At 42.0% G+C, this 273884-nt stretch overlaps 1 protein-coding gene across 2 annotated transcripts; it reads left to right on the plus strand.

Moving 5' to 3' along the window:
* The first annotated feature begins 23955 nt into the window (after positions 1–23955).
* Positions 23956–144904, plus strand: TTC39B (tetratricopeptide repeat domain 39B). Of its 2 annotated transcripts, XM_081103038.1 has the most exons (20): positions 23956–24213; positions 55229–55263; positions 88884–88979; positions 94619–94729; positions 97527–97658; positions 98615–98691; positions 104564–104631; positions 107838–107902; positions 110731–110836; positions 112255–112320; positions 114655–114763; positions 115303–115370; positions 115460–115519; positions 118768–118929; positions 119554–119645; positions 120265–120391; positions 123680–123788; positions 138334–138451; positions 139527–139643; positions 142716–144904. In XM_081103038.1, the coding sequence occupies exons 1-20, from the start codon at positions 24172–24174 to the stop codon at positions 142804–142806; spliced, it is 1851 nt and encodes a 616-aa protein (XP_080959164.1). In that variant the 5' UTR covers positions 23956–24171; the 3' UTR covers positions 142807–144904. The 2 variants fall into 2 exon arrangements, with proteins under 2 accessions (XP_080959164.1, XP_080959165.1); XM_081103039.1 differs by lacking the exons at positions 23956–24213; positions 55229–55263 and adding an exon at positions 74230–74463.
* Positions 144905–273884: the final 128980 nt, after the last annotated feature.

Consider the following 273884-nt stretch of genomic DNA (forward strand, 5'->3'; position numbering starts at 1 on the left):
GCTGATCGATGTTTCTCTCTCATCGATGTTTCTGACTCTCTATCTCTCTCCCTTCCTCTCTGTAAAAAATCAATAAAATATATTTAAAAAAAAAAAAAAAGATAACATCTAGGCCTCAGTTGTATTTCATCTCCATACCCAGAAAGGCAGCAAAACCAGACAAGTGACGAGTGGCTGCCCCAGGATCAACTACATAATGACGCCCTGTCCTGGCTCCGACCAATCAGTGGAGACCACGACCCTGAAAGAGCAGAGCTGGAAAGCTAATAAACGTTCTATTGAGACCCTCCCCAGACACCTCCCCTGACATTTCCACCTGCAAGAGAGAGATAAATATGCTCAGGACAAAGGACCCAGGACATGCTCTCCCTTCAAGGAGCACGCTATGCCATTCCTTCTCCCTCTCCTTCCCCCACAGGCGCGTATCCTCCAACTTCTAAGGAACCTCATGAGACTTGCAACCAGGAGACAATGGGCAGTGGCAGCTCATACTGGGCTTACCCCCTGAACCTGTCTCCAAGGCCCCCTTTTCTCTGATTTCCCAGTGAGCCAAAGAGAGGGGAGAGAGATGAGCTCCCCCCCAACCCCCCATCTCTCTACTGGCCTGCTCTGCTCCTCATTTGGAGTATATCTTCAATAAACACTATTTTGCTTTACTTTCATTTTCATCGACCTTAAACTCTTTTCTGCATCAATGAGAAGAAGCAAGGTCCCAACCGGTAACCCCAATCGGTAAGAGTTGCTTCATATGTCTCTGTGTTCATACATATTCCCTGAGTGGAGTGCACTATCAGTGGTTGGAGGCCTGGTGAGTTTCTCCTACTCAGTCCTTTAGGATCTAACACAGTTGACAACTCTCCTTCTCTTTCCTGATCTTCCCTGTCTAATCACTGGTTGTTTTTAACCTCAGGAAGAAAATATCACTTGTGTTTAATTTTAAATTATTTGTTTATTCTCCTTTTTCTACAAATTATTTGAGTCCATTTATAATGTTACTAGAAGCCTGGTGCACAAAATTCATGCACGGGTAGGGTCCCTAGGCCTGGCCGGTGATCAGGGCTGACTGGGGCCTTCTGGATGCTGGCCAGGGCCTTCCTTCCAGCTGCTGGCCGGGCCTTCCTTCATTCCGTGCTGCTCCCTGGTGTCATTGCACGTCATAGCAAGCAATCAAACTCCTGGTCTCCTGGTTGAACTCCTGAGGGGACACTTTGCATATAACTATATATATATATATATTCATGAAAAGGAAAACATGAGGATCAGATCAGGAATCCTTGAAGGATTATTATGAAGTTGAAATATGACAGTGCAAGTAGGCACTTAGCATAGTGTCTGTTCAAGGTGAGGTTCAGTAAATGGGAGCTATTGTTACGTGGATCAACGCCAGCTCTCCCTAAACATCACTTTTTAAGAGTCTCATGCTCTACCGACTGAGCTAGCCGGGCGCCCGCTAAACATCACTTTTTAAAGTAGGCTTGGAGAAACATTGGGGGGCTGACTGATGGTGCATCTCTAGAACACAGATATTCTGTACTTACTGATTAATGGCACCTGAAGGAAGTAGAGAGTAGTTGGGGGAAAGGACTTTCCAGGAGAAGGGGACATTTTGGGTAGACGTTCCCAGGTTCTGACTTGGTGTGTCTGAGTGAGGAGAGTAACCTGAGAGGCAGTAGGTGCTGGGAAGAACGGACAGATATAGAGACCTCCAAGACTGAGCAGAGAGTGTAATTTGGTGTTAGAAAGGGAAGTGTGGGAGCTTCACTTGCTGACTTTATGGTATGGCCACTTCTCGTATATTCACAAAACTCTCTATAAGAACATCTTGTACTTCCAAAGCAATTAAAAAAAATTATTTTTATTGATTTCAGAGAGAAAGGGAGAGGGAGAGACAGAGAGAAACATCAATGATGGGAATCATTGATTGGCTGCCTCCTGCACGCCCCCTACTGGTGCTCTAGCCCAAAGCCTGGACATGTGTCCTGACAGGGAATCAAACTCTGACCTCCTGGTTCATAGGTCGACACTCAACCACTGAACACACTGGCGGGCCCAAAGGACATGCACAGGAGCTGGGAAATATTAGACACCAGGAGGTAGGCCCATCTTTGTTTTCTTCTGGAGGAAAGAAAGTGTTTAGGATAATGTTCCTCTCTGACAGAGTGTGTACCTCTAAAGGGGATGATGCAAATTATTAGTCATACGTTCCTTCTATGAATTCATATTGTTGACAAGCCCTTCCCTACCTTAAGCCTCCCCAGAATGACAGAAGCCCACGGCTCTCTAAGGATCCAGGTGCTGCATGGAACAGAAACCACCTGAGCAGTTGTTGGTTATTTTAAGCTAACTATTGGGAAGCATGTCCCTGCTCCACCTGGGAACCCACTGTGATTTGTGACAAACTTCACATTGGCCTGGTTGTCCTCATCTTTAAAATAAAATCCTTTGTTACCATTTGTACTGGTCCAACTCAAACTTTCAAATGAATTGTAATCTGTGTCCATACCCCAAGCACACCTTTAGGGTAGGGTCCACTGGGCTTTCCTCCTTCCTAGTTTGCCTCTTAGATTTTACACGGGCCTTTAAGTCAAGGACTGAGCTTCACCCTGCTTCACCTGCCACCACACCTGCCACAATATTAGCTTACGCCTGGCCCAGACTGTGAATGTAAAACTGACAGGTGCTTCCACTGGGATTGTAGCAGGGGTTTACTCAGTGCAGACACGTACTGCCTTGCCATTTATTATGAGCACTGAGCTCTTTGTTCAGGGAAGGTGACTAAATCTGAATCAGCAGCCAAACTCCTACCTCTGCAGGGTGGTGATTATATATATTTTTTTATTTCAAGAGATTGCTCAGAGCAATGCTTCTGCAATCATTACAAATTCTACCCACGTCGCTGTGTGGAAATCAGAACAGCAAAATGAAGGAGGGAATGAGTAAGTGTGTGTAGGTCATATGTGCATATGTATGGCATTCTATGTTTCCTGGCTAAGATTTTTTTTTAAATTATATATTGTTTTTTTGTGATTAATCACTATGCTTTAATTATGTTCAATTTGTAACAATGAAATTGAGGGTCACCACAACATGAGGAACTGTATTAAAGGGTCGCTGCATTAGGAAGGTTGAAAACCACGGCTTTAGCAAGTCATCTGTTTGCTTTTCCTGGCTAAGATTTTGCAAATATGTTGGTATTTTGTGCGTGTGTTGGTCAGAGGGATGACCAAAACACGTAATTGAAACTACTCTCCTAGTCATACCTTATTCATTCCAAACCTGACTTAGAAATAGAAATTGGAGTGGTAGTAAACATTACAAATAATGTTCAGGGCAGGGGTCTTCAAACTTTTTAAACAGGGGGCCAGTTCACTGTCCCTCAGACCGTTGGAGGGCCGGACTATAGTTTTAAAAAAAACTATGAACAAATTCCTATGCATACTGCACATATCGTATTTTGAAGTAAACAAACAAAACGGGAACAACTACAATATTTGTATTCGCATGTGGCCCGCGGGCCGTAGTTTGAGGACTCCTGATTCAGGGCATCTTTTTCTTCTAAAGCCAGGTTGGTTGATTTCTGATATACTAGGGGGGATTCATCTTGATGAACAAACACACAGTGCATTCCTTTCCATGCTATCCTTGGGAAGCTTTTGTCATTTCTGGTACAGGAAGTCTCTACGTTTGTTCCCACATGTTCTTAGAAGTGTGTTTCTAAGTTGAGTGCTTGAAAGTCCAGTACCAGACTCACATGTTATAAAGAGTAATACATTCCCAGAGACCTAAAAAATATGTTTGTGAGGGGCTGATATAGGGTTAAGCCTCGGACTGACCTGTTGGCAAAGTCACAAACAAGTCTTCTTCTGAGTCTTAAACAACCCAATCTGAGAGGTGGCCGCTGATTTACACACGCTGCCATTTAAAAAATAAAAATGGGGGAATTTGCCGGAAGCCAGTCCACCCTTGCTGCTTGACATAGTCGCTGCAGGAAAGAAACATCTGCACAGCTTATGTTTCAAGGGACCTGGTGTATACATATGTTTGCTCCCCCTCTTAGTGCTACGTGTTTTAAATAGGATCACCGCCCTGAGAAAGGCTGTTTCCCCAGGTTAGGGATTAACAGGACTGAGGAAGGGAATAAATCCATAAAACCCCTTAACTAAGTGCCAGGCGGGTAGTTAATCACTTTCACTATGAACAATCACACTTAAGCTACATAATCTTTCCCTGGGATAATCTCCTTCAGTTACTTTCTTGTAGCTTAATAGAACAATAGAGTAATCTTGGAATGGAGATAAGAAACGCCCTAACCTTTGGAGTAGAATGGATAGGATTAAAATCAACTGGTATAAATACAGATGTAACAGGAGAATAGAGAAGAGAACCTGGCTATGCTGATCAACTGAATGCTGTCTCCGTGCCATTCATTCCTTCTTCTCGGACTCCATCCACACCTTTGGGAACCCCTGGACCTGCTGGGGCAGGACCCCAAAGGCGGGGCCTGAAGGCAGGGCGGCCTAGAGCCCCTTAGGGTGGGACCGGTGGGTGGCGCGTGCCAACCAGGTATTTAAGGCGGCACTCGCAGGGCTGGTGGCCAGAGCTTCAAGCACAGAGGGCCCAGCAGCATCCGGGATGCAAGAGCCCGGGTTTCCCACCGGCTCCGGACTGGCCCCAAGTGCCCCGAGGAAGAGGACGCGGCGGAAGCGCACAGTGTTCAGCGCACAACAGCTTCGGATCCTGGAGGAATTCTTTGAGAGGAAACGCTATGGGACTTATGAGGAATGCGAGACTCTGGCGGCCAGGCTGAACCTGCAGGAGTACCAAGTGCAGGGGTGGCTCAAGAACCGCAGGGCCAAAGACCGCAGGCTGGAGCGACTGCGCGGGCAGCAAGGCCAGGGGGCCCACGCTGTGCCTCAGGAACCAGGAGTCTGTGCCCCTCAGCCCCTGCCTGCGCCTGCGCCTGCGGGCCCTGCGTCCCAGGAGTACCCTGTGCTCCCTGCCAGCCCTGTGCTGCCGGCCACACCTGAGCGCCCTGAGGAGCCAGTGTTCCCAGCAGGTCCTGTGTTCGCTGCCAGCTCTGTGCTCCCCGCGGGCCCTGTGCTCCCAGCCGGCCCTGTATTCCCTGCCGGCCCTATGTTCCCAGCCAGTCCCCGCTCCCCGCCGGCTTTGTGCTCCTCGCTGGCCCTGTGCTCCCACCGGCCCTGTGCTCCCCGCCACCCCCCTGCACCACGGGGGCCCAGGTTTCTGCAGCCTCCCTCCACACCGATCCTTGCAAGTCTTCTCAGCAGCAGACCCCAGCGCCTCCAACTACAGCCAGGTCTGCTGGGACCCTGTGCAAGGCGTCCAGGGCACGGTCCCTGCTGCACCTGCTCCTGCTTCTGCTCCAGCTGCAGCTCCAGCTCCAGATACACATCCAGCTACACATGCAGCTCCAGCTCCAGCTCCAGATCCACCTCCAGCTCCAGCTCCAGATCCACCTCCAGCTCCAGCTCCAGCTCCAGCTCCAGCTCCAGCTCCAGCTCCAGATACACATCTAGATACACATCCAGCTCCAGCTCCAGCTGTGTGCGCCCCCCTCAGTCCCGGTCAGCACCTGCGGGCCCTGCGTCCCAGGAGTACCCTGTGCTCCCTGCCAGCCCTGTGCTGCCGGCCACACCTGAGCGCCCTGAGGAGCCAGTGTTCCCAGCCGGTCCTGTGTTCTCTGCGGGCTCTGTGCTCCCCACCAGCCCTGTGCTCCCTGTCACCCCCTTGCACCACGGGGGCCCAGGTTTCTGCAGCCTCCCTCCACACCAACCCTTGCAAGTCTTCTCAGCAGCAGACCCCAGCGCCTCCAACTACAGCCAGGCCTGCTGGGACCCTGCGCAAGGCGTCCAGGGTACGGTCCCTGCTGCACCTGCTCCAGCTCCAGCTCCAGCTCCAGCTCCAGCTCCAGATACACAGCCAGCTCCAGCTCCAGCTCCAAATACACAGCCAGCTCCAGCTCCAGCTCCAGATACACAGCCAGCTCCAGCTCCAGCTCCAGCTCCAGCTCCAGCTCCAGCTCCAGATACACAGCCAGCTCCAACTCCAGCTCCAGCTCCAGCTCCAGATACACAGCCAGATACACAGCCAGCTCCAGCTCCAGCTCCAGCTCCAAATACACAGCCAGCTCCAGCTCCAACTCCAGCTCCAGCTCCAGATACACAGCCAGCTCCAGCTCCAGATACACAGCCAGATACACAGCCAGCTCCAGCTCCAGCTCCAGATACACAGCCAGCTCCAGCTCCAGTTCCAGATACACAGCCAGATACATTTCCAGCTCCAGATACACAGCCAGCTCCAGCTCCAGATACACAGCCAGCTCCAGCTCCAGCTCCAGCTCCAGATACACAGCCAGCTCCAGCTCCAGCTCCAGATACATTTCCAGCTCCAGATACACAGCCAGCTCCAGCTCCAGCTCCAGATACACAGCCAGCTCCAGCTCCAGCTCCAGCTACACAGCCAGATACACAGCCAGCTCCAGCTCCAGCTCCAGCTCCAGATACACAGCCAGCTCCAGCTCCAGCTCCAGCTACACAGCCAGATACACAGCCAGCTCCAGCTCCAGCTCCAGATACACAGCCAGCTCCAGCTCCAGCTCCAGATACACAGACAGCTCCAGCTCCAGATACACAGCCAGCTCCAGCTTCAGCTCCAGATACACAGCCAGCTCCAGCTCCAGCTCCAGCTCCAGCTCCATCTGAGGCCACAGTCTCACCTCAGGGCCCCAACGACAAGGACAACGCCACCAGGAATTCCTCTCCAGACCCTGATTTCACACCCTATTGCTCCTCAGAGGAGCCCTTCTCCTCCCCCAGGCCCTGGTACTATTTTGTGTGTGACAGCCACGTGGACCTCATCCAGTTACTGGATCTCCAAGGGAGTGTGTCCCCGCCAAGTCCTACAGATGCCGCGGGATCAGAGGGGACCCGGGTGTGCGCCCACGAGGGTGAGAGAAGCCCCGGTCATTGTGTCTCCGCCGCCAGTTGCTCTTGTGCAGAGTCAGTGCACCTCTAAGCATCCACCCTGGGGAGGTGGCCTGGGCTCTGCCCCCTTCGTGGCCACTGCGCATGTCCGTGGCATCGGGCTAGGGCTGCATCCGCGGTCCAGGCTGAGCCCATTAGGACGCACGTGACCTCTCTGTCTGTTCGCAGGGCTGGGAGCGCAATAGCTGTTGCTGGTGCGGGATCCCCTGGAGAGCTGCTGCCGAGAACTTTCCCAAGGACCCAGCCCAGCTTCCTTGCTCCTCTGGGCGACATGCTCTGGCGCCCGTAGGACTGGGCGAGCTTTTTGAGTGTGCACACCTGTGACTCGCGGCTTCCTTATGCTTTTCCCATCCCATTCCCTGGACTCGGAGAATTGGCCCCCTTCTCGCGGCATCATTGGACACTGGGAAGACTCATCACGTGTTGGGGGTTTTTATTTTATTTTATGTTATTTTATTATTTCTTTGCTCATTTCTCTTCATTCATTGGAATTGATTCTATTTCTAAGCAATGAACTGTTACAAACATCAGTCCCATTTGTATTTTTTTATCAGTAGAATTTCTGGATTTTAAGGACTATTTCAGTGCTTCTCATTGCCTGTTACATATCTGTTTGTCCATCCCATCCATGGCAAAAGGATGCTGTCAAACCTAGTGAATTTATTAATAAAAGTTAAAAATGAAAAAAAAAAATTATGGTAGCTTAAAAAATAAAAGAAGGGTGAGATGTGGGGAGCCAATATAGGGTTAAGCCTTGGACTGACCTGTTGGCAAAGTCACAAACAAGTCTTCTTCTGAGTCTTAAACAACCCAATCTGAGAGGTGGCCGCTGATTTACACATGCTGCCATTTAAAAAATAAAAATGGGGGAATTTGCCGGAAGCCGGTCCACCCTTGCTGCTTGACATAGTCGCTGCAGGAAAGAAACATCTGCACAGCTTATGTTTCAAGCTCCCCCTCTTAGCGCTACGTGCTTTAAACAGAATCACCTCCCTGAGAAAGGCTGTTTCCCCAGGTTAGGGATTAACAGGACTGAGGAAGGGAATAAATCCATAAAACCCCTTAACTAAGTGCCAGGCGGGTAGTTAATCACTTTCACTATGAACAATCACACTTAAGCTACATAATCTTTCCCTGGGATAATCTCCTTCAGTTACTTTCTTGTAGCTTAATAGAACAATAGAGTAATCTTGGAATGGAGATAAGAAACGCCCTAACCTTTGGAGTAGAATGGATAGGATTAAAATCAACTGGTATAAATACAGATGTAACAGGAGAATAGAGAAGAGAACCTGGCTATGCTGATCAACTGAATGCTGTCTCCGTGCCATTCATTCCTTCTTCTCGGACTCCATCCACACCTTTGGGAACCCCTGGACCTGCTGGGGCTGGACCCCAACATAGGTTGATGTAGGGGCTTCTTTCTTTGGAGACAGACAACTGGGCATGAAGTAGAGGCTTCAGGGGCACCTGTGAGGGTAGAAAAGGCAGAAAGGTGAAATGGAGACATTGGTTTCAGCCAAGTGATGTTAGTAGGACTTCCCAGAGCATGGTGCGGAGGGTGGGAGGAAGGAGGAGGTAAGCTTAGTACTCCAGATATCAGGCGCTGTGGAGTCTGTGGTCTTTTCAGGCAAAAGGTTGGGATGGGAATGTGATCATGATAAGATCTGGAGGAGGGGTTTCTATGTTGACACCATAAGTGAAGGCAAGAAACTTTCCCTAACACCTTGCCTAAGTCTGACACTCTGCAGGTGATTTTATAAATGTAACTAGAGGCCCGATGCATGAAATTCATGCAAGAGTGGGCCTTCCTTCCCCTGGCTGCCAGCACTGACTTCCCTCTGGCACCTGAGACCTGGGCTTCCCTCACAGCCCCGGCTTTGTCCAGAAGGTCATCTGGAAGGATGTCCAATCTAATTAGCATATTACACTTTTATTATTATAGATAGTTTGAGATCCACATTGGCCAGCTGAAGTAGGAAAACTAAATCCAGGCAGATGCTTTAGCAGTGTGAGTATATTAAAGTTAAAGACACTCAAAGGCTGCTATCTTATTAGTCTGTTTGGGCTGCTGTAACAAAAAACCATGGACAGGTGTCTCATGAACAACAGAAATTTATTTCCTACAGTTATGGAGGCTGGGAGTCTGAGATCAGGGTGCCAGTGCAGTCAGATGAGGGCCCTCTTTTAGGTTGCAAATTTCTCACATGGCAGAAGGGGCTAGATCTCTGTGAGATTTCTTTAATAAGAGCACTGATCCTATTGTGAGAGCTCCACCTGTATTGTGAGAGATCTCTTTAATAAAAGCACTAATCCTACTGTGAGAGTCCAGCTTAGGACTTTAGCACTTCCCGAAGGGCACCTCCAAGTACCATCACATTGGGCAATAGGATTTCAACATACGAATGTTGAGGCGGCACTAACATTCAGACCACAGCAGATGCCTACAATAGAGTTCTTCACATAATAGCTGTTTTAATGCCCTTGCCTATTACTATCCTATATATCATTTCTGAATCTGTTTCTGTTGATTGGTTTTTTTCTTCTTCTCATTTTTCCCCAGTTCTTTGCATGCCTGGTCATTTTCGATTGAATGCTAGATGCTGTGTATTTAATCTTGTTGAGTGCTATATTCTTTAGTACTCCTTTAGATATTGTTGAATTTGTTCTGAGACACCCAGTACAGAGTAGGAATCATGATGCTTGCTTGGGCATGTAGTCATCCATGAACTTGAAGTTCTTACCCTTAATTCCAGTAGCTTACCAAAGTACTTCTCCAAACAAAGAATGTTCTGTCCTATTCTGGTGTCAGTGATTAAGATTTTAAAAATTCACCTCTTTTTTGGTCTTCTCTTTCTCAGACTTTCTCTGGCTGGCATTTCCTGACACACACACCCCTCCCCCCCCCCCCGCCCCCGCCCACTCTGCCCCTTCCTCTTCTCCTTCTGTTAAAGCTACTTCCTTAGTAAAGGTTTCTTGTCCCTCAGCTGCATGAAATTGCTTCCTTCTTTGTAATCCTGAAATCCTTTTGTTTACACCCTCTGTGTTATGTTTTGGTTATTCATATACCTGCATGCCCCACACTGGGGATTATGCTTTCACTTGATGTGAACAATTTGGGGTCAGAATCCGTCTTCTGTTAGTCCCTCCCACTGCTGGGTTCTGTGGAGAGAGACATGCAGTAGAAGTCCTTGAATCCCTCACAACTTGGTGGAGGAGATGGTTTTTCAATATATCCCTTTATCCATCACAAACTGTGGAGCGGCCAAAAATCAGTGTGCCATTTCAATTTCTCCTGAGGCGCCCGTCACAGTAAGAGGCAGATTAAATCTGTAGGTGTTGAGCCCTAGACGGTTTGGCTCAGTGGATAGGGCAGCCATGGGCAAACTACGGCCCGCGGGCCAGATCCGGCCCGTTTGAAATGAATAAAACTAAAAAAAAAAAAGGACCATACCCTTTTATGTAATGATGTTTACTTTGAATTTATATTAGTTCACACAAACACTCCATCCATGCTTTTGTTCCGGCCCTCCGGTCCAGTTTAAGAACCCATTGTGGCCCTCGAGTCAAAAAGTTTGCCCACCCCTGGGATAGGGTGTCAGCCTGCAGACTGAAGTGTCCCATACATGTGGGCATGATGGATAAGAGTAGTATATGGCTAAAAGCGTACTATTTTGAACCTTACCAGGCACTCAGAAGGAAGATGGTCCTTTCATAGTAAGGCAAGCCTGGTAGATTTTTATCTTATCATTGGGACCTTTTCTAAAATTCCTTACTTGGTTATATATTTCTCCACAATTGCCCTATGGATTATATTAATGTCTATAGCACCTATCATGTACCCATCCTGTGCCCATTAAGCCTTCTTTTGGTAGCAGTACCTGATTTTTCCAGGGAGACTGCATGAGTCCCCCCAAATCTGAGCTCAGCACATGACTCAGAGCAGCCAATCAGAATATTGTATTCCTCTGGTCACTGTGGCTGGCTGTTTCTGTGCTAGGTATATGACTCCACTTGGTCCAATTAGAGTGAATGCCAGGACTTTTGCCAGAACCATTGGTAGAGAGTATCACGCTGCACTGAGGTCGCTAAGAGAAAGCAGTGTAATCCTGGAACTGCTGGCAGCCATCTATATATATAAAAGGCTAATATCCTAAGTGTCCCTCCTATCGTCCGACTGCTCACTATGACGCACAGTGACCACCAGGGGGCAGATGCTCAATGTAGGTGCTGCTGAGCTGCAGTGACTCGGCAGCAGTAGTTCTCAGGTAACACACCCTGAAACCAGAGAGGAGGGAGCCTGATTCCTTGTGGGGCTGCACCATTCCACCTTTGGCTGTGGGTTATATTGTTGCTGGGGCACCGTCGGCCCTGAATCTGGTTTACTGCACACTTGCATTTGTGTTCCACACCCTGTACGACAGCAACTTTGCAGAGTGCCCTCTCGCACTCTGGGACCCCTTGGGGGATGTTGGAGAGCCGGTTTCAGCCCAATCCCAGCAGGCCAGGCCAAGGGACCCCACCTGCCGGAGGGACCCTCCTCACTCTGCAGATACCCGGGAGGGCCCGTGGGAGGTTGGCTCCAGAGCATGTCCGGCCCATCTTACCCAGTCCCACCCCGCTGGCCACCTTCTAATTAATTTCCTTTCAATGTGCATGAATCTGTGCACTGGGTCACTAGTTTTCCAACAAAAGAGTAGAGTTTGCCAGAAAGCATTGTTATTATACACACAATACACACAGAGAGAAACAAAAAAGTAGAGCCGCGCCATGGAAAGAGTGGCTGAGGTATTTTTTTTTAAAGGCTGAGTTCTTAATACCTAGTTGAAACCTCTGTATCTACATGCCCAGTGCTTGCTTCATCCTTGGAGTTTGAATTTATGTAGGTTAATAAATTTCCTATTTTGCTTAAACCGACCTAAGCCAAACAGACATTTCTTTGTCCCCATGTAAGTAGAATTTGGAACTTTTGGTGTCTGCTGGTCCATCTATTTTAGGGACTCTTACATGTGGTAGGGCAAATCAGTAGGCGTGAGCCATGGGCTTATTTTTCAGAGGCCTCAGAGAACCAACTCAGAGACTTCACAACCAGAAACGATGCCCTTTGTCATACTACAGCGCTATCCCACTGACCACAGGCCCTGCAGCTGGGGCTGCTACAGCTGGTGAACTGGATGGACGCTGACCGCCATTGCTGGACTGTTGCTACAGCTGCTTCTGGAAATGGCTTGCAGCCTGCTGGTTCAGGGACATGCTTTGAATCGGTTGGTGGAGCCTAGGTCCTTGTTTGCGTTCTAGCTACAAAGGAGGCAGAGGAAGCAAGTCTGGGATTTTCAGCTTTTCGAGAGGGAGGTAAACTTTGCCTTATTGGTGGAGTTCTCTGAATATAGTTTTAGATACTGGGTGGCTAAAATCAACGGCAGATGTCCCCTCTGGTGGCTCATGCTTCCACTAGGTGAGTTCCAAACAACAGAACTTTGTTACAGGACTGAGGATCCATCTTTGTATGCCCTGAAGTTTGTCATTCAGAGAAGTGGGTGATAGTGAGAAAAGGACATTTATTGAGCACTTACTGCAGGCACTTAGCTAGCTGTCAGATGTCTAGTGGTGAAGGCTAAATCATCCCTGTCTTCTAGAGCTCAGGGGGCAATACCTGAGGCAAAATTTGCATAGTTGTTTTTTAAAAAAGCTTTTGTACTCTATTTTCAAATGGTGAACATAGCTATGCAGTCAATCGTCATTGTTACGGATATGGTATTTTGAATTCACCCACTTGCTGTATGTTATTGTCACCCCAAAATCAGTACTTGTGGCTTTTGAGGTCTCTCCTGTGCTCCTTGGAGCCAGCATCACGATTCTGCTGGTTCCCTTATTAATGAATTAAGTAGGTGTTTAGCGTGTGTTCATATATTATATATATATTTCAAATATAATATACTTGTATCAGTCATGTTTTTAACTTTCTGACACTCTAAAATTACAATTTTAGAACTTTAATGTTATATGCTCTAAATCATAGTGTGCGACGCAGTGGAAAATGTGAGTCATCCGACACTTACATTCCCAGCTGAGGTCAAACCAGGCCATGCCTGCCTTCTCGTTTCACTTTTATGCTGTAAACCAGTGTCCTCTTTGTAGTCTATTTAGTGCCATGTGTTTCACATTTTTGTCAATGAATTGACTGCTTAAAATGGCCCTCAAGGAACGTGTAGAAGTGCTCTGTAGTTCTTAGGTACAGGTACGCTGTGATGTTCCTTACAGAAAAAAATACGTGTGTGTGTGTGTGTGTGTAGATAAGCTTTGTTTGGGCTTGAGTTATAGTGCTGCTGTGAATTCAGTGTTGACGAGTCAACAGTATATATTAAATAAAAACATGTCTTTAATGGAAACACACATAAGACAAGGTTATGTTTTGATCAGTTGACAAAAAAATGTGACTAGGTCCTGGCCAGTGTGGTTCAGTTGAAAATTCATTTTGAGTCATTGAAAGAGAAACTTTAATCATATGAAAGAGAAGCTTATCTTTTAATCATTCACAGATCTAGAAAGCAAGATTGCTTAGTCCCTATAGTGAGGGTTGCTTGTGTGTGTGTGTGTGTGTGTGTTTGTGTATGTGTGTGCGAGCGCGCGCGAGCTTAGCAGTACTGGCATTGAGAATAAAACACTAACTGCTATTTTAGGAGAGTTTGGTTAAATCGTGGGGGGGGGGGCGGGGAGGGAATGAATAGCTATCATTTTTATCGTTTCACAGCATTCTTTAGGGTCAGCCTGGAGCATTAAAGAAAACAGCTAACGAGTCTCTTTCCTTTTCTATCTTCTACAGTCATCTCAACCCGAACACCTCCACCCTCACCGTTGCCATTTCCAACACAAGCTATTCTCCCTCCAGCCCATCGAGCTACTTTTCTCATCCAACAAGCAGATATCCTCCCCACCTGAATCCTCAGGATACTCTGAAGAACTATGTACCTTCTTATGACCCATCCAGTCCGCAAACTAGCCAGGTAAAAATGAGGGAGGTCGCCAGTTTGATTCCTGGTCAGGGTACATGCCAGGGTTGCCAGCTCAATCCCCAGTAGGGAGTGTGCAAGAGGCAGCTGATGGATGTATCTCTCTAATCTCTCTCTATCTCCCTCTCTCCCTCTCTCCCACTCCCTTCTCCTCTCTCTAAAATATCAATAAGCGCTTATTTTTTTTTAAAATAAAAGGTGACCAGAAGCTCACAGGAAAATAACCCTTTATTTCCCCTCTTTGCTAATTCAGTGTTTGTGACAACTTTATAGAACATAACTACCGTGAACAATAAGAATAAAGTGCATTATTATTTTTTCTAATTTTAAAAGCAATACAAGATCATTGCAAAATAATGTAAAGAACAGAGGACTGTATGAAGGAGAAAGTGGAAAAACACTCAAAATTCCACCACTCAGAAAACCATTAGGGTTACTGTTTTGGTAAAATTTTTTCCAACATCATGTTTTATCAAACTTTTGGATCTTTGCCTACTGGATAGTTAATATGCAATTTAAAAAATTAAAAACAGTGCAACAATTTAAAAAGTTTTACATGTATCTTTGCACCTTGACTGCTTATCTCTAAAGATGAGATCCTAGAGAGGATCCTAGAATGATTGGATCAAAAGTTATAATGCTTTGTTGAGTTGTACACTTGAGACCTGTGTGTTTTTATTAACTAATGTCACCCCAATAAATATAATAAAAAATTAAAATTCTTGTGATCCCTTTTGGGAAACTTTCCAAGAAGATGTGCCAATTTTTCTCATCCCTACCTACAACGCTCAAAAAGAAGAGTGTAAAGAAGTAAAATGCTAGGAAAAAAGGTTCAGAATCAGATATGCCAGAGTTTGAGTTAGATTCTTTAAATTTTCTGAAGAATATTGAATTATTATTGTTTTTTAAATCAGTTACCTCGGCTGAATTCAAGCAGCAAACACTCTTCCTCCTGTGCTGAGTGGCTGCGGAAATTTCAGTTCTGCTCTTTCAGTGTTCGCTGGGCTGATTTGAGTCAGCCTCACGTGTGCACCTTTCAGGGTCAGTCGGAGATTTGGGCAAGAGTTTATACCCATACAAGTTGAAGGCCCCCCTACTGCTTCCTGTCCTGGACATCTCTTCTTAATTTCTAGTTGCTCTGAACTTGAGTTCTTTCAGTCAATCAAACTGCATAGGCTATCCTCAGGGTCATGCCATAGAGAACAAGAAAGTCACAGAGTACTTCTCTCTCAGCATGAGACCGTGACCGCCTTCAGTATCTACCTTCTTTGGGTCTCTCCCAGTGCCTTCAGGTGGGTTTTTGTTTGGTTTTCGGTTGAGAGTTTTTACCCGCAGTTGGGTCTTCTCTGGACTTATTTTACGTTCTTCACAGTTTGATATCTATAATTTTTATAGATCCCTTGTGTGTGAACAGTGCCAGAAAAATACGTTTTTGAGTTCACCCGGGTCTATGTCTCTAAAGGCCTTGGAATTGCCTGATGAAGACAAAATAGCCAGCCAGTTGGGTGAGTGGTAAGGGAGCTCATAAGTTTCTGGGGTGTGTTTATTGTACTGAGGCATATTTAGGATATTTAAGCCTTTTCTAATCTCTCTGAAAAACATGGTCCAGGCCTCAGTTATACCCTTTATAAAATACCTTTCAGAAGAGGGCCTTAGCTTGTGGTTTATTCCCACTGGCTAATGACTTTGGGTGAGCCATTAAACATATTGGAAGCTCGGTTTTCTCATCTGTAAAATGTAAATCCTGCCTAGCTCACATGGCTGTTGTAAAGTGCTTAGCAGATGATAAAATAGTTCAGGTATACAGGAACCATACTATGCTGCCTCCAACGTGGGCTTAACTGCTGAGTGGATCAGAGGTTCCCAGACTGCATCTGGAGGCCATCCCCCTGCAGCCTGCTTTTTTCAATCTATTATAATAATAGAGGAATATGCAAATTAGCTGGGATGCTGTAACATCACGACCTACTACAAGTGGCGGAGAGCTACAGGAGGGCGGGGCAGCAGGCAGCGAGCTACAAGAGGGCGGGGTGGCCAGCTGAGGCAAGTGGCAGCAAGCTATGCATGCACGGATTTGTGCGCAGGGCTACTAGTATTTAAATATGCTTCCAGAGAAAGCTTTCTGCTGAGAAATCAATGGGGAATTCCGAGTCAGCAGGAAACATCAGAAAGAGGTGACAGTCTAGAGATAGTATAAAGAGATAGAATATAGTAGATAGAATAGCATAAATTATTTCACTTTAAAAGCCCTCCCTCCCCCTCTACACATGAGCAGTATGACTTTTTTTTTGGAAAACCCCTTGAGATACCCGGTGATTTGGGAATATGTAAAGTCATCTACTTGGCTCCTTCCAGTCACCACACCCCACCCCACTCTCAGTCGTAACTACAAGTGAAGGAGAGTTTTCTTCAGTTCAACTATTAGAATCCCAGGATTGTAGTCTTCTAGAAATGGGTAGTTATATACACAAAACCCCCATTCTACATTAGACAAAAAGCTGAAAGCATTGAAGTGAGTTGTTCAAGGTCACAAGTCCAGGTCTCAAGAAGCTAGGAAAATGCCCTAACCAGTAGGGGGTGTGCAGGAGGTAGCTGATCGATGTTTCTCTCTCATCAATGTTTCTAACTCTCTCTCTCCCTCTCCCTTCCTCTCTGTAAAAAATCATTAAAATATATTAAAAAAAAAAAAAGAAGCTAGGAAATGAGGCTGTCTTATTGGGAGCCCAGTGTCAGTGCCAGAGTCAGGCTCTCTTGGAGCAGCAGTGAGGAACTACCTTTATTTATTTTATTTTATTTTTTTACAATAAATAAACATTCTTGGAAATGAAATGCAAGTTATTTTATTGGGTCACATAGAAAACAAAGGTATATTCTAACCACTTAGATTGTTACTGGAGGAATGTCAGGGAGGAAACAGTCACAGATTTTCATTGAGGTGGAATGTTAATGTCAATGTCAGACTTTGTGTGCTAAGTTGCACCTTTCTAGTGTTTTCTCCTGAAATCTTACTGGGGCTCTGTCTGGCAGTAGGCTGCTTGTGTCCCAGGGACTTGAGTTGCTTACCATGATTTAGAGCAGTGGCTCGCAAGGCATGGCTCTTGAATTAGTAGCAGCAGCCACTGCACAAGTAGGCGCTACTCCAGATCTATCTAATCAGAAACTCTGGGGGTCAGAGCCAAGAATCTGTGTTTTTGCAGCCTTTGTAGGTGATTCTAATACCACTTAAGTTTGAGAACCATTGCTTTAGAGATCTTAGAACTAATCACTGTAGTGCCAAGTCAAACCGATTTTAGAATATAGATGTTACTAGGGGTAAGTTTTAGGAAGAAGGTTTGTATCTGTATCTCCTTCTTTAGGTGAGTGAAGGAACTGCCTGATAGAACCCCGAAATGTCCAATCGAAAGTGTTATAAATACTGTACTAGGTCCAAAAGAGGTTATGAGAATAGAATTACTGAAGGTAGCCAAAGATAATTATCTATTTACTAAACTAGAGGCCCAGTGCACGAAATTCGTGCAGGGGGGGGGGGGCGGGTCCCTACGCTTGGCCTGCACCCTCTCCAATCTGGGACCCCCCCAGGGGATGTCTCACTGCCTCTCGCAATCCAGGACCACTCGCTCCTAACCGTTAGCCTGCCTGCCTGCCTGATTGCCCATAACCACCTCTGCCTGCCTGATTGACCCTAACTGCTCACCTGCTGGCCTGATTGCCCCTAACTGCCTCTGCCTCACCCTGCACCCGGGACCCAGGATTCCCTCCCTCTGGCTGGCTGAAGACACCCAGGACCCAGGCTGGCTTCACCCAGGCCAGCGCAGCTGCAGGGGACCATGGGCAAGCAGCTTTCCCTGGGCTGCAGCCACAGATGCCCGGGACCGAAGGGCAGGCGGCCTGTCCCTCTCCCGGGTTGCAGGTACAGGCGCAGGCACAGGCATAGGCACAGGCATAGCCACTGGTGCCCAGGACTGCGGGACAGGTGGCTTGTCCCTCTCCCAGACTGCAGCCTGCCTGTTCCCCATTCCTCTCTCGTGAGCTCATTTGTGCCTGGATGTTCCCCATTCCTCTCTCTCCAGCTCATTTGTGCCTGGCTTCTCCCCATTCCTCTCTCGCGAGCTCATTTGTGCCTGGCTGGTTCCTGTTCCTCTCTCCTGAGTGTTGAGTGTCTGAGCTGTAAGGTGTGAGGGTGTGATGACCATTTGCATATTAGCTCTTTATTATATAGGATGCCTTCATGCCCTGGTGGATGTGGCTCAATTGGTTGGAGCCTCATCCTATACACCGAAAGGTCTCAGATTTGATTCCCAGTCAGGGCACATGCCTAGGTGGTAGGTTTGGTCCCCGCTTGGGAAACATAAGAGAGGCAACCAATTGATGTTTCTATGTCTTTCTCTCTCCCTTCCTCTTTCTAAAAGTCCATAATCATGTTCTCGGTTGAGGGTTTAAAAAAAAAGTATTCATGAAATACAATGAGAATGTCATTTTAAAAAAGATGCTAGTATTCAGAATGTGGAGACTACTTGGACTTGTAGGACAATAAAGGACTCTAGCAGTGCGAGGGGAAACATGCCAGAAAAGAAGGTACAACAGAACCCAGAGAGAGAGAGGACTTGGGGGAAGAGTCCCCCGGAGAGAGGGTGTACAAAGGGTTGCAAAACTGCTCCAGGTCAGCTACTCCAACTCAACACTGACCAGAAGTTCTAAATGCTTTGACTGGAGTTGGCAGGAAGGTATATAGGAACCCAAAACATCTAAAAACACTGAATTACATGTGTATACATTTAGATTTATATGTGCTTGCATATAATGAAATCTCAATAGAATGGTTACTTAAATAAAGATAGTAATTGACTTATCATTCATGCAATAGAAATCTGGAGGTTGATAGTCAAGTATTTGTGGGGTAGTTCCACAGTTATCAAAAATCCAGATTCCTTCTGTCTTTTTGCTCCAGTATTTTAATTCATGGCTTCCATTCTCAAGGTATTACTTCATGGCCCAATAGGGTGGCAGGAGCTCCAACCATCATATCTGTTCCAGACTATGGGGAGGAGGAGAGGCAGGAGGGCAACAGGTCACAAGCCCTTTAAGTAGCCTTCTTGGGAGTAAAATATATTTTATTGGCCAGAATTTGGTTACATTGGTCATTCCTAGTTGTAAAGAAATCCTTGAAAATGTTATTTTTCAGGCAGGCACCATGCTGCTCAATATAAAATCAGGTTCTCGCCGAAACCGGTTTGGCTCAGTGGATAGAGCGTCGGCCTGCGGACTGAGAGGTCCCGGGTTCGAATCCGGTCAAGGGCATGTACCTGGGTTGCGGGCACATCCCCAGTGGGGGATGTGCAGGAGGCAGCTGATCGATGTTTCTCTCTCATCGATGTTTCTGACTCTCTATCTCTCTCCCTTTCTCTCTGTAAAAAATCAATAAAATATATTTTTAAAAAAAATAAATAAAATCAGGTTCTCTTACTAATGAAGCAAAGAGAGAATAAACAGCAGGTGGCAACGAGCAGGCTCTACCACAGATTGCTTTATTTATTCTTGTTTTTTAAATCCTCAACATTCCACTCTGAAGTCTCATATTGTCAAAATTAGTCTTTGTTTTGCTTTTCTCTTCTCTGGGTCTCACTTTCCTCATGTGAAAAAAAAAGTTAATCGAATTTAAAGTGTATAGTAAAAATAAATAGTAAGGTGATTGAAAATATTGTATGTATGTATGTATGTATGTGAAAAAAGTGAACAAAGAACTGATAAACAGGGCAAAATAAATGTTCATCCAGCTCCAAATTCCTAGAACAAAGATGTTCTTAAGGAGGATTTCAGCCTCCAATAAATGATGAATTTTTCCCTCTTGCATTTAAATCTCTCCCAGGGATGTGAATTAATCCCCTTTAGGTCATTGAGGGACCTCTAAGTGCTTAGCTCTTGTGTAATTCTGCAAAAATGAGTAGCCATTGAAGTTGTCATCCTGCCTGCCACAGTACCCTAAAAAAAAAGTATTTAATTTTTAGACTTTATGTAATTTGCATTCTTTAATCTTCTCCATTATTACCAGTTTTCTCAATTAAAAAAAATCATATGCTAAAGCATTAGTATCATAAGGTCTGAACAAAATGCTCTGTATACTATGAACTTTTTAATACTTTCATTTATTCACTCAATATCCATTTATTAAGTATCCATTACATGTTGGGCACTGTGGTTTTGTTGTAAACACAAAACACAAGTTTACTTCCTTCAGAGAGTTTACCTTATAATGTGTGTGTGTGTTGTTATTGAGGGAGATAGACCACCAAACAAGTAAATATATATTTTTAAAAAAGGGAAAAAAGTACTTGTGGATGTTTTGTGTAGTATCTTGATGTTTGCATTAATAATAGTTAAGTTCGCTTCTGAATAAAACTCCCATAATGCTAGATTTGATATGTGCCCAATCTGAGCAAGGGTTGATCGACACCTGCAAAATTTGTTAAACTTTTCCTCTTGTAAGGAAATATAGTAATCTTAAATAAAACAAAACAAACAAAGAACAAGTAAATATATAAATGAACAAGATAGTTCCAGGTAGTGATAAGTGTAGGCTGCAGGATGACATGGTAGCATGGGATTGAGAGGGAGGGGCTATTTTATTATATTTTTTTCTTAAATATATTTTATTGATTTTTTACAGAGAGGAAGGGAGGGGAAGAGGGATAGAGAGCTAGAAACATCGATTCAGCTGCCTCCTGCACACCCCCCACTGGGGATGCGCCTGCAAGCCAGGCACATGCTCCCGGCCAGAATCGAACCGGGACCTTTCAGTCCGCAGGCCGAAGCTCTATCCACTGAGCCAAACCGGCCAGGGCGAGGGAGGGGCTACTTTAGAAGGGGAAGTCCTTGAGGAGCTAAGAGTAAATGTGAGACAAAGCCATTGACGAATGCATGATTTTACAATGAGCAGTTACTTTATGAATATGAACATCTGAAACATTTTATTTCTAAATGCAAAACCATTCTCTCTCCACTACATAAACGATGAAAATGCAATTTTTATTTAAATCAAGTATCAACAAAAAAGCCTTGCATTCACTAAGGATAATAAGTTCAGGAATACTAAAGATTAGATTTCTGCAATATTAGATTTATTTTGAAACCCAAACAGCTCCCAGCAGGTGTGCCTTCAATGACAAAAAAAATTCAGATACTTTGCTTGCTTAATCCCTATGCTAGTTACACAATATCTGAGTAATCTACAAAGTTTATTATCAGCAAACCGGCAAGGGAAATTTTTTAATAAAAATGAATCCATCATAATTGTTCTTTGGAAAAAAGCTGTTTTCTTTTTTGTGATTCATGATCTTGTAAAATCACGCATGTGCAGGAAAAGAAAGTTGGCATTTGCCAGGAGCAAAGCAAATTTGATTAGATGTTCTAGTGGCTAGAACACATTTATTCATTCAGTGTTTATAATTAGCTTCCTCAGAAATATGAGGTGATATTGCACGTCTAGTGATGTGAATTTAAAACATACAGGGCTTCAGATTTGATCCCCAGTGTTAAAAGAAATAACACACCAACCTTCATCTACAAGAATAGATTTTTGGAAAATTAGATTTCTCATTATAACATAATCATGACAGTAGTTAGAGCCAAGTTTTTGTGTATCTCTTCAAAATTTGAGGAGTTGAAATTCAGAAATAAAACAATAAGGAAGCATATGGGGGAGGAAGAAGCCAGCAAGGAGATGTCAAAAAGATGTGTGATATCAATTTAAGAACCAATGAATTTTATAAAACGGAATCGTGCATGTGTAATACAGTGTAGAATCTGGACTCAGACAGGAAATCTGGTCTCGGGAAGTAAAGTATAAACAGGAGGTTGTGGGGATGAATGGAAACTTCCAGGGGTATTCGAATTAAATGATCTCTAGGTCCCCTTCAGCCCCCTATATCTGATTCTAAGGACATCCAACAGGTGTGTTAACGAGTTCTTAAAAAGACTTTAACTGTGATATAATGTGCAAAACTATAAAACTCACCTATTATAAGTATACAATTCATGGTTTGTAGTAAATTCATAGAGTTGTGCAACCATCACCACAATCTAACCTGTTTTTTTAAAAATGGGATTTATAGGGTAGAAGCCATGTTATTTATTTTTCTAGTATAAAGTTACACACGGACTCATTAAAATTGTAGAGCAATTCAAGGATGCAAAGATGATTCACTGAAAATATGTGTAGTTGACGTGTTCAGGCATTGCTCTACTGAAACAAATAGGGAGACAGGGAGGGAGGGTGGCTGGAGGAAGTGCAGAGAAATGGTTACCAGCCACACCCCGAGTCAGACTGCTGGAGCTCAGATTCTGGCAACCCTACTTGCTTCATAGCTGCCTGACCTCAAGCAAGTTACTTAAACTTTCTGAGCCTGGGTTTACTCATCTGCAAGTTGACAGCACCTACTTCATGGGGTTGTGAAGGATGAATGAAATCATATATGCAAGGGGCTTCGCATACTCCTGGCATAGAAGAAATACTCAGTAAGTGTTAGCTACTTTTATAGTTATCACTTGATGACCATTAGTCTTTCATGAGCAGCCACAAAGGACTACATGCTCTGATTCAATTTATATGAAATTCTAGGAAAGGTAAATGATGGTGGTAGAAAGCAGATCAGTGGTTGCCAGAGGCCAGGGACTGGGGATAGGAAATTAACAGCAAAGAGGTACAGGAAACTTTTTTTTTTTTTTGGGGGGGGGGGGAGGTTTCTGTATTATCTTCGGGATGGTGTTTTGTAAACATTTGTCATCCAATTATACACTTAAACTTGGTGAATTTTATGGTATGTAAGATAAAGCTGACACTCCCTCCCCCCGAAATATAGCTTTGAATTTACCAGTTGGATACTTCGATTATTTTACATGTTAGAAGCAAGAATCAGTTTCTAAACTCAGGCAACAAGTATTTGTTGAGCACCTACTACATACAGGACACCGTATGTTCTAGGTGCTGGGATCCAGCCTTGAAGTAAACAGCACCCCTCATCAAGCACATGTTATACACCTAGGTTTGGGGTGACAAAAGGGGTCAGTGTGGGGTGCTGGGGACATAAAGGTGACAGGGCAGTGGGAGGAGGGGCAGAGGAGCACTAAGTAGTATAAATATGTGTCCATGATTTTTCTTTTAGTTTTCACACATACTTGGAAGCAGCCCTAGCAGGTTTGGCCCAGTGGTTAGATCACCGGCCTGCGGACCAAAGGGTCCCGGGTTCCATTCTGGTCAAGGGCATGTACCTGGGTTGCAGGCTCCTCCCTGGCCAGGGCCCGGGTCAGAGCTCCTGCAGGAGGCAACCAGTTGATGTGTTTCTCTCACATCCATGTTCCTCTCTGTCTTTCCCTCTCTCTGCCATTCTCCCTAAAAATCAATGGAAAAATATCCTCGGGTTAGGATACAAAAAAAAAAAAAAATACACGGAAGCAAACACGGCTTCCCCGTGTCTGAAGACGATGCCACTGACGGACCTATGACAGAGGCCTCTGGGTGACCGGTGACAGTGACTCAAGGCACTCTGGCCACACCATCTTGTGAGACCCGGTGTCCACCTGCGAGGGGAGAGGACTGGCCTCAGTCCAAGGACCATGTGGACGCTTCAGAGGACCCAGGGGTAGCGCGGCTTTGACCTTGGCCTCGTCCAGCCGGCCCTCTCTGGGCTCCAGGGAGCACCTGCCCTCTGCAAAGGGCTGGAAGGGGGGGACCTCAGGTTCCTCACCGGAGGGTGGGCCAACCCGGGAAGCCTCGGGGTGCGAGGTGACTCCGCCCACTGAGTGGCCCCGCCCACGTGGGGGTCCAAGGCAGATGCGGACTGTGGGCTGAGACTCGCCGGGGGAACCTGGTTGGCTGAACCGTCTGAGCCGCGTGGGGGGGCGGGGCGAGGCCTGTGGGGGCGGGGCCCCGGCGAGGAGGGCCGCCCGGCGCCCCTGGGGGAGATGGATGCTCGGCAGGTCTGCGGGCGCCAGGGGCGGGGAAAGCGCCTGTGTAGCTGCTCCCTGGCCCCGCCCGGGAGCCGGCGGGAGGCGGGGCTGCCCCCTTCCTCCCACACTGGCGCGGGGCTGAGCCCGGAGCGGAGAAGCGGAGTCGGCTCTGAGCTCCCTGCTGGGTTTTGGGTGGCGGCAGGCTGAGGAGGAATATGGCGCTCGTAGGCAACCGAGCCGAGCTGGAAGCGGACGAGGTACTGGCCGGTGGGGGGGTCTGGGCACTGCGCCTGGTCCCGGCCGGGATGGCCAAAGTCCCGCCCCTTGGTCCCAGTTTGGGACCGGCAGCCTCCCGCCTGGAGGGATGGGCAGGAGCGCGGAAGGGAGGTCTGTCCCCGCGGGAGCGAGGGGGGTCCCCGCGGCGCTCGGAGCGGAGGCGGTGCCGGGGTTCGGGGCGCCGGCACCTTGGGGGTGTGTGGATGGGGGACACTGCGTCCGGTCGTCGGGTGCGTGGGTGCGAGGGCGCGGAGCTGTTCGGGGCCTCTCGGGGGACACCAGGCTTTATGAGGTCTGGCCCCCAAGTCCCGACGCTGGCCATCGCCGGTTCGCGCCATGGTGTCTTGAGCTGGGATGGAGTCTCACCTTCCACGGAAGTTTCCTGGTGGCAGAACCGAAAGGCTTCTGTAAAGCCGATGAGAGGAGGGGGACCGCCGGAGGAAGAAGAACCCCAGGGGTGTCTTCCCGGGTGCGAAGGGCTGGGGCTGCCCAAGGGCTGGGGCGCCGAGGGCCCGGAGCAGCCGCCCGGGAGCGGCGCTCTCCCTCCCCGCGGTCCCCGGGGCCCGGCCTTCCCCCAGCAGGTCCCCAGTGTCGGTGGTGTAGACAGGGAGAAGGCGCTGCGGAACCGACTCCGGCATCCTGTCGTCGCCACGGTATCGAAGTAATTAACCACTTCCTCCTGCGGCCGGCGCGCCCGGGTCTGGGCACCTTCGGGCGCGCGCGCGGGACCTGTTGATGTTACAGACTCTTCCTCTGAGCACTTGGCCGCTCCGGGCAGACGCGCTCTCAGGAGCTGGAAGTTGAGGCCGGCTGCTGCTGCTGCTGCTGCTGCCATTTTACCTGACGCGAATCTTACAAGTCGTTGCCCGAGGAGGCTTAGTTTCAAATGATGCAATAGTGGAAGATCGGGAGGAGGCGGGTTAAGATTCCCATCCAGCTCCTCAAAGCCGGGAAACTCCTGACCGTGAACACGATGTTTTAGATGTAGCCCTTAAAAGAAAAACCAAACCGAGCCCGGCCTGTATACCTCCTTGACGGGACCTGCAGACAAGAGGGCAAGCCTGGCGCTCCAGAGCCTTCGTCACAGCCTGTCCCTGGCGGCGAGGGCACCAAGCTCACAGACCAAGGAGCTAGCTAGAGCTTGCTCAACTGCATCTATTTTCTGTTGAGACTTTTAAACCACCTACAAAAGCAAAGGGTGCGAGATTGCATTTGTTGCTAATTTCGTCTGTGACAACCTTTCTTTATAGCTTTAGGCTGTCTTTTTGGTATGTCGGGGAACCAGCTGTTTTTCATTCCTTAGTTCTCTGCTGTAATCAAGGTGGTAACACTTTTGTAGGCGCTCCATTCCTCAAAAGTTGTTATGGCTCCCTGCTGAATATTGAATTTAGTATCCATGAACCTGGCATGCAAGGCTCTGTACAGTGCGGCCTCCATCCGATGTTCCAGCCTTATCCCTAGCTGCTTCTCTGGGTAACCATTTGGTTTAATCAGTGTTATGCCCATGTTATAGATGAGGAAACAAGACAGAGTAGCTGGTAAAGGTGGAGTGAAAATTTTGAATCCCTACTCTGCTCATGGGGCAGGGGGGTGGGGGGAGTGCTACACTTAGGGCTAATTGTCTAGCCTCTAGAGCAGGGTATTGTTGTGAGAGAAAGCGGCTGCTCTTAATAATTCACGCTTGGACAATAGGTGTAAACTCGGACACTCCTGGGCATATCGAGACATATGGCCACCCGGGCTATGCCCACTGCCTGCAAGAGGAGCAGATGTGTGGAGATGCATTAGAAGGGCGGTAGCTCTGTGGGGAAGTTAGGTTTCAGAGCAGCAGAGATCCTGCCACACAGATACTTGATGAATACGTATTTGTTGAATGAAGGAACAAATGAGTGACTGCAGAAAAAAATGCTGCTCAATAATTTCTTATATTTTGCCATATATTTCATTCACTTTTTAAATGTAATAACTATTAGGCACCTATTACATATTAGGTTCCGTACTGGTCCTAGGACAGGGGTTCTCAACCTGGGGGTCGTGACCCCTTTGTGGGGGTCAAACGACCCTTTTACAGGGGTCGCCTAAGACCATCGGAAAACACATTTATAATTACATATTGTTTGTGTGATTAATCACTGTGCTTCAATTATGTTCAATTTGTAACAATGAAAATACATCCTGCATATCAGATGTTTACATGACGATTCATAACAGTAGCAAAATTACAGTTATGAAGTAGCAACGAAAATAATTTTATGGTTGGGGGTCACCACAACATGAGGCACTGTATTAAAGGGTCGCGGCATTAGGAAGGTTGAGAACCACTGTCCTAGGAGATGAGCAAGGTACAAGTAGTATTTTTCGTTCATGCCAAATTCACTTTTGCCCCTCATGGTGCACCGTTCCATCGGTAGAAGTTTACAAACATGTATCGAACATTTGCTCTGTGTTCAGACTTGGTAGGTGCTTTAGAAAGACAAGACACAGTTTTGACAGTCTAGGGTTCTCAGTCTGGGTCGGGGGATGGTTCTGGAAAAGAGCTCAGGCAAGGTAAGCAAGTTAGGAATAGTGCATTGTAGACTGGGTATCCTCATTTGCAGAAAGTTCCTAACTTTCAGTGGGCTGCAATGCTCTGCACACGAGTGAACAAGACCCTGCTCTTCAACTTTACTGGTTGTGTGAACTAAAACAGCTTATTTCAGCTGGGAAGTTTTTCAAACACTAAACATTTAATAGTCTTTGTGGCCACTCTTTGATACTCCAGGGCAATAGAAGGTTGTGGTTGGAAAGGGTAGTACGAGTGCCAAGTGGTATAATTGGAAAAGTAACTGCCTCGGAATTAGGTGAACTGGGCTCTGAGTCCTGTCACTCATTTGCCCTGTAACCATTCATTCATTATGTGTGCAAACATCTGACTGTCTCATGTGTCAAACCCGGCGCTAGTGCAGAGACACAGCAGCGAACTAGACAGACAAGGACCTTGCCCATAACTGGTGCCTTTGATTGACATGTCTCTCAACTTCTTAGGGCTCTGTTGTTTCTTCATCTGAAGAAGGAGGGGCTGGATGAGCCCTAAGTGTTCTTCCAGCTCTAAAAGTCTGCGGTTCTGGAGCAGAGGGGGGCTCCTTTTTGGGAGAAGGGTTAATAATATGGGGATCTCTTTTCTTTCAAAGTAAGGAGATAATGGTAGTAGAAGAGCTCTCATGACAGCTGTGGGATGCAGTGTAAATGGATGCTTTTTTTTCCCCCTAGGAGGATAAATGTGAGAATACAGAGTCAGGACTTGCAACCTCAAAGTTGTTAAAAATTGATTCTGGAGGGGAGACAAAAACATCTTAGATTTTACAATGGTGTGTGGTCCTTCAAAGCCTGGGTAACAAAATCTCATTTCGTAACATTAGGTTTTCTTGGGAATTACACAAGCAACATTGACATTAGGTTCATGAAAGGTAGACAGAAATTGTGCAAGGTCAATACCACAAATCTATGGCAAATAGATGGCTGTGACTGGAGGACCACCAGTTGCTTGATCTTGAAGTTGTATCTCTCTTGGTGAACTCATTCTTCTGGATTTTTGGCTGCCCTTCTTGCTTTGTTTGGCCCTCTGTGCTTTTGTGTGATTTGGGATTTGAGAATTAAATAAAAATAGTTTGTTTACATTTTATTATTTGCCCACCCTCCACCTGCACTGAAGGGTCCAGGGTTCGATTCCCTGTAAAGGGCAAGTATCTAGGTTACAGGTTCCATCACCTGCCCCATTGCGGGGGGTGTAGGAGCCAACCCATTGATGTCTCTCTCTCACATTGAAGTTTTTTCCTTCCACCCGGCCTCCCTCCCTCCCTTCTCTCTCCTTGGGTGAGGAGGATATATTGACAATAACTGAATGAATATCTAGTACCTAGTTAAATTAAAACAAGAGTTAATTTCATTAAAAATAACTTTTAAGAAGATAATTTTTCAATTGGTTTACCTTTGCTGGAAAAATAATAGTTTTGAATGTCTTCTAAAAATTTGGTGATATTTCTATTATGTAGAAATTGGTAATTTACACGTGTAAATGGATACATTATGTTTTATATTAAAATTCTATTAAAAGTTACTCAGCAAATACAGTTACAAAGTTAAATGTTCATAGCTCTAAACGTTTAATAACTGAAATTTTTTATTAAGTTAATCTGAATCCATTATTAAACAAAAAAGTAAACTTTATTTGGTTGTTTTATGTATAAAGCACAGCTATAGTGGGGTGCTGTTAAAATTTCATGGGGGTGTAGTTAGAAAAAAAGTGTCTAAAAAGGCTTCTTAGGGGCCAATAATGAAAAAAAGTTGAAAATCACTGAGTTAGCTAAGGAAACAGCCTATGTGACAGATGTTTTATTGGCCTGCTTTTTGGGCCCAGAATTTTGTTAAGCCTCATTCTGATTTAGAAACTTTGTTCTTCGGAATTTTAGGTGAAGTTTAGATCACATTGGTTGCTGCAGTTTCTTAGCATCAGCTTCATCCTTTCAATCCGTCAGTCACCAGTGTTTCCTGAGGACTTAGGTCAGTGGTTCTCAACCTTGGCTGCACATTAGAATCACCTGGGAATCTTTTTAAAATCCTGATTTCTGCGCCTCACAACATTAGTAACAAAGAAACAGAATTTCCGGAGGATGAGGCCCGGAAATCAGGATTTTAAAAAGATTCCCAGGTGATTCTAATGTGCAGCCAAGGTTGAGAACCACTGCTTTAGATGCCGGAAGCACACACTGAGGTCAGACAACACGATTGCCCTGCAGAACTCTCTTGCAAAGGACACAGGTACACAAGTAGCCAGTTCTGTCTTTGGACCAGGATAGGTTTTCCGTAGAAGGACCATGTAATTTGTTGTCATAATAGGACACTATGAGAGTAAACGGGGTGCTTTTAGGAATTACCCTAGGACAGCAGGTGCAAAAAGTGATGGCTGACAACCTAGTTTAGTGGCTGGCAAAGACTTTAAAGAGGGGATGGTCTTTGGACTGGGGCTTGAGGGGTGAGCAAGATAGTGCTGGGAGGGGCAATGGGATAAGCTCAGGCCTGGGTGGACCTTGAGACGAGTGCACCTGGGTTCAGCAGGGATTCAGCCATTGGAAGGAGAGCTGGTGCTGGTGAGGGCTGAGCCTGCACAGCCAGCTTGGACCACGTGGTACAGTGTCTGAATGTCAGGCCAAGGAGTTTGGGTTATTTTAAAAAATTGGGAATCTGGACTTCTTTTTTCATGTAATCAAAGTTATATATATATTTTTTTACATTCAGTATTATTTTGTATTAGTTTCAGATATACAGCGTAGTGGTTAGACAATCATATACTTTGCAAAGTATTTCCCTCTATATTTCCAGTACCCACCTGGCACCATACATATTTATTACAATATTATTGACTATATTCTCTATTCTGTACTTTACATCCCTGTGATGGAAGGTTTCTTTTTTAATTTTTATTTTTAATTTATTTATTTTGTTAATCCTCACCCGAGGATATATTTTCCATTGATTTTAGAGAGAGTGGGAGGGGAGGGGGAGAGAGAAACATCTGTGTGAGACACATCAATTGCTTGCCTCCCCTACACCCTAGACCAGTGGTCGGCAAACTCATTAGTCAACAGAGCCAAATATCAACAGTACAACGATTGAAATTTCTTTTGAGACCCAAATTTTTTAAACTTAAACTATATAGGTAGGTATATTGTTATTAACTTAATTAGGGTACTCCTAAGGCTTAGGAAGAGCCACACTCAAGGGGCCAAAGACCGCATGTGGCTTGTGAGCCGTAGTTTGCCGACCACTGCCCTAGACCGACCAGGACTGGGGATCGAACCCATGACCTTTCCATGCATAGGCTGATGATCTAACCATTGAGCACCCCAGCCGGGACAGCTCCCCAACCCCTAGACCAGGGGTGGGCAAACTTTTTGACTCGAGGGCCACAATGGGTGCTTAAACTGGACCGGAGGGCCAGAACAAAAGCATGGATGGAGTGCTTGTGTGAACTAATATAAATTCAAAGTAAACATCATTACATAAAAGGGTACGGTCTTTTTTTTCAATAGTTTTATTCATTTCAAACGGGCCGGATCCGGCCCGCGGGCCGTAGTTTGCCCACGGCTGCCCTAGACACTAGTGTGATAGGTTATTTTAGGAAGATAAATCTGGTAAAGTTGATGCAGCCAGATTGTGGAGGTGGCAGCAGGAAGAGCAAGAGGCTGCTGCTACTTTCTCCGTGAACACTGCCCTCATTTTCTCCTTCCTTCCCCGCACACCTGGATACTCCCTTCTTCCTTTCCAGCCAGTAGTGCAGGTATGCTTCTCTGGGCAGGTATCAGTTAGTCCTTCAGTTAGCTGTTTACCTTCTTATCTTAGTTCCCTGCCCTCGGGGCTGTTACTAATGATCCCCACCTGAATCTGATTCTGTGAATTCTGTGAGGCTCGTGGTTTCAATCTAAGCCAGCGGTTCTCAACCTGTGGGTCGCGACCCCTTTGGCGGTCGAACGACCCTTTCACAGGGGTCACCTAAGACCATCCTGCATGTCAGATATTTACATTATGATTCATAACAGTAGCAACATTACAGTTATGAAGTAGCAACAAAAATAATTTTATGGTTGGGGTGACAACATGAGGAACTGTATTTAAAGGGCCAGAAGGTTGAGAACCACTGAATTCTAAGCCATCTGTTGACAGCTCCCCAGCCCCTAGGCTCAGGTGCCCAGTGGCCATCTCGGGTGGGTCTCCTGAAGCCACTGTGTGCTCACTGCACAGAGATTGAGCACCTGGGGACTCTGGGCACTTGTGAGGTTTCTGGGAGAGAGTTTTCCTTTGCAAACATTTGCTGGTCTCCAGTGCTCTCCTCTTCCTCTCCTGTGCTTAGTGGAAATTGGTCATGTACTCAGAGCCACTCTGGCTAGATGGCTCAATTGGTTAGGTCACCACACCTCTTCACAGGGAACTCCTCAAGTGTTGAATGCCTGGGAGTTCATCATTCCAATATGCTTCTTAAGCTCTTTAAGACTGTGGGTGTGTAGTAAATGCTTTTCTGCTGAGATCTGGGGACATGTCCTCTTGATTGTATTGCTGATATTATGCTGATATGTACATAAGGCCTACATATTTTATTTTATTTTTATTTTTTTAAATATATTTTATTGATTTTTTACAGAGAGGAAGGGAGAGAGATAGAGAGTTAGAAACATCGATGAGAGAGAAACATCGATCAGCTGCCTCCTGCACATCTCCCACTGGGGATATGCCGGCAACCCAGGTACATGCCCCTGACCCGAATCAAACCCGGGACCTTTCAGTCCGCAGGCCGACGCTCTATCCACTGAGCCAAACCGGTTTTGGCAGGCCTACATATTTTAGTAAAAAAAAAAAAAAAAAATATATATATATATATATATATATATATATATATATATATACTAGAGGCCCGGTGCACACAATTCGTGCACTTGGTGTGTGTGTGTGTGTGTGTGTGTGTGTGGGGTCCCTCAGCCTGGCCTGCGCCCTCTCGCAGTTGGTACCCTTTGGGGGATGTCCGCTGCTGGCAGTCAGACATCCCTCTCACAGTCCGGGGCTCTTGCAGTCTGGGACCCCTCACTCCTTACTTCCTGCCTTTGGCGGAAGCAGGGGAGGCTCCCACCACTGCCGCTGTGCTCGCCAGCCATGAGCTGGCTTCTGGCTGAGCAGCGCTCCCCCTGTGGGAGTGCACTGACCACCAGGGGCAGCTCCTGCATTGAGCGTCTGCCCCCCTGGTGGTCAGTGAGTGTCACAGTGACCAGTCATTCTGCCGTTTGGTCAATTTGCATATTAGGGTTTTATTATATAGGATGTATATATACATGTATATATACATATATATCTTACATATTTTAAAATAGTTTAGTAAAATGATATATATATCACATATATACATGCACTGCCTTTATAATTATTCAAAGTATGTGTGTACATTTTTTGGGGACATCCTACATTTGTTGGGTCTCATTGTAACTAGTAAGTGAGAATTATTGAGTCTAATTTAATGTGTTGGATTTTGTGCTAGGTCCAGGAGAGGCAAACATAGCTGTCGCCCTAAGTTACGGTCTAGTCAGGAACTGGGGCAGGTGTGTAGACAAATAGATGTACTGCTGCATGCTGGGAACCATGGAGAAGGGGTGCCAGGTGCTTTGGGAGCACAGAGGAGGGCACCTCACCTCTAGGCAGGTATCAGTCCTTCCTTCAGTTAGCTGTTTCACTTCTTATCTTAGTTCCTTGCCCTTGGGTGCTGTTACTAATGATCCACAATGTGAAAATGATACTGTGAATTCTGGGGGGGATGGGTAGTCAGGGAAGGTTTCCTTGAAGAGGCCATATTTTTGGAATTCTGGATCTTGCAGGGTAAGTAGGGCTGAGCAGAGAGCTGGGCATGAGGGAACTCCTGAAGTTTGTCTCAGGGAGAGGACCTAGCAGGCATAAGGCATGGAGGTGAGGGAGAGCTTGTGGGTAGAAGGGACAATACTAGAAGGGCAGGAAGGGCCGTTTTCACGTCTTTCATGCCAAATTGTGACTATCATGGTGTGTATCTAGTGTTTTAAGCTGAAGAGAAGTGTGGAGGGATCGGCACTGTGGGCAGGTGGCTCTCTCTGGAGTGCAGGCAGGCTGATCGGAGGGAGGCACACCAGAGATGGAGAGGCACATGGTTTTCTGGTGTTTTGTTTCGTCTGTCCAATGACTGTGAACAGCTCACTGAAGGCCCACTATATGCAAGGGTAGCTAAGTACTGGGGTAACGTGATGGGCAGAGTATGGCTCCCCATTGGAGCAGCCGGTCAGGAATGTGGACACAGCAAACAACTCTATCCTGACTTGTAGGGGAGAGTCCAGAGAGAGAGTGAGCAGCCTGGTGCTCCTAGAAGAAGAGAGCAGAGAGCATTCACAGGGCTGCCGCGGACACATGGCGAGGGCATGCCCCTACCCAGGTCGGTCAACTTGGTTTGCAGACCAAGTCTTTATTGCCCAGTCGTGTGACTTAATCCTTGTGGGCCTGCTGTGCTCAGAGCTGACACGAAGGAACTGGCACTGCTGATCTGTTTCTGAAGTTCCTCTCACGGCTGACATCTGTGATCTAGAGGGTGATATTTGACCTGGCCCTTGAGGGTGGCATTTCAGCAGGCAGTGGCGGAGCACATCATACCTTCATTCCTTGAGGCGGAGGCAGCGACAGGGGAGACATACATGCTCAGGCGTGGACAAAGCATGAGGAGGCCGTGGTGCAGTGAGGTGGTTGAGGCAGCAGAGCGGCGCTGTGTGTTTCAGCAGATTTAGATCCACCCTGAGCCCTCAGCTAAGGAGTTTTTGTGTGTGTTTTTTTCCTTCTTATTTTTGACTGGAGAGAGACATATGTTTTCTCCCATATTTATGGAATGTTTTCCCTTCTCTTTCTTTCTTTCTCTTTTTGAATAAAGGAAGCAATGATGATAACATTTCTTGGTTTCACTTTCTCCTTCCTCAACCCCATTTCCAAAATGCAGTTTTAAACTGATCACTATACACTGCAATGCAGCGGTTAAGGAGACAGAGGCAGACACCTTTGCGTAACTCCATAGGCTTATGTTTCATCACATAGACTTACCCTCGGCTGAGTTCTGAGATAGCCTGTCCCCTCTGGTGTGGTCAGCAGGACCAGTCAGGCGTTCTCTCAGGGGCTCCTCAGTCCTTCTTTTCTCCTTTCCTGCTTCCTTAGAGCACTTTCTCCTAGAGTCCTGGGGTTCCCGGTCTTTGTCTTCTTATGAATCCCAATTCTTTCATTCAGAACTAAAGGAAACAAACCTCAGATTCTCACCTCGTTTTTCAGGCCCAGTGGGGTCTGATCTTTTTGAGAGGAGGCGGGCAAGACAGATGACAGAGAGAGAGAGAATGAGGGATTGAAGTCTGACTCCATACCCTCTCGGAGAAGCACTCATAGTCATCACCTTGCAGAATCATTGACCGAGGATCTGTTGACCCAAAGCAGCCCCCACACAGCGATACTGAGCTTGTGGGGAGCGGCCAGCTTTGGGTTCAGATCCTGGCTTCTCATTTGCTCTGTGACCTTTGGCATGTTATTGGATTAGTTGGATGCTCTTCATTTATAAAATGGGAATATATCTACCCTACAAGGTTGATGATGAAGATGAAATAAGATTCTGTTTTATTAAGCACCTGGACGTAGAAGTACTCTTGAAAGCCAGTTCTCTTTTCCATTATGCTTTATCCTAAGGTATTGCTGGTACTGTTCATTACTTATGGGTTTGATGAAAAATCTGCCATGGCTGTTTTAGTGTACTCAAATAGTTTCACCTTATATTTGCAGTCAATTGAGAAGAAAATTCCACAGAAGTACACATCCTAGACACAGTCAGGAAGTGACTGGCCCAAGGTCATTCAGCTTGCCTGGGCACAGAACCAGGGTTAGCAGCCACATGCTCTAACTCTATGTACTGTGCCCTTTCCACTAGGTTAGGGGACGTCCCAGGAAGGCCAAATGTAGCCTGCCTGCCTCCTGCCTGTTGTTGTAGATAAAGTTTTATTGGAACACAGCCATGCCCCCATTCATTCAGGTGTTGCCTATGGATGCTTGTGCACTACAATGGCAGCGCTGAGTAGTTGGGACACAGATCCTATGGCCTACGAGGCTTAAATAGTTACAGGTCCTTTATGGAAAAGGTTTGCTGACCCCCATACTAGGTGATTTCTAGAGCTGTATGTAAGTTGTTTACAATGTGTTGTAAGCCTTATAAATTTGCTTATTTCCTAAATACTTGTATAGGCATAAAAAACTAGGAGAAAATATAAATCTAGTTGGCATATTCCATGAAGTGGTATCAGACAAGTTCTGGCGTCACATGGATGTCCCTTCTCCATGTACAACCTTGAATACATTACTCTCTCTGAGCTTCAGTTTCTTCATCTGTAATTGGAGACAATAGAACCTCCTTCTGAGGGTTAAGGTGAGGATTAAAGCCCTATAATGCGTTTGGGTCGTGGGCGCCAATGTTGGCCCTAAGCATTATTATTAAGGATGTAGGATGTGGATGGTTGACACTGATGGGGGAGGGGCAAACACCACAAAAGAGAGTCAACATGGACTCGGAGGTCCGCCTGTCTAAGCAGAACAGTGTTAGACTTGTGAGCAAGGGAAGTGGCAGTCACTAATATTTTGAAAATGGCTTTGCCCACCAACATATAAATAGTATGTGTGGTCACCTCTGGTTTCTCCACACATTTTGCTGTGTGGAAGGGTCCCCTTGCTAATATTCGTGAATGCCGTAATGGTTCTTACAATTTTTTTTTTTTTTTTCACGTAGCACCTAGATGTTTTAGTTGGAGACTTGGACCTATCAAAGGCATGTTTTCTGTTAGGTTGCCTAGTGTAAGAGGTTAAAAGGTAAAGGAGATGACAATGTTTGAGGATTCCTGGGCTCTGGAGGTAGCTCTGGGATTTTTGTTCTGCCCCAAGGCAATGTGCTATGCCAGACTGCTCTTTCTAAAGTTCAAATCCATTGCCACCTTGCTGCTTAAAAATCTGTCCCCAGCCTGTGAGGTACAATGCAAACACTTTAGCATGGCACATAAGGCCTTGCTTAGGATGCAGCTCACTGGTTCTCACACGTTGGTGAGCACAGACCACCTGGTTAGGGGGATGGGTGGCTTGTTAAGATGGATGTTCCTAGGTCCCACCACCACCCATTCCTATTCAGTAGGTCTGAGTGGCTCCCGGGAGTCTGTATTCCTAGCATGATCTTTAACATCAACCATGCTGAAGGGCTTGTAGACCCCCATCTCTACCTCACCTCCCAGCAGGTCAGTCCTGTCTCTCTTCCCAGCTTTTTCATATGCTGTCCCTTCACTTGGCCACTGCTCTTCAGCATTTAAGACCTTCCTTAGGGATCACTCCTCCTCCAGCCTTTCCAAATACTCATTCCCTCCTCCTTTCCCTTGCAGACACTCAACAACTATTTAACATGCTTGGCTGCCTGGGAGGAGAAATATTTCTCCTTTGGCATATGTGTTGTGACACCTGGTGGGATGGGATGTAGGCGCCCAGGTGTTAGGAAAGAAAGCAGCACAGAAAGCAGCAAAGGCACTCCCCTTAGCGCTTTCTAACAGTGTGAGATTTCTCTCCTCTCAACCAGAACGGAGAATTCACCCCCATCATCTGTTAGCATGACCTCCATATACTTAAAAGAGAGCTTTATTGAGGTATCATTTACATGCCATAAACTCACTCCCTTTAAATGTACAATTCAACGATGTTTAGTAAATTTACAGAGTTGTGCAGCCACCACTACAATTAATTTAAGGGCATGTCCATCACCCCATTAGGATTCCTTGTGCCTATTCGCTCTCACCTCAGTAAACTTTCACATTTAAATCAATTGAAACATTAAAATTCACCAGGATAAAATAGAACTTCCCAGGCAGAAATAAAGACGAGCAGCCAATATATATGATGGGGATCAAGCAAAAGTGTTAGGTATTGAAAAGCAAGACTGGAGAGCAGGGTACATTTGGGCCAGTGCTTGCTGAGTTCCTACCCCGTGGCATCATCAAGAAGAGAGGCCTGAGGGCTGTGTGAATTACCGTGTCCAACATAGTCATGGTTTTCCAGGACTTTCTAGTTTATTCCCCCAGGCAGTTGCTCTTTATCTGACATGACTTGCTAGAAAGATGAACAAACATTTGCATTTCTGAGCCATTAACAGTTGGATGAAAGGGGCTGTCACCATAACTACAGTCTCAAGTAGGACAAAAAGTTCAGCAAAAGCAGCCTCTTGTCAGGCACCCCCGAATTTCAGATTTGTTGTGTCTGTGCCTAGGAAGGCATGTGGAGAGAGGACAGGACACAGGTGGGCTTGCAGGTTAGCAGACCTGGGTTGGGCTCTGTCACCTGCTGGCAGTGTGACCGTGTGAACTTCAGTCTCATCCGTCAAATGGGGATCCTGATGCCCACCTTATAGAGTCCCTGTGTGTAGCCGGGTGTCACACTTGGTGCCTGCCATAGTGTAAATGCTTAGTTGCAACCATTAATTCGACAATATGTATATATTTTGCTTTTTTATCAGTACATTCAGATGGTTAGAATTTTATAGAGCAGGAAAGAGTCGTAGTAAGATTGTATCAAATACTGCAACTGGGCATATTGAACATCTTTTTTATGTTTTTTTTATTGTCTAAAGTTTTACATATGTCTCCTTTTCCCCCAATTGACCTCCGCCCTCCCCACCCCCCCAACCATTCCCACCCTGGGCAAGCCCCCACTGCCCCAGTGTCTGTGTGCACATCTTGACATTAAATATTTATTTGCTGATACTAATTTAAGAACTAGTTTGGGGAGGGAAGTTGTTTTGTTTTTATTTTAAAATACAAACAGTGGTAGGCGTCCTTTTGGAGAAGTGACTCCTGCAGTGGGGCTTAAGTGGAATGACTTATGCAGTCTAGCTGGGAGCATTCACAAAGTGAGGACGATTATAATGTATTCATATACCTAATGCTTTTAGGAGCCTGCAGTATTCACATTTCTAACAAAGCTGCTCATTTAGTAATAATAACATTTGGTATTCCTCCCAACTTTTCAAAATAGAAAAATTGAGACTGGTGGAGTTCTTTTTGCATCCGACATAAAGCAAACCTCTGGTTTCATAAATTGTAGAGTCTAATAGCATTGCTAATTACGTTTGAAATTTAAAAAGTAAAGATACTGGCTTGGAAAGGATCCTTTTTTCTTCTGAAGATTTACCTTTTTATTTTCCTTTGTAGCTTATGGAGGAGGAAGTTACATTTTTAACTTAAATAAGGCTCTGTCCACATCAGAACTTTGCTGTTTGGGGAAGGAAGTTTCAGTTGACAACAGATTAGGCTCCTGCTGAGGGACATGTGACATGTGGCATGCTTAAGTGAATTCCTATCTTCTTTGTTAAAGGCTGTAAAGCATTGCATTTCACTTGTGGCAACTTGGAGACAGTTGCCCTTCCCACAATTATTTCAGGGGCAAACATGAGCCTTTGGGGCAGGGGTCCTCAAACTTTTTAAACAGGGGGCCAGTTCACTGTCCCTCAGACCGTTGGAGGGCCGGACTATAGTTTAAAAAAAAACAAACTATGAACAAATTCCTATGCACACTGTACATATCTTATTTTGAAGTAAAAAAACAAAACGGGAACAAGTACAATATTTGTATTTGCATGTGGCCTGCGGGCCGTAGTTTGAGGACCCCTGCTTTGGGGGAACAGTTTATAAAACAGCATTGCACAATCAATAAAGCCCTCCCCTTGCTTCATGTTTCATTTTCCCTTTCTGTTCCCGGCAACTGACCCTTCTTTTGCTCCATTTCTCTGTCATCAGCTAGTCCTGTTGAATCTACCTACAGAACATGGCTCCTTACTGCAAACCGATGCCTTCTGTCCATCTCCACCACCAGCTCCCCCCACCACACCACTGCCTTCTCATGCCCGTGGTCCTGGGAGAGCATCCTATCTAATTGGTCTCCCAGCTCCCCTCTGCCAAGTGCCCCTGTGCAGACATTCATTCAGGGGACTTCCCTGCTTAAAACTGGTTAGTGGCTTTCTGTAACATTTAGAATAAAACCCACACCACTTCCTGTGGGCTGCGCGGTCTGGCTTTTGCGTTCCTCCTCCAGTGTACCTCCTGCCCTTCTCCCTCTCCTTCCCTCTGCTGTGGCCACCCTAGCTGCCGGCAGGTGTTTTGAACCTGCCCAGTTCATTCCCACCTTGGTGCTCCTGCACGGCGATTGCCCCGCCTGGCGATTTTCCCCGCCTGGCGGACTTCACCAGCCCTTCACATGACTGGCTCCTTCTCAACTTACCGTCCTCACCTTCGAGATCAGGTTCCCAGTGCCCTGTCCTCGGGTTCCACCGTCAGAGCAGCCTCTCTCTTTTCTCTATTACACATCCTGTTTATTTCCTTTTAGATGCGATCACACTCTATATTATCTTGTTTATTTTCTTCTCTGCCAACTGTCTCACTCCCTCGGGTTTCAGTGCAGGAAGCTGAAACTGCTGTAGGTAGTTTAAATCAGAAGAGTTTATGAAGGGAAATGGGTGTTTACAAAATGCATGGAGAGCTGAAGGAGGGGTTCTAGGCTGGGCCTCCAGGAATGACCCGAAGTCCCACCCAGAACTGACCCCCTAGGGCCATGGTCGGCAAACTTCGGCTCGCGAGCCACAAGCGGCTCTTTGGCCCCTTGAGTGTGGCTCTTCCTAAGCCTTAGGAGTACCCTAATTAAGTTAATAACAATGTACCTACCTATATAGTGTAAGTTTAAAAAATTTGGCTCTCAAAAGAAATTTCAATCGTTGTACTGTTGATATTTGGCTCTGTTGACTAATGAGTTTGCCAACCACTGCCCTAGGTGGGGGTGCTCTGTTCTGTGGCTGATGAGCTCACAGCACTTTGCAGTAGCTGTGATTCAGGGATCTGGAGGCCGGAATGGAGAAGCTTCTGTGGCTGCTGTCTTTTGTAGGCCGGAAGCTGGGGAGTGGGTGCTGGGGTACTGCTGTTGAAACAACCCCGGTTTCCTCAGCATTTGAATCACAGCAAGGAAAGTCAGAAAGGGGCAGGGAAATGACCTCAGCCTCTTGGATCTTGCGCAAGGTACGTCTGAAAGGGTGTAATCTAATTCTCACTCAGAGTCAACTCACTTCCGCTGCAGCCACAAATCTGTCTGTTAGGCTCACAGGAGCTCCCGGTCTTTGTGAATTATGCTCAAGTTCCTCACAGTTCTGTTGTGACTGAGCAAAACTCTAGTATAGTTGGCTTGTTTTGTTGTCCCTAGCTGTTTCTCTGCTTCTTAATGTTGGCAGTTCTTCTTTTCGCTGTAGCCTCATTTGAATAAAGTCCATTTTGTAATGCACAACGGTGGATCAAGTATGTAAGTCAGTGGCTACATATCTCAGTTTTCATTAGGGGACTCAGAAAAATAATTGAATCTTATTGCTCAAGTTTAGATATGCCTTAACCTTGTAAGATTCCTTGGCAAACAGAATCCTCATAATAAGCAAGTTCTATTATTAGAATTTGCTCAGAGGGGTAAGTAGTGAGACATTTAAAAGTTGCCCAGGCCAAATTTGTGACAATTTGAACACGAAAATAATTAAAGACAGTAGTGTATTACAGACCATTTAGAAAAGTCGAAATCCTTGAAATCTATATTGATGATAACTAGATAGATACATGGAGGAGACTGGAGGGCTTTTACTTTCAAGAGAACGCCACAGGCCGACTGGTAAAGGTGGACGGAGTGTTGGACTTGAAAATCAGTTTTCAGCTATCATAGTAAAGAGTGAGTCAGGCAGCCATCATCAGAGTGCTGATTCTAGGGGCAAATTTGGGTGAGGAGTATGAGACATACCTAGTCTTACACTATCTCACTACAGATTCCTTGCAAGACAGAAATAGTAACTATGAAAGGGAGAAACTGGACAACACGTTGACCAGGTAATCAAAATTCACATCACCGGTGGGGGCAGCGAACCTCTCTGCCTCCAGGTATACATGACCTGACAAGGACACTGTGTCCCTTCCGGAGTAGTCTAACCTGAATCTAATCACGAGGAAACAACAAAAACTTTAAATAAGGAAGGTTCTATTTTTAAGGAAAGGAGAAGAGGGTTGTCCTCTCAAAAAATGTCAGTGTCATAAAAGACAAAGAAAGGCTGTGAAAATGTTCCAGATTACAGGAGGCCAAGGACACCTGACTGCTAAATGCAATATTTGACCTGAGACTGGCTCCTGCGCAGTAGGGGGAAAATACTGTAGGGGAAAATTATTGGCTTAATAGACCACATTGGAAGATGGACAGCAGCTGAGAGCAGCCAAGTGTACTGAACTGGTTATATGAGAGAGTATCCTTAGTTTTAGGAAATATACACTGAAATATTTAGAGATAAAGGGCCCCAGTACATGTAATTTACTTTTTAGTGGCTCAGGAAAAAAAAAAAAAAGATCTAGTTAGCTGGCTAGAGAAGTTTGGAAAGGGAGGAGGAAAGAGAAGATGATAAAGCAAACTAGAGGCCCAGTGCATGAAATTCATGCATGGGTAGAGTCCCTAGGCCTGGCCGGTGATCAGGACTGATCTGTGGGGCGACTGGTGGGGCATTCGGGGTGGAGGGAGCCCCTGCTGGCACCTGCCTTGGCCATCCTGGTGTCCCCCGCTCACCAGCCCTGCCCCTCACCGCCGCTGCTGGTCACCTCCCTCTGCAGGCCGATTTGGGGGGTCCCCTGCTGGCACTTGCCTTGGCTGGCCTGGGGCCTGTGGGCTGGGGGAAGCTCCTATGTTGAGCATCTGCCCCCTGGTGGTCAGTGTGCATCATAGTGACGGGTGGTTCCACTGGCTGTTCTGCTGTTCGGTCGATTTGCATAGTAGGCTTTTATTATATAGGATGGGCCAAAATGTTAACAGTAGATGAATCTGGATAAAGAACACCTAGTGTTCTTTGAACTGTTCTTACTCTGGTAACTTCTCTGTAAGTTTGACATTATTTCTAAATAAAAAGATTTTTAAAAAAAGTTTTACTACTAGAGGCAGAAAGTGCTCTTCACTTATCCCAGGTGTGGAAGGATTTGGGTTATAAAATGAATTTAGCTGAAATGTCACCTTCCTTACTGTGCTTTCCAGGTGTGTCCTTTCAGGGTCAGGGTCGCCACTGATCGATTGGTCAGCACCAGGGCAAGGGGTCATGATCCAGTGCAGCTGGTCCTGAGGTCAGCTGTGGTGTTGCTTATCTGGTTTAGCTGTTTTTCTGGGCCTGGAGCTGAAATACAACTGAGTCCTAGATGTTATGTCCAGGGCGGAAAGGTCACTCTGGGGATGAGGTTCCATCCTACAGCTGTTCTTTCCTCGGCACCTAGGGCTTTCCGCCCTGGTGACCTTCTTTCTGTACCTGAGCCATCGTCCTTGCTCAGCTCGCGCCTGTCTCCCTGCCTACCACAGATCCTTGTGCATGTGTGTAAATATTTTATAGTATAGAATATTAGAAGTCGTGTTGCTGTGGAAATGTATATGCACATACTTTTTTTATAGATATTGCCAGACTGACTTCTAAATAGTCTGAGGCAATAGTCTATGTTCGCTTTTTCCAGCATCTCTGCAATGCAAACTGTGGATATTATCAGTCTTGCTAATTTTCCCGATTCCCATGGACAAAATAATACCACTTTTTAAGTGCACATTTCCAAGCTAACTGGCTGCTGGATTTCTTCTCTAGTGTATTGTCTTTACAACCTTTATCTGTTGTTTTTTTGGTTCTGCACTTAGATGCTTTGTGATTTGGGGCAAGTTACTCGACCTCTCTGTGTCCCAGTTTCACTATTTGTAAACTGGGGGTCATACTAAACCATTTCAGAGGATTGGTATGAAGAGCAAATGAAGTCATATATGTAAAAGTGTGTAGAACAGTACTTGGCACATAAGAGTGCTATAGATGTGTTAGCCATTATTAGCATAACATCAGCATCCAAATTTTTAATACTTCATATGTAACTTTTTATGTTTATTTTTCTCAAATTCTTTTAAAAATCAACTTTATCGAGACTTAATTTGCATGTAGTGAAATGCACCCATATTAGGTGTTCAGATTGTTTAATAAATGAATACCCTCATTTAACTACCACTATTATCAAGATATTGTACATTTGCATCAGCCCCCAAAGTGTCCTGATTGCTCTTTGCTGTCACTTCAGATTCTTTTTAATGCATTTTTTTCTACCAGAAGTTTTGTATTTGTCTTTAGCTGTTTAGAATTTTTAATTCATTTTTTTTTATTTTTAAATGTAGAATGTCTATTAGGTTTGAGATACTAATTATATGATTTATTATACTAATCCCTCTGGCAGCTTCTTCTTTTCTGCTGGTTTCCATATTTAATTTGCTTCTTGCTTGAAACCGAGTCAGCATTTCACTTGTGATGGGATTGGTTCAGCTACTGTGTCTTAATAGTATAAGGTTTATTCCTCTACATAATACTAATATGTAGATAAATGTTTAGATTCTTGCCCAAAATTTCTTACTGTTGGAAGGGAATGTTGATGGGAGTGGAGGAAAATTAACGTTGACAGAAGTGGATTTATCAAAATCTTAGCTTTTTCTCTCTTAGACTGCTGCCAAAGAACGGATTACAGTTCTCAGCATCTCTGCTTTGCTAGCACCGGTAATTCTCATGAGGGGAGATGCTTGGAGAGGGAAAGTACTGTCTGAGCGGTCCAATGTTTGGACATGCAGCTTTTCCCGGAAGTAATAACAATGAAAGTAATAGTTTAGTGCAGGATGGCGAACCTTTTGAGCTCGGCGTGTCAGCATTTTGAAAAACCCTAACTTAACTCTGGTGTCGTGTCACGTATAGAAATTTTTTGATATTTGCAACCATAGTAAAACAAAGATTTAATTTTTTTTTCTTTTTTTTTTTTATTGCTTAAAGTATTACAAAGGGTATTACATATGTGTCCATTTTATCCCCCCGCCCTAGACAGTCCCCCAGCAAAGATTTAATTTTTGATATTTATTTTATATATTTAAATGTCATTTAACAAAGAAAAATCAACCAAAAAAATGAGTTCGCCTGTCATCTCTGACACGTGTGTCATAGGTTTGCCATCACTGGTTTAGTGAGTGCTGACATTATCGAGTACTTACTATGGACCAGACACCAGGGCAAACCCTCTATACATCTCATGTAATTCTTTGAACCCCACATGTGTGGTTTTATTGTTGTCCTTATTTTATAGGAATACTGGTAAATATGAATCCTAGAGCAGCTAAGTGACTTGCCCAAGGCCACACATGAATAATGGAGCTCATGGTGGGACTCTACACTCATGTTCTTAGCATTATTTCACCTTCATTTTAAAGATTGAAGGCCATTTTTTAAAAAAAATAATTCCTATTTTAGAAATTATTCACATCTGTTTCTCACTCTGTTCTCAAAATATCCAATTGGGTTAGGGAAGAAAATTCAATGTTTTATCTATTTGTGCAAAGGTAGGCAAACTTTTTCTGTAGAAGGCCAGTTGCAACTACTCAACTCTGCGGTTGTATCAGGAAAACAGCTATAGATAGTATTTAAGTGTGGAGTGTGACAGTGTTCCAGTGAGACTTCATTTACAAAGACAGGCAGCAGGCTGGATTTGATCCCGGGTTGTAGTTTGCTGGCCTGTGTGGTGGTAGACTAATCTGTTTGGGGACACCAGGATGCATCTGCCAGGGGAGGCAGACTCTTTAGTGCCAAGTGTTGCACCCTGTCTACCACCCAACCGTCTCCAGGATGCAGCCTGAAGTGCTCACCAGTGCCTTTAGGAGAGTTAAGTCCCAGCAATAATAGGGATATTTACAAACGTTTTATACTCACTGCTTTGTTCTATGTGCTTTCCACATGTGTCATTTACTCTGTGGACATCCCTATAAGATGGGAAACTGAGGCGCAAAAAAGGAAAATAGCCCAAAAAGCTAGTGAGTCACCATGAAACTGGGATTTGAACCCAGGCTGGCTGATTCTCAGCATGTGCACTCCCGTCCTCAGGCCTTCTCTCCTGCTTGATGGGCTTCCTCAGTTTGCGTCACCTTTGTATGTAGCCTTAGTTTTTGGGAACCGCCTCTTCCAAGCACTCATATTAAGAGACAAGATTCTGTATTCTCTCTCTTTTTAAAAAAATATATTTTATTGATTTCAGAGAGGAAGGGAGAGGGAAAGAGAGATAGAAACACTAATGATGAGAAGAGAATCATTGATCGACTGCCTCCTGCACGCCCTGCTGGGAGTCAAGCCCGCAACCTGGGCATGTGCCCTTGACTGGAATTGAACCTGGGACCCTTCAGTCCATAAGCCGACGCTCTATCCATTGAGCCAAACCAGCCAGGGCTATATTCTCTTTTAAAGACATTTACTTTGGAGCAAAGCTATGAGTAAGGGAATGCTCATTGCCAGTTTTCTGTGGTAGCCGGAATGTTTGAGCTTTTTGCTAGACTTCTTGCTAGTCCTGAGCAAGATGATGCAATAAGTTTCTTTTTGCTCATCCTTAGGCTGCACTGGAGCCTTTTATCTATAGAACCACTTTAATGATAACAAAAGAAATCACTTATTAGTTGTGTCAACACTGTGCCGAGGCATTGAATACATTATCTCATTTAAACCTCACAGCAATGATGTAAACTAACTGATATTATTCCAGTTGTACAGATGGAAAAACTGAGGTTCCTCATTCTATGGGATGGTGGATAAGTTAATTAAATGTTTATGAGTTTTAGTTTCTTTATTTGGACAGAATAGTAGTCTTATCTCCTAGGGTCATAATGAAAATTAAATGAGTTAATGAATGTAAGGATTTAGAGCAGTTTTTGGCACTCAGTTGTGTTACCTGTTATTATTATTGTCAGGACACAGTGATAGTAGTAATAGTAAAGGTGAAATGCTCACTTTTTTCCTGATTTTTTGTGAATTAGAAATAAGCATCTAAGTGTCCAAAATAGTGCCTGGGTATTCATAAATGGAATTATGGTATTTATTCAGAGGAAGAAGCTATAAGCTCTGTTCATTTTAATTTTAAAACATCTTTACTAGTGATGATTTCAAAATTACACAGTTTTAAAAAAGTCTCTTGGTTCTGTTTTGCTGTTTGTTTTGTGTGAAATTATTCTCCTGAAGAAATGGCATGCCCTCAATATTCCCCATGTGAAAGTACACATTGAGTAGGGTGGGCCCTAGAGGACAGAAGTACTTGACATATTAAGTGATTGCCAAGGTTCATTTCACAGCCATAAAACTAGTAGCAGAGGCATATGTACAGGGGAGTAAGATAATTTGCTTATTTATGTTAAATAAATTCAATAATACACAATTGTAAAAATCTTGTTTACATATGTACTCTTTATTACACACCATATTTCACGGTACACATTTTATGTTTGCCTACCTTTGCACCAATAGATAAAACATTGAATTTTCTTCCCTAACCCAATTGGATATTTTGAGAATAGAGTGAGAAACAGATGTGAAAGCCATTCCTCTATGAGGTTATATTCAAAACCATTCACAATGACAGTTATGATGACAATCTAAAGTATTTGTTCAATGTTTAGTTTGACTATATATTTTCCTTTTAAGTATTGACCTCAGGACTTACCCCTTGCCTTAAGCCAGACTCAACTCCATATTTATAACAAAATGTAGGAAGGGAAAGTTTTTCCTCCTTCATAAAGTTATCTATTTCATTTTTCTCAACCCATGGATCTATGTGTCAGTGAAAACGAAAACCAAGCTGTCTAATTTCGTTATTGTGTTTTGTGAGAGTGACATCTGGTGGTTCCTTTTTTATTCTCATGGTTCCTCTGTGCTTGGCTAAAAGCTGTGGCAGATGCCAAAGACTCATTTTGTGAACACACTAGCTATCTAGGATCAAGTTGGTACCACTGATATGGCTCAAAATCTGAAAGGTTCAGCAGTCCCTTGAGATGCAGTCCCTCTGAATGCCAGGCTTTTCTGAGGGTGATGGACAAACAGCTTCCTCATTGGGGGGGATTTCTGTTAAATTTAGGATTTTGAGGAAGGGATGGCATCTATGCCAACCTGTCTGCTTCACTCAGAAGGAGGCTGGAGCCCCTAGCCATTCATTGGGTGTGTTGGCCAAGCTCACATTGTGTTGGCCGAGGTCACTCTGCTCCCCATTGAGCTGAGGACATGGGCTCTGTGCCCATAACTTATGTTTATCATGCTGGGTAACCCACTGAGTAAGAAGGGTCTGGGCATTAAAGAAAAGAGGGGAAGGCATTTTAAGATAGGAGAAGTAAAGGCAGTTAACATGCTTGAGCACCTATTTGCTATAAATAGTCCCACATGTGGCCTCTTTTCTCTCTTGCAAAAGGAGGTGTAGAATCTTTGGTATGAAAAAGAGTTGTTGAGGAAGTACGGTGGGGGATCTGGCTCCCTGAGTCCACGGATTCACCCCGTATCTGAGAATTAAAGACCCTCTGGAATGGGATTTATTGGGCCTGTTTTGAGTCAGACCTGCTATGCATGATCTTTTTAGCATTCTTACAAAAATCAGGGAGGCTGTTGAAATCCCCATTCTCCACACCAGGAAGTGGAGGGTGGAAAGGGAAGACCTGCCCAGGTCTAAATAAAACTTTCAGGCCGAAATATATGTTTCCCCCTGTCCTATGTTGGAAATGTACTACGTTACTACTGCAATGTTTGAGTGAATCATTGAATAAAACCTAACTCACCAACATGTAATAGTTGCTGAGGAAACATGTGCTCAATTTATGTGCTCAAAGTAATCCTCGCTAGTGAAATGACTGTTCTTTTGTATGCCTAATTTTCACTTCTCAGATCTGATAGGAAATATGAAGCTTTGAGAAAAAAGACATAATTTAGGGGGCAATATTAGAGCACTCCCCCGGATAAGAGCAACTAGAGAACTATATTAAAGTTATACTTGGAGAATATGTCAAATTATTTTCAATCTCAAGTGATGATTGTTTAAAATAAAATTTTCTAAGGCATAATTTTTTTTTCCTTCTGGCAGCTGATTTTATGGTGTGCAGTATTAAAAATGAAAAAGCTCTACATTTGAATAATCTCTGAAAACCTCCAGTTTTTTACTAAGTGTATAAAAAAAATCAGATTTTTCAAATCTGGGCAGGTTCAGAAGATGAACTCTGTGTCATGTTCTTTTTTCCTGTCTGCGATAGTGGAGAATTTATGCCCATAGCCTGATCGCTTTAAACCCTGGGAAGTCACATTTTGTTCCCTGCAAGGGCCATGTGGGGGCTTGGAGTGTGAATAGTCTCTACTGCATGGGCCCCAGTTGCTTTTCTTCCCTTTGAGTAAGAGCTCTGTGGGTCAGTAAAGGTTTCACAGGAAACATGCGTTGCTGGTAATCCTCTGAGGGGAGGAATGGGTGGTGTTTGCACTCTGCAGACCCAGTCACGAGGATGCTGAGGCTGAGTTTTACGTTTGTCCACCAGGGAGACTCAGGGCAGTGACGCTCATCACACAGGCTGAAGTTAACAAAGCAAGTAGCATCACATAGAAAATGCAACTGTGGAGCCCCCAGGAGGCAGTTGGGAGTTTAAATGAAGGCCATGGCTGCTTTTTACAAATAGGTAAGATGGCAGAGAAATGGGTGGCAGATACGAGCAGAATGAAAAATCATTGCTGACAGATCAGCTCAGGGCAAATATATCTTTTTTTAAAAAAAAGTCTTTTCCCAAACTTCTAAAAGTCACTTCATGGACATATAATAAAGATGTATTTTAAATTCATCCTGATTTAGAAAAATCAATACTTTATCGATGTTAGAGTGGGGAATGATGCCACTTAAGTGTATGGGTTTTTCATATGATTCCTTTAACTAGCAGTGTGCCCTCTCCTTTATGTATGAAAAGATTTACAGCCAATATTTGCAGAACCTTCCTGGTGTGTCAGTATGGTATTACTGAAGTGTAACAATTGGTGTCAGCCTGGTTTCCCACTTTGAATCTTTGGATTCACCAGGCATGAAGGCCATGCAGAGGACTGTGTGCAGTTGAATCTTTGGATTCACCAGGCATGAAGGCCATGTAGAGGACTGTGTGCAGTCTTGGGACCTCGGTATTCATGACTCTTAATCCCTGCCCGAGTCCCGGGCGAGGCTGGGCACTCTTTTCATGCCTCATGTTCCTGGGAGCGGTCCAGACGTGCCCCGGAGCCAGGTGTAGGTAGAACCTGTGACGTGTCAGAGTTCTCAGCAGCTCGAGGGTTCTTTGAGCCCACGGAACCAAACACATAGCATCACTGGTCAATAGAAGGGAATCTCGGGTGAAGCTCCAGCTAGGAGGGTCTGGGACCATGTGGGGCTGGTTCTCCCTGAGGAGGAAAGTGTCTACAGAGTCCTATCACACTGTGCAACCCCTCTCTAAAGAACAGTTACATGAGAACTTGGTAACGTCAGCTCACAGACCTCATCAAGTCATCCATGAGAGAGAGGGAGAAGAGGAGGAGGAGGAGGAAGAGGTAAGGGGAGACTCTAGAGAAGTGAGTCAACTTTTTGGATTTGTGGGACCCTTTGACGGAACATTTATTATGTTCCTTCCTACTTCCTCTTTCCTTTTGAAGTAATATTTACCATATATTCCTTTTCATGCCACAAAGTGCATTAAAATTCACATGGGGATTCCTGAAGAGTTTGTAAATCTATTTGGTCTCTTTGGAAATTAATACAGACTACCTAAATTATTACTGTTACTAGCATATTTGTCATCTTTATTCATTTTTAGTGTCTTTTGTTTATTTAAAAATTTTTTTATTACAGTTTACATTCAATATTATTTTCGATTAGTTCCAGTTGTAAATCATAGGGTTTAGACCAGGGGTCCTCAAACTTTTTGAACAGGGGGCCAGCTCACTCCCTCAGACCGTTGGAGGGCCGGACTATAGTTTAAAAAAAAACTATGAATAAATTCCTATGCACACTGCACATATCTTATTTTGAAGTAAAAAAAAAACAAAATGGGAACAAATACAATATTTGTATTTGCATGTGGCCCGCGGGCCGTAGTTTGAGGACCCCTGGTTTAGACAATCATATACTTTACAAAGTGTTCTCCCCGAATTTCTACTGTCACCCCGTCTCCATATATAGTTACTACAATATCATTGACTTTATTTCCTATGCTGGACTTTACGTCCCGTGATGTCATCTTTATTCTTTGCCTCTTCCCCTTCAGGATAAAAACAATGTAAACATTTTTATCATTAGTATCTTCATTATTTACGATTCTTAGTTTATTAAAGATTTATTAAGAATCTGCTATTATTTAAACACACTTTCATGCATTTTTAGACTCAGAATATAACCCAGTTAACCAGTCAACATGAAAATTGCTCAGAAAAGCTTTAATAGTTGATACAGCACCCTCATCCCCGTCCTCTCTTCTCCGTCCATTTCCATGACCAGGGCTCCCCTCAGCAGGAAGCAGGCCCTGGAGGGCCAGCCTTGCACTCGAAGGTCCTCCAGGGACGCTTTCACCTCACAGGGTGAAGCCATTGGCTAAACTGCAAAAGGAAACTGCTCAAGGTGAGGAGGAGCCTCCACCTCAGGACATGGCTACTCAGCCAGCCAGTCGGCTGGCAGTTCTTTGCTAAGAATCTGTGGAGTGTAAAGTGTTGTGCTGGGTTATAAAGTGGATTCAAAAGGAGTGTGATATCCCTTGACTCTAGCCAGGAAGTCAAGACAAACTCTGGAAAAAGTCAGGTCCCATTTTGGGGCAATGTGTGATCAGGAGCCAGGTGTGGTCAGTTCAGCTGCCTTCAAGGGAAGAAGTAAACACCGAAGCGTTCCCATGAGCAAATCCTATTGGTCAGCGACATGAGCTTGCCTGTCTTATTCTCCTTGAACGGGAAGACGCTGGATGCTTCTCTGACTGTATATGTTTCAACTGGAGTCCACATGGTGTGCCTGCCGGTACTGGCAGGCACCAGTTTATGGTAATCACTGGGGAAATGCCCAGTACTGGGAGGTTTAAGGGAAACCAGTTTATGGTAATCACCGGGGAAATGAAACCAATACTGAGAAATACTGGGCAGCTGATGGCGAGTCTGGAGAAGCAAAGAGACCAGAGGTAGAAAACCCTAGTTATGCTGTGTGATGACTATATGTGGGTGTACTTACTGTTGGGGAGAGGCTGTAGACAGACCAGCAGTCCACTGCAGATCCAGTGCCAAACCTGGGGGTCCTGAGGGGTCCCCACAGAGGAAAGGAGGCCCCTGAGGCAGCAGCAGGAAGGGATAGAATTTGAGGAAAAGGAAGCCATTGGTCCCTGGGTATATGGTACGGGAGGTCTGAGTAGACAGTCTCTTTGATTTCTGGTATTCCATCCCCAAGGTGGACCCACATAACTTTCCCCAAGAACCTGGGAAACTGTATTTGCATGTAACCAGGGAGAGAGTCTGTTGACAAAGTATAATTTTTAAAACTTAGAAATACGATTCTCATAAAGATATAAAATGAACATGTCAACATTTTATTTCTCCTATTGTGGCAGAAACGAGCAAGACGGCAAACTGATGCAAAGGGTATTTGAGGAACTGGGAATTTATAGGTTTGAAAAAAAAAGAATGTTAGATTAAGATTGCTAGGCTCTACACAACACTGGGCAGTGGCCTATAGGGCAATATAACCACAACCTTTGAGGTTTTTATACCATTCAGAAATCTGCACGTTGGCATGTAACCTCACTGTGCCTGGGGTCTAATCAGACAGTAAAAAGCAAAGTCAAACACAAGTCCGTCCTCCTAGAGAAGGAAACACTCCGCGGAGGGCTGGTGCCCACAGTGCTGCAGTGTGGCGTGGAGGGTGTGCCGCCCACTCCTCTCCCACGCCCTGTCCACTCCTGCTCCACTGCCGCGGCTCCAAGATTTGGATAGTTCTATTCACATTTAAAAACGACGTTGGAGTTAAGGAAATCTGAGGTTGGATTCTAATTCCTTCACTTACCAGTTGTGCAATATTGGGCAGGTAGTTACCTGCGACTGGATTTACTTGCTATAAATTGGGAGGAGCAAATGAGATAGCTTTTGTAAAGTCCCTGGCACATGATCGGCAATCAGTAAATCTTAGTTCTGCTCTTCCCTCTTCGTAAAATGAAATTTTTTTTTTACCTTTTGTGTCTAGTTTCCTCCTTCCCTCCCATTTTTCCTTCCTCATCTCCAGTTTATTAGAATAATGTCCTAGAATTCCATGGATTTTCTGCATTGTTAATGGAGGTAGCCTATTTTCATCTAAAAGGGAAAAAAAAGATTTTAACTTTTTAAAAAAAATCCTCACCCCCGAGGTCATTTTCATTGACTTTTTTTTTTTTTTTTTAGAGAGAGAGATGGAGAGAGAGAGAGAGAGAGAGAGAGAGAGAAACATCCACGTGTGAGAGAAACATTGATCAGCTGCCTCTAGCATGGGGATGGAACCCGCAACCTTGGTATGTGCCCTGACTGGGTATTTAGCCTTCAACTCTTTGGTGTGCAGGATGATGCTCCTACCAGCTGAGCCACGACTCCAGCCAGGGCGATTTTAACATTTTTTTAATTAAAAAAAAAATCCCAGCTTTATTGAGATAATTAACATATAACAGGTGTACCACATCGTGATTTGAGATAGGTATTATTGCACAACGATTAGCATGGTAGGGTTAACACATCCATCACCTCACATATTTACAGTCTTTTTTTCTTCGTGTGGTGAGAACTTTAGGATTTACTCTCAGAAGCTTTCAAATCTACACTGCAGTATTGCCAGCCATAGTCGTGGTACCACATTGGGTAGTATGCTTTATTTAGAGAACCCTCTGCATATGAAAAAATGGAGAGAGGTTACTTAATTAAAGACGATTTCTTTCTTTATATTCGGTTTTCTTTTTCTGAGGTTGGTAATGGGGTATTTCTTGTTGAATTGTAAATATCAGCGTGGGTATTTCCGTGTCTGCTCGGTGCCTGCTCTGGGTTGAGCTTTGCCAGGAGCGGGGACGGACACACAGAAGCCTTCCAGGAGCCTGCTCGCTACCTCTCTTCTTTCTCGTGAAGGTCAGCCCGGGGGGTTGGGGGGGGGGGTGGGTGTTAACAGTGATGCCGGAGGGATTGTGAGCTGGTGTCTGGTATAGGCAGCTGGTCCTCATGCCGGATGGGGTTTCTGTAGAGCAGATTCTCTTCCCTCCTCCACAGCCCCTCACTGGTGTGTGCTGGCATGGGCTGGCCTGTAGGATATTGACCTGCGATTCAAAATGGCAGAAGCTGTGATATCAAGAGCCTCTTCAGACTTTTGACTTGGAAAAAGGAGTCCTTTCCTAGTTAGAAACTTTTATAGAGGCCAGAGGAGCATCCTTTTACTTTTGGCTTAGGACATGGTACTTCAGAGCTGGCTCCTTTTTCTGCCAGGGGCTCGTTGATGAGCTTCTGATGTGGCTTCGGAGGAGGGAGGATAAGATGGAATTGCCCTCGACTCTGCCTCCCTCCCTTGCAAGACACGGCATTAATGCAGGTTAATAGGTGAGGGATCCCAATTCTGAACTCAGTTCTGCCACCACTTATATTGCTGTTTCTTCTTCTTCTTTTCGTATTTATACCGTCTTTTCCTGTCCTGCCTCAAGACACAGTGCAGTGTAGTTTAAACATTGTTCAATGTTAATGGTCACACAAGGGAACATTCTGTAACCCTGTCTCCTCATTTGTATGTCATAGTTCTCAATAAGGTGATACGATCAGTGCCTTGACAGTCCGTGCTCCATTCATTCATTCATTAGGCAGCATGTGTTTACTGAGCAACAGCTCTGTGCCAAGCCCTGGCGAGTTTTCTGTACACATGATCAATAGGAACCTGCCCTGATGGAGACAGATTGCCGCCTCATAATCAAACAAGGTTTTAGAGATTATGATAAGATTATGAATGAAATAAATCAGATGATGCAAAACTATAAGTAAACTGCTATTTTTAGTCATTTTTAGTAGGGTTATCAGGGCCGGTCTCCTTGAAGAGGTGGCTTTCTGAGCTGAAAACAGAAGGATGGGAACGGTCAGTCACGGGAAGAGTTGAGTGAAGAGCATCCTATAAAAGGGCGAACAATTCCGAGAGGTGTGGGATGAGTTTGTCTTGTTAAAGGAACAGAAACTCAGACCTGTGCCTTATGTGGAGTGAGGAAGGGGGCAGCGGGTTGGGGGAGGGGGAGGGGAAGGGGAGAGGCGGGTGGGTAGGGCCATTTAGTGGTTCCTAGATCATGGGGAGGAGTTTGGGTTTATTCTCAGTGCAGTGGAACGTTCTTAGAGAGGTATAGACCCGTGGAATGGTCTGAGTTTATTAAAAGAAGAGAAAGAAAAGAAAAAGAATAACTGTGGCTGTTGTGTGAAGAATTAAATGAAGGGTGTCAAGTGTGGGAGTTGGGGGACCAGTGCAGTCCTTGAGTTTGGGTGGAGGTGGGAGGGATGTGAGAGAAAGATGCTTTGACGATTCGACCAGGTTGTAGTGGGTCCTGGATTTGATTTTGCAGCTTTGAGGAAACTTTTTGTATGTTTGAATTTGTGAGTGAGTGTGTGTGTATGATTATGAGTTTATTTATGAGATTGTGAGTGTGTGAGTCTCAGTGTGGATTAGTGTGGGGTGCATGTGTGGATTTGTGAGTGGATATAAATGTGTGTGTGTGTGTGTGTGTGTGTGTGTGTTTGTGTATGGATATGGGTTTTCTCCAGTTGCAGCTTTTGAACAGGCAATTGGCATATTCCTTTAGGCAGCGGTTCTCAACCTGTGGGTCGCCACCCCTTTGGGGGTCGAATGACCCTTTCACAGGGGTCGCCTAAGATCATCGGAAAACACATATATAATTACATATTGTTTTTGTGATTAATCACTATGCTTTCATTATGTTCAATTTGTAACAATGAAATTGGGGGTCACCATAACATGAGGAACTGTATTAAAGGGTCGCAGCATTAGGAAGGTTGAGAACCACTGCCTTAAGGGCTGTCCTATGTGGCACAGATTTACATACTGACCTGGGAGAAAGGCTGGTAGCAGGAAGGCCAGCTTGGAGGGTATTGAAACTAAATGTGAAAAGGGGCATACTTGGCTAGCCATGGAGAAAGGGAAGACTAGATTGGGTAAATCCTGTTATTTATTTTATTCTCTCACTGGGATTAATGAGACTGAAGAGTAAAAGATGACCCCACTAAAGAAGTCACACTCATTCAAATTACCCCAGTTTGATCGCTAGCCAAGTATTCTACCAGCCTTAATTATTTTTAAAAAATTAAACCTCACGTAAATTCATATGCTTGCTTTCTCTGACAGACATTTCGTTAGTGAGAGTTGAGTGATCCCACTGCATCCCACCCAGACTGCCCCGCCTCGGCACACACCCACACACTCGCCTTCTTGTTTACCGTTCGAGTTCTTGATTCTTCAGAAACTCATTGTATTTTCTGTTCCCCCTCAGGACATTTTTGAAGATGCCTTGGACACCATCTCTGCGTAAGTAGTAACATAATAAACAATGTGTAGTAAGTAAAAATTGATGGCTCTCTTATATTAAATGTAAATTTCCTTTTTGTCTTTTGGGATTAGTGACCAGTGTTGGAAGGAAGTCACTTTTCTGTAATTCAAGAGTTAGGATATGGCTATGCTTAAGAAAGGATCTATCTGAAGTTACTTTCAAATGTATTTTTGAGTATTATATCTTATAACATTAATGAAACTCAGAGAAAAGTACGTTTTCCAACAGATTAAGGTTTAAAAATGTAAAACTAAGTAATGAGTATTTCCACGTGTATAGCTTTGTCATATTCTTGAATTATCACCAAAGATTAACTTCACAGACGTAGGATCATTGGGTTAAAAGGGATGCATATGTGCATTGTCCTATGTATGGTATCTCAAATTGCCTTTCTGCATGTTACCTTGGGCTGCCATAAAAAAATATCACAGACTGTGTGGTTTAAACAACAGACATTTATTTTCTTGAAGACCTGGAGGCTGGAAGTCTGAGAGCAGGGTGCTATCATGGTCAGGGTCTGGTCAGAGCACTGTTTCTGGCTTGCATCTGGCTGCCTTTGAGAAAAGGGGAGAGAAAGAGAGAGAGAGAGAGAGAGAGGGAAGGAGGGGAAAAAGGGAGAGAGAAATCGAGAGAGAGAATGAGAAAACACACTACCTCTCTGACATCTCTTCTGAGGAAGGCACTAATCCCATCTAAAGGTCTCATTCTCAGGATCCCCATCTAAACCTGATTATCTCCCGAAGGCCTCATCTCCCAAAACCATGACATTGGGGGTTAGGGCTTCAACATGTGAATTGGGTATTGGGGCACAATTCAGTCCATAGCACTTTCAAAAGAGTTTTTATCCATTTACATGACTACCAGTACTGTGTAAGTGAAGTGTTTTAAAATGTATAATCACCTTAAATGATACTAATTATTTTAGATTTTAAAAATTAAAAATTTTGTTTGTCATTGTAACATTGCATTTCCTTTTGTATGAATGCTAGTTTTCTTTTCCTTGTTAACTATTTTTTCACTGTTTCTTATATACATACTAGAGGCCCGGTGCAGGAATTTGTGCACGGGTGGAGTTTCTCGGCCTGGCTAGTGATCGGGGCCAATCAGGACTCTCTCGTCCAGTCTCAATTGGGTCTGATAGCCGGGGGGAGGGACCATGGGAGGTTGGCCAGCTGTGGTGGCTGTGGGAGCACACTGACCACCAGGAGGCAGCTCCTGCGTTGAGCAACTGCCCCCTGGTGATCAGTGAGCATCATAGCCACCAGTCGACAGGTTGTTCGGTCGCTTGGGCTTTTATATATATAGGTGAACTTTAAAACATATATACACTTTAATCTTTAGTCATATTTGCTACAAATATTTCCCCTGCATTGCTGTTTTTCTATGTGTTAGAGTTACAAGTTTATATATTGTCCAAAGTTTTAATGTTTATCTTATTGACTGTTTATGTGATTAAAAAAATCTTAATCGTGATTACTATTTTTATTTTGGAACAGTTTCAGACTTTCAGAATTAGGATGAAGACAGTAAAGAGAGTTTCTGTATACCCCTCACTGGTTTTCCTTCTTATTAACTTTACATTAGCACAGTATATTTGTCACAGTTAATAATCCTATGTGGATGCATTATTATTAACTGAAGTCCGCACTTGATTCGAATTTCTTCAGTTTTTACCTACTGTCCTTTCCTGTCCAGCATCTCCTTCAGGATGCCCCATTAGACTTTGTCCTCCTGTCTCCTTGGGCCCCTCTTGGTTATGACCGTTTCTCAGGCTTCCTTGCTTTCTATGGCTTTGACAGTTTTGAGCAGTACTGGTCATTTTTTTGCAAAATGCCCCTCAGTTGGGATGTATCTTTTTTCTTCTCATGATTACACTGAGATCATGTGTTTTGGGGAGGAAGACACCGGCCGTCCTCATCCCATCATATCAAGGCTCTGTGTTGTCAGCTTGGCTGACTAGGATAGCACCTCTGATTACCTGGCTGGAGATGGTGTTTGTTAGATTCCTCCCCTATAAAGTTACCCCCTTTCCCCTTCTCTTTTCATGCTGTACTCTTTGGAAGATTATCTGTTTATGTGACACTAGAGACCCGGTGCACAAATTCGTGCACCAGTGGGGTCCCTCAGCCTGGCCTGCGGGATTGGGCCAAAACCAGCTCTCCGATATCCCCTGAGGGGTCCCGGATTGCGAGAGGGTGCAGGCCAGGCTGAGGAACCCCATTGGTGCACAGTCGGGGCCCAGGAGGGATGTGGGAGGTTGGCCAGCTGGGGAGGGACTGTAGGAGGGCTCCAGGGCATGTCCATCCTGTTTCGCTCAGTCCTGATTGGCTGGACCCCAGCAGCAAGCTAACCTACTGGTCTGAGCATCTGCCCCCTGGTGGTCAGTGTACATTATAGCGATTGATTGTCTGGTCGACTGTCTGCCCCCTGGTGGTCAGTGCACATCATAGCGAGCGGTTGAGCGGCCTTAGCATATCATTAGCATATGACGCTTTGATTGGTTGAATGGCCGACCGGTCCACTAGACACTTAGCATATTAGGCTTTTATTATATAGGATTATTTTTACAAAGTCACTTTTAAGGTGAGCATGTCATCTGCCATCCAGAAATCTTGTAATTATTCAAGTCTGCGGCTTCTGGGCCCTCTGAGTGTCTGGGCCTGAGCTGGGCTGTAACAGAAGACTGCAGTCTAGGAGGTAGGAAGGGGTCAGGCTGCAGGCTGGTAATTGGAGTTCACCAGCGGAGGCTCTGCTGCTCCCAGTGGGAAGAGACACACACCAGAGAGGGGTCCGGCCTAAGGGATGAGAGCAGGTCAGACGTCCTTGCTGTGACCAAGGGCAGCACGTTTTCACTGTGTTTCCCTCAGCTTTTACTGGCTGCGTTACACTGGCAGAGGCATGACCTTTGGGCCTGTAAGGCCTTGTCAGCTATTTTTAACATTTATTGGTTTTTTAAGAAATCAAATCCTAGAGGAACAAACAAACAAACAAGCAAAACTCTGAACCTGACATCGTTTCCGGTTTCACATGTCAGGAGCTTGGAAGTTGCCACTCTGTTCTAAATGTGCCAATTAAAAGACAGAGATTGTCAGAATGGATTAAAAAAACACACGACCCAACTATATGTTGTCTCTAAGGAACTCACTCTAAATATACATATAGACCAGCGGTTCTCAACCTTCCTAATGCCGCGACCCTTTAATACAGTTAGTTCCTCAGGTTGTGGTGACCCCCAATTTCATTGTTACAAATTGAACATAATTAAAGCATAGTGATTAATCACAAAAACAATATGTAATTATATATGTGTTTTCCGATGGTCTTAGGCGACCCCCAAAGGGGTCGCGACCCACAGGTTGAGAACCGTGGATATAGATGAACAGAAAATGGATGGAGAAACATAGACCATGCTAACACTAGTCAAAAGAGAGCAGGAGTAGCTGTATTCACTTCAGAGAGCAGACTTCAAAGTAAGGAAAGTTATCAGGGATAAAGAAGAGCATTGCCTAGTGACAGAAGGATCAACTCTCCAAGAAGATTTAACAGTTCTTAATGTATATGCATCTAACAGCAGAGCGTCAAACTGTGTGAGGCCCAAACTGAGAGAACTGCCCAGAGAAATCGATGATACTATTATCACAGATGTGTGTGACTTCGATACACCTCTCAGAAATGGACAGACCCAGAAGGGAGAAAATCAATGACATAGTTGAACTAAAAAACCCCAAAAAACCCCTCTGAACTTAACTGAACTTAATTTAGACCCCTCTCTCATGCAAACCCTAAATCCTCTAGCCCACTGTTCCAACACCATTTGCTAAGTCTGTGAAGGAAAGAAAATGTATATATGGTGTCTCCTTTATCAAATAATTTCATTAAAATAATAACGCTCTGTTTCTGGGCTTCTTGTTTTGTTCCTTTGATCTATATATCTGTGTTTACACAAAAACTACACTTCGTTGAACTGTTTTAGATGTTTCAGTACTATTATGACCGGTTCTTAGTACAGCATTCAAAAATGACCCCTGTGATGGAGGCCTGTTTTATTCCTGTCAGAAACTACTTGAGCTTTAAAATGTTATAATTTTTTCTCATCCTGAAACCAATAGTTTGTTAACGCTCCTTCACTCTCTGGGTTACCTAATGTTTTCTTTTCCATCCTTTGCCTCTTTCAGCCTCTCTTCCAGCTGTATTTATCTGCTGCTGCCAGCATTTTCTGTCTTGGAATTTTCAGTTCCTGTCCTGCTCAGTTTAGCAAATCCAGAGGTTTCAGAATTTTCTTGCTCTTCTGGGTTCCTCATGTGCATTATTTCTTGTGTCCTTTAAGAATGTCTCATAAATGTCTTTTTCAGTGTTGCCCAGTGTCCCTGGTACATGCTTCCGTCACTGTAGTTGTAGCAGCACATTGGGTAGCAACACTTCACCCAATAGAGAACCTCACGTATCTGAAATAGAGCCCAAAGCCAGGAAGGTAGGCAAAGGACATATTAGTGTCCATGGTCTAAAACTCTTGTCCTTTACTTGTAGTAGAGGCCTCCAGCCAGAGACGACTTATAATTACTTCTGACCTGATTCTAATGAGCATTATTTGTGGCATAATTTTGTCAGAGTTCTGAGAGGTAGGGTGAGGGGGTGGTTTTAGAAGCCAGTTTATGGACAGTGGCAAACAATGGCAGTGAAAGAAGGAAGAAAGCATGACATGCAGTCATAGAACTCAAAAGCACAACAGCCTGGTTTTATTTTGCTTTGGTGCACACAACTAGATGTACCTTCTGGACTGTTAGAACAGATGCAGTTTAATGTATTCTCAGCAGTGATCTCTCATATTCCTAGCACCTTAATTAATTTTTAAATAAGTGGTTTGTGCACCACTACCACTACAAGTCCTTGGACTTCACAGGTAGAATTGAGCTCTAGTCCCAGCTGCCATATATTGGCGGGGAGGCCAGCGACCAGTTTCTCTTGAATCTCAGTTTCTTCATCCTCTCCTAGATGTTTTGGGAAGATAAAATGAAATGTAAATGTGATCGTGGGGGTAAGGCACATATAGGTGCTCAGTAAATATTGGTACTTTATTGCTCCTTCTACCCCAGCTACTGTCAGTCTCCACTGAGACATTGGGGAAAGTTTAAGTGAAATTATATCCACTGTATTCCATTTAAAAAGGTAGAGACTTGTATCATGTATGTTAAAAAAATTTCAGAATGATGACAGGTGTATTAAAATGACATTTTGAGAGTTAGTAGGAGACCCTTCACTCACAGGGAAAGCTCACTTGGGTGGTTCCCTCTATTTCCCCAGCACAGAGCGTGATGTTTCTGCATGTATGTTTCCTGCATTACTAACCCGTTTTTGAAATAAAGAATGTTGCAGAAGTAATCCCTTACTCAGTATATATATATATATATTTTTTTTTTAAAATTTATTTCAGAGAGGAAGGGAGAGGGAGACATAGAGATAGAAACATTATTGATAAGAGAGAATCATTGATTGGCTGCCTACTGCATGTCCCCTACTAGGGATCGAGCCCGGAACCCAGGCATGTGCCCTTGACCGGAATCAAATCCGGGACCCCTCAGTCTGCAGGCTGACGCTCTATCTACTGAGCCAAACTGGCTAGGGCCCAATATTTTTCTTTAAAAATTGTGTGTGTTTTCTTGGATTTGAAATACATGTTAATTATAAAAAATTCATCTGTTGTTTTTGTGTGTGTGTGGGAACTGTTAGTTTGTCCTAATTTCAGGATTTGTGAATATTTTTCTTTCATTGTCTCCTAAATTTGTGATGCTGCGACATTCCCTTTGTGATCCCTTAGTTCAGTGGTTCTCAACCTGTGGGTCGCAACCCCTTTGGGGGTCGAATGACCCTTTCACAGGGGTCGCCTAAGACCATCGGAAAACACATATATAATTACATATTGTTTTTGTGATTAATCACTATGCTTTAGTTATGTTCCATTTGTAACAATGAAATTGGGGGTCACCACAACATGAGAAACTGTATTAAAGGGTCGCGGCATTAGGAAGGTTGAGAACCACTGCCTTAGCTGCTAACCTTAGTAGAGCTCTTTTTCATTATGCTGATTGAACCACACATTTTGGTTTTGGGTTTCTAGTGCAAATAGCATGCTTCAACCTCTCTGTAGCAAGACATGGACCTCTTGCCAACCTGATGATTAATTTCTTCCTGGGAAAATTTTCTCCTGAATTTCTAATGAAAAGATTTGAGCTAACAGACGAGAGAGGCCTTAAATTGTTTCCACAAAAGAAAACTATTTTCTGTTCTCCCTTTCTGCTTAATGGATTGACCACCGCATAGATTTTCCTACTTCTGATCTTTGTGGTAACCACTGTGTTGTTTTAACTATTTTGGAAAGTTGCTAGGTTTGCAAACTGCTAGATCATATAAACATCTCCACCATTTAGAACTGTAGATAAAATGAGATTAAAAAAAACCCTCCACAAACAGTTGGTGATACATCCTTTTTTAAAATTAAAATTGTTTATGAACTTTCTGAATTGCTTGGCAGAGGAGGTGACCTATAAATTAGACCCGTGTCATGAACTATAGGCATTTGCCAGAAGATTAGCTGTGCTGTCTTTTGCCTTTTAATTTATTATTATTTAAAAAATTTATTTATATTATATTTTTATTTCTATTGATTTCAGAGAGGAAGGGAGAGGGAGGGAGAGATAGACACATCAGTGATGAGAATCATTGATCAGCTGCCTCCACCCTCCTGGTTGGGATCAAGCCTGCAACATGGGCATGTGCCCTGACTGGGAATTGAACCATGACCTCCTGGTTTAGACATAGCCCAACCATTGAACCACCTCAGCCCAGCTCTTTTTGATTTAACAGTTCCATGCAGACAGGTGCTTCTGGTGCTCTGGTGACTGGGTAGCCTTCTCTCTCAGTGTTTGTGCACCGTACGTACCATTTCTGACGATGTAGTGGGGAGTGTGAATAAAGCATGTTCATAAGGTAGCAGTGATAGGCATGTGAAAAATAAATAAAATGCTCAGGCGTTCCCAAGAGCTCTTTCTGGTTGACAGGAGCACCTGGCATTGGTTTTGGGTTTTGAGGGGACACCAGGTTACCTGGCACATGTGGACAAAGTGAAGTTGGGTCACTGAGGATTCCTGGCCTCCATCGAGTGGAGAGAGTGGACTAACCACTTGGGATCACTGTGACTTGGTAGTGTTTTCAATTAATTGGTTTCTTATATAAAAACCACAGTAGAAAATGACACAGAAATCTAATTAACTCAGGGGCCTGTTGGGTACTACTTTATCAAGATTTTCTTTTTATGATAGTTTAGAGAGTCAGAGGATAAATTAAACTTGTGTTTTAAGACTGTTTGAACAGATGCAGTTTAATGTGTTCTCAGCAGTGATCTCTCATATTCCTAGCACCTTATTAAATTTTTAAATTTATTCTAACATACAGAATTGTATGTGGTAATCGAGTCCTGACGTAGTGTGAATGCAGTGGGGATGAATGTGGTTTTGAGTGGGAACTACTGATTTTGTCCTTAGTTCTAGAAGTTTAAAAGGTGGTGTGGTGACATTTTTAGCCAGGTGATAAGAAGCTTACGATAAACATAGAATGTTTTGTAGTATAGCATTTCTCATGGACTTTTTCCTTCTTCATACCTTTTCTTGTGAATCATAAATTGTAGATTATAATGAGATAAAGCTTTTAAGGCCAGTTTTCCCCCCCTCATCAGCTTAGATCATTTACTTATGAGGTAATAGTTTGGTCTGTCTTAAGGTTATTTAGGGTGAAAATCAGTGAAAAACATGCAGTTAATATTTTTTTCATTAAATGATAAAGAATAACTACAGGCAGAGTTGGATGTACTTTCATTTTTCTCTGATTCCCCCCACCCCACTTCCCTGTCTAAGTAATGCAGATGTTTCTTAGGTCTAGAGAGGGACTCTTCACAATGCCAACCCCCTACTCCCAACCTAATATTTTAAAAAGATGCCATTGACATTGTTATCTTATATGCCACTAAGGAAGGAGAACACACCATGGAGAATGTGTGTTCTTAGGCAACCTTCCCTAAGGGAAGGGAAAAATAAATGTCATGCAGGAAGACACAGTAAGGAGACTTGTGCATTTCAATCTTGGTACTGGATAGGGGGGAAGAAACCTTTCGTGAGATTTTCTGCTCTGAGAATTGAATAAAAAATTCTATTGCTTTATTAATTTATATCCCATAAAATCCCTGTCTTAAGTTTAGTATATATCTAAAAATTTTTTTTCTTTATTAAGGTATTACATATGTGTCCTTATCCTCCCATTGCCCCCCTACCCCACACCCATTCATGCTCTCACACCCATTCATGCCCTCACCCCCCCTGGTGTCTGCGTCCATTGGTTATGCTTATATGCATGCATACAAGTCCTTTGGTTGATCTTAAGTTTAGTATATTTACACAATTACGCAACCATCACTAAAATCTAATTTGAAAACATTTTATCACCTGAAAAAGAAATCTTGTGCCTTTTTTCCACCCCCAACCCTAGGCAACTACTAATCTAATTTCTGTCTCTATAGACATTTCATAAAAATAGAATCATAGGTGTTCTTTTGTGTCTGGTTTTCGAGGTTCATCCACGTTGTGCCATGTATCAGAACTTCGTTTCTTTTTATGGCTGAATAATAATCAAATGTGTGGATATACCACATTTTGCTTATCCATCCATAAGTTCATGGACATAGATAGAGGTTGTTATCAGTTTTTGGCTACTGTGAATAATGCTGCTACAAATAATTATGTACATGTATTTGCAATTCTCCAGCATACATACCTCGGAGTGGAGTTGAAGGGTCCTATACATGAAGCCCATTTTTAACTTTTTAACACTCTAATAAAAAATCTGAGTCAGAATTAGATTTGCGGTCTGAATCTCAGTTACCACTGTGGCCCAAACAAGTGCAAGCAAGTAATTTAATTTTCAGTGGATCAGATTTGTGGTTCTCTCAGGTAGTTGGCAGAAGCATATGCAGATCCTCTCCCCAAGAACTTCACTTTGATCTACATCAGTCGAAGTTGCTGGCAATTTTAAGGTGTATTCTGGTTTCAGGCATATTGCATAATGAAAAATCTTACGTCATCGAGTCAGTGAAATACAGTAAGTGGAAATAAACGTTCTCTAACAAGTCCAGTGTCCTCTCCTATATTGAATTGCTTTCTGTGTAGTCTATTTTGTGCTATTAGGTCTCGTTTGATGGCCTGTTGTTGTATCAGAACTTCTAAAATGAGCCGTTCTTTACATAAGGCCACTGAGAGAATGGGGATGCACACTTTGTTAAACTCTATATGTTCTATATATATACGCTCCCTTTCACTGTGAGGAGGAGTGACAAGATTTCATAATTGGAAAGAAAGCTCTTAGTGACCTTTGAGTCCGATTTTCACATCTTACCAAGGAGGTGGAAGACTTGGCCTTCGTGGTGGCAGAATGAATGCTGTGTCTGTGAACCCCTCTGGGCAGGGCCTTTGCCATTGTGGTTGCCTTTCCTGCAGACTGAGATCTTCTCTGACGGTCACTCCGCCCTGGGGAGCAATGCCCAGGTTGTGTCTGAAAGCCCGAGGGACCCTGCTCTCAGTGCTGACTTTCTCACCTCCTCTGTCTGTGACTTCTGGACTTGGCAGCTGCTGTCTGCTCCTCTGTCTGGGATTATTGGATCGCTGTAATGGGAAACAGGCCCAGTCATTGCTTATCTGATCACCCGTTTGGATGTTTCACAAACACTTTAATTAATATGTTCCAAACTGAACTCTTTTTTAAAAAAATATTTTTATTGATTTCAGAGAGGAAGGGATAGGGAGAAAGAGAAACATCAGTGATGAGAGAGAATCATTGATTGGCTGCCTCCTGCCCCCCGCCCCATCCTCCCAATGGGGGTCAAGCCCACAACCTGGGCATGTGCCCTTGACCGGAATCAAACCTGGGACTTTTCAGTCCTGAGGCTGACGCTCTATCCACTGAGCCAAACCAGCCAGGGCCCAAACTGATCTCTTGATACCTACCTCCCTCCTCCATCTGAAACCTTTTCCTCTCCCAGGCTTCTCCATCTCTGTGAATGTCTTCAACCTCTTGCTCAAGCCAGATGCTTGGGAGTCATCTTTGATTCCTTCCCTTTCCTTAAACGTCCATGTTACCAAGTCTGATGATTTCTGCCTCCAAAATTTATTTCCTATCTGTCCACTTTTCTCTCTCCCCTCTGTAACATTAGCTCAAGGTACTTCCAGTAACTTTGCCTCAGTTACTGTAAGAGCAGCCGAATGTGTTTTCTTGTTTCCTTTGTTCACTCTCCTTCTGCCCTCCCAACCGTACCCCATTCATTCTCCACACAGCACCAAAGTTATCTTATTTTAAAAAGAATTCTGGAATGGCCTGTGTGGCTCAGTGGTTGGGTGTCAACCTATGAACCAGGAGGTCATGGTTCAATTCCAGGTCAGGGCACACACCCAGGTTGGGGGTTCAGTCCCCAGTGGGGGGCATGCAGGAGGTAGCCAGTCAGTGGTTCTCTGTCATCATTGATGTTTTAGCTCTCCCTCTCCCTTCCTCTCTGAAATCAATAAAAATATATTAAAAAAAAAAAGAATTCGAATATGAAAAATTTCAAATATATACAAAAAGTAGCAAGGATAGTAAAATGAATTCCTGTGTATTCATTACTCATCTTTCACAGTTGTCAACTCAAGACCCATCTCATTTCATCTATAATCCACCCCTAGGTTATTTAGAATCACATAGCTTAGACACTCACTATACTTTATTTCTACCTCTAAATATTTTAGTATGTACTTCTAGAAACAAAGACCTTCTCTTGACATTCGGATATCAAGGTCAGGAAAATAACATTCATATAGAACTATTACCTAATCTATACCTCAAATATGGCATTATTTTAACCTATATTTTAATATGCAAATATAAAAGATAGGTCTCTTTTTAAAAACATTATAAGACTGTAATCACACCTGAAAAAATTAACAGTATTCATCAACTATCCTGTCAGTGTTCGAATTTCCCCAGTTGTCTCATATAATTTATTAACAGCATGTTTGTTTGAATCAGGATAGAGTGATCCTTCTTGAAATCAAATTGGATGTCAGTTTGCTTAAAATCTGCCCATGAGTTTGCATGTCTCTGAGAGGAAGACCCCAATCTACCTCAGTCCACAAGGCTTGAGGTGGTCAGACCCCCACATACTGCTTCCCCCTGGTCAGGGCCACTCTCACCCTCTTCACTGCCTTCTGGCCACAAGCCTCTTACAGTGTTTTGAGTGTACAAACCCTTTGCTGCCCTATTTTTGTGCATGTGGGGGTCTCTGTCCACAGACTTCCTCCCACTTCTCCCAGGGCTTCTTCCTGTCTGTCACCCACCACTCTCAGCTGGGATGTTCTCCCACCTCTTGTAATGACTCCTCCTGAATAGATCACTCCTCTCCCATTTCTCTGTCTTAACTCTCATTTCTTTCACACCATTTCTCATTTTCTAGTTAATTATTACTTGTTTTTTGACCATTTGTTCCTTTGGGCTCTAAGTTCCATGAGGATAGGACTGGTCTGCGCTGCTCATTACAGTTATGTACTCTGCATCCAAGCACCATGCTCAGCACATAGTAGGTCCTTAATGCATATTTTTTCAAATTAATGAATTTGTTGAATGAATCTACTAATCAGAAAATATAGATGGGTAATCAAAGTAGACTGCGAGGATTTGCAGTGCATTAAAACAAATCCAGTCATCATTTATTGAGAACTTACCAAGGATAGGGCAGAATAATTGCTGTTATTGTTGAAGGGAGAGTGAGTTAATGGATCTTTTGGGATGTGCATTTTTTAAAAATAATGATTACAGCTAGTTGTGCTAATCAACCCGAATACATACATAATTAGGTAATGCCCAATTGCTTGGGCCTCGTAAACACTATTCAGGATTATGGGTGTCTCCTTTGCTATTTCTCAACTTTGGGCTGATTCACTTTTCATCTGAAGTTTATGTAAATAAGCTGTCAGACCGAGTCTCAGGGGATAGAGCGAGCTTCACTGCCTTTTGTTAACTTTCTACCATTCTTTTCTGCCTGATTTCATGAGTCCTTTATCTGTATTTTGATAAAAATAGCCCAAAGTGAATAATAAAACTTCCAAAAAGCAGATACTACTTGGGAGCTTTGCCTTTTGAAATGTATCAAACTGCTCCGTTGCTTATGTTTTGAAAATTTATCAATCTCTCTAGTCCCGCCTCTCTCCCCCATTTGTGTCTTCATGTTTGTAGAACATCATGCGTAGAACTTTGCAAAGATGGAGTGATATTCGGGTTAGGTACACTTGTGAATAATGTGTAATTCAGTATCATGTATCATATACATTTAGTAAATAGTCTGAAGACTTATTAATAGTCACTAACAAATCTAAAGGACTCTGAAATTGTTTAAAACTGAAGTATTTGGGGATTTATGTATGACTTTTATCTTTGTATAAAGTAATTTATATGTTATTTATTTTATTTTTGTTGTCCAGAGTGAAAGTATTCAAGCCAGCAAGGAGTATTTTTTATTGCCTGTAAGCAGAATGCTATAATTAGAACTCAGAATGTTAAAGCCCCATGTAGTTCTGATTAAGTAGCATTTTCAGAGGTATAGGCATAGTTTTGGTTTTCCCTGTAGCCAATAGTTATAAGCTGTGGTTTCTATTTATTTTGGCATGTAAAAAAGTTTTCTGCAAGACTTGTTTTACTTTATGCAATTAAAAGATTGTTTGTGTGTATATTTGTATAAAGTTCTGTGTCAAATCCCCCAATGATTTAAGAGATTCTTTGCCATTTAAAGAATTTGGTGCCAATTTAAAAGAAATTATACCAAAGTATATTGTTTGCTTTGATTCACATAATTCTGTGTGGTTACTACAAGAAAATTAAGTTCATGATCATCTACTAAAAGCATATATATTTTAAAAGAACCTTCTCATTTTCTCAGTACAATTGTATTGTTGAAATACATATATTTTCAGTAAAACTTAAATAAAATAGCACAAGGATGACTTTTCAGACAATTCGAAGTAAGTTAAAAATTATTTTGCAATTTATGTCTTTAATCTATGAAAATTTTTATTTGGAAGCAAAACTTCAAAGTGTAAAGAATACATAAATGTAATATATACACCAATTACTTAATATATCATGTCTTCTTGGGAGCACTGCTATTTTTGTAAAGTCACCATTCCTCTCAAGGTATTTTGTTATTTTCATGCAGTCTTACATTGGCTACCTCAAGTTATAAAACATTAAAAAAATCAAAGTAAAAACATAAAAGGAAAGAAAAGATTTTGGCCATTTCCCCATATCTGAGACCCACCTCATCAGCCCAGGGATAAGGTGAGCATGCCTACCTTGCATGGTTTATCAAATGCTTGTTGAGCATGTTCTCCACATCAGGCACTGAGTTGGTTTGCGGGGAGAGACTTGACAAGGGAGCGCGTGGGTATGGGTGGGGGTCTTCAGGAAGTCTCCAGTCCCCTCTCGAACACTTGTTCTCCACCCACACCTTGGTGTTGATTGTTGGTTCTGGGGATGAAGGGTGGAGGGACACGTGTGTGTGGATGTATGGCTTTGCATGGTTTTTAAGTAATAAAGGGAAGATGTTGAAGATTTTATTGTTAAACATTAAAAGCAAACGCAGGCAAGTAATTCTGTATTCTTTTGGTTGGAAATTAGGTTTTAAGCCCGACACTAACAGGAAAAAAGATAGCTAGTTTGACAAAATCCCTGTAAACCCAGTTAAAAGGGAATTAACTGAGACAACAACTTGAACATCTATGTCCAAAACACAGATCAAGAAAGAGAACACCTGGATGCAAAAATTTCCAACAAAGATATGTGCAGATAATTGAAAAGAAGAAATACAGGTCAGCAGGGCTACTGTGTTAGTTTCCTGTGGCTGCTGTAACCATTACCACAAACTCGGTGGCTTACACAACTCAGATCTATTCTCTTACAGTTCTGGAGGTCAGAAGTCTGAAATGGGCTTCGCTGAATCAAAACCAAGGTGTCCCATCGCCACGCCTGCCTGGGAAATTCTAGGAGAGAATCCATTTTCTTTCCTGTCTCCAGCCTCGAGAGCTGTATTTTTTGCATTCCTTGGCTTATGACCCCTTCCTCTGACTTCAAAGCCAGCAGCAGCAAATATTTCGAAATTACTCCGCTTCCATGGGCATATCACTGTTTGCCTCTCTGTGCCTCCTTGCTATAAAGATGCTTGTGATTGATGGCATGCAGGGCCCACCCAAATAATCCAGGATTATCTCCTCACTTTAAGACTCTTAATTACACAATAGGGTCTCTTTTCATTTAAGGCAACATTCACAGGTGCCAGGGATTAGGGCCTGGGTATTTTGGGGGGCCATTATTCAGCCTAACACAGCTAAAAATAGCATGTATGGTAGAGCAATACACACACATACAACTGCATTGTTAGGAATTGGTTATCTCAGCATAGTGGGGTTACAGGGTGCTTGTAAAAGGTCCCCTTTATATATCTTTGCATTGTCAAAATTTTTATGGGATACATTTTACTAACGATCAGAAGAAATAAAAAAATAAAAAAAGAAGAAATAAAATTACTTTTAATTTGGGAAAAAGGATTATAAAAGACTTTGTATTTTAGAACAGTTTTAGATTTACAGAAAAGTTGAGAGGATAATACAGAGAGTTACCTATACCATCATTTCCCCTCTTATAAACATCTTAAATCAGTATCATAATTTATTATAATTAATGAGCCAATATTAATACATCATCATTAACTAAAGACCATACTTTATTCAGACTTACTTATTTTTACCTAATTGGCTGTGACAGTTTTTCGGGCTTGTTTTTTCTGTTTGAATGTTTTGAGGAGTACTAGTCAGATATTTTGTAAGATGCCCCTTATTGGAATTTGAATGATGTTTTTCTCCAGGTAAGACTGAGCTTCCAGGTTTTTGGGAGATAGAGCAGAGAGATAAAGAGCCACTTTCATTACATTATATCAGGGTCTGTACTATCAACATTATTTATCACTGTTGATGGTGGTCTGCATCACCTGGCAGAGATTGTATTAGTCAGGTTTTTCCACGGTAAAGTTACTTTTTTGAGGCAGGCGGAGTTATGTTTCCCCTAAAGGAGGGTAGAGAATCTACATAAATTATTTGGATGTTCTGGATGTTCAGTGTTTTTTTTCTTTTAGATTGCATCAAGATGGTCATGTCAAATTTTCATATTTCAACATTCTCAAAGGAGTCTTTTAACCTGTATGAGACTCTGAGCATGGATAAGTTAATTTTAGGTCGAAGAGCTCTTGGAAATATGTGGTAACTCTCCATTTTAGGGATGTCTGAAATTAACTGGGTGGTCTACCTTTTGTAATTTCTCAAAGGTTTTGTTCAAATACAAGTTAGATGAATTCTCTTACATATTTCACATTATTCACAACAAATATAGCTGGACTTAAAGTTTCTGTTGATAAAGGAAAAAGAATGTTAGATAAAAGTAACTTATGTTGATGGGAAACTATAGGTGTGAAATATACTGTACAAATAATTTTGCAGTTGGCCTTGTCATTCTCTTTTCCTTCCTTGAGAAGTCCTGACCTTTGCAAGACCAGGTCTCTTACAGATTTCTAAAATGCCCTATGGTTGTCCGTTGAAGTACAGTACCTGTCACATTTGCTATCATTTGCTGGATGGAGAGCTCCCTGGGAGCAGGGACCATGTGTCCTCTGCTCATTACTGTATCTCCCATGCCCACACATAGTAGGCATACAAATACATGTTAACCAACTGTCCTATGCTATTTTGGGCACTTCTAGAAATATAGGTGGTTGAATATTGGGTCACAGTTATAACACGATGCTGTGTGAAAAGGTAATACACAGTAACAGAATTAAAGAAAAAAAAATATATATGAGGAAGATGAAGTAAATGTTGCAAAATGTTAACAGTGGTTATCTCTGGGTTATGAGATTATGACTGGCTTTAATTTTCTTCATTGTTTTCCAGTTCTCTTTGAGGAGTTTATTATTTTATAATCAGGAAATATCAAGAACACAGTACCAAAAACTTTTATAATTAGATAAAATGGTAAGCCCCATTATAAAAAACAACAACAAAACAAACAAAACAGTTCAGTTCTAGTATGCACAAGAGCCCCTGAGGCAAAACAAGAAAGTTGCCAAGTCACTGACCATCTCTAAGGCTACTTAAAAAGATCTCATCAAGACCAGTTCAAGTATTGTTTATCTAGTATTAATTTCTTTTTATTTTATTTTTTTTAGTGGTTAATTCTTTTTTTAAAAATTGTTTTATTGCTTAAAGTATTACAAAGAGTATTACATATGTCTCCTTTTTTTCCTGCCTTTGACAATCCCCTGGCCTCCCCTACCCCCCAGTGTCTTGTGTCCATTGGTTATGCTTATATGCATGCATACAGGTCCTTCGTTGATCTCTTATCACCCCCCTCCTGCCTTCCAACCCTCCCCGGCCTTCCCGCTGCAGTTTGACAGTCTGTTCGAGGCTGCTCTGCCTCTGTATCTATTTTTGTTCATAAGTTTATAATGGTCTTTATTATCCATAAATGAGTGAGATCATGTGGTATTTTTCCTTCATTGACTGGCTTATTTCACTTAGCATAATGCTCTCCAGTTCCATCCATGTCGTTGCAAATGGTAAGAGTTCCTTCCTTTTTAGAGCAGCATAGTATTCCATCATGTAGATGTACCACAGTTTTCTAATCCATTCATCTATTGATGGGCACGTAGGCTGTTTCCAGATCTTAGCTATGGTGAATTGTGCTGCTATGAACATAGGGGTGCATATATCCTTTCTGATTGGTGTTTCTGTTTTCTTGGGATATATTCCTAGAAGTGAGATTACGGGGTCAAATGGGAGTTCCATTTTTAGTTTTTTGAGGAAACTCCATACTGTCTTCCATAGTGGCTGCACCAGTCTGTATTCCCACCAGCAGTGCACGAGTGTTCCTTTTTCTCCACATCCTCTCCCGCACTTGTCATTTGTTGATTTGTTGATGATAGCCATTCTGACAGGTGTGAGATGGTACCTCATTGTTGTTTTGATTTGCATTTCTCGGATGATTAGTGACTTTGAGCATGTTTTCATATGTCTCTTGACTTTCTGAATGTCCTCTTTCGAAAAGTGTCTATTTAGGTCCTTTGCCCATTATTTGATTGGATTGTTTATCTTCCTTTTGTTAAGTTGTATGAGTTCCCTATAAATGTTGGAGATTAAACCCTTATCAGTGATAACATTGGCAATTATGTTCTCCCATGCAGTGGGTTTCTTGTTGTTTTGTTGATGGTTTCTTTTGCTGTGCAGAAGCTTTTTATTTTGATGTAGTCCCATTTGTTTATTTTCTCTTTAGTTTCCAATGCCCTAGGAGCTGTATCGATGAAGAAATTGCTTCGGCATATGTCTGAGATTTTGTTGCCTTTGGATTCTTCTAGTATTTTTATGGTTTCCCATCGTACATTTAAGTCCTTTATCCATTTTGAGTTTATTTTTGTGTATGGTGTAAGTTGGTGGTCTAGTTTCATTTTCTTGCATGTATCTGTCCAATTTTCCCAACACCATTTATTGAAGAAACTGTCTTGACTCCACTGTATGTTCTTGCCTCCTTCGTCAAATATTAATTGAGCATATTGGTTTGGGTCGATTTCTGGGCTCTATTCTATTCCATTGATCTATATGTCTGTTCTTGTGCCAGTACCAGGCAGTTTTGAGAACAGTGGCTTTGTAATACAGCTTGATATCTGGTATTGAGATTCCACCTACTTTGGTCTTTTTCAGGATCGCTGCAGCTATTCGGGGTCTTTTTTTATTCCAGATGAATTTTTGGAGAGTTTGTTCTAGGTCTGTGAAATATGTCATTGGTATTTTAATGGGAAGTGCATTGAATTTATGGATTGCTTTGGGTAGTATGGACATTTTAACTATGTTGATTCTACCAATCCATGAACACAGTATGTTCTTCCATCTGTTTATGTCTTTCTCTACCTCTTTTTTCAACATCCTGTAGTTTTATGAGTAGAGGTCTTTTACCTCTTTAGTTAAGTTTATTCCTAGGTATCTTAATATTTTGATGTGATGGTAAATGGGATTGTTTTTTCAGTCTCTCTTTCTGTAAGTTCACTATTGGTGTATAGAAATGCCATAGATTTCTTGGCCTTAATTTTGTATCCTGCTACATTGCCAAATTCATTTATTAAGCCTAATAGTTTTTTGATGGAGTCTTTAGGGGTTTTTATGTATAATATCATGTCATCTGCAAATAAGGACAGTTTTACTTCTTCTTTTCCAATTTGGATGCCTTTTATTTCTTCTTCTTGTCTAATTGCAATGGCTAATACTTCCAGTACTATGTCGAACAGGAGTGGTGAGAGGGGGCATCCCTGTCTTGTTACTCTAGTATTAATTTCAAAGTGCTATTTCCAATGGTGTTAGTGTGACTATGTCCCGTGTATTTCATTCACTTCACTAATTTAACTTTTGTGCATTTAACAAACTACTAGAGTAAAAACTTCAGAGAATGTCATTTTCCCTTATTTTGTGTTTTTAAAAAGTCCATGGGGTATAAAATCCAAGTCTAACCTGGGAGTATCAGCCTGCTCTTACATTTTCCTTGAAACAAAAGAAATTCACTGCATTCTGCAATTGGCCCTTTTTCGATGTAGGTAAATCCCTGGATTATTTGAAAAATCTTTAAAGGACCCTGTAGATTTTATAAATCCAGGCCATTTGTATTTTTATTTCCTTTCCCCCTAAGACAATTAAACAGGGATGGATTAGCATTAGGCTGCAGCAGCGATGGGGGGCGGGGGGGGGGGGGATCTCCCGGCATCCCTTCCTGCAGAAGCATCAGCCACGGGCAGAGCGGACCTGCCACTTTAACTGACAAGTCTTAAATTCTGCCCTGGGAAGCTCTGGGATGCTGTCAGCCGCCTCAGCAACTTCTTTTCACATGCCTGGTAGTTTAGAGCCTCACTGGGGACCGAGAGATAAAACAGCAATTGAGGATTTTTGTTTAAATTGAGGACTGCCTCTTCTTTTTGTTGGCTGTTTAAAAATCATTCATTCCTCCAGAGTCACAGCGGGTCTAAATCTGTGAGTATATTGCATTTATTTAGCTGCTCCCGGGGGTATGATTGCAACCTTCTCTTTGGGTCTGTGAGGATTTAATTCGAGGAGAACAATGCCAGTTTTTAAAATCCGCGTTAAATTTCATTGGAGATCTGGAATTGGCTTTTTTTTTTATAAGTTGACATTTTCTTTATTAAAGGCTTTATGTTAAACTTGCCAGGGGTTTCCTCCCGCCACCCCTCCCCCCTCTGTCCCCCTGAGGGTGAGTGCTGAAATCAGAGAAAATAACAAATCTTGCCGCTGCGGAGGCTGTGGTTTCCCTGGATGGCATGGCTGGTTCATTGCTGCAAGGTGTGCAGGGGGCTGCAGAACAATGGCAGGATCACACTGCCTCACTTTGTGTTTCCTGTGTTTGTCTTTGCGGGCTTCATCACAGGCTTTGTTTTGCTAGTGTGACTAAAACCTTAAGAAAGATTAAGTGCAGGGTCACGCTCTCAGAATAGAGTGGGCTGGTATCACCCCTCGCCTTGCTGTGTCAGCTTCAGCCTGTCTCTTTGTGGCAAGATTACAGTAAATGGGAGTCACCAGAAAGGGAGCTTTGCATGATCACCCTTTCCTAATTGTGCATTTGAATCCGTGCCATTTTTTTTTTTTCCCCCTGGTGACGCAGACTCTTTTAGTCTAAACATCTGTCCTGAGTCATCATGTCCCAGTTTCCCCCATAGGAGTTCACTGGAAGCTAGAACGGTAACCTTGCTGAATTACCATTGAATCAATTGTGAAAATTTTGTAAAGATAGAGGTTAAATTATAGTTCCCACCATGACCCCCATATGTGATTCTGGATTTGCCTTTGTTAAATGGAGGTCTTATTATTTTAGTGAATTGATTCATATTGTTTGGTTACTGATCTCAGTTCTTTATCTTAAAATCACATTAGCTACAGCAGTTTCTAAAAGTTGATATGTTCAGAAACCAGTAGTCACAATGCTTTGAAACACCAACTGGTAGCAGTCATCTTTGTAGCTGCAGAATATGTTTGGCTTAGGGTGACATACGAGCTTTGTGGGTGCCAGTATTTTGGTGGATTTCCTGCAGCATAAAATAAATCAAGGATTTTAAAAAGAAACTCTCCGCCACCCAGAGATGAAACATTTGCTGTTTTTATTTTTAAGCATGTTGTCATACTTAAATGCAGCAACTTTGAATTGAATTAGGGAAAGATTCCTAAAAATTAGAAATTCTGCCTTCTCTAGGCCTGCAACATTTATATTCGCTCATTAATTAATTTATATCATTCATTCAACAAATGTTTACATTTGTTCCTCATGGTGCAGATATTTTTAGCAGGCGAGAGGCATTCAAAAACTACCTAATTATTTCATTACAATTGTGGTCATTTTTCAGCTGTAGAAGTGTAGGTACTTTGTGGCCAGACTATACAGGACATGCAAATACTTGCCACTAATTTTGACCCAGATTTTCTGAAGCCACAGTTCTTTAGGATGCTTGCGTTGGAGAGAGATTTTGGAAATCATGTAATTATTTCAACAGGCATGTGATAGGTACTATATACAGGGTGTCCCAAAAATGTATACCCGCTTTGAATAATTATAAATACCAATGGGTTAAATCTGAAAAGAAAGAAACATCAATTGAACTATCAACTGTAAAGTATGTATACGGGACACCCTGTATATAGAGAGATCATACAATAGTTAAAATAGTTTCCTATAAAAATAAAAAATAAAAAGGAAAAAAGAAAAGGCAAAAGAATGGTTTCCTGATTTTCTAGCCACTGTTTATTCCAGTATCTTAGAAGATACCAAGACACCAAAAGCAGAATAGAAAGCAAACAACAGACCAAAACCAACCAAAAATAAACCAAAATAATAGCAACAAGAGTCTGAATCTGCAAAGGTGTTTGGCTGGTTCTGAAGAAGGAATCCCGGCAGACCTAACCCACTTGCCCTGATAGCCCCGACTCAGAGGGCTGCTCCCTGTGCTGCCTGATGGTTAGTACTTGAGAGTGAATAATTAAGATTTTTTTTTTAATACAGCAAATATCTTGGCTTATTGATAGATATTCATTCAAGAACTCACAGTTTGTTGGGAAATACAGACAAGAAATTCTGTCTTTGGGACATACTAGGATAAACAGTGTGTGGAGAAGGTCAGGATCTGTGAGCAATGATGAGGGGCGACCAGTCTTACCTGGGTGATGGGCAGGAGTCTGGGCAGATGCTGACCTCCCAAGGGTGACCTCCTAGGGCTTTCGTCTGAATTTAGGCAGATATTGCTAGATACCTGGGCAGTCGGGTCTCGGAGGTGGTTTATTAGAACTGCAGCTATGAGGCCCTTGTAGGAAAGGAGAAACTTTCTCCTCTACTCTTAGGTTCATTGCTTGGGGTTCTGCAAGGTCAATGGACAAAAGACAGATTAGCAAGAGAAAGGAAAAATAAGATCAGTTTACACACACACACAAAATTCACAGAGTTCACAAAGAACTGTGCCTCAAGGAGATGATTAGAATTCTAGGCTTATATACCTTCTTAACAAAGGATGATGCATCCTGGAGAAGAGGCTGGACTAAACAAAGGGGTTTCTGGGCTTCTGGATGGGGTAAGTTATGGGGAAAGGATTAGGAAATGTATGGTAAATAAGGATTGTTTTGTAAGGTTTGTTATACAAATAAAAATCCTTTTCAGGTGATAAGAGTTACCTCTGGGGTCATGTCCTTCCTAGGATGGGAGAGGGGGATACCTTTACAAAGGGAAATTTATGTCCTGCTTTTAGACAGAAAAGGGGAGGGCAGAGAGCTCAGTGCCTTCAGCTCAATACAGTCTTTCTGTCAAAATGGCAAATTCCGGGGTAACAGACTCTAATCTCCTTCACCACCATCTCCTCAGTGTTTGCCAAGAAGTTTGGGAGGCCTGCAGTTCTAGTGAGGACAGGCTGGTCAGAGGACGACAGATGCCAGGGAACGGTGGCAAGGGAAGTGACCGGCCACAGAAGTGTTTTCCTCATGAAGATCACGTGGATTTGTATTTAGTGAGGACTCCCTGGCCACAGTGTGGGGATTGGTAGAGGGAAAGTGTGCCTCAATCCTAAAGTATGACACCTTGTGATACCGAATTTTTGGACTGGAACCTGGATTCTTTGTCCGCTGGAATCGAAGAATGAATCCACGGACAGAAAGTGGTATAGCAAAGGTGGAGATGTATTGAAGAACAAGTACAGACTCCCAAGTGGGGAGGGGGAAGAGTCCCACAGAACTGACTCCCATGTAGGGAGAGGGAACAGTCTCCCTGAGTTCTTTCCCCCCATGGCTTATAAAGGCTGCAGTTCCTATGTCTTGATATCCCCTCTGATTGATCAATATTTCCCTTCGAGTTGGTTACTATAGTAACTCCTGAGTTCAAAGGTTGAACCTCACATGGGACATGTGAGGTTCCCCCCCCCCCCCCCCCGCGCCACCCCCCCCTTCCTTATTGTTTTCCTATTCCCTTTGGGCTTTCTTCTCCTTCTGATTGGAGGGCTTCCTTCTCTTATTTTGTAAATATAGACCTTTCTTGGCTACTTCCAGTTCCCTTGTCTTACGTAAATGCAATTGTTGCTGCTCCCTTGTCTTATGGAGATGTAACTGCACCTGGCTTCCTTGTGTTATGGAAATGTACCTTCTCCCAGTCTGCAGCCCCGCGCTTTTTCATGGACCCCAATTCTAAAAAAAAATCCCTAAGCCTGCCTATGTTCCCCCAAAATCCCTGCTTCACTTGCTCCTGGCTCTAAGACTCTGGTCAAAATTATTAATAATTTAGGGCTTAAATAGGCTTTTATGGCTTAGGTTGAGAATTTAACATATGTATGTGCATATCTATATGCATGTACATGTATGTATGTATGTGTGTGTGTATATATATATTTCAGTTATTGCTTTTATAGAAAATACTAGAGGCCCAGTGCATGAATTCATGCACCAGTGGGATCCCTCAGCCTGGCTGGCGATTGGGGCTGATCAGGGCTGATCAGGGCTGATCAGGGCGGCAGGTGGTTGGCTGGGGGGCGGGGCCGCAGGAGGTTGGCTGTGGGAGTGCACTGACTGCCCGGTTGCAGCTCCTGCGTTGAGTGTCATAGCAGCTGGTCAACCAGTCGTTTGGTTGCTTAGGCTTATATTTATATAGATGCTTTGATTTCTAACCAAGTGACTTATAAACAAACTTATATAGGAAATGACCTACTTACAACTTGTGTCGTTTCTAATCTCCCATTTTTTGCTTTAGATCCCTCATTTGACTAGCAGAAGGCTCTGGGGCCTCTCGTGAGACAGGACATTCTGAGGCTCTATGTCAAACATGTGGCCCATCGGCCGCGAGTTTGACATGCTTGGTCTATGTGGTTTCAAAGCAGGAAGGAAGTGTTAGGGGCAGAAAAAGAATACTGGGAACTAGCTATAAATATAAGAAATGTTAATCATATTCATATTTCTGTTAACTGTGATGGTTCTGTTCTGATTAGAGAAAGCACATTCTAACCTGGCTGAGAGTTGTATGCCCTGGGACCTGGGAGCTTACACTGGAATGCAGTTCATCCTCCTTTCCCAAGAACTGCCTAGCATTATGGAAAGTTTTACAACCTCGTGGCTGGAACAATCTAGTCCCACTGGCACCCACCCTTTGCAACCCCTAGCCCTATTGCCTGTAATCTGGTCCCAGAGGTTGCCCTCTGCAACCTCCCCGCGCTCCCCCCCCCCCCCCCCACCAGCCCGCATTGCCTGTAACCTGTAACCATTATACCTTGCCTACTTTCCCATGCCTGTAATTCTTACTCTCCCACCTAATCTTTGCCTTCTACCCAATATAAACAGCTGGCTTATGGGGAGGGGAGAGCAGATTTTCATGGATGACCTGCTGCTTTCCCATGCTACCAGCATTATTGGAATAAATGCTCATATATGATTCAACTCTGTTTCTGCTTAATTGGCTAAAGGAGTGACAGACAGCCTGGACCCCATTGGTTGTCCAGTTACAGAATGTTTAGCACCTTTTTGCTTTGTAATCATTTTAATATCTTAGTCGAGAAGAGATGAACTAGAATCTTTTAAAAATGTCTTCTATGGCCATCTGTGAAATAAGGGGAGAAATCTGAACCAGAACCTTCCCCCTCAGCCCTCAAAGTGATCAACATAACCCACGCATTGATTTGGGGCTTTTAGCCTCACAGAACTGTGAGAAAATAAATCTCTGTTGTTTAAGCCACTCAAAAAAAAAAAAATGTCTTCTGTGCCAGGTCCAGTACCCTTGGTAAGTCCTTGTATTTTCAACAACTGTGTTAATTGGGCTTGCCATTCCGTGTTATGGATGAGGAGATGAGGTGCACAAAGGCTAAATCAGTTGCCCAATGCCGACAGTGTGCTGACTGAGACCCCATCGTGCTAAAGGTTGGCAGATCTGTGCTCCAGCTGTTGTATTGTGTCCATTAGGTTGACTGGGGGGAGCCCCCTGCCCCATTTTATTAAAAATCCACAGTGCACTCCTGGATACATGTGTCATGACAAATGCTCAGTATTTTTGGACTTCATGCCCACAGGTCTTCCTAACATTTTGCACTTGCTTTCCCCTTTTTAACACCATATTTACATGTTGCTTCATTTTAGAATGGGCGGGGCTGCACATATGGGCAAAGGATATGAACATGAGTTTGATATGACTTTCATGCATGGGTTACTTTTCTTTCGATACTTCAGTCTGCAGTTGTGGAAAGACTTTAGACCATTCACACGGTATGAATCTTTGGTGATTGTTTTGGATGAGTGTGTTATGGAATATCCCATTTCAAGTCATTTTAGGTGACTGTGTTTGAGAAAGCAGGGAAGGATGGGACTAAGACTTGAGTTTCTCTTGTGGGTTGGGACTATAGTCATTGTCTTCCTAGTTAGTGAGTGAAGCAAATTTTGATCCATTCCCAGATCTAGCAAACCAGGCCCTATATAGCATTTATGAACTATCACCCCTCCTCAATATTAATTTAGGTGTTTTTGTTGTTGTTTTGTTTTCTAAGCAATAGCATCCGTGTATAGCAAAACCATTTTGTGTGTTTCCTTGATATTGTAGGCTGAATAAATACACACCAACTATGAAAATAGTCACACACTGAATATCTAAAGAAAATGAAACTTGGGCACTTAATTAGTTGAGTATTTATATGCTTTCCCTTCTCTTTTGTTTGTCTGATGTACTAGTAAGGAAAGTCCTTGTAATTACTGAACGCTGCTTATTTTTGAATAAAGGACTCTGTGATATTGTATTCATTGGTACTTTCCATGATCTACAAATGTGACATAAAATGCCAAGTAACATGACTGTACTTGGCACAGGGTGCTAGTATGGAATCAATAAAACTGTCATTCATTCATTGAAAAATCGTTGAGCATCTCTCAGCTAAGCCAGAGAGTTCCTCTCCTTAAAAGGCTCATAATCAATTCACCATAACTAAAAAGTAACCCAATAATTATACTATGATGAGTTGTAAATTCTGACCAAGGAACCCAGAGGAGAGACACATTATGGAGCCTGGGGGAAAAAATGTATTGAGTGGTCTTTATTTTGAGGGCCAAATGGAAGGAAAACTTATTTTTAGCATCAGTTTTTAAGAATTTCTTGTTTTGGTTTTCTTTGTTTTAGGTTGTGATGTTTTAAAACATACGATAATCACCCATTCAGTTGTTACACTGAAAACCTGCATTTGCTCTGCATCCCTCCCTTGAGGACGGAATGAAAATGGCAAAGTGCTGCCTACGTGGCTTCTGCCCAGGGTGCAGGAAACACTGCCCTACTGAGCAGCAGCAAATAAACGTAGGTGTGGTGGGAGGCTCTTGGCCTCGGTCCCTTAACTCTTCAACACCAGCACCGCATGTACGGGATGTTTCAGCCTAAAAAGCGGTTTCATAAAATAGGACGCATTTCCTCTCATCACATCCCTGAGGTAGACAGGGCAGGTATTGTTATCCCTCTTCTGGCTGTGTGTGTGTGTGTGTGTGTATACATGCTTTCCCCCCAATTTGTTTTTATTGTGGTGAAATACACATACCATAAACTTAACCATTTTTAAATGTACCCTTCAGAAGTATTAAATACGTTCATAATGTTGTGCAACCATCGCCACCATCCATCTCCATAACTCTTCACCTTGGAACTATGAAACTCTATACCCATTAAACAGTAGCTCCCCACTCCCCCTGTCCCCCAGCCCCTGACAGCCACCATTATATCGGTTTCTATGATTTGTATCCTTTCTCTGTTTGAGCAGATGAGGATACTTAGGCTCATAGAAGTGAGTGAAGGTTGCAACGCCACACTGCTTGCCAGTGCTGGGCTCACCTTGGTGGGAACCCAGCACGCTTTCTCCTAAATGACACTACTGCAGGGTGATGAAAAAAAGATAAAAAACTATGCCGAAACCGGTTTGGCTCAGTGGATAGAGCGTCAGCCTGTGGACTGAGGGGTCCAAGGTTCGATTCCGGTCAAGTGCATGTACCTGGGCTGCGGGCACATCCCCAGTGGGAGATGTGCAGGAGGCGGCTGATCGATGTTTCTCTCCCATTGATGTTTCTAACTCTCTATCTCTCTCCCTTCCTCTCTGTAAAATATCAATAAAATATATTAAAAAAAAAAACTAGACAGAAGATTTCTGTTAGTAATAAGAGAGTCCTCTAGTAGGGAAGGTTATATATATATATATACTAGGGGCCCAGTGCACGAATTTGTGCACCTTGAGAGGAACTGTGGGCCGCAAGGCTGTGGTGGGCACAGGGACGGGTCTCGGCCCATCCTCCATGCCCCCGCCCAGCCCCCCTGGCCTTGGCCCCCGGACCCCTGTCTGCCGGCAGCCCCGCTCCTGCTGCTGCTGCTCCAACATGCTGATGATGCCGGACCCATTTGCAGCCGTTGACAGCGTGGAGCGATTGTGGCCAGTGCCAGCAGCAGGTGCAAGCGGCGGCTGCTGCCCTGATCGCCCCTCAGGAGCAGGGGGAGATGGAGAAGCCCTCAGGGGTGATCGGGCCAGCAGCCGCCACTCACACCAGCTGACGGCGGCAAGCGATCGGGGCCGGCAACGGGTTCAAGCAGGCCAGCATCGGCAGCAGGTGTGAGTGCCTGTAAGACCACGATGCGCAGGAGCAAAGAATTTTTAGTAACCACCAGAGGCTCGCCCCTGCTCATCTGCTCCACCATCTCGCCGCAGCTGATGCCCACCATGTTCAGTGCCCTGCTGCTTGTTTCCGATGCTCGCCATGTTCTGCGCGTGCCCCCCTGGTGGGCAGCGCACATCATAGCTACTGATTGTTCAGTTGTTTGATTGTTTGGTTCGGTTGTTCTTCTATTTGGTCTATTTGCATATTAGGGATATATATATATATACTATATCCCTAATATCCCATATAGTATATATATATGTTTTTACTGACTTCAGAGAGAGGAAAGGGGAGGGAGAGAGAGAGAGAAGCATCAATGATGAGAGAGAATCATTGATCGGCTCCCTCCTACATGCCCCCTACTGGGGATCAAGCCCGAAACCCTGGAACGTGCCCTTGACTGGACTCGCACCCAGAACCCTTCACTCCACAGGCTGACGCTCTATCCATTGAGCAAAATCAACTAGGGCTTCTTTTTTTTTTTTTTTTTTAATAAGAAAAAAACACAGTAAAGAAAAGCAGCAAAATGAAACGGGAGCTGTGCTTATCTCTTGCCAATCTAACATTCTACTGATGTTTGTTTTGAATAATGTGAAGAGCGCAGTTTGCTTTGCCGAAGGAAAGAATTTGAAGGGACACAGGCTCTGGTTTAGTTTCCACTGTGTCAGGGATTTGCTGTGGCTGTGGGCAAGAGAAGCAGCACCTGTTGGGATCGTTTATTTTTTTCTGAAGAGACTGCAAGTTTACCCTCCATTTTCTTAGTGAGTGGGGTCTGAGACACACTATATTTTATACAAAATGTAATTTTATTCTTTCCAATTGTTCTCAGTTGCCTCTGGAACTCTCATCTCCATTGAGGATGGAAAAAAACATTGCCAATTAAAGATGACATCATCTGCTCAAATTTCAAACAGTCTCGTTTGGAGTGATTCAGGTTTTCTTGAAGGAGTGGCAGGGGCAAGTGCCCAGTCATGTAAACCGTTAATCTCTGCATCAGGCCCACGCCTCCTTTCTCTGAGGTTCCCTCTCCCTCTCCTCCTTTCCAGGTGGTGGTAGGTGCAGGAGGAAGTGGAGTGTGATGGAGCAGGATCTGGGTCTTGCTCTCTGATTGGTGGCTACATCCAGTTGTTTTTGCATTGCCCTCTGTCCTTGCTGCTGCTACATAGGACAAGGGTCTCAAGGTCTGGGCAGTTTTTACTACGTAATGCTCTTCCTGCTAAGTGTTAAAGTGTAGCACAGTATTTAGCAGACACAGCTGTAACTGGATGAGCTTGCCTGGAACCTAATAATTTAGCCAACTGCAAAGAAGAAATCAACATGTAATTAACCAAATCGTGGATATAAGCAATGGCTAAGCCTCCCTCGGGGCAGACAGAGATCTGGATGTGAATCCCCTTTAGTTGCTGCATAAAATACCTAATGATAACCATGTTTGTTCTTGAATAAAACACCCAGAGCAGCAGATCCATTGTGTTTGGTTCCACTGCCTCTGCCGCCCAGGCACCTGTGGTGGCTGGACTTGGTGTGTCCATGACCCTGAGGGCTTAGCATTCTCCACTGGCATTGGCGAGGCCAGTGACTGAGGTCCAGAGACCACTCATATGATCCCTGTTGCTGCCCTTTGCTACGGGCCATCTAAGCTGTCTTTTAAAAACATTTTCTTACTTTGCAGTAATTCCAAACGTAGCAAAAAGGTGTGAGAATAACAGAGGATTTAATGTGTACCCTTAATCCATTTTCAACATTTTGCCCCATTTGCTTTATTATTCTCTCTGTATACACATCACATGTATTTTTCAGAGTCATTTGGCAGTAGCAGCTCCAGAGAATGTGGTTTAGAAGGCTGAATTAGAGAGGGAAATGTCTGGAAATAGCTTTCATGTTCTTTCCTTTTCTCTGCTTTCCTCCAACTGTTCTTTCTTTCAAGTGAAACTTGTCCATTTCCTTGAACTCTTTCTTCTGTTGAATTGGCTTTAGTCTTTTCCTGGCTGTTGGCTTCTAGTTGCATTTCCAATCGTTGGTTGTCTTAGAACAGTGTGTCTAGAACATCAGAGAGTTCAGGTGGTTGGATTGACTAGACGAGAGTGAGGGCCAGTTCCTTCCAGTAAAAAATAAATCAGTGCTATCTGCCAGTTGCTCCTCTGTTTGTCCGTTTGTTCAGTCAGTCAGTTAATCCACACAGTCTTGTCGGGAGTTTCCACTTGCAGGAGTGGTGAGAAAATGTTGACTTCCTTTCCCTTGATTCTGATAGCACTGGTGACGGGCCTGGATTGGAGCTGACAGTCAGAGGTCCGTGGGGAGTACCTGCTAGTTTCTGGGCTCTTCTTGCTCTCCCAGCGGCAGCTGCAGCAGTCCCCTCTGCCTCTGATCAGTGGCCCTGAGGATGGCTATTTGAAGGAATTGCCCATTGGGCAGAATTTGGTCTGGTGAGCAATTTTCTTTAGTAAGAAAGACAAGCTAATGAAATGGCCAATAATATGAAGCAATAAATTTCCTGGAAATCTGGTGGTGGTATCCGCGGGAGTCCTATGTTCGTAATGCTGGTGGGCTCTGTTCAGACTGTAGATTATATAAGTGGTGCCTCTCATAGCATGACGGTTGGCCATCTCTGTTCGCTCCTTTTCTCCCCTTAAAGAGAGACTTTAACTTTGATGAAAAGCTGGAAGGATATTGTCTTTCAATAATTCTTGAAATTTTTACTTCATTTTTTGCTTTTCAAAAAGAGCTAGCTTTTTATTGTGCAGGAACATAGCACATTGCGTTGAATTTATTAGGGAAATTAAATTTGAATGGATTCTGCTAATTATGACTTGAATGAGAGAAAAAGTATAAACAAAGACAGCTGTAAGTATTTCATTGGAAAATAGTTCTACCTCATGATTGAAAATTAGAGTAGTATAAAACACAAAAATAAAGAGACAAATAACCTAAGTAACAAATGGCCAAAGAACCTGCATAGGCATTTCTCCAAAGAAGACACGCAAATGGCCAATAAGTACCTACACAGATGCTCAATATCATTAGTCCTTAGGCAAATGAAAGGCAAAACCATAGTGAGATAACATTACCCACAGGAAGATGGACAATAACAAGTGTTGGCCAAGATATGGAGAGATTGGGACTCTCATACATTACTGGTAGGGATGCAGCATCACCATGTCAGGACTTTTTTTTGGTAACTCATATATCCACCAACAAATGAAACAATAAACAAAATGTATTATATTCATACAATGAAATATTATTTGGCCATTAAAAAGAATGAAGTAACCGTCAGGTAGGATAATCCTTACCTGTCCCTCCTTTTGGAGGGCAGATTGGAACATGATGATTGGAGATCGCATGATTCGTGATTAACGTCTCTGCGTAATCAGGACTTGCAACACCCTGATTGCTCCTAATCTGATTCTTCCTTCCTGACGAAAAAAAAAAAAAAAAAAAGAATGAAGTACTGCCGAAACCGGTTTGGCTCAGTGGATAGAGCGTCGGCCTGCGGACTGAAGGGTCCCAGGTTCGATTCCGGTCAAGGGCATGTACCTGGGTTGCGGGCACATCCCTAGTGGGAGATGTGCAGGAGGCGGCTGATGTGTCTCTCCCATCGATGTTTCTAACTCTCTATCTCTCTCCCTTCCTCTCTGTATAAAATCAATAAAATATATTTTAAAAAAAAAAAAAGAATGAAGTACTGATACATGTAGTAACATGGATGAATCTTAAAAACATTATGCTAAGTGAAAAAAGCCAGTTATAGCAAATGTGTAGATACAAAGGACTATGGGGAATGACCGCTAATGGATGAATTCAAGGTTTCTTTTGGGTGACAAAATACTTTAAAAATTAGATTGTGGTGATAGTTGTACACTGGTATCAATATGAGTATACTAAAAACCATTGATTGTATGCTTTACGTGGGTAAATTGCGTGGTCTGTGAATGATATCTCAATAAAGCTTTTTTAGAAACTTAAATAAATTAGAGCAGTAAATACAGGGCAAAATGAGGATATATTTTCCAACACTCATAACAGTAATTGAAATATGATGTTTTCTTTAGCACCTGTCAACCAAATAACATTTTTCACTAGCTAAAAATACATTTCTTCTAAGATCTCAGTATAACATCTTGGTTATGCTCAGGAGTGGAACAGACAAGTCTTTCTATTTAAATGTTTAATAACTGTGCTTACTTTGGCGGAACAGATCCTAAACCTGAAGCAATTTAAAGAACGTTTAGCATGGCTTCTTTTGCAAGGATGCATGTACTCCACTGCAGTGTTTCAGATATTAAAAACCTTTATTGAAGGAAATAAGACTTGAATAAATGTGTATAGATGTGAAAGTATAATATTGTAAAGATAGCAGTTCTCTGCAAAGTTTGCTAGAAATGTAATGAAGTCCCAGGAAACACCATGGCAGGACTTTTTTTGGTAACTCTATAAGGACTTACTCTAAAATTTATAACTAAGATTGAAGGTGAAATAATAGCAGTCCCCTCTCCACCCCCCGGAAAAAGAACATTTAATAAAGTACAGGGCTTGTTCCTTTGGCATATTAAGAAAGCCATGATAGTGAAAAGTGCGGAGAAAGGCAGATACATGGGTGGAACAAGAATGCCTGGAAACAGACGTGTGTACATATGGAAACTTGCCCTGTGTTACAGAGTTGCAGTGTTATTCAGTATGTCATCGTGTAAAAATTACACAACGAACAAATGTCAAAGATTTATTTATCAATCAGCAAGATGGTAAAACTGGTTCCAAAAATATTTGGGGAATGGAAGAAAGAATGTTGGAATAAGATTTGCTATATTATCTTACAAGGCAATAAAACCATAACCTTACCAGACTAATTATTTGGGTATTTACCAGAAAAAAATCTACAAGTTAACATATAATTTTACAGAGTATAGGCCTCAATCAATAGTCATTAGCAAATCAAACAAAGGTATATCTTTGGGTGGGCCTGTTAGTGCTCCAACATGACATTGAAAGGGCATTGGTTTTTCTTTTGTCTTATTTCCAAGCTAAGGAGTAGCTGAAGGATGACTTATTCATTGGTGTTGGGATAATTGCCTGTCCATGTGGGAAACAAATTAAGAAGCAGTAAAAGCAGTGAAAACTCTCCCTTTTCTGCATAAAGGCAGGGAATAAATTCTTTTACTAGAGACAGACACCTATCAGCCCATAGAATCTGCAGTCAAACCTTATTAAAGCAATCCTTATATTCCTAGTTACTCCTTCACCATTTACTACTCCTAGCCCAACCCCTTGTCTTGTCAGTTATTCATAAACTTATTGTTTCTGTGTCTAACGGGTGTAAAAGCTTCCTATTGTCCACTTCTTTGAGGCTTCATTCTCTTGTGAAAGCTCCCATGTACATGTAAAAATTCAATAAAATTTATATGCTTTTCTCTTGGTAAATTTATATAACCTGTCTTTGTCACTTTACTTTTCAGACCCAACCAGGGACGCTAAGAGGGTCAAAGAAAACTTTTTTCTCCTCTACTATAATATTCTATTTTAATCTAAATATATAAAAGCCTAAGCAATTGTTATGACTGTTCGCTATGATGTGCACTGACCACCAGGGGGCAGATGCTCAACGCAGGAGCTGCTCCTGGTGGTCATTGTGCTCCCACAGCCAACCTCCCCCTGGCCAGCTGGCCCCATCAGCCCCTATCGGCCCGATTGTTGGCCAGGCCGAGGAACCCCACCCGTGCATGAATTTGTGCACTGGGCCTCTAGTAAAATATAAAAATATATGTGTAGATTTACTTGGGAAAAGATATGCAAGGATATATACAAGACACAATGCTGTGTTTGGATGTAGAGCTGTGGGGGATGATTTCAGCTCATTTCTTTTGTGTGTGTGCACTAGAATAAAAAAAAAAAAGTTTATTTTATTGGTGCTATATTTCAGGAATGTTCACCATGTAACTGAATAGTTTCTCTAAATTGCTAAGAAATGTAGATGCCCCGGCTGATGTTGCTCAGTTGGTTGGGTGTGGCCGTGAAAGGTTGCTGGCTGGATCCCCAGTAGGGGGTGTGCAGGAAGCGGCCGATCCATGTTTCTCTCTCACATCAATGTTTCTCTCTCCCTTTCCCTTCCTCTCTCTCCAAAAATCAATTTAAAAAATCTTAAAAAAAAAAAAAAAGAAATGGAGGTGAGATTCAGTAAATAATTGAAGGACTTGTGTGTGTACTTAAGGTTATGTGAACGTTTCCTGTAAGACACCTCACTCTGCCTTCTTTATTAACAGGCCTTTTCGCACAGATATGGCAGCAAGCAGACCTCACTTGGCATCACTGGACGCAAAACAGGCCTCTGGACAGCACCGACCATCCAAAGTGAGCAGGTCAGAAAGGGTGCGAGTGTTCCTGGGGGGACCAGTCCTACCCTTTGGTAAACTGCAATGCTGATGTCAGAACAGGCTCTGTGTTTTATTGATCCGTGAGGAGAGGAGAGGCCCAGGCAGGTAGAGGGCCCATTTTACAAATTAGGAAGGAGGCTAAGGGACTCAGTGACTAGGTGTCACTGTTACATAAAAGCAGGAACAAAACGAAATTAAACTTCTGCGGCACAGCTAGCTCCCTTTGTGTCTTTGTTACCTCAAATTTTTTAAACCATTAATTTTTAAAAATATATTTTTTATTAATTTCAGAGAGAAAGGGAGAGGGAGAAAGAGATGGAAACATCAGTGATGAGCGGGATTAATTGATTGGCTGCCTCCTCCACACCCCCTACTGGGGATCGAGCCTGCAACCCGGGCATGTGCCCTTGACCGGAATCGAACCCGGGACCCTTCAGTCCGCAGGCCGACGCTCCATCCACTGAGCTAAACTGACTAGGGCAAACCATTAATTTTTAAATAAAATAATATAACCACATTGCCAGCCATCAGGGAAAATGGAGGAAGGGAAAACATAAACTGTAATTATGACTTTAATACAGACTGTTAGAATTTTGGTGTCTTTCATTCCAGTCTTTTCACTGGACATGTGTTTCTTGAAATGGATATACCCAAAGAGTTTTCAGTCAGTATTATATTATGATTATTTTTCTAATAATGTTTTTCTTGTAACCTTGGCTTAAAGTGCATTTAAAAAAATGTTCATTGTAGAGAATTCAGGAAAAAAGAAAAATCATAAAGAATAAACTATGTATTACTATCACCATAGTATCATAACTATTTTTTAGGTGTATATTCTTTCTTTTCCCTCTTATATATAAAGATACTTTTTTTTTTTTTTTTTGCTTAATTGGTATTATATTGAATATACTGTTTAGTAACCTGCTTTTAAAAACTTAATCATGACATCCTTTTCTCTTCCTTAAGTATTTTATATAATATTACATTTCATTGCTAAGTTCTGTTCCTTTCCTGCCTATTCTGGAATTAACTAGTTGTTTCTTTTTAAACATGTAGGTTATTCCTTTATCTGTTCTTTAAGGCAACTCTGTTAAAGCTGTTTTTTAGACTTGGCTGGTGTGGTTCAGTGGTTGAACATCAACCTATGGACCAGAAGGTCACAGTTCGATACCCGGTCAGGGCACATGCCAAGGTTGCGGGCTCAATCCCCAGTGTGGGACGTGCAGGTGGCAGCCAGTTGATGATTCTCTCATCATTGATGTTTTTCTACCTCTCCCTTCCTCTCTGAAATCAAAAAAAAATATATTTTAAAAAAGTGCTTTTCATCTATCCTAGATGAAAAGGTTTATTAGACTAATTATACCACAGATCTTTAGCATTTTTGTATTTTGCATTTGAAATTTTTAGCTATTTATGAATGTGTTTATAATACTCGGTTTGTCAATGTAAGAAAAAGGTGCAATAATATGAGGGTTGAGGAATGGAGATGAACTTGAAAATAACTTGTAAGTATCTTAAGGCATTTATTTTTCACAATACTGTTTTGTTCCATATGTCTCTGTTCATGGAAATCTGAGCTTTCTTCAGAAATATATGCCCCTCTCTCAGAGTTATCCTCTAATTTATCTGATAGTTTCCTAGGTTTCTATTACATCAACATTTATAATGCTGAGTTTGAAAGCTGTAATAAAATACTAAAAAAATTACCAAAGGCAATACTAAATAAAGGGTATGGTGTTAAGAGAGAAAACAAGAGTGAAGGAAAGTTACCCTTTTTTGCTTGGTTAACATTAAGTAGAAATAAGTAAGATTTGTGTGTGTTTCTGAGTTGAAAAGGGGTCAGAGAAGAAGAGGTTAAAGATATATAAAGGAAGTTCGGTCAGGATGGCAGAGTAGATAAATGTGTTTGCCTTCTCCCGCAAACACATCAAAATGACAACTAAATTGTAGAACAACACCCTTGAGAACCACCTGAAGACTGGCCGAACAGAACTCATAAACAAGGACATGAAGAAGCCAAGCTGAGGCTAGTAGGAGGGCTGGACGCAAAACAGTCTGGTTCCACACCCAGGTGTGGTGGTTAAGAATCAGCCGGGCTGTGTCAGTTGTTGAGGTCCCCCTGAGGAGCGAGGGGTTTCAGGCCCACACTGGACTCTGCAGCCTGGGAAGAGGAGTCCCCACAACTTCTGGCTGTGAAAATCAGCAGGGATTTTGTGCATCCTGTTAAGATGAAAAGTAGCTGGAGTCCCAGGCTTTCCTCATAAAGGGTCTGTGCGGGGCCTTACTCACTGATGGACTCCTTTGCTCTGAGCTCCAGCACTGGGGCAGCAGCTCGAAAAGTGCCAAGAACTGGAGGGGCAGCTTTCTCCCAGACAGAAGTGCTGGTAAAGCCAAAGCCATCTTGAGAAAGAAGAACAAAGGTGGAGGTTTCATGCTGATATCAAAGTATCCTATAGTAATTAAAACAGCATGGTATTGGCATAAAAAAAGACACATAGATTAATGGAACAAAATAGAGAATCTAGAAATAAACCCACGCCTATATGGTCAATTAATCTATGAAAAAGAAGGGAAGAATATGCAATGGGGTAAAGACAGCCTCTTCAATAAATGAAAACTGGATGGTTTCATGTAAAAAAAAAAAAAAGAAGTAAACGACTACTTTCTTACATGATATACTGCAAGAATAAATTCAAAGTGGATTAAAGACAAATTTAAATGTAAGACCCAAAACCATAAAACTCCTAGAAGAAAACATAGACAGTAAAATATCTGGCATGGCTCTTAGTAATATTTTTTTGGATATGTCTCCTTAGGCAAAGGAAACAAAAGGAAATATAAACAAATGTGGGACTATATCAAACTAAAAGGGTTTTTGCACAACAAAGGAAACCATCAACAAGCTGAAAGACTACCTACTGAATGGGAGAAGATATTCACCAAAGATACATCTAATGGTGCTTAATATCCAAATATGTAAGAAACTGATATAACATAATACCCAAAAGCAAACAATCCAATTAAAAAACAGGCAGAGGATCTAAATAGACATGTCTCCAAAGAGGACATACAGATGGTGAATAGACATATGAAAAGATGCTCTATGTCATTAATCATCAGAGAAATGCAAATTAAAGCCACATAGAAAGGAACTCCTACCATTTGCAACAGCATGGATGGTCCTGGAGAGCATTATGCTAAGCGAATTAAGTCAGTCAGAGAAAGATAAATATCACATGATCTCACTCATTTGTGGACTATAATGAACAACATAAACTGATGAACAAAAACAGATCCAGAGACAGAGAAGCATCGATCAGATGCTCAAACCTCAGAGGGAAGGTAGGGGAGGGTGGGAGTAAGGGGGAGAGATCAACCATAGGACTTGTATGCATGCATATAAGCCTAACCAATGGACACAGACACCAGGGGGGTGAGGGCATGAGCGGGGGTAAGTGGGCAATGGGGGGATAAGGACACATATGTAATACCTTAATCAATAAATAAAGAAAAAAAAAGCCACAATGAAATATCACTTCACACCTGACAGAATGGCTATTGTCAATAAATCAACAAACAACAAGTGTTGGGGAGGATGTTGAGAAAAGGGAACCCTCGTGCACTGCTGGTGGGAATGCAGACTGGTGCAGCCACAGTGGAAAGCAGTATGGAATTACCTCAAAAAATTAAAAATAGGACTAACATATGACTCAGCATTCCCACTTCTAGGTATTTATCCAAAAAATCCAAAACACTAATATAAAAAGATATATGCACCCCTGTGTTCACTGCAGCATTATTTACAATAGCCAAATATAGAAGCAATCCATCGATGGACAACTGGATAAAGTGGATTGGATGATGCCCACCCACACTGCGGAGGGCCATCTGCTTTACTCAGTTCACCAATTCAACAGCTAGTCTCTTCTAGAAACACCCTTCACAGACACATCCAGAAGTAGTGTCTTACCATCTGTCTGGACATCCCTTTAGTCCAGTCAAGTTGACACATAAAATTAACCATCACAAATTTTCAGCTCTTCAGCTACCCCTCCACCAAGAACTTGTCTCATTTCGGCACCACCTTTAAGCTCTAGGCATAAGGAATTCTGTGTTCCTACCCAGATCAGCTTTACCTAACCACCCACCCACCCACCCACCAGCTCAACAATATTGAATGAGTATGTACTATGTTCTAGATCTCACTGAAGATGCTGGTGGCACAGCAGTGACTAGAACAACCTCCTTGCTTTTGGGTTCTAGAGCAGGAAGATAGACAAAGACAAGCATGTCCAAAATGCTGCATGGGACACTGGGGATGGTAATGAGTGGTGTGGAGTGAAAAAACAGTGAGACAGTATGGGTGGGGTCACTGAGGCAGTTCTGAGTTGATGCTTCTTGAGCTAAGGTCTGAATAACAGGAAGGAACCAGCCATGAGAAGTTTTAGAGGCAGAGGGCCGTTTCCTGTAGAACCTTCAGAACCCATTTTTGGTAGATGAGTAACTGGTAAGATTTTGTTTTCATGCTTGAAAGAATGAATTTGGAGAGGTTGGAGGTATGGAAATTCAACATAAAGTACTTTGAAATAAATTGTACTACTCATTTGCTTACCGAAATATTTCTATCAATAATTAACATAATTTTCAAGTAGTGTATAATCATGACTCTCATAGAGATACAGAAATCACCACATTTGAAAGACTTTACTTAACTCATTAATCAATGAAGGAACTACCAGCCGTGGGCAAATTACGGCCCGCGGGCCGAATCCAGCCCGTTTGAAATGAATAAAACTATTGAAAAAAAAGATCGTACCCTTTTATGTAATGATGTTTACTTTGAATTTATATTAGTTCACACAAACACTTCATCCATGCTTTTGTTCCGGCCCTCCGGTCCAGTTTAAGAACCCACTGTGGCCCTCGAGTCAAAAAGTTTGCCCACCCCTGCACTAGGCAGATGTTATAGCAGATTCAAAGGAGAAATGAAGACAGCACAAATTTATATGGACTAAAAAGTGTTGAAATGAATGTGTAAATTCAAGAACAACTAGCTTCTTTCACGCTGGAGGGAAGTCAGTTGAACCTCTACTGGCTGGGACTAAATTGATATGTCTATAGGCAACAAATAGTTTGCATTGCTATCAGTTACTTAACAATTCACAGAGTTGTAAGAAAACTACCATAAAATCAAAAGCAAGTAACTAGGAGGGGTCTCCCTTAGACAATTCAGTTTTCCACCGAAGCACATTTCTCCCCTTTATATAGCCAAACGAAAGCAAATAACCTTGGCCTCGCCCATGAAAAAAGTTAGTTCCTCTACTTGTGGTGGAGTGATGGGGGGGGGGCGCATAACTATCATTTATTCACTGCTCGCAATGAGCCATATTTGTCATAAACTCCATCCTCACCATGGCCCCATGAAGTAGGGTGTGGTGTCCCATTTTATAGATGAGAAAGCTCCCAGAGGTTCAAGACACTGCTAGTAAGTGGCAGAGTTAGAATTTTAGCCTATCTGTATGCAAAGTACGTGTGTGCACACACACACACACACACACTCCCTGAGACAACTTGCTAATAGTAAAAACTATAGAAATTATATATATTTTTTTCTTGATCTTTAGGTCATCATCAACCAAGATGGATCTCAAGAATGGCCTGGAAGAATGTGAAGTGGCACTGAAATTATTTCTGAATAACAAATTTAAAGATGCCTTAGAATTGCTTCAACCATGGTAATTAACTTTATTTCTTTTAGGTAAAATATATTTTTTCACATGTTTTTGATGACATTCATGTCTTTTATGCCATACTTGTCAGTTAATTTATTTGTGTTTCCACCTAAATATTTGAGACCTCTTAATATCCAGTTAAGAAATCTGTCTTTTCAACTTCATTCAGTAGAAAATTTCAGATTTTTTCTCATCCTTTAATTTCTATATTTGTTTAAATAGTGTCATTTATGTAGTTTTATAGAGCTCCATTTTGCTTTTGTCAGTGAACTATTTTTATGGATGTTCCTCTTAACCTTAAATATAATTGAGAAGAGTTTCCTTTGAATTGGGAAAGGGAAGAACTAGAAATGCTTATCTCAAGTGCTAACATTTAAAATGATATAAATATTATAGGGACTCCCTGCTTATGTGATAAACTTGGGTTAAACAACTTAATTTCAGTTAATAGTACCTGTTAATTTTTTCCCCTCTGTGCTCAGCCTTCTTATTAGGCCTCACTTTGACCACAGTCCCCACCCCCGTGGTGTAACTATAGCTTGACAGGAATGCTTACTCTCACATTGTTTCTTCAGACACAGTCACTTCCTTGGGTTAAGCATAGACCTCATAATTTTCTAGAAGCTTAGCTGGGCACAAAAGTGGGAATCTTATTCTTTTGAGCCATCAGTAGGGTGATGTGATTCTTGTCCTTGACCCTGAATCTTAGAAATGGATTTACCTACTGAGAAACTGCGAAGGCAATTCTATTCAGATTTAGATGATCTTGATCAATTAGCATTTCAGAGGTTAGGAATATATGTTAAAGCTCGAGGCCCGGTGCATGAAATTTGTGCAAGAGGCTTGGCCCTCGCAGCCCCGGCTTTATCCAGAAGGTCATCCAGAAGGACGTCTGGAAGGTCATTCAGCTTTCCAGTCTAATTAGCATATTACGCTTTTATTATTATAGATAGTGAAGCCTGTAGCCTATAGAAATTGTCCAGTGCTGTCTCCATTGCTTGTCTCGCAACCTCTACCTTGCCTGTCTCCTACCTTTTCGCCCAATGACTTCTCCATCTCTCTGTCTTGTGTCTCTACCTTTCCCTGTCTTTTCTCTGTCTGTATTTTTTTCCTTTGTCTCTCCTCTCTCAGCCTGCCTGACCGTCTCCTTCTTTTTCAGTAAAACACGTCTCCTTTTTTTCCTTTGCCACTGAAATCAGCTGGACATAACATGGAATGAAAAGAAATGATTTAGTATTGTACTTAATGGAGCTATAGATTCTCTGATCTTGTTTTTCCTACTTGAATACTTCTTTTCCTCTTGGAGGACCTTCCGGTTTAAATATGAGGCTTAAAACCCCAGGTACTGATTAACTTTGGGCTGCTCTTATTCCTGGCGGTCCTTTTGAACAACCAGTGCCCTCACTGTTCAGGACAAGCTGCAAATTACCGAAGGATGTTTAGACTATTTCTGTCGGGGAAGAGAATAAAGTGGCTGGCACTTGTTTTGCACAGCAGCAGGCTGTTGTGATAATATTTGAATTAAAGCCAGAATCGTGCACTGATATTTTACATCTTATAAATAATTAACGTAATTTAAGAAGTTTTAAGAAAAGTGATGGTGAGGTTTTTTCACAGCTTGAGAATCTGGGGTGTCTGCCATACATCAGGACTAACTGACCTTCCTAAGAATCTAAGTGATTCTCACTGGTAATGTGAATTATCAAGAACTTTAATCAGGAATCTCAGATAATGGGATTAGATTAGAGATGGAGTTTAAAATGTGCTTTTGTCTGCCTACCTAACTTTATTGCAAAAATGTTGCCTCTGGCTGGGAGAGGAAAGGGGACAGTTTTTTTTTGTTGTTGTTAATCTTCACTCGAGGATATTTTTCCATTGATTTTTTAGGGAAGAAAGAGGGAAAGACAGAGAGAAACATTGGCGTGAGAGAAACACATTGATTGTCTGCCTCCTACACAAGCCCTGACCAGGGCCTAGGGCAGGGAGAAGCCTGCAACCAAGGTATATACCCTTGGCCAGAATCAAACCCAGGATCCTTTGATCCTTCGGCTGATGCTCTATCCACTGAGAAAAACCAGCTAGGGCAGAGAGGGGACAATTTTTTTAAAAATGTATTTCTTATTGATTTTTTTACAGAGAGGAAGGGAGAGGGATAGAGAGTTAGAAACATCGATGAGAGAGAAACATCGATTCAGCTGCCTCCTGCACACTCCCTACTGGGTATGTGCCCGCAACTAAGGTACATGCCCTTGATCGGAATCGAACCTGGGACCCTTCAGTCCGCAGGCTGATGCTCTATCCACTGAGCCAAACCGGTTAGGGCAGAGAGGGGACAATTTTTAATGAGTCTTTATCTTTGAAAAAAAATCAGAATCCGTCACAAAATATATTTCTAGTGGCTTTTATTGTAGCACTGATATCAGAGCTAAAGAAAGGCAGCACACTGCCCTTGGTTCAACTGGGGAAAAGCAGTTTGCTTTGAAATGTTCTCTAGGAAATGAACCTGCAGGCTGCCCCCTTGTGCTGAAACAGGGACAAGCATCTCGACTCTTTTTCTTTCAGCCTGCAGTGTTCTGTGCTGCCTGTGTGAGCTTAAATTGTTAAATCCTTGATACGGGAGTGTTTTAGGGCCCGTCTTTTATAGTTCCTATGCTTTCAGGGACTGTGGCAAAGGAGTAAAGATTATCACTGTGAAAGTCAGGACATGCATGTATTAGGATTTCTCATGATGACTATCGGACTAGACCTGAATGCTTTCCAGTTTGAATTGAAATGTGCTGTTTCCCTGTGTCGCCCCCAGGGCTAAGGACAGCATGTACCATGCCTTGGGCTACAGTACCATTGTGGTATTGCAGGCCATCATGACCTTCGAGCAACAGGACATCCAAAATGGCATTTCTGCCATGAGGGACGCCTTGCAAACCTGCCAAAAGTATGAACTCAGTAATTACATGCTTGAGATATGACTATAAACCTATATGTCTGTGTGAGCAAATGAATGCGGTTTGCCTGACTGAGAGCTGTTGGAAGTTGGCCACAGTTGTAAGAAAAGGACTTGTGCTTCAAAGCTTTCTTGGCCTCATGTAGTTTTATGTAATAGAGACCAAAATTCCTATTAGGAATTAGAGTACGCTTCTCATTTGGCCAAACGAGGGGCATGTGTGGTAACTTGAAGTGCCCAGCAGGGCTGAGATTTCAGTGGGGTTAGCAGCAGGCAGCTCCAGGGTCTCCCTGTGGTGAGTTTACATACCGCAACCCGACCCAGGCCAAGCAAGGCACACTCTTCTCTTTGTAGGGGATGCTGCCAATTCAGAAAGGCATGTTTTATTTGCTTACAAAAAATGTAGTTGAACACTTGGGTTGGTGAAAATGAGATGGGTTTCCAATTTTATTTTAATCTTTGCTCTGTGTCCATAGAAAGACCCTGGCAAAAGCTGTTAGCTAGCATTGGTGAATTTTAACCCTGGTGGAATTACATACTCCCTAATTTTGTGGCAAGCCCTGCACATGAAGAGAGAGCTTTCAAATATTGCACTCTTAAGTTCATTCTTCATCTGTGGTGAGTCTTGCCACAGAAATGCTGAGTTCAGCCACAGATCTGGGGAGGTGCTTGGCAGGTTGGGGTCACTGTTTTGTGCGGGTCTGTCCACTCACGTGTTCAGCGAGCAGGGGTTGAGCACCCCCGCATGCTAGCCCGGTGCTGGGAGGTGGGGCTGCAGTGCTGCCCAGGGTGGTCTCTGCCCTGGGGATGGTAGTGTTGAGCTCTGCCTGCCTTCATGACTCTCTGATGTGATTGTGACTGAAGTGAATGTCGAGTGAAAATGAGCTCGGGCTAATTTCTTGTTACTTCTTCTTCCTCTTTCCTTCCCTCCTGCTTACTCTATGCAGATATAGGAAAAAAAGCACGGTTGTAGAATCTTTCTCAAGTCTTCTTTCTAGAGGATCATTGGAACAGATGACCGAAGGTAAGAGTCATTTAAAAGATTATGTTTTTTCCTTCCTTTGAAAAATCAAAACAGGATCATGCCCGTAAGAGCCAATACTTAAACATATCATATAAAGTAGATGGAATGTCTTTTTTCTTTTCCCTATCATACCTTCCAGAAGTAACTACTGGTAGGAGTTGGTTTTGAACCCTTTCAGACTTTTCTGTATATATATATAAATATACACAAGGTAGATGTGGGGTGTTTGTAGTTGTTCAAGTATTAATCATTTTTGCAAGCATAGAATTACATAATATACCAGTATATATTGTTCTACAATGTTATTTTTTGGGATATTGATGTTTTCCCATGTCAGTATATATAACTTGTATTTCATTCTGTTTAATAGTTATGTAGTACTCCACTGGATGGGGTACTATAAATTACTTGGTTTTATCTATTGAATTACAGTTGAATTGTTTTTATTTTTTCACTATTACAAATGATGCTGTCCTAAAATTCTTTTTTAAAAAAATCCTCACCCGAGCGTATGTTTTTATTTATTTTAGAGAGAGAGAGAGGAAGGGAGAGGGAGGGAGAGACAGAGAAACATTGATGTGAGAGAGAAACATCAATCAGTTGCCACAGGGATCAAACCCACAACCTGGGTATGTGCCCTGACTGGGAATCAAACCTGCTACATTTAGGTGTATAGGACAATGCTCCAGTCAACTGAGCCACCCGGCTGGAGCATGTCCTAAAATTCTAGAACCTATGTCTTCATACATTTTTGTAAGTGTTTCAGAGGATAAAGTCCTAAAAGTGAAATGACTGGGACTTAGGATTTGAAAGTTGTTAATATTTATAGATGCTACCTATGTTTTCTCCATAGAGTTAGGTCAGTTTATATTTTTACCACCCATGTATGAGAGTTGCTATTTTTCTGCAAGCTATTAAATTGTTTTCAAGGTTAAAAGGAGTAATTCTGATATCTTAAAAAAAAACATCGATTATGTTTCACAATATGGACGATGTTTGGTTTGTGAATATTTAGGAAATATTCGAGAATCCGGGAATGGCCATGGCACTTTGATTAGTTGGAGAGGGAAAGGAATGACTGTTTTTGTTGTCAATTCCTTTATGTTCCCACTGAGATGAGGGCAGAAGGTCCCTGATCAGCTCTGTTTTATAAGTGTGACACTCTAGTCAGAATTGTTTCTAAGAAAAGAACACCCAGATGCCCTGCAGAGGAGAAAATCATGTTCTTCAGATGTGGCCAGCCTAGAGTAAAGCTCTGCCATCCAAGGAGAATTTGTGCACGTGTTGTCAATGTCAAACTGACTCCCTGGAAGAGGTAACTCCAATAGTGGAAGTGGCTGTGGCTGATTAAGGCCAGAACTATTCTGTCGGAGTCATGCCTGGTCTTCACATGTATGTCAGGCACAGTTTTTTATTTATTTTTATTATTTTTTGTTAATCCTCACCTGAGCGTATTTTTCCATTGATTTTTAGAGAGAGTGAGGGGGAGATAGAGAGAAACATGGGTGTGAGAGAGGCACATCTATTGGTTGCCTCCCACACATGTCCTGACCAGGATCTGGAATTGAGCCTGCAACTGAGGTATGTGCCCTTGACTGGAATCAAACCTGAGACCCTTTAGTCCATGGGCTGATGCTCTATCCACTGAGCCAAAATGGCCAGGGCCAGACACAGTTTTTTAATGTGTTGTATCGTGAGGTCTTATTTTGTTAGAAGAACATTATCACCAACCTGTTGTAGACATTGAAGAACTTGGGAACAATTGTAAGATGTGAGGCTAGGCACTGATTACAGGAGAGGCCTATGGGACTTGCTCCTAAAGGGTAGGATGTCGACCCTTAAACCATTACAGAACAGAACGGCATTTCCTGTGTCACTCCAGGCAGCTGGAGCCCACTACCTTTTTCTCCAGAAAAAAACCTGTAGGAACCCATAAGAATTTTCTTTATCCCCTTGATTTTGGGTAGAATATGGCTTCATATTTTCCATCTTTGGGTCATTGATGTAAATTGGCCCCAGTAATCCTAAAGGCCACTAAAGTCGGTCAGTGGGAATTTAAATGGGCCCTGAAGAAATTTGACTCTTTCATCTGTATTCTTTCTGTTTTCCTCTATCTGGTTTCTCTCCAGTGGCCTGTTGCCTTCAGCTTTCCTTTTTTTTTTTTTCCCAATATGAAGGCTGACATTTGAGGGTTTTTTATTTTTTTTTTACCTTAGTTTTGGGAAGAATAACAGTATTTTTAGTGTCAGTATAAGTAATAATCATCGTTTTAAGGTAATAGTGATAATGCCCCATTATGTCTATGTGTCAGACATTGTTCTTGATGCTTTCGTTAGCATTATTCAATCTAATCTGTGTAACTTCCTTTTGTGGAGTAGGAACTAATGTTCAGAAGTTTAAGCGCATGGCCCAGCAGAGCAGGGTTCAAACCTGATCTACCTTTCTCTAAGCCGTAGTTCTTTCCTCTGTAACCTAAACTTTCTCCTGTAGACGTGTAGAAAAGGTCATTGAATGAGTCATATACGGATAAGGGAAATGTTGAATTGTTCCGCGTTAGAGATGTTGAAAATAGATGGTGCTGTGTTCTGATCTTTTTATTATGTCTTTGGACATAGCACTTTAGAAAATCTGGAATACTTTTTACTAAATATTAAAAAGTAAACAACAATGAGACACTGCTACACACCTGTTAGAATGTCCAAAATCTGGAACACTGACCACAGGAAATGCTGGCAAGGATGTGGAGCCTCAGGAACTCTCCTTCATGGCTGATGGGAATGCAGAATGGTTCAGCCCCTTTGGAAGCTAGTTTGGCAGTCTCTTAGGAAACTAAACATACTTTTGCCATACAATCGAGTAGTCGCTCTCCTTAATATTTCCTCAAAGAGCTGAAACTTCGTGTCTATATAAAAACCTGCAAATAAATGTTTATAGCAGCTTTATTCATAAATGCCCAAACTTGTAAGCAACCAAGATGTCTCCCTGTAGGTGAGTGGATAAACATCCAGACAATGGAATATTATTTAGCACTAAGAATAAGAAAGAGCTATGAAATCATGGGAAGACATGGAAGAACCTTAAATGCACATTTCTAAGCAGAAGACACCAATCGGAACAGGCTACATACTGTATGACTCCAAATATATGACATTTTGTAAAAATCAAAACTACGGAGAGTGTGAAAAGATCCGTGGCTGCGGGAGGATCATGTGGAGGCGTGAGTAGGTAGAACAGGGAGGATTTTTAGGGCACTGAGGCACCCTGCAGGATACCATCCTGGTGAATACATGTCATTATACGTTTGTCCAAACATAGAGAATGTGCAATACCAAGAGTGAGATCACGTGTAAACTATGGACTTTGGGTGATTATGACGCCAGTGGAGATTCATCAGTTGTAACAAATGTATCCCTGGGGAGGGGAGGATTGTTGATAGGGGGAGAGACTATGCATGTGTGGGGGTAGAGGCTATGTGGGAAATCTGTACCATGCATTCAATTTTGCTGTGAAGTCTACTAGTAAAACTGCTCTAAAAAATAAAAATTAATTAATAATCATAAGTTAAAAAAATAAGTGAACTTGTGACGATAGCCTATTCTGAAATATAGGCTTACTTAGACTTTTATACCCAAAGGCATGCTTAGCTAGCATTTCAATGCAAAATGAAGGTATTTCCTTCAGTGAACTAAGACATCGAAGAAATAAGACTTTCACAAATTAAGTTGCATTTATTCCTAATGAATTTGGCTGCCAGTGCAATCCAAACAGACTTTGTGTTCAAGGGAGCATGTCAAAACATTGTAGCTTTAGCGTGTGATTTGTTTTTCCTCTTGGTAATTTTCATTTACATCCTTGAGTGGCTGCTTGGGTGCAGGAGGAAATATAGTTAATTAAACTTTTCATGGGTTTAACATGGAGCACACCCTTCCTTCTCTCGTGGCTGGCATGTCTCCCTGAATGGCTTTTGAATTGCCTTGAGGAACACATAGTTATAGGCAGTGCTTAGGATGGGAGAGGGATTTAATGTGAAGAATATGTGCGTATAGTACATGGAGTTCAAACGTCCTTGCCTTTTATCTCTGCTTTCTGCTTTCATCCTTCAGCTGCTGATAGATTTGTCTGTCTTTAACGTAACTCTGACCCTGACACCCTTCTGCCCAGATCTGTGCGAGGACTCGCCATTGCCTCCCAAATCGAGCCCTGACTCTGACATTCAGGGTTGTCCATGATTTAGCTCTGACTTAACATTTCCAGACTCAGTGGCCACGCCTCCCTGTACACCTGGTGCTTCAGCCACAGGCACCCCTGCAGGTGGCCTGCACTTTCCTCGCCCAAGGGCAGCTTCCCCCCGCAGCACCTGCCCCACGCCAACCGTCTGGGTTACTGAGCAGGCTTTCAAAGTGAATAGTTCCTAACCATGCCCGCTTCGTTACAAGTGTACCCGGGGGAGAGGATAGTCAGGTGACTCTACAAATAGAAGTTGCCAGTTTTTATCGACTGAATACGCCGGGAAAGTCCAAAAGCACACGTGGAGGTGGGGTGTTTTGAAGGACTGAGACCCTGTCGATGCTGCTGGGATGTGCACAGGCCATCACTCAAGTGCGGCCCGTCCTTATGGGTGCTCGTGGGGGAATCTTAGAGGCAGAGTTGCTTTTTTTTGTACATTCAATCTGTGGAATATGAGCATGGCAGGACGTTGAACCCATTTGTGAAAACCAGTGGTGTGTAGTGTGTGTGTGTGTGACAGAGGTCAGGGGTCTGGTGTGTAAATAAAAGCAATAGTTCTTATCCAGTTTAATTCAACAGCTTTTCCACTAGCACAGAAACACCCTATTTTTCATTACGGCACACAAAAGTCCTGCTTTATTTATGTATCAGGTGCTTCTCGGAATGATGAGCTCCACACCAGCACCTCACGGGGTTTCCGAGCTCCGCAGTAGAGACCTTGTAGCCAGGCCGTACAAACGAGGAGACCAGCAGAGAGAGGCCGGGGAGCTTTCTGGAGGCCCTACCGCTAAGTACTTGGCAGAGCCTCTCCTCCAACCCGGGCTGTTAAACACCCCAAGCTCATTTACTTAAATAAAATACCCATTTGCATCTCAGGGGTAAAACAGGAATCGACTGATGTTTTTAATGCAAAGATTCCCCACTTCTCCCCAGTCTCTGCAAGTGTAATGGCTTGTTTGGGCAGACAGGCCCAGTGTTGGAGGCGCTCCACGGGCCCCCGGGATATACATGCTGCACAGAGCCCCCGGTCCAGGGCTTTGTTCCCGTGCTCGGTGTCACAGCCATCAACACAGCCTAAAACCTGGCTCGTGCGCTTTTCACATGTCTTTTGTGTCTAGGGGCCGTGACGTGTGCACGCAGCACAGTTCTTTCTCACGGAGCTCTAGAGAATGGCTGTTTTTAGGTTACTGATGTGTCTGATCATTGCCATGATTATCGTACCTTCATATTTTAGAAGCTAGAATTCACAAATGTAAGTTAGTTTTTTCAGTTTTTGCACTGTGTTAAACTTGAATATTATTATTAAAATGAAGTGGTTTTCTGTTTTTGTTCTAATGCTTTTGAATTTTAGTTTCCTCTTACGAGCTGAGTTCGGGTCCCTGACACTAATGGCCCGGCTCCTTGCCCTCACATTTGAGTGGAACCATAAGATGACTCTCCTGAGCCAGTTTGCACATTCTGGGAAAATCTTGGGGAGAGACTGAGAACGGAGGTCATCTTTCCACTTTTACGGAAGCATCAGGGCAATCTAGGGTTTTGCGTTTCTCTTGGGCTCATTTATCTACCAGTCTTTTCTGAACATCTCAGAGCAATTACTGTGCACTGGGATTTTCCTTAATATGATTTTATTTGTTTCTTTTACTAGAGGAAATGCATGCCGAAATCTGTTATGCCGAGTGTCTCCTACAGAAAGCAGCACTCACCTTTGTGCAGGTAACGAACCTTTGCTTTAGAGTCCATGTTGCTGGGGTAGGGTAGCCTGCCAAAACTCCATAGAAAAACATGGCTCCTTCCATGTCAGCGCTTCAGTTCTTTTGACTTAGAGCTGCAATGAAAGATACTTGTTATTCTGATAAACCAGGGAGCTTTATTCCTATTCACATGTACAGTCTGTTTCAAACTGCAGTCTACTAGAAACGACTGCCTTTTAAAGAAACTGTCTTGCAAGTACCACACCTAACTCCAGGATGCTCCTCTGTATGAAAACCGAGCTTCTCTCTCCCCCTGTGCTTGCTCGTATTGGTAGAGGGCTGCACACAGCAGTGGGCTGGGCATAAAAGGCTTCCCTAATCCTTGGCCATTCCCTTCTTGCATCAGCTGCTTCAGCAGAGCTCAGTTATGCATGCACCAAGAGCCACACCTTTCATGCATACTTCAGATTTTATTTTTCTCCCTCTCCCTATTCTCATTCCCCTGTCTTGCTTTTAGTTCTTCCTCTGAATAAGCATTTTTAAAAAGTCACTAACAAAACCATGACTCATTTCCCTAGGAGGCATTTTAATTTCACCTCGAGGAACCGTTGCCACCAGTACCTATCATTGTATCTTCCAATGCTTCTAAAAAGCATGGGTGGCGGTGATGGGCACCGTGGGGGCAGCCGTGGGGTGGAGATTGTAAGAGGTAGAAATTCAGCTGTAATATGAAAAGAACCTTCCTCAATCTCAGCGTTTCACACCGTATTGAGAATTGCTTTTCTCTTTTACTGGAGGGCGACTGCTTAGGTTGGATCCCGGTTTGGCAAAATTGAATCCATTGGGCCCATGACCCTGTTTCTTAAAATCCACCATATTATGAAGGCTGATTAAAAACAAGTCTTCCCGCCTTAGTAAATAAACATGATGTTAGTCACGGAGGCCTTCGCTTTTTTCTGATGTGTTTCCCTAATGGGGATTTGACAACCACATCTGTGATTTGAAGGCTTATGTTATGCTTGGATACTTGTAATCAAACGTCCGGGAGATATCCATGGTTTTCCTCTTCCGCATGGTCATGCCTCTTTTACCTTTGGAAGATTTAGCAGCTCCATCTCTTCCTCTTCCTTCTGACTATAATTGTCTAGTGGAGGTGCACCTCAGCTCTTCCCTGGTCTGGACAGCAGCCCCGTGACTCTCTAATTTCTCTGACCTCCCGCTCGTTCTCCATTGTGCAATTGAGCTCCCTCTCAAAGATGAGCGCCTCACCTTGTCATTCCTCTGCTTCAGCCTTGAGTAGCTCTCACGGACTACAGCAGTGGTTCTGTGTTAGAATACCAGAAATGGAGGAGGCTTTTCCAAACTAAACCAGTGTCTCCCCTAGTTCCCCGCTCTCCTCTTCCCGAGGGCCTCAGGTGGCAGGTATGTTGCATATTCGAGTGGCCTGGGTAGAGGTGGCTTTCCTACTCCTTCGTCATTCCCTTTGCTGTAGATTTCTGCAGCAGTGCTGAGGATGGCCAAGCACCCTGTGACCTGTAATGCTTTCTCACCTTCCCACTGAATTTTCCTTTGCTTGCAAACTTTACATCTGCTTTGCCTTTCTTCACCAGGCTACTTCCTAATCAGTGTGTGTGTGTGTGTGTGTGTGTGTGTGTGTGTGTGTGTGTACACATGTGCTTTAAGCACCGATACCTCCCGTCCTCCAGCCCTCCCACCTTTGTGCTGTTATGGCATCCCGCTGTGCATGTCTCCATCGTATGCATTCCTCCAGCCCTTAGCACAGTGGTTCTCAACCTTCCTAATTCCACGACCCTTTAATACAGTTCCTCATGTTGTGGTGACCCTCAATTTCATTGTTACAAATTGAACATAATTGAAGCATAGTGATTAATCACAAAAACAATATATAATTATATATGTGTTTTCCGATGGTCTTAGGCGACCCCTGTGAAAGGGTCGTTCGACTCCCAAAGAGGTCACGACCCACAGGTTGAGAATCGCTGCTCAACACATTGCATTGCTTTCGTCTAATTTTGCATCTGGGTGCCCTAGTGTAAAACAGGCATTCAGCCAATGTTTGGTGAATCATGAAATAAAATATTCTTATTTGAGGCAGATTTTAATCTAATTTAAGCACATTTTTTTTTCTGGCCATTATTGCAATTTGTGTAATCATAAAATACCTTAAAATACAATGATAAAAATTGTGTAGTGAATTTTGTATTTATTAATATTATAATAATTTAAATGTTAAATATTTAAGTAATTAATGAAATTAGTAAACTAAAGTCAACTTTTCTTTTGCTTCAGATGATGTTCAAGTGCACAGGAGATAAATACCAGAGCATCTTTCTGATATTAATAGCTTAGAAAAGTGTTCTTAGAAATGGGAAACATGGGGCCATCTCCATTGCATCATCTATTTTACAGTGTGGGGCAAAAGTAGGTTTACAGTTGTGAGTACACAAAACAAAGTTTATTATTGTATTATTATTTATTGTATTATTTCCCATACAGACAACTGTAAACCTCCTTTTGCTACCCTGTAGTAACTTCCTTCACGCAGTTAATTTGATAGGCTTTTTAAAGAGACTTTTGGAACCTTAGAATGCTGAGTCTCAAAATGCCATTCATTTAGGCCAACTGCCCCAATTTGATGGTTGATGACCATTGGGCAAAGAGAAGTGCATTTTCCCCCAAAAACAAAACTTTATATTATTGACAAGAAAATTTAGAATCCAGAACAGTTATTTTTAGTTTGGAAATATATATGAATGACACTCACAATGATAAATGGTCTTTGTCTATTAAAATACCCTGTGCGAAAAGAACCGAATCCCATTGACTAGAATATGACGGACAGGGACAGCAAAGGCCTTAGATCATATTCCTAGAGCCAACCATTTTGGATTCTATTGAACCAAGAAGAAAGTTCATTAAAGTAAGTTTGGATTCACCAATATGGCCCCTTATTGTGAGAGTTATTTCTTTAATTACTTTCTTAAAGTAACTTGAGGGTTTAAAAAATGTTTCCTTCCTGTTGTCCTCTAACTTGGAAGAAAAATGACAAAACGGTATTTCAAATATAAAACAATAAGAATGTTTTAATTTTAAAAATGATGTTCTCAAAAGGTGGCATCTTATTCAGATCACACAGCTACATAGCTGTGGGGAAGGTTTAAGAATCTCTTGCTAGATGATCTAATTATTTAATTGAATTGTTTTCAGGATGAAAATATGATCAATTTCATCAAAGGTGGACTCAAAATTAGGACGAGTTACCATATATATAAGTAAGTTAAAATTTAATATGGGGCTTTTTAAATCTTACCACTGGAAGTTTGTATTTTTGACCACGATCATGTGGTTTTTCCTGTACTATGTACCTTTTTGTACTTCAAAATTTATGACTAGGGTTTTTTTTTAATTTGATGTTGGCAAAAATGCACTTGATTTCTGGCTTACTGATTGATTGCTATAGGACAACAGAATATAAATTTCAATGTAATTTTAAGGGAAAACAGCTGAACATGAGCTGATAATTTATGTTTAGGTGATCTTAGTGTCTCTCTTCTACAAACAATTCATAAATTTAAAATGGCAGGTATATCTTTGGCCCAGCCTCTAGAGCAGCATTGTCCAATAGAATTTCTGCAGTGTTTCAAATGTTCAATTAAGGTGGACCATGGTGTTGTTCATAGTTTCTGCATCCTTTTTGATTTTTATCTAGTGGTTTTATCATTTACTCACAATGTTAAAACTCCCTAACTTTGATTCTGGAGTCATTTATTTCTCCCTTTAGTTACATCAGTGTTTGCTTTGTATATTTAGAAACTCTGTTGTTAGGCTTGTATATTTTTAATTGGTTTGTTTTCTCAATAAATTAACCTTTTTATAAGTATGAATTGTCCCTACTTAACTCCTTATAATATTCCTTGTCTTAAAATCTTTTTTTCTTTCTGATATTAATACAGCTATTCATGCTATTTTGTAATTAGTGTCTGTATGGTAAATATTCTTTTACTTTAAACCTTTTAAAAATATTTAAATTGCATTTCTTGTAGCTGTGCATCATTGTGTCCTTCGTTTTTATCAGTATGACAATATGTTTGCACTTGTGACTACCATTTTGTTTTTTCACTTTGCCTCATTGGTTTTTTCCCTTCTTTTGCTTTAATAAATTAAAAAAGTAAATAATCCTTCTATTTTCTCAGCTGTAGCCGTCTTTAATTTTTTAATAGTTGCTCTAGTGATTGCAATATACTTCTTGTCACAGTCAACTTAGAGTTAATATTGTACCATTACATATAAAATATAAGAACTTTGCAAAAGTATAGTTTCATATCCCACCTGTTGTCTTTTATACTATTCTGATGATAGTACACATATGCATGTTATAAACCTCACAATGCAGTGCCAGTCTTTTGTTGAAATAGTCTTATATTAGAGTCTTCTTTATGTATCCATATAGCTACCATTTTTGGTGTTCTTCATTTTTCCCTGTATATTTTCAGACTGAAGCATTTAGTATTTTAAGAGATACTTTTACCCAAAATGATTTCATAAAATTATATTCCATTCAAAAACCCTGGAGGGGGATGAATTGTGAGATCCTGATAAACTGTTTTTAGCTTTTCTCTCAAAATATTTTTAGAAGATGTAAATAAATGTTAAAATTGATTGCTTCTAGTCATCAAAACTTAAAAAACTGAAGAAATTAAAATAGTCTTATAATGGCACAGACATATACAAGTGGAATGAAACATGGGGTTTTGAAACAGATGTGTCGTGTGTGTATTAAAATATACTGAATTCCTATACATACATAAATCTCTTTCAGAACAGTGGAGGAAGACAGCGACTTTAACAAATGATTTTGGGAAAATTGGTCTTCATTTTGAAAAAAATGACTGCAAAAATAAATTCCATATAGATTTAATATTAGAATATTTTGAAAAGAATACTAATAAAACATAGGAAAGTGTTTTTTTGTAATCCTAAAGTACGAAGACCTTTAAACTTTTGTGTGTTTTTAAAATTTTTTCACTTTGAAATAATTTCAGAATTTTATAAGAATTTTCAGATATTCTTTACTCAGTTTCACAAAAGTTAACATCTTATAGAACCACAGTACAGTTATTAAAATCAAGAAACTAACATTGATTTATGAACTAATGTATTATGAACTAATCTATTGACTTTACTCAATTTTCTCTAATCGTCAAATCAGTGTACTGGGTGGTTATGAATTTGTGGGGGATGAGACATAATTCAGTTCATAGCTCCTTATACTTCCTATAATCTGCAAGTTTGAGCTACAGGATTATTAGATTCAGGTTAAATAAATTTGACTTAAGCACATCATAATATAGGTGCATGCATTATAATTACATCATAACACATAATATCTGGATATTTCTTAATACCCTTAAAATATGTTTACCAATTTGGTAAGCATTTCCTGGTTATTATAAGTTTTATATCTTTGTCATTGAGTTAATTTGCATTTCTCTTTTGAAGATGTGAAGGGAAAGGGAGAAATGCTTAGAAAAGATATTAAAGTGAGAAATCAGTCAGATTTGCTTGGAGGAACAGGAAAAAATGAGGACAAATGGAGCTATTGTGATGGAATTTGCTTTCTTCTTTCAGTGTTTCCTAGTCACAAGCTCTAATTCATTTGGTCTATTGGAGACTATGGTGATCACACTGAAATTCAAGCGTTTTTTTTTGTCAGTAGCATCTCAGTTAGTTGATGGAAGATGGGGTGGCTGCGGAATGGACCGCACCCAGGAAGTCCCCTCTACCACATTGTGGGAGGCTGGGAGACCGAGGTTCTGCAGTCCTATGTCTCCTGGGTCATACTTGCTGGTGTTTGAACCTCTCTTGCTTTACGCCCAGAGGATTAGTCCTGGTAAACAGTGTAGAAAGGAGTGTGCCATTTTTCCTTACTGATCATTACACAATAGCTTTAAAAGTAAAACTCAACACAGCAGCATCCACTTAGATATTCTCTAGAATTTTGGCCAATGACAATTATTTTATGGTGTGTAAGTGTGAAATTTGACTTAATCATTTTCAGAGTCATAATAACTTTATGCTCTAACTTTTGTCTTCAATCCAGAGAATGTCTTTCTATCCTGCATATACTTCAGAAGAACAAAGTGGAGCAACAGTTCTTCCATGAGTTTGAAGGGGGTGTCAAACTTGGAATAGGGGCCTTTAATTTGGTAAGTAAATAATTATATACCCACCAGAATCGTTTGTAAAAGATCGTAGGTTTTCAGTGCCTTCTGTACTGTATTTGAACCTCACCCTGACCCTCTGCCTGGGTCTGGTTGGTCAGTGGTAGAGTGGGATCAGTTTTCTTCTGTTGAGACCCAGTGAGGGCTTTGGTCAGTAGGTGTTGTAAAGTCCTGCACATGTTCAGAATAATTTTGGGTTGTACAATAAGGGAAGCATATAGCACTCTGAATGGAGAAATAACATTTTTCGGTAAGAAGGCCTAGGAATCCAGTACCATTTCCACATCAGAAATATTGTTGCTATAGCAATGATGGCTCTGAAATGAAAAATAGGTGATGGAGTGACATTCCCCAAGTTATGGTTAAAATTTATAATAACCAGGAAATGTTACCAACTTGGGGAATGATTTTGATGTTCCTGGTGAGGTGAAACGTTGGGAGTAGATAGTTGTCAAATTGTGATATATTAGAGATTTTGAATTTTATTAAGGTTTGACCGGAATTGTTGTGAAAATAAACTGGTAAAGGGAATCGTATGCACGAGTGTATATGTTACCATGGCCACTTTGTTCATGAGCCCATGGATCACTGACAGAGGTGGCTGAGCAAGGAGACTGACCACTGTCCACAGAATGGGTCACCCCATCCGCTTTATTAAAATCCTCCTCTGCTGAGGTCAGCCTTCAGTGAACATGCACATGCGGCACAACTGTCTTCATGGCTTTTGCCCATTCAGAGAGGCCCATCCACACACCTCTTCCACAGGCCTTGTTGTCATCAATGTTCCCATCATGTTCTTCCCAAACCCCTGACCATCCAAACAAACCACGGGCTCCAGGCCATGAATCGCATAAAGTCACACATGCGGCCATTTCTCCTTCTGAGCAAAGTGAACAGCCAGGTGCAGTGCTGGACGTTCTGCACTGGGAGGATTTCCCTTCACCACGGCTCGCAGGGGTGTCCCAGGGAGGGGCTGTAGTGTGCAGCGGTCCACGTTGGTGGTGCCTGCAGGTCATGCAGAATACAACACACGTGAGCTTTCTGAAGAGGATGCTAAAAGAAACCTTGCTTGGAACGGTGGGCCCTGAGGAATTGCCGCCTCCTCATTGCATCACTGCACATGACAGGAGCACGTTGTCTTTAGAGCATGCTGAAAAGGCCAGGTTTTCCTTTTTTTAAACATTTTTTTTTAGATTATTGTCTTAGCTAAATGAAATTAATTCACAAGTAATGATTGCAACCTGTGTAGTAAGTGATGATTGAGACACGACTGGTGATTTCAACTTGGTTCTAATTTTTCATATTCCTGAATTACTAAAACTTGAAGTTGTTTGGAGTTTAACGTTTACCTACGGTGAGATACACTAACATGTGAGTACACTTGTATTATTTTTCTCTTACAGATGCTGTCCCTCTTACCAGCACGGATTATCAGACTACTAGAATTCATAGGATTTTCTGGAAATAGGGTACAAATTTAATTTTATCTCCGTTTTGACAGTGAAGATAAAATGTTATTTACTGAATCGTAGAGCAATGCAACATGTCCTCATGACCAACATGACAATTGTTGGCAATTTGTTTGCAGGATGATAAAGAGCCATTGGCCCTTGATCATGTCTTTTAGGAATTAGAGATGCTTTTTCTACTGAATGTTATATTTTTTTACCTTTGTTACCTAAATTCTGAATTAAAACTTTTATTTCACCAATGCAGGGTGGAGCAAAAGTAGGTTTATAGTTGTTCAGATGGAAAATAATGCAGTAATTAATAATAGAAGAATAAAGTCTGTGTTTTGTGTACTCAACAAAATCTTACTTTTGCCCCACCCTGTGTTGTGCTTGCTGGACCTTCAGTACACTTGCGTGGTTCACATTTGCTTCCTTAACGTTTTTACAACCCCAGAGTCTTTTGTAAAACCAGGAAATTGGCTAGATTTCCAAGTCTAACATTTTATGATTCACATGATCAAGCATAGCTGCAGTATTTTGGCTTTACTTGTCTTTTTTAAAAGCTTTGCTATAAAACTAAGCAAGGACATTTGTTTTCCATGAGTCTGTTTTTGTACCGTATAACATTTATTAATCAGAGCATCCAATATGCTATTATCAGAGTTGCCTTATTGCAAAAGCCATCCCTGTTAATTAGGAGAGCAGGTTTTAAGAAATGTATGAGAATATATACAAGAAGCTGTAATTTTTAAAATTCTCCCCCGAGGATGTTTTTTAATGATTTTTTTTTTTAAGAGAGAAAGGAAGGGAAGGAGAGAAAAAGAGAGAGAGAGCCATCAATTGGTTGTCTCCCATACATGCCCCTACTGGGGATCAAATCTGCAACCTAGATATATGTCCTGACCTGGAATCAAACCGATAACCTTTTGGGCTATGGGACAATGCTGTACCCAACTGAGCCACCCAGCCAGGGCAAAAACCTTTAATTTTTCCCCTTATTTATCCTACTGTGCTGGAAGCCAGTCCATCCTTGCTGCTTGACACAGTCGCTGCAGGGAAGAAACATCTGCATAGCATATGTTGCAAGGGACCTGGCGTATATGGCATACTGTTCTTAATATGTTTGCTCCCCTTCTTAGCGCTATGTGTTTTAACCAGGGTCCCCTCTCCGAGAAAGGTTGTTTCCCCAGGTGGGAATTTTTCCATGGAGTTAGGGATTAACAGGACTAAGGAAGGGAATAAATCAGTAAAACCCCTTAACTAAGTGCCAGGCACAGGTAGTTAATCACCTTAACTACGAACAATCACGCTTAAGCTACATAATCTTTACTTAGGATAATCTTCAGTTACTTCCTTGTAGAGTAGTGACCTTGGAATGGAGATAACAAACGCCCTAACCCAGGGGTGGGCAAACTTTTTGACTCGAGGGCCACAATGGGTTCTTAAACTGGACCGGAGGGCCGGAACAAAAGCATGGATGGAGTGTTTGTGTGAACTAAAATAAATTCAAAGTAAACATCATTACATAAAAGGGTACGGTCTTTTTTTTTTTTTTTTTTTAGTTTTATTCATTTCAAATGGGCCGGATCCGGGCCGTAGTTTGCTCACGGCTGCCCTAACCTTTGGAATAGAATGGATAGGGTTAAAATCAAATGGTATAAATACAGATGTAACAGGAGAATAGAGAAAGAACCTGGCTAGAGAACCCTGGCTTTGCTGATCATCTGAATGCTGCCTCCGTGTCATTCCTTCTTCGCCGACCCCGTCCCCACCTTGGGAACCCTTGGACCTGCTGGGGCTAGACCCCAACACTACTGTATCTGTTCTTCATAAGGCATTATGTACTTATGGTGATCTCTTCATGATATGTTCTATCTATTCAGACTGTATTTAATCATTCCCCTTCCCCTTGACCATTCATCTTTCACGTGGCACTCACTATATTCTAATAAAATCATGTGCTTGTCTACTGTCTTCTCTATTTGATGGAAAGGTCTTTGGAGACATAGAACCATATTTTTTTATACCCACCATAGTGCCTTTTACTTAGATCCTCAGTATGTTTTAACAAATTAATATTTATATCAGAGAAATAACACTATTTCTCTGAAATGAGCTTTGCTTTTCTCTCTCCCTAGAATCCACATGATATAAAAGAATTATGTGAGAGTGTCTTATGCTAATTTAAAATGTAAAGTTTGTTTCTAGCTAGGAATTATGACTATTCTAAGCTCTTGAAAAATGAACCCACCTTTGTGGTGGGTGGGGATACAGGAGCTAGCGTTTTAAAGTTTCTAAATATGATTTTCCAGGCATGCTCTTCTCATTCTAAAATGCGTTTAATTGCCACAGGAACTGGGGCTCCTGCAGCTACAGGAAGGTGCATCCGGAAGAAGCATGAGGTCTCCACTCTGCTGCTTGACTATTCTGTCTTTCCATACTTACATCTCCCTAATACTTGGTAAGTGCTGGGCTACATTTTATGTCATTGTCAGTTGATTATCTTTCATCTAAGTAACAATTTTGAAAAATAAGTAAGCGGTAATAGTCTAAATATGTTTATTTATTTATTTATGAATAAAGGTGGAAAATAGTAGCATTTGTCAGGGATGGTGGAGGGTTTCTTTCATTGAATTTTTAAAATCTGTTCATAGCTAAAAAAAATTCTATAATCTTGTTGAAGGGGATCTATGTTAGCATCCTAGATTTCCTTTTAAATTAAAAAGTGGGCTAAAATAAGTTAATATTGCCATTAAAACCGGAAATTCCAATTAGGGAATCTAAGACAACCACCTCCGTTCTTAAGAATTAGTCCGTCCTAGAGCTTTCTTAAATGAAAGTCACAGATGAGGCTTGTCTTACTATATTTTCCAAAGAAATGAACAGCTTTCATCTTTTCCATGAATAGTCCTTTGCTGCGTGTTAATGAACTGTGGAGAATTGATTACCAGGGTCTGCCATGTTTCCTGGAGACTGAGGCTTTTCCTGTTACATTTGCAGGGACAGGAGAGGTGAACCTTGTGGAAGCAGAGAATCTCCTGGCACCTTTCCTGAAGCAGTTTCCAAATGTACGCTGAGAATCGCAAGTGTATGTTTCAGCCGTGATCCCCTGGTCAGGCCGACCATTAAACAGTGTGTTCTCTTCCTTTCTCCACAGGGCTCACTCATGCTGTTCTATCACGCCCGAATAGAGCTGCTGAAAGGGAACGTAGAAGAGGTAATTTCTTTGGGAGGAATTACTTGGGACGTTATCTGTGTGGTGGAGTTGCATCACATTCTCATTCAACATAAGTCAGTTTAGCTGTATGCCCGAGACCAGTGGTTGGCAAACTGCGGCCCCTTGAGTGTGGCTCTTCCACAAAATACCACGTGCGCGCTCGCACGTCTAGTGCGATTGAAACTTCGTGGCCACACTCAAGGGGCCAAAGAGCCGCATGTGGCTCGCGAGCCACAGTTTGCCGACCACGGACCTAGACAGAAGCAAAGGAAAAACTGTGGTTGAAAAGCCAACATTAAATTTTGTGTGTGTGTTCTATTATATGTAGTAGATTACTGATTACAGTCTACATTTACACATAGAGTACATGAAACAATTCATAGTAGAGTATACAAAGTAGAGGTGGACAATTTAAGGGATTTAAAAAAAAACTTGACTATTATCAATTTCTATCTATATATATAAAAGGCTAATATGCAAAGTGTCCCCTCGGGAGTTCTACCAGGAGACCGGGAGTTCGATCACTTGCTGTGGTGTGCACTGATCCTTAGGGGGCGGTGTGGAATGAAGGAAGGCCCCGTCTGGCAGCCGGAAGGCCCCAATCAGCCTGGATTGCCAGCCAGGCCTAGGGACCCTACCTGTGCACAAATTTTGTGTACTGGGTCTCTAGTATTATATATTGATTTTGGAATTTAGCCCCTGCATGAGATGCAGCCTCACTGTACTACATGTGTGCTCCTCATCAAAGTGAATTATTCACTAACTAGAGGCCCGGTACACAAAAATTTGTGCATTGGGGGCGAGGGGGGTGTCCCTCAGCCCTACTTGTGCCCTCTCACAGTTTGGGACTCCTCAGGATATAACCACCTGCTGGCTTAGGCCTGCTCCCCGGGTGGCAGATGGCAGGCTGATCCCTAGGTGCCTGCCCTGCCTCCCCGGGTCGTGCACTGGGCAGGGGCCGATTGGGGGGTTGGGGCACTGCCCCGGGTTGCGCACTGGGCAGGGCTGATCTGGGGGTTTGGGCCCCACCCCTGGTGGAGCACAGGGTAGGGCCAATCTGGGGGTTGGGATGCGGCCCCAGGTCACACACGGGATGCCCAGGTGGGCCGGTGGATCGCTGCTGCCCTGCCCAGCCGTCCCGGGTCCGGTCTCACACGGGACAACCCCCCCCCCCCGTGTCCCCCCCCCCACACACACACACTCGCCCAGGATCGCAGATAGCAGGCCCGGATGGCGGCAGGGCAGGTGGGATAGCACTGTCCCGCCCTGCTTGCAGTATGCAAATTAGCTTCCATTTTTTGTTGGCAGTTAATTTGCATATCATGCTGATTAGCCAATGGGAGGCATAGTGAAGGTACGGTCAATTTCTATGTTTGTCTATTATCAGTTAGGATTACCTTGAAGAAGATGAAGAGCCTTTATATAAATACTAGAGGCCTGGTGCACGAAATTTGTGCACTGGTAGGGTCCCTAGGCCTGGCCGGCAATCAGGGCCAATCTGTGGGGCGATCAGCAGCGTGATCGGGGGGCTCCTGCTGGCACCCACCTTGGCCAGCCTGGCACCACCTGCTCGCTGGCCCCACCTCCCACTGCCTCGGCTGGTCGCCTCCCTCTACAGGGCAACTGGTGGGGTGATCAGGGGGCCCGGGCTGGCACCCGCCTTGACTGTCCTGGGGCCTGCGGGCTGGGGACAGCTCCTGGTGGTTAGTGCGCGTCATAAGGACCGGTCGTTCTGCCGGTTGTTCTGCCATTTGGTAGATTTGCATATTAGGCTTTTATTATATAGGATTCTCACAAACAATTGGCTGCTATACAAATGGGGTCAAACATGTATTTTTCTTTGCTTTGTTTTATTTTCTACTTACAATACATACTGGATTTCTGTCCAGGTCAGTGTATGTAACTCTCATTCATTCCTTTTGATGGCTGGGTTTCATTTCTTAGGATGGATGCACTATACCTGTGACAGCGGTCCACTGTTGATGGACATCTGGCTGCTATAAGCAGTGCTGTTGTAAACATGATTATATGTATATTTCTGTGCGTGCGTGTGACATGCTGATCATTAGGATTGCCAGGTCAAAGATGTTTGCATTTTGATCAATTCTGCCAGATTGCCCTCCTGACTTAAGGCTATTCCATTTAAACTCTTGTAACGATAGAATACTTGTTTCCAGTGCTCTTTACCCAGTCTGGACATGATCTGTTTTATTTTTGCCTCTTTCTTGGCTAACCAATGATAACCTAATTTTATGTTTTTATTTTTATTGGTTTCAGAGAGGAAGGGAGAGGGAGAGAGAGATAAAAACATCAATGATGAGAGAAAATCTTTGATCAGCCACCTCCTGCATGCCCTCGCCTGGGGATTGTGCCTTGACCAGGAATTGAACCATGACCTCCTGGTTCATAGATTGATGCTCAACCACTGAGCCCTGTCAGCCAGGCTAATTTTTTTTTTTTTAAGAATAGCTCTTAGTTTTTAAAAAAATATATTTTTATTGATTTCAGAGAGGAAGGGAGAGGGAGAGAGATAGAAACATCAATGATGAGAGAGAATCATTGATTGGCTGCTTCCTGCATGCCCCCTACTGGGGCTTGAGCCCACAGCCCAGGCATGTCCCCTTGATGAGAATCAAACTTGGGACCCTTCAGTCCACAGGCTGACGCTCCATCCACTGAGCTAAACCAGCTAGGGCAAGCTGGGCTAATTTTTAAATTTATATTTTTTAGTTTCTTCATATGTATATTTGTTACTCATGTATTTTTCTAATTTGCCTATTCATCTTTGACAATTTTCCCATTGAGTTTTTTTGTCTGTTTCTAGAAGATTTGATAAACTTGTTGTATAAGATTAATCCTTTGCCACTTATGTGGCTGATAATATCTTCTCCCAGTCTGTCCATTGCCTTTAACTTTGCTTAAGGTATATTTTACTCTCTGAAAGTTCTGACTTTTATTGTGAGTCTTTTCTTAATGGACCTCTACATTTTATATCTTTCTTACTTCTACATTTTATAACTTCCCCATTCCCACATTATAAAGTTTCACAGCCACCTCAGAAACTTAAACAGAGAGGCAGAAAAGAACTGTATCATTACATGTGAGGAAAGGAACATAGCATCATTTTGAGTGGTTTAGTGAGGGATAATGTTGTTCTTTCTGTACAAAGTGTTTTATGTATTTTTCCATTAGGTTATTATCTCCTTGTGTAATATCTGGATGATCAGCTTTGTGCAATTGACTTATAGGCACAAGAGATATTTCGAAAATGCATTTCAGTTCAAGAAGAATGGAAACAGTTTCACCATCTCTGTTATTGGGAGCTGATGTGGATTAATATATTCCAACAAAACTGGATGAAGGCGTATTACTATTCAGACCTGCTTTGCAAAGAGAGTAAATGGTCCAAGGTAAAGAGCAGTGCTTTTATTAATGTCATCTATTTGCTAATAAGTATACAGGACTTATTAGGACTGTTTGTTCAGTAGTATGATGTCAACATGGTTCTCTCCACTGAGACCTGTCAAAGGAGGAAATGTGCATTTAGTGCCGGGTGGTATGACCACTATTGGTCCTCAGCACTGCGTACTTTAAAAGCCATCCAGAGTCCTTTTCTACAGAGGCTTTTCCTCTGGAGAGGAACTGCACTTATATTTACAAATTATTAAATACCAATAGTTTTGATTATGTTTTTGTAGAATTTCCAATGCCCTGATGACAAAGCTTTTCATAATAGTCAACATTGATTCTGATCCATTTGTGAGAAGCTGGGAGGAATGAGATAATGATCTCTCGTTCATTTTGTCCATTTTCTCACCCAAGAGCGCTATAGTTGTATAGTAGGAAAATGGTCAGCAGTCAGTGAAAAGTGTTAATCTTATTTGGAACAGGCATCGCGAGTCATTTTCGGTTATTTCTTTGATACCTCTTACATATCATCTCTGGAAGACCTCTAGGTCGTTCCTGATTGCAAGGTGGAAGTGCCATGTTCCTACGGCTCTTCTATAACCAGGTGCTTTTTTCTCTGCCTCCAGGCAACGTATGTGTACTTGAAAGCTGCGATTTTGAGCATGCTTCCTGAGGAGGAAGTAGAAGCAACTAAAGAGAATGTGGTAACTTTATTCAGGTGAGCAATATACTACTTCTGTAACCAAGGCCTCCTATGTATAGAGGAGCACACAGTACATCATCTTTTTTCCTTACCGTGCTCCCATGCTTCACCTTCATATTTCTTTAATTGATCTACTTATTTAACACAGGAACTCTTTAGAAATATATTTAGCTAAGAGTCAAAATGGCATCCTTTTAGCAGGAATTTTGAGAACACTTTTTTTTTTTTTTTTTGTTATTCGGACTTTGCTACCGCATTTTGAACAGTTTCCTAAGAGGGTATTGTTGCAAAAGACGTCAACTTTTGCTGTGTATCAGAGGTATTCTGTGATCAGATAAACTTAAGAAACACAGTTTAACATATCCTTCGTTTTCATTAGTGTGTCAAAGGTTCTGAGAGGCTGTTCTGGGAAGTAATTTGTTTACATTAGTATCCACCCATCGAGCCATCCAGCCAACCAGCCCTAGGAGTTGCTGATTCATTAGGTTTGGGGAGGAGCCTGAACATTGCCATTTGGAACAGGTTTCCACGTGATGCTGCTATTGGTCTAGGCTAGGGAACACGGCGTGAACACCATGGAAGTAAATAGAGTCTGTGTCCTAATGACCTTTCGCTGGGGCTGGGCTCTTCACAGACAGGTGGACAGCTTGAAGCAGAGAATTGCCGGGAAGTCCATCCCTACAGAGAAGTTTGCGGTGAGGAAGTCTCGCCGTTACTCCGCCTCGTTGCCTGCACCTGTGAAGCTCGTCTTGCCTGCCCTGGTATCTGCCTTTATTTTATTTACTGTTTGTGTTCTAGAAGTTAATGGTCTATTCCTAGCAGCAGGGAGCACGCCTAGCTTTTGTTGTGAAGTTTAGCTCCATTGAAAACCATTGTAAGTGTTGTCTGTAAGGTGAATAAATTAAATAATGAATATTACAACTGATTTTTTTTGACAAGTTGGTATGTTCGGCCCATTATGATAAAAACTATTTAAAAATATATCTTTTGATTCTTGATGACTCTGTGAGGGTAGATTCTCTTTGTAGCCCATTTTATAGATAAGGAAATCCAGGCAGAGTGGGGTGAGTTGACTTAATTCAGTGGTTCTCAACCTTCCTGATGCCGCGACCCTTTAATACAGCTCCTCATATTGTGGTGACCCCCAATTTCATTGTTACAAATTGAACATAATTAAAGCATAGTGATTAATCACAAAAACAATATGTAATTATATATGTGTTTTCCGATGGTATTAGGCGACCCCTGTGAAAAGGTCGTTCGACCTCCAAAGGGGTCGCGACCCACAGGCTGAGAACCGCTGACTTAATTGACGCTGAGTTAACTTGTAATGCTAGCTACATAGGTCATTTTCTCGTTTCTGAGTGGCCACATTAAAAATGAACAGGTAAATGTTAGAAAGGAAGAGGAAACATGAAAATGATTGAAAAGATGTAGTATTTTGTTTAATCCAGGATATACAGAAAGTTGTTGTTTGATCATGGAATCAACGAAATGTCATGAGTTGCTTCCCATCCCTCTGTAGAGCTCTGATTCTTTGGGATGTGCGGGTGTTTTCCTCTGGGAGCACATCTCCTGTGGACGAGCACATTTCCAGGACTCAGAGCCTGAGTGGCTGGTGGCTGCTGTACCGGGCAGTGCATGGCCCGAGCCATAGTCCTCATGGTTAGACCACCAAGGCTAGACTTCATAAAAACCGTAATTTCAACTTAAATGTTCTTCATGAAGACTTCTTGAAAAAGTACCGGGTTTCTCAAATTCTTGTGGTTCGTTGGGGCGTTAGGTTTGCATAGGCAGTCAGCACAGGCAGCTGTTCATTGCCCGCTCACCTCTGCAGTCCTCTGCTTGCGTTTCCTGAAGTTTAAAACATTTCATTTTTTGTATTTCAGAGATTATTCAATTATTCCCCTTTGAAAGTTCTTCGTGTTTTTGTCGTTCCCCCCCCCCCCCCCCCCCCCAGTTTTTACTATTACAAACATGCTACAATTCATATTCTTCTACATTCTTCTTTCTGTCCTTGGGCATATAATTCTCTGGGAAAGCTTTCAAGAAATGGAGTTCCTGGTTATAGGGTATATGCATTTAGTATTGTGACATTGCCAAACTGCCCTCCCAAAAAGGCTGAATCAGTTTAAAATTCTACCAACAGTGTTTTACTGTTTGAATTTGTGTTTTTCTATTGGTGCAGTTGAACATCTCTTTATGTGCCTACTTACTCTTATTTCTTTCTGCTTTTGTGAATTGTTCATGTACCTCACTAGTTTTCCATTGGGCTGTTTATTGTTTGATCACTGAATTATGGGAGCTCTCTCTCTGTCTGCCTTGAGAAAGAAAACTACAGCCCCTACCAGGTGATAGAGCTACCTGCACCTAGTGCCCAGACGTGTGTGTTTCCTACTTCAGATAGACAGTCTCAGGGAACACCACCCCAGCACAGGTTATTCTGTGCCCGTGCTAGACGAAATATGAGCACTCTATATCTGAGCACAGATGTAGGTCAGAAAACCAGGAAGAGGACCAAATATTCCCTCGTTCCCAGCTAATGTGGGGACCTGCTGCTGTATTCCCGGTGACAGCTTTTAGCTCCCTTCCTAATTCACTTCTATCACTCATTTGTGCTTGGAGACATTTTCTCCCTACGTCACAGAACTTTCCTGAAAATCATCTGGAGCACCATAGCCTTCTTGCTGCCCCAGGACTTCTATAAGCTAGTTATATCCGACTTCATTAAGCGTCTTCAGGAAGGTCACCTCACTGCACTGGTTTCTCTAGAACTAAGGCAGTATCATTGGCTTGAATTGTGGTAACTTGTTTTCTTCTTGTAAATATTTCATCAGTAAAAACAACATCTTAAAAAGATCGTCATCATTAAACATCCCATTAGTTACTGAATTGAGTTGTGACACTGTTAGCAACAAGAAACTGTTAGATGTGAAATACAAGGGAGAGTGTGGCAGTTTTAGTAGTTTTCAGTGGCATAAATTAAAGATTACCTTGTTGCCACTATACTCAACTGCATTTTCCTCATTTCCAGTTTCCCTGTAAGAGGTTGTTTAAATAATATCTTTATCATGTTTCATTTCTAAGAAATACTAATTACCCTGCTTATTTCATACCTTTAAAAATATGAACTGCACTACCAGGAAGATTATAAAAATATTTTCAAGCAAAAGCACATTTGCTTTTGGTCCAAAAAAATTCTCATCTGTTACCTTATTAAATGTAATTTGCAATAAAAAAATCATTCATTTACATTTTCAAGGGCTGTCATTCAGCCATATGGCCTTGAAATGAATACATTTTCTGCATATTGGATTGCATTACTGAACTGTCACATGTTTTAATGGTATAAAAGAACCTGAGCCCAATGAAATATTTCCTGTGTTCATTTCCAGTGACATCCTCGGGAATAATTTATGTAAATAATTGGCAGATATTTTATAATGTTTTCCCTTTATTTAAATGTAACAGCAAAGATTTATATAAATAGAATTGTCCATTGTATCAGTTTAAAATGCTATATTTATTTGGTTGGCTGGTGTGGTTCAGTGCTTGAGCATTGACCCAGGAACCAGGAGATCACGGTTCTGTTCTCAGGGCATATGCCCGGGCTTTGGGCTCGATCCGCAGTAAGGGATGTACAGGAAGCAGCTGATCAATGATTTTGATCATTGATGTTTCTATTCCTCTCTCCGTCTCACTGAAATCAATAAAAACATTTTTAAAGAATAAAATATTTACTTCGGTATCTATAATTGATTATCTTCCAAAATGTCTGAATGCCAATAAGCGCTTAATAAATATTTGTTCAATGAATGAATAAGTTATTTTTTTTTCAGTAAAAACACACTATAGTATATCTATTGAATTACTTCACAATATAAAAGACAAAGTCATATAATAAAATGAGAAAGGGGAAATGATATCACTCAACTCTATATGAGAGCCATAGCAACCAAGGCAAACACACATTCGTAGTTTTGTTGTTGTAAAGGACATTGAATAACCGTCACATAATTGCAAATGGGTTTTGCATTCCTCCCTGTTAGGAAATGATGTACATCTGGAATGGTTTTCCAATAGTGAGCAAAAGAGAAGACCTCTCCGAAAATCTGTTGTTAACTATTGAAAAGGCTGAGACAACTTTACAAAATCAAAGTAAGTATGAGCCTTGAAAGCCTGGAAATCCTTACCATTCCCTCTCTCCCGTCATGTCCCTGCTCACATCCGCTTGTGCTAATCTGTGTGCATTGCGAGGACAGAAGAGCTTGGTGACTGCGGTCCAGGTGAAAGGAGGAATGACATGCGCTGCACACATGGACGAGCCTTGGGTACACTCGGCTAAGTGCAAGAAGCCAGTTGCAAAAGACTACATTTATATGTAGTCTTTTTTATACGAATTATAAAATACTGACATTTATATGACATACTGACAATAGGTAAACCTGTAAAGACAGAAAGTAGAGCAGTGGTTGCCCAGGATGGAGAACTGGGGTGGGCATGGTGGTTAAAGGGTCTGGCATTCCTTTTTGGGGTGATGAACATGTTCTAAGATTGATTGTGGTGATGGGTGTACAACTCTAATACATGCCGTGAGTTGTGTACTTTAAATGGGTGAATTGTATAGTATGTGCAGTATATCTGAATAAATCTGTTACCAAAAATGAGGAAGGGAAGAAGGCAGGCGAGTGTCCAAGCAGCCCAAGGACAGCATGCACTTCTGATTTTATCTTGTGCCTCTTGCCACACCTGCTTTCACTCTCTAGTGACTATCATGCTTTTGTGGACACAGAGAACTGTTTTCAAGTTGAAATCTTATCACAAATTTATTCTTTTACTCATTACTTTTGGTGGCACTAGAGGCCCCTCTCCAGTTCCCTGGAGTGTCCTCTCCTGGGAGCAGCTGACCTGTTAGTAGAAGGCAGGCCATAGGCTCATAGTCCCGGCTCTGCAGCTTCGAGACTGTGGAAAACCCGCCTCCTCACCCCGACCCTCAGGTGTGGTCAGATAACACCCATGTTTTCTATTTAAAGCGGGAGTGGTGTCGGACCAGATAATATCCCAGTTTTTGTGTCTTCAGTAGAGGATTTCTCTTGTGATAAACCATCCGTAATGTCAGCCATTGTCCTTTGCCTTACCCATCCCTCAAGATAATGATCTTACCCTCTGGAGTAAAAATGAAAACGTCTGTGGTGATAAGCATGGGAAAGGGCGTAGAGTTCAGGAGGAGGCAGGGGGAGTCAGAGCCGTGAGCTCGTTTCTCTGAACTGGACCAGGACGGCCCTGGAGGAGCACTGGCCCCTCCTACCCAGTACGCTCGCTCCCCGAGGGGCCTGCACCGTGATGCTGGCTCCAGGCAGGAGGACCTCGTTTGGGTCGTTTTTGTACTTGGAGCTGCAGCATGAGCTGAAATGTTTCGTGAGATTTCTCTTTACAGTTTTTAAAAATGAAACACATTATTATAATTGATAGAAGCAGGTGAAAAACTATCCATATTTTTGCTACAACACAATTAATTTACAATTTTTGTATAGTCCATCCTAGCTGATTTTTATAGTTTCAATCATAATGTACCTGAACATATACTAGCCTAGTTTTTTAAATTTATTAATATATCATAAACTATTTTTTCAAAATTGAGGTACAATTGACATAGTAATTTTAGGTGTATAGTACTGGTTAGCATAATGATTCAATATGTATGTACATTGTAAGATGACCATCACAATAAGTGTAGTTAATATCTGTCACTATACATAGTTACACATTTCTTTTAAGATTACTCTCTTAGCAACTTTCAAATATCCACTGCAGTAATATTAGCTATAGTTGCCACGCTGTATGTTACATTCCTGTGACTTATTTATTTTATAAATAGAACTTTGTACCTTTGACCCTCTTCACCCATTTTGCTCACCCACCTCCCAACCCCCAACCTCTGGCAACTACCAATCTGTTTTCTGTATCTAATCAGCATTGGTGGTGTGGTTTTTTTTTTTTTTTTTTAAGCTTCTACATATAAGTAAGATCATACAGTATTTGTCTTTATCTGATTTATTTCACTTAGCATAATACCTTCAAGGTCCATCTATCTTGTTGCATGGCAAGATGTAATTCTTTTTTATGGCTGAATAATATTCCAGTGTGTGTGTGTGTGTGTGTGTGTGTGTGTGTGTGTGTGTGTGATATTTTCTTTATTGATTCATCCATCAATGGACACAGATTATTCCCATATCTTGGCTATTATAAATGATGCAATAAACATGGAGTCATATATCTCTTTGATGTAGTGTTTTTGTTTTCACTTTTTTATTGAATTTATGGGGGTGACATGGGTTAATAACTTATATAAGTTTCAGGTGTACAATTCTGTAATACGTCATCTGTATATTGTATTGTGTTCACCACCCTAAGCTAAGTCTCCTTCCATCACTATTATCCCTCCATCCTCTCTTCTACCTTCCTCCACACTCCTTTCCCTCTGGTAAGCACCATACTATTACCTGTGTCCATGAGGTTTTGTTTTGTTTTGCTTAATCCCTTCACCTTTTTACCCAGCCTCCCAGTTCTCTCCACTCTGACAGCTGTCAGTCTGTTCTCTATCTATGAGTCTGTTTCTATTTTGTTTGTTAGTTTACTTGTTCATTAGATTCCACATGAGTGAAGTCGTATGTACTTGTCTTTCTCTGACTGGCTTATTTCACTTAGCATAATGTTCTCCAGCCCATCTATGCTGTTACAAAGGGTAATAAGATTTCTGTCTTTTTACATCCAAGTAGTAATCCATTGTGTAAATGTACCACAGCTTTTTTATCCACTCAGGTACTGATGGGCACTTGGGCTGTTTCCAAATCTTGGCTATATATATATATATATATATATATATATATATATATATATATATATAAAAGCCTAAGCGACTGGCCAACTTGCTGACCGACCAGTAGCTATGACCCACAATGACCACCAGGGGGCAGACGCTCAACCCACAGGCATGGAAACATGGAAGACTAATGAATCTCAGAGGGGAGGGGGTAAAGGGGAGGGTGGGAAGAGATTAACCAAAGATCTTATATGCATACTAGAGGCCCAGTGCACGAATTCATGCACCAGTGGGGTCACTTGGCCTGGCCTGCAGGGATTGGGCTGAAACTGGCCCAGTGCATGGATTTGGGCACCAGTGGGGTCCCTTGGCCTGGCCTGTAGGGATGGGGCCGAAACTGGCCCAGTGCATGGATTTGGGCACCAGTGGGGCCCCTTGGCCTGGCCTGTATGGATCGGGCTGAAACTGGCTCTCTGCCATCCCCCAAGGGGTCTTGGATTGTGAGAGGGCACAGACCAGGCCAAGGAACCCCACTGGTGCACGAATCTGTGCACTAGGCCTCTAGTTGTAAATAACATTACAGTGAACACAGGAGTGCATATATTCTTTTGAATTAGTGTTTCAGGTTTCTTCAGATATATTCCCAGAAGTGGAATCACTGGATCATACGGCAGTTCCATTTTTAACTCCATACTGTTTTCCACAGTGGCTGCACCAGTCAGCACTCCCACCAACAGTGCATGAGGGTTCTCTTTTCTCCACATCCTCTCCACCACTTGTTGTTTGTGGATTTATTGATGATAGCCATTCTGACAGGTGTGAGGTGATATCTCATTGTGATTTTAATTTGCATTTCTCTGATGCTTAGTGACGTTTAGCATGTTTTCATATGTCTATTAGCCATTTGTATGTCCTCTTTGGAGAAGTGTCATTTCAGGTCTTTTGCCCATTTTCCAATTGTATTGTGGTTTTTTTGGGGTTTTTTTGATGTTGAGTTTTCAAAGTTCTTTATAAATTTTGGATATTAGCCCCTTATCAGATGTATCATTGGTGAATATATTCTCCCATTCAGTGGGTTGTCTTTTCATTTTGTTGATGGCTTCCTTTGCTGTGCAAAAACTTGATTATTTTTTCTTTTGTTTCCTTTGCCCGAAGATATAAATCAGAAAAAAACATTGCTATGAGAAATGTTTGAGATTTTACTGCCTATGTTTCCTTCTAGGATTTTTATGGTTTCGAGTCTAACTTTTAAGTCTTTAATCCATTTTGAGTTTATTCTTGTGTATGGTATAAGAAGGTGGTATTGTTTCATTGTTTTGCATGTATCTGTCCCAGCACCATTTATTAAATAGATTATCTTTACCCCATTGTATGTTTTCCCCTTCTTCGTCAAATAGTAATTCACTATAAAGGCGTGGGTTTATTTCTGGGCTCTCTATATGTCGTTTTTATGCTAGTACCAGACTGTTTTGATTCCTCTGGCCTAGTAGTATATTTGATATCAGGTAGCGTGATTCCTCCCATTTTGTTCTTCTTTCTCAAGATAGCTGTGGCTATTTGGGGGGTCTTTTGTGGTTACATATAAATTTTTGGAATATTTGTTCTAGTTCTGAGAAATATGCCACTGGTTTCTTGATGGGAATTATATTGAATGTATAGATTGCTTTGGGTCGTATGGACATTTTAATTATGTTAATTCTTCCTATCCATGAACACAGTATATGCTTCCACTTATTTGTATCTTTTTCCATTATTTTCTTCAGTGTCTTATAATTTTCTGAAGAAAGGTCTTTTACATTCTTGGCTAAATTTATTCCTATGTATTCTTTTTAAAGCAATTGTGAATTCATTGATCAGTTCTGGTAGTTTTTTGGTGGAATCATTAGGATTCTCTATATACAATATCATGTTATCTGCACATAATGACAGTTTTGCTTCTTCCTTTCCTTTTTGGAAGCCTTTTATTTCTTCTTCTTGTCTGGTTGTTGTGGTAGAACTTTCAGTACTATGTTGAATAAGAATGGTGAAAATGGAAATTCCTGTCGTATTCCCGATCCTAAGAGAAACACTTGTAGTTTTTGCCCATTGAATATAATATTGGCTATGGGTTTGTCATATATAGCCTTTATTACATTGAGGTATGTTTCCTCTATTTCCCCTTTTCTGAGAGTTTTTATCATAAATGAGAGTTGATTTTATCAAATGCTTTTTCTGCGTCTATTGATATGATCATGTGGTTTTTATCCTTCATTTTGTTTATGTGGTATATCATGTTTACTGATTTTCAGATAGTGTACCAACTTTGTGTCCCACCGTAAATCCCACTTGATCATGGTGTATGCTCTTTTTTAATGTATTGCTGGATCTGGTTTGCTAACATTTTGTTTAGGACTTTTGCATCTATGCTCACTAGAGATATTGGCTTATCATTTTCTTTCTTTGTAGTGTCTTTGTCTAGTTTTAGAATTTGGATAATCCTGGCCTTGTAAAATGAGTTTGGGAGTCTTCTCTCATCTTGAATTTTTTGGAATAATAGGTGTTAGTTTCTCTTTGAATGTTTGGTAAAATTCACCTGTGAAACCATCTGGCCCAGGACTTTTGTTCGTTGGGAGGTTTTTTTGTTTGTTTGTTTTATATTGCTTCATTTTGACTAGTTTTAATCTGTCTATGCAGATTCTCTGATTTTTCCTGATTCAGTTTTGGAAGATTGTATGTTTCTAGGAATTTATCTTTTCATCCAGAGTGTCCAATTTGTTGGCATATAGTTGTTCACAATATTTTCTTATAGTTCTTTGTATTTCTTTGGTGTTGTTATTTCTCTTTTATTTCTGATTTTATTTATTTGGGTCCTCTCTCTTTTTTTTCTTGCTGAGTCTGGTTAAAGGTTTGTCAATCTTATTTGTCCTTTTAAGAAACCAGCTCTTGGTTTCATTGGTCTTTTGTATCTTTCTTTTTAGACTCAATTTTTTTTTATTTCTGCTCTGATCTTTATTATTTTCTTCTACTCACTTTGGGCTTTGTTTGTTCTTTTTCTAGTTCCTTTAAGTGTAGTTAGGTTGTTTAAGATTTTTCTTGTTTCTTTAGTTGAACCTATAATGCTAAATGCTATGAATTTCCCTTCTTAGGACTGCTTTTACTGCGTCCCATAGATTTTGGGTTCTTGTGTTCTCATTTTCATTTGTTTCAAGGTTTTTTTTTATTTCTTCCTTGATCTAATTGTTAATCCATTCATTGTTTAGTACCATGTTATTTAACCTCCATGTCTTTGTGTGTTTTTCAGTTTTTTTTCTTGTGATTGATTTCTAGTTTCATACCATATGGTCAGCAAAGATGCTTGGTATGATTTTAATCTTCTTAAATTTATTAAGACTTTTTTTGTGTCCTAACATGTGGTCTATCTTAGAAAATGTTCTAAGTGCACTTGAAAAGAATGTTTATTCTGCTGCTTTGGGTGAAATGCTCTGAAGATGTCAATTAAATCTATCTGATCTCGTGTGTCATTTAAGGCCACCATTTCCTTGTTGATTTTCTGTCTGGAAGATCTAGCCTCTGATGTCAATGGTAGTGTTTTACTAGTAATTTTCTTTGAATAGATACCTCGAGTGGAATTGCCAGATCATATGGTAGTTCTCTTTTTGCCACAACTTTTAAGTTATTGCTAAATAACCCTTATAATAATTTTAAAAGCTTCATAGCTCTTTATGGAGTGAATGCATTCTAATTTAACCAGTCTGCAGTATTTTTTAGCATTTAGGTTGCTTTTCCTATTTAAAATAATTTTAGCTTTAGATTCCCATTAACCAGGAGAAGAAATATATAAGAATGAAAGCTGAATCAGTTGGCTTATCATTAACAAGGTCAAAGTTTCAGGCTGGATAGTTAAAGAATCCAATATAGGAAAGAGCAGTGCTGTTCTGAGGCCACAGACTCCCCCACTCGCCCACTCCCTGGCTTAGTCATTTTGGAAATACAAACAAATGCTCACAAGGAGACCAGTGAGTGGAATATCCTACTCCACTATTGAAAAGTCACAACCAAAGCTCATCTGTTGATGGAGGGTGAGTAAAGTAGTCTCCCTTCATTCGTGGTTTTGGTCTCTGCCATTTGTTGCTCATGACATGAATTATTCCTTTGTCCAATACATCCATCTCACTTCATCTTATCATGTAGACATCACAAGAAGAAGGGTAAGGACAGTATAGTAAGATATTTTGAGAGAGAGAGAGAGAGAGAGAGAGAGAGAGAGAGAGACAGAGAGAGAGAGAGAGAGAGAGAGAGAGAGAAAGAGAGAGAGAGAGAGAGAAACACTACATTCGCATAACTTTTATTACAGTAATGTAATAATAGTTCTATTTTATTATTAGTTATTATTGTTAATCTCTTACTGTGCCTAATTTATAAATTAAATTATATCATGGCATGTATGTATAGGAAAACAAATAGGATATCTAGGGTTTGGTATTATCTGCAATGTCAGGCATCCAGTGATGTCTTGGACTACATCCCCCACAGATAAGGGGGGACTACTATAATGTCACCTTTCCGTATTAAAGATAGCATTTTTATAAAAGAACCATTGCTCTTTTTTCTTTTCTTTTTTCCCTTCCTCTTTTATAGAAAAGTTATAGCATTTACCTCCCATAATGATCTGGATCTTAGGTAGAGAAGCTAAAATATTGAGGTATTCATCTTCACAAATTGATAATTCCCTCTGATTTCTGGGCAGCAGGGAAACCAGCGGATAAGAAGTCTCACAAAACTGGGATGAGAAAGAGGAGTCAAAACTTTTTACTATTTTACAGACAACCAAAGGAGCGTATGTATAAGTACAGACTATAGACTTGCTGTATGGGCATTTCAGACTTTTTTTGTGAAGTTCTATCACTAACATATTTTCAATGTAGTTTTTATTGCATAAAGTTGTGATAAGCTTTCTTACTAATTTTTAATGTATCTATTTTTAATTTTTTTGTAGTAAAATTTACTGTTATCCTTTTTCTTTTCTTTTTTTTTTTTTTTACAGTGTAGAGGTGTTTACATTCACATTGTTGTGCAACTAATCTCCAGAACTTTTTCATACCCATTAAATAATAACCCCCCATTTTCCCCTACCCTAGCCCCTGGCAACCACTGTTTTACTTTTTGTTACTATACTAAATTTGACTACTCTAGAGGCTTCATAACAGTGGCTTGTTTCACTTTGCATAATGTCCTCAAGGTATATCCATGTTGTACTGTGTCAGAATTTCCTTCTTTTTTAAGGCTGAATAATATACCATTATATCCATATGCCACATTTTTTTTAAATTAAATCTTTATTGTTCAGATTATTACATTTGTTCCTCTTTTTCCCCCCCCCATAACTCCCCTCCTCCCAGTTCCCGCCCCACCCACCGCCCTCACTCCCCACCCACTGTCCTCATCCATAGGTGCATGAGTTTTGTCCAGTCTCTTCCTGCATCTCCCACACCCCTTTCCCCCCCAAGAATAGTCAGTCCATTCCCTTTCTATGTCCCTGATTCTATTATAATCACCAGTTCATTCTGTTCATCAGATTATTTATTCACTTGATTCTTAGATTCACTTGTTGATAGGTGCATGTTTGTTGTTCATAATTTGTATCTTTACCTTTTTCTTCCTCTTCCTCTTCTTAAAGGATACCTTTCAGCATTTCATATAATCCTGGTTTGGTGGTGATGAACTCCTTTAGCTTTTCCTTATCTGTGAAGCTCTTTATCTGACCTTCAATTCTGAATGATAGCTTTGCTGGATAAAGTAATCTTGGTTGTAGGTTCTTGGTATTCATCACTTTGAATATTTCTTGCCACTCCCTTCTGGCCTGCAAAGTTCCTGTTGAGAAATCAGCTGACAGTCGTATGGGTATTCCCTTGTAGGTAACTGAGTTTCTTTCTCTTGCTGTTTTTAAGATTCTCTCTTTATCTTTTGCTCTTGGCATTTTAATGATGATGTGTCTTGGTGTGGTCCTCTTTGGATTCCTTTTGTTTGGGGTTCTCCGTGCTTCTTGGACCTGTAAGTCCATTTCTTTCACCAGGTGAGGGAAGTTTTCTGTCATTATTTCTTCAAATAGGTTTTCAGTATCTTGGTCTCTCTCATCTTCTGGCACCCCTATAATTCTGATGTTGGTACGCTTGACGCTGTCCCAGAGGCTCCTTACACTATCTCGCATTTTTTGGATTCTTTTTTCATTTTGCTTTTCCGGTTGGGTGTTTTTTGCTTCCTCGCATTTCAAATCATTGACTTGATTCTTGCGCTCCTCTGGTCTGCTGTCGGGAGTCTGTATAATATTCGTTATTTCAGTCCGTATATGCTTAATTTCTAGTTGGTTCCCCAATATAACATCGAGGGTCTCATTAGTTTTCTTGTAGATATCATTAAGTTTATCGGCGGCTTCTAAACAGTTCTTGAGAGACCTTGAAAGTGTGGTTCTGAACTCTATATCTTCCATTGACAATTTTGTCCTGTTTCTTTGTCTCCGCATTATGTTATGCTTCCTTGGTGCACCCCCTAGTGGTCTTTGTTCACAGTCTTATAAACCTTGATTGTTGTAGCTAATACCAGGGAGGGTTTGACCTCCAGGCCAAGTGGCTATGGGAATCAGCTGTGTCTGCAGTGAGAGAACTTCTGTCCTCTAGGGAGGTGCTAATCTAGCCTTTGCCTGAGGCTATCCGGCAAATGCCTCTGTGCAGGGCTTGGGCGGGGCGGGTCGCACAGGATCAACAGGGTGGGCCGGAGAGAGCAGTTATGGCTGCTCTCAGTCCTGTCCCCAGGGGCTCTGCCTCTCTGAGTCCCAGCACCGGCTGCAACCTCGGAGAGAAAGCTGCACTGGCTCTGACCGAAGCCAGACAGTCCCGCTTCTCCCGTTTGAGTCTGGGTCCCTAAAGACTCGCCTGTATCTGGAGCTCAGAGTCTGCGACTCCCTCCCGATTGAAAACGCCAACCGCGCCCTCCGCCGCCAGCCCGCTCCACGCACTCCGCACCTCAGAATTTGACTTCAGCACTGCGCCTCCTCTGAGTGTCCGTATGCGTTTCTCTTTCCTCCTAGTTGTAGGACTTCCACTCAGCCAGCGTTCCTGTGGTTCTGGGTGATGTCCTTTCCGTTTTTTGGTTTCACTTTTGAAGTAGTTGTTCAAGGCAGCAAACTCCGGCGTTAACCTATGCCGCCATCTTGGTTCTCCTCCACATTTTTTTTTTTTTTATCGATTTATCCATCGATGCATATTTAGGTTGCTTCCACCTTTTGGGTATTGTGAGTAATACTTCTATGAACATTGGTAGGCAAATATTTTTCGGGACCATGCTTTAAATTCTTTTAGATATATGCCCAGAAGTGGGATGACTGGGTCATAATGTAGTCGATTTTTAATTTTTTTTAGAAACTGCTTCACAGTTTTCTTTTCTTTTCTTTTCGTTTGGTTTTTTTTTTTTTTTGACTGTATACTTTACTTTCAGTATTATTTTGTATTGGTTTCAGGGTTACTGCTATACAGTTTTCTATAGTAGCTGTGTATCATTTTACATTCCCACTAACAGTGTACAAGTGTTCCAATATGTCTACATCCTTGCCAACATTTGTTATTTCTGTTTTGTTCTTAGTAGTCGTCTTAATGGGTGGGAGGTGAACTTTACTATTTTTCATGTAAAATAATTTCAAAAAGGAAAAATATTTTGTTCTGAGTGGAAAATCAACATAAAGTTACATCATTTTGAATTCAAATAAAATGAAACTTTATGAAATTTCACCTTAAAAATGAGATTTCAGCGCTTGCTGGTGACTGAATTGGTTGGAGTGTCGGCCAGTACACCAGAAAGCTTGTGGGTTTGATCCCCAGTTAGGCCATGCACATACTGGAGGCATCCTATGTTTCTCTCTCACATTGATGTTTTTCTCTCTCTCCCTTCCTCTCTCTAAAACATATCTTTGGGTGAGGATTTAAAAAGTGAGATTTTTCCATTGATTTTTTTTTTTTTTTTTAGAGAGAGAGAGAGAGAGAGAGAAACTTAAACATGAGAGAGACACATTGAGTAGTTGCCTCCCACTTGTGCCCGAGCAGGCTGGGGATCAAACCTGCGACCCTTTGGCCCTAGGGCTGACACTCTAACCACTGAGAAAAACTGGCCATGGCTAGGGCCCATTTGGACTTTTGAACAAATTTATTAGTATTCATTTTTGTTCAACTAATTTGGCCATCTTATATTAATTTGCTCATTTGAACACTCTTAGATTTCCTTGCTAGATATAGAATTATGATAGGCAGAGAAAGCATCTGTTTCTGCTGTTAAAGAAATTGTTTATAACTAAATCCCACATATCCACAAACTAAATGAAAAAGTGAAGAATTTGTATGCCTATATTCATAACCCATGGACACAGGCAATAGGGTGGTGAAAGCTTGGTGTGCGGGCGGGGGGCAGGCTAGAAGAGGTCAATGGGGGAAAAAGGGAGTATCTGTAATACTTTAAACAATAAAGATAAAAAATAAACAAATAAAAAAGTGGATATGTGAAAACTGGGAAGTAAAGGAAAACCTCTTTTTATTAAGTGAAAACAATTTTAGCTTATTCTTTTGCCCAGATAAGTAGGCCAGCTTGCTTCTGTTTTTCTTCAGAGAAAAGGGTGTGGGTTTAGTAGAATAAATTCTGATGTTTGAATGTCCATTCTTTTCATGAAGACCAGTGGTCGGCAAACTGCGGCTCGCGAGCCACATGCCGCTCTTTGGCCCCTTGAGTGTGGCCACGAAGTTTCAATCACACTGTACGTGCGCGCCCACACGTGGTATTTTGTGGAAGAGCCACACTCAAGGGGCTGCAGTTTGCCGACCACTGATGTAGACTCATGTGTACCAGCAGAGAGGGTCTTTGTTTAAAGAAGTCCTGGAGGACTATTAGGTTCTCTCTGTGTGGGCAGGCTCTTCACCCCCACCCCTACGTTTATTTTGTCCTTTCTTTGTTTGGGAGAAAAAAATTAAAGGAGTAATATATGTATCAGACTGTGCATGTAAAATGCAATAGAGGTTTAGAAAACCAAGACATTGTCTCCATCCATCCCTTCTTCTTTTAATGGCGTAATGAGATGATAGGCTTCAGAAGTATTCAAGCAGGACCCGGGGAAGCTTAGACAGACACACTGTACTTTTAGTCAAGCTCTGTCTTTGTATGTCCTCCCTGGGGTAGAAAAATTGGTTCCTTTCCTGAAGATCCCCTTTGCCAGATGTTACATATGAAATTTATGGTGATGATCTCTTCCAGGTCCATTGTTTATGCAGGAAGTTTACCCAACACACACCCGCCTCTCCCCTGTCCCCCTAACAACTGATATGACCTTTGAGTCATTAGGTTTCTGTCCTTCTGAGTAAGAGGAAAAACCCCAGATTGGAAAGTGGAGTGAATCTGTAAACCTGAGGTCAGCATCTCCACCCCTCCACCTCCATGACTAGGAATAAATGTGTTTTTGCTTCTACCTTTGGTGTCTTTGAAGTAAAGGATGGTAGAGGGTGCAGGTGATGGACGCTGGCAGTGCCACATAGTCTGAGGGGCTGGTCACAGAGACCCAGGGGGCAGCACTGTTGAAAGAGAGAAAAATACTCGGTGTGATATGCCTGGAGTCAGTGTTTGCTATGAATTACATGAGCGTTTCATTTGAAATCTAACTACATTCAGCATGGAGCCAGAAGTTAATAAATATACTAGCTCTTTGTTTAACTATTAGTTGTGGTTAACTTGAAATCACATAGCAAACATAATCAGAGTGACAGAAAAGGGAAAGTATTTCTTACAACTTTTCACTTTCTGAATCTACTTTCAGTTTTTTTCTTTGGTGCATTTCAACTAGCTTCTAAGATGTTCAATGTAGACATTTTTGTAGCCTGGGCCTCACACTTCTTTTTCCTCTGCCTATCCTCTGTTTTATAAAGTGCAGATCTTTTGTGATAAACATGTGCTTGGGCGGCATCATCCTTTCCTTGGAATGTAAAATGGAAAGTGTTGAAATATTCATCCGTGAACTCACCCATGAGAATCGTGATAGACAGTCACATCTTTTTTATTTTTAAAATATATTTTATTGAATTTTTTACAGAGAGGAAGGGAGAGGGATAGAGAGTTAGAAACATCGATGAGAGAGAAACATCGATCAGCTGCCTCCTGCACACCCCCTACTGGGGATGTGCCTGCAACCCAGGTACATGCCCTTGACTGGAATCGAACCCAGGACCCTTCAGTCCACAGGCCGACACTCTATCCACTGAGCCAAACTGGTTAGGGCGACATTCACATCTTAAGGGGAAATAATCATCTGACAGATGTTGCTCTGTGGGCTGAAGAAATAATGGTTTTTGCTTCCTAAAGTTTTTGGCGGAATGTTGGTATTTTTGAACCTATTTTCCATATTCCTAACTCACGATCTAAGTAAAAGCTAAATGTGGCTCTACTGATACTTAAGCCTTGCATGGTGTTAAGGCTGTTCCTCTCAGCAAAACCGTTGTTTACCGAACACCAGAATTTTCTGATAACACACACTATCAGAAAATCCTACAGAGAACTCGATAAAATGCACAAAAGCAATGCTAAAAACCAGCATCTAGCATGGAACCTAAGGGTTTGGTTGTAGGCCTGGAAAGATACTGTTTCTTGAATGCATATTTCAGTGAGCATCTATGACTGGAAGCATACATAGATTTCCCCCTCTTTGGTAGAAAAATGGTTCTTAAGTCATAGGAAAGGTAAATTGGTATTGATATCTGTGATTTTTCTTGGCGAATGAGCCATCAGAGCTTGGGAGTGAGAGATGAGTATCAGCACCTGGAAGTAAAGGGACCCCCTTTTAGTTGGTTACACAGAATCGTGAACCTCCCATAGACAGCAGCTTACAAAGTAAAACATCAGCATCTCTGAAGGGTGGTTTCTGAGCTTTTTTCTGAAACCTGGAGGACTTCAATATGAGGGACTCCCAGGGCCTCATTAATTTGGTTTGCATGCCCCCCTCCATCCCCTCCCCACAGTGTTGTCACAGCCTGAAATGTGTAAATTATCAGTCTGTCTTTGAATGACTTCTTAGTTGCATCTTACTTGCAAAAAACCCCAAACTCAAAAGTGGTGCTGTGAAAGAGCTACCTTTGTCATAGATGTCGCACATAATATTGCTCCTTCTGTTTACCCTTAGCCTCGGGCTGTGGCGGGTGAAGCCTCCTTCTCCAAAGGGAAAAAGTGGTGAAAGGAAAACCATTCCATTAGCCTCAAGCAGTTAGAAATGTGTGAGGGTCTGAGGTGCCTTGCATGTACTTCAGAACCATTTTATCTAATTTTATAATACAATTCCCCCCCCCCCCCCCCAACGAACATAGCCTGGGAGAATTGATAAATTATAAACAGTTCAGGATTTGCTTTCTGAATTGTTAATGGTAGAAGGCCATCTGCTTCGCCATATGGAAGTACTGTCCTCATCCATATGAAGCCAACACAGTTAGAAGCCAGAACCACGGGAGGACGCAGCCTTCGTGCTCTTCGTGACTTTACCTTTTATGGAATTCATTCAGCCCCACCTTACTTAGGGTTCAGAGACTCTGCTCTTATTCTGAGGGCACATCACTCAGAATATGAGCCCCTGAGAAAAGGTTGAAGTGGACGGAGTGAACCCCTTCATAACATGGTGTATAAACTAGTGTAGCATATTCAATATCCACTTAATTTAAAATAACGTCATTGTGTTTTATTTAGTGAGGCACAGCACGTGCTAAACATTTTATTTTTATTTTTAAATGATCCCTTTGTAACCCAGTAGCTAGTGTCCGTTCTTTCCTCTGAATTGGGATTTTGGAAAAGCATTTTTGTGCTTGTGCATGATGTTTGTGTGTTTGCTTTCAGACTGCAGCGACTACCTGGTGGACGACGAGTGCCTGCTGAAGCTGCTGAAGGGGTGCTGCCTGAAGAACCTGCAGCGGCCCCTGCAGGCGGAACTGTGCTTCTCTCATGTCATCCAAAGGTAAACAAAGGAGGAAACCCGCTGTGGCTCTGGGAGTTCCTGTTGGAAAGTGATTTCTCTTGCTGCCACCCTTTGACTCGGTGTTACCAGAAAACAACCCAGGAGTGTTGTCTTTGTGCCCCGAAGACTTTGCCAACCCAGAGCCACGTTCATGTTAATTTCATGGCATGGAGGTTCTTGGACCTTTGGGCAATGTAAACTTGAATTGCAAACTCATGTGAGGGCAGGCCTGTTGGTTGTTAATTTCTCCAGGAATGTGCTTTTACTTTCCACCTGGAGCAGAGGCCCAGGAGCCAACTGCCCGTGTTTTCCTCCTGCGCCAGAGATTTTTTTTCTAATCTTCCCTTTCTCTGATGGAGCAGCCTTTCCAGGGCCCCAGCTTGTGTAGAGGTCTCAGTCCTGCTCCCTGTCCCGCGGGCCAAGGCCTCCTCTCCTCCTTGGGCATTGAAGCACTGAGCCCCGATTGTTCAGACTGAGTGGACCCGGACTGCTTGGGCATCCACACCCAAAGAGTTCTGGTTTTGTGTTGTTTTCAGTTCGAGAATTTTCCTTATGTTCGTGGGAGCTGAGCTATGCGTTTGAAAGTGTATTACTCATATATTTTTAGTGCTTGCAGATGTTTTGTCGTCAGAGAATTCTTATAATATTGCTGAAAACAGAAGTTATTGCCCTTTTTTTAAAGCATAAGACGTAACAAGTCAAAGTGACCCTTCATAAAAAACAATACAGCATTCTTATTTTTAAATATTTATGTTCAGGAGTATGATCTTGTCCTTTCCAGGGTTAGGCTTTGAAGATGATAGCCCATATGTGCTCATATTCCTAAGGGGCAGTAAATAATCCAATTCAGACTAAGGAATAAAATAAGAGATTAAGATAATAAAACCATACTATGTATTGCTGTAGTTTATTAGATTCCTTGAGTGAATTTTGTATAATGACAGCTTTTCTCTGAAAATCACGCTGCTAAACACTGGTTTTATGGGAAATGGGGAATGCTGAATATGTATGTTGGAAAAGAATGACACCCTTCTTGTTCTGTTGAGACTTAATTGCTTTCCACTCGTTCTTTTAGTGAAAAGCTGCTGAAGTTCGACCACTACCTGGTGCCATTTACTCTGTTTGAGTTGGCGTTCTTGTACAAAAGCCAAGGGGACATTGACAAGGCCTTTAAGACCCTGGAAACTGCAAGGTGAGTGGCGATGGCAGCTCCTCTGGGGCGGCTGTGGAGTTAGGATTGTCCGCACCACGATAGCAGCAGTGATAGTACATGCACACTTAAAAGTTCAAACATGAACGAAAGGTAGTTACAACGCTACCTTTGCTAACTTATGCTTCGTTTATGCTCATGGCTTTTGCTGCAATTGTGCTGTTTTCAACCTTCTGAGCGCCTGGCCCTGTGACCGTTTACCGAGGTGGTGGCTGTGGGCTTCTGTCTGACAGATATCTAGTCTAATCTGTTCTATATCAGAGGTCGGCAAACTGTTCCTAAAGGGCCAGATAGAAAGTGGTCTTGGCTTTACAGTGTGAGGTCTCCACTGCAGCTACTCAATGGTATCGAAAGCAGCCACAGAAGATGGTATAGAAATAAGTGGGTGAGTCCAGATTTAGCCATAAACTTGATAATAATTTGCTGACCTTTTCTAATTTCCTTGAAGAAGCTCTTTGAATCTCCCCCTGGCTCTCTCTTTTTTCTGTCTACTCTGGCCATTTCAAAGCACATATTATCATTTCTACTACATAATGGCTCACAGACGTGTGATCATGGTCTGTTTGTCCTGAACACTTCTTGCAGTGGGTAGAGAATGCCATGGGTAGCTCTAGGCCATAAATAGCTTAGTGGTTTGTTGGTTTGGTCATTTACTCAAATTTAGCAAATATTCACTGAGCACCTCTTATGTGCCCAGCATAGTAAAGGCTCTAGAGGGACAACTGTACATAAACCGACAATGTTCCTGCTCTCTGAGTAGGAGGGAGATATTGAATAAGCAAGTAAAAAAATAGCAGTGGTATATGTTTTGCTGAGACTCACATTCTGATACAAAGTACCGGGCTGTGGCCTTAGGTTGGGTTGATTCTGGAAGGTCTTCTTGAGGAGTTGATGTTGTAGTTGATATTTGCCTAAGCAGAGCCAGTCCTGAGATCAGTCAGCAGAAGACTGCGAGAGGCACATTCCTGTCTGGAACCACAGCTAAGTAACCTCCAGGCTAGGGGGTGGGGCCACTAGGTCAATAATGATGATGGGGAATCGTCATTTTTACTGAGATGGGGAATCCTTAGGGGGTTTGGGGAGATAAAAAAATACTTCTGTTTGGACCATGATGTTCTGAGGAGCCTACGAGGCATCCACATGGAGATGGTGAGTTGGCAGTCAACTGTAGAAGCATGGAGGTCAGTGGAAAGGTAAATGCCACACGTGGAGATTTCAAAGTCACCAGCACAGACACAGAGGTATTTGAAGCCATGATATTTGATGAGGTCATTTTGGGGGAGAGAGAGAGAGAGAGAGAGAGAGAGAGAGAGAGAGAGAGAGAGAGGGAGAGAGAGAGAGAGATCCAGCACACAGCCTTGGGATATGGTATCATTTTAATGAGAATAAACAATAAGAGTAAGGAGAAATGGCCACTGAGTCAGGATGACATCCAGGGAAGCCAAGTGAACAAAGTGTTTAGAAAGAAGACAGCGGTCAGTTGTAAAGCCCGCTGCTGAGAGGTCCACTAAAGTGAGACTGGAGAAGTGAACTTGGCTGCATGAAGATCATTGGCTGCATGACAAGCGAGGTCAGAAAGTGGAACCAGCTACTTTGGGCAACTCTTTCAGGATGTTTTTCTGAAAACACAGTAATGGGGCAGAAGCTCCAGGGGCATGGTGGAGCCAAGAAAGCCGCCTTCTTCCTCCTCCCTTCTTCCTTATTTCTTCCTCCTCCTCCTCTTCCTTCTTCCCCCTCTTTTTCTTCTTCCTCCTCCTATCCTCCTCCTCCTCATTTTTCTCCTTGTTAATGAGAGATATGAGAACAAATCACTTTAAAAAAATTAATTTGTTGGGAGTGATAATGACACATTTCAACTGACATGTATGTGTCATGAGATGTAGCTCATGGAAAATTAGGGACTATAAATACTATCATTCCAAGTATTCATTATTTGTACATATTTAACGTTCCCTAAGCAGCACACAATAAGGCAACTTTATAATGATGAAAATGAAAGACTAATAATTCACTACTGAAAAACAAGACCAGCAGTGATCAAAAGTCACCACTAACTCAAGCCAGTGCTGATGATGCCAACATAAACAGTCTTCCCAGTAATTCCAGGACAATTGTCTGTAGTTCCCCTTATGTAGTAGGAGCTTTGCAAAGTTGCCAAAATTTGTGACCAGACATTTAGGAAAATACTCAATTATATCCTTTGGTAAACTCTAGTAAGATGTTGATTTAGCTTATGAATAATGACCCTTATTATGAATAATAACCCTTTTCAGAGTTACCAGTAAATAGCACTTAGGTCTATATACCATAAAGGGCTGTGGAAAGAAATAAATGCCACTGCAAAGAGAGAAGTTACAGCTCACCCATGGGCCAAAGCAATGGGTGAAAGCAGGAGCCCAAAGTCGAAGCCATTCCATTTTGATCACTCTTAACAATTCTAGCAAAGAGAAGTCATGAGTGATTAACTTCAGTAAAGTTTTTACATCATCTGTGGATTTTAATGGCCTGGCCCCTTCTGACATTGCTATACAGTAATTATTGGCCAAACCGTTGTTATTTGCCTGTGAGAATTGGAGTAAGTGATTTTGGTATCACGGGGTAATCCTGCTGTCTTTGCTGCGGTTGTTGTTTCATGGGAGTCTCAAGATAATTATTCGGAGGAAGTTGTGATCCATCAAGTTCGCCTCGTTTGTATGAGGCTGCCTTAGCATTTCCAGTTCAGAAGAGGAGGTCAGCTGTTTAAGAATAGTTCACAAAATTGTTAAGCCCTCCTCATAATCTTCTTGCAGTGTTTGTGAATGGCTTGGTAGTGAAGTAGAACCTTGGTACTCAAAGTCTGACTTTTAGGTTCTCACCAGGAAACTTCTAGAAACAAAGAATATTGCCATCCCCCTCTCTTCACAGGACACCATCTACATTTTAACAATATTGACTGTTAGGCATAGTCAAGTTTGAAAGCAAATAAGGAGTGAATATGAGAGGAGGGGAGGATGGTGGTGGTGGTCTGGTATAGAGGAACTTTTGACATTTTGATTTTGTTGTTATTGTCTTTAGAAACAACTACAAAGATTACTCCATGGAGTCTAGACTGCACTTCAGAATTCAGGCAGCTCTTCAACTCTGGAGAAAGCCTTCCTCACACTGATCAGAGTCTGGAGGATGGATGGATTGCCCCTCCGTTAACCCACATCTGCTATAGATTAGCCCTTGTATTAAAGTGGAAAAGTGACTTTGTGAATGAGAGAAAAAAATAATTTTATTGTCAATATTTTCTATCATGTGTGTGGTTTACTGTTCTACGTGAATGTTTCCCCTCCTACTCCCCATGGAATAATGTTCAGTACTATCTAGGAAATTCTTATATTTTGCCTCTTCAAAAAGAATTTCATATTAGGTTTCAATTGGAGAGGGGAAGTCTTTTAAAGGACTCACAGGTACAATAAAGTCTAATCAGATTATTTATTTTTTTTTAACATGGAAATTAATATTGTTTAAGTAGCAAATGGCTTACAAGTTGAGCCATTTTTAGATTTGTTGGTCAGTTAAACTTCAGAGTTATTTTGTTGCCTAGAATTTAAATTTCAGAGGGGAAATAAAATCACTTACATTCGAAATAGCTTAATAACCTCCTGAAGAATCCTGAAAAAGACAGGCAGTGGTGTGAACAGGGATGGGATCATATAGTTAAAAGGTTGAAAAGACCTGTATCTAGCAGAGATGGTGAAATATTGTTAGTGTTTTTTTTTATTCATCATGTAGATTAAATGTGGTGGCATTTTTGAGAGACTATCCTGTTTTTGAATGTACTTAAGTCTATTATAATAACAAAAATTTAAAAAATGTGTATCTAAAGGGAAGAAAAAGTTATATTTTAGACAATATCCTTAGCAATGATAGCCTGAAATATATATATACATTGATTATTTTTCTTATATGAAGCAAAGTTCCTGCTGCTTTAAACGATATGTAAAATATTAATAATTTTTACATTCATGATGTTGGTGAGTAAGATCTAATTTTGTAATCTCTCTAGCACTGTGACGGTTCCTTGTAAATATCTGGACTGTGTTTAGTCCTTTCATTTTGGAAATGCAATCGGGACATTGAGTGGGAGAGAGTCTGATTCCATGCGGTCCTGGCTCTGCTACTGGTTAGCAGTTACCAGAGTGACCTTGATGGAGCCCCCGCTCTCTGTAAAATGGAAAAAGAACAGATGATTATCAAGGTCTCCTTCAGTTTTAGAACTGTCAGTATTTTAGGTATTTATTTTCAGCAAACAATGTTAAAATGTTTAATCGGAGTCACTCCCACTTAGAGTATGTTTTTATTTTGCAGTCATTAACCCCCAACCCCCAAATATGTATGTTTTGTGAACCAGTTTGTATTCTGAGCGAGGAAAACAATCTGGGAATCCATGAGTCAGGGTTTTATCCTATTCCTGCCTCTGTTTTGAAGACTAACTTGTCATGGAAGCCTATGCAGTTTAACAGAAACCGCCTAAGATTGGGAGCCAGGAGCTCATCTCTATTAGTTAGTAGTTCCTCACCCTGCAGCAAGCCATTCACCTCTTCTGGGACTCAGTTTCCCTAATGGGGATAGCCTCACGGAGCGTGGTGCTTGTGAGGGCTCAGTCAGATACTGCAGAGTCATATGCGTGGCTCTGTGTGAACTGTGAAAGGCCATATGAACATGCGTTGTAATGATCACGGTTTTTATGCACCAATTATAGTATCAGTACAGAGGTATTGGCTGAGTCTGTGTTCTCTGATGTAAAAGGAGAAAAGCATGGAAATTCTATCACCTTTCAATGTATTCACGTATTTGACACTGACTGTGGCCCAGATTACAAATTTATTTCTTGCTACTTATTCCCTGTGACATGAGCCTGTCCTCGCAGGTGTTTGCCTTGTTTTCTTTAAGGTATTTGTCCAATACTGAGAATGTATTCCCAACGGAAGATGTTAATACAGTTCGAGTCAGATGGTCTGGTGGAAGATCTGAATATGTGCTATTAAATGCATTATGTAACTGACTGCAGGTCCAGACAAAAGAGGAAATAAACTGTCATTACAACTAGTAGTGGAAAACATGTTTAATAATTATTTTTTATGTAACTGGGGAAAATGTTTATAATTCCTTAGAAGAGCTTTGGTATCATTATTGTTTGTAAAGTAAAAACATTCACATTATTTCTGTGAGAAGCTGTCAGTGAAAGTCAGTAATAAAAATTCTCCTTTTGGTATAAAATGAAAACAAAAGCCAATAGTAGTTATTTTTATTTTATTTGAACTCTGCATTATAAAAAATATAAAAGTAATTCATATCTATTTAAAATTTCACTTAGTTATTTTTTAAATTTTATTTTTATTGTTACTTCCTATTGTTTTTATGGTTAATCTATCCAGTGGATTTTTAAGTGCTGTAATATCACTAATGGTACAAATATCAATCTGTTTCTTGCCATGTTTAAGATATTATGACACCAGTGTCTTGTGCCATCAGCTCATATAGCATTTTTGGAGTTAGTTTGTGATTCAGGGTGTTCTCTATAGGATGAGTACTGAAGTGACAATGTTTTATCTAATGTTTTGAGGGGCATATGTGGGAGAGTTGGACTGCCAACGTGTCTGACAGTTTGTGCAATTTGTGTAGTTCTTGGTTTAATTGCCTTTCTTTAAAAAAAAAGGGAGAACCAGAGTTCTGATTGGTGCTGTGTAATTTTAAGACTCAAGTAGAGGTTATGCTTGGTAGGATGGTGACAATGTAGGCATGACGTCCGCTTGACAACTAACAGAAGATTAACTGCATAAACCCTTTTATGGACATTTTAATGTTTCTGTGCTTCTCCTGGGTACAAGAAGGCCCAAGTTACATAGGAAAAGAGAGTCCATTGATTTTCTTTCACTTTGGCAAGTGGGTCCAAACTGTAACAAGGTGAATTCCAGGTCAATCAGCGTCCAAGATTTTAAGTCACTGAAACAATCCAACAGCAGAGCCATCTCGTTGGCAAAGTTGTAGTCTAGCAGAGCTCTGTGATTAGCATTCCACCCTGGCCTGGAAGCTAATGGTTTAACTTGGAGGTTAAAACACCCCATCATTCTTTGAGTAGGGCTTCAAATCGGTGGGATGTGTGTAAAGATGAAAGTTGTTCCCTTTCAAAGAAAAGTGTTTCCTCTTTTGAAGCTATGTTTAAAGGTAGTTACATTTTGATATGCACCAATAGCCTCTGCTATTAATACTCATTATGGTTCCAGTTCTCGCCCATTTCTTTAAATGAGTCTGTTGATGTTTTCAAATAGATGCTTTCCTGCTTTTGCACATTAGACATAACGATTAAAAAAAAGTCTTTGTGACCAACTGGAATTACTCAATTCTCCATTGACTTTAAAAAATATTTTTGTTTCTTCCTGTTCTCTATTTATAAATCAAAAATTCAAATACATTCAGTGAAAATGAGTTAACGAAGACTCCAGTGATCATTTTGATGCCGAAGATTTGGGGATTCATCAGGCCTGGAGTGGATCTTGGAAAATTGTCTCATCCTTTCTGATCTCTGAACAGGGTTGTTTCTCCTTCAGTCCTGCCCTGCACAGTATGGTAGCTACTGGCCACATGTGGCGGTTGAGCACCTGAAACACGGCTGGTGACACATGTTGGAAGGATGCTGAGTGTGAGGAGCACTGACACATGCTGCAGTTCTATTTAGGGGTCTCCTAATACTGGGCTGCCCGGAGTTCTGGCTTTTTAATATGATCATCCCATCCCCATGTTGTCAATTGTGGTTCAAATATATATTGGTGGGATTTACCTTTTCTGCTTTAGTACCCATAAACTTTCATTTCATCCTGTTCTGCAGATGATCAAGGTCATTGGCACATTTGAACATAATTCCTTTCCTACCCACCAGAGCTCCTTACATACTAAATTAAGACAATTGATTTTTTTTAAGATTTCTATTTTAATCTGATTTTCCTTACTTTTTCAGATGCAACATCACAAACTGTTAGAGTTGTAGAGGAAGTGACTCTCAACTTTGGGATTTGTAGACTTTATGATTAAAGTAATATTTTTATAAGTTTAACATTATTCTGAAAATTTTCAATCCCTGAACCTTTCATTCCTTTATATTATCAATGTTTCAACATTAACTCAGCTAGGCCAATTATTGCTATTTAAAGATTTTAAGGTACTAGTTATCCACTTACAGAATAATTTTTAGGTACTAGTTATCCACTTACGGAATAATTTGGCAGGTAGTTTAAAGTTATATATTTTATGCCTTTGCTGTCTATTATTATTCCTAATATGTATGATACCTAAGTAAAATGCATACAGATAATTGACATATCTTAATCTCGTTAGACATTTCTTGATCAAATGCACAGGTAGATAGATAGATAGACAGAAAACACCATACAAATATTAAACAGACAAGCTTTACACTCTTCTCTCAGGGATGCGGGATTTCCTCCAGGTTTTTTCCCCTTCCCAGACCAATTATTTACATATTTTTTCTTTATTTGTCAAGCACTTATTGTGAAACCCTATTCCTGCTTCTCATTGTTGCTAGTTTTATCCTTTGTACACCTTCTGTTAGCTTGAGTTACTTCAGAAAGTTGAACTTGAAATGTAATAAAAAGGACACATCAGCAGTTACCAGGAGGGAGACTTCTGTCTTCTGTGTTGAGCAGTTGCTGTCTGACCTGGATGGTGCTCAAGGCCACACCAGTCTGTTCATAATGTCGGAACTACAGGAAGAAATGATGCAAGGACTGTTTAAGTGGACGGAGAAGACTGATCCATCTGAAGGGAGAGGTAGACATAGCGTCAGAGCAAGTCCAACCCCATTCTGTCCAGTTCATAAATGTGTAGCAATCCTGTAACTCGACATTGCATGGAAAAGTCAAAGCAGGCACCCCACTGTAGTTCACTAATGAAGAAGTCACACAGACACCTGTAGACTGGACAGTTACTAGGAAAACTCAAGAGACTTGAGTACCAAACTTCATTAAGTAAGACTTGTTGCATATTAATGTAACTTGTAAGTTAACCCAGTAGTTCTTAGAAACACATAATTTAAAAGATGAATATAAGGGATGCTGACACATGCAAGCAGGGACTTTCATTTTATTGTGACTTGATATTTTCTAGCATATTGGTTTTAATTATTGGTAGCCTGGTACCATGTAGGGAGAAAAAGTTGGTCTCAGTGTAACAGAACCGATAGCCAGAGAAGTTGGATACAATGAACATGTTAAAGTACATCGCTTACTTCCGGTTTGAAGGAATTGCGTTAATGTGAAAGGCTGGGAGATCTTTTTCAATCAGAAGGGATGCCTCTCCCTGCTTTGGAAATCATGTAGACATTTTTAAAAATAGAATTTATTGGGATGACAGTGGTTGGTAAAATTATATAGCTTCGAGGTATACAATTCTATAATATATCATCTGTACATTGAATTGTGTTCACCACCCCAAGTCAAGTCTCCTTCCATTACCATTTATTCCCTCTTTACCCTCTTCTGCCTCCTCCCACCACCCTTGTTCTCACCATATTGTTGTCCGTGTCGATGAGGTTTTTTCTTAATCCTTCACTTTTTTCACCCAGTCCCCCAACCCTTCTTCCCGTCTGACAGCTGTCAGTCTGTTCTCTGTATCTGAGTCTGTTTCTATTTTGTTTGTTAGTTTATTTTGTTCATTAGATTCCACATATACGTGAAATCGTATGGTACTTGTGTTAATCTGACTGACTTATTTCACTTAGCATAATAATTCTCCAGGTCCATTCATACTGTCACAAAAGGTAAGATTTTTTTTTTTATGGCTGAGTAGTATTCCATTGTGTAAATGTACCACAGCTTTGTTATCTACTCATCTACTGATGAGTACTTGGGCTGCTTCCAAATCTTGGCTATTGTAAATAATGCTACAGTGAACGTAGGGGTGCATATATTCTTTCTAATCTGTGTTTTGGGTTTCTTCCGATAGATTCCCAGATGTGGAATTGCTAGGTTATAAGGCAGTTCCATTTTTTTAATTTTTTGAGGTAACTCCATACTGCTTTTCACAGCGGCTACACCAATCTGCACTCCCACCAAGAGTGCACGAGGGTTCCCTGTTCTCCACATCCTCTCCACCACTTGTTTGTTGTTTTATTAATGATTGCCATTCTGACAGATGTGAGGTAATATCTCATTATGTTTTGAATTTGCATCTCTCTGATGATTCGTAAGGTTTAGCATCTTTTCATATGTCTATTGGCCAGCTGTATGTCCTCTTTGGAGAAGTGTCTATTCGGGTTCTTTGCCCATTTTATAATTGGATTGTTCTTTTGGTTTTGAGTTTTATGTTTTTTATAAGTTTTGGGTGTATCATTGGCAAATATCTTATTCCATTCAGTGGGTTGTCTTTTCATTTTATTGATGGTTTCTTTTGCTGTGCAACAGACATTTTAATTTATTCTTATTGGAGCCAAGTATTCAGGTGGCAATTTTGGGCATAGTAAATGAGTTAAAGCAGTTTTCATTAATGAATTCACTGTTTTTCTGAAGTGAATTTATTATTCATAGTAAACATTGTTTTCTGTACAATGATTTGTTTTTTTACAAAAATGATTTACATGAAAAGAGAGATTATGGTAAATACTAGAAATCTTAGGCTATTAATTTAATGTCTTAAAAAATAGTACTATTGGCTTCTATTTAAGATTTACAAAAGGATAACACATGTTTCATTGACATGTGCTGTTCAGAAAACTTCATGCTCAACAATGTTTTGCATTCTTATGATGTTAGAGGACAATTTTATAACTAAGTAGTTTATGATTTATTATTTGTTCCCTTTGCTAACTATTGACATCCAAACACCTAAATGAATACTAGCTGACTTATTTATGTACTAGTGTTTTAAAATATTTATTTTCAAATGTTCATAAGATCTCTTGAATTTTTTGATGTAAGTTGCTAAATCATAGGTAAAATCAAAATATATATTTTAATAAGTGAGAAGTATTATTTTATTACTGAAATTTACTTCCAAAGCAAATTTATTTTGTAGGTACTTCACTTGGGAAATTTTACTTTGCCTTAAAACACACGAACAAAATAAACCTGTTGTGTGATCTGAAAATAAAAACCTAAAACACTTATGCTAACCTTGTTGTGTAGGGGGGATTCTGAAATTCTTTGATAATATTTATTTTTCATTTTGATTTGAATTAAACCAGAATAGTTAGAGGCCATAGTGTTTTGTGAATCAATGTATGGTTTTCTGTTGAATCATCAAAGCTACCTGTACATGCTTCATAATTCAATGTTTTCTTAGTAAAAATCGTCAGCATTTTATCTCACTCTTTCTCATCACATTTGAACTTAGTTTCTCTCTTTCCCACTCCCGGCCATCACGGCTTTGCAGAGCAAGACACTTTTAGAAATGGAAGATGTGTGAGTTCTATGTAAGACGAATGAATGTGTTAGTAGCATCCATCTGCTGATCAAGTAGGCATTGGATCTGGTACCAGACAGTGAAAGAGTGTAGCTATTAAAGCATTTTGTCGATATAAGTCAAGAAGGAAGGAGAAAACTGTGAAGTTCTGATATTTTTACTATAAAACTGTGTTCCCAAATGAGAATTCGCTTGCTGGTTTTCTGTTAGTGTTGTCATCTATGATTTGTAGGCTAATGCTGATATGAGATATAAATTTTCATCATGAAGATAACAGTCCCTGTGGCCTATTTTTAACATTTTTTGAAAACAGATGTCATCTTAGTAGTTGTATTTTTAAGTGCAAATAAATTATCCCAACTTGAAAGTCGATGTTTTCTTTTCATTCCTTGGTACTACAGAATACCCTGCATAGTAGATGCATGCTTAAGTTGCCAGATAGTCTCAGAATTCTATAATTACTTATTGCTACAACTGGTTTACCTACAACATACGATTGAATTGTTATTTAAATACATTCCACTTGGTGGAATAACAGTCTTATTCTGGTTTGTCTACATGTGAAAAATATACATACATCTATTTTGCTGATTTTTAATTGCTGTGCAATGTATACCTGAATTTTTGTTTCTTGTTAAAGGCCCTTCTTTATGCCATGTTCTTGGCTGAGCACTGGGCATGAAGAGATAAATGGGATGGTACAGTTTCTTGTGGAATGAGTGCCTTCTTGTTCATGTTTAAAGACTCTATTTAATAGTCCTGAGGTTTAGCTTAGCTGCTGATAGATTTGGTTTAAGGAGGCATCTTTAGCATTCGTTGCCACACCGCAGTCTGCATTTGAGACTGAACTTGGCTGGGTAGTGGCATGTGATTTGCCCTTTGCAGCAACTTCTCTGAACTTTGACTAACCCCCCTTTAAAGTGGGGATAATTCCACGACCTTATTCAGCTCTAAGGAGGATCAAAGGAGGAGGCATGCAAGAACCACAAAGGGCTAATCCAGCATAAAATATTTCCCCCACTGCCCCCTGCACGCATCAGGGTGAACTACCATCTGTCTCTAACCTGGTGCTCCTGCCTGTGGGTGGCTTTTCATGTTGTGTGTCAGTAACCAAGGTTCTGTCAGTCTGTGGCTCTGCCATCTTGAGTGCGTGGCTGCTACGGTCACTGTTCTTCTGCACCAAGTTGCCCAAGGGGAAAAAGCCTGGAGGGTTGTGTGAGGGAGGGGATGCATATCGTCTGTTCACATCCCATTGGTTCAAGTTTAGTCAACTTGCTTGGCCTCCTGTCAAAAGAGGCAGGGAAATGGCCCTGGCTGATTTGGCTCAATGGATAGAGTGTCGGCCTGCAGACTGAAGGGTCCCAGGTTCGATTCCACTCGGAGCACATCCCTGGGTTGCGGGCTCGATTCCCAGAAGGGAGCATGCAGGAGGCAGCCTATCAGTGATTCTCTCTCATCATTGGTGTTTCTGTCTCTCTTTCCCCCTCCCAGTGTAGCCCCGCTTGTCTGCCACACCCCCATTTGGGCTGGCCCACCGTGGTTTTCCCAACGTGTCCCCTGCTTCCACGTTTGTCTTTTGTTTGTTGGCATGAGCAGCTCGGTAGATTTGGGAACATATTAGTTATGAGTCTTTGGGTTGGAAGTAAAGAAAACTTGAGCTGGTATAAAAACAAAACTCCGAGGAGGACGGTATTAAACGGATAAAAGATCAAGTGTGCCTTGTGGAACCCATGGGCAGGAGTGGTGTATAGTTGAGTAATATGAAGCATAAACGTGAACATGAGCTCTTCCTATGAAACTGGGCCTTTAGCTGGCTTTTTGCAGACTCCCATCTATCTAAAAGGTAGGGTGTCATTAGAGCTTTTTGGGGTGGGGGTGGGAGGGTGGGAAGAAGCCAAGCACACAATCTGAAATTTTAATTAAGCAGATTTGACACTGTTACCAAGAAGCAGCTGTGAGGGGGAAGATCGGTGCATTTTTAGACCAGCTTTGAAAGGCTCAGATAGTCTCTGAGCAGAATGCAGCAAAGTGCCACAAATCATGTTTTCTGGGAAACCAGTTATATCAACACTACATGCCAGCCAGCGCCAAAAATAACACGAAAAGAACCGACTGCAAATCTATTTAGAACTGAGCCAGTAATTATTTTGTTTGTGATCATTTCCAAGAATCATTCCTACCCAAATATTCAATGGAAAATAATAAGGGCTCATTCTAGCCCTGAAGGTCCCCATTTTCTTTACTCAACGGTTTATGTTAGTCAACTATTAATAGTTTTAAACAGAGCACTTCTGTGTTGAGTTGAAAAGTAGAGTCATTTTAATAATATTTTAGAGACTTTGTATTATTCTTTATTAAGAGAGGGAGTGTTTTCTTCATATTTCCCCCCGTGCCTGAAGTTGGTTATAACACGAAAGCTTGTTAAAACCCATATTACAAGTATGTGATCTTTTAAAGTCCTAGGATACCAACTATTTCCTGACGTCCCTTCCATTATTAAACAAATACATGTTATTTGGAAAGTGTCTATTTGGCAAACTCGGGGTGAACACTGAGATAAGAATGGAACCAGTGCAGGGATGGAGCCAATACTCTTCCTTTTGTCCATTAAGTGGCTTCTCTGGGAAGACATGGGACCCTTCATTCAGGGAAGTAGAGTTTTAAAAACTGATGACAACATAATTATTTACAAAATCTCCCTTTCCTTAGTATTTGTCCAGCTTCTCACACGTTTCTCATATTCCCCCTACAAGTTAGATCCATGAGCAGACCATGTAAATATTTATGGTACTCATTAATCTTGTACAAAATATGTACATTCTGACATTTGCCTTGGGGGATTCTGTTTTTCTAATCCTTGTCAGGTTTATGCATAACTTCTATCTAGTACGGGCAGGATACATTCCTCCTTTACCCTTTGTCAACCAGGTGATCTTCCTAAGGCCAAATCAGGCAACGCATGACCCCTAAAGGTGACTTCATGACTAGCCGGCAGAAAGATAAATGCTTCTTTTAAAAATAGATGCCTGGTGTAGCCTGTCCCTGAAACTGGGGCTCTGAAAGAGGCTTTAGGTTTGGAAACTTCTGAGAAGGCCCAGCTCATCTATAGAACAGAGAGTTACTGGTGGGATGCTCTTTCGGACATCTAGACTCATTCATTCTCAGGACCTGAATCTGTCCCTCAGACATTAGCAATCTACAGGGAGCACAGGCCACGGTGTGGTGTTGGAGCTGCCGGGGCAGCGGACTCAGGCAGGCACGCCTTCCGCTGTGCTCCCGCCAGAGCCAAACACTGCAGCGCTCCCTTCCTCTTTCAAAGGCAACAGAGGTTTGATCTCCCTACCTCTTGGTCCTCTGAATGATTCCCTTAATGCTGAGAACTGGCTGATGTGGGGACTTTCAGAACTTTTGTAGGTTCCTATGAGCAGCCCTGGCAAAGCATGGGCATTCAGTATGTGTTGACTGATTACTGGTGTCAGGAGTCCTTTACCGGACTTACCTCTGCTTGGCGGGCCTCAGGTCGGGTTGCCTTATGGGAGGACCATGTAGAATAGGCGGAAAAGCCTAGAAGGCTCCTTCATACTTGACAGATGAGTCAGTCTGGGTGTGGAGAGGGGCAAGTGGCGACAGAGGCAGTTCCCTCCAGGACAGTGGCCAGGCAAGGTGGCTAGCTCATGTGGGGATGGCTGAGGAGATAAACCTATTCTGGTTCTCTTACGGTAGATCTTTTTGTTATAGTTGCTGCTGCTATTTGAATATCAGTGGAGATCCAGCAGAAATCATTCCAAATACTTTAAGAAGAAAAGGCTTTCATACAGGAAACGAGGCGCTTACAAAATCATTAGAAGGATTGGACAAGTAGGATCTGGGCTGGGCCTCCAGGAATGACTCCAGAGCATGGACGAAGGGACCTGGCAGGGGACCTAATCAGGAAGGAGGAGGATTTTTCAACCTTGAGTTAAAACAGCAACAACATGCCATGTCTCTGCGATCCTGGTGTCAGAATGCCATTTGCTCTCTAGATACGGCCCACAGACCCCTGCTCAGTAACATCCCACGTTGCCCACGGCCTGGCTTGCTGGTAGGAGCCCCCCCAAGTGGCAGGAAGAGGGGGTCTGTCTCACTTCTGCCTTCAGACCTGGGCATCGGCCTGGATCTGTACCCAGATCTAAGGCAGCAAGGGCATCTTGGAAAGGTGGTGTTCAGATTCAAGTTTCAGTTCAGGAAGGCGCACTAGAAGGAGCTTAGGTTGGATACGAGTACGGTTGTCTGGAATTCAAAGCCTATCGGACTGTGGGCCCGCCCCTCAGCCCGCAGCAGCTTCAGCTTCCCCAGCCCGGCGGAAGGTGAGAGCTCACAGGACTGTTCCTGGCACCTGCGCCTGAAGCGTTTCCCAGGGCAGCTTCCTTCAGGCAACCCCACGGCTCGGACAGGAGTGAGGATGCCGGTCCCGGCAATAGCTGCCGTGAAGATGGCAGCGTCCAGCTGGGTGAGTAGAAGCCACCCAAAGCCCTTAATTAAGGTTGTGGGTAGTTTCAGTGATGCCTGCCCCCTTCCTTGGTATTAGAAGTCCCCATCTTGCAAAGCTGCTCTTTTTTGTTGTTGTTAATCCTCACCCAAGGATATTTTTTCCATTGGTTTTTAGAGAGAAGTAGAAGGGAGGGGGGCAAAGAGAGAGAAACATTGATGTGAGAGAGGCACATCGATTAGTTGCCTCCCACATATGCACCAACTGAGGTTGAGGATGGAACCTGCAACCCAGGTACGTGCCCTTGGCCTGGAATAGAACCCACAACCCTTATAGGTGTGCACTGACACTCTAACCACTGAGCTACACCAGCCAGGGCTTGCAAAGCTGCTCTTTCTGGGAGTGCTTTGAGGGAGAAGAATGGACAAGTGGTTGGGAGGAGCGCATTTGCTGACCAGCTTCTCTCCAGGAGTTGCTTTCCCAAGGTGTTTGAGTGGGCAGGTGGGAAGGGGTAGCTCTGGGTCCTCTCTGGGGGTGCAGGTGGCTGCAGGACGGGTCTCCTGCACAGTAAGTGTGAGTGCTGGTGGGCGAACTATGGGTGGTTAGCGGGGGTCCTGATGAGCCCACTGAGAGAAGGGGAGCGGTTATGGACTGGCCTCTCATGGCACCCTGACATTCCCTCTGGCTAAATCTGGGCCCTGGCCATGGGGCAGAAAGTTATGTAACCACATGGAGGGAGTCACTTCCTAGTTGGATGGTGTCCACGCCTGCTTTACGATCTGTGGTTTCCTATTTGCACGAGGTGACAGTCCAAGCTACTTACACATCCACAGAGGCCCCGTGTGCTCCGGAGCCTGCCTGTGTCTGACTTCATGCCTCCTACCTCCTTGCTCACCATGTCCCAGCCACACTCAGCGGCTCGCTGCTGCTGTCACGTGCAGCTGTGTCCGCCTCAGAGCCTGCGCTCAGCATCTGCTGGGCCCGGAGCGGTCTTCCCTCGGGTCCCTGCTTGGTGAATTGAGTCCCACTGTCACCTCCTCAGAAGTGAGAGAATCCAGATTTCCCTTAAATGGGTGAGTCAGTCCTATGTGAAGGGAGTCACACCATTTTAGTGGGAGATATACGTAGACGACTTAAACAAAAGAAGAGACCCACCATGTTTGTGGTGTATAGACAGATAAAATATTAAAATAAAATGTTTAGAAAGATAAAAAGTAAGTAATTTTCCACTCCCAATCAACATACCAGTGGCATGACAAATAATTCCCAAGTTGATAGTGAAAAATAAGGAGGCAATAATAGCTGAGAAATTAAGGAAGGAACAATGAATGGTGACTGGCCCTACGAGCTAATAAAGCATGAGGCTACTAAAATCGAAAAATGTTGATACTTGTGAAAGAAGTGAAAAAGATTAGAGAACCCTGAAACCAGTGCTCTCATGAATAGGAATTTAAATGTATGATAAAGAAAGAATCCCAAATCAGTGGGAAAGATACTATGAAACAAAAATTTCGAGGTCTCACTCCTGGGTATATGCCTAAGAAAATTAAAAACACATGTCCACACAGAAACTTGTACATGAGTGTTTATAGCAGCTTTATTCATAATAGTCAAAAAGCAGAAATGGCCCAAATGGCCCTCCACTGATGTATGGGTAAAATGTGGCACACTGGTACAATAGAATATTACTCAGCCAGAAAAGGGATGAAGTACTGATACATGCTATACCATGGATGAATCTTGAAATACTATGCTAAATGAAAGAAGCCAGACACAAAAGCCACATCTTGTATGATTTTATTACCGTGAAAGGTCCAGAATAGACAAAAGTGGTTTAGTGGTTACAGAGGCTGGAGGCAGGATGGAAAGGGGGTAGGATTGACATAATTGAATAGTGTTTCTTTTTGCAGATGAAAATGCTTTGGACTTAGGTAGTAGTGATGGTTGCACAACAATGTGTATTTACTAAAAACCACTGAATTGTACACTTTCAAAGAGTGAATTTTATGCTATTTGAATTATATCTCAATAAAAAATATCAAGTGAGATACATACATCAAAATCCTAGATGAACTAAATCATTACATTAAATATGCATGAGTACTGACCTGCTTCAGGAATTACAAAATAGTAAAAGGTGAAATGTTAAAGAAAAATATCAATAGATTTCACCACACAAAAAGAAAAACTTTTTATGCCAAAACATGTCATAAAATCAAAAAGTAATAATTTGGGCTATTTTTCCATAAATATGGCTGGAATAAGATTAATAGTCTTAATGTTTTAAAATGTCATTCCTAGTTATAAGAAAAATTGTAAGGCCCTAGCAGAAAAAAAATGAACCAGTGATTCATATAGAAATAAATGTCACCAATAATGTGAAAAGTGAAAGGTCAAGTTTAAGCTATGAGGCACTCTTTTCTTTTGCCAGATTAACAGTCCCTCCATTTCACACAAAGTGTTTTTCTCATCACGAGCAGTGGAAGGAAAATGTGAGTTAAATTTCACAAATAACTTATGAAATGGGAGATACATGTGTGCGGATTCTGTGTGGGCATGCACCATACTATTTATTTATTTATTTATTTATTATTATTTTTTAATCCTCACCTGAGGATATGTTTTTTTTTTAAAATATATTTTATTGATTTTTTAAAGAGAGGAAGGGAGAGAGAGAGAGTTAGAAACATGGATGAGAGAGAAACATCGATCAGCTGCCTCCTGCACATCTCCTACTGGGGATGTGCCCACAACCCAGGCACATGCCCTTGACCGGAATCGAACCTGGGACTTTTCAGTCTGCAGGCCGACGCTCTATCCACCGAGCCAAACCGGTTTTGGCCTGAGGATATGTTTTTTATTGATTTGAGAGAGAAAGAAAAGGAGAGAGAGAGAGAGAGAGAGAGAGAGAGAGAGAGAGAGAGAGAGAAGAAGAAGAAGAAGAAGAAGAAGAAGAAGAAGAAGAAGAAGAAGAAGAAGAAAAGAAGAAGAAGAAGAAGAAGAAGAAGAAGAAGAAGAAGAAGGAGGAGGAGGAGGAGGAGGAGGAGGAGGAGGAGGAGGAGGAGGAGGAGGAGGAGGAGGAGGAGGAGGAGGAGAGAGAGAGAGAAACATTGATGTGAGAGAGAAACATCGACTGGTTGCCTCCCGCACATGCCCTGACAGGACTGGGGATCCAACGGCAACCTGGGGATGTGGCCTGACCTTTTGGTGTATGAGATGCTCCAACCAACTGAGCCACTCGGCCAGGGCCAGGTTATTTTTTTTTTAAATTCCAATGTGCATGTTTTCTATTTTTTAGATTTAATTATAAAATTTTAATTTGATAGAAACTTGAGTTTTATTTTTTTACAGCCCTACTGTATTTTTCATAAAATTTAATATATTAACAGGGGTTTAACAGAATTTAGTTGATTATAACATTTATGTGTATATATTTTATAAAATCAGCAGAAAATATCATCTATAAGAAATGCTAGAACTTGACATTGCACTCAATATTATTAGGTTTCCTATTGTTTTCTTTCTAATTTATGTTGGCCGTAGGCTATCCATACTGGACATGACTTTAATAGAGACAACCCAGAGGCATCCAACAAAGATCCCCTTTTCCCAGCCATCTTCAGGCTCAGCTGAAATGGGGGAGTGATGTAGGGTTAAGAGATGGGGAATTAGCCCAGCCGGTGTGGCTCAATGGTTGAGCATCATCCTGTGAACCAGGAGGTCATGGTTCAATGCCTGGTTAGGGCACATGCCCGGGTTTTGGGCTCCAGCCTCAGTAGGGGGCATGTAGGAGGCAGCCAATTGATGTTTCTCTCTCATCATTGATGTTTCTATCTCTCTTTCCCTCTCTGAAATCAATAAAAAAAAAAACATATAAAAAAAGAAACAGGGAATTAGAAACTAATGAAGATGAGCCCTGCCGAAACCGGTTTGGCTCAGCGGATGGAGTGTCGGCCTGCGGACTGAAAGGTCCCAGGTTCGATTCCGGTCGGGGGCATGTACCTGGGTTGCAGGCACTTCCCCAGTAGGAGATGTGCAGGAAGCAGCTGATCGATGTTTCTCTCTCATCGATGTTTCTAACTATCTCTCTCCCTTCCTCTCTGTAAAAAATCAATAAAATATATATTTTTAAAAATCTTAAAAAAAAAAAAAAGATGAGCCCTGCTCCCTCTCCACTCTCCTCTCTGTTAGTCACCTCAGTACATGTCCACTGTGACTCAGACCAACTTGCCTGAGCCCTGGGGGAATGTGGGGCTATTTCTATACCGTCTGAAGAGCGACTCAGGAAAGTACCATTCCTTTCCTTACATAGGGGACATTAAATTCTGCATAAACATTTTATTATTTGATGTGATTGCCTCATTGTGAATGGTCTGTGTGCTTCATTGTAAAAGCAGTTATTCTCTGCTCCAGACAATTCCAGAATGCTGCCCGACCTGCTGAATTCTGAGAAAGTGGTGGTTCCAGGAAGATGTGAGCATGGCAGGTATGTACATCGACCACAAAGTTTGGGAAAAGCAAGAAGCAGCCTTTTGTCTATTCCTAGTCCTTGCTGTCTAGCTCAGGCTGCACCAGAATAATAATAGGGCTGATCTATCAGAAAACTGCACTAATTAGTCGCAATTTCTCAACATCTCTGGGCTGCTTCTGAAAACTAATTACTGGGAGCCAGAGAGTGTAAGAGAATACATACCCTGCGGATATGTAGTTAACACACACCTCTCACAGGGCTGATGGGACGGCTACTTAATTTCCCCAAAGAGGATGCGCTGGGTTCTCCCCGCCCCATCTTTTAAGTTTTTCTTTTTTTAACAGCTTTGTTAATTTAGGTTAAGTGGTTTGGTTGTCATGGAAACCAATATTCCTCTCTGGCTGATTGTGTCAAAGGCATCATTAATCTGTTTTCTCAACTGCCTCTTCCTCATCTATCTAATTGCAGCCCCCCACCCCCCTTCCCCTCCTTTGGATGACATAATTTTGGACATTTTTAGGACACCATATGTGAGATTCAGCACAATTTATTTTCTATTCAAATTCCATATCACTATGTTAATTGCCATATTTCCACCCCAAAGGAGGAAAGTGGCTCTCCCATATGGGGCAGAACATCTCCAAAGGAGAGGTTGAAAGTCCCTTAATTTAATACACCTCAGGTGCAAATTTGCATCCCAAATAAAGACGGCTTTTCATGCCTTGCCTCTCCCTCTTTCTCATCTCTGGGTTCTCCTATCAGACACAAAATGACTGTTTTTGATGTTGTTCTGGGGACTGTGACCTCTGAAAGGGTGATGAAGAACCTGACTGATTGGATAGAGAGGAGGAAGGGTGATTCGGGTAACAGGATGGCCGCCGTCCTGCTGAGATGGCCTTGGTTCTGGTGAGAGAATGGGGAGCCCTGAGTATTATTGTCTGTTCCTTTCAGAAAATGCTGTTGGTGCACAATGGTGTGTCCTCTGGGTCCTCTTGGCTTGGTGGCAATTTCGAGACACACACCTGCCCAACAGGGCAAATGTAGAGTGACCATGGTCATTTGTCCCTTTTAGCTCTGGTCCATGGAAAAACTCTCAACTCATTTGTTCTCTTCTACCTCGGCTAGTGAGCAAGATTTTCCCACAGACCTCCCTCTCTCCACGGGTTTCCAGGTCCCCACCATTATTATGAGGGTGGATGTGCACTGGGGATGCTGTGGCTGTGGGTGTGGCACAGGTCAGAGGGGGTGACCTTGGGGACAGTTCAGCCTATGATCCATCCACTCTGCTTCCTGGTCTTCTTGATGGAAGAATTTCAAGAATTGTTGGCCCCACCACCTTCCTCTTGGGAAAACCAAATCTCATCGTTGCCCTATTGTGCTACTGTTTTTATGGGGTGGTGCTGAGAAGCAGGGAAATGGTGTTTATTTACATTTTACACGCAGTCACATCATTTAGCCATAAATCAGGTATTAGAATGTTTTTTTCCTTCTTATTTCATAACAGCAGACACAAATGATTCTCCTGACACTTTTTGTGTGTGTGTGTGATCTATTTGATTCCAAAGGTTCACATCCTTTTCTCATCACTATTCCTTAGGCAGCATTCATTGTGTCTTCCTCTATTTCCTGATATTTTTCATCAAGACATTTATTATAGTATGCATACTATTTAATTGTAATTAATTTGAAAGTATGTCTCTTTAAAACATGAGTTGTTTGAATCACGTTTTTTAAATATTTATGCCCAACAGAGTGCCTGACATATTATCTGGTCGAGATTTTTGTTGGATAAATAAATGTTGACTTAAGACCAAAACAATTTTGATGTATAGCTATATTAGTTGACAATAGGGAAAAAATGTTCATTGGTCTTCATTGTCAAGAATGGTGGTAGGACTGATTAGAGTTAGTGTGTTAGCCCTCTAAGAAGAATTCCTATTTTAGGCCAAAGGAATGAAGCAATTTATAAGAAAACTGCACAAAGCCAGTTGATAGCTTTCTGAGTTCTCTTGGGTTTCAGTAACACAATAGCAGAGACTGGATGGCTTATGAACAGCAGAAATTCATTTCTTATAGTTCTCGGCTGGGAAGTCTGAGATCAAGCTTCCGTGTGTAGTGAGGGCCCACTTCCTGGCCAATAGATGGAGTTGTTTTGCTGTGTCATCAGAGGATGGGAGGGGTGGGGAGCTCTCGGGACCTCTTCCACAAGGGCACTAATCCCATTGACAAGGACTCCACCCTCATGACCTAAGTAAGCACCTTTCAAATGTCCCACCTCCAAACACTATCACTTTGGAGGTTAGGTTTCAACATCTGAATTTTAGGGACAACCAGCATTTTGTTTGCAGCAGTGGCTAAGATCTATGCTCCTGGAATTCTAAGTTAAACCGATTTAGTGACACCAGGTTGGATACAGGACATGAGAGAGGACCTAGCCTGACTCCTAAGTATTTGGCTTAGGTAACCAGGAGGAAATTGGCAATATAGGGGAGAGCAGGTTTGGCAGGGTGAGGCGGGGAAGGTGGGTAGCAGGCATGGATGTGGTCAGTTTGACCCTAAACAACCACCAATAGAGAATGAACTGGGCCTTTCTGAGTAAAAACCAAAGGAATCCTTAGGTTATATTTTTCTCAAATGGCTGAGTCTTGAATGCAATATGAAGCAAAGTGTCCAGTATCTCATAGCTCCAGGCAAGAAGCCCTCTCTCAGGGCTGTTGAGCGTTAGCGAGAAATAGGGAAGACAGGCAACAAGAGAACTTAGGATATAATGCAGGATGGAAGCAATTCAGATTTGTAAGAAAGATGATATGTTAATTAAGAGAAATCAAGACATTTTTGTGCCCAGGAAATCACTCAAGTTATTTCTGTGACTTTTTTTTTTAATTCTCACCTGAGGATATGGACTTTTTTTTTATTAATTAGAGAGAGAGAGGAAGGGAGAGAGAGAAAATTGATGTGAGAGAGAAACATCAATAGGTTTGCTCCTATATATGCCCTGATTAGTGATTAAACCCACAGCCTAGGTATGTGCCCTGATCAGACTCAAACCCGCAGCTTTTTGGTGTACAGGACGATGCTCCAACTGACTGAACCAACCAGCCAGGACTCTGTGACTTTTTTTTTTTTAAATTAAAGAACAGTTAGGACCACCGAAGGGCAGAAAACAAGGGCAGTCACCTCTGCCCTCTTCCATCTCCACTGAGTTCCCTTTCTTTCCTTCATGCTTCGTGGCCTCTCTTTGGATATTGAGTCTGTTCTTTCCTCTCCTGCCAGCTTTGTCTGTATCTTCACCGGCCGATTCCTCAGAACGTGATTGTGTGCAGGGCCCTTTGGGTTAGCCATCTACCCCATGGGAAACTTCTACCTTCAACTCCCCAGCCAAATGGCATTATTTTTTATTCCCCCAGTCCCAAGATTCTCAGGAGAGAATGCTTATTGTCTCTTTCATTTGGACACTGTACAGGGGGTATGGGCAGGGTTACCTGGCTGCCACACGTTTGTTGGGTTTGTGGGTGAGGGGTACCGAAGGGCAGACCATGGAAAACACATCTCACCTAAGACATCAGTTGCAGACACACTGCACCCCTCGCAATCAAAACAACATACTGTATTTCTCTAGCGACTTCCCCTGTAGAAGCAAGGATTTATATCACAATAGTTCTTTTGTCATCATTTTTAATCTAGTGAGCAATATAAGATTTGGGTGTAGGCGGTTAAACCTTAACATTTCTGGGGCCTTTTCCAGAACTCATGTAATAAATACCTTTATGTTGTCAACAAATATTTATTGCTTACAACCCAGGCCTTAGTTTCGGCGTGAAAGAGGTGCAGTAGGTCATAGAAGCCACTAGATGTCACTATTGCAGGTAGTATCCCCAACTCCCCAGTTTGCATCCCATACTGTCAGTGCAAATATTTTAGTAACAGTTGGCAGTCTCCAAGAAGTCGTCGTGACTGTGCCTTCTGACATAAAGCCACAGTGGACAGGTGAGTTAGTGGTCTGAGATGTCACATTTAAAGCACATAGAATAATATGTAGGGGATATAGCTTTTCTATGATGTCATTTACATTACTAAAAATAAATACTGAATTACAACATTGCAGGACTTTCTTCTCGTTGGAGGACTTTTCACTGTTTGAAATAGCTTTAAAAGTCATTTAGTTTAATATTTATTGGATGGTCACTCTATGCCCAGCATTGTCTTGAGGATGTAAAGATAAATAAGAAATTAGTTCTTATTCAAAAGGAAATCTAGCCTTGGCTGGGTTGCTCAGTTGGTTGTGGGTTAAAATTCCCGGTCATGGCACATACCTATGTTGTGGGTTTGGTCCCTGGTCGAGGTGCACACGGGAGGCAACTGATTAATGTGTTTTTTTCTCTTTTTCTCTCCCTCTCTCATCCTTCCCCTCTCTCTAAAATCAATAAGCATGTTCCCCCGTTAGGATTTTTTTTTTTTAAAAAAGGAAATCTAGAGGTGAATCTTATAGTCTTATGCTACTTACCTCTTATATTCTGTTAGTTCTGGTATTTAGTGAATGAGATGTCACGTCTGATATGCTTACAACTGTGTTTAGGGTAAACCTTAAGTAAATAATGGTTAGCATTATTAACTATAGTTTGAAGAGAACATTATAAAAATTTTAGATGCTCCAAACTTTTCCTTGTTATTTAAGAAAACTAAAAACAAACCCCAAATAGGTGGCTTTTAATCTTGTGGTTAAGGTTTACTTTAATGTGTGCCCTAGAGCCATGTAGGAAGCACCCCCCCCCCCATCTTCCTCAGGCAACACACCTGCCTTTGGGGAGGGTCACTTCATTTGCCAGGTGTCAGGACTAAGTGATAGCCTGGTTTTATTGTTGGGATGTGGACGGTGGAGTGACCCAATCAGTGAGAGCCTTTCCCTCACTCTCTCACTTGGTCCCACCACCTCGCCAAGGTAATCAGTGCTATTTTCTCAGGTTTTGCTCAAGTTCAATATATACATAATGCCATTTCCCAAGTATACTACTGCCTTTTGCATTCACAATGGATATGGTGTTCCCCTCATTGGGACATATATAAGACATTAAAAATAATTTCACCCCTTTGCCCCACTCATGGTGTCCCCTAAACTCTCAGATGCAATGGAGTATGGGAGTGAGGGTCCTCAAAGTCTTCTCTAGGGCTTGTACCAAGGCTCCCACACTGGTTCACTTTTATAATTAACCACAGCATACACCTGGCAGCTATGGCTCAGGATTCCTGATCTTTCCAGGATCGAGTCCTTGCAGGAACCAAAGACAATTATTACTTGCTCAATACTGGTAGGTCTGAAGTCAGAGAAAGCGTGATAAATGCTTCTTGAACTGACCTACTCATGTTGCCCCTTGAAATATTGAGTAACTGCTTAGAAAGGGTCTCTTTTTTGAGAAGGAGTTTTGTAGGACGTTGGTCACTTCTTTGTAGATAGATTTGTGATTCTGAAAAGGTATACCTGGTATCCCCCCTTGGAACAGAAGCCAACCTTCATAGCCATAAAAATTTGGCTCATGCACAGGTGAGCACATTCTAAATAGAATTTAAGAACAATCCTTTTCAAAGCTTCCCCTTGATTTATGGACCTTATAAACAGGACCCTGGGAAGATGGCACATAGGATTATGGGATTTATTTTGTTTGCCATGAGGATGAAATAGAGTTTTGGAATTATTGAGGCCAGATGCAAAGGGAAATTAAATAAGCTCAGTGGATGAAAAGAAATTTTTAAAAAAGTGCCCTACAAGACATATCAGGTAATAAAGTACCAGGGCCATATGGATACACAGCTGAATTGTACAGAACAGTCAGTCATAAATTACTTCTAATTTCAGAAGTGGTTTATAAACATGCCTCAGAAACCAGAGAAACTTCTCCTTGTTCCAATTTTGCTGGCAAGAAAAATGAAATGTATAGGCTACAAACTCAATTTTATTTCTTTAATTCTAACCTCAAAACCATAGCTGTTAGATTTATAAAGCTATTAAGCAATATATTTGCCACAATCAAGTGGATTTATTGTATGGAAAATTTCTGGAAAATAATATTTACTGCCCAGTTAATATTATAAGTATAGTACTAGATAATTGAAAAATAGATATGGATAAGGCCTTTACATAGTGAATTGAAGAGCTGAAAAAAGCGTTCACCTCAAATAAATAGTCAAAAAGGGTTTTTGTGGTGATTACAAGACTACCTGAATCCAGGCAGAATAAATATGATATTTTCATTTCTAGGAACATATTTTTGGAATGTCATCCAATGGTCATTGGTGCCAACTCAATGCCAACAGGAATCCCCAGTGTGGGGTGGGGTGAAGAAAGAAACTTTATGCAGTATAAACAGCTCAATTGTGACACAGCAGGGCTGTGAGGTGGCCCTGGGGCCCAATTCAGTTCTGCTCCACTCTACTCTGGTCTGCCTCTCCGCTCTGCTATGCTCCAGCAAGCCATCTTCAGTTTAAACACAGTGTCCAGGGGGAAGGGAAAGTGTGTTCTCAAAGCCAGAAGCTCTCAGAGCCAGAGGGAAGTTGGCTTGTATAGACAAAAGTCCTTGCGCCTCGTCCTTGATTGGTCCATCCTCATGCAAATGAGGACTCCAAGTTGTTGCAGTTTGATTGGTCCAAAAGGCACTGTCCTGATTACTCAGAATAGAGCCACTCTGATTGATCAGAACTGTGCAGCTCTGATTGGATGGGGAAAGCCTCGGTCCTATTGGTTGAAATAGGATTCCAGGAATTCCTTTATAAGGGCTGGCTCAGATGGCAGAAACACAGTGCAGGCAGACAGTTCAGTGCAGGCTTCTCCCTGAAGTGCAGTTTTTGTGAGAAGCCTTTGTGTAGAAATGGCTGCTAGGCTCTCTTTTTTTTAAAAAAATGAGCCAGGTTAGCCATCAGGCCCACTTCTTAGGAAGAATCTTCTTTCTCAGGGTCCACAGGAATAATCATGCATGTATTAAACTATTTAGTATAACACATGATTTTTAAAGCGTGGTTTGAAATAGCAAAAAGCTGGAAAAAATCTTTATGTCCTACACCAGGTTCGGTAAATTATGGTATGTTCAGTCAATGGATATTATGCCATTTTTGCAAGTGCAGAGTATTTAATACCAGAAAGATGCCATGATATTTTAAATGATAAAAATGGGTTCCAAAGCTTTTTGATTTGCTTTTTGTAAAGTAATTGGGAAATGTGTGTTTGTATATCTGCGGGGGTCTTGTTAGAGTTGATTAAACATTGAAACTCAAGGCTATGGGAGGGTACATTTGGCCCAGCCCGCTGGGGAGGGTCAGACAGGAGGCACAGCTCATTGGCAGGGTGGCACCCGGCATTTCTTTTCAGTGGGAGTCCTCACAGCAGTACAGCTGGGCGGAAGGACAGAAGAAACACCAGGCAGGGCCAGAGCTGCCACGGCTTGGAAGCCTCATATCTCACAGTCGCTCAATATTTCTCATAACAACTTGATAGGCTTCCAGGGTCTCCAGGGGACATTGAACCACACTCAGGGCCACCCACAGCTACATTGTCCAATCAGGTCTTCAGAGTTCATCTATAGTCTCTCCCAATTCCGATGCAATTTACCTTCCAAGGGTCATCTTTATCACTGTCAATGTGGCTCTGTGCTAGAGAATGAATATTTGTGTCTCCCTCGGAATTCGTGTGTTCTAATCCTAGCCCCCCAGGTGATAGTATTAAGAGATGGGGACTTTGGATGGTGATTGGGTTGTGAAGGCACAGCCTCCCTTGCCCCTCCTCCCATGTGGGGTTACAGCAGAAACATGGTAGCTTAGAAAGCGAGCCCTCACCAGACACCAAATCTGCCAGTGCCTTGATCTTGGACTTCCCAGCCTCCAGCACTGTGAGAATAAATTGCTGTACATAAACTACCTATTCTATGGTATCTATGTTATAGCGGTCTGAATGGCCTGAGACTCTTAGCATAGAAGTGAACTCACCTGTTGATTAATGGGATGTTTAGTGGTCAATTTAAGACAAACTGAGAATAACAATCCACCTGCTACTTTGTGACAGGGCAATCAAGAGGCCAAAACAGAGGCACTTGCTCCCCAGTGTTGTACTTCCCCCATGGAGTCAGACACCTCACCAGCTTTAGCAGGTCTCCAGAAGACGTGAGAGTGTTGATGGATGGGCCAATTTTCATAGAGAAGGGCTTTTAACCCTTTACCAGTAGTGTTTATTATATTAATCTTCTTTGTCCACTCTTTCTAGTTCTTTTCCTTTGTCCCACTGAATTTAAGTTAGTTTCTTATGTATTTCACTTTTATTTGTTCAGTGACTTAGCTGGAAGTCCACCCCCACCCCCACCCCAACCCCCACCCTTAGGGTGGAGGGTACAGCCACCGACATGGTGACAGTCACCCTGGGATGAGAGGCCATGGCAGGTCTTTCTTTGACTGTCTCTTCCCCTTCTCTCTATTAGGCTGTTCATCTCTGTTGGTATTATACCCAGCTATCAGTCCCTACTAATTTCCAGCTGGTTGCTCTGTTGTTTTTAACCAGTGGTTCTCAACCTTGGCTGCACATTAGAATCACCTGGGAATCTTTTTAAAATCCTGATTTCTGGGCCTTATCCTCCGGAAATTCTGTTTCTTTGTTATGGGGTGGGGCCACAACATTAGTAACAAAGAAACAGAATTTCCAGAGGATGAGGCCCAGAAATCAGGATTTTAAAAAGATTCCCAGGTGATTCTAATGTGCAGCCAAGGTTGAGAACCAGTGTTTTAACTATGCCCTGGGACATAAATTGCTCTACAGTCTTTTCTAACTAAATTTGGGCCCGTTTGCAGGAGTAAAAGTCTTTGAGGCTAGACTTTGAGGCCTGTGTTGACCCCAGGAGGTTGTTCTTTGCTGTCTTTTCACCTAGTTCTTACTCTTACAAAGCTACCAGCCTCCTTAATTGCTTACCATCCAAATTCCCACTGTTTTCAACAGTGCCCTCAGGCTTAAACTTTGCCACACCTGTGCTAAATAAAATCCTCCCTTTGAGGAGTGATTCAGAGCTCTCGGTTCTTATGGCTTGTCTCTCCCATGGGGCAAAAATCTCTGCCACAGCTCTAACGCTTGGGGCAGGGACGGCAATCCTTCTCCCAGAATGACACCCTTGCTTGTCAAGCAGTGTGCTGAGGGGGCTGCTCAGCTTGCCTCTCCTGGCATGAAATCTCTGCCCACAGGTAAATTGGGATGAAGGGGATTTGGGTCCCAGTATTCTCTGCCTGTCGGGCCTGAGGCAGAGCTTCTGCCCTGTGAGATGAGGGTGTATGGAAGGAAGCTCTGGACTCCTCAGCTAGGCTTGCCTGGAATGGAGCTTCTGCAAACTGAAGCTGGGGGTGGGGGTGGGGTGAAAAATGCTGGTGGCCTCATCTTCCTGGGGGGGGAATCCATTGCCCCGACAGAGAGCTGGGCGCATGAGAAACCTGTGTTCTTGGCTGCCCAGCCTGGATTAGTGTTTGCATCATGCTGAGCTCCAGGCGAGGGGAAATGCCACCCATTTTTATTGTTCTTACTGAGATTTAGTAGATTTTCTTAAATAATTTCTCTAAAGGCTGTATGCCCTTAGGAGAATTTCTAGAGACTTTGTAGAAATAATAATAATAATAATAATAATAATAATAATTGTTTTTAGTTCCAGTTGTTTTGCTAGGGAGAAGGTTTGAGGAGCTCTTCAGAGGGCCATTCTAGATATCTATTGCCTTTCCTTGTTTCTAATTAATATGTGTCTCAAGGACCATTCGCTGCAGTCGTTTCATTAATACTATGCATTTATTTTAAAATGGAAAAGTTATACGATGACCTATTCATGGTAATCTCTGGATGAGCAATTATGTTGATTTAAATATTCTTATTTTGCTTATTTGTATTTTTTGCTTTGAGTATTCTCTCTAAAACGACTTAAAAAAGATTTTAATAAAAGAAGCAAATAAAAACAAATAACTTTTCCTGTGCGGGCTGGGAAGGAAGGAGATAGCACTAGGCCTGCAGTCCGTTCTCTCCCTCCTACTGAGAGTCTTCCTGGAAAGAAAGATGACTTGGAAAATCTCCTTATTGTGAATGACAGACCCTGTAGCAAACGCACAGTGGCCTTCGTGGTGGGGTGTTTTTAGCATCGCAGAATGTACCTAGTCTGTCTAGGATTGCTCATGGTAGACACATCAGGAACCTGTGGATGGATGGAGCATGGTTCCCTGGATGAAAGTCACACAGGTATTGTTGGGGGAGGTCACAGAGAGGACGTGACCTCCGGTTGACCTGGGAGCTGGATCTCCCCGCATGTCCTTGGGATGTGGTTTGGCCCACCGTTCCCATAGCTGGAGCCGGTTCAAAGGCCCGGCCTCGGGAAAGCCAAGTGCTGTTGAGACCATCTGGATTGTATTCGTGACTGAACCCAGGTGAGGCTCTGTATAGACATTTGAGATTCTGGAGGACAGGTGCTTATCTCGCAGCCGCTGGAGGGAGGCCCTGTCTGTGTTTCCTTGCTTATTAAACCTGCCACTTACCTATGGGGGATGGGGTGGGGTAGGGGGTAGAGATGGGGTCTGCTCCTTTCTTTCCACTCTTCCAATTCTCTGTGTCCAAGGGCCGGTTTGTGAACCAACAGCTACGTTACCATGGGGATATGAAGAGGAGATGTTGGATGACAGAAATAGCTTTCTTTTGTGAAAGTGATTCTTGCATATGTTAAATATCGCTGCAAAATGTGGCAAGTGAGGCCTGGAAGCTGGCTGGAGGTCTGGAACTCTCCCGCCTCTTCCCCAAAGCCTGACAGGGGGGTGCGTGCTCTGATACCCGTGAGTCTTATGTGAGAATCCAATCCTTGGTATTGTTTCAGTGTCAAAGTAAGAGGAAGAGCTACTTTCCTAGGAGCCCTTGTGCGTTTAACACTCAATTGTAATAGTACAGTGGGGCCTTGACTTACGAGTGTCCCGACTAACGAGTTTTTTGAGATACCAGCTGTCTCTCCACCGATGTTTTGCATTGAGTTGATAGAGTAATTTGAGTTAACGAGCTCAGTCTCTGAACTAATTAAACTTGTAAGTCAAGGCCCCACTGTATTAGAAATCATTGAACTCTTCAGGTAAATAATGAGCAGTTAAATTCAGAGATGCAGAGACGGAAGTTGTGTGTCCTCCCTGCCAGCACTGCCATTCATAACATACATTTCTCAAACAACTGGGCAATGCGGCTTTAGGTTCTTCCCTTTTCTTTTTTTTTTTTTTATTATTAGTTAAGGTTCCCTTTTTTTTTTTTTCCCCTGAAAACCAATTTGCCCTAAGTCAGGTTGGCAAGTCACTGAAAGTTTTCTGGGAATTGATTTTTAGTGAATTGGCTTGCTTCTGGTCAATACAATTAAAAACCAAAAATGTTACCCGAGTTCCTCTGGCACTTGCACGGTGCCTGAATATAAAGAGGAATCACTGAGCATCATGGGAAGTGAATACCCTCTTCCCCAACTCTAGGAAGTTTCATGTTGTTGTTCCATTATTTGCCTTTTTTTTTTTTTTTTGGCCCCATGTAAAGTTTTTCTCTTTATGTTAAACTTATACATTGATCAATGTCACCTCAATACATTTAATTAAAAAATAAACATATACCCATTGAAGAAAATTTTAAAAATAGAAGAAGTATTAAAAATAGGAAACTGCTCATCTGGCTTGGCTCAGTGGTTGAGCATCAACCTATGAACCAGGAAGTCACGGTTCAATTTCTGGTCAGGGCCCATGCCCAGGTTTTGGGCTCAATCCCCAGTGAATGGTGTGCAGGAGGCAGCCAATCAATGATTCTCTCTCATCATTGTTGTTTCTATCTCTCTCTCCCAATCCCCTCCTCTCTGAAATCAATAAAAATATAAAAAAAAATTTTAAAAAGGAAACTAACCAGTTTTTATACATTTTCCTCCCATCGTTTCTTTAGATGCATAGTTTTTTTTCTCACGTGTTTGTAAGCCATTCTGAGCAGAGTTAAAACATTTTAATATCCCAGACTTCAGTTTAGATAGGACATTCACTTAAGTTTATTTTAAAAAATCAAACTAGATATCTGCCTGAATTACCCAAATATTCCAACTGGCAGGGCCATCTGAAACTCTCTAAACTGCTTGGTTTTTTTGTAACAGCATAGACTGGTCCTGTGTACATATCAAAAGGCATAGAGGAGAAAAAGGTCCCACTAAGTTGGGGGCAGCACTTTAATGGGATGTAGGAAAGGAAACTGATTAAAAGGCTTTCGCCCCCAGTGTTTTGAAACGTCACTGGGTGAGTCATGTGATTTCCACAGCTGTTTCCAGATGTGATGAGGGTGTGCACAATGGTATCTCAGCTACTGAGAGGCATCATCCATGTTTCAGCTGCTTTCCATCCTATATAATAAAAGTGTAGTATGCAAATTGTCCCCTCGGGAGTTCTTCCAGGAGTTCGACCAGGGGGCTGGCCAGCCGGGGGAAGGGAGGGAGGCCCTGGCCAACAGCCAGCAGCCACTAGGGGCCCCCAATTTTTGTGCACTGGGCCTCTAGTTATATATAAAAGCATTGCTCTTGCCCATAGAGTACTTCCGTGGGAAAGAATTGACAGTTACCAATTTATAGAGGCATTGTGTTTACAAGGATTTTTTAGTTAATTCGATTTGGATTAGAACATATTCTCCCAGATAAATATTAAACACTAGAGGCCTGGTGCATGAAATTCATGCATGGTTAGGAGTCCCTAGGCCTGGCCGGTGATCAGAGCTGATTGGGGTCTTCTGGCTGCCAGCCAGGGCCTCCTTTCCCCAGCTGCTGGCTGGGGCCTTCTTTCATTCTGTGCTACCCCCAGGTGTTCAGCGCACGTTAAAGTGAGCAATAGAACTCCTGATCTCCTGGTCAAGCTCCTGTACACTTTGCATATTAGCCTTTTGTATATATATTAGAGGCCCGGTGCACAAAAATTTGTGCACTCAGGGAGGAGAGGGGGCCCTCAGCCTGGCCTGTGCCCTCTTGCAGTCTGGGACCTCTCAGGGGATGACCACCTGCTGGCTTAGGCCCGCTCCCCGGGGGATTGGGCCTAAGATGGCAATCAGACATCCCTCTGGCAGCCTGGTAGCCCTTGGGGGATGTCCACTTGCCAGCGGGGAGCAGGCCTAAACTGCAGTCGGACATCCTTAGTGCTGCTGAGGAGGCAGGAGAGGCTCCCACCACCACCACTGTACTGGCAGCCATCAGCCTGGCTTGTGGCTGAACAGAGCTCCTCCCATGTGGGAGCACATTGACCACCAGAGGGCAGCTCCTGCATTGAGCATCTGCCTCCTGGTGGTCAGTGTGTGTCATAGTGACCAGTCATTCCCAGTCCTTCTGCTGTTAGGGTCAGTTTGCATATTACCCTTTTACTATATAGGATAGAGGCCTGGTGCATGGGTGGGGGTCAGCTGGTTTGCCCTGAAGTGTGTCCCGAATCAGGGTGGGGGTCCTGCTTGGGTGCCTGGCCAACCTGGATGAGGGGATGATGGCTGTTTGCAGCTGGTCACACCCCCTTCAGTGTGGGGGTCCCCACTGGGGTGCCTGGCCAGCCTGGTTGAGGGGCTGAGGGCCATTTTCAGGCTGGCGGGTAACTGAAGCTCCCAACCTCTCCTTTTTTTCTTTCTTTTTTTTATTCTGGGATTTATTTACCTTCTATGGCTGTCACTGGAACTGAGAGCCGGCTTTAGCTCTGAGGCTCAGCTCCAGCTCTGAGACCTCGGCTGCTGAAAGCAGGTATCTGAGTTTGTTTGGCTTCTATAATTGAAACACTGTTGCAGCTCCAGCTCTGAGGCTGACTGGCTGAAAGCAGGTTTCTGGGGTTTGTTTAGCTTCTATAATTGCAACATTGTTTCTTAGAGTGCAGCTCAGAGGCCGGCAGCGGCAGGTGGGGAACCTTGGATTCCTCCATCACTGGAGCAAGCAAGCCTCCTGTTTGCTTCAGCTGCCTGGCTGCTGGCCGCCATCTTGGTTGGCAGTTAATTTGCATATCTCCCTGATTAGCCAATGGGAAGTGTGTTGGAGGTACGGCTAATTACCATGTTTGTCTATTATTAGATAGGATAGATAATGGTTCAATTTCCAGCTAGATAGCTAAGAGAGAGTTTTAATAGTATTAGTTTTTATTTGCTTCTATATCATAATGAATCCTATAATCTATCTGGAAACTAAGTTAATACCATGTTACATATATATTGCAGACAGCAATTCCAGTCTTTAAATGCAAATATTTTTCCTCTCCTTCCTCACTGTCCATATGCCAGCATAAAAGCAAGAGGATTTGCAATATCAAAAATATCTGCTAATAGTTACTGTAGGTATACTGTGTTCTAGTCATTGTGCTAAGCCCATCCTATGGAGTTTATAATTTAATTCCCACTATTTTCCCCATTTTATATCTGAGCAAACTGAGACTAAGAATTAAAGTGACTTGTCCAGAAAAACAGCTGTTAAAAGGGGGAATGTAGTCTGAGGTCTATAAACCCTGTGCTCCTGCCTACCACCTTGAAGCCACAAATCAGTCTATATTGGTCAAATATTGTTTCTTCCACCCTCAGAGTAACTCTTGGCCCTATTTAGGTCCTCACGGCCTTGAATTTAGAGTACTCGTCACTGTAATACTAGCATTGTGTAGTTATTCTCGCTTCGCTGGACTGTAAGGACCATGAAAGAAGGGACCATATCTTTCTTCCTTTGTTACCCTCATGCTAATGCCAGGAACATGGTTGGGGCTCAGTTAATGTATTGAGAACAAATGAGTAAAGTAGAAATGTGGGTGAATTGCTCTTAGGGTGGCACAGGTGTATGCTAGGCAGAATGGGGGCTACATTGTGCTGGGGGCCGGTTTTGGCTTTGATATTGACAGATATTGGGGGGGAGGGTAGCCACAGGTGCTGGGGCTCTTTGTTCTTGGTGGAGGGTGGTGGTCCAGGATGGTGTTGGGGTCATTATTTTACCTGTCATATTATTATGTCCATGTTTAATCTGAACAGTTTCCTTTGAGGCAATTTCCAAAAAGTGGTTTCTAATTGAACTATTTCCACAATCCATTGGTTCTTTAAAATAAAGTTTGAGATTATATATATATATATATATATATATATATATATATATATATATTTTCTTTCCAGTTTTATCGAGGTATAATTGACAAATAAGATTTTGTAAACTTATGTTGTACAACATGATGATTCATATTATGAAGTGGTTACCACAGTGTTCTTAATTGAGGGTCATTTACTGAGATATTGATAAATCTTCAAGGGTTTCTTTTTGGTTTTGGGGAAAAATCCTACCCCACCAACGCAAGGCCCTCAGTATCTATTCTCATGTCCTCCGAGTTCCCAGGGCAAACACTCTTCTGCAGCCAGTCTCATGTGCTCACGGGGCCCTGTTCTTATTCATGGTTCTTCTCATCTGTGTCTGTCTCCAAAGTACTCCTTCACTTCACATACTCCCCTCACTCCTTTCTTTAAAAAATATTTTTAAAAATATATTTTATTGATTTTTTACAGAGAGGAAGGTAGAGGGATAGAGAGTTAGAAACACCGATGAGAGAGAAACATCGATCAGCTGCCTCCTGCACACTCCTTACTGGGGATGTGCCCGCAACCCAGGTACATGCCCTTGACCGGAATCGAACCTGGGACCCTTGAGTCCGCAGGCCAACGCTCTATCCACTGAACCAAACCAGTCAGGACTCCCCTCACTCCTTTGCTAAACCTGAATGAAGCCTTAAGGCCCAGAGCCTTCCAGCCTGACCCTTGCTGTACCCACAGCAGCGCCCTGCCAAGTCAGTGCCGGACCCCTCTGCCCTCCCTTCTTTGGGCACAGAAATCTCATCCCGTCCGAGGAGTATCAACTGCTTTTTCCTTACTTCCCCATCATCTCCCGGTCTTGAAGCCGGCTGCAGTACTGCATGTTCTTCGGTAGGTGGCGACCGTCACAAACAGAATTCAGGCAATTTGGTTGCTTTGCTCAACAGGACAGTATCCCTAATGTGAGGCACAGATGCCCCAAGCAGCTACCTCAGCTGATCTTGTCACTAATTAGAAACATTTGCTTCCTTGGAGTCAAAAAATGCTCCCACTATTATTCTGTTTTGTGAAACAATCTGAGTTGTTATTCAGTGATTCCATTTTGCTGCCCTCACATGCTTAGGGGATCAGAAGATATCAAAACAAAGCTCTTTATTATTATTATTATTATTATTATTATTATTATTATTTGTTTTTCAAAGAGTGAGGCGGATGAGGGAGAAATCATGGTTCTGCTTTCAATGTTGTATAGAAGTTTTCTCATTGTAAGATGATGATGTTAAAATTTTGAATAGTGATCTTTATCATGAAAAACATTGAGAAGGAGTAGGAGAGTGTTTTTAAAAACAGAGTAGATTGCTAATTGAAAAGCAAAGACATAAAAAATACCCTAAGCATATTGTTCAGAATTCATTCTCTTTGACAAGAATATGAGAGCTGGTTGCTTTATGCAATGGAGAAGTTGGTCCATAACACTGGTACATTTGGTGCCTGCATTTCTCTGGCATAATGGCATGGGCGTTGTACTTACTGAAGACCACTCTTTCCCTGAGGTCATACCTTGACTATCTGTTGCCACTTACCAAGGCCTCTTGCTTAGAAAATAAATGCACTCCCTTTTCTTGTTGAGTCCTTCCAGAACTTTGGCCACCAGTGTGAATTTTACTTCCCATTGGAAGTTTTCTTTGGATCATCCAACCCCTAATGTCACTTTTTCCTTAAACTATCTTTGCTTATGTGTACAAAACAAACATAGTATAAGGGAATGAGATTGAATTTCAGCACCGAATCCAAATGCATACTTCTAAACATCACTGTGCTCTTCAGAGAAGCCACTGTGGAGAGCCATGCATTTAATGATGATTTGGTGACTTCAAACATTTAAAAATTCCTCTTTTGATCTTATTTCAGAGCCTGTTATAATGGGATAGGACTGTTTTGAGGTCCTTCCCATGACCTCAGTCCTTAGTCCTTACTTCTGCCACGCCTTTTGCATTTGGCTGTTCAGAAGGCATTTATCTCATGAGCTCTGTATTGCCCCAGGAGAAACAAAATCACTATTAGCCCCTTCCCTCATCTCTCAGGACAGGTCTCTAGTCTTCTCTCGTTTGTATCTTCCATACAGAAGACTGTACTCCTTAGAGTTTTGGTGTCTGACCTGAAAAATGACTAATTCCCATAGTCTCTACCCCACTAGTGTGTGGAGTGGATGGTTCTTCAATTTCTGTTGGTCTCATTCATCTCTGAGGTCAGGCATCTTCAGGACTGGAAACACATTTACTAATGTACATAAGAATATATTGCATCCTTGTAATCTCTGCCCATTTTTAATTTTATCATTTATATTGGCCTGTCACATTTTATTAGAGAGTATTTTGACTCTAATATCATTTATCATATAGTTTTCAGGTTAATTCCAATATTTTCATAACTTACCATATCCTGAAACTATTGTAGTTATTTTAGTCACTCATATATATATTTAAAAAATTTTTTTTAAAAATTGATTTCTGAGAGGAAGGGAGAGAAAGAGATAGAAACATCAATGATGAGAGAGAATCATTGATCAGCTGCCTCCTGCATGGCCCCCACTGGAGATCGAGCCTGCAACCCAGGCATGTGCCCCTGACTGGAATCAAACCCGGGACCTTTCAGTCCGCAGGTGGATACTCTAACCACTGAGACAAACCAACTAGGGCTCACTCTTATATTAATTAAACTTCATCTATACCTATTGCTTAAGGCAGATGAATTCAATCAACTGTTCAAATATCGGTTTGTAAGAAATGATGAAACCTCTCAGAAACATATCATTTGCAAATACATCTGCTCTCTTATTAATTAATACTCAGTTAACAGATTCATTCATTCATTCATTCATTCGTTCATATAACCACTGTTGATGGGCACATACTTAGTGCAGCCATTTATTTACTCTTCTGGTGAAAACAACAGGAAACAAGAGACGCAGTTTGATTTGGTCCCAGTGGAGCTGATTGTCCAGGAAGTTTCCACTTTCTAAGGGAATCAAAAGTAAAATACTGTCCAGAGGTGAACACCTGTTATTGTCAGCTACTTTCGCTGATGGAAGTTTGTTTAATCCTCACAACAATTTTTCAGAAGGTTGATGTAATTAAGTAATTTCTATTCTGTTCCAAGTGCAAAGATGGGGAAGTTGGGACTTGAACTAGGTGTGCAGCCTACCCGGTCACCCCAATGTTCATGTGACTGTCTTGGCCTCAGAGTTTGGCCACCAGATTCAGTTCCCTTTCATTGATAATCCTGCTGATAACAAATTCTTTACCATAGCAAATATGTACACTGAGAACAGTAGCAATAACCACCCTTTATGTAGCACTGGTTCTGTGTCAGGCACTGTTCTAAGGACTATCTAGTTATTTATTCACTAGAGGCCCGGTGCATGAAATTCATGCATGGGTGGGGTCCCTAGGCCTGGCTGGCGATCAGGGCCAATCAGGTTCCCCGCCTCCCCACTTCCTCCTTTGCTCACTGCCTGTGTCCGCCACCACCCACCCCCGGTTCCCCATCCAAGCCCAGGGCCCGGCCTGATAGGGACCTGCTGGCGGTGGGGAGGGGCCAGCCATCACTGCAGCAGGCGGGTGGTGGGCTGATCGGGGCCTGCTGGGCTAGGAGCAGCTCCTGCATTGAGCATCTGCCCCCTGGTGGTCAGTGCGCATCATAGCAACAGGTTGTTCCAGTCATTCTGTCATATGGTTGCTTAGGCTTTTATATATATAGAGTTGATCTTCACAAAATCCCACGAAGGAGGTATCATTCCATTCTTGTTTTGTAGGTGAGGAAACAAAAGCACAGAATGGTCACGTAGGTAGCTGAACTGGGCTACGAACCCAGGTAGACTGAGCACCAGGGCGTGGATCAGTGTCTTGCTGACACTAAGGAATGGGACTCATGCAATGTAACCCACCACATAAGAGCGACCTCACTGCACAACACTTAACCAGACACGTCACGTCAGTGTGTCCATATACACGTGTGTGCCCGTGAGGAGCTGCACACAAGCTACAGGCTTCCTTGGGGTTGCTCTGGAGTTATTTGCCGGGACCTCTGTGAAAGCTACGGACCAGAAGTCACTGAATGGCTTAGCCGGGCCACAGCCATATTGGCATCTCAGGCTCCACTTCATGGTGCCTTGTGAAAGCCTCTTGCCAAATGCTCTTTCTTTGTAAGTATGGGAGGAAGGGCTTAGCAGCCTCCTTGGTTTTAGAATAGAAAATGTTTACAAGTTCCTGATTTTTCTTAGAAATACCTCCGTCTGTGTCTACAAGCTTCTCACATATTTTCTTTCTCTCTAGGGTTTGCTGGAGGCTTAGTGTGAGCTCCTATGCTGGGTTTGCCATTTAATTCCTTAAGTCCCACTGCCTCTGGGTTACACAAGCAATATCTTTGAACATAATTTGCTCTTTAAAAAAGTACTTGTGCGTTATTTTGAAACAAAGTGTTATTTTTAAAGTCAAACCTTGTGGGGCTGTTTCAACAGTGACTATGTGATCATGAAGCGCTAACTATGGAGCAATAACATATTCAGCCTTAGCAGTAAGAAGTCTCTCCAATGCAGCAAGATCCTCTTAAATTAGAGCAATTTTGGGGTGTGGTTAACTGCTTTTGTAGTCAGTTGAGGCAGCATCATAATTTGCTGCTCCAAGTCATGCTATGGGCTAGAGAGTATTCTGTGCCTTTTGCTCAGCTCACACAATGTAATTTACACTTTATTATTCTAGGTGAGATGAAAGTGGAAGGTCAGTTCGACAGGGAGGGAGAGAGGAACAGTAAATACTGAGTAAATGAAGCCAGAAGACAATGGTTAAAGAGAAAATCCCTCCCAAGAACACACTGTGGGGTGTATGTGTGTAGGAGGTGGTTGGTTGTGGTGATGGTGTTTGCATGGTTAAAACAAAGGGTCAATTTAGATTAGCATTCTGTCATAGAAACTCTTTCTTTGGAGTTACCTCTTGGTTCTGGCCAGTGCAGATTTCTATCTATGATAGACCTGAAGGCCTCTTCACTGTAGGGTTATGAGCAGTTATGAGTATGAGTGCACTTACACCATGGAAGAGAACCGTACACACGTTTCTACATGGTAAAAAACTGATATGCAAAAAGCTAAAATCAATTTATAATTTTGTGACTTTCCAATTTCCTTCTCACAAAGGGACTGATAAAAACTCTGAGCCAGGTGTGTCTAAGAAGTGGTCTCTCTTCTGTCATATGTATGTTCTCTTGCTCTCCTTATTCTCCTGGTTCTACATTGCTCCAGGTGACTGAGGGAGGGAGGGAGGGAGGCAAGGAGGGAGAGAGAGAGGAACATTGATGTGAGAGTGAAACATCAACCAGCTGCCTCCTGTTATGCCCCCTACCAGGGATAGAACTAACAACCTGGGCATGTGACCCATCTGGGAATCACACAAGCAACCTTTCTGTGCATGGGATGACACTCAACCAACTGAGCCACACTGGCCAGGGCTCTTTCTCTTTTTCAACTAGAGTTGACATTTAATATTATACTAGGGGCCCAGTGCACAAATTCGTGCACCTTGAAAGGAACTGTGGGTTGCGAGGCTGTGGTGGGCATAGGGGCGGGTCTTGGCCCATCCTCCATGCCCCTGTCTGGCCCCTCCTGCTGCAACCCCCAGTCCTCTGTCTGCTGGCAGCCCCGCTCCTGCTGCCGCCACTCCCACATGCTAAAGGCACTGGCCCCGCTCTCACCCGCTGATGGCACAGAGCGATTGGGGCTGTCAGCGGGTGAGAGCTGTGGCTGCTGCCCTGATCGCCCCTCAGGAGCAGGGGGAGGAGGAGAAGCCCTCAGGGGCGATTGGGGCTGACAGCTACCGCTTGCACCCGCTGATGGTGCTGAGCAATCGGGACTGGTGTCAGGTGCTGGTAATGGATGCGAGTGGTGGCTCTGGCACCAGCTGCAGGTGTGAGCAGGGCTGGCGCCGGCAGTGTATGCAAGCGGTGGCTCCAGTGCCAGCAGCTGGTGTGAGTGGTGGCTGCTGGCCCCAATTGCCCCTCAGGAGCAGGGGGAGGTGGAGAAGGCCTGAGGGGCCAGCAGCCGCCGCTCATCCCACTGATGGTGCCAGGCAATTGGGGCCAGCTCTGGGCACCAGCAGCGGGTGCATGTGGCGGCACTGGCAGCAGGTGCGAGCAATTGGCAGGACTGTGGCACAGGGGAGCAAAGAATTTTCAGTAACCACCAGAGGCTCACCCTGATGACAGCAACCGGCGCCCCGCCTTGGTCTGGCGCCCCTGATCACCTGCTCCACCATCCCACTGTGGCCAATGCCCACCATGTTCCGTGCTCTGACTCCTGCTGCTGATGCCCGCCATGTTCTGTGCGCGCCCCTGGTGGTCAGTGCACGTCATAGCGACTGGTTGCTCAGTTGTTCCACTGTTTGGACTATTTGCATATTAGGGTCATATCTATCTATCTATCTATCTATCTATCTATCTATCTATCTATCTATCTATCTAGATTAGTTCTAGGTGTACAGCATAGTAGTTAGACCAGCCGTGGGCAAACTACGGCCCGCGGGCCGGATCCGGCCCATTTGAAATGAATAAAACTATTGAAAAAAAAGACCGTACCCTTTTATGTAATGATGTTTACTTTGAATTTATATTAGTTCACACAAACACTCCATCCATGCTTTTGTTCCAGCCCTCCGGTCCAGTTTAAGAACCCATTGTGGCCCTCGAGTCAAAAAGTTTGCCCACCCCTGAGTTAGACAATCATATACTTTACAAAGTGTCCCCCCCTGTATTTCCAGTACCCAACTGGCACCATATATAATTATTACAAAATTAGGTTGTACTTTACATCCCCATGTCTATTTTGTTCCTACCAATTTGTACTGAATTCTTCACCTTTTCCACCCAGACCTCCAACCGCACTTCCATCTGGTAATCTTCAGTTTGTTCTCTGTATCTATGAGTCTGTTTCTGTTTTTTTTTTTTTTTTTTTTTTTTATTTGCAATTATAAGTGAAACCACATGGCATTGTCTTTCTCTTTCTGACTTATTTCACTTGGCATACCCTATAGGACCATTCATGTTGTTGCGAAAGGTAAGATTTTATTCTTTTTTTATGGCCTAGTAATATTCCACTATATGCTATACATACCATATCTCTATCCAATTGTCTATTGATGGACACTTAGGTAGCTTCCATATCTTGGATATTGTAAATAGTGTTGCATTGAACATAGGGGTGCATATATCTTTTTGAATTAGTGTTTTGAATTTCTTTGGATAAATACCCAGAATGCTGGGTCATATAATAATTCCATTTTTAACTTTTTGAGGAGCCTCCATACTGTTTTCCACAGTGGCTGCACCAATCGACATTCCCACAACAGTGCATGAGGGTTCCCTTTTCTGCACATCCTTGCCAACACTTGTTGTTTGTTGATTTATTGATGCTAGCCATTCTGACAGGTGTGAGGTCAGTGGATTTAATTTGCATCTCTCTCATGATTAGTGACACTGAGCATCTCTTCATGTGTCTATTGGCCACCTGTATGTCTTCTTTGGAGACATGTCTATTCAGTTCCACTGCCTAAGTTTTCCTTGGATTCTTTGCTTTTTGGTGTTAAGTTGTATGAGTTCTTTATAAAATTTGGATATTAATTCTCTGTGGAAAGTATTATTGGCAAATATAGTCTCCCATCCAGTAGGTTGCCTTTTCATTTTGTTGATGGTTTCCTTTGCTGTACAAAAACTTTTTAGTTTGATGTAGTCCCTTTTGTTTCTTTTTTAAAAAAAATATATTTTATTGATTTTTCACAGAGTGGAAGGGAGAGCGATAGAGAGCTAGAAACATCGATGAGAGAGAAACATCGATCAGCTGCTTCCTGCACACTCCCTGCTAGGGACGTGCCTGCAACCCAGGTACATGCCCTTGACCGGAATCGAACCCGGGACCCTTCAATCCACAGGCCAACGCTCCATCCACTGAGCCAAACTGGCTAGGGCTGTTTATTTTTCTTGCCCAAGGAGACATATTAAAAATATTAGCAAGGGCAATATCAAAGAATTTACTGCCTGCCTTCTTCTAGGAGTTTTATAGTTGCAGGCCTTACATTTAAGTCTTGAGTCCATTTTGAGTTTATTCTTGTGTATGGTGTAAGAGGTGGTCATAACAGCATAAACTGGTCCTAGAAGGCCCCCATCGGCCCTGATCACTGGCCAGGCCTAGGGACCCTACCGGTGCATGAATTTTGTGCACTGGGCCTCTAGTTTACATTAAAATAACCATATAAGTTGCTCATTGTAGAATCAAGTCATGTTTGACAATTGCATTTCCTTTCTTATTTACCTGTTTAATCTTGATGTTAAAATTGCCTTATTTTTTTTCATTTGTTTAGTTTTCTATGTATACATTAATAATTTATTTTCTAATTGTCCCAACAGATTTGTCAAACATCTGTCAATATTTTTTTAAACACTCAAACCAATTTTACAAAAAGGCTGTGGGTTCCGTTTTCCCCCTCTGACTCCTCCCTCATCTCAGAGCACTTGCTCCATGGCCTGCAGCGCGGGGATCATTGTGGACTGTCTCTGGTCTTGTTATGTTTCTTAGATCCCTGCCCTTTCCATCCCTCGATTTTCTGAAGCACAGCCTGGTTTGAGAACCATGCGTTTTGAGTTTTGGGGCAGTCTGAAAATGTCTTTATGCTAATCACACCTTGATTAGTTAATAGTGTTACCTGGAATAGAGTTCTGTTCCCATCCACCAGGATTCTGAAGGCTTTGTTCACTGTCTTTGATAATCTAGGTTCTTCTTTTCCCCAGCTTTATGGAGGTATAATTGACCCAATTGTGGGATATTTTAAATGTACAATGTAGCAATTTAATATTTGTATACATTGTGAATAAAGTCTCTCCACTGAGTTAATTAATACATTTTCACTTCACATATTTACCTTTTCATTTTTATGAGAAAAACCCTACTCTTTTATCAAGCTAATCTAGTTTTGTTAAGAAAACACGCATGATTCCAATTCCCACTTTCTTTGTAAGTAGATTGTTATTATTGTGTTGTTGTTAAACCTGTACAACCCTTTAGAATTTTCTGTTTATTCTAAAATTTCATGGTAACGTTTCTTTAGAACCCACTTTTATGTGCGCATGAAGACCCATGTCCTTTGGTTTTGGAAAATTCGTAGTCAGTTTTTCCCCCCTTTCTTTTCTCTGCTCTCTCTGTCTAGAACTTCTGTTAATTGTGGACCATGGGTCTCAATATTCATTTTGGATTAGAATTAGGCATCTATCCTAATTTTCTTATTTTCTACCATCCCCTGCTTTTCCCTTCTTTTCTTTCAACCTTTATATTGAATTTTAAAAATATTTCAGCCAAGACATTTTTTATTTCAAAGCCTTTATTTGTGTGATTACAAAATTTCAATTTTGATTTTTGATATTTAATACTATATTTATTCATTATTTTTCATGGATGCAATATCTACCTTTAACCTTAGGATATTAAGAATAGTTTTTATATTGATATTACTAGAGGCCTGGTGCACAAATTCATGCATGGGTGGGGTCCCTCTGGGTGGCCTGCAGGGATCTGGCCGAAACCCACAGTCCAACACCACCTGCAGCTCCTACCTGCCACTTCCACTCATTCCGGTCCCACTGTGCCTGCCATAGGCTTGTGCCCAAGCAGTCCCTATTGGGAGAGGCTTGCGCTGCAATAGCAGCACTCGCCAGCCGTGAGCCCTGTGTCTGGTGCCCTCCCGAGGGGAGTGGCCTATAGGATCAGGCCGAAACCAGATCACCGATATCCCCTGAGGGGTCCTGGATTGCGAGAGGGCGTAGGCCAGGCTGAGGGACCCCACTGGTGCATGATCGGGGCTGGGGAGGGACCATGGGAGGACTCCAGGGTGTGTCCGGCCCATCTTGCTCAGTCCCAATTGGCTGGACCCCAGCAACAAGCTAACCTACCAGTTGGAGTGTCTGCCCCCTGGTGGTCAGTGCACGTCATAGCAACTGGTCAACTGGTTGACTGTCTGCCCCCTGGTGGTCAGTGTACGTCATAGTGAGCAGTTGAGCGACCTTAGCATATTATTAGCATATTACGCTTTGATTGGTTGAAAGGTTGACTGGTCACCAGATGACCAGACACTTAGCATATTAGGCTTTTATTATATAAGATAATCTGTATTTATTCAACAGGTGGTTTTCATTTTCTTTTTTTTTTGACAATTGGTTTTTAAATATCTACTAGGTGTCTGGCATTATTTTATGCTTAGAGATACACTAGTGCATAGCATTGTTCCTGTCTTGAGTATATATCCAAGATTTTTTAGGTCTGAGGCATTTCCTGAGAATGAGAATGAGGTGGGGGTTTGGAGGAGAGAGTCTCCGGGAGCTCACTTAAGGACATTGTATTAGTTCCTTATTGCTGCTAGAACACAGTACCACACACTTTATGACTTAAAACAACAGGAACTTATTCTCTTACAGTTCTGGAGGTCAGATGTCTGAAACCACTTTTATTGTGCTGAAATCGAGGTGGGTACAGAGGAGCATGTGCTCCTTCCAGAGGCTCTCAGGGAGAACTTGTTCCCACGACTTTACCAGTTTCTAGAACTGCATCCCTTACAATCTGTGGCTTGTGGCCCTTCCCTCCATCTTCAAAGTCAGCAGCCTTGCATCTTCCTTTGGTCGTCATTAGTCTATATGTCATTGCCTTCTTCTTTTGTAACCACGTCTCCATATAGTTTCCTCTTAAAAGGACCTTTGTGATTACATTTCGGGCCAATTTGGAGAATCCATGCTCCTCTCCCCATGTGAAGATCCTTAACATCTCTGCCAAATTCCTTTTGTCATACAAACATTTACTGGTGCCAGGAATTAGAACCTGGGCTGCCCTTGCTGGCCATCATTCACCCTACTATAGGTGTTGTGAGTTGGAGATATCGCTAAGACAACCAGGTAGAGTGTCAATGGCAGTTGGCCTGTGAGTCTGGGCTCAGGAAGAGGTCTGGGATAAAGATACAGCTTTGGAATCATTAGTTTACACGTAATATTTAAAGCAAGGGGCTGAATGAGATCACCTAGCGAAGGAGTGCAGAGAGAAAACAGGTTCACTAAGTGTGGGAAAATTCCAAGTAGAGGTTGGAAAGATGCGAAGAAACCAGTAAAGAAGACTGAGGAATAGCTAGTGAGGTGGGAGAACCAAAAAAGAAAGAAGGGCGTCTCCGAGTATATCAAGAAGACGGAAGTGAGAAATTTTAGGAAATTGATACTCAAGGTAGGAATTTGAGGTCATTGGTGATCTAACAACAACAGCTTTGGTGCTGTGGTGTGGTCATAACCCTGCTATGAAAATGACTCAAAAAATCGAGGAGAGGAAATAGTTAACCATTATAGACAACCCTCTCTGAGAGGAGCTGTAAAGGACCAGAGAATGGAATAGTAGGTGGTATCAAGAGATCTAAAAAATCAACTTCATTAGGTATAATTTCCATACAATTAAATGTACCTAGTGTGAAATGTACAGTTTGATGAGTTTTGACAAATATATATACACCTCAGTAACCATCACTACAGCCCAGGTTTATAACATTTCCTCAGCCCCAAATTCCTTCTTGCTCCTTTGCAGTCAATCTGCCCCTCCCATGTCAGGCAACCACTGGTTTTCCTTGTCACTATGGATTAGCTTTGCCTTTTCTAGAATCTCCTATAAATGGAATCATTAGCATAAGGTTTTTGAGATTCATCCATGTTGTGCTCATCCCTATTCCTTCTGATTGCTGAGTAGTATATAAACATAGCACCTGTGCTCATCCATTTATTGATGGACATTTGAGTAATTAGGACAGTCTAGCTTGGAGCTATTAGGCACAGAGCTAGAACAGAATTCACATACAAGGTTTTGTATGGATGTATGTTTTTTATCTTGAAAAAACACTTAGGGGAGCACTTGCTGGGTTCTCTGGTAAGTGTATGGATCGCCGTTGAGAAGTGCATGGCTAACTGACATGTGGGTGTGTCACTTTACAAACCCTGCAGCAATATAGGAAAGTCCCAGTTTCTCGACAGCCTCGTCAGCCCTTGGCATTGTTACTTTTTAAAATTCCAGCCACTCTCAAGAGTATGTAGCAGTATGAAAAGTGAGATTTTAATTGGAAATTTCCTGATAACCTATTATATTCAAAGTACTTTCATGGGCTTATTTATCATTTGTATATCTTCCTTTTAGAATCCCTTATTATAATATTTTGCTACTTAAAAAAAAAACTGGACCCTTTTATATGGCTTAACCGAGGCATTCGTTTTTCTGTTACCTGCCTATTACATGGCATTTTATACCTCTTGGCACTGACATCCTCACACATCTGTGGCTTATCAGTTACCATCTAGCTCACACTTTTGCCGATTAACCGCACTCTCTGGTATGTCTCTTGAATAATGGAATTTTTCAAGTCTGTGTCTTTTTCCTTCAGTAAGACTACAGGCTCTTCTTTGTTCCCCAGAACCCCAACTCAGAGTCACATCCAGGGTGGGTAGGTTGATTTTTTAATTTATTTTAGGACTTCTTACTATTTTGTCAAATTTTATCTAGTAACAGTGGTGCAAAGGAATTTGATTTTTTATTGTTCTTATTTTTTATTTAATATATCTTTATTGATTTCAGAGAGGAAGAGAGGGAGGGAGAGAGATAGAAACATCAATGATGAGAGAGGATCATTGATCGGCTGCCTCCTGCATGCCCCCCACTGGGGATCGAGCCTGCAACCAAGGCACGTGCCCTGACCAGGAATTGAACCGTGACCTCCTGGTTCATAGGTGGATGCTCAACCACTGAGCCACACCGGCCTCGCAAGGAATATGATTTTTTAAAGGCACAGGAGAAAAACTTTGCACGTCCTCCACGGCAGCCATGTGGTGTAAATCATGTGTCCAGCTTACCAACTTTAATATAGAACATGCTTGAAAAAATGCCCCACTAATCCACACTGGGAATATCTGGGTGCTTTTGCGGGGGTCTAGCATGGGTATTTCTTTTCCGGAACAGGTGGTGAAGCTACATTTGTTTGGTGAGCTTGACAGACTTGGAGCCTGATATTGAAAGACCTCAGTGGCTGTAATAAACAGTTCTTCCCTCTGTGTTTACAGGGAATTGAGACATTCCCTGGGCCCTTGGATTTCTGTTTTGCCTGCGGGCAGGCTGGAAACCAAACTCGCTCGCTCTCGTCTGCAGGGACAAACAGCTGAGCTGATTTAGTTTAAAAGCCTTGTTGCTTGGCTGTGACATGTGGCCCTATGTTCTTATATTTGGGTCACAGCTGATTTTAGTGATTCCTTCAGGTCCACAGAATAAAAAAAAAAACCCCATACAATTTCTTCAAACTCCTCATATTGAGGCGCTTCCTCAGTAGACTGTCACCAGGTGGTGGGTTGGAGGGGGAAGGCTTGGGGAGGAGGAGGAAGGTGTGGGCAGGACAGAGATATAGGAACATGGGAAGAGCCTCCAGTTGCTGGATCTGAAAATCTTTTGGCTCTAAAGCAGATTGTTCCATTTGTTTGTTGTTTTGGCTAAACCAGCCTGTAATGGAAAGGGAGGCTTTCCTGCTGAGGAGGGGTGTTGCTGGCTTAGGCCCTTGAAGTGGGCCAGCCCTGATCTTTCCAAGTGTAGATTCTGGATTGATGATCCTCCAATGTCAGGCCCTGGTGCTACTGGGAAAGGGGCTTGAGGAATGTCTTTGGTGAGCAGGGTGGAAGGCGGCCACAACCAAAGAACCGTGGTGCTGCCACACGAGACTTCAGCTGGGAAATGTCACTGACCTGGTGTTACCGCCATAGGCTGCTCACAGTGGTTGCTTCTCACCCCAGGCCTGGATCCAGCCCTCATCTGCAACGGTCAGGCGGTGCTCGCAGGGCCGAGGTTTGTGGAATGAATGCCCCTTATTCCTTCCAGCTGTTTATCAGTATTTTCATTCAAGATCGGGAGGCCTGTGCTTCCAGTGCGTGTGGCACAGGCTTGTCTCAGGCATTGAAGAGCTAAAGGTGGCTTTCATTAGTACCTTCTCTGGATGCCAGCCTGCCCTCCTTCGGGTATACCTTCTCCTTTTGGATTTTGCAGGCAGCACTAGATGGTCTGTAAGAAACTGGGCTTTAGATTCACACAGTCTTGGGTTTAAATATTTATCGGTGAGGTGACCCGGGTAATGAATTAGTTATGATACAGATTCAGCTATTGTAGCAAAGGGCAAAGTACCCTCAGTAGGACAGAAGCATGTATCCCTCACACATAACAGAGTTCATGCTTTAGAGCTGAGGTGACAATTCATGGTATCTAATCTCTGGTTGCTCTACCGTCTTCAACATATAGCTTCTGTTTTGTGGTCTCAGATGGTTGCTCCAGCTCCCGCTGCCAAATATACATCCCAGCAGGTGGAAAGGGAAGAAGAGAACTGGGGATATGTCCCTTGAAGGGAACAACCTAGAAGTCACACAGGTCACTTTAACTCACAGTCCATCGCCCAGGACTTAATTGCATGGCTGATGTGGACTGAATGCTCATATTTCCTGCCTCCCTCAGTTAGTATGTTCAGGCCCAACTCCCAATGTGATGGTATTAGGAGGTGGGCCTTTGGGAGTTAATTAGGTTTAGATGAGGTTATGAGGGTGTGGCCCTCATGATTGAATTAGTGCCTTTATAAGAAGAGGCCAGAGAGCTTACTCTCTCTCTGCACTCTGTGAGGATATAATAAAAAGACAACCATCTATAAACCAGGAGAGTTTTTACCAGGAACTGAGTTTGGTGATCATCTTGATCTCAGACTTCCCAGTCTCTAAAACTGTGAGAAATAAATTTCTGTTATTTAAGCCACCCAGTCCATGGTATGTTGTTTATAGCAACCTGAGCTAAGACAGGCCAAACAAAGAAGTTGGAAAGTGTGCTTTTAAAGTCAAGTGGCTATGTGCCCAGCTGAACTCAGATGTTTGTTACTGAAAGAAGAGGATAATGGGTACAAGGGCACAGTTGCCCTCTTCCACAGATGAATTATTTATAACTAGAGGCCCAGTGCATGAAATTCGAGCACTCGGCGGGGGTGGGGGTGGGGTCCCCTCAGCCTGGCCTGTGCCCTCTTGCAGTCCAGGAGCCCTCGGGGGATGTCTGACTGATGGCTTAGGCCTGCTCCCCCCTGGGCCTAAGCCAGCAGTGGGACATCCTTAGCGTTGCCTTGGAGGCAGGAGAGGCTCCCGCCACTGCGCTTACCAGTCGTGAGCTGAACTTCTGGCTGAGCGGCGCTTCCCCTGTGGGAGTGTATTGACCACCAGTGGGCTGCTCCTGCATTGAGCGTCTGCACCCTGGTGGTCAGTGCTCACCATAGCGACCAGTCATTCAGCCATTTGGTTGATTTGCATATTAGCCTTTTATTATATAGGATTATTCTGTCTCATTTCTTTCATCTGGAAAATGAGATTGATCTCATAAAATTATGAGACTTAAATGAGATAATGCTTTAAAGCTTTTTAAAAAAATATGTTTTTATTGATTAGAGAGAGAGAGAGAGAGAGAGAGAGAGAGAGAGAAACATCAATGAGAGAGAAACATTGATTAACTGCCTCCTGCACACCTCCTACTGGGATCAAGCCCACAACCTGGGCATGTGCCCTGACAAGGTATAAAATCATTGACCTCTTGGTGCGTGGGTCGATGCTCAACCTCTGAGCAACACCAGCTGGGCCCTTATAAAGCTTTTAATATGGCATCTGGGATATAACTATTCAACTAGCTGTGAATAACAGAAAACATGTAGGTTTACTTGGATCCTTGCCTTTTATTGAGTAGTTTTATGAAACAACTTGTATATTTATTTTAAAGCGTTGTCCCCAGGAGATTTACTGTTTCACAATGGCCAAGTGATGTCTTCACCTTTTGCGTCAATTTGGAGCTTTACCTGGTGGCACGAAGAGTTAGACTTGAGGTGTTTGTGAAGGATGTTGGATGCCTGGCATCCTTTTGCATCTTGGCCATTTCCCCCTTCATCCCATTGAGAATTGCCTCCGTTGTAGTCTCTATCAGAAATGTCATAATTGGGAACTCTGGTTTCCGAAAATGAAAGTGGGGTTAACCTGACTGCTTATGAATCTCAGAATCAGAAAATGGTTGCCAGAGCTTCTACGAAGATCTGGAACCTGTGAGGAGCAGTGTGACTTTCAACAATCTGCAGTGGAAGCTGGCATTGGGATCTGACAGAGCTGGAGTCTCAGACTTCTGAGGTGCACTGGTTTCCACAGCAAACTGATTAGTTGGATCTGAGGGCTGGATGGGAAATCTATGCCTCTTTCCTAAGGGTTTCCAACTTTTCCATTCATTATAAGTTGTCATCCATTCTCATTACACAAGTTTTACTGTTAATTTTTAAAGAATTGTCCTCTTGACTGTCCTGACTTAGCTGCCAGACTGTTGAGGTAGTACAGGTTACCTACTGCAGCCTGGATCTGTGGTCCAGAGAAACAGGGCACACCAGGAGACCCCACGGGCGGAGGTGGTCTCCAGACTCGCTCCTGGGTGAAGGGGCAGTGGGGAGTCCAGGAAGGTCTCCCCAGCCCCAGAAAAGTATGAAGCTGACGGCCATGCACACGGTGGCTAATTCTGATCTTGCTCTACCGAATTGTTTTCTGAACCATATATTGTGAAATAATTTGCTGAGGTGTGATTAACATTCCGTAAAAATTGTGATGAAATAGAAAACGGCAGAGTGCATCACAGGTAGTAAAAAAGGAGTGGAATATTTATTTTAATCATCTCTCTATGTCTGGTGTAAATGTTTTTCTTATTGTGGGCCATTGACAAAAAAAAAAAAAAATTAAAAGCTATTGTTCCAGCATAAAATGTGCCAGTGTTGTTGTTATAGAGCTGTTTTTAAATAATATTTTAAAAAATGTTCTATCACCATTTATACCCTTTATAACCTCTCCTCCCACCTCCACCACCACCCCCTGAACTGTTTTTCTGTGGTTTGCTTTTCTTTTCCTCTGATCCAAATAAGATTATGGTGACAGGCAGGTAGGCATTTCTGGGTTTTGTAATCTATGTCTCCCTCTTTCCCAATATGGGCTGAAATCATCATAAAGGCTCAGTAGCACAATCAGTTCCATTCCACAAAGAATTGTCGAGCATGGAGTGCACACAGACACTGTTAGGTGGTGTGGGAGGTCCACAAACCCCTTGCTGCCCTGCAGAAGTTCGTAAACTGGTGGCTGTGGCAACAGGTAAGAGAATATACAAATAACTCAACCTCAGGACTGATCATGACAGAGAATATAATTAAGTTTGATCCAACTGTCATGAATTGACTTCCTAGTTTTAATTTAGATAATTAAAGTTTTATTTTAGATAATTAAAATATTCTTATTGCCAAGATATCAATTATTTTGTATCAAATACTCTTTCAATTTTAGAAGTTTTGACATTTGGTGTGGGCAAAGTGTTGGTAAGGTGGGCACTTACATTTTCATTGCTGATGAAAATGTAAGTTGGTATCTTTTTGGAAAGCAATTGATGGGCAATAATTGGCTTAAAATACAATCTTTGCAATAATTCTAAGTATCCTTTAAAAAACTAGAGATTTGGACAAAGATTAATGTGCAAAGATGCTTATTGCAACTTCATTTTTAGAGTCAAAAGTTAGAAACAACTAATGACTCATAGAATGAATCTATGTAAACGGATAGTCCATATTGTTAAAAATCACATTTTCAAAAAAGTAGGTAAAGACACTGGAAAGTGTTTATAGGAATTATTAAATGAAAAAGGGTCAAATACTAACTAAACAGTATGATCACCATTCGGGAAAAAAAAACAACACCCCACAAAAAACAATGCTACTTTTGCATAGAAAAACTAGAAGGAAACTCATTCATATATTAACAGTTTAAATTGTGAGTGGTTTTTGTTATTGCCTTCAAAAGTTTAATGTATTTTCTGCAATAGGCAATTTTTGTGTTATATCATAAATAACAAATACAATATTATAAAAACGATGAAAATTCAATGCTAGCATGCCAAGTTGAGTATTATTTTTAGAAGAGCCTTTCAAAGGCTCTGATAACATCTTTTTAGATTTAGTGGGGAGTCCTAAATATTTGCCACATTCCTTCACTTTGCCAGTGGGGGAGACGCTATGGCAACAGAAATGATTGGAACAGTTACGTATTTCCGTTTCTAAATTTAACTTTTAAGAAGACAAGAGTGTGAAATGTCTCCCGAGCAGCTGGCCCCATCTGTATCCCATTTACATTTCCTGGAGAAGCGTGCACTTACCCTGATAGATCAGGGCTAACCAGAGCCCTTCACACTCTGTCTTGGGATGAAAACGAGCACATGGACTGGCTATGGATGTACTTAATTCACTCATGTTATCCTCAGTTACCCTCTACCAAGGGCAGCTTTGACCCAAGAGGGGCTACATTGGAAGAAAAATTTTTATTTTTGTAAACACTCAAAAGATAAGAGATAATAATTACTAATGATCATTGAGTGCTTCTTTAGTGTTGTGCCCTAATAATTCAATGTACTTTACTTGCACTATCTCATTTAATTCTCACAATAACCCCATTATGTCATTCCCATTATCATCCTTACCCTATATAATAAAAGGGTAATATGCAAATCAACTGAACAGCTGAATGACTGGTCGCTATGATGTGCACTGACCACCAGGGGGCAGACACTCAACCCAGGAGCTGCCCCCTGGTGGTCAGTGTGCTCCGACAGGGAGAGTGCCACTCGGCCACAAGCTGAGCTGAAGGCTGGCAAGCGCAGTGGCAGTGGTGGTAGCCTCTGCAGCAGCGCTAAGGATGCCCAACTGCAGCTTGGGAGCAGGCCTAAGCCATCTGTTGGACATCCCCCGAGGGCTCCCGGACTGCTAAAGGGTGCAGGCTGGGCTGAGGGACCCTCACCCCTGAGTGCACGAATGTTGTGCACCAGGCCTCTAGTTTTATGTACAAGCACCTGATATCTAAAGAGGTTAACTAACTTGCCCAGAGTCATAACTATAGTAAGTACCAGAGGTAGACGTAGGCCCACAGGAGGCCAGAGTACAATTTCTTACATGCTGTACTATTCAGCATTCCTGTGTTCCCTCTTATGCCCATGGAGACCTACTGTGAGATTTGTGTATAGACCAGGTAATTTAAGTATTCCAGTGTTAGAAGAGCCTTTCTATCCTGAGACTATTGCTATAATGACTAGATGATTCTGAATTGATTAGGAATGCCAGATGCCTTCAGGTTCATTCCATTAAAATGAGCTTTGCATATTTCTGCCTATACTCGGTGAAACTCATGTTTTAATCTCCTTGCAAATCCAGAAAGAAAAGAAAAAAAAAAAAGCAAAATCATTTCATTGCCAGTAAAAGTCTTCTAGGTTTAGTCAAAGCAAGTTATAATTTCTGGTGCTCCTTGGCTCATTAGTTCTTCCAGATGGTGCATGTAAACATGGCAAGAGCTGCCAATTGTGTGAAGGCCGAAATGTAAATCAAGAAATAAGTATTCATTATGATTTGTATGACAAACGCAAGGGCTATAAAGCGAAACAGTGCACTGCTCGATCAATTTCATCCCATTACTTTTGGGATGCCCCAGAGACTATTTCCAGAAATGGACTTCCCTGATTTTGTCAAGGTCAATTGTCTTGACAATGTTTGGAGGAGCCCTCAGGCTAGCTCGGCTATGTTTGGGGCAACGTAGCTGCATTTTTCTGCTCTTGAGGATCCGTGGGCAGCTTTCAGTTCTTGAAGAGAGGAAAATGTTACCTTAGGATTTTAAAGGTTATTTGAAAAGGAATGGGGGAGGCTGATTACAAGTGCTCCTATAACCGCTGTGGTGGATGCTACGGTGCCCTGCCTGGATTCCCCTCTCTGTAGGCCAGAGGCCTCACTCCACGAGACTGGTACTGCTGGAGTTCTGATGTTGCTGACTCTCAGCTGAGGTCTGGAAGAGATCTTCCTGGCATGTGTCTTCTGAGCAGCCCACATCTATGGACTGGTTGATGTGGGAATGGGTGGGCCCAGGCTTTTCATGCCACCCTCCACCCCTCCTCAACTCAGGACAGCCTCACCTCCAGAATTCCTCAGAGGGTTGGCTGAGGCCTTTGTTGCCACTGAATAGCAATTCCGAATTCTGCCTAATTAATAAAGCAACTTAGCCTCCAACATATGAAGCAGCAACGTGAGAAGGTAGAATGGGCCCCGAACCAGGAATCAGGAGACCCAGCAGGCTTTGCCACTATGAAGCTCTAAGATCTTAGACAAGTGCTTTGTCTCCTCTGTTCCTTATTTTTCTTTTCTTTCTTTTTTTTAAAAAATATATTTTATTGATTTTTTACAGAGAGGAAGGGAGAGAGATAGAGAGTTAGAAACATCGATGAGAGAGAAACATCGGTCAGCTGCCTCCTGCACACCTCCTACTGGGGATGTGCCCGCAACCCAGGTACATGCCCTTGACCGGAATCGAACCTGGGACCTTTCAGTCCGCAGGCCGACGCTCTATCCACTGAGCCAAACCGGTTCCGGCTCCTTATTTTTCTTATATTTTAAGTGTAAAGCTTGGCCTGGACTAGCAGTTTTTACCTGTGGTTTTGCCCCAGTGGCTCCCCTTTGACTATATAAAATTACATGCAAGGTCTATACATTATTTTTAAACTTTAAAAAAATTGATTTCAGAGAGAGGAAGGGAGAGGGAGAGGGAGAGGGAGAGGGAGAGGGAGAGGGAGAGAGAGAGAGAGAGAGAGAGAGAGAGAGAGAGAGAGAGAGAGAGAGAGAGAGAGAAACATCAATGATGAGAAAGAATCATTGATCAGCTGCCTCCTGCCCACTCCCTACTGGGGATTGAGCCTGCAACCCAGGCATGTGCTCTGACTGGGAATTGAACCGTGACCTCCTGGTTCATGGGTTGACACTCAATTACTGAACCACAGAGGCCAGGAAGGTCTATGCATTTTTCTGGCAAGAAGGGCCATAACTTTCCCCAGGTTCTCAAGGGCTCCGCTGAAGTTTAAGAACCAAAGCATCAGGTGATTATCAAGTCATCCCCGACTCTAGCTAAAACCGCTGCCCCCATGAATACCAAGAGAGTGAAGATGAGAAGTATTGAGTGTCAGTATTTCTGTGTAGAATTTATAGTGAAGAGGCACCTCAACTGACTCTGGGTCCTAGAATGCGGGGCTAAGCAGGTAGAAAGTAAATTTCAGTCTAGGGAGAGTGGGAGAAGCCACAGAAATGGGCAGTTTTTCTAGCAGTTCAGGGGGGAATTTCTAGAGAAAACTGCAAGGAACAGTGGTTCCTTTGGTAAGTGGGGACTCTAAGGGGTCTGCTTTAGCAGTTTGAGGGTACCTGGCTACATATTTCAAATTATACCTGTGACAAGAGCAAGCCGGCCTCTGTTGGGGGGAATTTGAAGAGCACCTCTTTACTTGGCAGCCTATTGGAGAGTCTGAATGTTTTCTACAAAGTATTTAAGGGGACAGAGGTTATTCTACAAAAGGCAAAATGTCAAAGTAAGCATCAGAATATAGTGGAAGTAGGAAAGTGTCCCCTCTTTGGACGTGTTTAAGCTGAGGCGGAGAAATCACTTGATAGAGACATGGGTGGGATTCCTACCCTAGGAGGAAGGTTGGACTCGGCTGTCTTATAATTGTCTGGGTTGGGGTTTCTATAAACGTGGTAAAGAATGTTCCTGATCATTGCATGTGGAAACTAAAAATTGAAGGACTACAACATTTAGAATGCCATGCAATGATAAAAAAAAAAAAGAGATAATAAAAGCAATCAAAAAATAATATCCGACTTCCCCAGCTGGAATTACCTGTCTGCATAACACAAACCTGATGGGATGGATCTAGCTAAAACTCAGGTTTTTTTTGCTTGTTTTGTGATACATTAATACGTTGTGAACACATTTTCATTTTATGAGACTATTGTTCATATTCAGAAAGTGGCTGAATTACAATATGTTACTGAATTACAGAGGATACATGGAACAAAATAGATGAGAAGAGTAGCTTTTCTTGGATTTCCCCCCATCAATCACATTGAGTGCTCTACACTGATGATCAAGTACCATGGTGGAGGTAGCTTGGCTTATGTTGAAGAAACATTTCCTGCCAATCTGAACCATTTTGCAGTGTTTTATTATTCCTGTCAGTCTCAGGGTGACTTCTTCCTTTTTGAACAATACAGTGAGCCCATGAGGTCCTAGGAACTTATTTAAAATTGGAGAGTTGGTTGTTAGGGCTCCAATACTGATGTTATCTCCTTGGTGCATGGTCTTAGATCTCTCGGGACCCCTTTGAGTCATTGTACTAGGCTTTCTAATTGTGTCAAGCAAGATTGCTGTGTTTCACTGAAATAGACTTCTCTGAACACCTCAAAAATTTAAGTGGCCTATTCCTATGTCAAGCTGGCATTTTTATTTTTATAAATTTCTAATACTGCTGTCATTTAGTTTTCTGTTAGTAAATATATCTAAGGATAAGCGTGTATAGTCTGTCCCTTCATATTTTTGAAATGAGATCTACAGGCATCTTGATTCTGTTATTTTTGGGCATTGCTATTATAGTAGCTTAAGTTAATAAAATGCCCCACTCACCCCCATCCTCCTCCTTCTCTCTCTCCACCTCCTCACCATCCCTGCCTAGGTCAGCTCCTCATTATGTCTCACCTGGGTTGCTATAGTAACCTTTGTAATAGTATGGAATTCTCCACCTTGCAGCTAGTTTGGTTTTTCTAAAATACAATAGTGCTCTTGTATTGGTTAGGGTTTTTTTTTTGTTTGCAAGTGAGTGAAACCCAACTCAAACTGTATTAAGCAAATCTGGGAATTTATTGGCCCACATCACTTGGAAATCCAAGAGATGGGTCGGATTAAAGGCCCAGATTGACAAAGAGTTTCAAATATACCCACTGATGGATATGCTGGTCACTGGCAGCCCAGGATTCAGACTCTAGCAGGTGTACAAGCCAGCAAAATAAGAACATCTTCCCACATGGTTTTGGCAGAATGGTCCCAAGGAGGGCCCTAGATCTATTCGTGACTCAATCACTGATGCTTGCGTCACAGAGCCTCTGTTTGGGCAGACCTGGCTTATCCATCCATCCCCTATGACCTGGAGGACAGTCACCCCACCTAAACCCCATGCATGGGGGAAAGGGAGCCTTGGCAGGCAAATGCAACAGATGCACGTGGCATTCCATTTTTAAAGTCTTGCAATCATTCCCAAATGTGTTTGGATAATTGCCAGACTCCTTAGCAAGCTACATATGCCTTGCCGACCTGTACAGTTGTATTTCTGCCTCTTTTCTTTGACTGACAACTTATCTAAGATTCAATTTAAGCAGCATGCCATGAACTAATTCTAGCCTGTCAAATTGGGTTAGAGATTTCTTGCCTGTGATTCCATAGCACCCTAAACCTCTGGTATCCTAGCTCTGAACACATTGTGTGTGTGTGTGTGTGTGTGTGTGTGTGTGTGTGTGTGTGTGTAATAAGTGTTTATCAGCCCTGACACAACTAGAGCATCCTCTGCTGGAGAACTGAAAATATATCCATGTCCTCCTAGCTCTGCCCAAGCTCAAGTCTCAAGTTCCTCAGAGACTTGGGGAATGAGTTCTGTCTCTCTCATCTATTATCTGTCTGTCTATCTGTCTGTCTGTCTGTCTATCTATCTACCTATCTATCTATCTATCTAATTTCTCATCTTAAGCTCCCCAGGTAATTCTGACGTGCAACTGGGCTTTAGAACCACTGGGTTACATCATTTATCTTCCATCCAGAACTAAAATTCTGTGATTCTAACCCAAGATTTGGTAGAATTACCTCCTCTTCTTTACCTCTCTCCTCCTCTTTCCTCTATTCCCCTTTCTCCCTTTTATTTTCAGCTATTGCATCGGAGATGTCAAAGCCATGGTTCTACTAAAAATACATATAAAGTAGTATATTCTCTCCATTTCTATTTCATTTGCTCTTAGGTGCTTTGAAACTATCACGGTGACACTGAGAGGACCTTGGATCTTTACACGAGCTCAGTCCAGCCTCTCCTGCTAGGGGTTCCGGCACTGGAGCTGTGCCTGTGGGTCCTTTACGATTGCATGTATCTCAACAGCAGGGCCAGTTAGGCCTACAGCGAACAGAGTCGTTTGAGGAACTTCCTGTAATGTTTCAAACTGTTGTGCAGTTGACATGCAGCGCATGTGTTTGTCATTGACACAGGCTTCCATTCCAGCTGGAAAGCCTTGCCTTTCATGTAGAAGCTGTTTAAAGGAAACACGCCTACTTATCTTAAAGCCAGACAAAGTGGATGGCAGGGAGGAGTTTGCTTGCCCTTGTCTTCAGGAACACCCAGAGCATTCTGGGGAATGCTAAGGGGACTGTTTTACTTTGCTCCACGCAGAGACAGACTTCTGCTGCTTTTCCTGAGATCCTGGCAGAAGACTGTTTGTCTTTAAAGTCAGGAGATGAGATAGTGCAGCTGTGTTTATGGTGGGAGTTACCTGTAATTTATGTTTTCACTTAAATATTTAGGAAGATTAGCTGTTTCCTCTCATTTAAAGACCTGAATTCCCTCTCCTCTCCTCTCCTCTCCTCTCCTCTCCTCTCCTCTCCTCTCCTCTCCTCTTCTTTCTTTCCTTCCTCCTTTCTCTCCCATCCCTCCTCCCTCCATCTCTCCCTCTCCCTCTATCTCTCCTTCCTTCTCACCTCAATTCCTATAAAATTTTTATTTTATTTTTTTAAAGCAGTGTTATTTTTATAGTTATAATTTTAATTAATTAATTTTTTGTTAATCCTCACCTGAGGATATTTTTCCATTGATTTTTTAGGGAGAGTGGAAGAGAGAGGGACAGATAGAGAGAAACACTGAAGTAAGAGAAACACTGAAGGAAGAGAAACACATCAATTGCTTGCCTCTTGCTCACCCCCCAACCAGGGCATAGACCTGGGCCAGGGAGGAGCCTGCAAACAAGGTACATGCCATTGACCAGAATCGAACCCGGGACCCTTTGGTCCATAGGCTGATGCTCTATCCACTGAGCCAAACTGGCTAGGGCTCCTATAAAAGTTTTAAACAGCAGGAAGGCAGTTGGAAAACCAGGACTCCTATGTTCTGGTACAGAGTTGAAATTATTGAAATGAAAACATTTCAGAAGGTGAACATATACTTAATTTCATTCCAGAAAAGAATAAGCAAATGAGGAAAAACTAACCAAGCTGTTAGTCACATGAGGGCAAGACATTTCTTAAGGTTTAATATTAATGCCAGGTAAAATCCAAGCTGAGCATATCATGTGCCTTCCTTCTCACTGTTCAGCTCTCTTACTAATTGTTATAGTTCAGATCATGCTAGATTTTATTATCCTGAAATGTTGACTTCCAAGCACATTAGGGAAAGTGGGCTGAGTCAGCACCACTCAGATTTTAGGATTTGGGATAGGAGTACCGGGATAGGAACTGTGGACTGATTGAATCAAACAACCATGAGTGTTTGTTTTATAAGCACCAAAAGATGGATTCACCTTACCTGACCAGTGAAATATGGTTTACTCTTATCTAGGAATTTGAGAAGAAAATTTTTTTTCGCTTTTTCTGCTAAAGGAAATTAAGCCTTTGTTTACATTTATCTTTAGAACCTTTTTACTAAAAATTAATTTTCCATGGAAAAGTTTACTGGGATCTGCAAAGAAAATGTAGCATCATTTATTCATCAATTCAGCAAATACTTATTTAGTACCTGCAATATGCAGGCATTATGGACGTGATTTGTATCAGATCTTTAATGTAGTTCCAATTCTTGTTCTTATGATAGATTCTTTCTCAGCTGACAACTTAGGAGATTTTTGTGCCTAAGTTGTTAAGAGAGTATGAAAATTGTATTTGTTTTCTTAAAAATAAGCATCTGCTCTTCAAGAATTGGAAGAATAACAATATATGAGCAGCGACATCCACGTATCATTTAAAACGGACTTTCTCCACTGGCAATTAGACTTCATCCTTAGATTTAGCTGAAGCACTCCAGCGTTCATATCAGAAGAATGTCCCTATTCATTGTTAGGACTTAGTGAAAGGGTGACCTATAAGCATGATGAGAAGTGATTTGATTGCCAGGGGAATGCACAGCTATGATGCTGGTAAGTTTTAAGTCCCTTATAAACGGAAGTGTGACTTATAGCTCACAACGTATGCAGCTGATTTCATTGCTTCTGACATTCCTATAATGTTGTGGTAAGTCCTTAATTAGCATTGTTGATAGGTTCTGCAACCTTAAGTGAAACGACTTGTAACGAAACCAGTTCTACCACAGGCTACTTGATATAAACAAGAGTTAAGTTCCTATAGCATCTCATCAGTGTTCTAATGAAACAACATAGTTATAATTGACTTCCTCCTCTGAGAAGTTGGAAGACAGTTTCCTGATCCCAGGGCACTCATGTTCTCATCCCCTTCAGTGTGAAGCTTTCTCTTGCTTCTTGGGCTTCTCTTGCTTCCCAGTCTCTACTGGGCTTATATAATATCGTGCATGTGTCTTTAAAACTATTTCCTTATCTCTAGCTCTCCCTTCTTTTTTTTTTGGCCCACTCCAGGGGTCCTCAAACTTTTTAAACAGGGGGCCAGTTCACTGTCCCTCAGACCGTTGCAGGGCCGGACTATAGTTTAAAAAAAACCAACTATGAACAAATTCCTATGCACACAGCGGTGGCAAAAACACCTGGCGGGCCGGGTAAATGTTTTCGGTGGGCCGGGTGTGGCCCGCGGGCTGTAGTTTGAGGACCCCTGCACTATACTGTAAGCTCTGTCAGAGCTTGCTCCATGTCTTATTCATTTTCATGTTTTCTTCACCCAAACTGGTATCTGATATATAGAATGTGCTTGATAAAAGTTTAGCATTTTTAGTCACCTCTCTGTAGAAATTATTATATTTGTAGCATGCAACAATTGAGAAATGTAAATTTTATTTTATATCTAATAGTTTGTTAATCACACAATACATATATATTTTAGAAAAAGTGGGAAATACTGTTAAATAAAAACAATAAAAGTCTTCTGTAGTGATATTAACTCCAAACTCTGACCCGAGCTGTAATGAGGATAAAATGAAACAACTTATATGAAGTACTTAAAACAGTGCCAACCTATAGTAAAATCTGAGTAATTATTAGCTCTTACATTACTATATATATTACATAAAAATTTTCACACTGTGATCCTCTTTGTTACTTGTCTTCTTTACTTACTATACTGTGAACATCATTTTAGTTAACGAATATGCTTGTACAACATCATTTTTAGGACCAAACAGTATTCCTCTCTTTAAATACACATAATTTGCACAACACAATTTCTGGTTCTCAAGGATATGAACATCATGAGACAGGAACTGTTCCATGTACTGTGGTTTTCTTGTGCCTAGAACAAGGCTAGCACAAGGTGGGTGCTCAATAAATCCTTGTTGACTGAATAAGTGAATGAATAATATTGAAGTTATTCTCATTTTTTCACTATTAATCATATTTTTTAAAAAGTCCTTTACAACTAAGAGGTTTGAAGTTTTAAAATTTCCCTGTGTGGTAATAGTAAACCTTCTAGTCATTGCTTAAGAAACAAGATGAATTCCTACAGTGATGTAAAAACATGTTGTGTCTAAGGATACCCAGTTAGTCCAAGAGAAGACATACCACAGCGAAAGTAAGGATGCATGGTTATGCTTAAAATAATAACTTTAAAGCTCCCTTTCATGACATTCTTTTCAAAGAGTGTTTCACCATGTGGGTAAATTTTAACAAAAATTGCTCAAATTAACTCCAAGTACAGTGCTTTGATTACACATATGAAATTCATTTAGTCAAAGGAGACTTTGAGCAGGAAAAATGCAACTTTGTAAGAAAAAAAAATCCCTATTACTATAACGATAGAGTAGTTCCCCAGATTTAATCACTTGCACGTTTAGAAGAAAGCATTTTATATTCTCTGTAACAGCCACATCTGGTGACCGACTATTGCCGAGCAGCTTCATTCTGCTTTCGAAGTCCCATTTTGTGTTATACAAATCTGTAGGTTGCCTGCAGAGAATTAGGAAACTGGAACATTTTCAACTTCGCTTGAAAAATGTGCTACTATTCCTCACTCCCTGGAGCTGGGGTGGAAGAGAGTAATGATGGAAAGCCAAGAAGAGTGAGGCTAGGAGAGCCCCTTCACGTATTGTGGTGATGTAGTGAACACCTCAGAGGATTTAAGGGTGTGAGGAGCCTGGCCAACAGAACTTATCGTCTAGAAGGAAGATAAATAGACTATGACTAGCTGGAGAAACAGATGTAGCAAAGGATGGCTCGAGAGGGAGGAAATCTATAGTCCAGCCAAGGATATACTTTTTCACTTGAGAATGCTTTTAGTGAGATATTATTATTATTATTATTATTATTATTTTTTAAATTAAATCTTTATTGTTCAGATTATTACATTTGTTCCTCTTCCCCCCCCCCATAACTCCCCTCCTCCCAGTTCCTGCCCCACCCTCCGCCCTCACTCCCCACCCACTGTCCTCATCCATAGATGCACGATTTTTGTCCAGTCTCTTCCCGCATCTCCCACACCCCTTCCCCCCCACCCAAGAATAGTCCATTCCCTTTCTATGTCCCTGATTCTATTGTGATCACTAGATTATTTATTCACTTGATTCTTAGATTCACTTGTTGATAGATGCATGTTTGTTGTTCATAATTTGTATCTTTACCTTTTTCTTCTTCTTCCTCTTCTTAAAGGATACCTTTCAGCATTTCATATAATACTGGTTTGGTGGTGATGAACTCCTTTAGTTTTTCCTTATCTGTGAAGCTCTTTATCTGACCTTCAGTTCTGAATGATAGCTTTGCTGGATAAAGTAATCTTGGTTGTAGGTTCTTGGTATTCATCACTTTGAATATTTCTTGCCATTCCCTTCTGGCCTGCAAAGTTTCTGTTGAGAAATCAGCTGACAATCGTATGGGTACTCCCTTGTAGGTAACTGAGTTTCTTTCTCTTGCTGCTCTTAAGATTCTCTCTTTGTCTTTTGCTCTTGGCATTTTAATTATGATGTGTCTTGGTGTGGTCCTCTTTGGATTCCTTTTGTTTGGGGTTCTCTGCTCTTCCTGGACCTGTAAGTCTATTTCTTTCACCAGGTGGGGGAAGTTTTCTGTCATTATTTCTTCAAATAGGTTTTCAATATCTTGCTCTCTCTCATCTTCTGGCACCCCTATAATTCTGATGTTGGTACGCTTGAAGCTGTCCCAGAGGCTCCTTACACTATCTTCGTATTTTCAGATTCTTTTTTCATTTTGCTTTTCCGGTTGGGTGTTTTTTGCTTCTTCGCATTTCGAATCTTTGACTTGATTCTTGCGCTCCTCTGGTCTGCTGTTGGGTGTCTGTATAATATTCGTTATTTCAGTCAGTGTATGCTTAATTTCTAGTTGGTTCTTTATCACAACATCGAGGGTCTCATTAGATTTCTTGTAGATCTCATTAAGTTTATCGGCAGTTTCTAGAAACTTATTGAAAGACCTTAAAAGTGTGGTTTTGAGCTCTATATCCTCCATTTGTGTTATGTTTCTTTGTCTCCGCATTTTTTATGCTTTCTTGGTGCACTCCCTTGTGGTCTTTGTGTGCAGTCTTGTTGTAGTTAAGCCTTGGTTGTTGTAGGTAATAGTGGCGGGGATTTGACCTCCAGGCCAACTGGCTATGAGAATCAGCTGTGTCTGCAGTGGGAGAACTTCTGTGCTGGATCTCTAGGGTGGTGCTAATCTAGCCTTTGCCTGAGGCTATCCGGCAAATGGCTCTGTGCAGGGCTTGGGTGGGGCAGGTCCCAGGGGATCTACAGGGCGGGCCGGAGTGAGCAGTTATGGCTGCTCTCAGTTCCGTCCCTAGGTGCTCTGCCTCACCGAGTCCCAGCAACCGCTGCAAACCTTGGAGAGAAAGCTGCCTTCGAGTTCTGACCGAAGCCAGACAGTCCCGCTTCTCCCGTTTGAGTCTGGGTCTCTAGAGACTCGCCCGGCTCTGGAGCTCAGAGTCTGAAACTCCCTCCCGATTGAAAACAACAACCGCGCCCTCCTCCGCCAGCCCGCTCCGCGCGCACTCTGCACCTGAGTATTTCACTTCAGCACTGCGCCTCCTCTGAGTCTGGGTATGATATTCTCTTTCCTCCTAGTTGTAGAATTTCCACTCAGCCAGCCTTCCTGTGGTTCTGGATGATGTCCGTCCCGTCTTTTAGGTGTAATTTGAATTGGTTGTTCGAGGCAGCAATCTCTGGCATTAACTTATGCCGCCATCTTGGTTTCCTCTCTCGAGATATTATTTAATTTAATTTTGGGGGGCATGGAACTGAAGTATAAATCATGTAATCCAGTCTGCTTCCTCAGGTCATATTAAAATTGCTTTGGACTTGATGGTCAATTTGTATTTTATTTCAATTTTGTTCAGTGTGGCAGCAATAGTCTCTGGATACCTGCAGAGTGGCCTGAACAATAGTTTTGCCAGATAGGTACTGCAGTTAACATCAGTTACAGCCAAGACTCAGAAAACTTAATGTTGGAGATCTGTGAACAGTGGTTAAACAGTTAACTAGACATTGCAAAAAAAAAATAATTCATTGATATCTAGGCCTAAATGCACTCATAACCTAACTGAATAGAAGAGTGTGATGTAAGAATAATCTTACTAGGGTTTTGTTTCCTTTATCTTATCTTTTTATTTGCTTCTCAGTTTTTTCTTCTATTCTTTCCTTCTGATTCTCTTATTTTCTCCCCTTCCCCCACATTTAAATATTTATCTTTCCCCCTATATTCTCTTTACTCCCCCCCCCCCAACTGCTGCCCCCTTTGCCTCTCTTGCTTACTATTTCCACCCTTTCCTCCACCTATTCCACCAATTTTTAAACTGTTGATTGAGCTGAAGTATTATGTTGGTTATTGTGATATAGAGTTTATTATTTGTAATTTTAAAAATAATTTGAGGAGAAGGCCTATTTTTCCACGGAAAAAAATTGTGTTTACTTATCCATAATATTAAAAATGTAATATGCAAATTAGACCAGACTTCCTTCCGGATGACCTTCCTGACGAAGCCAGGGCTGCTAGGGAAGTCCGGGTCCCAGGTGCTGGAGGGAAGCTGGAGCCGGCAGCTGGGGGAAAGAAGGCCTACTCTTGCACAAATTTTGTGCATTGGGCCTCTAGTCTAATATGAAGCACTTGAATAAAGTCTGGCACAGAAAAAGCACTACATTAAACCTTAGCGATTAGTATTCCCTGATTCTGTTTTTCCCTTTACATAGGTTGACCATGAAAGAAGAAAGACTTCTTTTGTAAAAAAATATATTTTATTGATTTTTTACGAGAGGAAGGGAGAGGGATAGAGAGTTAGAAACACTGATGAGAGAGAAACATCGAACAGCCACCTCCTGCACACCCCCTACTGGGGATGTGCCCGCAACCAAGGTACATGCCCTTGACCGGAATTGAATCTGGGACCCTTCAGTCCGTAGGCCAGCGCTCTATCCACTGAGCCAAACCAGTTAGAGCAAAGAAAGACTTCTTATGTCTTCCCTAAACAACCCAAGATGGGATTGCCATGGCTCTTTTAGGCATGCTTGAGGTTGGAGCGTCTATGCTTCTCCTAGCCTCCTGCTTCAGTGGGTTATTATCCACTTGTCTACCAAACTTTCTATGTAATTTAAGCTCATATTTTGTTTGTTTGAGCTTTAGCAGAAAGAACAGATGGAAAATTACCTCCTTGAGGTTTAAGCTCTGGAAAATAGCTCTTAGGACACCATTGACCCTTTTCTAGCATAGCCATGGCCAGAGCGTGGGCTCTGGAGGTTGACACTCAGGTCCGTGGGCAAGCATTCAGAGGACTGCTGTTAAAGGAACAGTTAAAGGAATCCGGTCGGTCAGAACACTTGGCATAGTGTCCACGTGTGGTGAGATCCTGATAGACGGCAGCATAAGCTCCTGGAGCCCTCACTGGAGGAGATTCTTCTCATGCGTGGGAATGCTACTAATTCTGCCTCCTCCTGCTACATGGCCCATAAGGAATGAGTGTGATCTGGGAATATTAAAACCAGAGATCAAAGAACATTAGCTATGGAGAGAGAGGGAGAAACAGAGACAGTCAGTTGGTTGTATGCCCTGTGCCCCTGGGCACAGAGACCACCTTTTGGTGGCTGAGTGACTAAACGTAGGAGCCTTCCAATATGGAGCAAGGGGAAAGAGTGGTCCTATTATTTGCTGAATTTACTTATTTCAAAAACATTGTGCAAGAGGGCCTGCTCCTCTTCTGCCTCCCACAGGCATTGCACAAGCATCTGGTTGTTAGAGAAGCCAAGCAAATGGGATAAACTCTTTCAGTTGTAAGGGTTACACAGGACAATATTGTGTGTGTGTGTGTGTAAGTGTGTAATAAACTAATAGAATCAAACCTTTCTCTTAGAAAGGATCCCAAAACTTAAAAACTATCAGTTGACTCCTAGGTACTTCCTCCAAATTAACTTAAAAATGCACTGTTGGAGGGCAAGTGGGACAGATGCAAATATGCTAATGCTCAGACTGCTTGCTGGGCCCTGGGTAAAGTCCTTAGTCTCTAACCCAGAGATCTCATTTCTTCTGCCAGCATCCAAGAAACAGCAATAGGCTAATCGCTTAGTTTGTAGATAAGTTTAAATCAAACCTCAGACCTAACAGGAAAGGAATACCAGAGTTTAAGAAATGTTTGGAAAGAACTTGAGTCTTCACTGAAGCGCTTTCTTTTCCTTTCCTCTGCCCTCTATCCTTAAACGCTATTAATAAAAATCCAAGGTTCTTGGCAGTGCTGTGGACTTGTTAGACTTCTTAACTTTGACCTCTGAAATTATTAAACTTCCTGAATTCTTCTTGGGCACGTGAAAGACACTGTAAAATACCAGACTGCTGGAGTTTTGCAGAATCCATGAAAACCAATGGTTGGTTTTCATCCAGCCATTCCTGTCTTCAGGCTATACTTAAGTCAGTCCAGTTTTTAAACATCCCCAGAATGATGGAGTTTGGCCACATTCCCTCTGTAGCCTGTTTCACCTTTTCCCTTTTAGGACAGTTCTCTGCTTTATAATTTAAATAGAACAACAACAACAAAAAAGAATGCAATGGCTTATGAGTTAAAATTTTTCCTTTTGTGGTCTTCCCTGAGGACTTAGAAACTGTAATTTAAATAGAACAACAACAAAAAAGAATGCAATGGCTTATGAGTTAAAATTTTTCCTTTTGTGGTCTTCCCTGAGGACTTAGAAACTGATCCTACCCTGAGGTGGGTGGGGGAAATCTTGAAGTTCACTGTGATTGTCTTTTTTCAAGGCTGAATGCTGTTCCATTTTTCTTTAAAAAATCTTTCACTGTGAATCTCATTTCTCTAACTATCCTCTGTTGGTTTCCTCAGAGCCCGACTTTCTCTATCTTGAGATCGTTTCACTCAGGTGAACTTTACATAGCTTTTCTTTCTGCCACAGACTTCTGTGAGTATCATTTTCTACGGGTTGTATTAAGTGGAGTCCTCACCTGGGCCATTGGGACGATTAAGTTCTAAGACTACTTCTAACATAAGGTTTATGAGTTTATGTTAGTTGGGGATCATGGAGGCCTGATTCGTGTATACCTGTTTTGAGGATCATCCCCCTCTATCCACTCTACCCTGAATTTCTAGAGCATGAACAGTTTATTAGGATTCATTCAACAGAATATGTGTTTTGTCAGTGAAGACACCACTATTTCTATAAGTCTCCCTTATAGATACGCCTTGCCTTGTGCCTCAATTTTTAGTAGACTAGTTACTATTGATAGTAATAGGTTATCTTGCAATTAAGAAGAATCAACCTTTATTTTGAAGGTCAAAACAGAGTCCATACATATAGTCTCCCATGTATTAACTTTCCACTGTACTCTGACAGAGAAATACTGAAACTGTATTCTTTAATTTCCTTTTCCCTTGATTATTTCAAGCTGTGCAGCCACAGCAGGTCATGGTTCTCTTGACTTCCTGAGCTATTCGCTTATCAGTCACCAAATGTTTATTTAGGGGTTTAGCTTGTACAAGCAGCTGAGATTTAATGATCTGATTGAGTATAGAACTGAGCATGTTGCAATTTGCTATAAATTCTTTAAAAATTTTAATTCTTTAGTGACACTTCTCTGGTATAGGAGTTCCTGGGTTAGGATGGAATAAATGTAAATAAGGGAAACTGAGAAGGCCCCAAGAGCTCATTAAACTGCTTAATTAGGTCATTTGCAGTAAAGGTTTTTTAAAATTTATTTTTACTGTTGAGGGTATTACAGATGTACCCCATTTTCCATTCCTTGGCCCCACTCTGCTTGGCTCCCACCCCACCCCAGGCCTTCACTATACTATTATCTGTGTTCATGGGCTATGCATATATGCATATCATTATTGGTTACTATCTTCCTGCCTGCACCCGCCGCCACCCCTTCCTTCTGAGATCTGTCAGTCTCTTCCATGCTTCCATGTCTCTGGACCTATTTATTTGTGAGTTTATTTTCTTCATTAGATTCCACATGTAAGTGAGATCATGTGATATTTGTCTCTCTCTGACTGACTGATTTCACTTTGCATAATACTCTCCAGGTCCCTCCATGTTGTCTCAAAGGGCAAGAGATCCTTCTTTTTTACAGCTGTATAGTCTTCCATGGTGTAAATGTACCACAGCTTTTTTATCCACTCATCTGCTGATGGGCACTTGAGCTGTTTCCAGATCTTAGCCATTGTCAAGTGTGCTGCTATGAACATAGGGGCACATACGTTCTTTCTGATTGGTGTTTCAGGATTCTTAGGATACATTCCCAGAAGTGGGATTGCTGGCTGAAATGGCAGCTCCATTTTTTATTTTTTGAGGGATCTCCATACTGTTTTCCACAGTGGCTGCACCAGTCTGCATTCCCACCGGCAGTGCATGAGGGTTCCCTTTTCTCCACATCCTCACCAGCACTTGTTTGTTGATTTATTGATGGTAGCAATTCTGACAGGTGTGAAGTGATACCTCAGTGTGTTTTTAATTTGCATCTCTCTGATGATTAGTGACTTTGAGCATTTTTTCGTATGTCTCTTGGCTATCTGTATGTCCTCTTTGGAGAAGTGTCTATTCAGGTCTTTTGCCCATTTTTTAATTGGATTGTTTGCCTTCCTTTGGTTGATTTGTATGTGTTATTTCTGTATTTTGGAAATTAACCCTTATCAGATGTATCAGTAGTGAATATGCTCTCCCACACATTTGGTTCCCTTTTAATTTGTGGATGGTTTCTTTTGCTGTGCAGAAGCTTTTTAGTTTGATGTAGTCTCATTTGTTTTTTTTTCTTTTGTTTCTCTTGCCCTAGATGTATTGGCTAGTAAAGATTTTTCCCCTATAAATTTTATTTCTGCATTTAGAAGCATTACTTTGGCTGTTACTGTAATAAACAAATTTAAATATTGTAGCTATCAATCCACTGATCATTACAACATTATATTCTGCCTGTGAATCATATTTAGCCAAACTTTAATAACTTAAATGGAGAGAGAAAAAACGATGTTGTAGAATGACTTTTATTGATATTAAAAAGATATCCCAGTGATAATTTTCATTTTCTTCCTTTTCTTCATATCCATTTTCTAAGTTTTCTATTATTGGAGTATATGAAAAAACTTACCATTTAGAATTTGAGGAGTAATAAATTCATGACTTTTTCTTATTGTATGGATATTCTTATGCTTTGAAGACCTATTTAAATATTTTTACACTGGAGGCCCGGTGCACGAAATTCATGCATGGGGTAGGGGGAGTCCCTTAGCCTGGCCTGTACCCTCTTTAATCCGGGACATCCCTCTCGCAATCCTGGACTGCTGGCTCCTAACCACTTGCCTGCCTACCAGCTTTATCGCCACCTAACTGCTCCCCTGCCGACCTGATGACTCCCAACTGCTCTCCCCTGCCAGCCTGATGGCCCCCAACTGCCATCCCCTGCCAGTCTCATGGCCCCCAACTGCCCTCCCTTGCTGGCCTGATCGCCCCTAACCTCCTTTGCCTCAGCCCCCGCCCCCCCCCGACCCAACACCGTGGCTTTGTCTGGAAGGAAGTCAGACGGTAGGAAGATGTCTGGTCTCTCGGTCTAATTAGCATATTACCCTTTTATTAGTATAGACTAGAGGCCCCATGCACAAAAATTTGTGCACTGGCGGGGGGGGGGGGGCGGTGTCCCTCAGCCCCACTTGTGCCCTCTCACAGTCTGGGACCCCTCGGGAGATAACGACCTGCTGGCTTAGGCCCGCTCCTGGGTGGCAGAGGGCAGGCCCAATCCCTAGGTGCAGCCCCTGGTCGGGCTCAGAGCAGGGCTGATTGGGGAGTTGGGGCACTGCCCCCTGTCATGCACAGAGCAGGGCGGATTGGGAGATTGCGATGCCAACCCCTGTCACACTCAAGGCAGGGTCGATGGAGAGGTTGCGGCGCCACCCCCTGTCATGCACAGAGCAGGGCCGAGCAGGGCAGATCAGGGCGTTGGGGAGCTCTCCCCAGTCACGCACAGAGCAGAGCCCATCAGGGGGGTTGGGGTTCTGTACCCTGTCACACACAGAGCAGGGCCAATCAGGGGTTTGGGGAGCTCCCCCCTGTCATGCACAGAGTAGGGCCGATAGGGGAATTGGGGCACCGCCCCTTGTCACACACAGAGCAGGCGGATCAGGGGGTTGGGGCGCCGCACCCTGTCAACCTCAGAGCAGGGCCCATGGGGGCGGTTGGGGCGCCACACCCTCTCAAACTCACAGAGCAGGGCCGATCAGGGGTTTGGGGAGCTCCCTCCTATCAGGCACAGAGCAGGGCCGATCAGGGGGTTGGGGCGCCTTCCCCTGTCACGAACAGAGCAGGGCGGATAGGGAGGTTGTGGCTCCACCTCCTGTCACACACAGAGCCACAGGGCGATCAGGGGGTTTGGGCGCTGCCCCCTGTCATGCTGCTCCAGGGGCCAGGAGGCCTCGTGGCTCCGCTGATCCCAATGCTGGGAGGCCTCGCAGCTCCGCTTGACACCGGGGCAGTGAGGCCTCGCTGCTCCGCTGATCCCGGTGCTGGGAGGCATATTACCCTTTTACTATATAGGAAAGAGGCCTGGTGCATGGGTGGGGGCCGGCTGGTTTGCCCTGAAGGGTGTCCTGGATCAGGGTCGGGGTCCCGTTTGGGTGCCTGGCCAGACTGGATGAGGGGATGATGGCTGTTTGCAGCTGGTCACACCCCCTTCAGTGTGGGGGTCCCCACTGGGGTGCCTGGCCAGTCTGGGTGAGGGGCTGAGGGCCGTTTTCAGGCTGGTGGGTGACTGAAGCTCCCAACCTCTCCTTCTTTTCTTTTTTTTTATTCTGGGATTTATTTACCTTCTATGGCTGTCACTGCAGCTGAGAGCCGGCTTTAGCTCTGAGGCTTGGCTCCAGCTCTGAGACCTCGGCTGCTGAAAGCAGGGATCAGGTTTGTTTGGGTTCTATAATTGAAACTCTGTTGCAACTTCAGCTCTGCCGGTTGGCTGAAAGCATGGGGCTTGTTTAGCTTCTATACTTGCAACATTGTTTCTTAGAGTGCAAGCTCAGAGCCCAGCAGTGGCAGGCGGGGAACCTTGGCTCCTCCATCACTGGAGCAAGCAAGCCTCCTGTTCGCTTCAGGTGCCTGGCTGCCTGCTGCCATCTTGGTTGGCAGTTAATTTGCATATCTCCCTGATTAGCCAATGGGAAGCGTGTCGGAGGTACGGTTAATTACCATGTTTGTCTATTATTAGATAGGATGGCCTCTGAAACAGCCTCCAGTACTTCTGCTCAATGGCATAGAGACTGTTGGGCCATCATAATCTTAGACCTGACCCGCAATTTGAACATCTTATATAATCATGATGTAGTTTTAGAAACTAGGAAACTAACTTTGGAATAATGCTACTAGCCAAATTACAGACTTTATTGGGATGTCCCCAGTCATTCCATAGCTAATATTCTTTTGCTCTTCCAGGATACTACATTGCACTTAGTGGTCCTGTCTTCTTAGTTTCCTCCATGCTATGTGAGTTTCTTAGTTTTCCTTAGTTTTTTTTTTTTTTTTTAATTTATGATCTTGACTGTTTTGAATATTATTGATCAGGTATTTTGTAGAATGTTCCTCAATTTGAGCTTGTTTGGTGATTAGACTGAAGTTATGGATTTTTTAAAAAGATACCACAGAGGTGAAGTACTTTCCTCACTGCATTATGTCAGAGTCCATGATATCAACATGGCTTGTTTCCTGTTGATGTTAACTGTGGTCACTTGTTTATGGTGATGTCTTCCAGGTTCTCCACTATAAGGTTGTTATATTACCCTTTCCGTTCTCTGTTCTTTAGAAGTCACTTAAGTGCAGCTTCTTCTCAAACGGCACTTACCCATCTTCCCTGGAGGGCAGGTTCTCAGAGAATTTCTGGGCATATGTTGGAATCACCACAGAAATTAACAAATATTTGGGCAAGATATTTTGAGGCTATGTAAATATCCCATTCCCCTATAGGCTGTTCTTATAATTTTCTCATTTATCAGTGAATCTTACTGTAACAATTATTCCTGTGGTGTTCTAAGATGATTTACTTTGTCCTTCATTCCTATACTTATTACTTGGCATTCTCTGTAAGGAAGAGCCTTCTCCCTCATTTATTTATTTATGCAATCATTTATTTCCATCACCATGGGCTCACAGTTATTTATTTCATCCTTTGAGTTTCTAGCTAAAATTTCTTGCTGACTTATATGTCTTCCAGTGACATCTGCCCCAAGCAAGCAAATCCTGGAGTCCTGTTTCTCCTGCCTGGTGCCTATCACTCCCACATTTCACATACCTGTTTGCTTTGTTATCTCAGTGGCCCAATGAGGTCAAGAAAAGTCAATAATTTGAAGTTCCGCTTTTTTCTTGTTCTAAGGATGTGAGTGATGCCTTTTCCAGCTTTCTACATCTCTTAGCTGGATCCAGAAGTTTATATAATGTATTTTAATATAAGATGTAATATATTTCAACGTAGTATAATACAATATAGTAAACCATAGTGAAAAGGTATTTGGGACATATGTAAAGGAAATTTTAAGATGAACTAGGTATTAGATGATATTAAGAAATTATTGTTGGGTCACTGTGGCTCAATGGTTGAGCATTGGCCTATGAACCAGGAGGTTACAGTTCAATTCCCAGTTGCAGGCTCGATCCTCAGTAGGAGGTACGCAGAAAACAGCTGATGAATGATTCTCTCTCATCATGATGTTTCTATCTCTCTCCTTTTCTCTCTCTCTCAAATCAATTTAAAAAACCATATGTGTATTTTTAAAATATATTTTATTGATTTTTTTACAGAGAGGAAGAGAGAGAGATAGAGAGTTAGAAACATCGATGAGAGAGAAACATCGATCAGCTGCCTCCTGCACTGGGGAAGTGCCCACAACCCAGGTACATGCCCTTGACCAGAATTGAACCCGGGACCCTTTAGTCCGCAGGCCAACGCTCTATCCACTGAGCCAAACCGGTTTCAGCAAAAAAACCCATATTTTTAAAAAAAGAATTTATTGTTAATTCTTTTAGATGCGATAGTGAATGGTATTGTAAGATAATGTCCTTTGTTTTTAGAATGGCTCGAGGAAGTGTTTAGGGATAACGATATCATGATCTTTTTTCTTATTTTGTTTGATTTTCACAGGGGTCTTTTAATGTGGCTATTTGATCACAGAGTCCTAAACATATCAATTTAAAGTTAGTCCATGAAGATCTGCTTGCTATAATTGAAAAAATTTGGACCTGGTGTACTCCAGAACTTTGCCTGACTTGAGCCAGTGCTATAGTAGACTGTGACTGTCCCTTTAATCATTAGAATGGGTCACTTCATAGTCTCAGAGCCCTTTGAAAAGGAGGTTGGGACACTTGAGGAAGCAACTTTCAATAACATCTCAAACACAGGGTGTGGCAGAAGTAGCCTTACAGTTGTGAGTACATGAAATAGTTATTCTTGTATTGTTATTTACTAATTGTATTATTTTCCATATGAACAACTGTAAACCTATTTTTGCTCCACTCTGTATATATGGGTGCTACTGCTCTTAACCTTCCCCAGAGGGACCTGCCGCATTTCCCATAGGCTTTGCACACTGAGAAGTGGCAAATACCTCAAACTTGTAAAAATGATTGAACACTGACTTTGAAACAAGAATGCCAGTGGGGGTTTGAAAACCCAAACTCGCGAGATGAATGCATTTTAAACCATGATATCTCCCACTGCACTCAGTGGAACCCTGAATATATCTCCTCGTTAATTTTCTAGTTTCCCTGTGGTAGTTTAAGTAGTAAATAGTGGAATCCTTAGCAAATAGTGGAATCCTCACTTTGGCTCCCAGATTCTTATGATAAAGTCTATTATGGTCTAAAAGACCAGAAGGAGGAAGCATGTGGTATTTCACTTCCCTAAAAAATAAATAAAAAGCAATACTATATCCCTTGGGGAACCACAGGAATCAATCACCACCAAGGATGTGAAAGAGGTGGGGTGGTCTTACCACATCCCCAATTTGAATCTCCTGGCTGGACATTTCAGAAGATGGAAGGATGTGAGAGACTAGAAATGGATTTTCATATATATATATATATATATATATATATATATATATATATATATAGATAATATATATATATATAATTGATTTCAGAGAGGAAGTGGGAGAGAGAGATAGACATAGCAATGATGAGGAAGAGTCATTGATTGGCTGCTTCCTGCACACCCTACACTGAGGATCGAGCCCACAACCCAGGCATGAGCTCTGATTGGGATGCAAATGGTGATCTCCTGGTTCATAGGTCGATGCTCAACCACTGAGCCACATGGGCTGGGCAAGAATGGATTTTCTTAATCTTGATTAGAAGGTGACTTCAACTGTATCTGAAGTTCTAAATATAGTGTCCTTACCTGAAACAAATTGATTCCACCTTGGCCCTTGGATTTAACAGTTGAACTGGCATTTCTCCCCAATATTCCATTAGCAGAAAATATTAGGAAACACTTGCTTTCACCTGGAAGGAATAGCAATAAACTTTTGCTAAGTTGCCTCAGGTGATACCAACATCATGACTTTATGCCACTTTATAGTGAATGGCCATTGGGACCTTGGCCATTTTCACTCTTCAGTGGCACATTATATTGGTCCATTACATTGATGACATCATCCTGTAAGACCCAAGGAGGCGGGTAGTGGGTGCCCTAGATGTTCTGGTAAGACACTTATGTGCCAGTAGCGAGACATGTGTGTCAAAAGGGAAACAAAATCCTAAAGAAATACAGGGTCTTTGTGCTCATACTTTAAATCCTCTTGGCCTCATGGGCTGCTGTTAGAATAAGATGACCAGAGATGTGTGAGCTTTGACCAGCTTCATGCAGGTGCAACCTGTATCACATGCCTCTTGCTCCCCACCCTGAAGACTCTCTGACCCCTGCAGGGACACCCCTAGTCATTCATGCATATGTAACCTGCTTTATAGAAATGTGACCAAGATTGATCCAGTTTGGCACTCCTGCCTGGGTCTTTGACTCTTGAAGGCATGGTGCAGAGATGCAGGAAAAGCCAGTGATTCTTCATGTGGTAGTGGAGGTCAGGGTCGGGGTATAATGATGAGTGTCCAGTGTTGGGGTCCCAGTGGTAAAATCCAAAACAGTTCCTGTTGAATGATGTTGGTGGTGTCTCAATTTGGCTACCTCCCTTGGTTCCTGCCTATTTTTCATCTTTGCTTTTTAATCTTCACAGTGATTCCAGGGGCTATCCAATAGCTTCCCTACAAATATCTTTGCTGCTTAAGTTGCTTTTACTGTTTGCAACCTTGAACTCCAACTTTGTAAAATGAGAACATTAGGCTAAATGACTGCTCCATGATTACTTCATCTTTTCTTCATTCTATTACTATGCTGCTTCCATTTAATCAATGTGTGTGTTTTGTGAAATTTTTTCTCCTTTAAAAAATAAAAGCAATGATTTATTAGGCTTATGTTTTTGGTTTTCTAGGGGTTGTCTTTTGAGAAGACAGGGAATTGAGTAAATATCAATATGCTGTTTAACAGATGTGAGGCTTTTAAAAAATTAATAATTTTATTGATTGGTTTTTTGAGAAAGGAAGAGAGAGAGAGAGAGAGAGAGAGAGAGAGAGAGAGAGAGAGAGAAAGCTAGCTTTGTTGTTCCACTTATTTATGCATTCATTGGTTGCTTCTTGTATATGTGCTGACTGGAGATTGAACCTACAAACTTGGTGTATCAGGCATTGTTCTAACCAACTGAGCCACCCAGCCAGGGCCCTGGGAGGCTATTTTAATTTGATGTTTTGAAATTAATATTATTAAGTAAAACCCAACTGGTTGATTTGTTATAAAATTGATGGTGTGACTTTTTTATGTCCCTTTCTGTTGGGTAGATCAGTTCGGGGTGTCAGAATGTAAACAATTTCACATGTGAAAGAAAAAAATAGGTATTATTTTTATTGTTATACACTATTAACTCAATTGGACACCTGGTGACGGGAGGATCTGATGTTTGCTGGTCTTTTCCATCCTTGAAGCTGGTATGAAGGATTTGGCATGGACCTAAATTTCTCTGGTTAAAACAGGAAAAAGACAGAGGCACAGAGGGAGGTCCATGCACCAGTGCTTCAGCTTAAGAGATTTGATGTCTTCATGGGAAGGGTAGCAAGAGGGGACTCTTTGGATGGTGGCTGGGAGAACTTTGGGAGAAATGGAGATGTACTATGATGATTTTTGGAGAGAAATACTTCGTGTGTGATATAAATTATGTCCGTCTCCACTGAGAAATCATAAGTGGAAGTCTCTGCATTGTAGAAGGGGTGAAGTGTAGGGTGAAAATAGAGACAACATGTAGAGTCAGTCAACACTTGGGTTACAGAAAGCAGTTTTGTAACATCCCATAAATGTCACTTGTCCTATGGTAGGATCCATGCTCCAAGACTCTTTTCTTACATTAGAACTATTTTTCACACATATTTGCCCCACTTTCACCTAAAACGAAACTAGCATTTCCTGAGGACCTATTGTGCACCAGTCACTGAGCCAACTGCATGCCAAGGTATAGCGGGATTTGCCTGCTCCGGTGGGAGAAGTATCTAATGACTAAGTTTGTTAAAAAATTTCCATGTACTGTAATAGTAAAAAGCAGGTCAACTTTTACCCAGTTTTATTATTGTTTTAAAATTATCTGCAGATGATGCACCCTCTTTTTATCTGCATGTAGGTATAAGTCTCATCTCAGTACCTCCTTTGGTAGGTACTATTCTAATCTTTACATATATTATCTGTTGTATAATTTAGAATAACTTTATAAGATGTTGCCATCCTCATAGACGAACCTGAAATAGATTAAGAATTTCACTCAAGGACACCAGTAGACAGGAGTAAAGATTTCACCCTAGCACCTCAGTTGTGCAAACCTATGCTGTCCCTGCTACATCGCCCTGCCTTTCCATGGCGGCCTGGAAAATATAACAGGATGCAGGGTTTCTCCTCTTCTAGGACTCGGCAGATTAGTGCTGCTCTCTCTTTAGCTTCTAAAATCTCATGGACACTAGAGTGCCACTTAGGACAGTGGGCCAGTACCCGTTCTCTCCCTAGTGATAAAAGTACTTGGGTTGTCTGTGGACTGTTAAGCTCTTATGATATCATCTTTGACTGTGAAAATAGCTATATAAAAGCAATGACTAAATTCAGACCTACAGGACAGTACAGCTGGTCTCATTTCCTAACGTATTTGGCTTATTCTCACGATATAAACATAAATAGCCTTGTGGCTTGTTTGTGGTTAGAGGCAAGTCTCTTGGATAAAAAAGTTTATTTAAAAAAAATAGCTGAAAGCAATGCAACTATTATGATGAGATATCAAAACTAATTCACTCTTGGTTCAATGTGCCTTTTTTATGTATCTGTAGTGGAAATATGGATGTGAGAGAACAGTAAATTAAGAGTTCAAAGCAGTTGAGAATGTTTGCTTTGAACTGAATTAAACATTAAGCAGCAATAGAAAAAAATCTTTCTTACTTGCTTTTGAATTGCTACTTCTTCTTTCTTCTTTCTCCCATTTTTAATCCCCATTCTTCAATTCTGAATATTGTCAAAATATACTTACCAAAGGTAGATTAATTCCTCTTTGTTGTTTTCATGGATAAGGGTTTGTTTTGTTTATAAATTAAAACTAAAAACATTTTGGACTCCAAGGAAAAAAACAACAAAAAATATTTTGGACTCAAGTCTAAACAAGACAAACATATGGATTAGATTTCTTTTGAAATAAACATGGCTTTAAGACTGGTGTGTGGTAGTGGTTGCACAGGGAGAGGGAGAGAAAAATGCATTTGGAACTTTTAAAACATCAAAACATGCAGAAATGATTTTAGGTCAAGTCATAGCCCCAGCAGCACAGATGTCTTCATTCTTGGAGCAATCTTAACATTTGACTAGAATCCTACAACCCTGTGAGATGGGGGGCTGGTGCAAACTTACCTGCTTGCTTTCCAGCCACCTCTCATCCTCTGCCCTCCTTATTTTAGGGTGGACGTTGACTATGGAGTGATCAACCTCTTCATCTAAGTTTTTGCAGATTAAATTATGCTGCTGCCCTTAGTTTCATTTTTTGTTGTTGTTCAAGTGTGGTCCATAGACCACCTGCATCAAAATGGCCAAAGTACCTGTTAGAAATGCAGAATCCCAGGTTCCATGCCAGTCCTGATGAATTTGCTTCTTCATGGTGAGCTCAGAGATCTGCTTTGAAGAGGATGCTCAAGCACACTGAAGTTTGAGATCTTCTGTCAGTTAGTATTTATTTTTACTTTTTTAGAGAGAGTGGAAGGGAAGGGGAGAGACAGAGAGAGCAAACCATTGATGTGAGAGAGACACATCGATTGGTTGCCTCCTGCATGCACCCTGACCAGGACCAGGGATCAAGCCTACAACTGAGGTACATGCTCTTGACTGGAATTGAACCCAGGACCCTTCAGTGCACAAGCAGATGCTCTATCCATTGAACCACACTGGCCAGGGCTTGTCAGTTAGGATTCATGGTAAATTGCTAGGGTATCACACCCTGGGGCTATATTTAAGTAATAGTAATGTTAGCACTGCTTAAGGCTTCAGTTCCACTAGTGTTTATTGATCTCCTACAGGCATTTTCTGTACATAATTTCACATAACAATAAATAATCCAGTGATTTATTGTTTCCCACAGTCAAGATGAAGAAACAGAGGCTCCCAGATATTATTTGCTCACCGAAGTTTACACAACTAGTTCATGGTGGCATTAGGATTTGGATCAGGTTTCTGACTCCATAGCCCAACCTCGTATATGTCTACCACAGCTGTTCTTTAGCAGAATTACAGGTGCTTATTAAGCTTTTACTACGGTCCAGGTACTGTTCTAAGTGCTGAGAGAGAGTGACAGGAGACAAGACCCCCCCCCCCCCCCCCCCCGCAGACCACATTCCATTGCGAGAAGATAGACAATAAACAGTTCAAATGCATGTTAAGTACCCACGATAAAGAAAAGGCAATAAATGAAGGTTCTAATTCTGAACAAACAACATTCTTATGGTCTTTATTGTCACATGAAACGAAATAAGACATTATTAGTGCTAAGGGTTAACACATTCCTTAGTTATTGTATCTAGCAGATGATGTGAGAATTGTCCATAAATATTCATTAATGAGGATTGTATGTAACCACGGAAATATATAATTGTAAAAATTATGTCTATCTCATAAATAATCTTAGCTATGATCAGCTAGGCAGATTGGAAAGAATTTTTTTAAGCACTCAACCGTGTGACACATTAGCAAACATTCTTCACCTATCACCCTGAGCATCTCAGCCCCCAGATAAATGGAAATGGTTTTGAAAAAGAACAGAAGAAACTCTCTCTGCTCTTGCCTTAGGTCATGGGGCCACATGAGCCTAATGATCTTGATATTTTGAAACAAACTGGAACAAATGCCTTTCTGGCACTCACCAGAGAGCACTTTTATTTATTTATTTGAACTTGATTGTGGTTTTTCTTCGGAAAGCTGAGTTAAGATGAGTGATTAAAGGGAAAGAGAGAGTGGCCAGGGCTTGGAGCTTCCCCATGTTGTTTCTTGAATTGGGTGAGGTTACCTGAAACCGATGCACTTAAATTGCCTTCCCCGTCTGCTCTGCTGTGGTACTTTCTTTGAGTGCCATTTTTCTAGGATTTTAAGTGAGTGGATAAAAGATATCCAGCCAGTGCGGCCCAGTGGTTCATCCGTGCACCAGGAAGGAGGTCGCCTGTTCGATTCCCGGTCAGGGTACATGCCCAGGTTGCAGGCTGATCCTCAGTGAGGGACGTGCAGGGGCCAGTCAATTGATATTTCTCGCTCATTGCTGTTTCTCTCTCTCCCTTTCCTCTCTCTGAATCAATAAAAAAAATTAAAAAAGAAAAATAACACATGAGGACTATTCCTGTATTCCCTGGAAATGGCTTCTGACACATTGCTCCTTCTCTCCTTCTGAGCTGTTCTGAGGCTCCGTGTGAAGAGTTATTTGGACTCAATGCCCTGAGTGGTTTTGTTCTCCTGACCCACTCTGCCTGGAATGTCTTTCTCTGTGCAAATGCCTGGCTGACGTCTGCACACTCAGCACAGATATTACAGCTTCCAGAGCTGGTCCTCTGACCCCTTTTGCCCTTTTAAGAAGCTAATCATTCCACCTTCCCTACCCAAGCTCTGCATGTTGAACAGTTTCTGTGGCTGAATCTTTCGCTGTTTCCTGTCTGTCTTCTTCAGCTACCCCAGGTTATGAGGATGATAATCGTGACTTAGCCGTCTCGGGGTCCTCAGCATTCGTCACAGTGGGAGCCACAGATAAACATTTTAAAATTGGAATCACTTAATCTCGCTATACACATGTGCAAAGAAATGAAATGTAGTTTCACTAACCTCATCTTCATTATGAAACCCCACTCCATTTTTTTTCCGGTAGAACCATGCAAGATTGCTATAGGTCAAAAGTGATGGTTATTGATACTTTCTTATAGCCAGCCCACCAGGAAATCCAGCCTGCTATAATAATTTAAAGAGTCTTTTTATGCCTGGGCCTAGAAGTTCCTACTGATACATCAACCACGCCCCCCACCCCTGCCTTTTCTTACACTGTTAAATATTATGCATAGCTCTCCAGGCTATGGTTCATTTCTGGGCCCACGGTCTCCCCAACACAATGCTTGAGTAGGATGGGCCACCACCCCAGTGTTCTGGATGTTTCTCAAGTAAGCTCATCTTGGATGTAGCTGGCAGAAGAGGAAAAGGCATCTGGAGCCTAACTTTCTCACTTTACCTTCGTTTTCCTCCATCTTCCCACCAGGCCTTGGTGTAGAAAGGACAGATGTTTTTGTGCCTCTTCTCTGGCTGGCTGGGACTTTTCTTTCCTGCATCATGGCTTATTTGGCTTCATGGTGAAAGGCAACCAGGAAGAAAAACTAGCTTCTCCATAAAGGAACAAAATTAGGAGGCAATTAAAAATATATAACTAATGTATTTGCCTCTGGTTGTGAGGCAGAAACCCCTAGAATTGGTAGCATATAGAGCCATATCATTAATTTTTACTTAATGGAAATGAATAGACAGCTATTCTTTCTTTGAGAGTTCATTTTGATTGAAGGAGTAGAAAAGAAATCTTGAAGTTCAGAGTACCTATGACCAGAAAAACTGCAAATGAGAGGTTAGGGAGATAAACGTTGCCCCCTTCCTATCGAAGCTATCAAATGAGCCTGACTCTGCCAGTAAATTCTTGTCTTTCTCCTTAAATCTAGACAGAGCATGGGGCCAGCCATATGCAAGTATTTATTTATGACAGTGCTCCATCCTGAACTGTTTCAGGATTCTATTTTGTTGTTGTTGTTGTTAAATATATTTTTATTGGTTTCAGAGAGGAAGCGAGTGGGAAAGAGAGACAGAAACATGAGTGATCAGAGAATCTTTGATTGGCTTCCTCCTGCACACCCTCTACTGGGGATTGAGCCCACAAGCCAGGAATGTGCCCCTGACCGGATTCGAACCTGGGACCCTTCCGTCGGCCGGCCAATGCTTTATCCACTGAGCCAAACCAGCTAGGTTTCAGGATTCTATTGTGTTTTGTTTTCTGGTATTTTGAGCTAAGTCAGATTTTTTAAAGCCCCTAACACTTCAGTGATAAGAACACTTTATTTTTCTGACACAGGTTTTTACAGACATTCCCATTCTGTGCTTTGCCTGGTCTGGCTTTTGTCTGGAAAAGACAGTGCCCTCTAGCCCTTGCCAAATGTGAGATAACCATGGCTGAGTTCTTTATGCCCCTCGGGAGGAGCACTCTGAGAACTCATAGGGAGGCATGATATACGTGTGTGTATGCGAGGTCTTTGATTTCTCCATACTTGAAATCTCAGTTGAATATTTTACTTGGGGACTAAAGATGGGAATTTCTGCTGCATCCATAAAAAGGATGAGAAGCTGGGAATAAATAAAGTCCCAGCAGCTCTTCATGGAATTATGATGGGTTGTTTTTTGTGTGTGACAGAGAACAGACAGTTCCATTACTGGTGCAAATAAGACTGTAGATAGAAGTCTGGCCCCCAGTGGGAATCCCTGCTACACTCTAGTGCAGTGGTTCTCAACCTTCCTAATGCCGCGACCCTTTAATACAGTTCCTCATGTTGTGGTGACCCCCAATTTCATTGTTACAAATTGAACAATGAAATAGTTAAAGCATAGTGATTAATCACAAAAACAATATGTAATTATATATGTTTTTCCGATAGTCTTAGGCAACCCCTGTGAAAGGGTCATTCCACCCCCAAAGGGGTCGTGACCCACAGGTTGAGAACCGCTGCTCTAGTGAGTAAAAGTAAAGGAAATAATAAATTGGTTTGAGCAATGTGGGGTCATGGCCATTACTTGGTGGGTAAGAAAGGCATGGTTTTTTGGGTTCAGACCTACATCTCAATCCAGGCTCCATTACACATTTGCTGAATGATGTTGGGCAAATTACTTACCTCCTCTGAACTTCAGTTTTTTTTCATGTATACAAAGGCAAAAATAGTACCTACTTCCTAGGATTGTAAAAAAAAAAAAGAAAAAAAAAGAGCTCATTACAGAGCTATGGGTCAGCAAACCCCCTTTATACTGTAAATATTGGTTTTCTTTTCAAAGGAAATTAGGCAAGACAAACTCACAAGAGCTGATTTTCTCTTAACAGTCATCCGCAGTAAATGGCAGGCACCCATTTTCTTAAAGCATGGAGCTTTGTTATCTCTTCTGTTGCTAACTAGCTGTGTGACCTCAGAACGATTGCCTAACTTCTCTGAGTCTCTTTTTTTCATCTGTGAAATGGAGATCATTATAGTACCTACTTCACCTGGCGATGATAAAGATCCAAGAGTTAATTTTTCCAAAATCTAGCACTGTGCTTGGCAAAGGGTAAGTGTTAAATAAATATTGCCTATATTATTTCAAGACATATTAGCTGTTTTTCCAGCATAGCAGCTGTTATTTTTATGATGAAGACATGATGTTCTGAAGCAATACTGCAGAGATTCAATTAATAATAAACTTGGTTTCTTGTCACTGACAGTTTGGCCCCACATTCCCTGCTTTTAGTGCCTTCACCATATCTGAGCAATCTTCCTACTGCAATAAAGATCTTTTCGCTTTTCAGTGTGAAAACACAATGGCCAGGGACCTCCTGAAAGGGTCGGTCAAGACAGGAGACTTGCTGTTGTGAGGCAGATGGAGCTCTGAATCCCAGCCATTGTGTTCAGCTGGGCTGCAAACAGGAAATGATGTGGCCATTCTCATAGGATTAAAACCAGGGACCTTTATTCATATAGATAAGGATGTTGAAGTCATAGCCTGAGGAAGAAACCGGGTACCCTTATAACCCCTTTGAAAAGGATCAGTTCTATGCAATTTACCGTGGTTATACCAGATAGCATCTAGGGGATGATGAAAACGTAAACCTCAGGTCTCACCCCTGTCACCCGGCCTCCTAATTATTACCATCTGTCCTCCTCACTTCACTGAGTTCCCTGTGACAGGGTCATCCCTGCTCTATGAGGGCCTAACCAGGCCGGCCTGAACAACAGCAAGAACCATGACTGTTGTTTGTGGCACCTTGCCTAACAGTCTACTCATCAGAGAGTTGATTTCTTTCCAGAAATGGGACACAGGTCTGTTTGGTTTTCCTGGCCTAAGGTTTAAAAAGTTCTGAGTACAGAGCCAGAAGCTTTTGGCTCTGATTTGAATCATCTGTCTCGCAGAGTTTTTCCTGAAATACGTCAGTTTCTTGAAGCCCTTTGGACTTCCTGTTGATGGCTTTTTATTTTGGGGGGGTATTACTAATCCATTGGTAAATAAAACCTGTGTCCAAAGAACTCTAGAAAATGGAGGCTCTGTCTCTTCAAAGAGATACAGTCTGGTTGCACCCAATTAATTCCTATTCATTCTTACTTTCTGCCCCATTTAATTATGCCTCCTCTCTTGGTTTTATCTCATAATGGCATTTTTCCTTTTTAAAGGGCTAATACAAAACTGCAACTATATTTGTATTTTTCCATGTTTGTGTATTTAATTCTGATCTCCCCCCATGGATGTATGAACTCCATGAAGGCAGACGTGGTGACTGTATACGCCCCATCTTGCAGCCAGCACCCAGCAGTCTGCTTGACACATGAACCAGCTCTGTCAATGTTTCCCAAACGAAGGACCCAATCATCTCATGGCAAATGCAATAAAATTGTTGAACATGTAAAGCACTGTGTCACCAACGAGTTCTAATATGTGGAATCCAGGCCTGCTTTGACATAAAACAGCCCAAAAATGAGTTTGGAAATTTATTTGAAAGCTTTCTTTATAATATTAAGTTATATAATGATAGCATTCTACCACTTTCTGAGCCCCTTCAGATGTATTAATTTTTTTGTCCTTACAATAATTCATTAATATTTTTAGGCCATTTTACAGAGAAAGGAGACTCTGTCTCCCAGGTGTGTGCAACATGCCCAAGATCACACAGATGGGAAGCAGTACATTTCACGAACCACTGATTGGAAAACATGAATCCCAACCCTGGTTTTGCCACTTTCCTGCTGTGTGACGCTGGGTAAATTATTCAGTCACTCTCAGATGGTTTCCTCATCTGTGAAAAGGAAATAGTGCATGTGTTGTTGGGAAGATGATATGCATATGTGCAGTGTACCCTGGGTAAATAGCAGGTCATTCTAATGTTATTGCTATCATCATCATCTTCAGGATTATTAAATCACTCCATTTTATTCAGCAAAGGGTGAATGGGGTTTTGATTCTAGACCACTGACACCTGAAAGTACCTGTTAAAGCTGCAGCATGAATTCCATCCTCCACTTTATAAAGAGTGAGCTGTAATGTCCTAGGTCAGTGGTCGGCAAACTCATTAGTCAACAGAGCCAAATATCAATAGTACGATTGAAATTTCTTTTGGGAGCCAAATTTTTTAAACTTAAACTATATAGGTAGGTACATTGTTATTAACTTAATTAGGGTACTCCTAAGGCCTAGGAAGAACCACACTCAAGGGGCCAAAGAGCCGCACGTGACTCGCGAGCCGCAGTTTGTCGACCATGGTGAGGTATTAGGCACAGACACACAAGTCCAGCTTTCATGTGAGCTTGCTCCATCTCTGCAACCAGACTGTGTCTCTTTGAAGAGACTAGAGCCTCCTTTTTCTAGAGTTCTTTGGAATAGGTTTTGATTATCACTGGATTAGTGACCACCCCCCCCACCCCCAAGATAAAAAGCTATGGACAGGAAGTCCAAAGAGCTTCAAGAAACCGACCTATTTCAAAAAAAGTTCTGCAAGGCAGAGGATTTATTAGTCAGTCTGATTTATTAGTCAGTCTGTCTTAGAAACTGCTTCTGCTATTTTGTTAGCAGTTGGCTTGTTAATTTAGCAATTACGGTAGGGAGACATCTCACCTAATGCTACCTTCTCTGGATAGTTTCATGGATTTTTCCTCTCTCCGCTCCCTCACAACATTTGGCATCAACAGCTCTGCCCCTTTTCAGAAGATTTGTCATTACTTTCTATGTGTAAACATTACGATATTTTTCTTTAGTGTTTTCTTCCTTCAGTCTCTTTCTCTAATTGTCGTCAGAAAACGGAATTGCGCACAGATCAACCTTAAGAGAACAAGGCGGCTTGGCGCAGATACCTGATGTGGGAAGATGGCTGATGAGCAATGCTGAGGACCTGTTCACCTGAATTCCCCTAATAAGCTAATCTCTGGTCCCAAAATCATGGTATTTGGGATTTTTCTAGAGCCCCTACTACACTCAGGTAGATGGTCTGTGTGTGAGCTTTTGAAAGAGGCTCTGATTCCCATTCTCTCCCTTGCCCTGTCCTAATCTTTCCCTGAGGTTTCATTCCTGATGTCTGTCTGTTTTAATGATTTTTTTTTTAATGTGAAGAAAGAAAAAAAAAAATCAAAAGTCAGTCTGTGAACTGGACCTAGAGATTCCCTACCTGATTGGCAGCACAGTCTTTTTTAAATGTTGAAGTCTACTGAATGCAATCACAGGACAAAAAGAAGACCCGAACCCCACACAAAAAATAAAGATGGAACCAAATTCCCAAGGCTCACTGAGAAACAGAAGAAACCTGCCGACATTCTCCATCACCCGAGGCACTGCTGTCTCAGAAGACGGGGCAGAGAACGCAGGCTCCAGTCTAAGGTTCCAGGCCCACACCCAGAATGAAGGGGCAGTCACGAAGGGCTGGAGAGAAGACGAGGGGACTAAAAGAGGACTGTGAACCCATCCAGCGGGCAGATCCTACCATCAGCTCATAGCCATAGACCTTTCCACCCTTCCCTGGTCCTTCCTATTTCCCTCAGTAGATCATATATATGTACATTCCTTAGTGTATGTAATGTTCTCTATATTCCATTATAACCCGGATATTTGCTAGTTGTCCTTTACTCTTTAAAGACATAGGCTTGGACACTACCACTTCCATAGTCTTTGGAGGTCTGAAGATCTCCTGGGAATTTTTACTAATTCTCAGGGATTATTTTCTTTAAACCACCTCCCCGCTCTCCCCCCTCCCCCTTTTAGGAAGCATATGTAGACTCTACAATGTATTCAATTTGGAAATAGATTCTACATATTAAATTTGTAAGGGTCCTATATCCATCTGATAATGGCTCTTATTAATTTCCCAAGTTCTTCAAAGATTTTTCTTCTCACAATAGTAGCCAACATCTCCAACACTCCCCACCTCTTCAAAGTTTTCCATTCTTTGGCTTTCTTTATTTAGAAAGACAAAACATTTTCTTCCAAGAGAGTAAACTTCCAGAAGATTTGGATACTGCCACATTTCCCTTGGTTGTGGATAGAAGTAAATATTTGCAGTTTGTGGAAAGAACTTAGAATGAATTGCTTTGTACAGATGGAGAAATGTCAAGGATACATTAAATTCTTTCTGGAAGAAGGTGGACATGCATATGTACATACATAAATACATTTTGAGTGAAGAAGTGGGGATTTCTGGCAAGTCTGCATTTTATTTTGCATATGTTTTCTAACTCAGTTTGTTCACAGACTGTTTTGTAATGAAAAGTAGCCACCGTATTCCATCCATGCTAGCAGTTCTGAATGTCCCGAAACTCCAATTATTACATGAAATTCTGCAGGCTGGGAAAAAGTCTGGCTGTCCCTCCTTCAGGTGTTCAGCTGATCTACCTTCATTAATTTTTTTTAAATAATAGATTGTACCATTTTTCACTGAATGACAAAACAATGAGGAGAATACCAGTACCTAGAAGCAAGGAATCCCTGTATGTCACCAAAGAGACTGAAGCCAAGGTCACATCCGTCATCGTGACTAAAAGGTCTTTGATACTGTCTATGTAACTACACACGTGATGCAAGTTTATGATCTGTAGAAATCAAAGTATAATCCGTTGCTAGATGCTTAAGGGTTTTTGTTGTCTCCATCTGAGAGAGATTTTTAAAGCCTGTGCCTCGAGGACTACGTATTTCATAAATTCTACTAGTGATTCTTTCAATTTGTGTGCAGAACCGACCCTGACGGAGCAGGCTATTTTTGCTCTTTTTTCTTTGTATTTGTTGAAATAGGCAGTTGTTCCTAACTTAACTACAACAAAGATAATTTTACATGTATAGTAGGAGAAATATTTATTGGTACCTAGTTTTATTGTAGTATGTTTTCCCATAAAAATAATTAAATCAGGTACATAAAACTTGCCAGAACTACTAGTAATTCAGTAAGTAGAAAATGATTGTTATGCTTATCAGTTAGCTAGGCATCTCTTAGTTTATTCAGCATATCTGGAGGCTGCATTTCCATACCCTCTCTACCACCTCTATTATTCATATGTTTTTATGGCTGAGTAATATTTTGTAGTATGGGTATGCCACATTTTGTTTATCCATCGGTTCTTAGACTCATCTTTTGTTATCTTACCACAGGTATTCTGTTTGGCTGAGCAGACTTGTGTCTTTTTATTCTTTTTGTTTGTTTGTTTTGTTAATGCTCATCTGAAGATATTTTCCCATTGATTTTTAGAGAAAATAAAAGGGAGGGGGAGAGACAGAGAGAGACACACACATTGACTGGTTGCCTCCCGCACATGCACCGACCAGGGCCAGGAGGAGCCTGCAACCAAAGTATGTGCCCTTGACTGAAATTGAACTAGGGACCCTTCAGTCCTCAGGCCATCTCTCTATCCACTGAGCCAAACTGGCTAGGGCTCTTTTTATTCTCTTACTGACATTTTGTATGATTTGGGAAAGAAGCAGAGCAAAATGTGTTTAATCTGCCATGTTTGAACAAGGATACACCATTGTTTTAAATCAATAATACAGATATATTATGCTTCTCTTGACTAAAACATAAACCCAAAAAATTGAACTTGTATTAAACAAATTAGAATTGACCTTGTCCTCTAACTGTTCACAAATACAAGCAATAAATAATAACTCATACTGCTTATTAAAAATGTATATTCATATATAACATACTGGAACTGGCTCTTTGGCACCTTTAAAATACTTGATTCTTATTTCTTTCTTTTTACTTTTTTTTACATATTAATTGCATATTCTGTCATCATTAACTTTTACATTAGAGGTAATTTTCTCCAAATTTGGTCCCACCGGAAAAACTTCAGGTACTGGAAGTATTAGGTATATTTCACAGCCCACTCATCCTCCAGCATAATTCTGGATAGTATAATAGGGTGGTATCTTTTTTAGACATGAGCTGTTGTTTTATTTCATTGTAAAGATGACATGATTTTATAGAGTCCTTTATAATTCATTGTCAAGACAGTCTTGTAACAATGATGGAAATGGAACTTTAAAAAATCACCCACAATCCCTTGGTTGTAACAAATTAGGAGTTTTTATAGTTTTTTAAAAAAAATTGATTTCAGAGAGAAGAAGGAAGAGGAAAGGAGAGATAGAAACATCGATGATGAGAGAGAATCATTGATTGGCTGCCTCCTGAATGCACCCCATGGGATCGAGCCCACAACCCGGGCGTGTACCTTGACTGGCAATCAAACTGTGACCTCCTGGTTCATAGGTTGAAGTTCAACCACTGATCCACATCGGCTGGGCCAAATTGTGGCTGAATTATATTTTATTATGTGTGCATACCATGCTATTCATTCTCCTGTTTAAGCATTTGGGTTGTTTTTAGTTCTGTTGAGTAACTGTGATATTTGAATAGGAACAACAAATACATATTTAGGGAAATAATATGCCCAATTAATAGATCATAGGCTTTGTCTCAGACAAGCCTAAGTTCTGATTTTGGCTCAGCCGCTAGCTTTGTGGCCTTGGGTAAGCTTTTAAAAATTTTAAAAAATTACTGTGCTTGGTGGAGTTCTCCTTTACATATAGTAAAATGCACAAATCTCAAATGTGTAACTCATTAATTTTTATATATGTATATACCTATGTGACCATATACCTGCCCCTCCCTGCCAAGTGTAACCACTATTCTAATTTAGCACTATGGATTAATTTTGTCTTTCAAAATTTATATAAATGGAATCATACAGTATGTGCTCTTTCATGTCTGCCTTCTTTTGTTCAAGGGAATGTTTTTGAAATCCATCCATGTTGCTGTGTGTATTAGTTTGGGAGTTTGTTCTTTTTAATAGCTAAGCAGTATTGCTTGGTGTAGATATCCCACAATTTGTTTATCCTTTCTTTTGCTAGTGAACATTTGTGTTGTTTCTACTTTGGGGCTATTATAAATGGAGGTGCCATCATTACTAGGAATATTCTTGTAGAAATCTGTTTTTTAAATACAGATGCTCAGTGCTCTTGGGTGTGTATCTAGAAATGGAGTCGCTGTATTACATAATAAGTGTAGTTGGTGATGTTGATAAATGTGAACAATGTGGTACAATCACAAAACTGACTGGGATGGGAAGTATGCCAAGAGTAAACTTAGGTATATCTTGTAATCTTTCTGTACATAAAAACAGTAATGTCTACCCTGAAGAGTTGCTGTGAAGATGAGGACATGTAAAGAGTATAAAGTCCCTGGCATAGGACCTGGGACATAGTACGGTATTCCCTAGTTGGGATCCATGATGATGGTGATGATGATGATGGTAATAATGATGGTAATATAGTTTTTTTATATGTACTGATGGGTAGACCTGTTGAGTTAAATGACAGAGCTGATCTCTTACTCTTATCCTCAGAAGAAAATCTAAAAACTTCCAAAAAGGTACCTCTGTACAGTGGCTACACCTGTGGTTCTTAACAAGATTCCAGCATCCTGCCTCTGAGATTCTGATTTCATTTCCTACAGTTGGGCCCAGGCATCCACTTGGTTTAAAGGTTCCCCTGGTGATGTTAATCTTTCTGCACTTCTGTCAGGGCTGAGAATCACTGCGTAGCAGAAAAGCCAATTTATAACTCACCTCCACAGACTTTGCCGTTCTTCCATTCTCTGAGGTATCAGGTTGGTTGCATTATTTCTACATTCTTCTCTGCTGAAAACCTCACCCGCGTAGTCACATCCGAGAGCCTGCAACAGTCTCTGAGACTTGTCTTCCGGGTGAGCTTTCTCTCCTCCTCTCATTTCTCTTATGAATCTCAAGTCACTGATTTTAGGAGGTGTTCCTATGGTTCCCCATTTGCGCCTTGGTTTCAGTGTGCAATCTGAGTCTTCTGAAATGTCACCTAATCAATATTTTCTTCTTATTTCTCATTGTTTCCCCTTTTTCATTTAAAGTAAAAACAAATACGGTGAATTCCTACAGCCTCTGGCAGCTGGCAGCCTGCCCGCCTGACTGTGCCCACCTCAAGGTACAGATGATGCCGGCAGACTTGAAAGTTGTTGTGACTTAAGGAGCTGCTGGTTTCTTCCACTTTTTTTTTAAAACTTACTTCATTTTCTCTCTTAATTATCGAAGTAATATATGTTTATTATGACAGAAAATTTGGAGAGTTAAGTCCAAAGATCCAAAACAACAACAAAAATATACTTGAGTTATCTTAAATATTTTTTAAGTATCTGTAAACATTTATTCTCTTGAACTGAAAAAGGCTTGCATCAGCACACATTGTACAGCTTTTCAAATTACACAGAATTGAAAAAAAGGTTCCTTGTAATTAGTGCAATGAATCTTCGATGTCCAATGATCTGCTGCAAACACTGAAAATAAACTTTACATTGCTTAAGGAGTTTGCAGCGCCCATCAAATGCATTTCCTTAGCTGACAAAAAATTCCCAAGGAGGGGAATGCAAATAAGTGGCGTTTAGTTATTGGAAGGACATTTTAAAAAAAGTGTATTTTCCAGCCTAGAATGATTCCTATTCCACTTTGAGTCTTAAGTGGTTTGATTGAGAGGCCTTAAGAACACAATTTACTTCACACTTAATGGTGATACTACCTAAAAGAACAAGGAAACAACCCAAGGAGGGAACTCTGTGTTTTCCGGAAATTGTTTCTGTGTTTAGAGGTACAGGGGAAGAGTCATCTATTTGATAGCTCTCCTTAGTCGTCCTTCAGCCCCTCAAAAAGACAGCAAATGGTTCTGACTTGGTTATTTCACTCCTATATTCCTTTCCCCCAACTTCTATGGTGGATCACACTGTGCTGGCTGAGAAAAAGAAATACAGGTTGCAACTAATTGTAATAATTTTGAAGAATAATTTGCTGTATAATACAGCTTTGGATCAGAAATATAAAACAAAATAACTCTAAAAGTCAGGAGACATTTGAACGGCATTTCCTCAGAAAAAGCTGCTAACTCTGTATGACTCCAATGTGGATTCCTAGTCATTGGGGTACAGTGTGGATTTTCCCCCTTTGCATCTTCAAAAAGCTGTTTTGCCATGGCCACTCATCCTGGGAGAGTTATCTAAAGTGTGTGTGTGTGTGTGTGTGTGTGTGTGTGTGTGTGTGTGTGTGTAGCTTTCTCCCTTATAGTCCATATCCAATTTCAGCTCCAGCAGTTCCCCATATATGATGCTGGGTTAGTTCTCTTCCCTGTCTGTTATCTCATATGCTAAAGAGAAATGATAACAAAAACTTGATAGAAAAATGAGTGAAAGATAAAAAAATATAAAAGTGGCCATTAAACACATGAAAAAATATTCATTAGGCAGGAAGAATTCTCCTTACTGGGGGGAGGGTCAGCATTTTTGTTCTATTTAAGCCTTCAAATGATTGGATGTGGCCTACCCACATTATGGAGGGCAATCTGCTCTATTCAGTCTATTGATGTAAATGCTAATCTCATTCAAAACACCCTTAGAGAAACTCCCAGAATAATGCTTGCCCAAATATGTGGGCAGCACCTGGCCCAGTCAACTTAATGCCAAATTAACCATCACAGGACCTATGAAAAAAAAGAAAATAATGATTTATATAACTCATCGAATAAAGTAGAAATTGTGAGTTCATGATAATAATAAGCAGAGAAACAATTAAGTAAATTTTAAAAAATGTTTCCTTCACGGAGAAAGGAATGATAGAGGTAGAACACCATTTTGTGACCATTATAATAGTAACTATTTCATAATGCTCTCTAGGTCCATCCATGCTGAAGCAAATAGTATGATTTCTTCTTTTTTTATGGCTGAGTAATATTTCATTTTATATATATATATATATATATATATATATGTATATATATATATATATATATCACCACTTTTTTATCCACTAATCCATTGGTGGCCACTTGGGTTGCTTTCATATCTATTGTAAATAACACTGCAATGAACATGGGGTGCATTAATTCTTTCAAATTAGTGCTTTGATTTTTCTCTGGATAAATCCCCCGATGTGGAGTTGCTGGGTCATAACACAGTACTATTTTTAATTTTTTTGAGGGAACTCCATACTGTTTTCTATATTGACTATAGCAGTCTGCATTTCCACCAGCAGTGAACTAGGGTTCCCTTTTCTCCACATCCTCGCTAGCCCTTGTCATTTGTACATGTATTGATGGTAGCCATTCTGACAGGTGCGAGGTGATGGCTCATTGTGGTTTTAATTTGTGTTTCTGTGCTCCATGAAATAAGTCAGTCAGAGAAAGATAAATACCATATGCTTTTACTTATATGTAGAATCTAAAGAACAAAATAAATGAATCAACAAAATTGAAATAGACTCAGATACAGCAAACTGGTGGTTGCCAGAGAGTAGGTAAGTTGGGGACTGGAGAAAGAGCTGAAGGGATTAAAAAGTACAAATGGATAGTTAAAAAATAGTCATGGTGCCCTGGGCTGGTGTGGCTTAGTTGGTTGGGCTGTCATCGAGTATACTGAAAGATCATGGGTTTGATTTTTGGTCAGGGTACATACCCAGGTTGTGGGTTCAATCCTTGTCAGGGTGCATGCGGGAGGCAACGGATCAATGTTTCTTTCTCACATTGATGTTTCTCTCACTCTCCTCCTCTCCCTATAAAATCAATTTAATAAAATAGCCACAGGAATGTAAAGTACAGCATAGTAAATACAGTTAGTAATATTGCATTAAGTATGTATGGTGCTAGTTGGGTACTGGAAATATCAGGGGAACACTTTGTAAATTATATGATTGTCTAACCACTGTGCTGTACAACTGAAACTAAAACAAAATAATATTGAAAGTAACCTGTAATTGAAAAAAAATTGATTCAGACAAATATTTATAAGTATTACTACAGTAAGTTTTGATGAGGTGATGCATATATATGTATATATATATATATATATATATATATACTCTCCAAAAATAAAAAATGAGAGCTATCTTTGCAGTAGAAAAACTTGGCGAACAATACCTAATGGCTTCATACATATTTAACATCACCACTAATGTGATAAATGAACTTCCGGTACCTCCTGAAGCAATGCACTGAGAAGGACACAATATCACATATATAGTGCTTTTGCCAAAAATAACGATAAACACAAAATGAGGGGAAGTCTAAAAAATGCATGGTCCACCCACTTAAAAAATGTCAGTGTTATGAAAAGCAAAAGTTGACGAACTGTTTCAGATTAAAGGAAACTAAAGAGACATAACATCTGAATAGACTGAGTGATCCTGGATTGGATCTTGGATCTGAAAAAATTTGTTATGAAGAGCACTATTGGGGCAATGGAGTATATTAAATATTATTGAATAAGCATGAAGTTTTCTAATTTGATTATACTGAGCTTATAAAACAAAATGCTCTTGTTCTAAGGAAATAAAATGAAGTACTTAGGAGTAAAGGGGCACGATGTATGCGATTTACCCAAGTTGGTCAGAAAATGTATGTGTGTGTTTGGAGAGAGAGACAGAGACAGAAAGAGAGAAGATAAAGCAATGTGACAAAATGTTATTTGATAAATCCAAGTGAAGGGTATAAAAGAGTACTTGTAGTATTCTTGAAAATTCTCTGGGAGAAGTTATTTTGAAATAGTTTTTAAAGTAAAAAAAAAGAAACAATAAGAGTACTTATTGTTATAAAGACTAAATGGAATAAATCACAAAAAAAGGTTTTAGCACGTGGCCTGGCATAGAGGGAAAAACTCAATTTGTTAGATATTATGAAACCAATATAAATATATCAACATGTTAATATTTGATCAATATAGTAATAGCAACAGAAATATATTAATATCAACATATGCCTATAACATTTAATATATGTATTAATTGATCAATATATTTACTATGTTGATAATGTCATTGCTATGTTAATATTTATTACTAATATTAGTAGCAATATCAATATACTAATATTCATTGTTATAGTAAATAACTTTATTAAAAACAATACTATTGCATAATAATTATATTGTGGCTTGTTTTATTCACTTAAATTATATCGTAAGTAATTTAATTTTTAATGAAGTGTGAGTTTTATTGTTATATCATAATTTAAATTTTTGTCTACTTTTGGGCATTTTTTGTTTTAACTTGTATTCTTTATAAATAATATTTATAAATTTATAAAATAATTTATGAACATTATAAATGTTTGCCCCTTTCTCTGATTGTGTAGGACAGGGTCCTTGAAGAGCGATTGCTAAGTCAAAGGATGGACATTTCAAAACTCTCTTTTCTTTTTTTAAATATATTTTATTGATTTTTTACAGAGAGGAAGGGAGAGAGATAGAGAGTTAGCAACATCGATGAGAGAGAAACATCGATCAGCTGCCTCCTGCACATCTCCCACTGGGGATATGCCCGCAACCCAGGTACATGCCCTTGACCAGAATCGAACCTGGGACCCTTCAGTCCGCAGGCCGACGCTCTATCCACTGAGCCAAACCAGTTTCGGCTGAAAACTCTTTAGTTCGCTGCTACATGGCTTCCCAGGAAGCTCCCCCTATTTGCTGTTGCACTAGCACGATGTGAATGAACTGTCTGGCCTCTCTCTTACCAACATTGCATGGTGTCAGATATTTTACTTTTTAGAAGGAGCTGATTTTCAAGAATTAAATTGTTTCTGGGTATTAGAACTTTGTTAGTTTTTAAAACTTTGCACTTTGTATTTTTCTCTAATAGCTTGACATTTTCCTAAGGAGACTTAGAAAGGAAAACAATGAAATAGCTTGTTTTTTTTAAAAAAGGTGAGCTTAGTAGTGGTCAAATTAATAAGGGAACCCATGTAGATTGTTTGATTTCCTTATTCACAAGGAAAATCATGCTGTTGACCAGAAAAATTAGAGTCTCCTTAAGTACCTAGGCCTAAGACAAAATTTCCAGGAGCGTCTCATATAGTTGCACAGCTGGCTTTTGGCATCAGGTAGACTTGGGTTCAAGCCTTGATTATTTTATTTCCTAGCTCCCGAACTTGAGCAAGTCTTTGGGTCTTTCTAAGCTGTTGTTTTCTACAGGCAAAATGAGACTAAATGTGTTCTCCTCACGGCATCGCTGGAATGTTTAAATGAGGTAATGTGGGAAAAGTGCTTGGTATCATACTGTTTGCTTTCTAAATATTAGTTTAAGGAGTTCATCATGCAATTAACGATGTTTTCAGCCACAATCTCAAATAAATAAAATAGTGAGTGTTGTATGCCTATAATAGTGTCCCTTACTGTACTCAGGAGAGTAATATTGCCCAAGCGCAACCCACAAAAATAAATTATTCTTGGGAGGTTAAAAGTTACCCTAGGACTAGAATCCGTGATTCTAGTGACTGTAGCTTAGTAATAAACTGAACCACAGGTCTGCACACCAGATGACCGCGTCCTAAATGCTTGATTATATTCCTGTACTTGCCCAGGAGACCACCAAAGAACAGCTTCCTGCTAATTAGATGCTGAGCTAAGACCTTTTTAGGTAGGAGAATCTTGATTTGGTTTAATTCTGGAAGTAATAAAAACAACAGTTTTTTTATGGTCCATAACAATGTATAAAAAACAGTATTTACATTTAGACGGAGGCATCAGACATATTAGAAAAGACGTGACCATTTCAAGTTTCCTTAAATAAATTTTACCTTGGGAGTAGACTGGAAAGCTGTCCCACCACCAAAGATATTGGACCAGGGTGATTGTCTACTTTTAAGTGGTTGAGAAGAAAATACATTTTCCCCAGCTCTAAGTTATCATTGTAAAACCAGACCATTAGTTGTAAATGTGCAGCTAATATAAAATTTAAAGGAACGGATGTTGAAAAATTAAGTTTTTTCCCCTATGTATCCCCCCAGGAAACAGTCATCATAAAAGGCTTTCCCTAGCCTCTTGATAGTTAGCAGATGCTACGCTCCCACGAAACAGAGCTCAAGAAGATTTCGCCTATGCGGCAGAATTGGCCATAAATGTCTGAAGATATCTACTTGACCAAGATTTATGTTACATTGAAATTAAGTCTAATCTTAAAAGCAGTTGTCTATTTAATTAAAATGTACGCGCACTAGTGAACCATTTCCAGACAGATGCTAAAAATCTCTCATAGAGAGTGCTGAGACAAGGTGCCCCAAACATGCACATGATAGAAATAGAACTTGGTTGGAAGAAAGAAGGAATTCCCCCCTCTTCGGGTGGTGCCTCTTTTCTATATTCCTGTTTCAATCTGTGGAATGGGGCACCACTATTCCATCAGTGATACTTCTTTATAATGTAGAGGTGAACTCAGTGCTGCTGAAAGATACCAAGATGAAGGGTTTTCTTTGGAAGTAGATGGGGAATTCCAGCAGTTATTTTGATGAGTTGCATCCTCCCTCACTAACTGTCCGATTTGTCGTGGCAGTGGTTTGGGGAGTGTGCTGAAACACGGTAGGTCGTATTTTCAGAGCTCGCTTGACCTTCGAATTCTCTGGATCCTACGGCCTAATGTGACTGCGCTGTTGGCCTTTTTGGAAAGGACATTTCTTTTTGCTAAAGCTGTCTCGCTGCTGAGATGTCACGCCTTGCTTACTGGAAAGCACGCCTGGCTGTTGATTTGCCATCTCTGGCACTCCAATGGCACTTCACTTAGAGATTGACAGATTTCTCTTTCCCTGTGCTCTTGTTTTATTCTTGGCAAGAAGAGTAGTCTATCATTATGTTATAAAAACAGCTCCAAAGCACCAAATATGGGAAATCTGTGATCTTCCATTTAAATTATGATGGGGATGGCTTAGAATTTTTTAGTCAAATTTAGGGAGGTGTCTCCCAAGGAAATTTCTTACCTCACTCTCCATTCCAGTCCTCAAACTGCTCCGACTCCCTAATTCCACATAGTTTTCATTATAATGCCAAAATGATTAAGACCATCTGAATTTTTTTTTTCCAAATAAAAAAGTTGCAAGTTCACACTTCAAATGCTTGACATTTATTTGGAGAATTTGAAAAGTTCCTTGTTAGTCTGTCACTGACATTTTTAAAGTGATTGATTATTCATTAATAAATATTAAAGTGCTTTCATATTTAGGAATAGTTAAAACCTTACTAACAACCATGCTGTCTATCTATGTTAAAGATTCTCCTGACTCTAATTACCTGGTTCAATCACTTCAAATTATTGGTATTCCTATGAATATTGCAATAACCAAACTTGTCTTCATAATATGAATCTCTCAGTTAGCTACCCCCAAATTGAGACTAAGATTCTTGTCTGCTTAAAACCAGACCACCTTCCTCAGTAAAAAGAATTGAAGTTTTATATTTATATGCCATTTTAATTAGTTCCTTAATTAATCAATGGCATGCCATTAATCTCAAGCAGAAATGGATATCACTTAATCATCCATTTAAGAAATAAGTCAAAGTGTGGGGGGAACCCATCAAATTGTGCAGAGTGTTAGAGACAAAAATAAAATTATCAATAAATCACAAAATGATTCAACAACTGTTCTTGGGAGATAATTGTGAAATCTTTCTTTTTTTAATTTAAATACTCACTTGGTTCTCATAAGATATTTAACTGCTGTGTTAAGGACTGCTTCCATTCTTTTTATGGATTATGTAAGCTTAACTCTTAGATCTGTCTCAGGAGATATACTTGCTTCCAAGCCAAATTAGACCAAGTACTTGCTTTTAGTGACTGCAAAGACAAAATGGATGTCTGACTGTTTAAACTTGGAAGATAAAAATACTTTCTCAAATTAGCTTCTCTTAAGATACTTTCAGGTTTGGTGAAAGTAGGTTTTAGAGAAATGATGATGTTGCCTTTTTTGAAGGAAAAATGTCGGGCAGATAATACTGATTAAGAACCATGGAGTTATAAAATATTCAAAGTTTATTTAGAGAATATTTAGATACATTTCCTTTATTCTGCTCCATGGAAAGTGCACCTAGATAGGGAATCACAGACACATACATTCCAACCCCAGCCCAGCCAGTTGGACTTGTAGCCATGGATCATTCATGTAGCTTCTCTTTGTCAGTTTCCTCATCCAGAAAATCACTAGGATAATGCTTTTCCTATTTACCTCAAAGTTGTGAGGATTACATAAAATCATGAATGTAAATGTGGACTCATGAACTATTGCACTATTTGTGAAGAGAGAAAAAATATACATCTGATATTATTTGAGGAGAATGTATAAGCCCTACATTGTTTAATTAATCCTTGATTTCTATAGCCCTATTTTATTTTATTTAATTTTGGCTAATTTGACCATGGCTAAAGCCAGATTTTTGATCCAGGAGCTTGTTACATAAGGAGACTGAAAATGTTTGCAAGACATTTGCTTAGATCAAGAGCACTCAAACTTTTTGTTCTCAGGGTTGCTTTATACTCTAAAAAAATTACTGAAGACCCTGAAGAGCTTCTATTTAATTGATGTTTACTGTATTAGAAATTAAAAATTAAAAATGTTTAATTAATTTCAAAGGAACAATAAATTTATTACATGTTAACATAAATATTTTCATGAAAAATAGCTATAATTTTAAAAACAAAAGTTACTGAAAAAGTGGTGTTTTACATTTTTTTCAAATCTCTTTAATGTTGACTTAATGGAAAACAGCTGGATTTTCACATCTGCTTCTGCATTCAATCTCTTGCAAATATCGCATGTCACATAGCCTCCAGAAAACTACATTCTGTACTCATGAGAGAATGTGAATGGACAAGGAAAAGAATATCTTATTATTATAAAAACTAGAGGCCCGGTGCACAAAAATTTGTGCACTCGGGGGGGAGGGGGCGTCCCTCAGCCTGGCCTTTGCCCTCTCCCAGTCTGGGATCCCTTGGGAGATAACGACCTGCTGGCTTAGGCCTGCTCCCGGGTGGCAGAGGGCATGCCCAATCCCTAGGTGCAGCCCCTGGTCAGGCTCAGAGCAGGGCCGATTGGGGAGTTGGGGCGCCGCCCCCTGTCATGCACAGAGCAGGGTGGATTGGGATGTTGCGATGCCACCCTCAGTCATGCTCAGGGTAGGGCCAATTGGGGGATTGGGGCACCGCCCCCTGTCACACTCAAGGCAGGGTCGATGGGGAGGTTGCGGCGCCACCCCCTGTCATGCACAGAGCAGGGCCAATCTGGGGGTTGGGGCTCCATACCCTGTCACGCACAGAGCAGGGCCAATCAGGGGGTTGAGGAGCTCCCCCCTGTCACTCACAGAGTAGGGCCGATAGGGGAGTTGGGGCACCGCTCCCTGTCACACTCAGAGCAGGGCAGATCAGGGGGTTGGGGCGCCGTCACTCTCACACTCAGGGCAGGGCCGATGGGGAGGTTATGGCTCTACCCCGACACACACAGAGCAGGACCCGTGGGGAGGGGGTTGGGGTGCCGCACCCTGTCACACACAGAGCAGGGCTGATCAGGGAGTTGGGGCACCTTCCCCTGTCACGAACAGAGCAGGGCTGATAGAGAGGTTGTGGCCCCGCCCCCTGTCACACACAGAGCCGCAGGGCGATTGGGGGGTTTGGGCGCTGCCCCCTGTCACACTGATCCCGGTGCTGGGAGGCCTCTCGGCTCCGCTGATCCCGGTGCTGGGAGGCATATTACCCTTTTACTATATAGGATAGAGGCCTGGTGCACGGGTGGGTGCCGACTGGTTTGCCCTGAAGGGTGTCCTGGATCAGGGTGGGGGTCCCCACTGGGGTGCCTGGCCAGCCTGGGTGAGGGGATGATGGCTGTTTGCAGCTGGTCACACACCCTTCAGGGTGGGGGTCCCCACTGGGGTGCTTGGCCAGCCTGAGTGAGGGGATGATGGCTGTTTGCAGCTGGTCACACACCCTTCAGAGTGGGGGTCCCCACTGGGGTGCCTGGCCAGTCTGGGTGAGGGGCTGAGGGTTGTTTTCAGGCTGGCGGGTGACTGAAGCTCCCAACCGCTCCTTTTTTTCTTTTTTCTTTTTTTATTCTGAGCCAGCTTTAGCTCTGGCTCCAGCTCTGAGGCCTCTGCTGCTGAAAGCAGGTATCTGGTTTGTTTGGGTTCTATAATCGAAACACTGTATCAACTGCAGCTCTGAGATCCTGGTGGGCTGAAAGCAGGTTTCTGGGGTTTTGTTTAGCTTCTATATTTGTTACAGTGTTTCAAACTGCAACCTCAGAGGCCGGCAAGGCAGGCAGGGAACATTGGATTCCTCCATCACTGAAGCAAGCAAGTCTCATGTTAGCTTCAAGCTGCCTGGCTGTTGGCCGCCATCTTGTCTGGAAGTTAATTTGCATATCGCCCTGATTAGCCAATGGGAAGGGTAGCGGACGTACGCTAATTACCATGTTTCTCTTTTATTAGATAGGATCATTGTGACTTCATGGAGCCTCTGAAATGGTCTTGGGGATTTCTAAGTGTTCCTGACTACGTTGAGGACGGCTGACTTACAAGATACTACAGGTACATTGCATCTTGTGATTAGGGTACATCCTGTCAGAGTGTACATCCTATGCAGATACCTAAATCTGATTTAGTCATCATAAAAATCTTCCTAGGCTGTTGTTTAAAGAACTTATGAATTAACGATAATCTCGGAACTTACCAATTTTCTTTTTTATTGAGCTATAATTGAGATATAACATTGTACAAGTTTAAGGTAGCTAACATTATTTTTATAGCCATGCAGACTGTTTCCAGGGGAACTGAACTTACTTCATTTCTACATAAAGGTATTATAGATACCTTTTTGTGGTCAGACTCTGACATTTCTCTACTGGCTTGTTTATGTAGTCGGTGACGATTACAAACTCGTTTCTTTAAGTAACTTAGGGGAACAATTTACTTTGATAAAAACAGAAGATGGTATGATTACTGAAGAGGAGGCCTAGGAAGGTAAGAGATTTGCCTTAAGTCATACAGCTGCCTGATTGGAAAATTGCAAATGGAACCCAGTCTTCTGATTCTTTACTCAGAGCTTTTATCCTGATTCATTCTTAACTCTATATGGAACACCTATGCTCTCATAGTGACCTGCACTTCCCCTTCGTGGTGAATTCATCACGTTCGCATTTATAGTTCTGTGTCTGTCTGCTGCATGTATTGCTATATTCCTAGTATATAGCAGATCCTAAAAAATATTTGAGTAAATGATATTGTGATAAATGCACAGAATTAGAGTCAGGCTAGGTTTGACTGGACTTAGAAGTTAATGTTATTTAAAATCATGCCTCTTTAAGACACTGTAGTTGAAACATATTCCTCCTCTGAGATATAGCAATTTCTGAAATATATCCAGAAAAATTAGTACATAGGTCCACCTAAAGACATATAGGAATGTTCATAGCAGCTTTATTCATAATGACCCCAGCCTGGAAATAACCCAATGCCTATTAGAAAGAAATAGATAAATTTTTGAAAATTCATGCAATAGTATATTAAATAGTAATAATAAAAATAAAAGTAAACTACTGGTATTCAAATAAGGTGGGAAAACCTCACAGAACTCACGCTGAGTGAAATAAACCAGACACAGACAATACATACTGTATGATACCATGTATACAACATTCAGTAATAGGCAAAACTCCTCTGTTACGATTTCAGCTAGACTAGTGGTCACCTCTCAGTGGAGAAGGAGGTTATTGACTGGGCAGGGAAATGAGGGAACATTTTGGGCTACTGAAAATATTCTATATCTTTACCTGGGTGGTAGTTACATGCATGTGTAAGTTCATCAAACTCTATACTTAAGACTAATGTACTTTATGCACTTCATCTCAAATAACATGTTTTTATACCTCAAGTATGTATTTATTTTGTTAATACTCACCTGAAGATATTTTTCCATTGGTTTTTAGAGAGAGTGGAGGGAGAGAGAGAGAGAGAGACAGAAAGATACATCGATGTGAGAGAGACACATCTATTGGTTTGCCTCCCCGACATGCCCCAACCAGGGCTGGGGATTGAGCCTGCAACCGAAGTACATGCCCTTGACTAGAATCAAACCTGCGACCCTTCAGTCCACAGGCTGGCACTCTATCCACTGAGCCAAACTGACTAGAACTCAAAATATGTTTCTAAAAAACCCTAACGCTAGAACTTTCTTTGGAAAAAATTTTAAATCTTCAATGTGGAGGATCAATTTTTCAAAAATGCCCTAATTTCTACATAAATAATATAATTAATATTAATAGTCAACATTTATGGCATGTTTCTTATGCTGCAGTAGCCATGTGAGTGCTTTGTATACATCTGCTAATCTAATGGCATTTGTTCTTTACTTTGGAGGTGCCAGAGGACTTCTCCAGCATATTACTCCATGCAAAATTCATGCTAGCTCCTGGAGATGTCTCAAGGGATAACCCTCATTCTATACGTCAGGTAATTGAGGTTCTGAAAGATGAGGACACTTCTCCAAGGTCACACGACTTGTAAATACCAAAGCTTTCCTGCCACCCATGACTCTCTGTGTGGCTAAGCCACTCTGTTGTTCTTCTATAGATCTATTACAAAGCATTAATCCAGTAAGCTCAAAATATCAACCTTCTTACAGGTTCTTCCATTGTGAACAAGTGACGTTTGATGAAGATAGCCTTAAATGTGAGAGTCAGTACCAGCAGTGTTGCTAGACAAGGGCTAGGCAGTGCACAGCCCATTTTCCACCAGGTTGGAACAGTAGTGACCTCTGGGCACACTAAAGATTCCTTGAAATCACTCCAGATAGAAATGCTGAGGTTGGCAGGCTGGTCCTGTTCATCGTACCACAGGGGAATTAGAAACATGGACTATATTGCAAAGGCGCAATGTGGATCCCTGGCTTGGAATCTAAGGACCCGAATGCATGTTCCCATTCCACCATTAGCTCTGGGAACTTGGATACATCTTTGGATTTTGAATTTCTCTTCTATAAAATGAAGACCCAGAAGCAGTTCATCTCCATTATCCCATGAATTCACTCTGTGAATACATTTAGTGGACACAAGACTAAGAGTCAGCCTCTTGCTACAAAAGTACAGCTAAAAGTCATTAAGTCTTCTGAGACCAACAGAATAATGTAAAAAGTGTAGTGTTTTATGATGATTAAATGAGTTAATGCCAATGAAATAGCTTTGGAAATGGAAAAGACTCTATAATATTATATTAGGAAGGTTATTTGCAATATTCAATTAGAGTAATTAATATTTATCTGAAGTTGCCCATATTGGAATAGGTTAGACCATTCACTTCTTTCTTCTCTTCATGCACTAAGTGAAAAATGATGCTGATTGGATGCTGCAATTTATGCAATTAAAACCCTAAGTAAGGGCTATTATTAGAACCCAAAGCTACAGTACACTTGATATTTCTATTAAAGATGGTAAAGAAGAGTCAGTTCTAGAGAGTTTACTGTTTAAGAAGACAAAAACACAACACATATTCTTAAGGTGCCTTTGCAGAAATTGAGCAAGATAACCAATCAGTGAAAAAGCATGGACCAGACAGGTAATACATTCCCACTCCATTTCCTATGGCAATGAGAATTTGTTTTGCTGAAATGTAGCTGGTCAGATGTTTCATGAAAAAAAATTCCTTGCAGAATAAATATTGGCTTTGAAATTTTTCTGGGATGGAGTTTCTGGATCCATTCAGTCTTTTTGATTCCTGGTAATCGTAATTGTGACAGATCTAGGTGCCATTTATAATTTATAGATGATGAAGTATTTACAGTTTATTTTAGGTCTAAAACTACTGCTAGTAATACATAATTAATCACTCTACTGGATTTAAGTCCAAGCATTCTAAAAGACTTACATTCCTATTCCTCAGAATAAGTAATTAAAAAGGTCTCGCTTTTTTCCCATCCATCACTGGAAACTGTAGTGTCAGCACTCTTCCCAGGCATCCAGTGCTCCCCCATTCAGAACACTTAAGCGGAAATGCTCAGGAGAGGCCAAAATAAGGGAAACAGGAGTCAGGAAATTCTCCATCATTTTTCAATGATAGCATTTGTCAGAAGGGGAAATTAGAGGATAGGAAAATACTGAATTGGATACAATTATAATTGGCTGTTCAAACCTAAGGAAATAAGGTAAAACTACTCTGAAGACAGTGGGGTTGATAAGTATGCTGCAAGAAACTCAGGAGATTAAGGCTGAATGTGAGAATGAGAGCCCATTTGTCAGGAGAGAGAAGAGCAAGCATCCCTGCTGGATTATCAAAGAAGCATACACAACTGGTTCATCGCTTGTACCAAAAGTACCACCTAGAGTTTATTGTCTGTTAAGGTTCAGTCTTCATGCTTACATTCTATGGATTTGAACAAATTTTGAAGACATATCCACCATTAAAATATTACACAGAGAGGCTTGGCCAGGAGGCTCAGTTGGTTGGAGCATAGTCCTGTATACCAAAAGGTTGCAGGTTCAATTCCCGTTCAGGGCATGTACCTAGATTGCAGGATCGATCCCCAGGAAGATTGCAGGATCAACCCCCAGGAAGCAACTGATCAATGTTTTTCTCTCACATTGATGTTTCTCTCTCTCTCCCTTCCTTTCTCTAAAAATCAATAAATATATCCTCGGGTGAGTATTAAAAGAACAGCATCATTCAGAGTTTTATTCCTAAAAATTCTCTGTGCTCCATCTATTCATACCTCTTTCTCCCTCGATCTTTTTACATTCTCCATAGTTTTGCCCTTTTCAAAATGTCAGGTAGTTGGAATTATACAGTATGTAGAATTTTCAGAATGGCTTGTCTTTTCATGGCAAGATAGCTCTTTTTTTTGTTTGTTTAATCCTCACCTGAGGATAGTTTTTTCCATTGATTTTTAGAAAGAATGGTAGAGAGGGAAAGACAGAGAAACATCAGTGTCAGAGAAACACATTGATTGGTTGCCTCCTGCACATTCCCCGACCAGGGCCTGGGCTGGGAGGAGCTTGCAACCAAGGTACATGATCTTGACCAGAATAGAACCTGGGATTCTTCAGTCCACAGGCTGAAGCGTTATCCACTGAGCAATCGGCTGCAGTGGTCGGTAAACTGCGGCTCGGCAAACCGCGGCTCGCGAGCCACATGCGGCTCTTTGGTCCCTTGAGTGTGGCTCTTCCACAAAATACCAACTTCTGTGCATCGGCCATGAAGTTTCAATCGCACTGTATGTGCGCGCCGCACGTGGTATTTTGTGGAAGAGCCACACTCAAGGGGACAAAGAGCCGCGTGTGGCTCGCGAGCCACGGTTTGCCGACCACTGGACTAGGGCATATAATTAACTTTATGAAAGTTATGTTTCCTGTAGACATTTCAGAATACATTGCAATCTAAGTTTGTTATTTTTTTGCTTAGAATGCTGAAAGCATTTGCCCTCCCCCCCAAATAAGTGGTTTAGAAATGGTACTTCCATTTCTAGACTAATTAATTAACTTTATTTAGTCCAGATGTTAGAAGAAGCACACTGATGCAACCACCTATTAGATTTCTTTATCAAATGAATTTTATTTCAACTAATAGCATCTAGAACAGCCGTGGGCAAACTATGGCCCTCGGGCCGGATCCGGCCCGTTTGAAATGAATAAAACTAAAAAAAAAAAAAGACCGTACCCTTTTATGTAATGATGTTTACTTTGAATTTATATTAGTTCACACAAACACTCCATCCATGGTTTTGTTCCGGCCCTCCGGTCCAGTTTAAGAACCCATTGTGGCCCTCGAGTCAAAAAGTTTGCTCACCCCTGTTCTAGAATCATCTGCATTTATTTTTTGCATTTGAGATATTCACAAGGTGGGTGATTTTTAAATTCAATGAAAACGAAATTGTCTATCCTGTTGTGTCTTAAGGCTTTATTTCTTGTCCTTTCAAGATTAGTACAGGAATCATACATGGTAACTATATTTTGTTTACTAGTAACTGCTTAGTAAGCAGTGTTTGTTTACTTATAAAAAGCCTGGAGGTTCTTCAAGAAGTTTCAGACAGCAAATGGAATGACTCAAGAGATTCTTGAAGACTTAAAATTTATGACTTTGAGTAAGATATGCAGCAGTCATTGCAGAAGTATCTATACAGCAAGTTTTTAAATAAAATAGCTTTCTTTCTTCTTTTGCATTCTTATTCATTTTTCCCCTTCTTTCTTTCTTATATAATTTTCTCTCCTTTTTCATTCCCCTCTCTCTTTCTCTCATTTTTCTAAGGAAAGGGGTATGGTGTGGTGACCTTGTTAGGGAAACCAGTCTTGATTGAATTGGATTTATAGTGCCCTGTACTTTAAGGTTTAGAATAACCAGACATGTCTCAATGTAAACATTTTCCCCAAAGTAAGATAATACTCCTACTTTTCTATAAATGGTCAATCTAAAGGTTTGGCCAGATGGTATGCCATTATTTTTTCGTCTGGTGGAGATGAAATACAAGAAAGTATTTTAGTATGCAGCTGTTAAGGGACAAAACTCTCACCCACTGAATCCTGATGAGTTGAACGTCCGTGGAGCGGACATTTCTTGACCTGTGATATATTGAATCAGTGGGGTCAGAAACCATATGTAAATGAGATGAGATTCATGAAACTTTTGTAAAAAGACCCAGACTCATAAACTGAAGAGCTAAGGACTTAAAAACAGAACCCTAGACTCTCCTAACTTTTCCTTTGACTGTTGTGACAAAAGTTAGATCAGTTCCCCTTCCTCCTCCCTGCTGAATGAATGCTGGGCATCTTGTCTTAATTAAATAACAACCTTTCAGAATGGGAATTTGTTTGAAGTAAAGAGGTTCGGAGAGGAAAGTGTGTTTGAAGAGTTTGAAGGGTCAGGAAACAACTGTGTGGGTATGTATGTGGGTGGGCAGGAGCGTGTGTGTGTGTGTGTGTGTGTGTACCTGTGTGTGTGTTATATGTGTGAGTATGCACACACATGGGTGTGAAGGTGTGTGAATAGGTGAGTGCATGCCTATGAATGTATCTGTGTGTGGCTGTGCCACCCGTGGGTGCCGATGTGGGTGTCCCATGTGTGCACCTGTGTGTGGTGCATTTGAGAGACTGTGTATGTGGCATGTGTGTGTGGGTGTGAGATGCAACTGTGTGCTGAGAGCCGCTGGCGGGAGAGGCAGCTTCGGCTCAGCCAGTGGCAGAGCAGTGAGGACACAACTAATAGTGAGAAAAGAAGCTGGGGAGAGACACGGAGGAGAAGCCGCTGGCCTCATTCACGAAAGCTCCGTTTTGTCCCTGCGGACCCAGCCAGCAGAAGGGACTGAGGAGCTGTGGCTCTCCGCCAGGGAGGTTGATCCCTGCGAACAGTGGCGGGCAGCCTCTCGCATGCCCCACGCAGGGGAATCCTGCAGCTCGGCAGCCGGGAAGTTTCAGAGCCGCCGCGCAGCAGCCTTGGAGGAGACCCGTGGAGGGAGTGAAGTGTGTATGTGACCTTCAGTTCTATATTTTCTTGTTGGGAGGGTTAAATGGACATTTAGTACACAGAAAGCTCAAACTCAGCTGACCTGAAAGACTGGAATTTCAGCTCGCTTTCCTTCCCTGGGCTGTTTTTCCTCCCCCTTCCTCTCAAAGCTCTTTAAACCAGAGATTAACCGGTCAGTGACTCTGATTCCGCCAAAGGTCTCTAACTCTGGGGCTTGGAAAGGAAAAGCACTACCTGTAAGTATCTGCTTTCTGTACGTCCTCTCATCTGAACTGTGCATGTTCTGTTTAGCAGAATGCCCCCGAGGTGGTGTGTGGTGGTAGCACTGACTCCAAGTAGTGAGGCAAGGAGTCTATGGAGTCTGCTTGCAAAAGTTTAATTCGCATGTAAACTCAGAAGGTGGTAGCTTGCAGTGTTAAAAAAAACCATGTGCCCAAAGTGGGATTCTCTCTATCACGTAACAAAAATGTATAACTCCCTTCTGAGCCCATTCCCAAGGGCACTTAGCAATGAAATCATCATTTCTTAATTTTGTGATTCCAACCTCACCAAAATCAGACTGTTTCTTCTCAGCTAAAAGAAATGGCAAAGGAAAAGAGGCAAAAAATGAACAAAACAGATAATATCCTCATGGTACAAAGATTTGGAAATTTGGAAATGATTTTTGGATACCTTTAGTTTTGTGGCATGTGGATATATATTTCTAGAAGCATGGTATCTTTTTTATGGGGTTGATAGTTGAAGAGGCAAAGAAATATTGTTCTGAAGTTTCGGACTGATTTTTAAGCTCTTCCTGCTTATTACCCAGATTTGGTCTAGAGATTTCGATGCTGCAGTAAATGGTTTTTGGGTTTTTTTGTTGTTTTTTGGGCTTTTTTTTTTTTTTTTTTTTTTTTTGGTTTTCACTGATGTACAGGAAGAGTTTTTAAGGCATTTAATGTTGATTTTCTGACTTTTTCCTATTGCTCTCGGTCTTACTGCATGGCATGAATTACACAGCTTTTAAAGGAGCATTTCCGGAGGCCGGTTGGGGTTTATGGCCTGAGACTCTTGCTGGAGAGATTAACCTCTTCAGGGCTGGTCCGCAGACCAGACCTCGTGATGCAAAAGCTCTTCGCGCTTCTGTTCTGAAAAACTGATACTGCTAGTTATAGCTTGAAAAGTTACTTCTTCGTGCCCTGCCTACACTTGGCCAAAGTGCTTTCAGCGGAACTCTAGGCGCATGTTAATGGCCTTTGCTCTTTCACTCCATCACGGACTCTTCACATCCAGCATGCATGAGAACCTGCAGGGCGCTTGGTGGTAGGCCACACCCCCAGAGAGTCTGAGACCTGGGGTGGGGCCCAGCATCTACCTAGATGAATCTGATGCAGGTGAGCTCCCTGCACCTAACTTGTTCTTGGCAATTAAATTCTTTTCATGTACTTGGTTAATATTAAACTTCATATCTAATGAACACACTTGAGTTTGAGCTGATGTTGAGCATAAATTGTGTGCAACATGGTTTTGTATGCTTGGCCGACAATCCAGGGCTTTTAACCAGCTTTCCCGTCAACCCCTTCTTTCTTTTTTTTTCTTGCTCCCCTTTACATTCCTATGTGTGAAAAAGGGAGTTGGGCAAAGGAACCTGGACTTATATTCCCCTGCCTCCATCTTTTGGGCTGTAGGGTCTGACCTGCCTCCACATGGCTAAGCAATGTTTGTCTTGTAAACCTTAAGCCCAGGCTGTTCTTAATTCTTTTTAAAAAATATATATTTTATTGATTTTTTTTACAGAGAGGAAGAGAGAGGGATAGAGAGTTAGAAACATCGATGAGAGAGAAACATTGATCAGCTGCTTCCTGCACACCCCCTACTGGAGATGTGCCCGCAACCAAGGTACATACCCTTGACCAGAATCGAACCTGGGACCCTTCAGTCCGCAGGCCGATGCTCTATCCACTGAGCCAAACTGGTTAGGGCTGTTCTTAATTCTTTATCAGCCTGTGGGGATGCTCTGCTCCTGGGACAGGCTAGGCCAGTGATGGTGAACCTATGACACGCGTGTCAGAGGTGACACTCGAACTCATTTTTTTCTCATGATTTTTCTTTGTTAAATGGCATTTAAATATGTAAAATAAATATCAAAAATATAAGTCTTTGTTTTACTATGGTTGCAAATATCAAAAAATTTCTATATGTGACACGGCACCAGAGTTAAGTTAGGGTTTTTCAAAATGCTGACACGCCGAGCTCAAAAGGTTCGCCATCACTGGGCTAGGCTGTTCGGCTGAACTCTGCTAGATTTCTTGGGGCTGTTCAGGGGCAACCCGATTCTTAGAAACTGAGTTAGATGGGGCCAGCCCACGGGGGCTGGGAGAAATGGGAAGTGATTTCTCCATCATGTCAAGGTCCTCATTTGACAACATAGGAAAGTAATGTTAACATAAGAAACATTCCAATCTGTCAAGAGTATTTTTGTGAGTTTATTCGAGCCAAACTGTCAATAATTGCCAGGAAGCAGAATCTCAAAGCATTGAGATAATGGTCCAAAGAATGGCAATTTTGCACCTTGTTTTATACATTACAATCAAAAGGGGGTTAATGAAATTTGTTGGTGATAGATTAGGGAGGCCGGAGAAAGCAAACTGGGAAACCTCTGGGATTGGCTGAAAGGTAAAATGATAGACACATACTTCTACTCAGGTGGGTACAGGATGGTTAACAGTCAACAGTTAACTCAGTAACAATGAGGGGATTTGTGGTCTCTCACAGAGTGCTTTGAGGGGTCCGGAAAAAGGAAAATTACTTTGACATTCCAATGATCTTAGATGCTAAAAGACAATAGGCTCAGTTAAGGTAAAGATGGACCTTTGTCAGGGAAGAGCCAGGCCTAGAACATGACTACTGACCATAAACTGCTTTTTATTCTAAAAAGTGTTAATTTCAGACCCTTTTTTGTGGTTACTTTAGGTCTCTGAGTTTGCAGGGCCGCCATGCAGGCCTTCCCTAATCTATCTAGTCAGGTGGACATGTGGCCCCTGTTGGTCCACAGTAAGAATCCAGCCCCCACCCCATCCCCACCCCCGATGGCATTAGATGGCACTGCATATTGATGGCATTGGATGTTTAGAATGAAATGAAAATAGGATGTGGTCATCAGTATTTCTTTCCTTTCCCTCTCTCCTCATTCCAAATAGTTGGCGTGCCTGCTCCATGCCAGGCCCAGGGCTAGGTCCCAAGGACTCCAATGTCAGCAGCATGGACAGGGCTTTTGTGCTCATGATGTTTCAAACCTTAGCTGCTGCTGACCAGTCTTGGGCAAGCCACCTAATCTCTCTAAGTGTCACTTCTACCACAGATGAAACGAAAGGATTGAATTAACTTGAGTTTTGGTGTCTTTCCAGCTCTGTATTCTGACACCGATGGATATGGCTCAGTCTTCTAAACTCAGTTATTGGTGAATGGGAACCTTTTTTTTTCTTTTTAATGTTTTACTAAAGTATAGTTGGTATATAGTAGAATGGGAACTTTTTAGCATTTGCTTTGAGAACAGACCCAAAGAATAGACTTACTGTTTTGTTTTTTTTCAAAAACTTTCAAAAAGATCTTGAAAATTTTTTTCTCTCTCACAAAGAACCAAGACCACCAGTCCAGCGAGTTAGACAAATGCCACCTTTACGGAATGGAGCACACTGCCCTTGGGCACAATGGGACCCTGCACCTCTCTGGAAAGGCTGTTTCTCTGGGCCAGGTTACATAGGACGGCAGCCTCTTATCTTGTCTGAATCTGGTGTTGCTACCCCTTTGGAGAGCTGGGTGGTCTGAGCAGGGCTTGCTGGCTTCCATACCTGCATGGCTTGCAACCTGACCCTTTCATTCAAGCGATTTAATAGCGTTTGTGCTATCAGGTGAGCTCAAACAGAGACCTTTGAAGGGCTGGGGGAAACACCCCCCCACTCCCCACCCCTCCCAGCCCGAAGAAATCTCACATTCTGTCTGTGCTGCAGCTTTTCTCACTGCATGACTGAGGCAACATTTCAAAGTGTTCTGAAACTTGGCCATCAAGATAAGAAAATATAGCTGTGATCTCTGTGCTTTTCGGACAAATGTAGCCTCCAGCAGCCTGAAGGTATCATGTTTAGGTGGGAAACTACTCACGGGAGGAGAGAGTACAGGGATCTTGCGGAGTTGGGATATTTTTTGACAACATGTTTTGGCCTCTCTTTGTTAAGTTTAAAGGAAATGACACAGTAGTCTTTGGTTTCTCTCTTACCCCTCTCCATTTATGGGGTTGCTTCTAGGATATCAGGATACTCCTGTGGTGCATCATGCAAAGACTGCCTATCACTCTTCACTCTCAACCTTATCCTTGAGATATCTGGCTTCCTCAGAGACAAGGGCAGATAAACACTCCAGGGCTCACTAAGCCCAGGTTCTTCCATAGGAATCCCGTCTCTGCATTCTCTTATGTGTCATCAGCGGCTCAGCACTTACAGAGGCTCTCTGCATTCTTCTCTTAAAATAAATGAGCCAGGACTTAGCCTCATGGGGTCACACTCAATGCCATGGTATTTTCATCCCAAGGTCTACATTACTTGTTAGCATAAAAATTCTTTCTTCTGTAAATTACCAGCCAAAACCATTGTGAAGTTAGGGGAATGTCATAAAGGGTCGAAATTCCCCAGTTGAAAACTCATCCACATGTTTGAAAGTTGTTGGCTGTTTCCTATCAAAGCCCTTCCGTGGCTCAGATTTGCTTCTCCTGTAAAAGGGATTCTCCTCTTTGGAAAGATAACACAGCATCAACACCACAGTGGTGATTTTTGTTTTATGTAAACCTTTCCCTTTATTAGAACATGGTTGGATGATTTTATTTCATCCAATAAGCATTCATGATCATTTTAAAACCAAAAGGTTAGTATTGCTAGATCACGAAAATGAAATGAGTCGTATAGTAGAAAAAAGGAGTGGCCTTAGAATAAATTTCAACTGGGTTCCAATCCTGGGCTGCAATGTTTTCTGGTTCTGTGATGTTTGGCAAGTTACATAGCCAGTTTCCTGGGGGAGTAAATGAGGGTATTGATACTTACCAGGTATAGTAAGGACTACAGGATATTTGGAAAGTGCCATGCATGGTGTATGACATATGATCAGTCAGTGTTCAATAAATATTTCTTTTTTGGGGAAGGGTTAGCACAGCTGTGAAGGCTGGAAAGAAGTAAACATGTGATAAACCATTCAATTTATAGGTAAAAAGAAAAGAGAATAGGAAGAATGGGAAATAGAGCTTTTTTTCTCAGATCTCATTGACTGGGCAGGATAGATCTTAACCTTTTACTCCCTGACCTTTAACTCTGATCAGCAGTCTAGTTCTCACTTGCTTTTTTCTCACAGATTGAGTAGAGAAAGGCCCAAGTGATTAGCATGGAGCGAGCCAGGGTGATGTGAAAATCATTCTGTCCTTATTTCTTCCTGATCTTCCAGAATTGGAGCCCTGTACAGTAATTGCAGATAAATATCTAAGGAGATTAATTATTGTTTTTGTCAGGTTTTTGCTTCATTGTAGTGAAGAACCCAACCTTATAGGGAATGTTTGAGAACTTGAAACTGGGATTTGCCTGTAAATTATCACCAAATGGAAAGAAATAGTCACTCAAATGGTAGCTTTCTCTCTCTCTCGCTCTCTCGCTCTCTCGCTCTTTCTCTCTCTTTCTCTTCCTTCCACCAGTTTTCTTATAGGTCCAATATTTGCATTGGGATAAGTTAGCTGGTATATATTGAGCTTCCTGTGCCAGGCCCAATGACCAGGACTGTAGGTACTTGAATGAGCAGTACCATCATGGTTGTTATCTTCAAGGAGCTTACAGATATTGTAAAAGGCAGACTTTTGAATAAATGATTTCAAGTAAATAATTCAATGTCTGTAGGTGTGCAGCATGAGGTTAGGGTATTCCAGGATTCAATCCTTTCAGATAACACCGATCTGGGAGGTGGACATAGAGGTTAGCCAGGCAGCGGGGGAAGGGCATTCATGGTGGATGGAACAGCACAAACAAACCATGTGATGGAGTGGTGAGCTTAAGGAAGACCTGTGTGACTCTTGCCAGTAGCAAAGAGGAGAATTGTGTGAGAAGAGGCTGCAGAACTGGGCAAAGGACAGTCATGCAGGGAAATCTAGACTCACAAAAGGGACCCTGGAACCCATACTCCTTCTTTAATACAAGAGTCCCTTCCTGTATCTAATAGTATATATACCCCAGCCCTGGCCACTATTGGACAACTCTGAAAACGTTTTTTTCTAAAAGTAAGTTTAGATGCAACCCATTTACCATGGAACCACAAAGTAAAGTCTCTCCTCCTTCAAATATTTGAAGACAAGCTATTCACAGATTGCTATCAAAGGAGATTTGCTTTTTCCCATACATAGGCAGTTGATTTTTGGAAATGTAAAGTTTTACATTTGTGTGCATTGAAAGCCAACTTTCTGGCTTTAGTCCATCATTCCAGCTTCTGCTTACTGAGGCTGTGGATTTTGACTATGTCCTCAGTGGTACTGCTAACCTTCCTGGATTTGCACTGTCTGTGAATTAGATAAGCTTGTCTTCTATATCTTTTTTTTTTTAAATTTGGAAAGTTGTTCAGAGGGGGCCAAAATGGGGCACAACTCAAATATTTATTTTAAGAGAAATGGTGTCTCTAATATCTTTTTATTCTTTTTAACATTTTTTAAATTAATTTTTAAAGAGAGAGAGAAAGGAAGAGGGAGAGGGAGAGAAACATCGATTGGCTGCCTCTTGCACGCCCCCTACCACGATTGAACCAGCAACCTAGGCATGTGCCCTGGCCAGGAATGAACCCAGCTACTTTTTGGTCCACAGGATGATGCCCAACCAACTGAGCCACTCCAGCCCAGGCTCTTTTTAGTCTTTTTTTAGAGAAAAAACTAGACACAACATTTCTTTCTTTTGTTTTTTTTTAAGACTTATTTTTTATGTTTTCATTATTACTATTTTTAATCCTCACCCAAGGATATTTTTTCCATTGGTTTTTAGAGGAGTGGAAGGGAGAGAGACAGAGAGAAACACCCATGTGAGAGAGACACATTGATTGGTTGCCTCCCGCATGCCCCCAACCAGGGCCGGGAGACTGCAACTGAGGTATGTGCCCTTGACCAGAACGGAACCTGGGACCCTTCAGTCTGCAGGCAGACACTCTGTGTCCTGAGCCGAACTGGCTAGGCTAGACACAACATTTGTATTGTCCAGACTCACAGAATGTCTGAGTTTAAATAGTAAGAGCTCAAAGACATCAATGTGTTTTGGTTTCTTTTTTAAAAAATATAATTTTATTGATTTTAGAGATAGGAAGGGAGAGGGCTAGAAAGAGAGAAGCCTTGATATGAGAGAGAAACATTGACTGGCTGCCTCCTGCATGCCCCTTACTGGGGATTGAGCCTGCAACCCAGGCATGTACTCTGACTGGGAATTGAACCTACAACCTTTTAGTACATGTAACAATGCTCAACCAACTGAACAACACCGGCCAGGGCTGTTGGTATTCTTGTTTTGGCAAGAATACTAAAGGCAGTTCAACTATAATTGCTGATTTCATCTCTTGGTACGTGTTCAATGCATATCACATGCAACAGACAGTTTTGTCCACCTGCCTTCAAATGCATAAATAGCTATGGTTTGATAAATGCCCTGTAATGGGTTTAAATAAAATATGATTCTCTGCAATAGCAGAAAGAAAATCATTGCAAATGGATTGATCAGGTCTTAGGGTATCTTGTAGGAGGCATTTCAGGAAGTGTTACTCTATGAAATGGATTTTAATTAATGAGGATGAAAGCAAAGACATTCCAGGTCCTGTGGGGAGTGGGGCAGCCATGTGCAGGGGCATAGAGGTAAGAAGGATCCTGCAGGTCATTGTGAATGTGTAACTGGAACTTAGGGGTTGAGGGTAGGGCTGTGGTTTGGGGATACAAAAGTCCTTGGAGTGGATATGTAGTAAGAAGAAAAATGTTAGGTCAAATTTTTAAGAAATGTCACATTTCTAATGGTACTATGTGACCAAGAGAGGGGGAAAAAGAAAGAGAAAGACAAGGAAGTATAAATAAAAGAGAAAGAGGCGTTGGTGAGGCAGGGAAAGGGCAGGACTGTATTGAGGCACAGACACCAGGGGAGAAGCAATTATGCGCAGTGTGGTGGAGGGCATTGTTGGGTGCTGCAGAGACCAGAGAGTACTGTGGGAGAAAACTTGCACGTGATGTATCTGTTAGTAGGTCACTGGCAGCCTTTGAGGCAGCTGTTTCAGTGGGCTTGTGGCAATGAGAATCAGGCGATCCTTTTAGGAAACACAAGAGTGGTAAAAGTGCATAGAAACAGCTTGTCAAGGAGATAGAGACAGTTGGTCCAGAGGAGGCTTGTTATGAGAAAGGAGAAAAAATATTTGATGAGTATTAGTGGTAATAGTCATAAAAGTAGTAAGAATACTAATATATATTGAACACTCTCTATGTGCTATATGCTCACCTATGCTTTTTCTTTTGATTCTCATACCAGAACGATGGGTTGGTGTTTTAACCCTTTTTAAAGGTGAAAAAACGGAGACTTAAGAATTTAATGTGGCCAAGATGACATCATCAGTAAGCGGCAGAGCCAGCATCAAATCTAAGTTAGCAAGTTCCCTCCTCACTGTTGTTACTGCACCGGTGCCTGTTTTGGTGCAGCTGCTTTCCTGGTGTAGGCGTGGCTTCTCCAATGGGGAGAGCAGTGGGCCTGCTGATTAAAGCCAATTTATCAAAGTGATAATAATAATGAAAAGAAAAGATGGGGGCCAAAAGGCAAGTGCGCCTGAAGAGCTGATTTCTACCGAATATGGGATAAGTATCTCAAGCTTATTTCTAAAATATAAAATAACCCCTTTTCGCATGAAGTCATTGTCATTGAACCTATGTGTGATGTAATGTCCCACAACAGTGAGAGCATCAGCAGTTCATTGCAGATTAGACACAAGGCCCTTTTCTTTTGCATCTCTCTCCTTCTATTCCCCTTACTTTCTTCTTTTGTTTTAATACTTTCAGGTCTTAAGAAAGTCAGACTCCTGTGTTGTGCCCAGATTTCAAGGTTCCCAAGACCCCCAGGGAGCCAGTCAGTCCGATGCAAAAGCAAAGAGTCCTTTTAATTCAAGCCGGCTTGCGCTCCCCATTCACCAGATTCACCGACACAACAGCAAATCCAATGGCCGAGAGAGCAAGGCCTGATGGGACGGGGTTTTATAGGGGGGTGGAGTAAGGGCAGGAGAGTGGACTGTGGGCCCCGCCGATTGGCCAGGCACGAGTCAGTGTCTCATTACGCAGGATGTGGTCATAATGATGGCGTGCACTTCCCTTGATTATTATTGGTTAGTCCAGAGAAATCCTGGGTGTGGCTAGCAGAGGCTTCTTCCTGGAAGGAGCACATGGCTCTGTCCAAAATGGAGGACCAAGGCAAGATGGAGGGTGCAGTCCCCGCCCGGGCTCCAGGGGCTAGTCCGATTGCCGGGGGGGTCCAGCAGATCGACCAGTTCAAGCCCAGACAGGAAGTCCACATCCTCTGTCTTGTCCCTGGGGGCACCGGCGATGGCCTCCTCCTCCTCCGTCTCCTCGGGCTAGGGCACATGCCCCGCTCCGCTGACGTTGCCGCGTGGGTCTGGTCGGGGCGGGGGGGGGGGGGGCAGCGGGCAGGTGGCGGCCTGCGCTGGGCTCCTGCTGTGGGCCGGGGAGTCGATGCCCGAGGCCGCCAGCAGCACGGCTAGGCTGTGCCTCATGGGGCCCAGCGGCCAGCCCATGCAGGACCAGGCCCTGAGGGCCGCATGGACCCCCGGCCCCAGTGCGGGCAAGCAGGGAGCCGGCCATGGGGGAAGGGAGAAAAGAGCCAGGCGGCGAGGCCTTCCGCTCCCAAGACCTCCCCGGTCGGTCGCGCCGCTTGGCCCCACCCCTTGGCCCGCCACCGGTGCGCAGCCGGTCCGGACACTCGGACCCGCTCCGGGGAGGCCAGGCCCTACGGCAGGCATGGAGGGGTTCCAGAGCCCAGTGGCCGGACTCCTCCTCCCGCACCACCTGGAGAGGCGGGCGGCGCGCCTTTCACCTGCTCACCACATGTCATGGCTCAGTAACTTTGATCTCCTCATTGATTGTGGCCTCAGCTACTAAGATCTACTGCCTTTCACACAATAGGTCTGAATGAAATACTAAAATTTTGGGAAATACTTGGTGCCTAAGCCCTTAGAATTCTCAGAACAATAAAAAGTAGCTGCTGCTGGAGGTACTGATTTGTGATTAAAATATCATTTTAGGGTGGTTTATCGGTAGGAGAGGAGGGGGTTGAATGAATGGCCCTTTGACTATTTTAAGTAGCTACCCAGAGAGTATAACATTGATTTTTATATACTCTTTATATCTTGTTTACCATGTGTATTAATTTTCTAGGCCTGCCATAACAAAGTACCACAGACTTGGTGGCTTAAACAACAGGAATTAACTTTTTTTTTTTTTTTTTACAATTCTAGAGACTAGAAGTCCAAGATGAAGGTGCAAAAAGGCTTTATTCCTTCTGAAGCCTCTCGCCTTGGCTTGTAGATGGTTGTCTTCTCCCTATGTCTTCACATGGTCTTCTCTCTGTACCCATCTGTGTCCTTTTTTCCTCTTTTAAATATGATTTTTAAAATTGATTTTAGAGAGAAAGGTCGAGAGAGATAGAATCATCGATTGGCTTCCTCCTACATACCCCCTATTGGAAATTGAGCCCACAACCTGTGTATGTGCCCCTGACCTGGAATCAAACTGGTGAACTCTTGGTTCATGGCTTGATGCTCAACCACTGAGCAATACCAGCTGGGCCTTATTTCCTCTTTTTATGTGGACATTAGTCATATTGCTTTAAGGTCCATTCTAATGACTTAATTTTAACTTAATTGTCTCTTTAAAGACCCTACTTCTGCTCTGGATGGTGTGGCTTGGTTGGGCAGCGTCCAGTGAACCAAGAAGTTGCTGGTTAGATTCCAAGTCAGGGCACTTGCCTGGGTTGTGAGCTTAATCCCTGGTAGGGGGTGTGCAAGGGTAGTTGATCAATGTTGCATTCTCACATTGTTTCTTTCTTCTCCCTCTTAAAAAATCAATAAACTAAATTTTAAAAAAAACCCTATCTCTAAATATAGTCATATTCTGTAATACTGGGGTTTAGGACTTCAACATAAAGTTTTGCAGGAACAAAATTCAGCCCTAAACCATGCCAAGGTCTCTGCCTGGTGTTAGCGAATCCTCCAAATTCTTAAGACATTACAGCATGTCTTCAACTAATTTTGTTTTGTTCAATGTTGATGAGATGCTGTATGAACTTAACTCTTGTTTCTATCAATTAGCCTACAGTAAAATTGCTTTTGTTATACGTCTCATTTTGTTTAAGGTCACAGATCCTATTAACAACATTTAGTGAGGACTTAAGGTACTACAGCCAAAGGAAATAGAACAAAACTCGGAGATACACAAACCTGTTAAAAAAATCAGTTATAATACACTATGGATTTGGAGTTTGGCTTCAGGATGGAGTGGTAGGGAAAATTCCCCAGAAAGGACTAGCTTTTTCACTTTCAGAAAAATCCCAGATGGAACTGATTTTGTTTTTCTCATTTGGCTCATTTGGCCATAATGCCTGGGTGGTGCTGTTTTGACTTTTCCAGTTAGGAGGGGAGCCGTGTGGCCTGTGTATCATTTAGCAGCATAGATGCTAGGTGGCTTCGCTCATGGCTGCTGAATTGCTTTATTGGGAACTATTGGCCTTTGTTTACTCCCCCATACAGATACATTTCCTGTTCTGTGCTTTGCAGCTGGCTTGGGTGCTAGGTCCCTTGTGCATGGAAATCACAAGAGGACTCCCACCTGTCCCTTCCCCCATGGTTGTGTTTCCTACATTAAACATAGCAAATGGTGATGACTGCGTAAGCTAATCGGGGAATGATCAGAGATTGCACGGTGCTGCACAGCAGGCTCACAGTCATGGGCAGCCCAGAGTTTATAGCTATCATGTCTGAATTGTTAGCTTTGTGGTCAGATAATTCTGAGATTGGGACTTTAAAACCCAAGACTTAAGACTTCAGACCTTTAAGACCTAGACTATTCAGACTTTTTAAGATGAAGACTTAAGGCTTTAAGACAATGACGTGCTAAGGAGCTCATGTGCCCATGATATGAGGGAAGTTGATTTTTTTCTGTTAATTAAAAACAACAATAAAAGCTATCTTTACAATAACCTTCTGCAATCATTATTATGAATCCCCACTGTACAGAGGATGAAGGCAAGGCTGAAAATGTTTAAGTAACCTATGTATACTGAATGTTGAGGTTCTTTCTAAACACTATAGTGTTCAAAAGTGGACAGTTTAGTCAAAGTGCTGTCCTTGGTTCAAAGGCTTAATTGGGGTCTGTCTACAAAGAGATGTGTGAGCTAAAGGGTCTATTATCTGGCTTTTTCTTTTTCTTTACAAAAGGAATTGACTTGTTTTTCCTTCAAAAGATTGATCTTTATTCATTGTTATTGAGTAGAAAAAGCCAAATTGTTTATCCCAGGCAGAAGGTTGGAGACAGTGAGATGGGTTCCGATGGATAAGAGTGAGGTTCATGATCAGGTTAAGGAGTGCTGTAAGAGGTCTGAGGTAATGGCCATGGTTTCATTGAAGAATCAACAAGAAGCAATTGGGGTACATTAAGAATACAATAGGGAATTAGACTTTGGAGTAATCTGAGAGATTTTTAATTTCCAGATCAGAACATTTGAATGTGTCTGCTTTACAGCAGGTGATTAAGCAGATAGCCTAAAATTTCCTTCTAATCTGAGCAATAATGATTTTGCAAGTAATGGTTTTAAAGAGGGCTATTACTTCTGCCTAAAACCAAATGACCCTTTCTATCACCCCTTGAAATATACTATTTAAAAAAAGGCACGGAAAAATATTACACTTTTGAGTAATACAATCTATTGCTATATGCATTTAATTTTTTTTAAAGTCTCACAGCAAGGAAAAAATTAGAATACAATGGAAACTAGTGGTCGCACAAAATTTCCTAGTTAAACTTCATGTTAATTTCTTTTACTTTTAGACATTGTTTCCTTTCTAACAATTGTTCTGAGTAGGTAGCCATTGCCTTGTATCTACAATTCACTGTGACGGGCTTCCGAGGAATGGCCCTCCCAACTGGGCTGTCAGGAAAGGTTCCTTCTTTTCCTCTCTGTCTGGGGCCATCCTCTCTCCCTCTCCTCTTCCCCATCCCTCCCATAGTCACCTTCAGGTTGGGTCTTTCTTTCAGCCTCTTCCTGGTGCTAGTCTTACAGGCCAGCTCTACCTCTCTCCTTGAGGGTTTTGAGACACGCTGAAGAACCTAGCTCCAGCCTTTGGCCACTAAAGCTCCTCTGGCCTCTTCTTACACGTATAGTGCAGCTGTTTGCAGCAGCGATTCCATCCTAATTGCTTATTAGAATCAATTCAGATGCCTGCTCCCCTCCCACCCGAACAAATAAGACCCGAAACTCTGGAGTGGTGCTTGAGCGATCGTGATGTGAAGTCAGAGACGGGACCTGCTAGGTTAGGGGTGAACTAGAGGCATCTCCTTCACCATGTTGTGTTTTCACTCTCATCAGTAACACAGAGCATCATTAGCCCTTGTAGGGAGTGTTGGCTTCTTTCTGGGACGATGGGATAGGGCTGAGGCCATGAGGATGAAGCCTCCTGTAGGCAGCACTCCTCAGGCCGTGGGAAACCTTGGGTCAGCCACCACAATGCATCACTCCAGGGCACCATTCACTGTGCTCTGTGAAAGCAGCATCCCTGGCACACATGGAGCATGGTCAGGACACCAGTGGTGCCCTGGAATTTGGTGTGCTGAACTGAGTGAAACCAAGGAAAGGAGCTTCCGCCAATCCTATAGAGGACAGGTGCGTTAGTGTGGTTTTCCAGGGAGCTCCTCCACGATGATGCGTTTATGCAGTCAGTGCCCGGGACGTCTCAATGTGAACTGCTTTGGTTAGCAGGGCCGGACACTGTGCCTTCAGTAAATATGTTTTTCTAGACAAATGATTTGCAGACCAGCTTTAAAAAAATAGCTTATTTGTGTCTTGGAAACTCTAAGGAAAGTGTTTCACCCAGACTGCTTGGATGCTCCGTGTTTTTCTCTCTTTTAAAACATTTATCTCACTTACTGATGTTTGCAGTTGCTTAAGGTGCCATTCTTATACATGGCTGCATTCTCCCACAGGGATTTATTCAACGGTGAGCCATCCAGTCAGACATTCAGATAGGTTATCCTCCTCAGCCTGCGATGTTTATGGAGATTTTGTTTTGGAGCCAGTGCTTGAAGCATTTTTAACCCCAGCTGACTGAGAGCACCCTCCCACCTCCCACGCTCCACAGCCCTCCCCCAATTCTGCCAAAGTAAGCAGATCAGGTTTCGCTCTTCTTAATGCAATTAAGTTCAGTGGTTCACAAAGGCTCCAGAGCCTCCTGTGTGCGCGCAGAAACAACCGTGGTGCTGGGAGCAGGTTCACACATGGGGCCTCACGGCGGGAGAGTGTCCTGTGAGCCAGCAAGACCTGCAGACCCCCAGGAGGGACAGAGCTCCACAGCCCCATCGCCAAATGCCGGGAGGTGTGATGAGCAAGAACTCACTGAGGTTTGCCTTGCTTCTTTTTGTTGCTGATGGCCCGCACTGCTCTATAGCAAATGTCCTTGCTCCGTCTGGGTGTTACTGCAGGGTCAATTCAACCTAACTCACTGGACGTGTCAAAGGATGGCTCAACTAATGACAGTCTTCAAATGAATAAAAGTTAGTATTTGAGCAGACTTAGGTTTATAGAACAGTTGAACAGAGAGTTCTCACCCCCCGCCCCCCTCTCCAGTTACCTATGTATTAACATCTTGTATTGGTATGGTATATCTCTTACAATTGATGAGCCAATTATGATCATCTAAACCTACTGTTTACATTAAGGTTCACTCTTGGGTGTTGGACAAATGTTTAGTGACATGCATCTACCATTACAGGGGTAACTTTTTCAGTGAGTTACAGAAAAAAAAACTTTCTTTGATTGGCCTGGGGTTGCAAAGGGGAGGAAGGGAACTGACTTGGTTTGAGCCTTGTGTGCGTGTGAGAGCTGGGGACTTTGGTTGAGCCATAGAATACACATTTAACAGCCCTGAAAGGTATGTTATTGTATAGATGCAGAAACAGAGCTCAAGAAAGACTGAGGACCTTGTTCAAGGAAATGGTAGAACTAGTAGAGGTGCCCAGATCTGACGGATCTGATTCCCACTCTGGCCTCTGGTTTGTCACTATTGCATTTTCTTTCTCTTCAGCTGCAATCCTACGTCAGATCACTAAGCCTTCTCTCCTTCTTCTTCTCCTCCTCCCTTTCCTCCTCCTTTTCGGGGGGTACTGTTGTATCAGAAAATCATTTATAAAGTTATTTGTAAAAACAAATATTTCTAGAAAAAAAGTGATGTGTAGGTCATGGCTGAACACATGTAGATCATGCTAAGGTCCTCAGCAGGGAAGAGAGTCAAGACTCTCATTAGAGTTCTGTTAGGTTTAATTCTTTATTGACTATTCTTGGGGGGGAAAGGGCTGAGGGGGATGCGGAAAGAGACTGGACAAAAATCGTGCACCTATGGATGAGGACAGTGGGTGGGGAGTGAGGGTGGAGGGTGGGGTGGGAACTGGGTGGAGGGGAGTTATGGGGGGGAAAAAGAGGAACAAACGTAATAATCTGAACAATAAAGATTTAATTAAAAAAATTTTTTCTAAGTAAAAAAAAGAAAGAATTGCAATTTTTTATTTTATTGCATCTCAGTGTATGTGATGTAGTTTCACACTCTCCTTGCTTCAATGAACACAGCAGCAGGCCCAGCAGTTCTTTCACCTTTAGCAAATCACTTCACCTCCCGGGGCCCTTGCTTCCTCATCCTGACCAGTGTGTCCTGGAGCGTCCGCACCGGGTTTCAGGAATCTAGGCTTTGGACCCTGTCTGCCGGGGTTGGGATTCCAGCTCTGCTATTTATTAGCATTTGCTTTGGATAAAGTACTTATCTGTTTCCTTAGAATCAGAATCCTCAGTCTACTTTGTAGGTTGTTGTGACGATTGAATGAGTTAAAACAGAGTCAGATGCAAAGTAAAATGCGTAATAGATGACAAGGAGGATGATATGCAAAATTTGAATGAGAAGCTCCTTCCAAGTCTCGAATTCTGTGATTTTTGATACCCTGTGACTTTAGCTCAAATAGCATTACACTTTTCGTCACTGACCACCGTGTTTCTAAAGGTAGCAAAAGCATTTTCATGACAGCATATCTTTCACAAGAATATTTGTGATGGTTGGTCTCTCTTCTACACTAGGCCTCTGTGAGGCTAATTTTATCATTAGCTGTGGCATGCCAGTGAGATGGTCAAGGTTATCATCGCTCAAGGAACAGTGCTGGGTGGTTTCCTGAGGTTACACTGGGCGATCCTTTTCACAGGGAGATATCTCATCCTTAACAGTTCTTTAAGTGTGTACTGCTGAGTGTGATGAATTCATTAAAGCATTTTGCTCATATGTTATCGCAGCAATACCATTTTGTATTGTAAAGTACTTGATTGTAAATCTCCCACAAGACCTCAATCTTTCAAAGATAGGGGTTATATCTTAGTTAATTTTTATATATCCAGTGTCTCTACTCTTTCACACAAAACTCTGCCTCTGATATAACATATTTGCATTGATTCTTTGACTATGCTCTATTCTTTCCATCTTCAAACATGCCCTCTTTTACCTTCCTAATTCCTATTTATTCTTTAATGTTAACTCTCTCCCCTTCTAGGAGACCTTCCCCAGGTCCAGCCTGAGTGAAATGCTGCCCTCTACTTATTCCTGTAGCACACAATGCATTCCACCGTTATAGCTCTTAAACCCTTTTTGAATTGTTAGTTTCTATGTCTGTCTTTCTGTATCACACTGTAAACTCTCTAAGAGCAAGAATTATTTTTGTCTTTGTAATCCTAGCACAGAGTATAGCCCTTATCACCAAGTGGGTACTCAACAATTGTTTGTACACTGAGTGAAAAAATGAATTTGTCATATGCAAACAGGGAACCAGGCTGTCTTCTAAAAATGGAATTGTTCTCAGAAGATGAATCCCTGAACCTGATTTAACATGAATTTAAACAGAATTTCACTTTAGGACAATTTGGTATTTCATTGTGAATTAGAAGATGCAGAATTCAGTCAAGAAAAGGAAAACCAATTTTAATCAGGGTGACTGTGGTTGGGAAGGTTCTAGGTATGAGTTTGGGTACAGACACATGGTTAGTCCCAGGTGAAGAGCAGGTGTAGTCAACTATGACTGTGCTTTTCATTCTGTTTAAGTTAGTCAATTAAAGCAAGATGCTATGAAAATTTGTATGATTCAACTCTCTGGCCTAAAGCAAAATGAATGTAAATTACGGCCACTTCCTAATCTTCAAGGAAATGCCTTTGATGGTTTAAGGAACTCTACGAGTCATTAAAAACAGAACTGTAAGTTGAGGGCACTAAACCTTTCCCTCTGCAATCCGTTTTTTCCACCTTTGAAGGTAGTTTTAGTAAAAGGTCTCAGTAGAGAAAGGCCAGATGTCTGGTTTTCAAAGAATGGCCTGGAATTTAGTTTTCTGATGTAAATTCATTAAGTATATCTTTTATCAGGTATGAATAGAAATTGTGTAGACACCATGTGGCCATCTTATATTTTAATAATTTTAATTCTCTAACCTTGTGTCTCTTGAATGATTTCTCAAAGTATATGTATATATATATATATATATATATATATATATATATATATATATTTTAGAAAAAAGGTTTTCTATAAGTTTGCAAACTTTGGGCTTAACAGTTTTTTTTAGAGCCTTTAATATTCTCATATTCCTTGTGAATCTTTAAAAGGAGATTTTAGCATTCTGCGCTTCAAATGTATTTGGATATAGAAGACTTTTTTTTTTTTTTGCAGAAAACTTAGAACATCTACAAAATGTCCATTTTAAAACGCACTATTTGTAATAGGTGGCCTGTATCAGCAGGGTAGATGTCCAACTGTTGAAAAATCTAAGAAAGGAAACCTTCGAATGAGCTCATGCGGTATCAGAAGTCCACCTTTGCAACCTGGGTTTCCATGGCATAGCTGAAAGGAGGGCTTTCTCTCCATAGTTCAGTTCTTCTACAGCTCTTCCTGAGACCTGGGAAGGAAGCACTGGAAGCAATATTTCTGGACTGAGCATCTATGATTTAAGTGAACTGCATGGGATAGTAGAGGTTGCACCGTCTGAATGTTAGAACTAAATTTCCAATCCAGGCTTGGTTTCCAGGTAGTTACATAATCTTGGTGTTAGAAATGATTAAAGAAGACAATTTAGGTGACACAAACAGACTTTATTTAACACTTCAGCCCAATGGAATTGCTCAGTGGTTGAACATCAACCTATGAACTAGGAGATCAGGGTTCGATTCCCAGTCAGGGCCCATGCCTGGGTTGTGGGGTCAATCCCCAGTATGGGTGTGCAGGAGGCAGCTGATCAATGATTCTCTCTCATCATTGATTTTTCTATCTCCCCTCTCTCTTTCCCTTCCTCTCTGAAATCAATAAAAAAATTTTTTTAAAAACCCACAAAACACCATGAAATGGACAGTCTACTTTTGGAGAACTGCAAAATGGGGTAGAAGGCAAGAACCTTTTGTATAAGATAAAAAAAAGAACAAAGAAAAAAACAAAAAATAAATATATGTGGTTGGAAGGCCCAGAATTGGCTTGGCATTTGGGGATTGACTAACTAAATATACTTGGTTTCAAGAGGAGCATTTAAAGGGACAGGAAAGTTATCTAAGTTTTGGTTTGCTGACATGCCATGCTGGGCTCCATCTTGGACCTAGAAAATTGTTTAAACACCAGAGGCCTCTAGGCCTAGCCTGTGCCCTCTCACAATCTAGGACTCCTTGGGGGATGTTGGACTGCTGGTTTCAGCCTGATCCCCACAGCCCAGGCCAAAGGACCCCACCAGTGCATGAATCCGTGCACTGGGCCTCTAGTATGCATATAAGATCTTTGGTTAATTTCATCCCGCCCTTTCCCTGCTTCCCTGTGAGATTCACTGGTCTGTTCCATGTTTCTATGCCTGTGTGTTGAGTGTCTTCCCCCTGGTGGTCAGTGCATGTCATACCAACCAGTTGAATGGTTGAATGGTCACTTAGGCTTTTATATATATAGATAAAAGTACCCTATGCAACTCTTTAAAATATGGTTCTAATTAAGTTCAAAATCCATATATACATATGAAAACCTAAGAGTGTTCACTTTGAGTGTTTGGAAGTGCTTTATGTTTCTATATTTTTATTCTTTAGTTAATGAGTATGCATTTCTTTTATACTCATTAGTGGAAGTTATTTTTAGGAAACACAATAAATCGATAAATAAAATGAAAGGTAGTTGAATTCTAAAGTTTCTCCTAAACCATACATTCTGTGATTTAGGTTACATTTTAGAAAAAAAATTGCAAAGTGGAAGTAACAGAATGTTATAAACAGAAGACTGGAATTTTGAAGCCTGTTTGCCTTGAGGACTTTAAACTGTGCTTGTAGTGTGAGGAATTGGGACACTAAGATGCTGGTAGACAGAGTACCTGCCTTAATTATATGCTCTCAGAGTAACAGCCACTTCCTTCAGAGAACATTGCCTCCAGTGAAACTTTAATAGTCAACAGTTGTTATCTGGACTCATAAAGGAAGTTGTTAAGGATTTACATACTGTAAGAAAATGACCCAAGGGTTAGTGAAGCAATTGCAAAGGGGATATGATTTTGCTGTAATGAGAAGCAGTACAATTGAGTGGTTCAGTGTACTGGTCCTGAGATTGGGCAAAATGGTGGCATGTTACTTCTTTGCACCTCATTTTTCCAAATCTTTAGAATTGCAATCCACCTCCTAAAACCATTGTAGGAATTAATATAATATATGTACAGTACTCTGAACAATGCCTAGCCATAGCAAGCACTTAATAAATGTTAGTTTTTATGTGATTAATATGTCACTTCTTTAAGTCATTTATAAAATCAGAACTAGGGGCCCGATGCACAAAATTCGTGCACTGGGTGTGTGTGTGGGGGGGAGAGTGTCCCTCAGCCCAGCCTGCCCCCTCTCACATACTGGGAGCCCTCAGGCGTTGACCCCCATCACCCTCCGATGGCCTGATCGGCCCCTTGCCCAGGCCTGACGCCTCCGCCAGAGGTGTCAGGCTTGGACAGGGGACCCCCATCTCCCCCCGATCACTGGCTCTGGCCCCCGCCCAGGCCTGAGGCCTCTGGCCCAGGAATCATGCCTGGGCAGGGGACCCCCATCTCCCTCTGATCGCTTGCTCCACCCCCCACCCAAGCCTGACGCCTCTGACCCAGGCTTCAGGCCTGGGCAAGGGGACCATCATATCCCCCCAATCCCCGGCTCCGCCCCCCACCCAGGCCTGATGCCTCGGCCAGAGGAGTTGACCCTCATCACCCTCCGATCACCAATCACCAGATCGGCCCCTTGACCAGTCCTGAGGCCTCTGGCAGAGGTGTCAGGCCTGGGCAGGGGACCCCCAGCTCCCCGCGGTTGCAGGCTCCGCCCCTGCCCAGGCCTAACGCCTCTGGCCTAGGTGTCTGGCCCGGGCAGCGGGGACCTGCAGTGGCAGCGGGGGGCGCCGCGATCGTGGGCTTCGCTTTAGGCCCAGGCAAGGGACCCCTAGCTCCTGGGACTGCCAGCTTCGACCGTGCCCAGCTCCCATCCCTGGCTCCACCCCTACTTCCTGCTATCACTGGCCAGGGCGGAAAAGGCGCCTGATTCTCCGATCATGGCTGGGGGGCAGGGCAAAGGCGGCCCCAGGGCCGCCTTTGCCCTGCCCCCCAGCTCTTAGCTCCCCCCTGGGTTTCCAATCACTGTCAGTGGCAGGGAGCTTCTTCCTGCTTTCCCTTTCGCCTCCCTGCATTGTGCCTACATATGCAAATTAGCCACCATCTTGTTGGCAGTTAACTGCCAATCTTAGTTGGCAGTTAACTGCCAATCTTAGTTGGCAGTTAATTTGCATATAGCCCTGATTAGCCAATGAAAACGGTATCTCCGTACGCCAATTACCATTTTTCTCTTTTATTAGTGTAGATAATAGAAATTACTTTGTAGGTTTGTTGTGAGAAATAAATGAAAACTTGCATATAAAGAATATAGCCCACTGCCTGTACATAGTAAGTAAAAAGTACTAGTAACCAAAAAAAAAAAAAAATGAGAAAAGGAGGATACTAAATATTATTTGTTAAAGAAAAATATCATAGAAGTCACAAGCTAGTTCTTCTTCATGATTCTATTCTCCCCATCTGAGAGCATTCACCCTGGAAATCCTGTGCTGGGCAAGATTGCCTATGATTTTCTACCCTGGTGGGGTCCTTGAACAACTAAAGCTCCATAAGGAGTTGTGAGCTTTCTTGTCTGTCTTTCTTCCCAGACTCTACTGCTCCTGGCTATGACCTTGGGCAAGTCTTAGAATGTAACTACTCTTTGTTGCCTGAAACAAGGAGCAATTAGGCTTCTTCTGTCAGGGTGCGGTAAGGTCAGAGGAAGCAGTGGTTCTGAAGTCCTTGGTAAAGTCTAAATCCCAATGTCCTCAACTCAAACACAAAATAGAGAACCACTTTCTCTAAGTGCTAGTTGTTTTCTGTGGATGCTGTTCTCCTGATTTCTAGATTCTTGATCCCAGGTGAGTCAATTTATGTCACTTATGATTTGGATTCAACTCAATTGTCCTACAGATAATTTTATTCAGTTACTTGTTTATGATTGAGACTTTTACATTTGAATTAAATGAATTACTTTGGATAATTAGTTTGAGTGAAAATTATGATGATTTTAAAAATCCATCATAAAAATTCCAAGCTGGCTTCTAAGTCCATAATGACTGTCATTTAAAAGATTTTAATGTGGAGTAGGAATCAGAAAATCTTCTCTTTCTTCACCATTCCAGTCAAGGCTATAAAAATCTCTCTATGATTGGGTAGATGGAAATGAGTTGAATCTTGAATTGGGTATTTTTCATTTAAAATGACACTTCTCTGTTTATTTTCTTTCTTTTTTTTTGGTTAATCCTCACCCAAGGATATTTTTTCCCACTGATTTTTAGAGAGAGTGGAAGGGAGGGAGGGAGACAGATAAAAACATCGATGTGAGAGAGACACATTGATTGGTTGCATCCCGCACATGCTCAGGGTCGGGATTGACCCTGCAATCAAACCCTCAACTCTTTAGTCCAAGGGCTGATGCTCTAACCATTGAGCACCAGCCGGGGCTGTTTCTTTTCTTTCTTAAAGACTTTAGGGTACTTGTAAGATCTAAGTCTGTGAGTCAGGAAGTAATTCCCCTGAGGTAGTTTCATTGGCATGTTCACTTGATTGGTAATAACTACCTGGAGTTCTAAGGAGAAGAGCATCTGGCTACATGAGTGTCCATCCTGCAAACAGCAAAGCAAGTAAACAAAGCACTATGACTGTGATGTCTGTGCTGGGCACAGGAGGAGGAAGGTGCTTCCCTGTGTTGTGTAGCTACCTTTGCAAATTGCAAAGAGGAGCAGCAGTAAATATGAATCTCACCAGGGCCCATCATTAACACTGACCATCACAAATTCCCATTGGCAAAGACAGTCTGGAAATATAGATGTGATCCATTTTTTTTCTTGTGCACAGATTATCTCAGGTAAGTGACAGGGTATCATGATCATGTCAACATGGAGAATGCATGCTCCCATGGTTAAGCTAAATGTGTAATGCTATATAATAAAGAGCTAATGTGTAAATAGTCATTACGCCCTCACGCCATGATGCCCTCACACTATCATAATCCATCACCAGGAGGCTTTGTGCACAGCGGGCACACACAGGTGGGCGGGGACTTGACGCTGCGTGATGGCGCGGAGGCGGGTTCTGGCGGCTATGCGGGGTGAGGCCTGGGGGTCCCGTGGCTCTATGCAGCGTGGAAGTGGAGGCTGGCTCCAGCCTACCTCTTTGGGGCAATTCATTGAGGAGCCCCGGATGGGTGGGCAGGGCCTACCACTTTAGGGCTATCGATTGTGGGGCTCCGCACTGTGAGAAGGCACAGGCCAGGCTGGGGGACCCCATCCCCCTGATTACATGAATTTTGTGCACCAGGCCTCTAGTTATGGAATAAATATGAGTTCTCGCTAAATTATTTTCTTCCGTTCAAGAAACTTACCAAGAAAAAGTTTGGTTAAATAAACCATTTTGAATTTTTATAAGAACTAACTCGAAACAGGGTGGTTTTCTACTTTTTAGGACATATTTTCACACACTTTTATTGGCTTGTTCAGGTATACTTAGAATATATGATTTCCCCATGAAGAAAAGCAAGGGAGTCCACTCATAGCTTACCGGGGGTATCTACTTCAGGTCAACATCAGGTTGCAATCACGGTGTTGACTGGGCTCCATTCTTATCTGGAAACGTGATTTAGGAAGGATCTTCTCCCAAACGCATTCGAGTTGTTGGCAGAATTCATTTCCTTGTGACAATAGAACTTATGGGGGCTTGCTTCTTCAAGTTCAGTAGGAGAGCTCCTAGCTGCTGTCTGCTAGCAGAGTCATATGTGATGTAATGTAATCGTGGGAATGACACCCCATCACCTTTGCCTTATTCTGTTGGTTGGAAAGGTCATTTGTTCCGCTGCCACTCGAGGAGAGAGAAATTCTGGATACTAGGTGGCTGGAATTATTGGAGGCTACCCTAAGGTTTGTCCATCACAGTGAACAAACATGGTTTTTATTATTTATTTATTTATTTATTTATTTATTTATTTATTTATTTGTGTGTGTGTGTGTGTGTGTGTGTGTGTGTGTTTTTTGGTCTATTTGGATTAAAGTGTGAGATAAAAAGGAGAACAACTGAAAAGATGGAGTTGCCATTAACTGAGAAAGGGAAGACTGAGGGAGGGAAGACCCAGAGCACAAATTTGACTACATGAAATATGAGTTGCCTGTTGCACACCCACACAAAAATGTCAAGTAGACAGTTTCATGTGCAAATCTAGATTTCAGAGAGGAGGTTAGAGATATAAATTTGGGGTTCACTAGCATATGAATGGTAGTTAAAGCCAAGGAATGAGATCAGTAAGGAGTGAGGATAGACAGAAAACAGGTCCAAAGGACTGGGCTATAGGTTCCTCAATATTAGAAAGTTGGGGAGACTATGAAGAAGCAGGAAAGAAGTGAGAGAAGAATGAGATAAGAGGAATGCATGAGAGTATAGAGTCCTTGAATCCTTTACATGTTGACTTAATTTGTTTAAGTCTCATTATGCAAATTTCACCCTTATCTCTCAGTTTGGGGAGACACCTACCTACCCTGCTGCCTCTCTTCTCTCTGAGATGCCAAGTGTGAATGAAAACAAGATTTGATTTTGTTGTGAAAGTTCAACACCCAAATTTACATTCTTGCCCAAAAAAGCCAATGTAATTCATTCAGCCTGAGTGTGGGCAATGTGGTCAGTGGGAATGTGTGAACTGTTTTATCTTGGGATTGACACCATCAAAACCAGGCTGCTTTAAAGCGTACACCCCTCAGGTGTCAGGTGACACATGCCATGCAGTACCTCAAAAGTGAAAGGGTTCAAACAGTGACAAGAGAATGAGTCTTCCTTTAATGTATTAGATGTAAGTAATAGAGGCATTTTCTTTTTGTCAAAATTTATTTTAGAATCCATTGATTATGCTCAGAAATTTATTGCAATCATTTAAATGTAAAGCTTGTCTATGGGTATAATAAACTATCCAGAGTTCACCTAATCATACCTCAAGTTTAAGGATATATTTTATTTTTGAGATTTAATCATGTTTTCAAACAGTGTACAAATAATGCTATCAGCTCTCTTTCACATGTTAGTTTATAATCCTCATTTAACAAACCAGGAA

The sequence above is a fragment of the Myotis nattereri genome, assembly GCF_964212035.1.
Source record: "Myotis nattereri genome assembly, chromosome: 12".
Classification (NCBI taxonomy): Eukaryota; Metazoa; Chordata; class Mammalia; order Chiroptera; family Vespertilionidae; genus Myotis; species Myotis nattereri.

Coding starts and splice junctions, on each gene's coding strand:
- TTC39B (XM_081103038.1), top strand. CDS start 24,172: ATGGCGCTCGTAGGCAACCGAGCCGAGCTGGAAGCGGACGAG. Junction 97,659..98,614: donor GCCTTGCAAACCTGCCAAAA/GTATGAACTCAG, acceptor TACTCTATGCAG/ATATAGGAAAAAAAGCACGG. Junction 107,903..110,730: donor ACGAGTTACCATATATATAA/GTAAGTTAAAAT, acceptor TCTTCAATCCAG/AGAATGTCTTTCTATCCTGC.